General features: G+C 48.6%; 12 protein-coding genes, 1 long non-coding RNA gene and 1 other non-coding gene across 54 annotated transcripts; 8 read left to right on the plus strand and 6 right to left on the minus strand.

The window, feature by feature from the left end:
- Window positions 1–1,644: 1,644 nt before the first annotated feature.
- ABCC10 (ATP binding cassette subfamily C member 10) lies at window positions 1,645–20,900 on the plus strand. 9 transcript variants are annotated; one of them, XM_045193134.2, is made up of 22 exons: window positions 1,645–1,707; window positions 2,033–2,204; window positions 4,193–5,411; window positions 6,746–6,973; window positions 7,577–7,733; window positions 8,020–8,129; window positions 9,667–9,746; window positions 10,369–10,540; window positions 11,971–12,069; window positions 12,465–12,654; window positions 13,382–13,459; window positions 13,613–13,807; window positions 14,216–14,369; window positions 14,530–14,719; window positions 16,423–16,766; window positions 17,104–17,474; window positions 17,782–17,942; window positions 18,238–18,491; window positions 19,463–19,608; window positions 19,707–19,804; window positions 20,040–20,152; window positions 20,431–20,900. In XM_045193134.2, exons 2-22 carry the CDS (start codon window positions 2,044–2,046, stop codon window positions 20,633–20,635), a joined length of 4,725 nt encoding a protein of 1,574 aa, XP_045049069.2. In that variant the 5' UTR covers window positions 1,645–1,707; window positions 2,033–2,043; the 3' UTR covers window positions 20,636–20,900. The 9 variants fall into 9 exon arrangements, 6 of the variants coding, with proteins under 6 accessions (XP_045049069.2, XP_045049068.2, XP_045049070.2 ...); XM_045193133.2 differs by having other exon boundaries at window positions 1,657–1,773; XM_045193135.2 differs by having other exon boundaries at window positions 1,657–1,773; window positions 17,104–17,462.
- DLK2 (delta like non-canonical Notch ligand 2) lies at window positions 20,829–26,075 on the minus strand. 5 transcript variants are annotated; one of them, XM_045193138.2, is made up of 6 exons: window positions 25,921–26,075; window positions 24,676–24,806; window positions 24,343–24,406; window positions 22,933–23,063; window positions 22,351–22,495; window positions 20,829–21,726 (listed from the first exon to the last, which is right to left on the minus strand). In XM_045193138.2, exons 2-6 carry the CDS (start codon window positions 24,749–24,751, stop codon window positions 20,991–20,993), a joined length of 1,152 nt encoding a protein of 383 aa, XP_045049073.1. In that variant the 5' UTR covers window positions 24,752–24,806; window positions 25,921–26,075; the 3' UTR covers window positions 20,829–20,990. The 5 variants fall into 5 exon arrangements, with proteins under 5 accessions (XP_045049073.1, XP_045049074.1, XP_045049072.2 ...); XM_045193139.3 differs by lacking the exon at window positions 25,921–26,075 and adding an exon at window positions 25,791–25,846; XM_045193137.2 differs by lacking the exon at window positions 25,921–26,075 and adding an exon at window positions 25,646–25,784.
- A 14,457-nt stretch (window positions 26,076–40,532) lies between these two features.
- Window positions 40,533–65,815, plus strand: TJAP1 (tight junction associated protein 1). 18 transcript variants are annotated; one of them, XM_071219608.1, is made up of 14 exons: window positions 40,540–40,613; window positions 41,078–41,209; window positions 51,512–51,648; window positions 52,700–52,773; window positions 54,835–54,903; window positions 58,394–58,500; window positions 59,191–59,313; window positions 60,846–60,874; window positions 61,597–61,758; window positions 61,971–62,037; window positions 62,274–62,303; window positions 63,057–63,164; window positions 63,269–63,352; window positions 64,008–65,815. In XM_071219608.1, exons 7-14 carry the CDS (start codon window positions 59,215–59,217, stop codon window positions 65,103–65,105), a joined length of 1,677 nt encoding a protein of 558 aa, XP_071075709.1. In that variant the 5' UTR covers window positions 40,540–40,613; window positions 41,078–41,209; window positions 51,512–51,648; window positions 52,700–52,773; window positions 54,835–54,903; window positions 58,394–58,500; window positions 59,191–59,214; the 3' UTR covers window positions 65,106–65,815. The 18 variants fall into 18 exon arrangements, with proteins under 18 accessions (XP_045049225.2, XP_045049239.2, XP_071075709.1 ...); XM_071219610.1 differs by lacking the exon at window positions 54,835–54,903 and having other exon boundaries at window positions 59,188–59,313; XM_071219609.1 differs by lacking the exon at window positions 54,835–54,903.
- Window positions 65,816–66,271: 456 nt separating this feature from the next.
- On the minus strand, window positions 66,272–70,123 carry LRRC73 (leucine rich repeat containing 73). Its single transcript, XM_024558027.3, has 6 exons — window positions 68,827–70,123; window positions 68,063–68,223; window positions 67,600–67,722; window positions 67,098–67,198; window positions 66,733–66,955; window positions 66,272–66,583 (listed from the first exon to the last, which is right to left on the minus strand). Exons 1-6 carry the CDS (start codon window positions 69,888–69,890, stop codon window positions 66,513–66,515), a joined length of 1,743 nt encoding a protein of 580 aa, XP_024413795.2. The 5' UTR covers window positions 69,891–70,123; the 3' UTR covers window positions 66,272–66,512.
- A 958-nt stretch (window positions 70,124–71,081) lies between these two features.
- On the minus strand, window positions 71,082–75,676 carry YIPF3 (Yip1 domain family member 3). Of its 2 annotated transcripts, none has more exons than XM_024557926.4 (9): window positions 75,447–75,676; window positions 74,642–74,839; window positions 74,124–74,230; window positions 72,783–72,828; window positions 72,553–72,645; window positions 72,270–72,401; window positions 71,960–72,073; window positions 71,654–71,777; window positions 71,082–71,561 (listed from the first exon to the last, which is right to left on the minus strand). In XM_024557926.4, the coding sequence occupies exons 1-9, from the start codon at window positions 75,525–75,527 to the stop codon at window positions 71,413–71,415; spliced, it is 1,044 nt and encodes a 347-aa protein (XP_024413694.1). In that variant the 5' UTR covers window positions 75,528–75,676; the 3' UTR covers window positions 71,082–71,412. The 2 variants fall into 2 exon arrangements, with proteins under 2 accessions (XP_024413694.1, XP_045049242.1); XM_045193307.3 differs by lacking the exon at window positions 75,447–75,676 and adding an exon at window positions 75,245–75,379.
- A 1-nt stretch (window position 75,677) lies between these two features.
- Window positions 75,678–79,950, plus strand: POLR1C (RNA polymerase I and III subunit C). The gene is made up of 9 exons (XM_024557645.3): window positions 75,678–75,899; window positions 76,025–76,096; window positions 77,813–77,920; window positions 78,167–78,299; window positions 78,584–78,703; window positions 78,789–78,941; window positions 79,099–79,248; window positions 79,357–79,473; window positions 79,608–79,950. Exons 1-9 carry the CDS (start codon window positions 75,831–75,833, stop codon window positions 79,724–79,726), a joined length of 1,041 nt encoding a protein of 346 aa, XP_024413413.1. The 5' UTR covers window positions 75,678–75,830; the 3' UTR covers window positions 79,727–79,950.
- Window positions 79,446–131,416, minus strand: XPO5 (exportin 5). Its single transcript, XM_053914235.2, has 32 exons — window positions 131,127–131,416; window positions 129,604–129,725; window positions 128,619–128,691; window positions 127,425–127,562; window positions 127,080–127,262; window positions 120,792–120,818; window positions 120,208–120,393; window positions 119,310–119,386; window positions 113,781–113,880; window positions 112,809–112,892; window positions 111,856–111,981; window positions 110,618–110,708; window positions 109,215–109,343; window positions 107,710–107,828; window positions 103,758–103,913; window positions 101,857–101,898; window positions 101,440–101,529; window positions 100,489–100,688; window positions 98,726–98,825; window positions 97,714–97,895; window positions 89,727–89,827; window positions 87,932–88,028; window positions 86,975–87,111; window positions 86,250–86,347; window positions 85,637–85,683; window positions 85,098–85,195; window positions 84,405–84,467; window positions 83,534–83,616; window positions 82,955–83,062; window positions 82,703–82,840; window positions 82,361–82,525; window positions 79,446–82,191 (listed from the first exon to the last, which is right to left on the minus strand). The coding sequence occupies exons 1-32, from the start codon at window positions 131,229–131,231 to the stop codon at window positions 82,054–82,056; spliced, it is 3,603 nt and encodes a 1,200-aa protein (XP_053770210.1). The 5' UTR covers window positions 131,232–131,416; the 3' UTR covers window positions 79,446–82,053.
- A 108-nt stretch (window positions 131,417–131,524) lies between these two features.
- On the plus strand, window positions 131,525–163,222 carry POLH (DNA polymerase eta). 3 transcript variants are annotated; one of them, XM_024557840.4, is made up of 11 exons: window positions 131,525–131,809; window positions 134,810–134,950; window positions 135,188–135,322; window positions 138,848–139,065; window positions 146,391–146,560; window positions 148,396–148,499; window positions 150,045–150,164; window positions 151,826–151,949; window positions 152,515–152,580; window positions 157,132–157,301; window positions 159,214–163,217. In XM_024557840.4, exons 2-11 carry the CDS (start codon window positions 134,814–134,816, stop codon window positions 160,106–160,108), a joined length of 2,139 nt encoding a protein of 712 aa, XP_024413608.2. In that variant the 5' UTR covers window positions 131,525–131,809; window positions 134,810–134,813; the 3' UTR covers window positions 160,109–163,217. The 3 variants fall into 3 exon arrangements, with proteins under 3 accessions (XP_024413608.2, XP_045048967.2, XP_045048968.2); XM_045193032.2 differs by lacking the exon at window positions 131,525–131,809 and adding an exon at window positions 132,403–132,514 and having other exon boundaries at window positions 159,214–163,218; XM_045193033.3 differs by lacking the exons at window positions 131,525–131,809; window positions 134,810–134,950 and having other exon boundaries at window positions 135,201–135,335; window positions 159,214–163,222.
- Window positions 137,889–137,992, plus strand: LOC112302503 (U6 spliceosomal RNA). Its single transcript, XR_002974560.1, has one exon. It is a non-coding gene; the product is annotated as a U6 spliceosomal RNA (small nuclear RNA).
- A 424-nt stretch (window positions 163,223–163,646) lies between the features above and the next one.
- Window positions 163,647–172,787, minus strand: GTPBP2 (GTP binding protein 2). 4 transcript variants are annotated; one of them, XM_045193034.3, is made up of 13 exons: window positions 172,664–172,787; window positions 172,500–172,551; window positions 169,315–169,341; window positions 168,874–169,058; window positions 168,427–168,535; window positions 168,039–168,236; window positions 167,568–167,742; window positions 167,194–167,413; window positions 166,640–166,775; window positions 166,445–166,503; window positions 165,658–165,829; window positions 165,126–165,290; window positions 163,647–164,892 (listed from the first exon to the last, which is right to left on the minus strand). In XM_045193034.3, the coding sequence occupies exons 1-13, from the start codon at window positions 172,708–172,710 to the stop codon at window positions 164,716–164,718; spliced, it is 1,722 nt and encodes a 573-aa protein (XP_045048969.2). In that variant the 5' UTR covers window positions 172,711–172,787; the 3' UTR covers window positions 163,647–164,715. The 4 variants fall into 4 exon arrangements, with proteins under 4 accessions (XP_045048969.2, XP_045048970.1, XP_024413674.2 ...); XM_045193035.3 differs by lacking the exon at window positions 172,664–172,787 and having other exon boundaries at window positions 172,500–172,602; XM_024557906.3 differs by lacking the exons at window positions 172,500–172,551; window positions 172,664–172,787 and adding an exon at window positions 170,995–171,282.
- MAD2L1BP (MAD2L1 binding protein) lies at window positions 171,390–179,123 on the plus strand. 3 transcript variants are annotated; one of them, XM_024557907.3, is made up of 5 exons: window positions 171,390–171,752; window positions 175,095–175,163; window positions 175,298–175,712; window positions 176,255–176,520; window positions 178,194–179,123. In XM_024557907.3, exons 3-5 carry the CDS (start codon window positions 175,667–175,669, stop codon window positions 178,704–178,706), a joined length of 825 nt encoding a protein of 274 aa, XP_024413675.2. In that variant the 5' UTR covers window positions 171,390–171,752; window positions 175,095–175,163; window positions 175,298–175,666; the 3' UTR covers window positions 178,707–179,123. The 3 variants fall into 3 exon arrangements, with proteins under 3 accessions (XP_024413675.2, XP_071075774.1, XP_071075775.1); XM_071219673.1 differs by having other exon boundaries at window positions 171,390–171,495; XM_071219674.1 differs by lacking the exon at window positions 175,095–175,163.
- A 2,967-nt stretch (window positions 179,124–182,090) lies between these two features.
- Window positions 182,091–195,416, plus strand: RSPH9 (radial spoke head component 9). 2 transcript variants are annotated; one of them, XM_024557711.4, is made up of 5 exons: window positions 182,091–182,365; window positions 184,707–184,872; window positions 187,857–187,986; window positions 188,451–188,597; window positions 195,205–195,416. In XM_024557711.4, exons 1-5 carry the CDS (start codon window positions 182,139–182,141, stop codon window positions 195,363–195,365), a joined length of 831 nt encoding a protein of 276 aa, XP_024413479.2. In that variant the 5' UTR covers window positions 182,091–182,138; the 3' UTR covers window positions 195,366–195,416. The 2 variants fall into 2 exon arrangements, with proteins under 2 accessions (XP_024413479.2, XP_045049029.1); XM_045193094.3 differs by having other exon boundaries at window positions 195,130–195,271.
- A 396-nt stretch (window positions 195,417–195,812) lies between these two features.
- Window positions 195,813–211,814, minus strand: MRPS18A (mitochondrial ribosomal protein S18A). Its single transcript, XM_024557713.3, has 6 exons — window positions 211,665–211,814; window positions 204,641–204,672; window positions 201,938–202,045; window positions 199,402–199,525; window positions 199,105–199,174; window positions 195,813–196,210 (listed from the first exon to the last, which is right to left on the minus strand). The coding sequence occupies exons 1-6, from the start codon at window positions 211,777–211,779 to the stop codon at window positions 196,066–196,068; spliced, it is 594 nt and encodes a 197-aa protein (XP_024413481.2). The 5' UTR covers window positions 211,780–211,814; the 3' UTR covers window positions 195,813–196,065.
- Window positions 211,805–230,765, plus strand: LOC123479462 (uncharacterized). Of its 3 annotated transcripts, none has more exons than XR_006655086.2 (5): window positions 211,805–211,844; window positions 214,330–214,397; window positions 216,223–216,381; window positions 220,793–220,986; window positions 229,898–230,765. It is a non-coding gene; the product is annotated as an uncharacterized lncRNA (long non-coding RNA). The 3 variants fall into 3 exon arrangements; XR_008425529.2 differs by having other exon boundaries at window positions 211,824–212,035; XR_008425530.1 differs by lacking the exons at window positions 211,805–211,844; window positions 214,330–214,397; window positions 216,223–216,381 and adding an exon at window positions 218,913–219,575.
- Window positions 230,766–272,626: the final 41,861 nt, after the last annotated feature.

Consider the following 272,626-nt stretch of genomic DNA (forward strand, 5'->3'; position numbering starts at 1 on the left):
GTCCACCATCTCTGGCAGTGCCTAATCATCCAGGCTCAGTTCACATCGGATCTGAGCGTGATGAGTCTGAAGTCAGTGTTCAAAGTAGTAGAATCTTCCTTTGGCCGTCCAGGTTTTGGAGAATTTGGCCAGCCTTCCACTCTACGGGTTGTTGATTATCTGGTGACCGATGCTATCCTCTCATCCCACCTCGCTGTTCTGCTTACCAATAATTCCTCAAAGGGGAAGGCTGGAGACAAACTTGTACCTTTGCCTCATTTTTTAGAAACCATGTGAAAAATTTACCCGGGTAACTAGGTAGAAGTAGGAACAAAATAATATTGAACAAAGGAATTATTTGCTTCAAATGGTCTTTCCTCTTCCATGTTCTGAAAAAATGTGGCTTAGTTGGTTGTTTGTGACAGTCAGAAAGGATCCTATGTTTGGTGTGTGACCCCTTTGCCAAACTTATCGAAAATTAGGACCCTCAAGTATTATGAAAATGAGGGGACCATACCTTGGACCCCATCTTGCACCACCTTCTTCAGATGGTCAGTGGGAATGTTATAGGTGCAAGGTGTGTGTGCCTGATGCTTCAAAAGAGAGGCTAATATTTAATATGTCAGAGTTTAAAGTATGGAAAGTTTTATTGGTCAAAAAGTCATCAACCAAGCAGAGAGAACTAATCCTCAAATCCATCTTAAGAGAGCTCAAAATTCAGGAGTCTTTTCTGTCAAGAGAAGGGAGGATGGGTGAGGCAAGAGGTGGGTGGGGAAAGGGGATCCAAGGAAAAGCTCAGAATTTCTAAACCGCTTTGTTCTTGATCCGCAGGCGATCTGAGTCTGGTTCTGGAGACTCATAGATCTTTCATAGTCATTACTTTGTGCACATTTCCCACCTCCTTGGGAAAAGCATCGTTTGGCAAGGGGCTTGCCAAACTTGCAAAAACTCAAGCCTCGAGTGGAACTCCTCTAGTTAAACTCCTCTAGTTAATTAGCATATGTATAGCAAAAGCTATTAGCCTGAACGCCAGGAGAGAGGGGAAGCATTTCACCCCCTTATACCACTGCTGTCCCTCAAAGATTTATTGTGGAACTAACCTAAGCAAAGTACTTGCTCTCAGCACTTCAATAATTAAACTTTCTCAACAGTACTTTGGTATTGGTATTATTACCTCCTTTATACAGTAACAAAGTAACTGAGGTTTAAAGAGGTTAGATAACTTCCCCCAGGCCATGTATCCTTGGAGTAAGGAAGGAAGTGGTTTTATGTCCCTAAATGGCATTGTTCGCCCATGTAGCACACGTTCGACTTCCCAGAAAGTCCTGACGACTCTAAGTGCAATGCATGTACCTGCTAGTAACCAGTAGGCAGAGGAGAGAGTACTCTACTTGAGTGTATGAATGACGTTGCACTACAGCTGAGTTCAGTGCACATCCAAGTGAGGCCACGTAGACGGGTGGGAATCCTGGGGTGCCACGGCAGCAGCGTGCCGGGGCGGAGACGCCAAACGAAGCGGAGAGTGGTGAGCACCAACGCGAAAGCTCTGTGAATGGGAGGGCGAGTCACGCCTGAGAGGTCATCCCGCCTCTAGGGGGTGCCAAGCGAATGTGGCCAACACACCAACCCGGCAGGTAGCACGCTCTTTTGCCTCCACCAGTGCTCGGGATCTTGGGATCCGGTGAATTGCAGTTCTGCAGGTTGCAGGTTCCGGACCTCGAAGGCAGAGTAAGTGACGATCCCCGAGGTCCGCCAGCTCTGGGCCGCCAAACCACCTCCCTTTGTACCCTTGAGGTAACGCGAGAATGGACGGGGTCTGGCTTCAGGGAGGGTGCAGGGGAGGTCCCGGTTCGAGGGCGGGGTTGGAGGTCGGAAGATGGCTGGTGCTCGCAGTCGTGGCCAGCTGACGCCACCCTTGCGACCCGATCGGCGTCCCAGCTACCCTACCTCCCGGGGGCCGGCTCCCTGCCTGGTCCTCGCCCTTCGGGACGCGGATTGCCCTCTCCCTGGAAGGAATTGTCCCTCTCTCTCCACCCTTTGGCTTTCCCCGCAGGTGAAGCCTCCATGGAGCGGCTTCTGGCCCGGCTGTGTGACACCAGCGCGTTGCAGCCGCTTCCGGTGTGGGAGGGGGACACCACGGGCCACTGTTTCACCCAGCTGGTGCTCAGCGCCCTGCCCCACGCCCTCCTCGCCGTGCTCAGTGCCTGCTATTGGGGGAACCCTAGGTGGGTAGAGACGGGGTGCACACACATCTGTCTGTGCCTGCAAACCTCCCCCAAAACCCACATCCGCGCGGCAGTGTAACCAGAATGGTGAGGTCTCTGGAATGGGGCAAAAGTAGAATAAAATGCGGGCATTACCACTTCACAGCAGTGTGGCTGATTTGGAGCAGGTTGCTTGTCTTTGCTGAGCCTCATAGCGTTGTTGTGAAGTTTAAATCAGATAGGGCATTTAAGCACATGGTGCCAGTGCCTGACACATTTTTAAAAGCTTGGTGCGTGGTAGAAATCATCAATTTTGTAGATTTTCAGATGTTCAAACACAGCTGTCATGAATTAGAGGCAAAATTGGGTGAGCGATGTTTTTAGCCAAAAAAAGGATAATTCGTGTTGAAGTTGTAGGACCAGTTTCTCACACTTCTGTCTCTTGAAACCTCTGTGTTCCTAAGCTAAGAAAAGGACACATACATAGCTGGAGAGGAAGCAGTAGGTAGAAGAAAAGAGCAAAATCACAACCCTACCCCTACCCGGGTTTGGGACTAGAAGGTGCAAGTGCTAAACTCACCTTGGTTTTGTACTTAGTTCCTGTATGGCTAGACATGGCAAAGTTAGTCTCACTCTGGCTACTGACAAGAGTGTTGTGTCTGCCTTTGGGAGTCCTTAGCGTGATGGATGGAATGTGTCCCTAACCAAGATGAATGAGGGGATTGATGAAGCCCTTCCTTGGGTAAGTGAGGCTTTGGGCTTGGAGGAATCCTGTTTTGTCTCTTATGCAGAACGAGACGAAAGAAAAGAGGGTTAGTCAGTCAGCACAGACATCCCCAGCCTGCTCAGAGGGGTTCCTTTGGGAATGCGTAGTTTGGCGAAAAAGCAAGCAAGAACGAGCAGCGTGTAATCAGTAGAAATCGTGGTTATCCCACTTCACTCATCAGATATACATTGCAGTGTTGAAAAGACTTAGAGAAGTCCAAAGTCTCAAGCGGGAAGGGACCTTGGAGGGCTTTGGGTCGAGAGTCCTCACTGGACACTGCGCTGATGAGGAAAATAAGATGCATAAAGAGAAAGAGTCATGAGACTGGCTGATGGCCAGCGTGGGGCCAGTGTCCCGGCCTCCAAAGGCCCAATGCCCTTCTGTCTCCACATCTTAGGAAACAGACTTATTAAAGGTTGGTTTTTATTCCAACATAAACCGCTCCATGTAACTGATTAGCTGGACTTTTTACAGGAAACCTGAAGCGTTGTAACCTACAATTAAGGTTTATCAGTAACCCACCCCTGCCAACAAAGGGAAGAAAGACTTACCCTCATTTTATATGAACTTTCAAGACATTCTAACATTCATTGCTGCAGGCGTGTTTTACACTTGATTTTTAATGCAGACAGATCACCCTCTTGTTTATTAAAAACATGTTTTGCATGCCAAGAAGATGTAGGCAAGACGGGAAAGGGGTTTTTCCTCAGCTAAAGGAGTCGCAGGGACGGTCCACACCACCTTCCACAACCATTGGAAAGACTGAGAGTAGAGCATCTGAGGCTTCCTGAAATTTAGACTCTAAGAGTGTAGAAGGTGTATTTCAGTCGAATTTTTATTTATCTCATAGTGCTTCGGGTGAATTCAAGGGTTCTTTTAGGTAGATGTTTCTGTGAAAATGAGTACTCATCCGGTAGTGGTTATCAGTACGAAAATGTAGACTTTTTTTTTTTTCTAATTAGAACCTTTATGTTTGGTACAACCTAAACCCAAAACTGTTAATTTCTGTGGTGAAAGACTGATCAGAAATGTTGTGGTTAGATTAGAAAATGGATTAGGTGAATCCAGGAAGACTTCCTGGGAGAAGAGGCTCTAAGTTCCAGGGTAAAGTGGGGTTGGAAGTAACGTGTACAGGGGAGGAAAGGGAGTTGATTCTCTCCAGGGAAGTGAGTTATTAGAGGGATGTTTGGGCCCTGAATCAGCCATGACGTGCCTCCTTTTCTTTTTTCTTCCTTGTCCCCAGGAGTCCAGATTACAACCTACCCTGCAGTCCTGGCTGGCGCCTCCGACTCACAGCCTCCTTCTTGCTCTCCATCTTTCCACTGTTAGACCTCCTTCCAGTTGCTTTGCCACCAGGGGCAGGCCCAGGGCCTATAGGGCTGGAAGTGCTGGCAGGGGGCGTGGCAGCTGTGGCCTGGATCAGCCACAGCCTGGCTTTATGGGTTTTGGTTCATTCCCCTCATGGCCACTCCCAGGGGCCCTTGGCCTTGGCTCTGGCTGCCTTTCTGCCAGCCCCAGCCCTAGTGCTGACCTTGCTATGGCACTGCCAGCGAGGCACACTTCTGCCCCCACTTCTTCCAGGTCCTCTCTCCCGCCTATGTCTTCTCATCCTACAGCTAGCTGCACTCTTGGCCTATGGACTGGGCTGGGCAGTCCCTGGGGGGCCCCGGGAATCCTGGGTCCAGGAGCCCCTCCTCCCTGAGAGACAGGACCCCGAGATAGCCGAGGATGGGGAGAGTTGGTTGTCACGTTTTTCCTATGCCTGGCTGACACCCTTGCTGGCCCGTGGGGCCCGTGGAGAGCTCCGGCAGCCCCGGGATGTTTGCCGCCTTCCCCACAGGCTGCACCCAACCTACCTGGCCCGTGTCTTCCAGGCACACTGGCAGGAAGGGGCCCAGCTGTGGAGGGCCCTGTATGGGGCCTTTGGGCGGTGCTACTTGGCTCTTGGACTATTGAAGCTGGTGGGGACCATGCTGGGATTCTCAGGGCCCCTGCTGCTGTCCCTACTGGTGGGCTTCCTGGAGGAGGGGCAGGAGCCACTAAGCAATGGCCTGCTGTATGCCTTGGGGCTAGCTGGTGGGGCTGTGCTGGGCGCTGTGCTGCAGAATCAGTATGGGTACGAGGTACGGAAGGTGACACTTCAGGCGCGGGGGGCCGTGTTGAACATCCTGTACCGAAAGGCTTTACAGCTGGGTCCCAGCCGCCCTCCTGCTGGGGAGGCCCTGAACCTACTGGGCACTGACTCTGAGCGCTTGCTTAACTTTGCTGGGAGCTTCCATGAGGCCTGGGGCCTGCCCCTGCAGCTGGCCATCACCCTCTACTTGCTGCACCAGCAGGTGGGCGTGGCCTTCGTGGGTGGCCTGATCCTGGCACTGCTGCTGGTACCTGTCAACAAAGTGATTGCCACCCGCATCATGGCCAGTAACCAGGAGATGCTGCAGCACAAGGATGCACGGGTTAAGGTGAGGGGCTGCTGGAGGTCCCTCAGCAATGTGGAGACCCCCACCCAGCATCCTGGTCCCCCGGTCCTGCCATGCGCAGTGCCTGAGGGAATGAGTGTGATCTAGCAGTTGATCTCAGACTGGAGAAAGACATGGGTTCACATCCCAGCTTTACCACTTAGTAGAATCACCTCAGACAAGTCACTTAACCTCCTTGGGCCTCCATTCTCTCATCTGTAAAGTGAGGAGCATAGCCTGCCTTGTAGGGTCATTGTGAGGGTCCTGTGAGGTAATGCCTGGTGTGCCGCCAGTCACAAAGTAAACCCTAAAGAAATGGGGCTCATTAGTAATTTTATAATATTAGTCCACGCAGCCCTAAGCAGCAACCCTAGGGGGTAGACAGTAACCTGTCTGGGACCAAATGAGTTTCTAGTGATAGAGCTGGGACCCAAGTCTCCTACCTCCTCATCTAGGGCATGAGCGCCCCCGTAGCTGCATGTGGGGAAGCCTAGGCCTGCTCCAGGTGGGCTGTGGGGAAGGGGGTGGCTCACTTTCCTTCCTGGGCAGCTGTAGGTGTTGAGCATCTTGCTGAGTCAGTTTGGGTTCTGCAGTGATTGTGGTTAACTTTGCAGAAGCGATGGCACGCCTGGGGGCCCATACAGCATAGCTGGCAACATCTTAGTGGAATAGCTCAGAGGGCTAATGGGGAGGGCCTGACCATGGGAGCTGGTTATAGCAGGAGGCCTTTTCCCTATCTGTGACAGGGAAGGCTCCCCGTGCCTCCCGGGCTTGCAGGCTGAGTATGTACAAATGTTAGGATCCAAAGAGCTCCTCTGGCCCTGGCCTGTCTTGCCTGGGCCCCTCTGCCTGTCTGACCCTGGGTTGTGGCGTGGCCTCCTACACCTGTATTCTCCGACTGGGGTAGTAGTTCCCATACCACCCAAGCCATGGTCCGGACTGGTGACCAGCCCCCGGAGCCCTTATCTTCTGGCTTTGGGAAGTTGTCCTTAGTCTCTCATCTAACGGAATGAATGCTTTTACCCTGGCGTGGTAACCCTCGGCCCTTTGCACCATTTCATCTCTTAGGAAGGTAGGGGGTCCCAGCTCTGACATGTCCCCAGCTAGAGCATATGGAGAAGTAAAAGACTGGGAGGGGAAGCAACCCAGGGCAGAAAAGGGTTTGAGGGTGAGGCTTACAGAAAGAGCTGAGGTGGAGGGGAAAACCAGGGTAGCAAGTGCAGGGCGGGTGGGGGCTCAGGGTACTCGGCACCCTCTACCAGGAGCCTGGGGAAGACCAGGCAGGAGACAAACACATAGGCAGTGCCTCCACACTGCTTTCTTGTCCCTGTCCTTAGCTCATGACAGAGCTGCTGAGTGGCATTCGAGTCATCAAGTTCTTCGGGTGGGAGCAGGTGCTGGGGGCCCGAGTAGAGGCCTGCCGGGCTCAAGAGCTGGGGCGACTCCGGGTCATCAAATACCTGGATGCAGCCTGTGTGTACCTGTGGGCTGCCCTGCCAGTTGTCATCTCCATCGTCATCTTCATCACCTATGTCCTCATGGGGCACCAGCTCACTGCCACCAAGGTAAGGATTCGGGAGGGGCCGGGAGGAAGGCAGCAGGGAGGAGGCTGCAGTGGAGTGGGGAGGTGGGCTTGGGACGGTGGTGCTGGCTGGGAAGGAGGGAGGGAGGCGGATCCCTGGCTGCCTTTCCTTTCCCGACCAGGGGGAATCCTCTGAAGGGACCTTTTTCTGGGGCCTCACTTCTGTAACCCTTCCATCTGTGAAGGAATTTCCTTTTACCTCTTCCTTTTTTTAACTTCCAGTCAGGCCCAAGCTCTGTGTTAGGTCCCCTTATTATTTTTCTGATGGCCTTGGAGGAAAACAAAAATCCACGATCCAATGACACTTCTGCCCGGGCCAGAGGGTTACTACTTAGAAATTCTGAGAAGGTCTGAGAATGGGCTGGGCCTCCGTGCTTCAGGTACAACCTGAGTCCCTGGAGGAACATCTGGAATTTCTAGGATTCTTAGAGTGCCCACCTTTGCCAACTCTGATGCAAGGATTGTCCTGATTGTTCCTCAGTTCTGTTGCTGCCCTGTTCTTCCCTCCACAGACCCATCCACAGGGCCACCCATACAGCAGGCCTTCAGGTGCTTCACCTCCGCCCCCTCCCTCCAACCCACTTAGGTATTCACGGCCCTGGCACTGGTACGCATGCTCATTCTTCCTCTCAACAACTTCCCTTGGGTGATCAATGGCCTCCTGGAAGCCAAAGTGTCCTTGGACCGGATCCAGCGATTCCTCGACCTTCCCAACCAAAACCCCAAGGCCTACTACAGCCAAGGTAAGGGGAAGCTAGAGGGTAGAACCTGGCACAAGGTGAAGAGGGAGCTGTAGCTCCCTGGGCAGTGTACGCAGATGCTACCAAGAGAAGCTAGAGGCAACGGAATCCAGGTAGAGCAGGCGGCCATTTCCTGGGGGAGAACCCTCAGACTAAGACTGAAGCTGAATCAGCCCTGGGCAGACAGATATGGGACAGGCAAGCTAACGACATGCCCCTGGTTTACCCTCCCCAGAGCAGGTAGGTGGTGCATTAGAAGGCCAAGGTGAGTGTTGTCTCCCCTGTTCAGATCCCCCCACAGAGCCATCTGCAGTGGTGGAGCTGCATGAAGCCCTGTTTTCTTGGGACCCAGTTGGAACCAGCCAGGAGACCTTCATCAGTCACCTTGAAGTGAAGAAGGTTTGTTGGTCACACAACCTAGGAGAGTCCCCAGACTAATGAGGAGGATGGGGACTCAGGGGCAGATGAACGAGGATGGAGCCAATCATAGCTGGATGGTCCTGTACCTCTAGTTACCAAGGGAAGGACTAGAGAGGTTTTGGCGAGTAGGGTCTAATCAAGGAAGAGATGCCACCTCCTCTGTGAACGTCATTCCTCCACACGCAGTTTTACAGAGTAGTCACGTCTGGTTGGTCTTCACACCGCTCACACCCACCCAGTCCAGACAGGCAAGTGTTGGTCTGCTGCACCCTCCATGACCCCTAGGGGCCGTTGAGTTCAGAACAGACCCCAGAGCTTATCCAGCATCCCCGCAAGGCTGAGGACCGGGAAGAGGCCCAGCAGTGGCCCAGCAACCCCTTCTGAAAAGGGTTTTGCAAGTGGAATAGATAATCCCCTGTGGCCTGGTGAAAGGAATCACACCCTGTGATTCACACCACTGGCGTATCTTCTCCAAGAAGCACTTGAAAGAACGTTCCTGGCAAAAGAGTGACTCCTGTTCACCCCAGTCTTGAGCTTTCACTCTCCCCTGACCCCCGCCCCACCCTTTGCCCCACACCTCAACCCAGCATTCCCCAGCGGTGCCTGAACTGTCTCCACCACACTTGGCCCACATTTCTGGCTCGGGCTGTATGTTTGTTTTTCCTCTTAGTTCAGGCAAGATAAGGCTGGGATTTTTCAAAGGAATTTTGCTAATGTGTCACTTGGGCTTTTTGGATAGAAGTCATAGAAACCCACTGGAGCTAGCTTAAGCAAATAAGAATGTGTAATAAGCGTATAGAGATGAATTGAGGAGTCCAAAACCAAGCATGCTGCCCAGAACCAGGCCTCGACTTGCAGAGAGCTCTTTCCTTCTGTCTGCTTTTTCCTCTGTATTGGCCTCGTTGTTCTGTCTCTGTGGGCCCACTCTCCACTGAGCAGAAGATATGACTGCAGAGAACCCTTCTATTCACTGGCTGTAGCCAGAACTAAGGAGCATTCCCAGGGAAGGGTCTCAGATTGGTCTGATGCCCACTGGTAGATGGGTCAGCCCTGGCTGGCTGGCTGCCGGGGGGGTGAGGGGGGGGCATCACAGACAGAGCTTCTGGGAGCTTTGCCTGTTTCTAGAGAAGGATTGTGTTTTCTTTTTGTACAAGGAGCTAGCTCGGTGAATGTATATTATAACTAAGAAATGAAGAGAACACAAAAAATTGAAACTACAAATCACAGAAACGGACACTTCTGAAAACGCTGCCTTTTGCCCTGAGGTATCAGAAGTCTAGCAGCAGGTGGACTTAGCCAGCCCAGCATCCAGGCCCCAAAGCCTGGAATCCTTTCCTGCCCTCTCACCATTCTGGAATGCTGTCTTAGAGCTTTCCTTAGAAGTTCTTGGGCAGTTTTCCCTGGGGCAGATTCTTTCCCTACAGACTAACTGGGGCCTAAAAAGAAGCCTCCGTGGGATGAATAGCAGCCCAGGGCCTCAGGAAAGAGAACTGACACTTGTGTGGATTTTTTGTAGGGTACCCTTGTGGGCATCGTGGGGAAGGTGGGCTGTGGGAAGAGCTCGCTGCTGGCCGCTATCGCTGGGGAGCTTCACAGGTAAGCAACCTCTCGCTTCCCCGTCCTCAGCTCTGCCCTTCAGCGGACACTTACCTAGCCCCTGTTATGTGGTGGACACCTTTTTTAGGGGCCAGAGATGCCAAGATGAAGAAGACATGGTCCCTTTCTTGGGAGAGTTTTCAGTCTGGAAAGGGGGAGACAGTCAAGAAAGTGAGTTATCATAATCATCACACCAGAGCGTTTGAAGTGTTATAATAGTGAGTGAAGAAATGAATGGAAACATCCAGCATCGCTGCTCTTTGAGAAAGTGTGGCTGTGCAGGGAAGGGACCCAGGGAAGAGCCGAGGTGTGAAGGAAGGTCTTCTTCTTTCACTGTGAGAATCTATGAGTCCAGGGTAGCGGCCACACTCTCTTCTGAGCTTCTGAGCACATCTAGATAAGACAGCTGTGTGGCTTCAGTCAAAGAGTGCTTTCTTCCCTTCCCTATTCAGAATGAGCCCACAGCCTCATTTAGGACCTCTCCACCTCCATGGCTGCCAACCCAGAGAGCCACGTGACATGAAGGGGGCCCTCTGTAGAAGCCAGCAGTCTGGAAAGGGGCTGGGCATGGAGAGACTCAGTCTGGAGCCAGCCCCCATGCTGCTGGCCTGGCTCTCTGCAGGCTGCGTGGACGGGTGGCAGTGTGGGGGCTGTCCAATGGCTTCGGCCTGGCCACCCAGGAACCCTGGATCCAGTTTGCCACCATCCGAGACAACATTCTCTTTGGGAAGACATTTGATGCCCGGCTGTATAAGGAAGTGCTAGAGGCCTGCGCCCTCAATGACGACCTCAGTGTGAGTGCCTGGCCCCGAAACCTCTTGGCCACCTGCTTCCTCGTGTGCCTGACACCTCAAGTCTGAGACTTGCTTCTCTGGGAAGGCGTTGCTTCCACTCAGGCATCCTTACCTAGGATGGGCCATCAGGCTTTGGTCCCCCCTGAGTGCTCAGCTGTTTGGTTCCTTTTTCTGCATAGGGCTCAGAGGGGCAGGGGTGATGGTGCCCCCCACAGGGCGGTGGGGGAGCCCTGAGTCTTCTGGGGCTAGGGAAGGGCTCCCTATGAGGCTTAGCTCTGCATAGGTCTGACTGGCAGTTCTTTTTAAATAATTTTTTAAAAGATTTTATTTCTTTTTAGAGAGAGGGGGAGGGAAAGAAAAGGAGAGAAACATCAGTGTGCAAGAGAAACATCAATCAGTTACTTCTTGCATGCCCCCAGTTGGGGACCTGGCCTGCAACCCAGCATGTGCCCTGACCGAGAATTGAACCTGCACCCTTTCAGTTTGTGGGACGGCACCCAACCCACTGAGCCACACTGGTCAGGGCTGACTAGCAGTTCTTACTCAAGAGTCCCTCCCTTAGTTCTCAGTGGGGAGGCTTGGGAGAGTCAAGGTTACTCTAGGGAAGCCTGAGGAACCCTTTAGATCCCCCTCACCCAGAGTACTAAATTTAGGGGGGGGGATGCGATTCCACATTTCTCCCCTGATTTCCCCACCCAACCCCCATGTCCCTGCCGGACTGTCCTCGCCGCTGCCCTGTCCAGGTAAATATGGCACTTTGCTGGAAAGGAGGACCTTTGACTTTGACCATGGTGCATCCTAGGTCCATTTATTATTTGTTTCTATAGCAAGCATTTCCCAAATGTCTACCAGGAACTGTTCTAGGCACTAGGAAAAGAGATGAATAGCAAAGCTCCTCAAAGCACACGCCATCTAGAGAACTACAGGCACTTCCTCTGGTACAGGGACCCCTTAGCTAAGGAGGTCACTCCTGACGCCACGGGAAGGCTCAGGGTGCATTCCTTCCCGAGAAACCTGTGAAAGCTTTCGCATCGTGCCCATCATCATCCTTGCCTGTTAAAAAGGGAGGGTACTGTGCTGAGTGGTTAAGAATCTGTGTTCATGTCTTGCCCCATACTAGCTGTGGGACAACCTTGGGCAAGATAGTGACTCTGTCTGAGCTTCGGTCTCATCTGTGAAAATAATACCATCTTCATAAGGTTGTCAAGGGGACGGGATGAGATGCTGCCTGTAAAGTGCTAAGCACATAGTAAATGTTCAGCGCATGCTGGTTGTTACTGGAAGTGTGGCTTATGCCCACTGCCTTGCCCCCTCAGGTTCAAGACCAGTTTTTTCAAGCTCCCTGACTCATTTCTAGGCAAAGGGGTAGGAAATGGGGTAGAAAGTATTGGGGAGCTCTCTGACCAACACTGAGGGGCCTGTCCTATCAGATCCTTCCTGCTGGAGACCAGACAGAGGTGGGAGAGAAGGGTGTGACCCTCAGCGGGGGACAGCGGGCCCGGATTGCCCTTGCCCGTGCCGTCTACCAGGTGAGTTAAAGGTGGGGGAGCCCAGAGCCTTGGGAACTCAGTCAGAAGGTGTGGGATGGGGTATTGCCATCAGTATCTAATTTCCCCCCTCCCCTCCATGCTCCGGAGTTGTTGGCCCCTTGGCCATCCCATTTTCCTTTTGCGGGTTCAGGACAGAATTACAGGTCCTTTAAAAACCATTATGTGTCTTGAGGCTCTGGGACCCAGCAAGGCTGAGCACTTGCCCTGGGGCACTGGCCTTGTTTGACTGGAGGAAAGTCCCCCTCAGGTCTCACCTCCTCCTCTTCCTCTGAACTGTCCTCTCTGACTCTCTCAAAGTCATGTCCTAGGAGAGGTCTGGGTTCTGGCCAGAGGACCAAGGACTTGGTGTCCATGGTGCCTCCACTGCTCTCTAGGAAAAGAAGCTCTATCTCCTTGATGACCCCCTGGCTGCTGTGGATGCAGACGTGGCCAACCACCTGCTGCATAGGTGCATCCTGGGAGCGCTGAGCCATACCACACGGCTGCTCTGCACCCACCGCACTGAGTACCTGGAGAAGGCTGACCTGGTGCTGCTGCTGGAGGCCGGGCGCCTGGTCCGGGCTGGTAATGTGGTCTGCAGGGCAGGAGTCGGCCAGTGAGGGAGCCATTACCTGGGTGTAACTGGGGAAAAAGGACAGGTGGATTGTCAAGTGCAGACTCCGCCACCCCTCTGTGTGTGGCCTGCTCATCCTTCTTTCTAACGGGAGCCTCTGTCCTGCCTTCCCGGAACCAATGTGAGGAAACGAGGCAGGAGGGAAAGGAGCACACTGGCCAAAGGCCCGGTGGCTTTGGGACTTGGGATTTGTGACCGGGTGCGTTGGGAACTTAGACGCCCGGGGTCACTGAGAACAGTCTGATGCCCTTGGAGAAGAGAAAGCAATTTTAGAACAGTCTTTTATTTAAAAAAAAAATCCTGAAGGATTATTATCCAGAGGGACAAGACCATCTGCAAGTTTACTGGGAGAGAAATAGGACGTGAGGCTCCACCAGAGTGTTAGGGATTCTCTGCGGTGTGAGGAGAAAGCTCAGCAGTACCGAGAGGTGACTCTGGACAGAGCGCTCACGGGTGCTATGACTCCTGGGGTGAATATTTTCTGTCGGTGCCGATTGGACTCCAGACACAGAGGGGATGGATTTGATGGTTCTGCCCAGACTCTGGGGGTTCAGGGCAGAGCTGTGCTAAGGTGGGTCCAAAAAGCATTGGGGGTGGGAGTGGATTGGCACACATATTTAGAAAAGCCTAGTATATTTCTAGAATAGTCCCTTCCTGATCTCCCATGCTTCCTTCCAGGGCCTCCCTCTGAGATCTTGCCATTGGTGCAAGCTGTTCCCAAAGTCTGGGCTGAGGACGGGCAAGAGTCTCACTCAGGTATGGCCCGAGGATGGGAGGAGGTGGCCTGCTCCTCACCGGGACCCTGGAGAGAGATGCTTTCTACAGAGCTTGCCTGCCCCTCTGAAACACTGAGGTTTTCAACTGTCAGCCTGCAAGCTTAGTCCCCCCTGACCTCCCTGATCTTCCCAGCCACAGCCCAGTCAGTGTGGAACCCAGAGAAAACAAAGGAGGGGCTGAAGGTGGAAGAGGGTGCATCTGGCCGCCTGCTGCAGGAAGAAAGCAAGAAGGAGGGCGCCGTGGCCTTCCACGTGTACCGAGCATACTGGAGGGCCGTAGGCGCGGGCCTGGCCCTGGCCATCCTTTCTTCGCTGCTCCTCATGCAAGGTAGGGATAAACCCCGGGGGCCCTTATCCCACCCACAGCCCTGTCTTCTGGGTCCCCATCACATCCTTCGCCTTGTACCAACCCTTACAGAGCCCAGAGACTCACCAGGCATGGTGACAGCCGGGACAATAGGCCTGCCCCCAGTTCTGAGAGTCCCAGAGGCCAGACAGATCCACTCTGTAGCCATCTGCTGATCTGTCCCATTCAGCAGATTGGAGATCACATCCTCCCCAGACCTGAGGGGTGATAGACCCACGAACGAAGCACACACCAGGGCCGACATGGAATCGTGGCAGGGCAGGGAGGGCCAGCAGAGTGAGGAAGGGCAGAAACTAGAGTCAAGGTTACAGGATTAGAATAAAGGAGGTGAGTCTCCCTCGCGGCTTTCTCTTTCCCATCCCCACCCAGCCACGAGGAACGCTGCTGACTGGTGGCTCTCCCACTGGATCTCTCAGCTGAAGGCAGCCAGCAATAACTCCAAGGAGGTGGCAGCCCCCCTCACCCTGGACTCCACAGGGCTCCTCTCTGCTCAGCTGCTCCTCTTCTCCCCCAGAAGCTTCTAGTGAGTGGCTGGGGCTGGGGTTGTCAGAGCGGTTGCCAGGCAGGCAGTGAGAGTTGCGGGGCTGTGTCTCTGGAGAATGGGGGACAGTGGTATGGGGGAGGGGAGGGAGCCCCCAGTGGCCCTACTTTCGGTTACCCACAGCCTCCTCCCCACCACCCAGCACCTCAGTGTCCCTACTGCCCAAAGCTGCCCCCAGTGGCTCCTCAGACGTCCGCTTCTACCTCACCGTGTATGCAACCATCGCTGGTGTCAACTCCCTCTGCACCCTTCTCCGAGCGGTGCTCTTCGCAGCGGGCACCCTGCGAGCGGCTGCCACCCTGCATCGCCGCCTGCTGTGCCGAGTTCTTCTGGTGAGCGGATGAGAAGGTGGGGGTGGTGTGGGGAGCCCTCCCAATGCCTGGGCTTCATCTGGGGCCCCAGCCTACCTCCTAGTCCTCAGGAGAATATAGCCCCAAACAGGTGCGTGCACTATTTGACAACTTGAGACCTGGAAAGGCCGAGAGCAGAGAGGCTGCTGGACTCCGAACCCAGTTACCTAACTGTACAGCTTTCTAATATGTAACATGGGGAGGAGAGATTCATCCTCCAAGTCACTTCCGTTTTGGACTTCCTGCGGAGGGCTGAGCTACGCGCCCCTTGGTTCATGCGAAGTCCCTTTGGTGTTTTGCTTATTTATCCATCCCTTTCTTTTCTGCGTACCCTTTGCCCAGTTCCCCGCCTTTCCTTGAACAGCAACCATTCTAAGTGTGTTTAATACGTATCTTTTTGTCTTTTTGTGAAATGCCTATGTTTTGTGTTCAGGTATTTTTATAAGTGAAATTTTGTTTCTTACAATTTTTATTTAGGGCTGTTTCTAAGATCCGTTCTGGTTGCTATGTGTATACCTATTCTAGTCTGTTGCTTATCCATGGACTTAGTATGAAGATTAAATTAATTAGTATATGGAAAGGGCTTAGGATAGTGCCTGGCACATACTAAGTGCTCAATTGGCAATTATTATTAATGTTGCTGTTAAAGCTCTTTCTTGTCCTTTATCTTATTTGGGTTTATAGTAACCCTGTGAGGTAGGTATTATCATCCCCATTTTACAGACGAGGAAACAGAGGCTCAGAGGGTGTAGGTGACCCAGGCGAGGCTCTTTCCCCAGAGAGCCAGGCTGTGAACCCAGTACCGTGTAGGTCTTTCCACTGCCTGTCAGGGACCAAGCAGCACACTGTTCCACCTCCTCCAGAAGCCAAGTAGGGGACATCCTCAGGGTGTGAAGGAATTCGTTTATCATAAACTGTCATTAGGAGGTGCTTCGGAAAGTCCTTCACCTAGTCTCCTGCCTTAAGGTAGGGCTGTTCCCCAAATAACAGCAGAGAGTTGGGGGACGGGGAAGGTGGGGACAGAGAAAGGGGGCTATACCTAATGAGACTACCTCCCATTAGTAGACCAAGTATCGGGCAGTCACTGAGCACTTCCTCCGTGCCAGGCAGACTGTGCCAAGGACCTGACTGCTACCTATGTGGCCTTTAATCCCCCTAATAGCCCCGTAAGGTGCAGTTCCATTATTAGCCATTTTTGAAACGGGGGACAGGGGCCTCGATAGATTAAGCCTCTTGCCTGGGGTTTCACATCCACTAAGTGGCAGAACTGGAATCCCAGTAGCAGTCTGACTCCAGAGCCTCTCGCACAACCATGAGACAATGCGACTTGGACCACTGCCCTCGCCACTCTGCCCCGCCCTGGGCAACCAGGGTGTTCCTCCTGGCATCTGACGCAGTCGCACTCACTGGCCTGAAGTCCCCATATTCTGGAGAGAGGCGTAGGCATGTCTAGCATAGAGGTAGCGGAATGGCCAGCATGGCCTCTCAGGGTCACCACTGGCCAGAGGGACAGTCTCTCTCTTTTCTACCCTGGGATAGTCTTCTCCAGGCCCCACCTGTCCATCCTCTCTGCCCCTTTCTTATTCTCTACCTCGGGCCTCCCTCCGCACCCACCTCCCCCGGGATGGCCCAACCCCCCTTCTCTGCCAGGCCCTGCCCTTGCCCAACCACACCCCTCCTCCCAGGCCCCAGTGACCTTCTTCGACTCCACGCCTGTGGGCCGGGTCCTAAACCGCCTCTCCTCTGACGTGGCCTGTGTGGACGACAGCTTGCCTTTCATCCTCAACATCCTCCTGGCCAACGCAGCGGGCCTGCTGGGCCTCCTGGCTGTGCTGGGCTCCGGCCTGCCCTGGCTGCTGCTGCTGCTGCCGCCTCTGAGCCTCATCTACTACCGAGTACAGCGTCGTTACAGGGCCTCCTCGAGGGAGCTGCGGCGCCTGGGCAGCCTCACCCTGTCTCCACTCTACACCCACCTGGCTGACACCTTAGCTGGCCTCCCTGTGCTCCGGGCCACCGGGGCCATTGACAGGTGTGGGGTCTGCCTCTCCCAACCAGGGCCAGGGGGATGAGGTGCTGGGGTGGGGGGCAGAGGGTCCCTTAAGAAGAAGGGCACATGGGGAGGTGGGCTTCAGGTCTCCTGAGAAGGGAAAGGTGGGTGAGGGCACTAAGGGAAAGAGGAAAGGAACAGAGAAAAGGGCTAGTGAGGCAGAGCAGCCCCCTATGAAAGGGCACGCTGACCTCTCCAGACCCCAAGGTGAGGCCTGTGGGTGTACAGCTCAGCTCCAGGAAGGAGCCGTGTTGTGGGGAAGTCTGGGCAAGTCATTGCCACAGTGGGGTGCTATCACTTCCCTCCTGGCCTCCCCCAGGTTTGAGGAGGAGAACCAGAGGCTCTTGGAGCTAAACCAAAGGTGCCAGTTCGCATCCAGTGCCACGATGCAGTGGCTGGACATTCGGCTTCAGCTCATGGGGACTGCGGTGGTCAGTGCCATCGCAGGCATCGCCCTGGTGCAGCACCAGCAGGGCCTCGCCAACCCAGGTACCGCCCCGGGACCTTCATGCTCACCTCAGAAGCATGTGATTCCCATCCCCTGGCCCAGACCTCTCCCTACACTGTCCCCGAGCATTTTCTCCTGCCACCCAGGGTTTCCTATGAGGATGTATTATAATTCTCCTGCCCCTGATTTTAGAGTTGAGGAAACTGAGTCTCAAGAAGTGACTGGCCCAGGTGATGGATCTGGTACTAGAACTAGTCTTCTGACTCCTCCTCTTCCCCGCTCCACCCCCACCCCCAGCACTCTGCCAGGCCCACCTGTCTGCCACCTGCCATTCCCCATAGCCTCTCCAGACCCACTCCACTGCCTTGCATCTGGCCTGCTGTGGTGCTGGTCTGGTGCTGGTCTGGTGCTGGCATCTTCCTGCTTCTCTGCTGGCCTCCTTTAAATGCCCGCAGCCCACAGCTTCAGTTGCCCATTCTGCCTTACTCCTCCCAACACGCATCCCAGTGTCCAAGCCTCCCCTAGTGGCTGGTGTTCCTCTCCTGCTAGGACTGGTGGGCCTGTCACTGTCTTATGCCCTGTCCCTGACGGGTCTGCTCTCGGGCCTGGTGAGCAGCTTCACGCAGACGGAGACCATGCTGGTGAGCGTCGAGCGGCTGGAGGAGTACTCTTGCAACGTGCCCCAGGAGCCCCAGGCCCGGCCGATGCAGGTAGGCCTGCACCTCCACCCTGGGCCTGGTGCTGGCACCCTGAAGGGTCCTCCCGATGGCCCATGTTCCTTTCACTCCTCGCCACTTTTCTCAGCTCCTCTAATGTCCCTGTGTGACCTCCCCTTGCTTCACTGTGTCCCTCATCCTTGTGTCTGTTCTCCCCTCTCTCCTTTACTTGCCCTCATTTCTCCCACCTTTCCTCTCATGCCATCCGTTTCTCATTATTCCCTTCTTCTCCTCCCCGTGTCTCCCATTCTCACCCATCTCCCTCTTCCCCACCCACGAACCCCACCAGCTAGGCACTGGCTGGCTGACCCAGGGGAGCGTGGAGTTCCAGGATGTGGTGCTGGTGTACCGGCCAGGGCTGCCAAATGCCCTGGATGGGGTGACCTTCCGCGTACAGCCTGGAGAGAAGTTGGGCATCGTGGGCCGCACGGGCTCTGGCAAGTCTTCCCTGCTGTCAGTGCTCTTCCGGCTGCTGGAACCCAGTTCGGGGCGAGTGCTCCTGGATGGAGTAGACACCAGCCAGCTGGAGCTGGCTGAGCTCAGGTCTGGGGTAGCGAGAAGAAGAGAACCAGACTACTGGCACTTAGAAGGAGGCCTAGCCAGGAAGGCTTTGCATAAACTTAGGGCAGCCAGGGGCGGCTGGCGGCGAGAAGGGGGATAGGACAAGCAGGCGAGGAGAGTGAGCTCCCAGTGCTGAGGTCCAGGGTTAGAGCTGTGGTCTCGAGGTCTTTACTCTGACCCAGGCCCACCTTTCCAGCTCCATCTTTCTTGTACTTCCCAGTATGCCCCCTGCATTCTAGACCACCAGTCCCTGTACCCTGAATGAGAGCCTCCCAGTTCTGCGCCCAAGACACTCATCCCCCCCACACCCTTAGGCTTGGTGGGTGCTGTTCTGGACAGCTCAAGACCTGGGCCAGTTGCCCAGGCCACAAGAGGCCACATCTGGGGCTAAACACCCCTCCACCACCCCCAGGTTAGCCTAGTGTCATTTTCTCTGCATTCCACGATGTGGGAAAGGTAGAGAAGCCCTGTTCTGAAGCCCATTACTGATCCCAGGCCTTGGCCCTGCCTTTGCCACCTTTCCTAACTTGGGGCGGCCTTACATTAGAGCTCCACCCTATGGCTCCCCAGGACCGTTTCCAGGCCCTCCAACCCTGACGTGTCCCTGCCCTACTATTTGAACTCTGCTCATTCCTTGCCACTGCTGCTGTGCCAGTGTCTGTGGGAGTCAGGGCGACACTTGGCCCACTCTTGTTCTCCGTGCGTGGTGGCTCAGGGAGATGTACGCTCCTTAAAGACAGAGTCTAGGCCTTGGTTTCTCTGGTTTTCCTCAAAGTACCTGCATGGTTCCAGAACATGGCTGACCAACTGGGGCGCAGAGTGAGGGTTACATTCAGGTCTTCTCCCTAAGTGTTCCTGGGGGTGCTGGACCTATAGCTAAAACCTGTGCTGGGAGCCACAGTGATCACATCTTCAGCCTAGACCCCATGTGCGGTCCCCTCCTTGTTCCCCAGATCCCAGCTGGCTATCATCCCCCAGGAGCCCTTTTTGTTCAGTGGGACTGTTCGGGAAAACCTGGACCCCCGTGGCCTGTATGAGGACCTGGCCCTGTGGCAGGCTCTGGAGCAGTGCCACCTGAGTGAGGTGATCACATCCATGGGTGAGTACCAGGCCCTACCCTGCAGAGTGGAAGAGGAGGAAGCAGGGAGGGGGCATGGAGAGGCCTGGGACCCAGAGGTGAAGTGCTGTGCCTTGCAGGCGGTCTGGATGGTGAGCTGGGCGAGGGGGGCCGGAGCTTATCGCTGGGGCAGAGGCAGCTGCTGTGTCTAGCCAGGGCTCTCCTCACAGATGCCAAGGTAAGGTGAGAGGAAGGGACATTTGAGAGGGCCGGGAAGAAGGCAGAGGCATGTGAGGGGTGAGGAAGTGAGTTGGGGAGAGGTCTCGGGGGACCAAGTTAGTTTTCATTTTAGAGCTGGAGGTGGGGAGCTGTAGGCTGGGCCGGGCCCAGTGCAAGGTAGGCGCTGGTGCTTGGGCAGGAGCCAAGGCTAACCCGCTTCCCTGTCCTCCCGCCCACCCCTCCACATGTCCCAGGTCCTGTGCATCGATGAGGCCACGGCGAGTGTGGACCAGAAGACAGACCAGCTGCTCCAGCAGACCATCTGCAAACGCTTTGCCAACAAGACAGTGCTGACCATTGCGCACAGGTGTGCAAGTGTCTAGTGTGAGACTCTGGTCAGAGGCTGTGGTGTCAGGTACCCCAGGGGCCAGGGCCCTAGAGATTCCAAACCCCTGTGAACCTCAGCTCCTCGCTCTCATGGCACTTGTCTGAAGGAACCTGCGGCCCCCACCCCCCAGCAGAGCCAGGGATAAAGTCTGTGGGCAGATCAGTGGTATTCAAGGGAGGAGAGGAGGGAATGAGGGTCAGCTTTCTGCTGTCGGATGTGGCCCTCCATCCCCCTCACAGACCACCCCTCCCACACAGGCTCGGCACTATCCTGAACTCTGACCGGGTGCTGGTGCTGCAAGCTGGGAGGGTCGCGGAGCTGGACTCCCCGGCCGCCCTGCGCAACCGGCCCCACTCTCTGTTCCAGCAGCTGTTGCAGAGCAGCCAGCAGGGAGCCTGCTCCTCCCGTGAGGACACAGCAGGGTCCCCACCCTCCAGGGTCTCCCCTCTGCTGGGTGTCTGAGAGCAGAGGTGTGTTTACATTCTCCCCCACGGCTCTACCTCACCAGCACTGCCAAGAGAGGAGGAGGTGTCACCAGTTCCTCTTTGAGAACCACTCCTAAGGCAGTGCCCCACGGTTTCCCCAGAACCAGGCCTCTGCTCTGGCCCTCTTATATCTGAGACTGCAGGCAGGTTTTTCTGGCCAAGGAGCCTGCTTATAATTTCATACTTTTATTGGATAAAATTCCCATCTTACAGTCTGTGTATTAAAAAAATAATATTTCTTGTGTGAGGCTGCTGAGGGGTGGTAAGAAAGGACCACTCCGGTCTGAGGGGCAGAGGAGGTGAAGGAGGGGGCGCGGAAGCCCCCACATCCATCACAGTGCTGTGGTCTTTCCCGGCTCAGGGGGCAGGTCTGGCGGCAAGGGGGGCCCCGCAGGCAGCATGCTAACCTGACACCCCTGGTCCTGGCGCGCCGGGGCGTAGTGTGGTGCAGGGTAGCAACAGGGTCCAGGGGGGCAGACGCCCCGGCGCCAGGCCCTCAGGGTCAGCAACACCGTGGACAGGACCAGGGCAGCAGTGAGCGCCCCAAACACCACCATGGCCACCAGGCCAGACTCACCCAGCCCCGCCTCGTGCCTCCGTACCACCTCCTTCACTGAGATGCGCAGCAGACCAGCCCCTGCACTGTGAGGGACAGGCCCCGTGGCAGGCCCCACCACAGCTGAAGTGGGCCCTGGGGGGATGTCTGCCATGGTGGCAGGGTCTGGGACAGGTAAGACTAGCTCACAAGTCTTGCCGCCGTAGCCACTGGGACACAGACAGTCGAAGTCATGGACACGGTCCCGACAGCGGGCCCCTCTCTGGCATGGACGGCTGGCACAGTCATCCAGGTTGATGGTGCAGAAGCGACCAGCAAAGCCCTCGGGGCAGAGGCAGGAGAAGCGGTTTACTCCGTCCACGCAGGTGGCGCCGTTAGCACAAGGCCGCATCAGACAGTCGTCTACGTTCACCTCGCAGTGGGCACCCACAAAGCCTGCCAAGCAGCGGCACGTGAAGTTGAGGGCAAAGCCCTGGTCATCCTGGCACTGCCCGCCATTCTGGCATGGGGAGCTGGGGTGGAGGTGGGAGAGGGCTTTGATACGGACTCACACCTGCACGGTAGCCCAGGTCAGCATGCTGACCACCGCCACCTCACCCCCTTCCAGCAATGTCATGCTAAGCCACACTCTGAGCCTCCAATGCCGCCTTTAAAAAATGGGAATACAAGTAGTACCCAGCTTCCACACTGAGGGTTAAATGAGATCACCCAATGTCAAGCAGTTAGCGTGGGGCTTGGCCTGAATGTGAGGCTAAGGCAAGTGTACTGTCACCCCGCTGACACTGGAGTGCCTCTGCAGGCCTGTCTCCTTGTGCACACAGGGAGGTGGAAGGCTGCTCTGTGGAACATCTTAGCGGCCACGTGGCAGCTTTCCTGGGAGGATGAGGGGATCCGAGGTCCTCAACCTCCCCCACCCCAACAGCCAGAGCAGTCACACACTGGTCTGTTACACCTCCAGTTGCTGGAGATTTTTGTTGAAGAAATGGTTCAGGTGGTATAAAAAAGCTGAGAAACCCTGAACGAGGGACACTTCAGCAGGCTGGGGTTTTATCCTCTGGTGCCCCCAGGACTTCTGACCCTCAGCCCTACAACTTCACCACCACCCCCTCAGCAGTGCTGTCTAACCCTGAACTCACCCTGCCTGCTCACAGGGTCCGGTCTTGCGCTCACAGTCCCGCCCATGGAAGCCGGGTGGGCACACACAGTGGTACTCGCCGCCCCCGTCATATACACACTGGCCTCCGTTCCGGCAGGGAGACTGCATGGTACAGATGTGCTCATCTACAGAGAGACAGGGAAGGCTCCGAGATAGCCCCTTACATCTGGCACCCAGACCTGCCCAGGCCCCACCTACAGCTCTGTGGATGCAGCTTACATGGCAAACCCACCCAGGCTGGTGCAGTGTGGTGGGAAAACAACACCGAGTTCGGAACCGGCAGCTCCTAGCTCTGACAACGTCAGTGTCTCAGAGTGACTGGGCAAGTTCTACCTCACCTGTGGGCCTCGGCTTCCTCATCTGAAAGATGAGTACAATTTTCTGCAGCTGCCATGCCTACCGCATGGGGTTAGGTTAAGGGCCAATTCAGACACAGATAGGTCTAGTCTAAATGGTTAAATACCCTGCGCTTGAGTGGGTAAGCTGGACCAAATAAATACAAATGGATGTTCTCCCAAGACACATGGGCTCTTCAGACCAACAGCTGCCCCTGCCCCCCTACCTTTGTCACAGAACTTGCCCGCCCAGCCACTGTGACAGATGCACTGCCAGGGCTGGTGGCAGGAACCGTGCTGGCAGCCAGGCATCCTCACGCAGCGCTCACAGTGCAGCCCCTCCCAGCCTGGGTCACACCTGATGGGGAGAAGCACAGGCTCAGGGCTCAGGGCTCAGGGCTCCGGGTAGTGGGTGTGAGGAAAAGGAGGCAGAACCAGAGCTTTTGGAGAACAGGAGGACATGTGACAGTCCCTAAGCAGAAGCAGGCCCATCCCAGAGAGGTGTGGGCTGTGCAGGTCACATATATGGAATCAGACCATCTGACAGGAGCACTCAAGTCCTGAGCCTGCACTTTGTCTAATCTCTCTGAGCCTCAGTTTCCTCATCTGTAAATTGGGGATACACTTTGCAGGGATGTGTTAATGAAGAAACTAAGATCTGTCTGTAAATGCTCCCAATATCAGTCCTGGCATATGTGAGGCTGATAATTTTTTTTTTTAAAAGCGTGACCCTGAGCCCTGGCTTGTGTGGCTCAGTGGGTTGAGTGCCGGCCTGTGAACCAAAAGGTCACAGATTCGAGTCCCAGGCAGGGCACAGGCCTGGGTTTCAGGCCAGATCCCTGGTTGAGGGCGTGTGAGAAGCTACAAACAACTGTTTCTCTAGCACATTGCCGTTTCTCTCTTCCCTCTCTCTGAAAATAAATAAGTAAAATCTTAAAAAAAAACAAAAAGAGTGATCCTGAAAGATCATCAGGACTATCTTCCTACCCTGATTCCCGGGCCTTAATTAAAAAAAAAGAAAAGAAAGAAAGAAAGAAAGAAAGAAAGAAAGAAAGAAATCCTCTTCAAGGATGGAGAGTCGGAAGCACCCCCAGCACCTCCAGCAACTTACCCTCTCCGCTCATTTCCTTGTCCAACCAGACACATTTCCCTCCTGCTACAGAATTTGCCCAACCCCCACCCCAGTGAGTCAATTACTGAAATTCATCAAGGAAGATGCTCTTTCATAAGTACTGCTCCCATCGACCTCACCAGCAGCCTTTCTCTTCCAGGCCCAACCAATTCTCTTTACATCTTTCCTTTCCCTCTCCCTTTCCTCTCAATCTCCTAACTCTGTCAAGCTTCAGGTCTTTCTCCCAGTATCTTGCGGAGGAATGTTTCAGAATTTCTGGGTCAGACTTGGGAGAGAGTAAAAAAAGGGAGAGACGTAAGCTGGAAGAAGGAAAAGAGTCAAGGCAAAGGGGACTGGGGACGGGTGAGGCTGGCCAATCTGCCCTGTGGGCCATGGGGGGATGGGGAGTGCACGGTAGGGTCTTAAGCCCCTAGACGCCTGCCCTGGGGCCAGACCCGGGGTGTGGATGTGAAGGGGTGGGAAATGGGGAGGAAAGGGGTTAGGAGCACGTGCTCAGAAGAGGTACCTGCAGGAGCCGTCAGGCTCACAGAAGCCGTGGGCCAGGTCACAGTGGGAACTGCAGTCATCGGCTGCAAGAGATTGATGTGGAAGAAGTGAGCCGGGGGTCCGGGCTGGGTTCCCTGAGATGCAGGCTTGGGAGAGGATGCAGGGTTCCAGTAATTGGGTGGGCTCAGCTCTGGGGCAGCGCAAAAGAGACTGGTTTCTTTCCAAAGGGACACCTAGGTTTCAGCAGCCCCTTGGGTCCGAACGGCTGCAGGGATGTCTCCGGCCGACAGAGGCCAACGTGCAAGCAAGGGACACCGGGAGAGGGTGGCGGCCTGGGCGGGGGCGCGCTCACCTACGGCAGGCTGAACGAGTGCCCACAGGGCGCACAACAGGCACATGAGATGCAGGCAGCGGCAGCCGCTGGGCATGGTCAGCGCCGGCCCCGAGAAGGACGGATGGATGGACGGCCGGACGTGCGGACACCTGTGGGACAACACAGGCTGGCAGGCGGTCGGACGCGGATAGAGCTGCACGGATTGTGATTCCGAGTGATAGGAGCCGAGGGGGAGAGGGACGCCCAGACAGAAGAAGGGAGTGGGGGTGGCGGGAAGGCTGGGGCGGAGTGAAGGGTTGAGGCGGCAAGGGTTTGGGGACAGGACCCGGCAAAGAGGTGAAGGATGGGCAGCGTGGAGTGAGGCCAGGGCGCGCGAAGGGCTGGAGCTGGGCGGCCTTGAGGACACCGGCTGCGTTCCCGGCAGCGAGCAGCGTCGGATCCCACCCTTGACTTCAACCAGTACTCGCTCCCACGTCCCCTTCCCATCTTGGCCACGCTCAGCTCGGCCACAGCGCTCGGCCTGGAGTCCCGGAGCGCCCATCGTCCTACGCGTCCCTGCCCTCACGGTCCTCACCTCCGGCTGGGAAGCGGCGCAATCGGGGCGCAGAGCAAGGCCGGATCCGACGGACTCCGCCGTGGGGCCAAGCTGGGGCGCAGGGCCGCCCCTAGCGGGCGGTGAGGCCGGGCGCCGAGGCGGCTGCCATGAGAGCCGAGCGCTCAGGAATCTGGGGCTCAAGGCGACCCCGAGAGGCGGTGGTGGCGGCGGCGGCTCCCCGCGGCGTGCGTTCAGGCCGCCTGCCAGGGGCGGCGTGTGCCGGCGGATCCCGGCTACGCACTGCCCTCCCCGGGCTGCTGCCTGCCCGCCCCCCACCCCCCTGCGGCGCGCGGCGCACACCTCGCCACCGCCGCGCTCGGCGTTCGCCCCTTTCTCCGCTGCCTCGCTCTCCCGGGGGCCCCCACCCTCCGCTGCCACCTAACCTCTTCGAACCTTGCTTTCTTCATCGAAAGGAGGAAATTATGGGAGTCTAAAAACGGGAGCAGGCTGTAAAGTGCCGGCCAGATGTGCGCAGCCCTATTATTCTCCCATCTTGCATCCCGGCTCTGCTGACCCGCGCCCCTCACCGCCGCCCCACCTTTGCTCTCAGCGGTCCGCTTCCCATTACGCGTCTCATATGTATCCCATACACGCTCAGTGCACAGCGCCGCTCCCGCCCTCCCCCTGTCATCAGCCCACGCCTCCTCCGTTGGTAAATCCTCCATCACCTGCTTCCAGCGTCTGTGCCTCTCCTCCGCTCTGTCCGCTTCTTTCTCTCTTCATCGCAATCCGCAGCCTTCCAGGATCAACCTATGCCCATCTGCATATCAGCCCCCACCCCATCCCTGCCTCTGTCAAGTTCGTTATTCCCACCACAACGATCCTTCCCGTGACCGCTCCTAGAAGCCCCCCTGGAGTGGGAATGCCCCTGACTCTGTAAATGTGGCCCCCACCCCAGTTCCCACTTCTGTACCCCGGATCACAACCATTCTTGAACTCAGACTAATCGTCAAACGCCCCAAACCAGATAGCAGACTGAAAGAGTTCTGTGGGGAGAGTGGAGGAGGACTCTGTTCTAGGCTAATAGCTCAGATCCCTGTGCAAGGCCAGGCCAGGCCAGGCCACAGTTTCTTGTTTGCGCAGATCAAAAGGGCAGAGGTTAGGAAAGCCACCTAAGCCTCCCGATCAAGATTTCACCATCTTCGAGTTCCAAATATTGGAAGGGGGAGTCTCTAGTTCGTGCAGACAGCTTCCTACAGACACTTCCACAGGGACCGAGACCCTGGACTAATTTCTCTTGCAGTCTCCGTTGGACATAAAAGCCTCACCCACCCCATCTCTCCAGCCAGCTCCCCCGAAACTCTGGTCACCTCTTCTCTAAAGAGCTTGGATTTCAGTAATGCCATGGCTCTAACCATTTCTTTTGTTTAAATTTTTTTTTTTTAGTGAAAAATGCCAAACAACCTATAATGTCCAAAGCATGTAGTTCAAATAGATTCGGTGACCATCAAAAGTCAGCGTTTTGAAGCCTGAAGATGCCAAAAAAAAACAAAAAAAAAAAATCTAAGCTAAGAATATGTTGACTGTGGGCAGGGAGAGAAAACTCACAGTGGTGATTTTGTTCTATGATGGAATTATAGGTTATTTTTTTCATACTGGTGCTTTTCTACATTTCCCCCTTTTCGACAATGAATGTGTATAACTTTTTTATTATTATGAAATAAATTCAATCACACTGAAGAACTTTGAGAATCAAATGAAAAACATCACCCATGATCCTACTAGCATAATAAAGCCACTACTGGGTTTTTTTTTTTTTTTTTACTCCTTTTCTTTCCCAGTTGTCTTTACACAGTACCTGAAATGTTGTATCCTGGCCTTTTTTTACTCCACATAATGTAATGATTGTTCTCACGAGCATGTTTTTTTATGACTGCATAATAGCTCATTACGTAGATCATCATCTCTCTCACCTAGCCCTCGTCGTGGGGTGCTTACAAGTGGCCCCTTACAAAACTGTGTTTACTTTTTTGCCATTATAAATTCATTCAACAAATATTTCTGAGCACCTGCGTGCTACTACTTTGTGCTGGACACCATCCTAGGCACTGGGGACACAGCCCCCAGTTAAAAGCAGTGCCACGAGTTTTCACGCACATAGTTTTTTCCATGGTGTAGGCTCCCTCCTGAAGGCAGAGTCTGAATTGATGAGTGACAGAGTCAAAGAGCTTGTGAATAAGAAACAATTCCTTTTCCTTAATGAAATTCATTGACATTCCCTGATGAAACGCTAAAGATATTTGAAGCTTCGAAAGCTGATGGCGTCAGACAGTGCTACTTAGTACTACTCTGTCATGGTTTAAAGATTTTGGCACCTAGCTCATTGCCACTCTCTTCCCTCCCACTTCTGTCAAATTCTCGGAGATTCTTCTTGTAATACCTTTTCAAAAAATTGATTTGAGAGAGAGAGAGGAAGGGGGTGGGGAGAGAGAGACAGAGAGAGGGAGAGAGCGAGAGAGAGAAACACCGATTTATAGTTCCACTTATTGATGCATCCATTGGTATTCTCGTATGCGGCCTGATGGGGGACTGAATCTGCAACCTCGGCATATCAGAACGACCCTCCAGCTAACTGAGCCACCCAGCCAGTGTGGTCTCTCTCTCTTCCTTCCTTCTTTCCTCCCTCCCTCCCTCTCTTTCTCTCTTTGTCTCTCTCTCTCCTTCCTTCCTTCCTTCCTATCATCAACATTATAGCAGAATGGTATTAAGTGAAATGTTATTCGAGGACCTGCTGTATATTCATTTTTATTATTTTCATTTTTCTTCCAATTTTAAAGTACATAAAAATTAAAGCATTTTGTGGGTCCCTGAAATAGTTGTGGAAATTTTGCACAGCGTTTCCTGTGGATAAGTTGGCCCCGTCTCTCATCCACTGATCTTACCTTCTTTTCAGTGTCTCCGACCCCCATCTCATCTACCCTTTCCTCCTTACCCAGCTTTAATTCTAGGATCTATCATTATAATTAGTCTATTGCTTATACCAACTCCCTGGGCCCTCGCTGCCATCCTGTTCATCTGGTAAAACCCCACTGCTGTGCCCCCTCTAGCCTGCACCCCAGCAACTGAACGTGGCTGGAAAAACACATCTCCAAGCCTGGTCTCAAATTCATATTTTCAAACATCCTTTGTGTTGACCCTCATTTGCCTGCATTTCTCCCTGCGCCCTCTCCCACCCTGCAGACAGCTCGTTTTACCTTCGCCTCTCTGCTCCTTTCTTCTCGCTCTGCTGATGGTCTTGCTTCCAACTTCATGGAGAAAATAGAAGCAATCTGGAGAGAATCTCCCCACGCTTCCACCCCCGACCTGCATCAGTCCCCATACACTCTGTCTTCCCTCCTGTTCTTATCTAGGTGAACGCCTCCACCTGGGCACTAGTTTCCATCCCTTCTCACCCATGCAAGTGCAGGGCTCCCCCAGTTCTCCCAGGTTTTCTGCATCATCAGTTTGCTTGTCTCTCTGAGATCATTTTCATCATCCTCTCTCCCATCTTAAAATAAGCCCCCCCAGTTCCATATTCTCTTCCAGCCACACGTTTATGCTCCCTTTACTAAAAACTCTTAAAAAATATTTGCCTAGCCCTGGCTGGTGTGGCTCAGTGGATTGAGTGCGGGCCTGTGAACCAAAGTGTTGCTAGTTCGATTCCTAGTCAGGGCACATGCCTGGGTTGTGGGCCAGGACCCCAGTTGGGGGCACATGAGAGGCAAGCACACATTGATGTTTCTCTCCCTCTCTTTCTCCCTCCCTTCCCCTCTCTCTAAAAATAAATAAATAAAATTAAAAAATATTTTGCCTAGACCTGTCTTCACTTTCTCTCTTCTCATTTTCTCTATTAAATTTTCTTTAAATTCTTACCCACATCACTGGAAGATATGTTTGTTGATTTTGAGAGAGAGAGAGAGAAACATCAATGGGTTGCCTCCCGTACACATCCCAACTGGAGACTGAACCCACAACCTGGGTATGTGCCCTGACCAGGGATCAAACCCGCAACCTTTTGGTGTGTGGGACAATGCTGCAACCGACTGACCCACCTGGCCAGGGCTCTTCTCATTTTCTCTGGAAGTCACTCCTACCCCACCACTGTTGTCAAGGCCACCAATCCCCTCGCTGTTGTCAAACCCAGCACTTCCTTCTCAGTCCTCATCTGAATGGTTCTGTAAGCTGCATTTCCCACAGTTGTTCGCTGGGCTTCTGGGATCGCTCAGTAGCTTTCCACCTACTCGAATGGCTCCCCCTCCTTCCTCTCCTTTGTTTCCTCCTCATCTTCCCAGTTTCTTCCATAGTCCAGGGCTCAATGGTAAGGCCTCTCTTCTACCTTCACTCACGCCTTTCATGATCTCACCCAGCCTAATGGCTTTAAATAGTAATTATAAGCTAAGGACTCCCGAGTTCCAGCCACGATTTACCCTGGAAATCCATACTCTCGTACTCCACTGCCGACTCCACGCCTCTGCTTGGATTGTCCAACAGGCAACGCAGACTCCGCATGTCTGAATGCAGACTCCTGATTTCCATCCCCGAGCAGTTTCCCTAAGTCAGTCTTACCCCTCTCAGTAAGTGCCTAAGTGTTTGGGGCCCAAATCCTTGGCATCATACTTAACTCCCCTCTTTCTCCCACATCCCACGTCCTGCAAATCCTGTTGGCCCTGCCTTCAAATTCATCCCGAATTTGACCACTTTTCACAACCTGAATTCTAACACCCTGGCCCCAGCCCCATTGTCTCTTGCCTGGGCTATTACTGCCACAGCTTCTTAATGGGCCTTCTACTATGGAGCAGCCAGGTGATCCCGATGAAATGGAAGCCAGCTACATGTATGCGGTGTTCCCACCTGAATCCTGAAACAGAAGATCATTAGTGGAAAACTGGTGAAGTCTGTATAAGGTCTGGAGTTTAGTTTACACTCAGGTACCAGTGGTGGCCTTTTAGTTTTGACAACTGTACCACAGTAATGGAAAGTGTCGACACTGGGGGAAACCGGGTGCCTGGTCAGTGGGAACTCTTCTCACTATCTTTGCAACTCTCCTGTAAATCTAAAATTATTCAAAAGTAAAAAGGTTATTTAAAAGATAGAAGTCAGATTATATCACATCTCTGCTCAAAACCTTCCAGAGGCTCCCATTTGAGCTTATCTCCTATACTCTCCCTGCCTCATCCGCTCTAGCTAAACTAGCCTCTGTGTCCATCCATGAACATACCAAGCATGTTCCCTGCCTCAGGGCCTTTGCACAAGCTGTCCACCCTGCCAGGAATGCTCTCACCCAGATATCTTCATAGCTCACTCCCTCATTTCATCCAGTTCCCTGTTCCGATTTCGTTTTAGTGAAGAGGCCCACCCCGATCACACTATATAATAATCCCCTCCCCCCCCCCGGCATGTTTCCCTGAGCCTACTTCCTTTTTCTCCACAGCACTTTTCCCCGCCTGGCATAATATGCATCAGTAGACTTATTATATATTGACTGGCTCTCCCCACTGGGTTGTGAGATCCATACAGGCAAGGACTTTGTTTTGTTTACTGCTATAACCCAGCTCTTGTTTATCGTATCACCTCTTGTACTGTTTAGCAGCAAATAGGTACTCTTCTTTGTCTTAGTTTCTCTGTCTTTTTTGAGTTTATGCTTCATGGGCAGCGTGAGGGGTTTAGCGTAACGGCGTATTCACTTCTTTATCATAGTTTGGAAGAAGAACAACCATTTTTCCTGTGGGCCAGGCCCTTCTACTTAATCCTCCCCACAACTCTGTAAGACAGGCATTACTACTATTCCAGTTTTAGGGATGAAATAATAAAAGGAGAGGATACAAGGGATTAGGTCACAGAGCTAGTGAGTGGGGAAGCCAGGAGTCAGAGGCAGGCCGGTCTCTCCTCCGTGCCTTCTGCTCGATCTAGGAAACTGAGCAGCAATATGGCTGACTGCACTTTGCAAAGACGGCTGCCCCAAGATTTCCATCCCAGGTGGTCTTGTCACCGCGTGTCTTTGACATTCCTCCCATTGAGAGATAGGGTCTATAATCCCTCCCTTTGACTCAAGGTAGCCCTGATTCTATGGTGGACTTGAGGCTGCGTGACTTCTGAGATTAGTCACAAAAGATGATCCAGGTTTCAGCGATTCTCTGGGGACACTTGCCTTTGCAATCTGACTGCCCTGAGGATCTCACTTGACCTTAATCATGCTCTGAAAAAGCCCAACTAGCCCCCGTGGAGAGGTCACATGGAGAGGACTTGAGATTCCAAGGAGGGAGAGAGGCCCGGACAGCCTGAAGCTGCTCCCGCCCCTGCCATTTCATCTCCAGCAGGTAATGAGGTCAATACAGCCCAGCTGAGCTCTTCCTAAATCCCTGACCCTCAGGAATCTAAGAGATGATGAAATGATTGTTGTCCTAAGCCAGGAATTTTGAGGTGATTTCTTATGTACAGTGACAGCAAACTGGAACAAAGGAAGTGATGAAGTGTCAGTGGTATTCACTGGGCAAGTCCCGTGTTTCTGAGCTTGTTTCCCTTGTAAACAGCAGGCCTTAACTCGGTGATCTCTAAGGATGGCTTCAGCCCTGATGTTTGGTGCTTCTCCATAACATTGCCACACCCCCACTGTCCATTTTCACTGTCTACTTAATATCTAGTCAGTATCCCACCATTTTACTGCTCCTACAGAAACAAAACAAAACAAAACAACCCCCCCCCAAAAAAAAACTATTACCCCTGGGCACCAAGGGATGTCTGTGGATCTGTTGAAGAAAGGAGGTGAGCACCTGAGAAAGTCTCCTAGCCTTTTTGGGCCTCAGTTTCCTCATTTGTAAGATGGAGACAATAGTGCCAGCCTTAGTCTCTACCAGCGTCACTGTGAGGGTGGAATGGGATACTGTGTGAGAAAAAGTGCAGTCCTGTGTACAGGAGTGGGGAGAGTGGGGGCTGGGGTGGCTCACTGCTGAGGCTTTAGGGGGAGGGTCCCTGGTTAAACTCAGTTTCCTGCCCTGGAGTTGGGGTGGGGTACAGGAGCAATGATGGGGAGTTGAATGGGGCTGTTTGGCCCTGTGCTCGGGCTCGTCTCTTAGCAACTGTTTCTTTTTAAATATCTTTCAGAATCCATCCACGACTAGGGGTGGAAGCCCCTTGATGTAAAAGGCATCATACTCACAAGTAGTGACAATAAAAGGAATAAATGGATAGGTTACAAACCTCAATTTTATAAAACACACAAGAAAGGAATAGAATCAGGTGTAATGTCAGAAAATTCAAAAAAGGAAAGACTTTTACAGAGGAGGGGTGGGACAGTGAAGGGTTTAAGCCTAGGATCTGGCATCAGACCTACTTGCAACTGACCGCCACCTCCAGCTTCAGCCTGCCGTGCTCCCTCCGGGCAGGCACTCCTGAGGAATGAGGCTGTAATCTAGACTAGCTGAGCACTGACGAACTTTGGCAGTGTGCGCGTCACAGCTGACGCCACCTATTAGCTGTGTTATCTTCGACTCCCCAGGCCTTGGTTTCATCATCAAGGGAAGAAAATTTTGTGTCCTTATTTATTACCAATCATTGCTCCTGGGCCTGTTTTCTTTTGACATCAGCAAACATTATTATACACTATAAATTCAAACTGCAAAGTTATGGTAAGTGCTATAAAAGATACTTCTTGTGGTGGAAATAAAATAAAGTAAAATAAAATAAAATAAAAGGCATCGTATAGTCCACGTTTCTGTCTCTGCAAAACAGTTTCTAACACCCACCTTCCCCATTTAACACGTACGCAGGAAAGAGGGTTTGTTCCATTGTTTGGATTTCCAAGAACACTCCCGTCCCAATCACCTGTTTCTGGCAGAGGCCTTGCTATTCCCTGGGTAACTGATGCTTAACACTTTAAGGCCATCCTTGCCTCCTCTTTTGCCCCCATTTCCTTGTTCCAGCTGCTCACCAAATTTTGCCTGAGTTCTATCTCACCGCCTCAGCCCTTGTCAACTCCTTCCTCAACTCACTGGACTCATGACAAGCGTTTTCTACAGGATCACCCAGCTCCAGGACCCCCCCTTACTCCCATGCACCCTCTGCAGGGGGTCTTGAGGTTAAAAATGCTGCCCCACTGCCGTTGTCATCTCATTTCCTGGCTCATCAGCCTGGGACCACTCTTCTTACTCTGGCTTCATCACGCATAGCTGGGTGGCTCTCAGGACATACCCAGCTTTTCTGAGCCTGGAGGCGCTGGCTGGTAAATAGACAATAGCCGCGTACCAGGCACTGTTCTGGCAGTCAGCACGCGTGGACTCGTTTGAGCCTCACGGCAACTCTGAGAGGCAGGTACTATGTTTAGCCAGTTTTATAGATGGAGAAAGCGAGGCACAGGAAACATTATCATCTGTCCGCATTCGCGCAGCTGGCTGAGTGACAGAGCCAGGATCCGAACCCAGGCAGTCTACTTCCGAGACCCCGCTTCTAATCGCTGTCCTGTTTTTGGGACAAGAGAGTGGTGTGTACTAGGGGGTGAGAGGGCCCTGGCTGGTGCTAACCAACTCTGCTGTTGTTCGGAGGACTTTGGGAACAGATTGGGCTGGAAGCCTGGTGACTTTAAGGTCCTCCTAAGCCTGCCTTTGTAGTGGCCTCTTTTGGGGGGAGGCCCACTAGACATGTGAGGCTCATTTCTAGCTTTGATCCCAAATAGTAACTACTGCTCTGAGAGGCGCTAGTCTCACAGGCCTCGGGACTCCCTCCTTCCCCGAGCATGTCTTTCCTGAGTGCCTGCCAATACATGCTTCTTCCAGGGCCCCCAGCCGCGGGGGCTCATCCCTGCCCCTCACCCAGGGGGTTGGGTTCTCAAGTTCCCTTCTTCTCTCCTTAGCCTCCTTTCCAAACAAAAAAGTTATGGGTATTACCAACACTAAAGGAGGTCACAGAGACAAGAGAATGGGGAGAAGAAAAGACTCCCACTTATTTATTTTCTTTGAAGATTTTATTTAGCCCTGGCTGGTGTGGCTCAGTGGATTGAGTGCCAGTCTGTGAACCAAAGGGTTGCTGGTTTGATTCCCAGTCAGGGCATGTGCCTGGGTTGCGGGCCAGGCCCCTGGTGGGGGGTGCTCGAGAGGCAACTGCACACTGATGTGTCTCTCCTTTCCTTTCTCCCTCCTTTCCCCTCTCTAAAAATAAATAAATCAAATCTTTAAAGAATATATTTAAAAATATATTTTATTTATTTACTTTTAGAGAGAGGGGAAGGGAGTGAAAAAGAGAGGGAGATGAATGTGCGAGAGATACATGAACCGGTTGCTTCTCACACGCCCCCAACTGGGGATCTGACTTACAACCCAGGCACGTGCACTGACTGGGAATTGAACCAGTGACTCTTTGGTTCACGGGCTGGAGCTCAATCCACTGAGCCACACCAGCCAGGGTGACTCTCATTCATTTACACATTCATGGACCCACCCAATCCCTGTCAGAGCCTAGCACCATAGTAAGCACTGTGGCCAGGAGCAGGGAAGGGATCCCAGACACTCAACAGCATTAGCTGAATGAGTGACTGAGTGAATGTGAATCAAGAAAAGGGCCTTGGGAGCTTGTCGTCTGGCAAGGCAGGCACACCCACTCACTGTTCACACACTACAAGTAAACATGGGACCAGAGGTGCCTGCAGTCTCTGGACCTCATGAAGACCAAGGGACATACAGGCCTGGCCCTTGTCCTCATCAGGTAAGGGGCAATCATCTACCTGCTTGTTTTGTCCTGCCACCATCTCTCCAAGCCAGCTCTTGCCAGACCGAAACCTGAGGGTCCCGGGTGGGAGCTGAGTTAGAGCAGGTAGGGAGTCAGGCAAGCAGTCCACCCTTCACTGGGCTTTCTGCCAGCACAGGGATTTTTGGGTCCTGAAACAAATGTCCCCCCCGCTGTGCTCGTTTCCTGTCTTCCACCCCCACCCCTACCACCAGGCAGGAGCTGGAGCCAGCTGCTCCAGGGCTGAAATCCAAACCAGCCATTGTGCCCCACCTTTTGGCTGTCTGACTGTGTGTGCTCGTGTGCTGGCAGGGCTCTCTGCGTGCCTCGGGGGTTGTGGTGCCAAGCCGCAGTCTCTGGGTGTCATGCTTGGGGGACCTGGAGATGCCTGCTCAAGGAAAGGGAGGAAGCTGGGCGAGGGTAGATGCCAGTTGTGGGTTAGGGGGTTAGTAGGAAGTGGCAGAGGGGGACACTTTGCGTGCAGTCATGTAGCTAGCGTCCAAAATGTCGAGAGAGGGAACGTGTCCATCTGGGACCCCGAGAGTGTGCAGACATGTGTGCACAGGCCTGGAAGGACAAGGGGCTCACCCCCTCCAGAATTATCAGTGTAAAGCACAAGCAGTACCAAGACTTCACAGGCTTGTGAAGCCCCTGCCACCCTGGCACCGCCCAGCACCCGTGAGGCGGTGGGGAAGGCATCCACAGCCCAGGCCGGCCACGCTCCAGCCTCTCGAGCAGCAGCCAAAGGAGCCATCCCTGGAGGTTTATTTGAAGCTTCTGGAAGCTGAACCTCCTCTGTTAACCTTTTATGTATAAACAATTACTTGGTCTATTGCATTCGAGGCCAAATTTCAGGCAATCATCCAGGATGGAGGGAAGCCCTAGTGATTCAGCCAAGAGACTTGGGACCACAGACCTACCCAGTCTCTACTGGGTCAGAATAAAATGGGACCTGAGAGAGGAGCCCCAGTGTGGTCCGGAAGGGGGAGGTGAATTGTTTCTTTGGCATTTTCCAAGCTTCCCCAAGACTAAGAATTAAAATCCGAGAGGGGAGGCACAGGTTTTCACCGCAGGGCGCCCAAACTCTGAGAGGGGAGACAGGCCCTGTCCTCGGGGAGTCCCTGCCTTAGAGTTGGGAGAGGCAGGACCCTACCAGAAGCCAGAAAACAGGACTTGGAATCATGTAAAGATGTACGGATGTATATTTTAAGTACTTTTTACAGGAAATATTTTTTATCGTGGGTAACACTTACCATTTGAACCATTTGAAGCGTACGGTTCAGTGGCATTGACACGGACGGCCAACTCTCACGCCGTTGGACAGCCGTCGCCACTACCCAGCTCCAGAACATCTTCCTTCTTCTAAATTGAAACCCCATCCCTATTGAACACGACTCCCCCTCTTTGCTTCCCCCAGCACTTGGCAACCACCCCTCCATTTTGTGTTTCTGTGAACTTGACTACTCCAGGTATCTCATACAAATGGAATCACATAGTATTTTTCCATTTGTCATTGGCTTATTGAGCTCAGCATAACGTCCTCAAGGTTCACCCATGTTGTGGCATGTGTCAGAATTTCCCTCCTTTTTATGTGTAAAAAATATTCCATTGTATGTGTATACCACATTATGTTTACCCATTCATCTGTCAACAGACACTTGGGCTGCTTCCTCTTTTTGGCTGTTGTAATAAGGCTTCTATGAATAGCATTATTGCACATATGGGTATACAAATTCTTGTCTGAGTTCCTGCCTTCATTATCTTTTAAGGGTTAGGTGGTTTTAAGAATATTAAAGGATGAGAGGTCACACCAACTTTCAAGGTCTTTAAAACTGCATTTCTTGCCCTGGCTGGTGTGGCTCAGGTTGGTTGGAGTATTGTCCTGTAACCAAAAGGTTGCAGGTTCAATTCCTGGTCAGGGCACATACCTAGGTTGTAGGTTCAATCCCCAGTCCGGGTGCCTATGATCCCCAGTCCAGGAGAGTACAGGAGGCAACAATCGATCCTTCTCTCTCACACTGGTGTTTCTCTCTCTCCCTTCCTCTCTCTCTAAAAAGCAATAAAAAAAATGTCCTCTGTGAGGATAAAAATAAAAAATAAAATAAATAAAATAAAATTGCATTTCTTGGACTCCCATCAAATTCAACATACCAAGTTAGGAAAAAGACATTTACACATAATATAAGTTTATCCCCCAGGGTGGCAGCTGTGGACTTCTATTAATAGACAGAAGAATCAGGAGATGTGTATAACTTAAATCTACGGAAGCAGACTAAGTTATTGCCTCTTGAAGTTTGAGATCATTGTCAAAACAACCATGTAACTAGGGTTCAGCATGTCCAATCGGAGTCACAAGTAAGCGTACAGGCAGCCTGCTGGTTTCAAGCTATTAGTAGACACTGTCGATTGCAACCATAAAAGGTGCAAATGGCTTTAAGGCCCTTCTCGCCATGTGATGAACAGTTTGAAGGACTATGGGGTTGAGTCTAGGATTGTTTCAACTCTTTAGCAGTTTTCTCCAACACCTGGAGCTCAAAGTTCTATCTTTGTCCAGGACCCACTTCTATTTCAAGGCCCTGGATTCCACGCCAACGCCTCCATTCCAGCTGGGAGACTAGATCTCCATACATAAAATCGGGAGAAAGAACTATCTTCAATTTGGATGGATTGTGTTCTGGAAAGCAGTTGACCCTGCTTGTGCATGTGGGCCCTGCAGCCACCGCAGCCCTGTGGACACAAGGCACAACCGTATGAAAACTGCTATCAAAACGCAGTGAGCCTATTTTGCAAATGCAGTGACTTCATAAAACCCCGAAAGCCTAGAAGAGGTCTTTCATCTTCACCACCTTCCAGTTCTGTTGCAGCGGTGGTAAATAATTATGTAATCATGGTCTAAGGAACATACAGGTACACACGCATCCGCAGAGGGAGTGATGAGGTAAACCAGTCTCTTCCAGATAAAAAGGTCTTTATCTCATGTATCCTAAAAGTTCAAAATCCTGGAGGACTGTGACTTCTTTTCTTTTCAAGGCATGTTTGTGTTTACTAATACTTTCCCTGTTTACAAAATATGAACTTGAATCACTTTTCAAATTTATATGCCGTAGTTTGTTTACCTGGCGGTTCATGGGCTTCCTTCTCTCGGTGGATCACAAAACAAATTCGGGAAAGGGAAAGAAGAGGTCTTGGGGTCAGTCTGAAAAGGAACCCAGCTTCCTCATTTCTTCTTTCAGGCAGACTCCTTTTAGTAAGCAGTAAAAGTCTTATTTCAAAAAATCTGAGTTGGTGGTCTTTTCTTTTTAGTTTTCAAAAGATTTTATTTACTTATTGTTTTAGAGAGAGGGGAAGGGAGGGAGAAAAAGAGGGAGAGAGACATACAGCCTCTTCCATGCCCCCACCCCCAACAGAGGACCCGGCCCCGCAACCCAGGCACGTGACCTGACCAGGAATGAGGGCCAGCGACCTTTGGGTCTTCAGGATGACAGCCAACCCACTGGGCCGCACCAGTCAGGGCTGAATTTGTGGTCTTATATCACAATGAATGTCACATTTTAAAAGTATTGTACTGGCAAATTAAGGGGAACCACGCAGAAATGTATAATGATTAGGAACCCTTATTTTAAGGTCTGCAAGAATCAATATGATTGATTTGTTTAGTGAAATTTTATTAAATTAACAATAATAAAAGGTTGTATGGGATTGAAAGCATGGGCAGGATGGGAAATACAGATGACTGACCTGTCCCTCCGGAGACCTGGGAGTCTCTGCAAAGGTTTCGAGTGTGTGGGTGGAATGAGTCCTTGAGGCCACCTCTACCAAGGGACAGACCCGTCTCCTGTTCCCTAGGCCCAGGGAAATGGGACACCTCTCCACTCTGAAATGTTCATGAGCTGTGGAGGGAAGAAGCACAGGGGAGCAGATGGAATTCCTGGACAATTGTTCCGGCTGTCACCAGAGAGGACAGGCGGGAGGGAGCACTGGATAATTTACAGAGGAACAGATGCTGAGGCGCCTCCGGAACCATCTGGCTGAGAGAGGCCTGGGCATGGGGTGGACGTGGTCTGTAGATCTGAGTAAACTCCTCAGCCTCCAGCCCACGGCATTTCCTCTACCTAAACTGTGGCTTTCCCAAGAGGACTCTGCTCCCTGAGGACCCTCCTCCGGAGTTCCACCTGGCTCTCATTCCACTCCTTTCTTTTCTGAGCCTGGGTTCTGTCTTTGCTACCATTACCAATAGGGCCCAGTCTGACCTTGAGGGCCTGCAATACATTTTATTCTGTAGTATTTCTTTTCTTTTCTTTTTATTTTTTTTTTACTGATTTTTGAGAGAGATAGACAGACAGAGACGAAGACATTGATTTCTTGATCCACTTATTTACGCATTCATTGATCGACTCTTGCATGTGCCCTGACCAGAGAAGGAGGCCACAGCCTTGGTGTATCCAGACACCGCTCTAACCAACTGAGCTACCTGGCCTACTTTGTAGTATTTTTAACCTCTCCTCCCTACTTCTATATTCCAAAATCCTTCTATCACTAATCTCTGTGATATTTACTAATTCAGTAAACATTTATTGAACACCTACTATGCTAGGACTTGTTTGAGACACTGGGGCTACAGTGATGAGTGAAAGTCCCAGACCTATGGGATTTGCATTATAGCGGAAGATGGTCAATAAACAAAGACATATTTAATATGTCAGATAACAATAAGTGCTATGAAACAAAAAAAATTAAGGCAAGGTAAGAAAGAGTGGCTGAGGATGCTGTTTTACATAGAGTGGTCAGGGAAGGCTTCCCTGAGGCTGTGACATATGAGCAGAGAGTCACGCATGGCAGTGAATATCTGCAGGGATAATATTCCAGGCACAGAGAAGAGCAAAGCTAAAAGCCCGGAGGTAGAATTATGCTTAGTGCATTAGAGGATGCCATGCTATTTCTTCGCTACGCAATTACTGTGTGCCAGGCACCTGCTGGGAAATGGGGACTATGAAGATGCAGAGTCTGCCTTGTGGGAGCGTCGGCTTAGTGAGGGATACAGCATGTACATGAATAATGACAGCACAAGTTAGCTACAATGAAGTTACGTGCAAGTGCAAAAGGAGCACCAAATGCAGGGGGATTGGAGAAGGATTTCTGGAGGAGGTGACAGTGTGAGCTGAGGGCTGAAGGAGAAGAGGGCTTGGGCATTTTAAGACCTGAATGAATACACAAGACAATTGGGAACCCGCAGTCCCCGGGAGAAGTGGAAAATTGGGCTGGTGAACGTCAAAGAGACTGGATCTTGCAGATCTCTGCGTGACAACCCGAGAAGCTACTTTTCTTCTTTGGATGATGGAGAACCAGTGCTAAGATTTTCCTACCATATTTTTATGCTGTTTTCCCCTATTCTTTCTTTCTCTTTGAGTACCAGAATCTTTCCCCATCCTTCCCGCTATCGCCTTACTCCTACACCTCCACCCCGCTCCAGCGGCCGGGCCTCCAAACCCGGCTCTTAGCAAATACTCATCCGTCCCCATCACCCGGCGCTCAGCGGGAGGCCATGCCCCATTACCACGCCCCCGGTGACGCACGGCGCCTGGAGCGTGGGGATTCCCGGTGCCGTGGCCACTACCCGGCCTGCTCCGCGACAAGATGGCGTTCTGAAGGCAGCGGGCAGCGGCAGAAAGTTTGTTGTGGGATGGGAGTAGGCGGCGGGGACTCTGGGGTCTGGGGAGGAAATCATAGGAATACTAGCATGGAGTAGGGGCGGAGGGGGTCTCGTTCCAGAGATGAGAAAAGGAAATGGAATGGGGGAAGGCTGGGGCAGCAAGGAAAAGAGGGAGAGTGGGTGGGAAGGGAGGGGCCCTAGGATCTAATGGCAGCCCTGGGGGAGGGGTCCAGGGCGGGGGACCAGAAGTAGATGTGCAGGCTCTGGAGGAGCCAAGTCACGAATTGGAGGGGGATTTTTTTTAACTGAGATTAAAGAAGCCTGGAGCATGTGGCCGAGGTCCGACTGTACCAGGCTGGTGGGAGAGGAATGGGGTCTTTCCCGTGGAGGAGCATAGTGGGGAAGCAGAAAAAGAAACCTGCAATGTTTGGTAAGGAAGGAACTAAAGCCAGTCAAATGAACCTCTTCCACACTTAAATCAGCCTTTCCACAGTTCTTATGGAAGCATCTGCCCCAATTTCAGCTGAAGACTCAGGGTCCCCAGGGACTGGAAGAATCACAGTGCCTGCTTGGAAGAAGAGGTAGCAACTTGTCCAACCCCAACCCCAGAGCGGGTAAGGCTGTCATGCACCCCGGAGGCAGGATGCATGGGCTCTGAATGATGCTGAGAATCATTTAATCTGAGGAGGGCACTCTTTTATAGAGGTTGCCCTTTGCCTGTGGTCCCTAAATTAGTGATCTGCTTAGATTGCATGGTGATTTTTGAGAGTTGGATGTAGAATGGAGCCTTGTGTACCTTTAGCCATGCAGGCGAACATGGGCAAGGGCCTAGGGATCAGGCTGAAAATATTTTAACACATCCCTGTCACAAGCAGTTTCCTACATGTTCACTGTATCTTCTTCAGTCTTCCCATCACATTTTGAGTTTGGCATCCTGCCTGAAGTGGAGATTTGTGTGTGACAAATGGTGGGGAGTCAGGAGAAAACAAATTTCTGATGGTGTTCACTAATCATTGAAGTACCTACTATCACCAACTCCTGAATTCACTCTTTTAGCATTTCTACTTTTTTTGATCTTTTCTTTTGGTAAGAAGGGCTCATCCGTGTTCTTGGGGTTGTGGATTTGGTGATAGGTCGGTGAGAGGAGAAAGAAAGGCAGTTCGGGATTAGGGGGACAAAATCCAGGTCGATTTATGGCAAGAGGCCAGGCTGACTGGTGTAGAGTTGTAGGAATGTTTATTACACAACTCTCGAGGCCCCTGATGCCTGAGAACTGCTTTGCCGTCTGGACCAATATGGCAGTGGAGGCAAAGGACGGTGGAACTTGCCCTTTTCTCTTCTGGTAGCTTGTTTCTCTTGCGTGTTCTCATGAGACCACATTTTAAAAAAAAAACTCAGGTTATTCCCAAACTAAGCATAGCTTTAGAGATAGTGGACTTGGGTTGGAGGAAAAGAAAGGGGCCTGGAACCACAGCATGCAGTGAATATGGTTCTCACTTTCTCTGATGCCCTGTCCTTATACCCATGCCAGAGGTGGAAGTAGGCTTCTTACTGAAGCCTGTTTCAGGGCCGACGTCTGCTCCGTGACTGGACTGGGAAGTCAGGTTTGCTCTGGGACACCTCACTAAGCATCTCCTACTCCCTGCTCCTACTCCCCATCCCTACCCCCAAAATGTCTGACTCCAGACAGGCCAACGCAAATCTGTTACCGGGCCAGCTTTAATACCTTCAGATACCGGAAGCACTGATGCTATTTAGCTGTGGTCCATTAGAAGGTTAGGAACCTTTTCTATCTGAGGACACTTTGTGGATGCCCTCTTGGAAATCGTCATCAGCAAGGACAGTGTGGTGAGTGCACCTACAGGTTATGAACACTGGCTTCGGAGCCGGAGTGCATAGTTCATGTCCTGGCTTTGCCATTTGTAGCTCTGTGACCTTTAGAAATTACGTAGCGCTTTGTGGCTCAGCTTTTTCATCAACCAAATGGGTTTGGTAAGAGTACGTATCTCATAGGGTTGTTATGAGGGTTAAATAAGTTAACACATTAATGTGTTTAGACCAGTGCCTGACCCTCAATATGTGTTTGTTGTTTTTATGTTAGATCTCAGCATGAATTTCTGCTTCATGATCGACCTTGTACCTCTCTATGGAGGACCTGTACTTGTTTGGGCTGCTATCCTGATGTTAGAGATGGGAAGTACAGCTTTTTAATCTATTTAAAGTGATGTGAAAATGCCAGTGATTTCCTGCTGAAGCTTTGAAGCTGCAGAATTATCTTTTTTGCATTTGAGTGATGATGATAACTGAGCACATTTTATGTGCCTGGCACTTTTGCGAGTGTTGTAAACGTATTAACTAATTTTTATAACAACCCTGTGAACTAGATACTGCTATTATCCCCATTCTACAGATGAGTAAATAGAGGTGCAGAATGGTTAAGTAATTTGCTCAAGGTCTCCAAGCTAGTAAGTGGCAGATCTGGGATTTGATACCAGGCAATCTAGCCTGGCAATTGACCTCCTTTTTTGGGATCTAGTACAAAGTTACCTTTTAAATAGGCCTAGTGGCTGTTTGTATCTCTTTCTTTGTAATGATGGTCAGATGTCTACCCATACTGTAGTAAAATTGTTTTGGTATTAAAAGAAGTTTTAGACCTGGCTGGTGTGGCTCAGTGGCTTGAGCCCCAGCCTGCAAACCAAATGGCGCCTATGCGATTCCCAGTCAGGGCACGTGCCTGGGTTGCAACCAGAGAGGCAACCCATCAATCATCAATGTTTCTCTGCCTCTCTTTCTTTCTCCCTTCCACTCTCTCTAAAAATAAGTAAATAAAATCTTTTAAAAAAATGTTTTAGAAACGGGTCTTTTCATCACAGCTGTCTCCTTCCTCTTAGAAATAATAACTGTGCTGGGACTGTGGTGATAGGGACCTCTGTGCCATGTTAGCCAAACCTGGACTCTCTCTTCATGACTCAGCGTGGTCTTTGGAAAACCTGGGGCCTGGGTTGGGTGAGCAGACTAACATTAGGACCCACTCTAAGCATGGCTTCGTGGAGCGTGTGTGTGTGTGTGTGTGTGTGTATTAATTACATGTAAACATAAGGCTCATTGCTGACTTCGATTACTAACATGAGCAGCTGAAGCAGCCATCCTGTTAAATTCATGCACAGTCTAGATGCGTCTTTCTTTTAAAAATAGCAAGTAGCAAACCGTACAGGAAAAAAAAATACATGGCATTTTAAACAGTTCCTTCCTCGCAGAGGAAGAAGAAAGTGGAAAATGAATGAGTCGCTGCTGAGGCTTGTGTTGCTCAGTCTTTCTCCCTTCAGTCAGGCAGAGGCCTTTGGGCGGCCTTGGGGCGGAGGTGTGTGCCCCAGTAGGTAGGCTGGCTTTCCTTTGCCCTCTTCTTGTTTTCTTTTTTTGGGGGTGGAGAATATTTAAGACTCACTCTTCCCCTCTTTCTGAGTCACATCCTGTCTTTTTAACTCACCCTCAGGGCCCGTCTTTTTCTTTTTAGTAAATGACTCTCCACCCTGCCATCAGAGTAGGCACACGCCTGGTGTCTAACCAGATTTTTCAGGGGATTGGGGGTTCGGGAATGAGGGCTTTCCCTGGGAATTCCTACCCAGCCCTGAGATGAACTTCTCTGTTCATCGTGGCGCACGTGATTTTGCCAGTCTCTCCATTAACTTAGGAGCCACAGATCAGGACAGTGCGCTTTATCTTGGGTTGCAGGCAGCATGCCGAGACATGTCACCTCTGTAGCGTACATCTTTCAGTTTTGGTAGAAGTCCTCAGACTCTCGATTCGGGGCACCTTTTAGCAAATGATTAAACTGCAGGATAAAGTCAGATGGATTTGGAGCTGATTCTCCCCCTTTACTGTTTTCTTTTAGTTGTCTAAATCAGTTTCTTCTCACAGCACCCCTTGTTATGAATCAGCTTTGAACCTAATCCCTTTGCATCCTTTCCACGACGTTTTGGGTGCGAGGGCCTCTGAGTAAACCGGGCCTTCATTTCTCACTCGGGTCCAGCCTCTGACCTGAGCTCTGGGCTCACCTCCTTCTGGCTTCAGGCACCTGCAGGTGCTGGTCCTGCTCTCTGGAATGTGTTCCCCTCTCCCCTTTACTTTCCCTTTTGTCCTTCACATCTCAGTCTAAATGTCACTTCCTTTGGGACCCCACCCCCCCTTTAACTGCCCTTTTTCTGTGCTCTGTTTTAACACTCATACTGTATTGTAATTGCCTGTTTACCTGTCTGACTCTTACAAGACTGTAAGTGCCCTGAGAAGAGAGACTGTATTTTATTCCTTATTGTATTGTCCTATTTAGGATAGTGCAGGGCACATAATAGGTGCTTTATAATGCTGTGGTGCATGTAGAACGGATGGAATGTGACGGCAGTCTTTCCCCACTACGTTCTGTCTTTGCCGAAGTTATTTTTCTATTTAAAAAGAAGATGTCTCTTCCCTTAGAAATGCCATGGGTTCTGCTTTTATAGGATAAAGTCCCTATTCTTTGGCTAGGCCTGCAAAAACAGTTCTTTACACTCCGGCCCAAACCCAACCCTGTGGCCTGAGTTGCTGCTACTCCGCTTCATCTGTCCTGTTCTTCATTGCTTCTAAATTCCCTGCTGCTCCTGAACCTGTTGGGGCTGTCCGTTTACTTTATTCTTCTTTGCCTGTGCACCGTGCTTGCTGCATGATCTTACCATGTCTGAAACTCTGCCCGTTCCAAAGACCCAGCTCCTCTGTCACCTCCCACGAGAAGATTTCCCTGCTTTCCTTTCCTCCCCTTGGCCCCCACAGCACTGTGTTTGAGCCTCTGCTCTGGCACTTACCTTGTTGTATGGTGCGTTCTCTGTTGACTTGTCCATCTCTTTCACTGAGCCAACCGCCTCTAGAGGAGGGACCCTCCCTGGGAAGGACCCTGGTCCCAGGGTGGGGGTGGGTAGATAGGGAGGACTGGGAGTGTGAGGGTGTGTGGAGAGTTGGGAGTGGAGTAAGCAGTGTATTAGAGTCTGATTTTGGAACTAAGCAGACCTGGTTTAAATCCAGACTCTGCCACTTACCAGCTATGGGACTTAGGAAAGTTGCTTAACCAGTACGATCCTTGGTCTTGTACCTTATAAAGTATGACATGATTTTTTTTTGCAGGAGTATTGAGCATTAGAGAAAGTAAGTTTACAGCATATTGCATGGTGCCTGGCATATGGAAGATAGTAAATATTTGTTAAATGAATGAATTCCATTTTGAAAAACTTGGTGTATAAGAAAAGGCTTTGTTTTATTCAAGCTAGAATAAGCCTTTTGCTTTCTGCCAGGTAGCCAGGAGCATTTTTGAGGTGGGAGTAAAATTGAGAGTCTCCTTTCTTGTGATGAAGCAATAAAAAAGGTGAGGTTGGGGACACTGTCAGTGAGTAGCCTGTGCAAAATAAGACTATTGACGCTTCCCCACATTCTTGTGTTGTAATGACTCCTTCGATGGGTCATGACATGCATTCGAGATCCGTGGTGACTTTGGTGAGTACGGGTGGGGGTGGGTGGATGGCGGATTTGTAATGGAGTTAGGGCTGAGGATGACTGGGTGGTGTGTTTGAGGATCCATGTTGTTTTTTCTCCTGATGGTTTTTTTTTGCCTCTTGGTGTTTTACGAGCTGAAAAGTGTTGGCTAAAGCAGGTAGAACACATCTAGGCTTTGAGGAAGCCAGATTTTGGGGGCCCACTTTTCTTAGGGCTTTTTTGTTGTCATTGTTCCACTTATTTGTGTATTCACTGGTTGATTCTTGTATGTACTCGATAGGCGATTAAACCCACCACCTTGTCGTATCAGGACAACACTCTAACCAGTTGAGTCACCCAGCCTCGGCGTTGAGGCTTCGGTGATCTTCTTGTGCCACCGCACTGGCTTAACTCAGATACTCCCTAGAAATCAGACTGGTAGCTGAGAGAGTTGCTGCCCTCTCTTTGCCTTTTTATTTTTCCTGTAGTTGGTGGGGTTATTTCTTCGGGCACCAGTTCTCAGAAGACACTAAGGGAGGTCTAGAGCTCTTAATTGTATAATGCCAGGTGGTACTCCAGGGTGAATTTAAAATCAAATGAGGAAGATATGAAGGAAAAATGGGAAAAAGGAGTAAGTTTGGGTAGGAAGAAGCAAAGAGACTAACAAGGAAAAAACTGAAAAAGGAAAAGGAGAATTGCAAAGGACAGAGGAAAAGAAGAAGAAGAAAACAGGTGGAAAGGCAATAAGAGAAAAGAAAAAAGCAGAGTGAAAAGTGATGAATAAGAAGCAAAAAATAAAAGGGGAGAAAGAGCAAGTGAGGAAGAAGTTGGAAGAGGGGATACAGGGTGGTAGTTTCTCTCTAGCTTCTGTTACATTTTGTTAGTCTTTATAAGGCTGAGAAACAAGCCTGCCCTGGGGGGGCCTCCCTGCTTCCCATACTTGGGGTCCCAGGCAGGGAGGGCAGGCTGCCCTCAGAAGCTGCTTCATGGGCACTGACCCAGAGGGGTCGCTGTGTGGAAATGCTTTCACTATTCTCTTCAGGTCAGACTTCTGCCCTTGTTTTATCTTGTGTGACTAGTAAATCTCAGACGTCATTCCAAATGAAGGAAAATGTTGATGAAGTAATAGGTACTGCAAATACTAACTACATAACAAACGTAAACTCAAGTACCGCGTTTATTTCAGAAGATAAATGCTTTTTTTTTTTTTTTACTTTTAAGAAACCTTATCCTAAGGAATTGAGATCAAATATTCCTGTGGTCTTCAGTCTTTTATTTTTTATTATTTTATTTTTAAAATTATTTTATTCTTTTTAAAATTATTTTATTGTTGTTCTTCAGTCTTTTAGAAGAAAATAAACTCTTTAATTCATCAGCCTTTCTTCAAAACTCACCATCAGATTGCTAAGAACTTACTCTACTGTGATACTGTGAGATAATAGGAAGTAGACAGTGTCCGGCAGAAGTAACGCCTGCTTGAGTGGGGTTCCTGGTAATTATATGGGTGTGGTAAGTTACAGTTTTAATTGGAACATTTCACCTAAAATGTCATATGGTGTGGTTGAGTGTGATATTGTCATGCTACAGAATTACATGCTTATGATTTTGTCATAAAAGATTTTGTAATTTAAAAAAAAGGCTTCTCAGGAGGGCAGCCTTCTTGTCTGGTCCTTGAACCCCTGCCCCAGCCAGGCAGCTCTCCTCCGGGCCCTCACAGCACTCACCACACTCTAAAGCGAGTGGTTCGCAAAACCTGGGGTAAGGTCTGCTATCTCGAAGCTTCTTAGAGCCGGCCCAGGTCTTTTACTGAAGGCACTTAGGCCCTACTCACCATAGTTTGATGTGTATAATGTGCATTTTTTTGCCCAAATTTTTGAGGGAAAAATAAGACCACTCATTATACATGGGTAGACCCTGAAATACCTTGTATCTGTTCTTATGTTTTATTATTGTTATATAACATTCCTTGTACCATAATACGTTAAAAAAAATAAATGCTTAAATTCCTTTATAATACACAAAAACAAGTGTCTAAATAGAAATAAATAAATAATTGAATCAATTAAACGAGTTTTTTTTTCCCTGAAAGTTCGGGGCAAAAACGTTTGTGCTTGGTACACACAGGAGAGCGCTAAACACGCAAAGGACGGTAGTGGGTGCCCACCGCCCAGGTTACCGGGTGACCCCACCCAGTCCTTCCTCAGGGAAGTAGGACTTATCTGGCACAGCCTTTTGAACTGCTTAGGAGGAAAAGTCCTGTGTAAACAAAAGATGATAGTGTTAACAATAGCATTATCTCAGGGTTGAGTTAATGTCCTTAAATGGCCTTCCAGGTGCGTGGCTTCAGCTGTCTCCCTTTTCATTTCAACATTCGTCCCTCAGCCAGCAGGGCAGGTTAAGAGAGGAGGTGAAACACACCCGTATATTTTCTTTTTTTTAATCCTCACCTGAGGACACGCTTACTGATTTTAGAGAGAGGGGAAGGGAGGCAGAGAGAGAGGGAGAGAAACATCGCCGTGAGAGAGAAATATTGATTGGTTGTCTCTCCTATGTGCCCCGACTGGGGACTGAACCTGCAGCCTCTGCCCTGACCTGAAATCAGACCTGCGACCTTTCAGTTTACGGGATGACATTCCTTCCAACTGAGCTACGTCAGCCAGGGCCATGAGAATATTCTCTTGCTGAATTAGCATCTAGAAGTCTTTGGCTGCTGGTGCCCTTTTTGTGATTCATTAAGCTTCTTTTAGTGCCCCCATATCCTTCTTGATTTTCTGGTTGTATCGCTAGTCCTATCTAGGTGTGCTCCGAGCTCACTCCAGGTCTGGCTACAACCTCGTAAAGCCTGGACAAGCCGAAGGCCGAAGCGAACAGCTACCAGTGAGGTGGCGCGTCCTCACTGAGCCTTCGCTGAGCGCGGCTGGGCAGGACTGATAGCTACGTTGCATGTCAGGCAGATTGGAGAGTCGGCTGGGCGAGCCACCTGGACTGGATTGTGTTGTGTGTTTCTAGGCTTCGAAGGGACTGAGTCTCCTGGACCGACCATGAGTAGAAGAGTGGGACCTCTTCTTTGTTAGTTACTCTCTCAAAAGTGTCAGCTGCCGACTGTCAGTGACATTTGGAATCCATGAAGGACAGAACTGTCATGGCTTTTCTGCGGCTCCCTAGAGATGACAGCTTTCCATGCTTTGCACTGGCATCGGAAACAGAGGGTTCTGTCCGAGTCTGTGCTCTTCGGAAAGTCTCTCGTCCTCTCTGTCACTTCAGAATGGGGGCCCCGCCTGTTCTGTGGGCCTCCTAAGGCGGTGAGGGTCAGAGGACATAGGGTGGAGGGGAGGGCTGCTCCGGAAGGGGGAAGCACAGTGCAGGTGGAGGGCCGCTGTCTGTCTGTCTAGGAGTTGTATGTTCGCATCATAAACGTGTCCTTGTATAAATCACCAACCATACAGAAAAATAGACAAAATAAAAGCTAGAAAACCCCTCCCCATGGCCCCTTTGTAAGCCCATTCCCCAAATATAGGGAACTAGTTCTCACAACTGTTAACCATTTATCACGTGTCCTAATCATTTTGTATCCTTCTAGACAGTCCTAATAAGGTATTACTTATAAAATAAACAAAAGTCAATAATAATACATACTGTTCGTCAATTTGTGCTGTTCACCTAACAAGTCACTCAGGCTTGAGTAGTCCCTGTTGGAACCTTTGAGGAGCCCGGTCGCAGCCTTCTTCCCAGCTTGGGGGTTCCCTTGGGCGCTGGCTAGCTTGTTGGCAGGGACGGAGAGGCTTCACTGCGGGTTCTGGGCACCGCGGCCCTCTGGTTGTCTCTGAGGGACTCCCTTTTACTCTGAGCTGAGACTGCGCACAGGGGCGCCTGTGAGTGGGTTCAGAATGGGCCTCAGCGTCCTGTGGGCGTCAGCACGTTGTCTTACGCTTGTCTGCCCCCCAGTCCACTGTCGTTTTGGCTGTGAAGAGAGTAAAATTACCTGATTTTTGAACCTCTCTTTCATTGCAGAGACAGTCCCTGGTTTCTGAAACCGTGGATTAGCCAGGTCACTTGCTGCTCTACCTTTTGAAAGTAAACCAGACCAACCCAGCTGGTGCTGATTATTCTTATTCTTATTCTTTGTAGTATTTTGTGGGTGAGGGTTCTGAAGGTGGCCTGTTCACGGCCATGCTTTCTTATCAGTCCCGGGAAAAGGTCAGAGCCCACAGCAAGCGTTCTTTGTCTTCTACATGGTTGTCTCGCCCTCCGTGGTCAGGCCTTGGCCTTTGGAGCTCTGGGGCAGTTGTCACAACAATAGGGGGAGCCCAGTGAGTAAGCAGTTGGAAGCCTACTGGAGGCTTTTCCTGCCTGTGTTAATCATTAGCCTGGGCTTGGGAGAGGAGGCAGGGCCACATGTGGGGCCTGGGTGGTCACTCTTCTCCCCTTTCCACCCCAAGTCATCTCAGCATCTGCAGTGCTACCCAGACAGAAGGGGGAATCCCTCCCTGTTTTTTCCCCCCTGACAACACGTCTTTCTCTTTTAAGCACAAGCAACATTTGCGGATACATTTGCTGAAGCTTTCCCATCCTGCTGCCCCAGGGGTCACTTCTTGTGGGGCCGCTGGGGCTCTACTGCCACTGCTGCATTTGCCTGGAGATCTATAGGCCAGGACCTGTGACGTCCCTTTGGGTGGTCTGGGCTTGCTATGAGGAGAACACTTGCCTTTCTGGCCATTGCTCATTCTGAGAGCGTAGACCAGTCCCCGTCGGAGTCTGGGGAGCCTGGCTATAGCACAGCCTTTATCCTTGCTCTGTAGGGTCCTCTGGGACCAGCTCCCTGGGAAGAGCTATCCCCCTGGCCCTTTGCAAAACTGAAAGGTGGCAGTGTGCCGCCCTTCCCTTGACTGGCCCAGAGCTGGGCTGCGGTGCACACAGCCCCATTGTACTGCGCTTTCCATGCAGCTCTTGTTGCAGTGTCTGGTCCCTGGGCAAGTTCTCTCCCGGTCCCTTTCCTCAGAGCCCGTGGGAGGTGGTGGGGTGGACTCTGCTAGCACAGGCATGGGGTGGGTGGCAGCTGCAGCTGTGGGTGGCTTTGTTCTTAAGAAAAGAGCTCTTAACAGAGCTTTCAGGGCTCTGGTGTAGCCTTGCATCAGTGTTGGTGGAATAGGCGAGATAGGAGCAGCCCCCTATCCCCCCACAAGCAGTGACCTTTTTGTAACAGCTGACCAGCCAAAGAGCCCTGTTATGTGGGGTCAGTGAGCTGGACTCACGGGGTGGAAGGGGAGTGCTACCCCTCCGCCTGGTGCCTGGCGAGGTTTCTGGGTGGGAGGAAGCCCCTGAGGGTCTAGCACCGAGTCCAGAGGAGCTTTGCCTGTCAGGGGAGTGCAGCGTGTGCCCTGGTCCCCTGCAGCTTGGCCTGCCTTCTGTTCTCTTTGCAGCTCCGGAGTCGGGAGTCAGGCTGCTCACAAAGCCAGCTGTCTGTTTATATGGAGTGCCTGGAGGGTGTCTGCCATGAGTCTGTCACTAACCGTGCTAACCAGGAGAGCTGGCTGCTGGGGGAGAAGACACTAACCCTGTGAGTCTGACCTGGGCCGGCTGCCCTGCCTCAGGGGTACCACCAGCAGTGCCCCTGTCCACGCTGCCTCCTCCCCCTCGCGTACCTCACACCATCTCCTCTGCTCTCTGGTCCCTATGACTGGGTGCCCTCCATCTTCCCAGTCTCCTTGCTCTGGGTGCGGATGCACCCCCTTGGCCAGGAGAGGAGGGCCACCTGTGCATGTCCCAGCCTGCTGCTGGACTTGGCCTCCCCTCAGTCAGTACCATGCTTTCCCATTCTTTCTTTCTTTTTTAAAAGATTTTTATGTATTTATTTTTAGAGAGGAAGGGAGAGAAACATCAGTGTATGGTTGCCTCTCACATGCCCTGTCCTTGGGATCTGTCCCACAACCCAGGCATGTGCCCTGACCGGGAATCGAACCAGTGACCCTTTGGTTCACAGGCCGGCACTCAGTCCACTGAGCCACACCAGCCAGGGCCCTTCCCATTCTTTCTTAAAGCAGAATGGGGTAGTTTCTGTTTAATATGCCTTTATCACCATGGAGTTAGAAAATATCCCTCAGTTAGCGTGCTGTTTCATGCCTCAGAGACAGTTGGGAATTTTCCTGAGGCTGAATAGTTCCTTCTCTTTTTCAAGAGGGGAAGATTGAATGGTGTCCCCATTATTTTCACTCCAGGTTAATAATTTAGAATTAGCTGCAAGGTTCTCCTTGGGGTTGGGGAGGTTGAGGAAAACCTCAACCTGGTTGTGAGAATTTCCCTGGACAGAAGTGTGAAGCTACTTAACCTGAAGTCGAGCCCAGAGCCAGGTACCCATCTGCGATGTAGCTCCCATTAGTGACTATTACTCTGGGAAGCTGAGTGGGTGGAGTTTGGTTCCCCACTGTCTTCCACGGCTGGAGCTTCGGTGGACTTTAGCCGAGAAGAGCTGGGAGGGGCACCTCAGCCCAAGGAAACAGGACCTGCTTTGGATTCCACGGTGGGCCTAGGAGAGGCTCTGGCCTCAGATCGGGAGACTGGCGAACGGCTTGCCATGGAGAAGCCCCCACCAAACCCCTGTCTCCCTCCAGGCTTGGCGAGGAGAAGGGGGTTCTAGAAATAACAGGAAGGCCAGTTGCTTGGAGCTCCCTGGTGTTCTGCACAGGTAACCCTTTAGACAGACTGTCTGGGTCCCCAGCCTCTGGAGGCCGTGCAGTACGGGGCAGTCTGGACAGGGAAACTTGAGACCCGCCGGCCCTCGCAGTGGTTCTGTGCCGTTGCACTAGGGGGGTAGGGGGACGAGGCAGGGGGCTGTCTTCTAGCACGGTGTGGGAATGTGTAAATATGGGAGCTGGTAGATGCTACTCAGACGTTCAGAGTAGGGAGTGAGCAAGCTGGAGGGGTCTGTGGCTTGGCTATGACCAGGAAAGCCAAAGGAGATCAGAGGGGAGCCAGAGTTCAGGGCTGCCTCTCACTTTGCTTTTCCAGCTTAGGAGTGGGCATGGGGCCTACTGTCAAGTTCTGGTTATGATCTTGGGGGGCTTTCGGCCCTCCCTTTATGAGGGGAGGTTTGGTTTGCTTGGACCATCATCAGTTTTTAGCCCCTTTATTCCCATCTAGTGTTTGCTTGGATGAAGTCACGTGATAGACTTGAGGTGTTTGCTCAGGTGGGGAGCCAGGTGAGCACTCAAGGCCGTCAGCGCTAGTTCTGAGTCTTCAGGATTACTTTGTGGCAGAAAAATACCCACCCCTGTTGGCTTTTGAAAACCTGTCAATCCGTTCTGCTTAGAGCAGGCAAAAGGCCAGGTCAGGGCCACAGGCAGCTTGTCCCAAGCGGGTGAGGTTGTACTTGCCCAGAGGGGTGGCAGGCTTGGCTGTTGGAGGGGCAGCAGGGCTGGTCTGGGCACAGACTGGCACCTTCCAGCCTAGTCATGAGCCCAGAGCAGAGCCTGCCCAGGCCCCACCCTGTGAGCTGCTGGCTGCTGGCCTGCCACGCGCCCAGGATTGCTGAGGGCTTTGCTCATGGATCTGAGGAACAGCTGCATGCCGGAAACGGGGGGCTGGCAGCAAGCGGGAGAGGCACCCGGGGGTCGTGTGGGAAGGCTGAGCCCCAACAGCCCTGGTAGGGTCCACTCACTGTGCTGGAGGACTGTTCTGCTGTTCACTGACAGTCCAGGTAGAGGGGGGCCCCTGCCGAGTCACCTGGTGACAGGGCTGGGCCTTGCAGGGTGGTAGTTGGTGCTTCTGCGCTGTGGTTGGAGGTAGAGCTTGGATTTCAGGGGCTTGAGGTGCAGCTTCCTCCAGGCTCGCAGGGCTCAGCGACGACATACCGCCGAGGACAGTAGCCTTCAGCGGAGGACAGTTCCCACAGAGGAGGCACTGGTCCCAGTGTGACCAGACATGCCCGTTTTAGCAGGCGCTCCGGGGCTCAAGGAAGGGCCTGTATTTATTTTTATTGTTCGTTTATATCTTGCTGGGTTCCAGGAGAATTAAGGCGGCATGCAGCACAGCTGGGGTATTCTGAAGACGGGCTGGTGTTCCTGTCACTTTAAAAGCAGTAGTGATTGCTAACTCTGCGTTTTCTTAAGTGCATCATGAAGAAGCGCTTTAATGATTTTGGTGGTGATGTCTTGGCCCTTCATGATTGAGAAGATTGGGTTCATTGACCCCTCAAGCGCCCCACTTGCCTGATTCAGTGACAGCTATGAGCAGAAAGGCATGTCATTAGGATCAGAAATGGCCTGAGCCCAGGCAGACTGTTGGTGCCGTAATTTCCTAAAGAGAGCAGGGGCAATGTGGGGAGTGGGGTGGCATTCAGACTTTCTAGGGCAGGGCAGTGGAATGAATTCGTAGAGCGGAACTTGGAAGCTAGAGGAGACATCCCATGGGGGAAGGCAGAACTTTGAAAAGCCAAAGAACCACACCCATTTTGGATTCAGTCCAGTCTCCCTCTGCTGGGCCAGTGTGGAGGAGGTGGCCTCTGAACCCTCAGAGGGATGCTTGGGCCTCCCTTCCTCTCCTGCACCTTTAACTTTGCCCTGCGCCTTGGGCAAACCCACAGAAAAGATGGCAGAAGGAACTGAGAGGGTGTCCTTAGCTCTTGAGCTTGAACGTTTTTGCTGTTGCCTCCTGTGGGTTTGCTGGCGGTAGGTGGGAGTAAGGTCGTGGTTTGAAGAGAATCAGGATTCTGAAGAGCTTTCTCCTTACGCTACTCCGTCTCTGGCAGCGGTGACCCCCGACCACAGTGGAGACCCCTGGTCGCATACACATACTTCATATCCCCAGAAAGAAGCAGGTATGCTTGGCAAATTTTTTGTCCTCTGATTCAAGGACACTGCTCAGCCAACTTCTGGCACACATTCCTCCTTCTGTCTGTCTCTGTCTGCACTCTGCTCAGCTGTTCAGGTTCACAGTGCAGGTTCACTGTGCGTGCGAGTCCCACTTCTACTGAAAGCAGACTTTGTTCTCTGGAGGCAGCTAATCATGCCCCATGGGCTGTAATCAGGGAGAAGGTATTTAATACAGGGCAGGCGGCAACAGGCAGCCTGCACCAACTGGCAGATTGCAACATGGCAATTAGGAAGCTAATCACCCCACTCCCCACCCCAGCAGATACGGGGCTGAGTCTCTTCTCCAAACCGATTTTGAGTGAGTGAAAAATGAGTACTATGCAGAAGAGGAAGGAGAAGGCGGGGTTGGTGGGGGGCAGTGAGGGGTGAGGAGAGCTGCTTTTTCTTCTCACCTTACCTCCTAGAGATGGGGAGGGCTTACTGCTGCTCAGGGTGTCTCCCTCCACACTGCCTGCGGGTCCAGGCTGAGGAGCCTCAGACCAGACTGGGTCAGCCAGAGGTTTTACCCTCGGCCCCTCCCCCAGAGCACAGCTGTGCTTGTAGTGCAGACCCAGCATGAGACCTGGTAGCCCTGCATCCTCCGTCATCTGCCCCCAGTTCCTTGAAGCTCGGGTAGGTGAGGAGTGCGATCCTTCCCTGTCAATTTCTAGACCTTCCAGAGGACCGTTTTCTTGGACATACCCTGAAGGTGGGCACCAAGAGGCTGAGACGCCCCAGAGGCAGCTTGCTTCCTCCTCAGGGCCCAGCTGCTTTCCCTGGAGTTCTTTTCTCCATGCGGGGCTGGAGTCCTCCTTGGGCTGAAACACCACAAGGCCACCTGGGAATCTCGGGGTGGAGGACGTGTGGCCAGTGGAGGCTGAACCTGGTAGCTGGGCTTCCGGGAGGGTCTGCTCTGCTTCCTTTTAGCTGATCTTTCATCTTTTCCCAGCTGCTAGGCCTGGGGTCCAGCTGTTGCCTGTTCGTTCTCTGCCTGGCATTGTTCTCACGCCCGGGTCTGCCCTTCCCAGTAGTGCTTCTCGTCAAGGGCAGTGGCTTGCCAGGCTCATTTTGTTCCTTTTCAGTGCTGGAACAGTGGGCGCCTATAGGCTGATCTGGGACACTTAGCAGATCCCAGGAGTGGAGCAAGGGCCCAACATGCACTGGTATTTATGGGCATAGGGCAGGGAGTGGCACAGACTCCTGTGGACTGTCTCCCTAGTGGGCATTGCCTCTGCTTCACCAGGTGGGAGTGGTTCCCCTCCCTGGACCGATGTGTGTGAAAAGGGAAAGCTTTGGCTGGGTGAGAGAACCGCTCCCTATCTCCCCTCCGTTCCTCATCCCAGAGAGTCCGTGTCTGCATTTCCTCCCACTCTCGCTGCCACCCACATCCACACTGTTTGCCCCTCAGCAAGCCAGACTGCCTGGCTGTGCACGCCCTGGGAATGTGTGCTGGGGGACGCGGGGCCTGGGGGTGGGGACTTGAGGTCAGGGGCAGACAGGATGAGCTGTAGGATGTGTGGCAATTAGAGTGAGGGCTGCGGGCATGCAGCGAGGCTGCTGTCCTTACGGGTAGGATTACCAGATACCTGAGCGGTCAGTGTCCTCCCTGCCTACCCTCTGCCCATAAACACACATGTCCTGGTGCCTAGAGGACAGTGTGGGCATCGGCAGGGGTGGGGTAGGCAAGCAAAGCAGCAGCTGAGAATGGAGGGGTATACGAAGGGGCCAGCAGGGAGAAGGGGGCCACTCAGCTGAGGAGGTGAGGTGGGGAGTGGGGGCCTGGATTCCCCATAGAGAGGGGGAGCAGGGTGTGGCCAACACGGGAGCCTCCCCTGGGTTTGTAGAGTCTCTGGCCACCTGTAATGCTTGCTCCTTTGTCTCTGGCTCTACCCCTTTTCCAACTTCCGTACACACCCCCTCTTACACCCCCTGGTTTTCAGAACCCAGGTACCCAGGCTGGTTTGGGCTTTCTGGGCCTGTCCCCCAGATCATAGGAATGCTCACCCTGGGGCCATCCGGAGGGGTAGCCCTGGGGAACTTGCGGGGTGACTTGTTTGCTCCCACAGCCCAGGAATGTACTGTCCCTTCAGGCCCGCCCGGATTCCTGCAGAGGGAGTCAGCCCAACACAGCTTGTGCCCTGTGGGGACACGCTCCGCCTCACCAGCAGAGGGGCGGAGGTTGACGGCTCGTGCCTGCTGTCACACCCCAGTCCCCAAGAGCCCCCAGCCAGAGGCCAGACTGTTCAGACTGGGGAAGGAGGCCACTCCTGCCTCCCCGCCCTCTCTACCCCACTCCGTTCTTCCTGCCTCAGGCCCTGTTGGAATGTGACACGAGCCACGGCCAGGGCCTGTCCCAGCAGCAGGAGCACACGCTGTAGCCCGTGAGGTTCCCTCAGCCCCCAGCTCTGTTGACGTGGTGGTGGCAGGAAGGTTGTTCCTGCCCAGGAGGCTACCTGAGGTTACTGCCTCCGTAGGTCCCTGTGGTGGCTGCTGCCCCCTGCTGTCGCCCAGCTTACTGCAGGGTGTGGGGCAGAGCTCGGAGCCCCAAGAACCTGGAGGGGACCGCACAGGCCACTCAGTGCAGCCACCTGGTGCAGGTGGCAAATAGGCTTATCCAGGGAGCAAGGGCTGCACAGTGGTGTGTCAGAAGCATGGGACGCAGATGTCTCAGCTCCCCAGACGTGGGTTTTCTGTACCAGGGTTTCTCAGCCTTGGCTCTACCATGTTGTGTGCCGATGACTCTGTCGTGGGGGCTGCCCTGTGCGTGACAGGCTGGTTAGCAGCAGCCCTGGCCTCCACCCACGGGATGCCAGGGGCACCCACTCCAGTCGTGACAACCAGAACTGGCTTCGGGCATCTGCCAGCTATCTGAGAGGGGCGAGGGGATCAGCGTCACCCTGTTTGAGCTCCATCCTCGCTCTAAACTGCTGCCTTTTTAGGTTTTCCCTGCTGCACCCAGCCCTCCTCATCTCCGAGTCTGCTCACCACCACTGTGCACAGTTTAGAGCAGTGGTGGGCTCCTTCTGGAAACATTGCTAGGAGCTTTTTTTCCAGCAGCATCTTTCATCTCTGCTAGGCTTTTTCCTGGTATTCTCTTCCGCCACCCATGTTCTCCAATCGTCTTGTTTCTAGACTCTGAGAGGCCTGGGAGGTGAAAGGAACGGATGTGGGTAGGGTGGGGACAGGACGGGACCTGACCTATTTCTGAATTGGGCCTGTGGGTGCGCCGAGACCATGAACACACAGCCATGCATGGGGTGGGGCTAGTGGAGACGGCAGGAGCCCGGTGCGTCCAGTCCTCTCCCACCCCCACTGCTTCCCCCCAGCCCCTGCCCGTGGCTTTCCTGCCTGGCTGTCCCTGGGGGGGGCCTTCTGGGTCCCACACTGGGCAGGGTGGCCTGTGGCACTGACAGACAGGTGGCTGGCACCTGGTTTCCACTTTCTTCCCTTCTCCAGTTTCAGAAGCTGCTGGCTAGAGGAGGAAGTGGAGGGGCCGTGGGATGCGGAGAGCCGAAGGCTAACTCCCTCCCAGAGAGCGGAACAGAGCAAGCTGCCGACAGACGGTACGTTCCCGTGAGGCCTGCGCCCCCCACGTGGCTCTCCTGGGGAGGCTGGCAGGAGAGGGGGCAGGCAGGTGGCCCCTCTCAGCTGGGGGCTGGTGAAAGACGAGTGGTGGAGGCCAGTGGGCCTTGGCCTTTAGGGCTCTCTCGAGCTCAGAGGCCCCCACTGAGGAGCCTAGGCTGGCTGAGTATCCTCAAACCCTTACTTTCTGGTTAGTTACTTTTTAAAGCTAACGTTGACCATTTCCTAAGTACTAGGTACTGTTCTCACTGCTTTATGTGACCTCACAATGCCCTATGAAATCGGTGCTGTTTTCACCCCACTTTGGAGTTGAGGAAGCTGATGCATAGAGAGCAGTTTTCCCTTCGAGGCTTTCTTCTGAGCCCACAAAGCAGAGAGGTGGGCTGCCTCAGAGTCTCCGCCCTCTTGGGCACAGCATACTCTTCCTGGTGCGCAGGCCCTGCATCCTGCCTTTCCCACCCTCTATTCCCATTGGACGCCCCGCAGGGCTCTCCCGACTCCATGGGTACCGACACACCAAAGTCCACCCTTGTACTGACCCCAGCGTGCCCAAGCCTGTCTGCCTGCCTGGTGGCTCCTACATATGTCTCCTTTTCCCATCCCTTTCCTTCAGTCCAGAGGCCTCTTGCCTTTGTTTCTGAGGCTCCTTTGTCCTCGCTTCCTCTCAGCAGATCACGGAGCCCTCACCTCCCAGAATGACCAGTGCAGCCCCTGCTAAGAAACCCTACCGTAAGGCACCACCTGAGCATCGGGAGTTGCGCCTGGAAGTTCCCGGACCCCAGCTGGAGCAGGAGGTCAGCAAGGCCGGTACCCTGACCCTGGCTGGCAGAGGCAGGCCCCTGAGGCTGGGTGTGCGGCCGACTTCTCCCACACGAGGGGCTTCTGGCCCCCAGCGTTGGGGTGAGAGTATGGTGCTGCTGGTGGGGCTGTGCAGGCTCACAGGGGCCGCCATGGGTGCGCGTCCCCATGTCTGGGGCCCCCAGAGTCTTGGTGGCTTAGCAGAGATGACTCCACACATGCAGTATGGTTCTTCCTGCGAGAAGCAACCCACCAGACGGACGGCCCTCACCTGCTGGAGGCCGGGACTCTGGGCCTCCCAGAGGAGAGCTGTTCAGCCCACTGCCCCTCTGGGGGCCCTTGGGAGGTGGCACTCCAGCTTATTCCACCAGACCTGCTGTTCCTCACTGTCCCCAGAAGTCCGGTCTTCCTCCAGCTTTGTGTTGTTTGGGCCGCATTTGTTGGTGCGCAGTTACCCTCCCTCACTGGGCTTACTGACAGGAGGAGAGAGGCGCCGCGGCGGTTTTGTCCTTGCCGCTGCCGGGTTCCCACCGTACTGCAGGGTGCGGAACGCTCTTCCGGAACCCGAGACTGTCAGCACATGCTGAGCATCAGGCATGCCGCGGCCACTCTGGTCAGATTCAGGGCACAGGTGCCGGGGTTACCCACTGCAGCTCAGAGAACAGTAAATGAAAGGGCCAGGTGCTGTGCTAGGTGCCACCCAAGGGGCCTTCCCCTGGTTTTGGAGATGAGAATTCCAAGGCTTGGTGCAGCTGATATAACCGGTGTGTGATAGAAAAGGGTCAGATCTAGGTGTCAGAGGCTCCAAGTCCATGGTCTGGGCTGCCCACCTCATTTTCTGACCCTGACTGGCGTTTGGAGCAGTCAGTTCAATCTGAGGCGGCCCGTTAACATTTCCCTCTTGCCAGCACATGCCTGCTCTGTGTCTGGCTGAGCCCTGACTCTTGGGCCATGACCAACGAAGGGGTTCAGGAGGATGGGGCAGGAGGTCAAAAGCAAGACAAGACACTTCACTCCTCTCAGTCAGGATTGGCCCAGCAGCTCTCCTTCACCCGTGCCCATGCCCGTGTTCCTCCCAAGCCTCTGTAAGGTCCGGATTTGGCCTGGCGGTCAGAGCTCAGAGCCCTGCTACATCTCAGCCCGATTTCTTCTGCAGAAGGTCCCTGCCATGCCTGCAAGGCTCATAGTATCCCATGAACAGCTGAGAGGCTCTCTTTATCCCCGGGAGAGGTAGCATGGGTACCAAGACTTATTTGCAGCTGGCTCTAGGCCTAAGAGCTGATGTGTGTGAGGGTGAGGGCTGGAAGGGGTTCTTGAATCTTCTAGTTGGCATGAGAGAGAGTGATCTAGGCCTGTCTGGGCATTGCTGGATTGCCTCCACCTCTACAGGGCGCTCACTCAGCCCTGTTCTGCCGTGAGAGTCTTTGGGCTTCAGAAATGGCCCTCTCCAGGGCTTCTTGGGGGGCGGGCAAAGCAGGAGGCCAGTGGTCTACAGCTGAGCCTCAGGCTTCTGTTCTTTTGTGCCCAGGAGCCCCCGACTGACGCAGAGAGGATGAAGTGAGTACCTGCTGCCCGAGAGCCTGCCCTGCCTCAGCTCTGTCCCTCTTAGCTCCAGGCAAGGCTGTGGGTGTGGTTGGGCTTTCCCTTGGATTAGGCAGAGGTAAATGTCGGGGTGGGGGTGGTATTTTAGGGACTCTGGGAGGAGGCTTGCTGTGGATATTCCTCTTGGAAAAAGAGGTTTGTTCCATGGGCCCCAAGAGAACCTGGAATCGAGGAGGGGATGGCTATTAGGGCCTGCTTTCGCAGTGAGCCCTTCCCCAGCTCCTAGCCCTCCTGTGCCAGCGGCCTCCCTAGAGCCCTTTCTGTCAGCCACATGAGGCTTCTCGAGAGAAGGGCAGTGCTGGGCTGGATGTCCAACAGATTAATAATGGAGCAGCCTGATTGTGTAGTGGGGAAACTGGAGCTGCTGCGGGCTTGGTGGACGGCTGGCTTGGGCTGTAACCAGAGAGACTCGGGGTTCTGTCCTCTCATTCTTCTCCGGCAAGTGGGGGTCGGGCTACTATCTACTGTCTCCTCTGCCTCCCTGACCCCCCAACCTTAGCCAGGCTGTGTTCTTAGGTCCAACAGGCCTATGCAATTTGCGGCCCTGACTCCGACTGAATCTCAAGTTGTCCCCTGCCCCTAGTTGCCCTATTCCTTCCTTTCTGACCAGCCTGGGGCTCCAGGGATGGCCCTCCTATCTCTGATGCCCCTCTGCCCTTGACCCCTCACCCTGCCAGGCTCTTGCAGCAGGAGAATGAGGAGCTTCGCAAGCGCCTGGCCTTGGCCACCAGGCGCACCGAGGCCCTGGAGCGGGAGCTGGAAATCGGGCAGGACTGCCTGGAGCTGGAGCTGGGCCAGAGCCGTGAGGAGCTGGACAAATTTAAGGACAAGTTCCGCAGGTATGGGCACGAGGGGCTAGGACACACATGCATGCACCTCTACGTTCACTGGGGGTTAGCTGGAAGAGGCCTCAGAGATCATCTGATTGTGGTGAGAAAACTGAAGTTTGGGGAGGAGAATGACTTGCCCAAGATCCCTTACAAGGGAGAAGCTGAACAGGGTCTGAGGAACGGGATTGAGACCCGGGGGTCTGCCCTGTATTCCTCTGCAGGCTGCAGAATAGCTACACAGCTTCCCAGAGGACCAACCAGGAGCTGGAGGACAAGCTGCACACGCTGGTAATCTGTCTGGGAGGGCGGTCTGGCTGGCACTGTGCTCACAGCGTAGCAGGGGGCTAGCACTTGCCAAGGGAATGCCATTCTGCCCTGGGGCTGGGGAAGGGGATGTTGGCAGTGGTGGGGAGGGGACCACTGTGTGCTGTGCAAGTTGGTACTGTCTTAATGCTCACACTGTTTCTCTTCTCTCCTCGTCTCCCCCTCATGCTGCCACCGTTGCTGCCGCACTCTCCTCTCAGGCCTCTCTTAGCCACAGCTGGATTTTTGCAGTTGCGTCTGAGTTTGCGTGTTTTCTCCCTTGTCCTGGCCTCCTCCTCCACTGAGATCTGGGACTGCTGGGGCCCTGGGCATTTCTCTCTGACCACTGTTTCCTCTTCCTTCTGTGAGGCCCATTCAGTAGTCAGTGCCTCCTTCCTGGGGGACAGCTGGGAGCCTGCTCTTGGCCCAGGCAGAGGTAGTGATTGATGCCACCACTGAACACTCACAGCTTCTCGGCTGCAGTGGCTGTAAGCCCAGGCCATGCTGGGGAAGAGGGCTGTAGATCCGGCCTATGAGCGGAAGATCAGAAGGCTGCTTTTGAGCCTGCAGCTCCCTCCCAGCTCAACTGGATAATCTTACAGGCTCCCCCAGCTGCCCCGCAACCTACTCCCTCCTCCCTCTTCCTAGCCTGGTCCTGGAAACAGCTACCTACATAGGCTTCAGCACCTGGGTTTACAGTTACCTTCTCTCAGGTACCAGCTGCCTTGCCTGGTGTGTAGGGCTCTGTCAAGGGATGGGCAGCTCATGTACTGCCTCTGTACTGCTGGGCCCAGCGGACAGCAGGTCACACTCAGAGAACCCCAACCTCACAGTCAGCCCGGAGAACAGGAGAGGTGTTCCGTCTCCTGTCTGTTCATCGTCTGTCTCTGTTCCGTCCGCCTTGGCTGCCCTAGCACCTGTGGCTTCCTGTGTCTCTGGGCCGGGAGGGGGTGGAAGGGTTGGCTAGGTCATCGGCTTGGTTCACCACAAGTCTTGTGCCTCAGATCAAGAAGGCTGAGATGGACAGGAAGACACTGGACTGGGAGATTGTAGAGCTGACCAACAAGCTGCTGGATGCCAAGAACACCATCAACAAGCTGGAGGAGCTCAATGTATGTGCACCTCTGGGGCCGTCCTGGCCTGGGGCCGGCTCTGTCCCTGCCCAGCCCCGCTCCCTCGGGCAGGGCTGGGCTCTGAACCAGGTCTGTATCTGCAGGAAAGGTACCGGTTGGACTGCAACCTGGCTGTGCAGCTCCTTAAGTGCAACAAATCCCATTTCCGAAACCACAAGTTCGCTGATGTGAGTACAATGCCCACCCCAACGCCGCCAGTCCAGCCTTTCTGGGACCCCTCGAACTCCGGTTTCTGCACCTTCCCCCATCCTCGTAGCCTCCGTGTCTCTCAAGCCTGTCACCTCTGTCACTGGTTGTGTCCTGTATGCTGTTAAGGGCCCAGCTGGAACAGGGACAGGGAGAGAGGGACTCCAGGACCCCAGGCAGGAAGGAGGGAGTGGCCAGCACCATCAGCCATAAGAACATTGAGAGATCCCCCCACCCCAAGGGGCAAACTCTAGACCCAAGATCCTCAGGCTTAAGGGTGATGGGGCCTACACAAGGAGTGGAGGCATTCCCAAGGTTGCCAGTCACTACAAATCCTTAAACCTATGTCTGGTTTGGGCAGACGCTCCTGCTAAGATAGGGGACACAGAAGTCTCAGCACACGTGGGCCTTGGCACCAGTTCTGGGGTCAATCAGAAGCTCAGGTTATTTTGCCCCTACTGAGCCTCAGTCTGTGTGTGAAGTGAGGATGCACTCTGGCGTGCTGCAGGCTGAGCCGAGCGAAGCGCCGAGCACACAGTGGTGGTAACTTGTATGTGGTGCCGTGACTTCTGCCCTGAGTCAGCCTGCCTTAGGTTGGCATCATGCATGTCTCTTCCTTTCTGCTCTTCACCCCAGCTGCCCTGCGAGCTGCAGGACATGGTTCGGAAACATCTGCACAGTGATCAAGAGGCCGCCGGCCCGGGCCCTGCACCTGGCCTGGCACCAGGGGCTGTGGTACCCACCTCTGTCATCGCCCGGGTGTTGGAGAAGCCAGAGTCTCTGCTGCTCAACTCGGCCCAGTCGGGCAGCGCTGGGCGCCCCTTGGCTGAGGACGTCTTTGTGCGTGTAGACATGAGTGGGGATGCCCCGGGTGACCCAGCCAGCCTCCCCGTCCCTGGCAGCCCTGTCCCCCAACCCAACGGGGAGTGCCACACTCTGAGCGCTGCTGGGGGTTCCCCAGAGGATGACCCGCCTCTGCCGGCCTTTGAGAAGCTGAGCCCCTACCCCACCCCGTCTCCACCACACCCTCTGTATCCTGGCCGAAAGGTCATAGAGTTCTCTGAGGATAAAGTGCGAATCCCCCGCAACAGCCCCCTGCCCAACTGCACTTATGCCACCCGCCAAGCCATTTCCCTGAGCCTGGTGGAGGAGGGGAGTGAGCGAGCCCGACCCAGCCCAGTGCCCAGCAGCCCTGCCTCAGCCCAGGCCTCACCACACCACCGGCCCGGCCCGGCCCCCCCGACACTCAGCGCTCCTGTCAGCTCTGCCAGCTCTGAAGAGGACCTGCTGGCCAGCTGGCAGCGAGCGTTTGTGGACCGCATTCCACCACCGGCCACTGCGGCCCAGCGCACAGCCTTTGGACACGATGCGCTGCCTGAGCTGCAGCGCCATTTTGCTCTTAACTCCACAGACAGAGAGGAGGAGGTTCCGGCGCCTTCTTCCCCACCCTGTGAGAGTGGGCTTCTGCCAACAGAAACTGACTCTGGCCTGCCTAGGGAGGAAGAAGAGGAAGACCTGAACCTCCCTGTCAGCCCCGAGGAAGAACAACAGAGCCTGCTGCCCAGTGATAGCAGCACAGAGAAAGGGCCTGGCACTTCCCACACTGAAGGCAGGAGCTGGGCACTCGCTGGCTCTAGCCGCCCCCAGCGCAGCCCCAAGAGGATGGGGGTACACCACCTGCACCGCAAGGACAGCCTGACCCAGGCCCAGGAGCAGGGCAACCTGCTCAACTAGGGCCCCTGCCTGCCTTCCTGCCCCTGCTGCACTGGGACTGCAGGAGGCTTGTACCCTTGCAGCTCAGGGTCACCTACCCAGCCCAAGCCCTTGAACTTTCCTCCCTCTGTTCCCTGTGCAGTTGGGTCAGGCAGTGGGCCACACCAGGCCTTTCAGCTGCATTGACTGCCTGCCACCAGCTTGCCTCATGGGTTCCCCCCTTTCTTCTTAAAATATTTATTCCCCAAAGGTAACATGCAGCCGGGCTCAAGACCTTTCTTCAAATCATCCAGCCCCATTTGGGCTTCTGGGGAGCTGAGGGTTCAACACATCAGTGTTCGTCTTCCATCATCCTTTCACAGCCATGAGGGGTTTTGGGGGGAGGGGAGAGGGGTGTCTTAGGGATTAGTAACCTCTAATTTCTGTTTTCAATTAACCTTTCTATTTTCTGTTTCCTTCCCTCCCCAAACCCTCTGCACAAGCTGTTGCCTTCAGGGGGCCTGGCACAGTGGGCCCTCCAGGGTGCGGGAGAGGGCTGACTCAGGGCTCTCTTCAGCTGTCTCTTCCTCCCTCTGGAAGCAAGTATGGGGTGGGACTTGGGCCCTCAAGCTGGGCTCCAGGGGAGGCCTGGCCCCCCTCCCAACCTTGGCTCTAGACTGTTACTCCCAGCTTTGGGAAATTTTCACATTGATGACTTTTAAAATTAAATAAAACTATTTTACTGGTATGGACTAATTCGTCTATTAATGACCATTCTTTTCTCCATTCTTGAGTATTCCCAGTCCCTGTGATGTCCTACTCTTTGCTAGTGATTCTGCCTTGCCCCAACTCCGCCTGGGCCTTCTCTGGGCACAGAGCATCAGGCAGTTGGGAGCGGCTGCACCTTGAATAACCTTGACTGGACTTCGAGGTTCCCCTGAGGTAGGGTCCAGTCCAGCTCAGTTCTGGAGGTAAGCTCTTTACCTTAGTATCTTTATGGGGCTCGTGTAAGGTGTCACCTCAGAACCCTAGATTCTAGAAGTCCCAGGCCTGAGCCAGACCATTTTGAGACCTTTGGGGAGGTGGGGGGGGGTGGTGTCAGAGGATGCTTTGGCTGTGGGGTGGCACTGCCCCCTAGTGGTGCCTAGTGGTAGTTCCAATTCCTCCCCTACCTCCAGCCCCCCCAGTGACCACAGCCACACGCCAGGTTGTAGAGTTGATAAAATCTCTTCCCAGCCAGCGGGCTGCAGCCAGAGCTGCCAAGTCCAGAGCCACTGCCTTGGGTTCAGGGCAATTAACAGCTTCCAGAGCCTCCCACTCCGCTGCCATGAGCTGCCAGAGCCCCAGGCAACCCCTCCCTCCCAAGCCCCAGGGCCTGACCCTGGTATCTGGGGCAAGGTGCCGGGGACAGAGAAAAATGTAATGATGTGCAGAAGCCCAAGTGGAGAGTCACATCTCGGTCTCAGCCAACAGACTGTCCCCTAGTCCTGATGTCATTAGCACCATCTGAGAGCTGGGATCTGTGGAAGGGTAGAGGGGTGTTCAGACCACCATTTGTCCTCCAGTGGGGACCATAAATAGAAAAAAAGTGGCCTAGGTTTCCCACATCCATCCTCCCAGGTCCCAAGCCTCTTCAGACCCGGTTCCAACGAAGCCTCAGGGCTCTTACCACCAGGACACATCCAGGAGCTGCTTCCCCTCTGGTGGGCAGCAGGCTCCCGCCCCCTCTCTCGTTCCTGGGTGTCACCAGGCCCTCCTGCCACCTCCTCCTCCTCCTCTCCCTCAGAAAGGAGGTCACAGATCTGTTGCTGCAGCTCTGGGCTAATGCTGTTCTCAGCCAACACCAGGCTCCTCAAAGCTGTGGGATAATTTTCTACCATGTCCAGCAGGGTCTGGGGTGGAAGAGAGTATGGAAAAGGACAAACACAGTTAACGTGGCTCCCCGACGCCAACCTGCCACCCTTGGGTATGTCCACAGACACCCTCACTAACTTCCATTGCAACCCATGGCCTTCCCCAAACATGAAGTCTCACCTGAGCTGACTGGTTGGTGAGCCCTGTGCTCTCCAAATCTAGAACCTCTAAGGTTCGACTGGAAGCCACAGCTACAGCCAGCATCCCGGCCACATGGTCCCCTGGGGAGACAGCATACACACACACACACACTCACATACTCACCTGAGTTCATGCACAGGACTGCTAATCCCTCCACTCTGACAGCTTCCCCATTGTCCTATCAACCTTAGGTCCCTCCCCCAGGCCCGGAAATGCTGACAATTGGTAGATGGCCAGGAGGGGAGCATTGTGATTTGTGAGTGAATGCATACAGCAAGCCTGGCCCGTGGGTGGTGATGGATCTTTGACCCACCTGTTGGTTATCTAACTGGTCATCTACACAGGTGGTTCCTCTATTACCTCCCAGACCTCCCTCTATCTGCCCTTCCCTAGAGTGGGAATCACCATGGCAGCTGATGGTCCCAGGTTCTTGAATGGGCATGGGGTAGTGAGAATCTAAGGGGGTTTTCTTGAGCCTCACCCAGGGGGTTGTAGTCCAAATTGAGGACGCGGACCTGCGAGCTGTGGGCCACAGCAATGGCGAGGCGACTCCAGCCCTTAGGGGTGATGCCAGGGTTGGCACTCAGCGTTAGCTCCTTCAAACCTGAGCAACATCGTATGGAGAAGCCAGGATGGAGAAGATCAGGCCCTCTTTAAGCCCCTGCCCTGCCCTGGGTATCTGGAGTGTCCCTAGTAGCTGGGAGCACCCCACCCCCACCACAGAACTCCAGTGCCTTTAGAGACCCTGCCTTCCCTGCCCACCAGACCTGGATTCCAGATTCTCCATCCTGCTCTGCCCCAATCCTTCTCCTTCCTGAGGGGATTTTAAAACATTCTCACCCATGCTGTCAGAGCCCTCAGCTCTGGGCCACAGCCCCTGCCCTCTGCATTTAGCTGTTCATCAAGGCTACACCAGCCCATGCCCTTAGGAGGGCCCTGCTCACCAGACTTGGCCCCATCTGGGGGGAGGAGGCCACAGATGAGGTTGATGGCTTCATCACCCAGCATGCAGTCCCCCAGGTCCAGAGCCACAAGGGCAGGGTGGAGGGCCAGGGCTGGGTTCAGCAAGGCCAGCCCGGCATCTGTCAAGGGGCTCCCATGCAGGCTGGTGGGTGAGACCAGAGAGCAGGGTTACCACAGGCATCACTATCTGTAGGGGACAAGGGTGAGCCCTAGAGGTGATGAGGGCACTCAGTCACAGCACTGAGGAAAGGCCTTGGAAAGGGAGAAAGAAAATTCTAGATTCTAAAGGAATACAGGTAGAAGGCAAATTCACTTTCTTCTCTGGTGCAGGGACTGGGACCCAAGACAGCACAGAGAAGGGGTGGGTAGTGGATTAGGATTCCTCAGTAGGAATAACGTAGGGACAGGGATCTAGTCCCCAGGGCAGTGTTCCTTCTTGGGAACTGAGAGGCTGTCCCCAGAAGTCAATGCGGGTGATTAGGTGGGGGGTACACGTGCCCCACCAGGAAGGGGTAGGTATCCCATCTCCTTTGAGGTGGGGCTGCGTGTGCCAAGTCCTGAGAGAAGAGATGTGCTGGGAGGGTATTGTGGAGTCGGGCAGAGGAAGGAGGGGCGTGTGTAAGGGTCGGGGAAGAGGGAGGCTGGTGGAAAGAGATACAGGGAAGTGTGTGGAGGAAGAGGAGGTGGCAGGGAGTGCAAGAAGGGATGCAATGCCCGGGACCCCCTTGCGAGGGAATGCACTCACAAGAGGGACTGGATGGAGCGGTTGGTCCGCAGCGCCTCCGCCAGCTGCTTGATGCGGCTGGGACTGGACACGACGCCCAGGTTAAGGTTGAGCTGCGCCAGGGACGTGGCCCCAGCCAGGGCCCGGCAGATGCGGCCAAAGTCGCGGTCGCAGAGGCGGCAGCCACGTAGGGAGAGCAGGCGCACGGCGTTGTCGCGCAGGCCGCGGCAGATGTCCCGCACCTCCGCGCCTGACAGCGGCTCCCCTGAAATCTGGATGGAGCTGGGCAGCATCGTACCTACGGCTGGGCCTCCGGGGCCGGGGCCCGGGCCGCGGACGAGGTTGGCAGGGCAGCGGGCGGGGTTGGGGCTCAGGTCGGGGCCTGGGCTGGGGTCGAGGCCGGAACGGGGGCAGAGACAGCGGAAGAGGCGCAGGCGGCAGTAGAGGTGGCGGCGGTGTCGGTGGCCACGAAGAGCACTGGGGCTCAGACCGAAGCCGGCCAGGATGGGGCAGGCGCCGAGGTCGCCGGGGAAGTTGAGACCACGCAGTGCAGTGCTGGTGCTGGGGCGGACCGTGCCGTCTGTGTCTAGGCGGGGGGGCCCGGGCAGGGCGATCCGCGAGTGGCCGGGAACTGCTCCGGGCTTGTACTGGTCCCTTGCGATTGCAGCAGCGCGGCGAAGGGGCCTTGGCTTAGGACGCACGAGACCGGTCCGGGCTCGGGGGCCGCATCTGCTCCTTGCCTCCCTGTAGCCTGGCTTCTCCCACCGTACCTGCAAGGAGAGCCCGAAGCAGGCGAGAGCGGCAGCCGGCAGGCCGGCAACGGGCGACCGGCGACCACTGGATCTTCGGCTCCTGAGCCGGAGAGGGCGGCAGGTTCCCATGGCAACGGTCGCGTCACCGCAGCTCGCTCCGCCCCTTCTCTGTTCCAAGCCAAGAGGGCCCACCAGGCTTGTGCGCACTGGCTGGTTCAGGAGAGGTGAGGATGCTCTTTCCCTGAGTGTGGGGCACACAACAGGCAGAAAGTAGGTATCAGGGTTGAGGCCTGCGATCGGCAGGGGTGGGGAGGGAATGGAGGCACATGACATGGAGGTGACCGGGTTTTCTTGCCCATTCTCCGGTCGTTCCCCATTCGTAAGGACCAGACCCTCTTTGCCTTCGCTGGGATCCTAGTCACGTTCTCCTGCCCCATTTAGAAGTACCCAGGGCCCTTTAATCCGGGCTTCACCCCGCCCTTGCAAGGGGAGGCACTGTGTGCACGAGGTCCAGCCCACGAGGACTCGCGTGTCCCTCGCCAAAATGGCGGCCTCGCAGCAGCGGTCCCGGCCGGGTAGAGACGGCCTCAGCTACTAAGCACAGGGGAACCACAAAGGCTTTCTGGGGCAGGTAGAGTCAAGGTGGTGGAACCGCCCCTTCCCCAGGTGCTCTCAGTACCAGTGAGACTGGGGTAGCCAAAATAAGCAGGGTGCCAGGCCCAGCAAACTGGAGTGGTGGTGAGGCCGTGGGAAGTGGGCTGGAGCTTTCCGGAAGGACACACTGCTCGGTGTAGGCAGTAATGTGGGGACTTTGTCCATGGGTGGTGGTGTGGGGGCCTCACAGAACAGGCGAATGAAGGTCACATCTTTCTTAGTCCCTCTACTAGGAAGGAAGATGCTGACCTAGATTTACTAGGGTAATTTTTCTTTTTAATGAGTAATGTTAAGTGTAGTGAAGAGAGATAAAAAATTCCATTCCCTGTGAACTAGCAGAGAACAGATTAAATGGGTGGTGGCAAGTTTTTAAGAGTAGCCAGCACTTTTCAAGAGGAAGGACAGAACTGAAGGGAGCTTTGTTCCTCGGGTCCCACTGCAACCCAGGCAAAGCCAAGTCTGGCTTCCAGTGTGAGCTCCCACAGGAAACTCATCCCTGCACAGTGGCCGATGTCTGTAAGGGTCTTGGACGGACATGGGGTAGAGTCTGGAAGCTTTTGTCCAGTTGTCATGGTTTCACTGGTGTCCCAAGAGTGCAGCTGAGCCCAGACTCAAGCTGGGCACTATGCTCCACCAAACTTATGGTCCCCTTGCTGCTCCGTGGGTCCGATGTCCCCTGTATTCACGGACAGGGTCCATATTCATTCACTGCCTTCAGTGTGGTCTGGGCTGTCCCACCTTTGCCCTGCCTGTCTCACCTTACAACCTGAGGGTACAGATAAGGGAGCAGATTACACTCCACTGCTGACAGAACAGGAAGGTGTACAGGAAGCAGGGTGGCAGGGAGGACCACTGGAAGGGCAGCTGCAGTTCCAGACTTCAATATTTTAATTACCAAGTCTGTATTTAGCAAGACAATGTGGGAGAAATAAAGAGGAAGGAAGGGGCAGGTGGTAAGAGGGCCTCAGAGGCACTGGCCCACTTTGTGTGCTAGCCGCAGGGCCCTGCAGTCCCGGCCAGGGGTTCCTGGCCTCGTGCCCTTCGGAAGCCCCCACAGGTGTCAAAGGAGGTGCTTCAGTGGCTACAGTTCTGTGGCAGCTGCAGACCCCAACAAAGAGACGTATGTCGTCAGTTCTGTCCTTTAGTCTTTCTTCACTCTGCAGCTGCGTTAAAGGGGGCTGGCCAAGGGTTTCAGGTGGGGTCAGTGTGACTGCAGGGTGACCGCTACAGCCTTGGCTGTGGCATTGAGCAAGGTGGCTGGAAGCCTAGCAGCAGGGAGTGCAGCAGGGATGTCTCTGGGGACCCTCTGCATGGGTGGGATGTTGGGGCCCTCCAGGGTGTCCAGGATCCCTGAAAGAAGGATGGAAAGTGAGCCCAAGTTGGGTGGCGCTTGCCCCAGGCAGCTGTCGCCCCCGCCCCACACCAGGCCTCCTGTCACTTACCCTCCACCACCTTGTGGTAGGCAAAATGCAGATACAGCAGGAAGAGCATGTGCAGGGCGGCCAGGGTGCCACAGAGCAGCAGCCGCTGTGTGGGGCCCACAGTCCGTGACACCAGCACGGCCACCTAGGGCCACAGGAGTACAGCTCAGCGGGCAAGGCTCCACAGTGAGCAGTGTGAAGATACTCCTCCCCAGAGCAGAACCATCCTCGGGCTCTTATCTCACCCCCGCCCCCAACCCCCCATGCTTCCTCAGAGCCCTTTGTGAAGTTCCGCCTGAGCTCTGGGAAATCTCCTGCCCAGCTTACCATGCGCAGGGTGGACAGCCCCCCCACCAGCAGCCAGAAGAGGTAGAAGAGGGCATGGAGGTGGATGTTGTAGGTGATGAACAGGACAATGCAGTGCCCAAAGAGGCCATAGCCCTGGGAAGGAGGAGGATGGAGAGGAAAATCTCTCAGGTTGGGCTGGCCTCGAGACCCTCATGGGGACCCTGAGAAGTAAATGGTCCACTGGCCAGCTGGCCCCATTCCCAGCCCTGGAGCCCCAGGACAGATGCAGATCAAGTCCTGGCTACTGCTGTGAGATCACCCTTGCCCACCACCACACTGGACTCCTTACCAGCAGTGCCAGCATCTGAAGCATGGTGATCTGGGCGTTGCACAGGTAGGCGAGGAAGTAAATGAAGGATGAGACGCCCAGCCAGTAGCCAAAGCAGGTGCCAATGGCTGTGCCCATCAGGGTGCCCTCCCGCTGTGGGGTGAAGGCTCTACTTAGTCCTGGGAGGCCTCTGACCCCAGCCTTGCCCAGGGCTGTCCTCAGAACTGCTTCTCACTCCCCCAGCTCCTCCTCGGGCAACTTTCTACTCAGTTCGGCCACCCCCAAAGTCCTCTATCTGGCTTACGATAATGGTGTCAGATGTCTTCATCCCGTGGAGGAGGATGGCAACCAACGTGAAGACCAGCATGAGAGGTCCGTAGAGCTCGCCTGCGATTTTCTGTCAATATACCAAGTCATTCAGGCTGGAGAGGACAATGGCTCTTCTGTTTATTCCTTCCCAGGCTCTGCCCGGTGACCCCACCCGCTCCCCTAGTGCTTTCCCCTGCTCTTCCAGTCATGCTGCCCTCCATTCACCTGGGGGAAGCTGACCATCTTGATGGGGATCATGGATTCCAGGAGCCTGGGAGAGGAGAGGAGAGATGAGAGCAGAGGCAGCACTTATGAGGTTCTGGAGGGCCTGAATCTTATTCATCTCTCTAACTCCAGAGAACATGCTAGATGGTAAAGGGAGCAGAAGGTAGTAAAGGCAGACAAGGAAGGAGGAAATCACTTCCTTGCCCCTAAAATACTTCCAGGAAGGCCCACCCTCTGGTGCTGTGCTGACAGATGCATCCGCAATATGGAAAACTCAGGAAGCCCAGCTGGGTCTTGGGAAAGGGCTTGACAATTTACCTATTTGACCTGCTCCCCTATAAAAGGCAAACCTCAGCAGAGAATGCCCAGAACGCTGAACTGTGACGGTGAAGCCCTGGGAAAGGTTTCAAAGGAAAGGTGGTACCTGAGGGAACCAGTGTGCCTCCTGCCTCTTCCTGCTTACCATTCCTCCAGGCACTGCTGAGGATTTTCTTGAAATATATTTGAAGTGGTATGAAAATTCCAGGGAGAAGAAATAAAAGTGCAAGTCCCTATTCTCTTCTTAAATGGTAGCTCCTAATAATATCTTGGAATTTGGCTAGATTTTACCCTCTCTGGGAAACCCGCCGTAGCCCACTCTCCGGCCTACTCTGGGTCAGGTGTCCCTCCCCTCCACCCCTGCCCCGTGTCCCTTTACAGCGAATGAGTGCTGGACTGTAAGTGCACTCGAGGGCAAGGCTCCTGTCTGTCTTCACCACGAAGTCAGACAAAACTAGTAGAGTGCCTGGCGCACAGCAGAAGCTTAGTAAGTACTGTGGAGTATACTGGGTATTCGGTAATAAGCATTGGTTAAATTAAAGGATGCACAAAACCAAACCAAGATTAATTCCGGTTCTTGAAAAGTCATTCAACAATGACGCACTGATATTCTGGTTCAGGGACCGTTCTGGTGCTGGGAACAACAGGATAAACAAATCACAGAGCCTACATCTGAAGAAGTCTCTGGGGAGACGGAGCCAAGAATAATAGAGTACCGCATGGATGAAGTGGGAGCACCCGGAAAGGACGCACTGGGGATGGGGCTGAGGAATGGGGAACACAGGAAATGACACTTGAGCTAGGTTTTGAGGAAAGAGTAGTTTACTAGATGGAAAAGAGGAAGGCGATGTGTTACCGCCACGCCCTGTTCTCGGTGAGGAGTGGTGTACCTGGGGTACAGATGTAATGAGGAGGGCTGGTGATGTCAAGAAGAGGGGAGTCTGAGGGCTTGGCCTCTGGCTGCAGTTTGGATGAAGGACTAGGTGTGAGGAGGGCAGCTTTTGTCTGGAGAAGGGTCCTCACCTGCTTCGCACCTGGGCGGGCTCCACATCAAAGTAGGGTCTCAGGATGTCAATGTTGGCATACAAGCTGAAGGCCCTAGAGGCTTGTCTCTTCCCTGCCTGCCACATCTGAAATGAGGAAGATGAGGATGGGGTGGGTGGGCATTGTGAAACTCCAATAGCTCTAAGATCTGTTGCTTTATTTTTTTAAAGATTTTATTTTATTTTTAGAAAGAGGGGTAGGGAGGGAGAAAGAGAAACATCAGTGTATGGTCACTTCTTGCACACCCCCCACTGGGGACCCGGTCTGCAACCCAGGCATGTGGCCTGACTGGGAATAGAACTGGCAACCCTTTGGTTCACAGGCTGGCACTCAATCCACTGACCCACACCAGCCTGGGTTGCTCGATGCTTATTTTCTGTTGGATTTCTACACGGTTCTAACCGGACAACCAAGCGCGACATTCACCAACACCAACTCCAGAACCTGGGGCCTCCCAGGTATACTTTTACACCTGCCAAGCATCCAGTTTTGCTTACCTGATCAGCCACCTGCCGGCTCAGCTGTCCCTTAAAGCCCTTCATGCCCAGGAATTCCCCATCCTCGTCTTCAGCAGCGGCGGCATCAGCATCTACTTCTTCCTCACGCAGACGCTGATGCAGCTCACCCATATCCTCGAAGCTAGATCCTGAAGTATCATCCATGTTCTCCATGTCAATCACGGCTGAGCCCCCACCCTGTGAAAACAGTAAGCTTTTAGTGTTCAGGACCTCCCTGCTCCAGCCTGTAAGCCCTTCTCTGTTCATCCCTAGGCTTGGGGCTTTATTCTTCCACTGCTAGGCATATGGCTTGGGATTCCCACAGATCATGCCACTCTTTCCCCTCATTCGCTCTCAGAACCTTGGTTGGTTATCTCCTTTTCTAGCCTAGGAAACCTACTCTCTGTCTCCCACACATCTTTCTCCTACCTTCCCCATCAAAGCTCCAAACGGCTATAAGATTGTCTACTTCCTTTGTCTTTCCCAACCCCCAAACGAGACTGCACACAGTATGGTTTTAGCCAGTGCCAATACCCTCTAAGCCCCCACCATGCCTGACCTCCTAAATTGTCCCCCCAAAAAAGAGCGAGTGGGCCCACAGACCAGAGGCCTTCTGGCTGGAGCGCAAATTTGGCCCTTTCAGGTCAGCTCTGGTCTCACTGACTTTCGCGTGCACGAAGAGCCAAAGGAGAGGTGAAGTGCTGCAGATGGAGCAGACTTCCAGGCCCCGGAGCAAAGTCCGCACGACGCTTCCGGGCGACTGCCAGCCCAAGGGCTGGGGCTGCCGGAGTCTTGAGGCCATTACCTGCATGTTTTCTTCGAACCCTCCCCATTCCGGACCAGCCCCATTTCGAGAGCCGCCAGCCGGCGCGGCCGTAGATGCCATGTCCCTCGAGGGCTCCCGTCGCTGAAGGCCGCGCTACTCCGCACGCGGAGGAATGGCAGAGACGTGAGCCTTATAGAAGAAGAGGTACAGGGGCGAGAGAGAGGTGGGATCAGCCGGAACGCAAAAAACAGAAACCCGGATGTTTGGACCAACTAACTTCCGGAAGCTGGGGACGTGGACACAGACAGAACAGAGTCTCGCGATATTTAACCTTCCTGGCGGTGATGTGTTGCCACGGAGACGAAAGAGGTCGACTGGAACGCATGCGCCAGTTGCTGCCTTAGTCACGTGGAAGGGTGGAAGATGGCGGCGACTCAGGCGGTGGAAGAAATGCGAAGCCGCGTGGTTCTAGGGGAGTTCGGGGTTCGCAATGTAAGCTTTGTGGCCTTGAGGTCGGGAGGAGAAGTGAGCGAAGGACAGGGACGAGTTGAGATCGGAGTAGGGATGGGCTTGGCTTGGTGCCCCTTCGCAGACAGCCACGTGTCTCTTTGCTTTAGGTTCATACCACCGACTTTCCCGGTAACTATTCGGGCTATGATGATGCTTGGGACCAGGACCGCTTCGAGAAGGTGGGTGGAGCTGGAGGTGTCCGGAGAGGGTTATGAGGATCGGACCGTGTGATGTGAGCAGCCTGTGCTTCAGAAGCTGTCTTCGGGGAGCTCTGTTCTGCGAACAGATTTCAGTCTTGTTGGAAAAGAGCGCACGTAAACGATTACAGTATAGTGTGGTAAAGGCAGTTGCTAGCAGTAAGGGTGACGCAGGATGGGCTGCGGTCGGGGTTATCCCATCCTGCAGAAACACTTAATGTAGAATGGGAAGGAGAGCAAACGTATGGAAGAATTTCTGAAAGAGAAAACATCCGAATTGAGCCTAGAACGATGAACAGAAGTTGAAAACAGCGAAGGGTGAGAAGGGACTAAGAACAGAAGCTAAATCACAAAGGCTTGTGCGATCTGTGCTGTGGGAATGTCCAAACAGTTCGTTATTGCCAGAATTTAAAGTGGGTGGGCATGAATGGTAGGCAGGACTGAAGTATGTTTCAGGGACTGTAGGTGAAAGAGCCAAAGGGAGATACAAGGTAAGTTTGGTGATTGCTGTGATAGGGGTTATGACGAGGCACTGTAAAACGACCTAGCTTGGGGAGCGAGGCATGATGGCATCATTTATTGATGAGAAATTGGTTTGGAAAATGATGATGCATTCAGTTTCCTGCAGATGGAGAAGTCTGTCAGGCTAGTGGCATATATGTTTGAATTGAGATCCGAAGTAACAATTAATTTTGGGGGGAGTTGGTGCAAATAGTTGCTAAAACCATGAGTGTGATTGAAGTCACTCTGGAGGGAAAACTTGGGAAATAGTAATATTTGTGGAGTAGGTAGAAGGTAGTTTAGAAAGATTCATCAGAGAAGGAAGAAAACCAAGATTGGTGCTCAGAAATCAAGGCACTAGAGTTTGAAAATGAGGGATCCTATCAACAGGGCCAAATGTACAACAGAATAGTCGAGCAAAGTAAGGATTGAGTAGTGTCAACTGGACTAAGAACGTAAGCATGTTCTCTAGTAGAATAGCCTCTGGATACTCTGGCTGGAAGTCATAATGCAGAGAGGCATGGAAACAGCAGCAGTGTCCTTTGCTAGGTGATTGAATAAAGATGTGTTACGTACATACAGTGGAATACTATGTAGCCATAAGAAAAGATGAAATACTGCCATTCGTGACAATGTGGATTGATCTCGAGAATATCAAGCTAAGCAAAGTAAGTCAGACATAAAAAGTTAAGAAACATGATTTCGTTCATGGGATAAAAACTGAAAGCAACAGATGAACAAACAAAAAACAAAAACTCAGACAACAGTATGGTGGTTACCAGGGGAGAGGGGGGGTGAGGGAATATTAAAGGGGGTACAATATATGGTGATGGAAAACAATTTGACTTCGGGTTGTGGGCACACAATGCAATATACGGATCACATGTCACAGAAACGTACACTTGAAAGCTACATAATCTTACTAACCACTGTCACCCCAGTAAATTTAATTAAAAAATATGCAGAAAATGTCCTCACTATTAAAAGAGATTTAATTTGATCAAATAAGGGGGGGCGGAATTGCAAAAGAAAACAAACCCTAATAAAGGGTTGGGGGAGAAAAGAACATCTGGTGAGGGACATCTAGGCAAAGGGAGGTTTTGGGTGAGAGAATGTTAATACTTGAAGGGAAATACCTGGGGTGGGGGGTATTGACTACACAGCGAGGAAGCGTCATTTCGTGTTTTTCCTGTCTAGAACTTCCGTGTGGATGTGATACACATGGATGAAAACACATTGGAATTTGACATGGTGGGAATCGATGCGGCCATTGCCAATGCTTTTCGGCGTGTTCTGTTAGCTGAGGTATTGATGGGCATGGTGGCTGGGGTGGGGTTGCATGGGGACACCTTGCCACTACCTCACTTGTACAATTGTCTCAAGGTTTATTTTTCCTGAAATTTTGTTGAGCATTTCTCCTGCTCATTTGTAAACTTTCAGTCGAACACATACATTCTTCTAAGAAGAGGTCTCCCCCCATCTGCCAGCAGGTAGGGAGTAGATGGGGAACCTGTGGGGTCTCGGTGGCTGAGTGGTGGTTTTGTTGGGCAGGTGCCAACCATGGCCGTGGAAAAGGTCCTGGTGTACAACAACACGTCCATTGTCCAGGATGAGATCCTTGCTCATCGCTTGGGGCTCATTCCCATTCATGCTGATCCTCGTCTTTTTGAATATCGGAACCAAGGTGAGGGTTTGAGAAAACGGAATTTTGGGAAAAGGAGAGCAGCTCCCATCTGCAGAGTTGATTCTGGAATCAGGCTATTTTCAAATCCTGGATTGACTTTACTGTATGACCGTGGCAAGCTACTACTCTTTGGGTACATTAGTGTTCTTACCTGGGAGAACACTTGCCCTTGCCCTACTTCAGTTTGTTAAGAGGATTAAATCAGAAGTGTAATGTACTCAGTATGGTTGGTGCCTGGCATTCAGATGTGCACTAGTCCTCTAAGAGCTTCTGTCTTTGTGCAGGAGATGAAGAAGGCACAGAAATTGATACTCTGCAGTTTCGGCTGCAAGTCAGGTGCACTCGCAACTCTCATGCTGCTAAAGATTCCTCTGACCCCAATGAACTCTATGTGAACCACAAAGGTAAGCTTGGCAGTGTAAGAGAGTCCACCTGTTGGTGGATGCTAGTTTCAGAGACCAAGGTCTTCTGATGTGCTTCTTTCTCCAGTGTACACCAGACACATGACATGGGTCCCCCTGGGGAACCAAGCTGACCTCTTCCCGGACGGCACCATCCGACCAGTGCACGATGACATCCTCATTGCTCAGCTGCGGCCCGGCCAGGAGATTGACCTACTCATGCACTGCGTCAAGGGCATTGGTGAGAATCCTGTGGGCTGCCGGGGGCAGTAAGGTAGTTTGAATACAGTTGGGTGAAGTGTGATTAAGGGACCCACTAAGATGTCACTGACAGGCAGAAAATCAGTGAGCCTTTGGGAATGTCAGGAGTTTTCCCACAGGCTCTGATTTCCCTCTAGGCAAAGACCATGCCAAGTTTTCACCTGTGGCAACAGCCAGTTATAGGCTTCTGCCAGACATCACCTTGTTGGAGCCTGTGGAAGGGGAAGCAGCTGAGGAGCTGCGCCGGTGCTTTTCACCTGGCGTTATCGAGGTGCATGAAGTCCAAGGTATGGTATTTGGGATGCTGTTCGGGTCAGGACCTAAAGTATGTATTTTTTGAAGGTGGCAGAGAGAAAGCTCAAACTAGTGTTTATAACATGGTTTGTTTTCATTAGGTAAAAAGGTGGCCAGAGTTGCCAATCCCCGGCTAGATACCTTCAGCAGAGAAGTCTTCCGGAATGAGAAGCTAAAAAAGGTGGTACGGCTCGCTCGGGTTCGGGACCATTATATCTGTGAGTATGCAGTTTGCGGGGGTTAGTTTTGGTGCTACAGCTTTCTCGCAGAGTCCAGTTGTGAAATCTAGCAGTAACTTACACAGTAGCTCTTGCAAGCCCTGTCTGGGCTAAAACGTTTCTTTGCTTCCCAGTCTCTGTTGAGTCGACAGGAGTGCTGCCACCAGATGTGCTGGTGAGTGAAGCCATCAAGGTACTGATGGGAAAGTGCCGGAGGTTCTTGGACGAACTAGATGCAGTTCAGATGGACTGAGGCTTGCACTAGACTTACTGGCTTGGATGTTCCTGATGCAAGCTGAAGATGCTGGGTGCTGACCTGTTGCCACTGGACTGCTATAGAGAGCCCAGTATGACTAGGTGTCCTGAGTTTCTGGGACAATTGTAGCTTTATTTCAGTCAATACATTTTGTTAAATGTGTCACAAAATGTGACTGTGCCTTTATAAGGCCTTCATGTAAATAAATTCACATCCAAACACAAATTGTTTTGTCTGAGACTACTTCCTTCAGTTTTGGTCCACAAATACTGGGCCTTATCTCAAAACAGTTTTGGCAGTGACAGGAACATTGGGTTCAGATGTCTTTCCAGGTCTGGGCCCAGACCCTCTGAAGCTTCGTGAGGAATGCCAAACTGAGGTGGCCATGGTCAGACCGTACAAAAATGCTGTGTGCCGGTTAACCTGTCTCTCGGATACTGGAGGAAGTTGCTCATCAAAAAAAGAGAGGGCCCTAGCAGTGAAGTTACATTGTTACCGAGAACTGTGTGAAGAACAGCAGTCCCTTTGGACTGTCCCAGTGTCAGGTCCAGGGGTCACCAAAGACACCTCTGGAGAATGATATGGGCTGCCTGGTCTATATGTGTTAAGGACAGATATCTTTTTCTAGCTGGCAGACTGTTCCAGAATGCTTGACAGAGCAGCAGGTCCATCAGTCAGTTCTTCCTGTCCGCTCATGAACAGTGACCCTGAAGTTCACTAGTTTGAAAAAGACAGATGGGGCTCTTTCTGTATGAAATTGAGATTTTTACTGACATGCAGATGTGCTTTAGAGTTATGTTTCTACAAAAAGGTTCTATAAACAATAGAAAACTTCTAGCATGAAGTCACAAGATGTTAAAAATAGTACAACACAATAAATACAACTATGCCCTCCACAGTCCCAACTACAGAGAGGAGTAGGCAGCTAACACTTTGGAGGGAACCGTGCTTTGAGATGGCCTTCACAGTTGATGCGTCCAGACCACCACTCAGGAAGAGGGTGTGGGACAAGCCTATGCCACAGAATAGCTATACTGGACACCAAGTTCTGCTTCCCCAGCTTCACCCCTTCCTAAGCCTCCCTGCCTGGGGACCCAACACGTGCCAAAAGCTGTAGCTTCTGTCCGTGCTGCTCCACTCAGTCCTCACTGAACCCTCCTTGGTGGGTTGGATCGACAACAGGCCTCTGTCTTTGTGCGGACACACGGACACACACACCACATGGTTTCTGTATGGATTAAGCTTGTCTATGGCGAGCAGTGACCTCAAGGCTAGGGTCCTGCATCCATTTTCCTATGCGTACAGGCCCATCCGGTGATCTCTGGAGTGGGCTGGTATCTCACAATAGGAAGGCATATTTTCTTTTGGAAATGGCCCATCACAGAAATGACCAGGGACCTGAAAGACCGTAAGTTTTGAAGGCACCTGGACTCAGCTAGTCCTCGGAGAGACCAGTGGCTCTGCTAGCTGCTTGTCACAGATGTAGCCTAGTTGGTCTGGATTATCCTTAGATGCCAATGGCATCACTTGACACTAGGTAGGGTACTGTGGCTCTTGTGCCTGAGTGGACCCTGGGGCTGGGAGAACCACATTGAGAGGTCATTCGTGGAAGGGCGTGTGTGGGCTCTTGGGGGACGTTAGTACTACAGACGCCAACTCAGCCCCAGTTCCTGACGGTACTATACTTAATACTGCATCCAGAGCTTAGCAGAAGCCTGTGCCATGGACCCCATCAGCTGACCAGATTGTTGCTTAAAACAGAGAGGGAACTGGCCAAATTCAGTTCAGCACTCAGCACCTGACCCACACGTGCCCCTGGTGGATGGGAAAGGCTCCCTGTCAGCCCAGCAGCATGGGGGCTCAGTGGGACTTGCAAAAGTCCAGGAGAAACACTTGGGCACAAGTGCTTCAGGGCTGAGCCCTCGCCACTCGTTGGCTAGTGGCCGGCTAGTTGCAGTGCTGGGTACAGCACCCCTAGTTACCACTCTGCACTGGTGTATGGCTGCATGGGGGCGGCAGGGCTTGGGGAGAAGGGCAGCTGCTCTGCTCTAGCTCTTCTCTCTTGGAAAAGCCAAAACTCCAAGTGGAATGGGAGATACCTGGGAGGTCTAGACAGCGTGGTGTAAGCCCGACTCCCTCTCCTGACACTTCAGTGTAATTACTTCTGGCCCTGCACAGGGCCCACTCTCCAGCTCCAGACCCAGATCTCTCCAGGCCAACAATGGTCGTGAGTGGGGTGGCAGTGAAGAGGAGCCTAGAGAGTATCTACGAAGGAGAAGAAGAGATGACAATAAAGGCCAAGAAAGGACGCCCAAAAGCTTGATTCAGGGTTCAAATATGGTGGCCAGGCCACCCTCCTCATTGTCCAGCACCTCCGTCTCCAATACTGGCTTTGATTTTTTGAAAAGTGAGGGAAGATTCTTAATGTGAACTTCTTTTCGGAACTGCTCTCCCAGGGGTTTCTGTGGAAAACAAACGAGAAAGAACTAATGCTGGACCCTGAGTAGTGGGTGGGTTTGAAGATCATCTCACCATATAATGGCCAATCACTACTGGTCTCTGGTTTGCCTGAGCCCATGGTCTGAGAAGACCCCAAGGTGTCAGGAGCACAAAGAGAGGTGCATGACCTACCCCAATGCAACCAGCAATGAGGCGTTTGAATTGGTCCTTCCGGCGCTTATCAGCCGCTTTCTGCAGAGAGGGGTTCAAAAGCTTGCAGTCAAACTGGTCCAGAGAGTCTTTCTGTATCTCAGGGATCTGCTCCATAACAGCTCTTATCTCCAGGTACCTGGGACGCTGAGAAGTGAGGACAAACCCACTCAATGGGGTAGGTTTGGGCCCTGCCACTTTCCCCATTCTGTGCCACACCCACTCCTCAGGCAGCAACTGGGCAGCTGCCTGCATGCAGGATAAGGCCTCGCTGAGTGGGAGCAGCTGCGAAGCGTGTTGCCATGGCTGTCCTCCGCCACTCACCAGTGCCTCGTAGATCTGGAAAGCCAGGTGCACCAGGGAAGCCATGCAGCCGTCGTGCTGCCCGTGCGTCTGCAAGCCCTTCAGCACGCTGCTGAAAAGCCACGTCACAGCATCTGAGAGCAGCGTCCCTGACAACACCTGGGGAGACAGCTGTGCTCAGGGCCAAAGCGGGACCCCAGTACCCCAATTCTTCCAAATGATTCAGTCAATCCTTATGACCCAAACTTTTCAAGAAGAGGCAAGTAACCATACTTGTTTGAGGAGGGGCCAGCAAAGCTGTGTGGTCGTCCTCTGGCAGGACAACGTATCCTTCCAGGCCAGGGAATTGAAGGCTGTAATTAACAGCGCCGTACAGACATCCTAACGGAAAAGGACGAAGGGTTACCATGAGAAAGTAGGCCCAACTCTCTGAGTATTCTTAGGCGTTGGGAGCTGCAGTTTCAATACTAGGTGAGCAGGAAAATGATAAAAGAAATGTGAGTTTATTTCCTAGCTATGAAATCAGGCAGTCAAAAGAAGAAAAAACCACCAATGTAGAAGAGGAAACCGAAGTATAGGAAGGAGACAAAGCTTGGGCCTGGAAGAGGCCAAGCATGAGAAAGTGGCACTGGGGTGCCACTGAGCTTTTCTGAGAGCCTTTGCCCGTATCAGCAGGGGAGACACCATGGCCGTGAGTTTTCCCCACTGCTTTCAGGGGTTTTAGGAATCAAGAGCTTAACTCATGTAGAGTATTGCCCCCACAACTTTTTTGAAGGCATCGCAGAGTGAGAATGGCGGAAGCTGGCTCCATAGCCAGGAAAGGAGAAAACATCACCTGTGTCCTCCACCCACCTCGTGCTTCATTAGGCATTTGCCCAGGTCTGTAAGCTCTGCCATGGCCGAGGGGGTTACCTCTGTGGCCATCATCTCTTCATCTGTAAGCAGAGAGCAGAACGTTCAGCTCCATCCTCTCAGAACAGTGAAATATATCCTATCCTGAGAGAAGCCCACAGAGTGGAGCTGAGCATGCTGGGCTGGCTGCTGGTGGAGTATGGAAAGGGTGTGGAAGCCATTGCCCATGGTAGATTTGGAGATGTGTGTAGCTGTACATTTGGGAACAGTGGGAAATGAGTTTTTCTGGACAGTTACTTAAAAAGCTGCAAATAATGAGGATCTTTCGTCATTGAACAAATATTTGAGGACCCACTATAGTGGACACTAATTTAGTTACTGGGATAGTTGACATTCCAGTAAGGGAGACAAGTAATAGATGAATACATAAATAAATTGTAACATCACAAAAAAGACATTCAACAACAACAACAATGTAACGTCAGGTAGTGATAAGTGCCCTGAAGAAAAACAGAGAAGAGAATATAGAGGGGCTGGGTTTGCTATTTTTGCTAAGCTGTTCATTGAAGATCTATCAGAGGTAATACTTGGGCAGAGACCCAAACAAAGCAAGAAAACAGGCAATGTATATGGCTGAGAAGAAAAATCATTCTAGACAAAACAGCCAGTGCAAAGGCTGTGAGGTGGGAGTACAGGGAAGGAATAGGGCAAAAGGGCCAGCAGAGATGAAAGCTACATGTACAAATTCCATCTATATCAGACTGCTAGGGAAACAGTTTCTGTAGGAACCGACCTGGCTACAGGAAGGACAATATTAGGAGCCTACAAACTAAGTAAGGGCAGACCTCCGAGAGTCACGCAACAGACTCACCATCTCCATCTGCAGGGGGAGCAGTATTATGATCAGCACCTTTCTTTGAAACACAGCATACCGCTAAAGCAAGAAAGCAGGGTTACTGGGCTTACTGCCACCAGCCAACAGCTGCCGCGGGCCGACAGCTCCCAAACTGTCCCTGGGCAGGTGAGGAGGGAGAAAGGTGGGGTCCTGTCCAGGAACAACATCAGCTTCACCAACAGAAACAGAGGCATTTGACCAGACTGTGTTTTGGTCCCTCTTCAAGTTCAATTAACTGGAGGGAAATTACAGAATTTTCTGAGACTAAGTGGCCAGGAGAGAATATCTAATAAACCTTTGGTCCACTCTGCTTCTCAAACAAATGACATGACGGAAAAATAAGAGAGAAAATTAACCACCTTCGTGTCCAAGAATTAAAATTTTTCCCTGTTTTGACAAAACAAGTAAGTTATTCCTACCATTAACCCAAATTCCTCCTGCTATTTTAGACCATTTCCTTATATTTTAGCCTTAGTATGAATACAATTCAGTTTGCCATTTATAAAATGACCATAGGCTGATTTAAAAGCACCTAGTTGCGACCTGGTTAATTTTTTCTCATCAATCTGTCAGTACTGCTGCAAACATGCCTTTTTGGGGTTGGGTGGCTGACCAGTTCTTTCTCCAGAGAAATTCTTCTCTGCGAGCCCTGGTTCCCACGTCACTTACTGATTAGGTCCATGACTTCTCGGGTTAACATCCTCACCAGCTGTTCCTCTAGCATCTCTTGAGACTCTGGGTTTTCATCTGCAGTCTCATCTTCTCCACTGCAGAACACCAGGGGCCAAGATCCACAGGAGTGAAAAAAGGGGAAGGACAAGGAAAGCGGGGACCCCAACCAGACCTTGCATGCCCAGTCCCTTCTCCCGGCTTCCTTCTGCTGCACATTCCATGCAAAAGTTGGGAATGGGCAGCAAGGATCCACTGAGGGACATTATGACTTGTGATGATATCCAGTTAGCAAAGGGTACTGAGTCAAAACCCTAAGTGGGTTAAGATGTCTCGGCATTCTCCTAAGGCAGCTGAAGTTACCCCTATGAAGTCTGAGTCTGATCTGAGTCTGCCTCATGTTCACCCTAGGCTGAGAATGACTACAACCCACCGCTGCTCTAGCCTTGGGACAGCAGAAACACCCTCCCTGCTCCCCACCTTCTCCCACCCCAAACGTGGCTCCAGCTCCTCCACCAAGGAGAAGAGGTGTTCCTTACCACAGCAGGCTCCTCTGGTTGATCACCTGCCATTTCTGGGAAAGCCTCTGAGGAAACAAAAAGGAAGTAAGTGCTAGTACTGGGGAGAAGGCTGAAATGGATAATATCTACTTTGTGATCAGAAGTAGCCAAGGATGATTGTAGTTATCAATGACAGAGCCTTGGAAGGCCCACAAGGCTCAAACACCAGGCACATTTTCTGTACCCCCCCCATACCCATATGAGGACAGCAGGTTGAACACTTATTTGCTTGGAAAGGATGAACAATTTTGGAATTCCTGGGTCACTCTGGACCCATCTGTTCTTCACCCAGCCTGTCACTCTGCTTAACTTCAGAACCAGTGAAACAGAAGCAGGCTTGGCCCCGATCACCTGCCCTCAAATAACAGGAGGTCAGGAGCACAGGCTGACACTGCGAGTGCTTGGTGGACAACTCATCCAGTTTAGTTCTTGGGGGGCTGCTCAACCCACTGCAGCAAAGGTGGGCTGGCTACACAGCCATCCTGGCAGAGCGAGGAAACAACACCTGCAGGAGCTCCCGACTTGTAGGACTCATGAGAGCCCAGGCGTCCGAGGAGTCCACTTTGTTACCCGTTCCTGACCAATCTCTTACCATGTGGAGGTAGGTGAAAAGAGGTCCAAGGATGGGGGACACAAGGGCTTCATAGTGCTCTGGGGGACAGAAGAGCACCAGAGGCTTCACAAAGACCCATGCCACAGCAGGTTAAGAAACTTTAGCACGTGAGCGCACACACCCCTCTCATTCTAAAGCACCCCTTATCTGACAGGCAACAGGCTGGGCCTTTGGACAGAGTCAACCCACAAAGGACTTGCCAGATGCCTAGAACATCCTGTGTTAACCTTCAAGTTCTTTTCTGAAAATCCTAAGCTGCATGGATACTCATTTCCATTATATTTTTAGTTTCACTGTCCTTTCTACCAGGCTGCATGTTATGGGCAGTGGGTTGCCTGAAAGTAGGGAGGAAAATAGGAAGGACACCCTTATAACTCAGGGAAGAAAGATGTTTTTTTAAAAAAGGATCCAAATGACAATGAAGTGTGAGAGTGCAATTTCAAGGGGGAAGCACCTGACAAAATATACAGATGGGCTGAAATGGAGATGGTAACGAGTTGCTCCTAAGAGCTTCCAAAGTCCCCTGAACTGCCTTCCTGTTTTTCCTGCTATTTACTTCAATCTTGTCCTTTCAATGTAGTTATTATACAATTTAGATATATGATTCCGTCTCTTCCATGCAGCTCATCTCTGCCTCCTCTGGTGCCTATGAACTGTTCCTGTATTCGATCTTCCGGGTTATCTCGGGACTTTTGAAAGGATATGAAGCATGGGTCTGAGTCGATAGTCAGGAATATTGTTCAGATTGACAAAGGCTGAGCTGAGAAGCTGGGTCGCCAGGTGCTCCACGGTGTAGAAGTCCTGCTGCATGGAAGGGCCTGCCTTCCCCAGGATATGGAAACTGTAAGGGAAATCGGGAGATCACGGGCAATGACGAATCTACCATCTATTACTGCCAGCCCTGGCTGCCCCAGATGTCTCCACACCATGGTGACAGAAGGCTTCTAGTCTACAGTAAATTAGAAAAGCGATTGTATTTACTTCTTAAGAGAACTTTAGCTAATCAGTATACTTCAAATATGTGGACTTAACCTTTTATCAAAAGTGAAAGTAACCCACTCTTTGCTTCCTACTCTTAAGGAAGCTTCTTGATAGCAGATTCAGCATCTTTTGAAGGCCAATTGTTGGTATATTTTGGTACCCAATATCAGCAGTAGCCTTTATTACTTAGTAAGTAACACGGACTTACAATGGAGAATCTCGTTCGTTTGGCTGATCGGGCTCTGGGTTAGTGAGGCAGGTGGCCCGGGTGTGGCAGTGTATAGGAAGGCCTCTCACTGCCCCACCCCACGACCAGGACCTGGAGACAAAATCTGGCCAGCCACTTCCCACTGTCTCATAAAAAAATAGGCTTTGAAGGGTGAGGGGTATGGGAAACATGCATCCCCACCACTATACCTTCTCCTTTGGTCTCATCATCTTATGCCCCAGAACAGGCAAGTTGGGCATAAAATATCAAGCCATGGCACATATGACAATGATAAAAAAGCAAATGTAAGAAAACTGTTCATTTTTATTTGGAACTCGAATTATTAGTTCCCTGTCAAACCCTTGCCTCATCTTACCTGACTTTTTTCCTACATCAAAAGTCCAACCCATGGCCATTCCTATACAACACACGCCTAGGAAGAGAATGTGGAGAGGCTGCATTGGTTCATTACCAGTTCTCATAGAGGGTGGAGAAGAAACGCTGCATTCTTTCCAGGACTGTTTTGTAAACAGGAGAGTCATTCAGTTCCAGGAGAGGCTGGGGTAACCCTACAGACAAAGAAACGTCAGGGACATGCTGCCCCGCCTCTAAGAGTCTCCACTTACCAACGCCCTACTGCAGGCAGCCGTGGTTTGGGGGTGGGGGATGAGGAGTGTTACAAGTGCCAAGCAGCTGGCCACGTCTTCCACGAGCTGGAGTTGCCAAGAGCTACACTGTCTTGGTAGGAAAAGGTAAAAGCTATTAAGTACTCAGGACTTCAGACTAGACCTGGGTACTCCAACTTTTGCTTGGGTTTCTCCCGATGGGACTTGTACCAAAACACACAATGAGAACTTAAAATGATCTCTCCATAAAAAAGTGGGGCCTCCCTTTTCAAGTTATAGAACCTCTTTTTCAAGCAATATTTTATGCGAAGCCCAAGATGTGTAACAGATCAAATGAAACTCACTTATCTCAGTATAATAACTGCCTTAAAAGATCTATACTTCTAATCACAGGTAATTTTATATTCCAAGTCTTCTTCATGGTTGGAAGCTGCCAGAAGGAACTGTTTGTCCATCCTAGTAATGTTTTGGCTGGCTGTATATTTCTATAGCAGGAGTTCATGGTTTAATTTGAATGAAAATTGAATGTGGGTTTGTGTGTGTGTGTCTGTGTGACGCAACAGCTACTTTTTATAATGGCAAGACATTTTTTGGAAGTTTTGTTTTTACTGGTTTCTGCAATATGGACCTTAAGTGTACTGGTGCCAAAGGAAATGGCCCAGAACTATGTAGGCCAAGACAGACCTAAGCTCTGGAAAGGCAAACTAGCACCCTTCCTTTCATTAACATGGTTATTAGGTTGCTTAACCACTGCCAGGCCCAGGCAGAGGTTACGGGTGCGAACGAAGTGATACGGTGGGCAGAGTCCTGAAGTTTCAGAGCCAGTATGAAGCTTCAGAGATGGGCACAGAGTTCAGACAAGTCTGGGTGTCGCTAGCTCTAAGTTATACCTGTCATGGCCTTTCCCCTTTTGTTCCAGCCACAGGAGGCCCTCCTCTCTATGCCCTGGACACACCGAGCTCTTTCCTGCATACCTCAGCATCTTGTACCTGCCAATCCTGTTTGGCCAGAATGCTCAGCATCTCCTCTTGCCCCAAACCTGGTTAGCTCCTACTCATCCTTTAAGTCTCCACTGGCAGGACAATCTTCTGACTCTTCCCCAAGACACAGTCTAACAGTCACTTTTGTTCACAGAACATGTCACAATTATGATTGCGTGGTTATTTGCTAATGGGAAAAATGAGTTAAAGCAATGTTCTAATCCAGGAAACAGGGCTTAGAAAGTATTTATTTAAAATTGTTGATAATATATATTACTGCTAAAAGCTATTTAAGCTTAATTGTTTTAATACGTTTTTGGCCCCATACATAAAAGGCAGGAAATTGTGCTAATATCCTTCAGGTCTGGTTTCTGTACAGCCTAAAGCTCTAACGCACAGCACTACCTGGAGGAGTAATGCGGGGCGGGGGTGGCGGTGGGGAGAAACTGTCTGAAGACCTTCTCCACGTGCCACGACGACAGAGGAAGTGCATTTGTTCCTAGAGAGGCCGTGGGAGCTCCACACATGCATGTCTGGACAAACAGGTGGTCACGGTGGTGCCAGGTGACAAAGAGGAGACACAAGGCACACTGAGGCTGCCTGAGGAGCCCATTAGAGGTAAGGTGAGCTTCAAGGAAAAAAAAAAGGCTAGATTTCTTACCTAAAATAGCAGATTTTTCCACTTCAAGCATATCCAGAGCCTTTGTGAAAGGCTCTACCATTTTGGCTAGCATTTCTGGTGCATATAAAGTATTGTGAGTTCTAAAAGAAAAAAAGGATGCTATGTGAACTTCTCCTAGTCTGCTGCAGAAGGCAAGAGTGGGTTTCACCTTGTAATTGTGATACTACACTTCCACATAGACAAATCTCCCTGTCAACACTACTCCTGGCAGGGGAAAAAAAGGATGGTATAAACATTTAAATATTGCCCTGGAACAGAGATCAGACTCAAAGCTATTAAGTAGAATTGTGTAGTATACCAACCTAAAATCAATCAAGACGAGAACCAAATCCTAAGATAGCTGGACAACATCACAGTCTGATGCTAGAAAGCAAAATTCTTTTAAACTTGAGACCATGCCTTGGCACACTACTTTCTGTTTGCCAGTGACACAGGATGCAATGTCAGAGGCATTGTGGAGTCACAGGCAGGAACAGAGAGCAAGTGGTGATACGCTCCAGTATTTCAGATGTTCTGTCTCCATTCCAAGACCATAGGCTCTATCTCCATTGCTCTGACCTCCTGGAGGAGCACCCACAATTCCCACATGTGCGTCTGGTCCCCAGCAAAATGACTTACCTGAGCAGTTACTGGCTCTGTATGACTGAGGAGGAACGACTGTGGTGGACCTGACCTACCCGCCATCCACAGTGGTCCCTCTTGCCCACAACAATGGCACACTGAACAATCTATAGCCAGAGAACATCACTACCTATTTTTCTTTTAAAAGTTAATTACAAACATCTCAAAATACAGAAAATTACAAATATAACAAATACCAGCATGGTTACATATTTAAGATGCACACTGACCAGATCTTTTTAGACCATGCTTTAAAAAAACAAAAAACCCTCCTCAGCATTATTTTGAAAACCTAACCATGTACACGTATTAGTACACTCTTTTAAACTGTCTTTTTTAGAATGCCACTTCGTAAATTCATTTCCCCATCTCCCTAGTAAGAGTCAGTAAGATTGTCTCCACTCTTTTGCTTACACAAAGAGCCTAGCAATGAGTTTTTTTGAATACTTTTTAAATATATTTATTGATTATGCTATTACAGTCGTCCCATTTCCCTCCCCTTCACTCCACTCCATCCTGCCCACCCCTCCCTCCCACATTCCCCCCTATAGTTCATGTCCATGGGTCAGTCATACTTATAAGTTCTTTGCCTTCTACCTTTCCTATACTATTCTTACGCTGCCCCTGTCTATTTTCTACCTACCATTTATGCTTCTTATTCTCTATACATTTCCCCCCCTCTCCCCCTTCCACTCTCCTGTTGATAACCCTCCATGTGATCTCCATTTCTGTGGTTCTGTTCCTGTTCTAGTTGTTGGCTTAGTTTGCTTTTGTTTTTGTTTTAGGTGTGGTTGTTAATAACTGTGAGTTTGCTGTCATTTTTACTGTTCATATTTTTTATCTTCTTTTTCTTAGATAAGTCCCTTTACCATTTCATATAATAAGGGCTTGGTGATGATGAACTCCTTTAACTTGACCTTATCTGAGAAGCACTTTATCTGCCCTTCCATTCCAAATGAAAGCTTTGCTGGATAGAGTAATCTTGGGTGTAGGTCCTTGCCTTTCATGACTTAATACTTCTTGCCAGCCCCGTCTTGCCTGCAAGGTCTCTTGTGAGACATCAGCTGACAGTCTTATGGGAACTCCTTTGTAGGTAACTGTGTCCTTTTCTCTTGCTGCTTCTAAGATTCTCCCCTTCTCTTTAATCTTGGCTAATGTAATTATGATGTGCCTTGGTGTGTTCCTCCTTGGGTCCAGCTTCTTTGGGACTCTCTGAGCTTCCTGGACTTCCTGGAAGTCTATTTCCTTTGCCAGATTAGGGAAGTTCTCCTTCATTATTTGTTCAAATAAGTTTTCAATTTTTTGCTTTTCCTCTTCTCCTCCTGGCACCCCTATGATTCGGATGTTGGAACATTTAAAGATGTCCTGGAGGTTCCTAAGCTTCTCCTCATTTTTTTGAATTCTTGTTTCTTCCTTCTTTTCTGGTTGGATGTTTCTTTATTCCTTCTGGACCACACCGTTGATTTGAGTCCCAGTTTCCTTCCCATCACTATTGGTTCCCTGTACATTTTCCTTTGTTTCTCTTAGCATAGCCTTCATTTTTTCATCTAATTTGCGGTCAAATTCAACCAATTCTGTGAGCATCCTGATTACCAGTGTTTTGAAGTGTGCATCTGGTAGGTTGGCTATCTCTTCATTGCTTAGTTGTATTGTTTCTGGAGCTTTGATCTGTTCTTTCATTTGGGCCATATTTTTTTCTCAGTGTGGCTGTTTCGTGTCAGGGGTGGAGCCTTAGATATTCACCAGGGCGGGGCATCCCACTTTGCTGCGCTGTGATGCTGTATGTGGGGGAGGGGTCAGAGAGGGAACAATGCCGCTTGCTCGGCTCTCTGCCAGCTTTCAGTCACTTCCCCCACTACCCACAATCAAATTGGGCCCTTCTGGTGCTGATTCCCGGGTGGGTGGGCTTGTGTATGTTCTAGGACCCTGTGGGTCTCTCTAGTGAACTCTCCTATGAGGCAGGGAGTTTCTCCCACTGCTGCCTCAACCCCCACGGGTGGTTTCAATCAGAGGTTTGAGGCTTTATTTCCCAGCGCTGATACCCTGGGTTGTGCAGTCTGTCTCACTCCCCAGTTGTGCCTCCTGGTTTATCTGCATGCAGATGTGGGACTACCCGCTCTGCAATCTGCCGCTGCCTGGCCATGAGTCCTCTCTGCCTGGCTGCCTGCCTCCGCCCCTCCTACCGGTCTGGATGAATATTTCTTCTTTACCTCCTTGGTTGCTGAACTTCCATACAATTCAATTTTCTGTCAGTTCTGGTTGTTTTTTGTTTTTAAATTTGCTGTCGTCCTTCTTTTGGTTGTTTGAGGCGCCACAGTGTGTCCCCTGAGACCTCCATCTTGGCCGGAAGTCAAAAATATATTTTTCAAAAACAATTGTTTTGGGTATTTGTGGTCCCTTGAAATTCCACATGAATTTCAGGATGAGTTTTTCTATTTCTGTAAGAAACCATTTTTGGGATTTTGATAGGGGACAGTGTAGATTGTGTTGGGTATTAACAACATTTTATTAATATTGTCTTTTAATCCATGAACACAGGGTGTGTTTCCATTTATATGTCTTCTTTAATTTCTTTCACCAATATTTTGTAGTTTTCAATGTATGAATTTTTCAACTTCCTTGGATGCTAATTCCTAGGTATTTTATTCTCTTTGATGCTATTGTAAATGCAACTGTTATTGCAATTTCCTTTCTTAGATTATTTGTTAAAATACAGAAATGCAACAGATTTTTGTGTGTTGATTTTGTATACTGCTACTTTGTGAAATTCATGTACAGCTGGCCCTCGAGCAACACAGGCTTGAACTGCACAGGTCTCCTCGCACGGATAGTTTTCAGCTGGGGTTTTTGGTGTCATTTGTGAATAGAGATAGTCTTACTTCTTCTCCAGTTTGAAAGCCTCTCTTTCTTTTTCTTGTCTAGCCGCTGTGTGGGACTTCCAGTACACACAGCAGTGGTGAAAGTGCTTGCTTGCCCTTTCCTTGCTTGTTCCTCGATGGAGGGGGAGAGCTTTCCATCTTTCACCACTGCATATGATACAAGCTGTGGATTTTTTAATAAAAATCATTTTCCATGTTGAGGAAGTTCCCTTCTGGTCCAAGTTAGCAGAGTGTTTTTTATCATGAGAGGATGTTAGAGTTTGTCAAGTGCTTTTTCTGTGTCGATTAAGATGACTGCATGTTTTTTTCCTTTGTTCTATTAATATGGTATATTACACTTACTTATTTTGTTCGCTGAACCACTCGTACATCCCCAGGATAAATCCTACTTGGTCATGGTGTGTAATCCTTTTAACATGCTGTTACTATCAGTCTGCTTGTATTCTACGAGGCTGTCTAAAACTGCCTTAGCCGTTATCTCCTCTGTGTAGAGCGCACGGATGGGTAACAGGTGCCATTCACTTCTAAAAACTGCAATGTGTCATCTTTTTAGTTTCTGAATTAAGGTTTTTTTGGAAGATGTCTGATACTATGAAATGATCTCTGATAAAATCAGCTTCCAGAAGAAATTGAGTTTAACAGACAGCAGATGAGAGCAGAGCAGTTTCTTATTATTTCATTAAGTGCGACTGTGACCCAAAGAGATAATTTATAAAGCAGAAGGGTTAATGCATCATGTGTCAAATGTCACTGGAGCTACAACAGAATCTTGTAGCCCTTATATTCTCCCCTCTCCCCAAGGAGGCGGTGCCACGGTGGCTGCACCTCCACCTCACAAGCAGAGGAGGACTCAGAGTACACCTCTGACTCCAGGTCAACTGTTCATAAGCAGGGACACCTACAACCCCTAGTTACATTCAGGCTCCTGAAATGTCACCTTTCCTGACACAATTGCAAGTTGGAGCTCTGTGCTTCCAGATTAAGAGGGACTAGTTACTGCTTGGCAAAGAAAAAGGTAACTACCGTATTTTGCCATATATAATGTGCTTCTGTGTATAATGTGCACCCATGTTTTTGGTCCAAACTTTTAGGGGAAAAAACCTTTTAATTTTTTAATACAATTATTTATTTATTTATATTTGGAAACAGGGTTTTATTTTCCATAAGGACATCCTTATTGCTTTCTAGAGTTACACTTTAAAAAAAAAAAAAAAAGTATGCCTGGGCCCCAACCCTGGCCAATCACATCAAAATCTCTGAGGGTGGGGTGTAGGCATTAGTATTTTTTTTGAAGATTTTATTTATTTATTTTTAGAGAGGGGAATGAGAGGAGAGGGAGAGAAATATCAATGTGTGCTTGTCTCTCATGTGTCCCCTACTGGAGACCTGGCCCGCAACTCAGGCATGTGCCCTGACTGGGGATTGAACCAGTGATCCTTTGGTTTGCAGGCCTGCACTCAATCCACTGAGCTACACCATCCAGGTCTAGAGTGAAACTTTCAAAGCATAAATAATAGAATTAAAAGCAGTTTTATAGGTATGGAATTAGTACTACCCATGTATAATGTGCATCCTTATTTTTCCCTCAAAAATTGGTGCAAAAAGGTGTGCATTATACATGGCTAAAAACGGTAGGTAATGGAAGTTTTAAGTTTTGGACAATGTGTACCTATCTCAAATATATGGATTGGCAAAAATACGTTTATAGTTGTAATACAAGTAAATAATACAATGATTAATAAGTAATAGTACAAGAATAAACTGTTTCACGTACTCGATATTGTAAACCTACTTTTGCCAACCCCTGTATTCTTAGTATCACCGCTAAGAGTACAACCCCTATGCTAAATAAGACTTTACACACACAAAGATTTCAGCAGAACACATAGAAGACATACAGAAACAATGTAACAAACTTAAGTTAGCAGAAAAGCTGTTATTATAAAATGATGATAATGTACCTTTCAAGAATCAGACAGTTCTGTTCCCTACATTTGTCCTCTATCCAACTCACTAGAAATAACACTGTCCAACAGAAATACAATGTAAGCCACTAACATTTTCTAGTCAGCCAAATTTAAAAAGTGAAAAGAAACAGGTTAAATTAATCGTACTTGATTTAATCCAATGCATCAAAAAAATCATTTCAGTTGTTATCAACACTAAAAATTACTGAGATATTTCACATTTTTGTAATAAGTTTTCAAAATCTGGTGTGTATTTTATATGTACAGCTTCTCTCAATTCAAACTAGCCACATTTCAACTGCTCAACAGCCAACTACAATAGCGGCTACCATGCTGGATAGCAGAGCTCTAAGACCTTCTTTGCTTGTCAGACTACTTGACAGGGAGTTAAAGCTCATTGCTCCAGTAGCTCCAGTATCCAATTGATGGAAATGTACATTGTAACTTAATTGGTTCTACTGATGAAAACTGAAAACATGCATACCTTATAAACCACGAATTCTACTCTTACCTGTAGGATTCTACTTCTACTCGACAGAAATGAAGTGTTAAGTAAGTATTCGCATAGCCAAAAGACATTTACAAGAACGTTAGCAGCTCTGTTTGTAGTAACAAAACATTAGAAATACCCAAAAGTCCATCAGCACTAAATGGATAAATAATTTACAGTATATTCGCACAACAGAATACCACTCAAGCAATGAGAATAACCAACCACAACCACGTGCAACAGCATGGATGACTCTTACAAATACTGAGCAAGAGAAGCCTGACATGAAGGAGTGCATGCCTCTGACACCATTCATTTAAGGTAGAACAACCAGGCAAAACGTTAAAGGTCAGAATAGTGGTTACCCTTGAGGGGCAGGTTCTGATTTGAGAAGAGTTGTTGGATAAGGTTGTTTCTTAATCTGGGTGCTGATTACACAGGTGTATCCACTTCATGAAAATCCATCTACACACACTCTTAATTTGTATCCTTTAATTATATATATTTGTGTCCTTATATTATACTTCAAGATAAAGTGTACTACAACACTCTAACTACTCAAAGAGTCTAACTGCTCCATAACTACAGTCGACGTTTTCCAAAATGCCTTTGGCTGCCTTCGGGATTTCCCAAAAGCACTGAACTCTGACAAAAACGTCAAGAGGATAGTCATGCTGTTCTCGTGGCCTCCTAGCCCAACCAGGAACGAACCCCATTTCCAGGTCTGGGTTCTCACCACATGCACTCTGGCCACAGTTCTAAAAGGGCTGGGTCACTGAGTCTGCTGCCAACTGTCTTAAACACGTTCGCATTTCTCTAAGCTAATGAAGAACCTTTTGGTTTCAAAAACATCAATATGGAAACAAACCTTCCCTGACTAAATACTTTATTGGCCTCTCAACATGCAGGTCATACTTCTTTACTGAAATCTCTCTCCTTTTGAAGAGACATCTAATTCCAGATACATCCACAACGACAACTCTTTCAGACACTCCACTCTTACGAATTGGCCAACAAGCTCTTTAAACCTCTGATTCTTAAGTTTATGATCGAAGGTGTCTGTTGCCAGTACAGCGTCCTGGAGCCAAAAGTAATTTGTTTTGCTCGGTTGAGACTCTGCTCTTACGCCCTGCATGAGAGGCCAAAACCGTAATACGGTCCTAACCTGTAACCCAGCAGTAATGGGATATAGGAAGCAATCAAATTGTGCTTTGGCTAGTAAGAACTGAATTCTGTCCAAAGCCTATCTTTCTTCTCAGAGAGCATCTCTGAGTCATCAAACATACATCAAGTAACTAACAAGCACAGACTTGGCATATTTCAACTTGAATACACCAGCTCATGTGATCTGTAACAGTGATTCTGAACCTTTAATGTGTAGAAGAACTACTTTGGGATCTTGTTCTAATACGGACTCTGATTTAATATGTCTGGGGTGGGACCCCAATTCTGCATTTCAAACGAGCTGACACTGCCGGTCTGAGGGCTCAGCTTTGAGAAGTAAACACCTAGGCAAGGGAGGTGGACCGTGTATCATGCCCTTCTCTGGCATGATCAGCCACTAAGCTCTTTGGTCCATTTGACATCAAGAGTCATTACTGATACATTCAGATTAGCTCAGTTGAATACCACCCAGAAAAGCATCACTACAGAAAGCAACTGTCCTTCCCAATGAACATTTCCTTCAGTGGCAAAAATTTAGACTAAATAAAACTTAGCAAGTAAAAAGTAAGGATAAGGTATAAAAAAGTAGGAATAAAATACAGAGGAGATTCAAACTGAGAAAAGCCACTTTGGGATTAGCACCCATGTGCTCACTTGAAATGTAAGATTTAATGTAAGTGAGAGCTGTTTTTATTTTTAAAAAGAGACCTTCCCCCCATGGAAGTAAACAACACCTAATGCCTCATTTACCACCACCAGGATTTGAGGAAATATAAACATATTTTCAACTTTTGAGATTCTTAAGGTAAAAAGAGAGAGAGAGGAAAACCATTATTCTGACTCACCGTATAAGGGCAAGCAAATTGTCAAGAAGTTTCAGAATCTGTTCAGTACAGGGGTTACGGAAGATTGGATTTCCAGTGGGTGTATAACCCACCACAAACCCTCCAGCTTTGGCCTCTTCGAGGTCGGTGGGCCAGCAAGTTCGTTTCACAACACCCAGAATGCTATACACACAGAAGCTCATCTACAGAAAAACAAAAACGAAAGGTAAACATAAAAGGGGAAGAAAAGACAAAAGTGCTATTAGATATATGCAAGGTTATAGCAAAAGGGTTACAAAGACCAGAGAGAAGGAAAAGGCTCCTGCCCCCAACCCTGTCCCTTCCTTTAGGGTCAAGTCCTTTCACTGCCATCTTCAAGTGCAGTGGTAGACCCTAGAAACTTCTCTGTCATGAGGATGTCCTTCCAGAGGCTACAGTGACCCTCTCACAGGACCCCAATTAGAACGTGGCTTGGACATGCTTCAAAGCAGAGTATTTAGACAGACAACACTTCATCTTGTTTTGAGTTGACCCTGCACCCTCCAGCTTAAGCCTTGACAGCTTCTGCCCTAACCCCACTCACGGTACTCTCAACCAACCTGTTATTTGCCAGGTTAATTAATGTGATTTTTGCCATAATGGAGACAAGAACAATGCTTATTTGAATAGCAAAAACTGAAAAAATCTCAGGTTTGCAAGTTACGTCATCATTTAGGACTTTACATGCCAGAGAGCAATGGCAGGGAGGACTCACCCTGCTGACCAAGTTCTGACCTACTTCCTCATTACACCTTCAGTCTTCAGAGCTATTTAGAGATCCTTAAAGCCAAAATAATGACTTCATAGAAAAGACCATCTGCTCTGCTGTGGGAACTAACTCAAGAATTCAAGACTAAAGAAGAAAAGAAAGGAGAAGCTTAGGAAAGTGAAGAGCCCAGATTTCTGACCCATACAGAAAAAAATGTAAATGACAACACCCCTACTCCTACCCATGGCAAATTCCACTTCCCGTTCCCAGAAAAGGCTTACTTACTCGTGCACGATTTAAGCCACTGGAGTCCTCCAGGGCAGGGTCACAGCTTTTCCGATCTGCACCCACATAGGCAAGAAATGCATCAACATCTGACAGCACTCTGAAGGTTAGGGGGAAACACAAGCTATACCATGATTTTAAGTAAGGACAGTTTCTTCCACAAAAGCTATGGTTATTTGGCTCCAAAGAACGGTTGTTATAGAGACAGCAATTTAATCATATTGTCAGCTTTCATTTGACAGTTTAAACTTCTCTTCTCACTTCTAAATGTTATTAGTAACACTTTTTCCCTGGCTGGTGTGGCTCAGTGGATTGAGTGCCAGCCTGCAAACCAAAGGGCCACTGGTTCGATTCCCAGTCAGGGCACAGGCCTGGGTTGCAGGCCAGGTCCCCAGTGGGGGGCACACGAGAGGCAACCACACACTGATGTTTCTCTCGCCCTCTTTCTCCTTCCCTTCCCCTCTGTCTCAAGATTAAAAACAAAAAATTGTTACTAGTGACACTTTGAAGATCACAAGCTTGGACCCTGACTGGTGTGGCTCAGTGGACTAAGTACCAGCCTGTGAACCAAAAGGTTGCTGATTCAATTCCCAGTCAGGGCACATGCCTCAGTTGAGGCCAGGTCCCCATCTGGGGGTGTGTGAGAGGCAACTGATCATGTATCTCTTGCACATCAATGTTCTTCTCCTTCTCTTTCTACCTCCCTTAGCCTCTTTCTAAAAATAAACAAATAGAATCTTAAAGAAAAAAAAAAAGAAAAGAAAAAGAATACAAGCTTGGCTCAGTTGGTTAGAGCGTCATCCAATAGGGGTTTGATCCCCAGTCAGGGCACACATAAGAATCAGCCAATAAATGCATAAATAAGTGGAACAAAAAAACCTGTTTCTTCCTCCCTCCCTCTCTCTCTCCCTCCATCACTACTTCCTTTCCTCTGTCTCTCAAAAATCAGTTAGAAAAAGAAATACAAGCTTTGGTGGCACTCTCCCTTTTGGGAGCACGCCACGCCTTCCCCGTCTTTCCCCAGTGGGTGTGTTTTCTCAAGGCCATACCTGTGCCTTTCCCTCCCCTTTCCTTCCCACCAGGTGTACTACCTTTGTCTTTCTCTCTTCTAAGTGCCAAGGGTCCTTCTTTTGTCTCTGTGATTTTTTCCTGGGCCTAAGCAGCCCAGTTGGCTCACTTCTACTATCTCTATAACTTTGTAAATAACCTTTCTCTTATTAAAAAAAAAAATACAAGCTTGAGAATGCTGTGTGGGCACAGATGAGTGTCTGTGTGGCTCTTGCTCAGCTCTGTCCATTAGTGGCTGTTCTTGTTTCTCTACAAGTACTGGTGCTACGACACAGACAGAGCAGATTCCACTGTGGCCTCCCAAACCATACAATCCATTTTTTATCCCCCCTCCCTATACCTCTGTTCAGCAGGAGGATATTTTCAGCAATAGAATAGAGGCTGCTTTCATACATCAGTGATTGTGCCATGACATCTCAATATCCTTACACTCCCCTCCTGGGCATTGTATGCTCTTATTTTTTTGGTTAATTACAGTTGACTTTCAATATTATTTTCTATTAGTTTCAGGTATACAGCACAGCGGTTAGACATCTGTATAAATTATGGAGTGACCCCCCTTACAAGTCTAGTACCTGCCTAGCACAATATCACTGACCGTATATTCCCTATGCTGCACTTTACATTCCCGTGACCGGCACAGCTCCCGAAACAGAACGGGTGCTTGAGCGCAAGCAGCAAAGGGTTTCCTCTACCTGTGCGTGTCCTCAGAAAGCCAGATGCTGGCCACCGGTGCCATCAGCTCCTCTAGGAACATCTTCTGACGCTCATAGTTCTTGAACTGGTTGCTAATGAGAACCAGGGCTTCCATGAGGGCACACTTCTCCATCTGTGTCAGGAGGAGCTCGTTGGAGAGCAGTTGTTTCACATGGTTGTAAAGCATGTCAAAATTGGGCTGCAGATCAGAAAGGAAAAAACTACTAGAGGTGGTGAAGATCTAATTTTCAGGGAGAGAGGAGTCACTCAAGGAAGCTGGAAGGAAAACCAAGGCATTCATTCCCAAGAAGGTCAGGTCTATAAATAAGACTGTCCTTAGTGATTTAGCTACAGGGTTCTTTTGTTTGGGCAAACCAGGAAATTTAGGCAGAAGGTGGTTGTCTTGAGTTTTTGGGTAACTGCAATTTCCCATACTGCAACTGAGAAAAATTCATCTTTTTTCTACATCAACTTTTACAGTATGTTCACAAAGATCAGTTTGTTTTACACACACACACACACACACACACCACTGCTATGTGTTCAGAAGAGAAATTTATGGTTAATTTTTAATTTGGAGTAGTGCTAAATTTCTTCTAAAAACCATCCAAAAAATATTGGGGTTCGCATCTGGCTTCTCTCAAGATTAGGCACATCATTTGCCAGTACTAGTTAAGAACATCACATAGTACAGTAAAGAGGTGTACACTGATGGGACAGATTTGGTCACATCCATATGGAAGAGAACCATTTACTTTGAGGGAATATTTTGCATTTTTAACTCCACTACTAAGTAGGAGAAGACACCAATTCAAGAGTGCTTATCTTAAGCAATGACATAGTTCCCAGCTTTCCACTTATGTGAGGTAAAAATAAAACTGAATTTACAAAAAAAAAATAACCAAACCCGACAGGTCTCAATGACTACCTGGCCCAATCCAGGGGCTTACCAGTGCGAGATGCGGGTAGTCGCGGCATATCTTGATGATGGAGGAGCAAGCGTGTCTTCTCACGTTCCTCACTGCCCGCGTTCTGGGGGCCTAGGAGGAAATGTTCAACAAATGTGGAGCCATTTTTAATATAATTTACAGATGCTGCATATTACTATGTAAGTACCTCCTCCAGAGCAAATTCACCATCATATTTTACAACTGTGTAAAATATGAGTATAAAGAGGTGACATTTACACTCACCATGAATCCATATTTACTGTTTGCCCTAGGGTATTTCTAGTACAAAATACCTTATCATATGACCATCTCCTGCCTTTACTTACCCTTTTTACAAAAAAAAAAAATATCTAGACTAAGTGTTACGTATTCATACTTTTGCTCTCAAGAATTTGTTGGTTGAATTAATGGTCTTACCTTACTTTCTTCAACAGTTTCAAAAGTGACAGATGAAAATAGCTAAGGGGAAGGAGAAAAAGCCACTTATCAGTAACAATTCTGTAATGTCTTTTTAAACAGTAGTTATAAAGTTTCCAACTAAAAATCCCAAAAGTGTTACAATATGGCTACAAAAGGGCTTTTAATTGGTATTACAAAGTTTCGGGTGTTTGTTTTCTCAGTTAAGTAGGAGGGCTGGAGACACAATTTTACCATCAAACACTTTACAAAGATCAAAGGCCACAGACCCCAGAACAACCCTTGCCATCATGCAAACACTCAGCTGTAGTGATGCCTCTTCCTTGTCCACTTTTTATTAGAAGTTAAGTGATCTACCTTCCCTAACCCCACTGCGTAACTTCCCATTCACTCTTTAGCCCAATGCAACATGATTGCTGCCCTAGTCACTATAGCAGACTAACACTCTAAAAAAGGTCTAATAGAGAAACCTAAGGGACATTGTCCAGTTCTTAAGAAAATTTTAGTTGCAACAAATGAGTCCACGTTTTTGAAGTTATACTGGTCTTTGTCATACAACATTTTCTCTACTTCTCTGGCTTTTTTCCCCCCTTTGAATCTTCTTTTTAAGATTTTATTTACTTTTTTTTTAGAGAGAAGGGGAGGGAAGGAGAAAGACAGGGAGAAACATCAATGTGTGAGAGAGACATCGATCCATTGCCTCTTGCATGCCCCCAACTGGGGACCTGGCCCACAATCCAGGCATGTGCCCTGACTGGGAATCAAACTGGTGACCCTTTGGTTTGCAGGCCAGCACTCAACTGAATGAGCCACACCAGCCAGGGTTCCTTTGGGGCTCTTATTCTTTGCTGCCGTCCCCCAATGATTCCCTGCTTGAGCCACCTAACTCTACTGATCCTCTTCCCTAGGGCTTCACTTTTATTCTTGATACTTCCATAATGACACTGCCTTAAGTTTATCTTATAATTTTCTAAAGTCTAGACCTTTAACCTCAAATAGCCAATTTATTGTGAGCTGTCTCTGCAGCTATTGTATACCGTATTTTTTAGACTATAAGATGCACTGGACCATAAGACGCATGAAAGTTTTAGAGGAGGAAAGGAGGGGAAAAGAAAACCTGCTCCACTGCTGTCCCTGCCCCACCCCCCGCCCCTGCCCCCAGCCAGGTAAGCTACATTTGGACTATAAGATGCACACCCATTTTCCTCCGGTGGGGAGGGGGGTTGTCTTATAGTATGAAAAATATAGTATGTACTTCAAACGTAGTATTCCAAAACAAAACTCACTACCTTTTCTTCTGTACTCCTCCACTGCCTAATGATCCGCTATTCGCTCTCAGGTGGTACTCTACTACTCACCCAGTCACCTACACTGGAAACCCCTAACCCCTCTCACAATCCCGTCTCAGACTGACAGCACGTCCTGGTACCCTCTCAGGGGCGTCTAACCTTTTGGTGTCTCTGGGCCACAATGGAAGAAGAGTTGTCTTGGGCCACACATTAACTACACAAACACTAATGAAAACTGATGAGCAAAAAAACCCATTTTAAGTAAATTTATGATTTTGTGTTGGGCCGCATTCATAGCCATCCCGGGCCGCATGCAGCCCATGAGCCGCGGGTTGGATACCCCTGCTTCCTTTCCATTGCTCAGGGCACATGTCTATTAATTGCAATGCCACACAGGGACATCTGTTTATATGACTTTCTTCCCAAACGGAGTGCTCCTAAAGGGTAAGGCTTTCTTTTTTTCACTAGCGTGGTGCTGATCCACAATAAGTACAGAGTAAATATTTGATAAATGAATAAATGACTATTTATCAGCTTGTCTCACACTTTCAAAAGCAATTACATTTATTAGCTTAAAAATGCCTAAGTGTTTACAAAGCAGCTGAAATTTACCTTAGAGAAGACCTGGGGCAGGAACTCTGGTCTGTAGGTGACAAATGGAAAGAGTGCTGAGACATCAGTGAGGACACAAGACAGAATGAGAGGGTCCTTAGTGTCAAAGTTCAGGACCATCTGCAATAGCTCTAGTCCATCACTAACAGGGATTTCCTGTAATACAGACATGAAAAGGCAGTTGACACGGCTGATAACTTTCCCTTTGGACTCTAGTTTGCAAGTGCATAATATAGTTGCCACATATGGTCTTATGTACTGCTTTTTAACTCATAAAATTAGAAGCATTACTCCATGTTATGAAAATTTTTCATATATGCCATCTTAAAGATACAGCATCGCCTACTACCAGAAATTGAGACTGTTTTTAGTTCTTTATCATTAGTATATAATGCTAATATATATCTTTGCAAAAATAAATTTGGCTACATTTTTAGTTATTTCATTTGAACATGAGATTTTTGGGGATGGTTAGAATCACTGGGTCAAGAGGTATACATATATTTAAGTCAAGTTGCTTTTCTTCTCTACAGGTTTTATCAATTGACTCTTTTTAAAAAAAATTTATTGATTGATTTTACAGAGAGAGAGAGGGGTAGAGATACAGAGATAGAGATGGAGACAGACAGATAGATAAATAAGAAAGAAAGAAACATCAATTTGTTGTTCCCCTTATTTATTGGGGATTGGTCGATTGCACTCATTGGTCGATTCTTGTATGTGCCCTGACTGGGGATGGAACCCACAACCTAGGTGTATTGGGACGACACTCTGACCAAATGAATGACCCGACCAGGGATTCTTGATTCTTGATCCAATAATGTGCCCTTCTTATCATGTTCTCAGCAGCATTGAGTTTATTCCCTAAAACTTTTACTTATTTAAAATTTAAAAAAAAAAAAGCTTATTTAAATTTGCATTTCTTCCATTACTAATGAGGTTTATTTCACATTTATTAACTATTTTAGTTTCTCCTGTATGTATTATTTGGCCACATCCTTTATCTATATCTCACTGGATTCTAATGTTTTTATCAATTTATATAAACCTCTTATTGTGAAATATTCCAGGCCTTTAAAATGGTATAAATAATACTTTAATGACCCTCCATACAACTCTGAGAAGTACGATGTTACTGACAGTGGTTGTTTTGTACACATAATCTCCTTTTCAGCCATACAGGAGGCCACCCACTTGAATTTGGTTGTTCATAATTTCAGATTCCTTCATTTCTGTATACTTTTACCCCAAATGTACACATTCCTAATTACACAGTACTGTATATTCACGTTTGTAGCTTGCTGTTCTGGGTCAACATATGTTTATCAGAATTATCCCTACTCATTGTATGACTCTAGTTCATTTTCATTGGTCTATAATGAATATATTACAATCTATTCTATACAATATATTGGTGGATATTAAGTATTTTTCTTGGCTTAACACACAAGGCCTCTATATTGGTCACTCAGTACACATGTAGGGTTTCTGAGTCCAGACTTAGGAGTAGAGTTGCTAGGTTGTAGGGCTACGTGTCTTCAACTAGATATTGCCAAATTATTCTCCAAAGTTGTAATATTAATTGTACTCTGTAAATGATGATTAAGAGATAAGTTATTTAAAAAAAATTGTTACTTGAGGACAATTTTTTCACTGCTTTTTAGAGAGAGAGGAAGGGAGAGAGGGAGAGAGAGACATCGAATGAGAGCCTTCCATACGTGCCCCAGCTGGGGGCCACACCTCAGCCTGGGCACGTGCCCTGACCGGCAATCAAACGCACAGCACTTCAGTCCGCAGGGTGGCACTCCAGCCAGCTGAGCTGCACCGGCCAGGGCGGGAGACAAGCCTTTCAGAGTAAGACTACCAACCCCATCCTCGTTTATTGCCAATACTGTGTTTCAAGTTGGCCTTTTAAAAGTTTATTTTATAAGTTAAACACAAGCAATTAAAGCCATTAATTTTTTTGTGATTAGTTTCATTGTTTTTCAAGTTGTAGGAACCCTTCCCTAAACAGTTAATTTTCCCTAATGCTATTTATTAAATGGTCCAATCCCTCTCATTCCTTGTATACGCTCCAGGTTGTTTCTGGGCTGCTTTACTCCACCGAACTGTGTCTAAGCCAGTGCTTTAAAACACTGCAGCTTTACAGTTTACTATCTAAGGCAAATCAATCTTCACCTTCAAAATGAGATTTCTTTTCCCTCCAAAGCTCTTCCCTACATTAATCCACTGCTAAAGCTACTCAAGTAGGGTTCTACCCAATGTTCTGGGATCCATACTACTGGAAATACAAGCTCAGCTAATGCCACTATGGACAAGATGAGTAGTTTTTCAACCTTTTTAGCCAAAGAAGCTCTCGGTCAAACTCTCACATAATAAAAGCTGACCTGCCTGACTGATCCAGGGTGAGAGTGGGGATTGAGGGCAGAAGCTGGGCAGTCTGCAAAACCACTGGACTTAGGTAATACTCTGCCAAGTCAGAAACTGATAGCAACAAGTGGGAACGTACCAAGCTGAGATCTGTCACTTACACACTCCTGAGACATACAATTGTTACGGCTTCATTAAACAAGCAGGTGAATAATTTAATAGTACTTTCAAACATTCATCTCTCTTGATTAGGAATGCTTATTCTGACCCATTTGCTTTTCATGGGGACGGGGGAAAAGGTCTTAAAGTCAGGTCTACTTTAGGTCATTAACATGACCAAATACTACCATCTAGGATTCTCCTGAAGAAAAAAGAATTTATCGCTGTTTTTCTCCCTACCAGTGGTTATGAATCTTACCAAATCTCTCATTGTTACCTAGCCCACATCTTTCTGGTATATACATTCCAAACTTTTTTTTTGTATTTTTTAACCAAGTAGCATTTAGTATTTGACCAAATGCCATCATATTCAAGGACTTACTGTAAAATCCAACATACAACCAACCAGGCCCTCCCCCGCCCCTGCCCCAGGACTACCAGTCTTTTCATCAACTTAGAAACAAGTGCTTGGCAAACCCTGGCCATTTCTTTCTCCTGCCTTCAAGCAGGATTATACCCGCATATCTGGGCCAATTTCAAGATGTCTAACTTAAAATGCCAGGCAAGGAAACAGCAGGGCCATTACCATTGATTTAATAAAGGGCTTTCTTCATTTGCCATACTTAATAATGGAAGTCCCATCTAAACTTAAAAAATGACTAACATAGTGAAAATACAGGATCCAAGTAGGTTTCCCACCTACATTTGGAACAAACTCAGAATGCCATCATCTCAAACTGAAATGAATATAAAAACAGATGCAGTTAACAACCTTAAGGCTTAATTTGTTAGTATGCACTTGTAAGGAAAAAAATGGTACTCCCCCCTTCCTTCAAGAGACTTAAGATTCTTTCTACAATTAACCCAGAATACATTAAAATGTAATTAACGCCAAATAAGCGATCCAGTCATTTTAATTTAATTAACATAATTAATATATATAGTATGTGCTATTATCCAATTCATTATAGCTTCACCTAAGGTAATGTTGTAAGAGGGTGACAGGTGACATGAAGTGTAGAAAAACAAGAACTATTTATTCAGTTATTCAGAGAAGAAAGCCACTGATCATCCAACATGAATATTCTGGTCTGTCTGCCATAAAATGAAAAGGAGGCTTAATGGCAAGATCTCAAGATTCTCCAATTCAAGCTTTGGAATAGTTATTCTACCTGTGGTTCAATGTACGATCAGGCTCATATCATCCCCTTAAAATGAACACTAAACACTGTAGGGCTGAGAGTCAGACAGACCTGAGTTAGCTCTGCTACCTACTAGCCATTTGAATTTGGGTATGTCATTTAACCTTTCTGGCTCTCATTTCCTCTTCTGTAAGATGCACATCCACAGATCTTCCCATCTCTCTATTAGTTTTCGGAAGATCAAAATCATCACACAATCAGCACTGGAAAGAGTTACTTACTTCTTTATCTAGTGTTCGAAACATCTGGTTGATGACGCTTTCCAAAAAAAAGGTCATGGCTTCCCACTGCACAAATGAAGGGGAGAAGATGGAGCAGAGGCCACCTTCCCCAGTTCCAGCTGTAAGAAAACAGGCTTTTAAAACACACTCACACACACCCCGACACTACAGGTAGGATCACAAAGACGCAGAAAGACAATGGGGCCTTAGAGACCACTTGGTAATTTCACAGTTAAAGGTCCAAAATAATCTAACCCCTCAGTTTGGGAAAAGAACAAAAAAGAAAAGGAGTCTATTCTGCTTCCACCTCTTACAATGAGCTGTCTGAATTCAGCTGTGTAAGTCTTGTCTATAGAACCATTCTGAGTACTGAGGAAGAACATACATGTAAGCATCAAAAACAGTGATTGGCAAATTAGAGGCAAATGATAAATATTAAGTTCTCCTTTCCTCTTTCTTTACAGTCTGTCCATGAGAATCTAAATAATTAAAATATCTGGGACCATAAGTAATCCTTCCCACAAGGAACCGACATAAGATACAAAATGCTGCTTCACATCCAGTAGCTTCACATCCTTAGGACAATGGCAAAGGCTATCTCGAGAGAACTGTGCCACCTTCCAAGATTACAAGTATCATCAAGCCACATCACTACAACAGCAAGTACAGGCAAAAAGAATTACAAATTACTTTTCTTGCTTCCATTAGTGTTTCCGTTTACTGGCTTCATCTTGCTGCAACGTACGGAGCCTCTGGAAACATTCGCATTACGAGATACCAAGGACCTTCAGAGTTAATTGTGAATATGCAAAACTGAATGCTAAATCCCGTGACTGTCAAGTAACTAATGTACTCAGTAACTGACCATGACCATGGGCCTTTTAAAGCAGTGATTTACAGCTCCCTCCAGCTTTGTAAATGGCTGTCACTCACAGCATGGGTTAAGGACAGACAGAAGATATGGAGAACAGAGAATTTACCTTGCTTATACATTTGGGTAGAGGAGGGTAATTCTGATTTTACATAAAGTGGCATTTTCCCAAAGGCTTTGACGTAACTGAGTGGGGAGCCCTTGTTCTGCTCCTGTTATGCCTCACTAACAAGACATTCCTTCTGAGTTTAGGAATGGTGCTACCCAAAGCTTGGCTGAAAAGCTTTAAAAAGTTAAGCACAGACATGCAATCTAAGACAGTACCTAAAGTAGTAAAAGTAACAATAAACAATTAGTTGATCATGTTAAAAAGGAAAAATGAAAGCAAAACTGAACATAGACTTACTCTAATTTAAACAGATAAAAAATGTCTTTCTTAAACAGATAAAAAGCTTGCTTTCTCTGTGTGCAAATGAAATGACTGGAATTGGGCAGTGAGCAAAGCTATTTTTGAATACTATTAGCATATTGTTCTGAAGTATGATTTAGGAGGTTTACTTTCTATGTACAGTTTTGATACAGTATTTCACTAATGTTCAAACATTAAAAAAAAAAACAAAACACAACAACTTACAATTTATGGATCCAGTATCAACAGAAGTTGACAGCTGATATTTTAGCCATTCCCCAGCCATCTGGAAGCTAGTCTTGGGGTCCAAACGACACGCTAACCTCATTACCTCTCCCTGTTGGGCCCGGGAAGCTGACAAGAGAAAGACAACTCTGGTAACTGGTATGTAATAGGTATTTAGTTAACGTTCATTCATTTATCCATCCCGGGGGAAAATGTTCAAAGAAACTTTTTCAGACTCATGCTTTGAATGTAACAAATATTCAGTAAAGCTTTGTTAACAAATCCAGACATTTACAAAAATAATCTCTGGAAACTACCCTATAAACTAGACCCCGTAAGTGGCAAACCAAAGCGGTCTCCCATTTCTGTTGGAATTAAAAGTACAGGCTGGTACAGATGTACAATGGTATGACTGCTGTGGAAAACAGTCTGGCAGCTCCTGAAATCATTAAACATGAAATTACCATGTGATCCAGTAATTCCCTTCCTAGGCACACACCCAGGAGAAACAAAAACATATGTACACTAAAAAACTTGTATTCCAGTGGTATAGCAGCATTATTCTAAATAGCCAAAAAGTAGAAACAACTCAAATATGCATCAATTCATGAATGATTGAATAAAATGTATATATCCATACAATGAAATATTGGTAATAAAAAAATGAAGTACTGATACAAGCTTCACCATAGATGAATATTAAAAACATTATGCTAAAAGAAAGCAGTTATAAAAATAACACATTGTATAATTTCACTTATATGAGATGTTCAGAATATAGAAACAGAAAGTGAATCAGTGATTGCCCGAGGCTGGGAAGGAAGAGGGGATTGGGAGCTGACTGCTAAAGGGTGTGGCATTTCTTGGGGTCATGAAAATGTCCTAAAATTGTGGTGATAGTTGTACAACTCTGAAAATACTAAAAAGCACTGAATTGTATACTACAAATGGATAAACTGTATGGTAAAGAAATTATATCTCAATAAAGCTGGCATAAAAAAAAGGAAAAGGGAAACCAGGCTACAGAAACTCAGAACATAATTAGAATATGAGGTTATATGGGTTTTTCTTTTCTTTCTTAAATACCCACAAGGTAAGATGGTATGTAATCCTGAGTATTAAAAAAAAAATTCAAGACTTACATACAATTACTATCTTCTAAAAATCAATGTCCAAAGGCAGTGTGTGTGTGTGTGTGTGTGTGTGTGAAAGAATGCTAAGCTTTTGAAGTAAGAATGCTAAGCTTTTTGAATCCCAGCACCCTCTGCAATGTGAAGCTAGAGCTCAAATAGACTGCTGTCTGAATTTGGGGCTCTTGAGTATAGAACCCCAAGGGTCATGCTCCATGATTCACAACAGTAGACACATTCTGAGACTGCTGGGAGAAATTCCGGGTCACTTACAGTTGAAGAAAGCATTGAAGTCCTCATCACTGTCAAAATCAAATCGAGAATATTCACAGCTAGGGCTATCTGTTTTAGAAGGAAAGCCCATCTGGAAAGAGAAAGATAGTTGAAGAAAGGGATGAAAAGCGACCTACCCAAAGAGTCTTGAACTGCAGGAACTCGAGCACTAAGAAGAGTTGGGTTTACACGAGCTATTTTATGACAAATAACTGCTCTGGCCCTTCAGCCATGTGAGGACAGTGAGGAGATGGCCACTGTGAGCCAGGAAGTGGGTTCTCATCAGGCCTGGGTCTGTCAGCCCCTTGATCTTTGACTTACAGCCTCCAGAACTGTGAGGAATAAATGTATGCTGTTTATGAAAAAAAATAAATAACTGCTTCTGTTCTATCCCAAGTCCACAATTTGCTCCTAGTTCCAACAACCCTAAGAGTGGTAGAAAAGAGAACACTTTTATTTGATACTCTTTTCCAGATTCCTCAGGGAGAATTTAAACGCTGGAATTTGTTAAGGGTTTGAGTATAAAATGTCCCAAGACAAAGTGCTAATACAGCATGGAATCAGTAAAAAAGAATTGAGAACTATTTGTTTCCTGAAATGTTGAGCCCTGCCAATAAGCATGGGACTTTCTGTGTTTCATTCAAAAAGTAAAGACGACCACGGCAGACAAGTGGGACACAAGTGCTACGTGCTAAGTGAATTCCTGAGGAAACACGGGGACCCTTAAATGGGTCCCCTTCTCCGATTTTACAAATCAAGATCAAGCACCTGTCAGCTGCAAGAGCCCTTAGCAGATTGCAGGGAATTCATAAGCAACTCTCTACTGAGGTAGTGAGCAATTTGCTTCCCCTCTCCCTCCCTTTTCATTCGCCTTCCTCTCACTTGACCTTCAGAAACAATCAGATATTAATTCCTCTTGGAATCTTCTTCCCTCTATCCTCCTTTCCACTTTTAACCTCTGAAAAGCAATTATCCCACTGTATGGTCATGGTCAAGGCCACTGCTCTTGCCCTATCACTCCTTTTACCTAGCATCTAGTCCAACAGGTGGTATGTAAGTGCTCCAAGATAGAAAGAACAGATATAATAATCAGTATGGACTCTTTTCTTCTTGAAGAATAAGAGAATATATTTAAAGAAGGGATCTTAGTGACCAAGATAAGATTGGCAATGATGTCAGTCTAAGTCTTATTATGTGTATTCATCTACATTCCACATGTTTAGATTCCCACCGCATACCTTGACCAAGTTTGTCATAGAAGCACGAAGATATTTTGGTATTATTGCCAATAGCAAAGGGTCACGGGATAGGATCTCATGCCGGAAGAGAGCTCCCCAAGTCATCTGAGTTGAAGAACGTAGAAACTAAAGGGGAAAAAGAAAAGTAAAATCTGTTTGCCGACTGCTGTGGCTCAGTGGGTTGGGTGTTGTCCTGCAAACTGAAAGGTGGCCAGTTCGATTTCCGGAAAGGGCACATGCCTGGTTGTGGGCCAGGTGCCCAGTTGGGGGGCATGTGAGAGGCAATTGAATGATATTTCTCTTGCACATCAATGTTTCTCTCTCTCTTTTTCTCCCTCCCTTCTCTCTCTCTAAAAATAAATAAATAACTTTTTTAAAAAATCTGTTTAAGGATTTGGATTTTATATAACCAGGATTGTTACTTAGCCCAGCAATTATCAACTATATTTTTTTCATGGAAATAAACCTCTATAATACTTTGAACTGTCCATACTATATACATCAGTAATGACCAACTGCTCATTATGTACTACATGTTAATAAGACAGGCTGTGGGTCAGGTAAAATTCCTGGAGTGTCAGCTGGAATCTACTACTTTCTCTTTTATGCAAGAAAGGTTGTAGGAATCTCAGGGTGATATTACAAGAAAAATCTTGAATTGGATGAAATTAATTTGTATTTAAAATATCTTTAGTAGCAAATCACCTGGGACACACCTCACATCAGACTGAGTTTTATCAAAAGGATATTGCAGAGGGGAAAGCTAATGACCCTGATGGTGTCATCCTGGGTCAGGAAGATGATTCGGCAATTCTCCTAACGAAATGATACTCTAGCTATTTTCTAGGGCCTTAAGAGTCACATTTTATATATGAGCTGCTAATTACTTCAGGCCATAGTGCTTGGTTTTGGCTAACCTAAAATTTTTGAAAAGTTACCTGTATAAAATTTACCTGACTTGGATGCGTTGTGAAAGCAAGAAAAGACTCCAGGTATTTCCCAAAGTTTGCTGGTGTTTCTACATTAGAATCCACACCCTGTTGGATAAAAAGTCCATTACATAGAAGATACTGATTAGGGGAGGGGAGTGGGAAGAGTGGAATAACAAATACAGATACCTTAAACCCTCAAAAATTTCAGTTTTGAAATGACTATGTACTTACTTGTGGTCCGAGGAAGACCTCACTTCAGGGCTTAAAAATAGGAAAGCCACTTTACCTCCTTAATCATCATCATTAAAACCCATTATGTGGTCAAATAGTAAAATCAAAGACAGTATTCATTTCAGAAATCACAGAGAAAAGAAATCCATATTATTTTTTTATATCTGGTCTACTCACATCTCTGTGACCCATTAAATAACCACTCAATGGTATATCTTAGGTCTGAAGCTTTATCCCCTAACTAGTCAAGCCACCATAAAAAAGACATTCATCAAATATAAATATCTGTATCAATACCCTATCGTTCAACGGGTAAGACTGAATATTAAATATTTCCCTAAAGATAGGTATTTATAGGTAAATCAGAATTAAGTTTTCTTTTATGATCCAATGATAGATCCTTTAGATGTATGGAAGGGGTTCTTTACTCAAACCCATAATGGTTTATAATCCAATAGGACTCTAAGGAACAGTACACTCAGCAGACTGGCATTTTACAAAACATTACAAGAACACCAGCATTGACTTTATGGACTAGCACATGTGGATGTTTGCCGTTGATTTTAGTAACTGGACCTGTTAAAAGAAATTTGTATCATTTAAACCCTGTGAAAAGAATTTAATCTGTAGAACCACATGACATAATCTGCAGGGCAATGCTCCATGGGCTAAAATCAATGGCATGTGTCAGCCCTAATACAAATGGAACTTTCTAAATGCTCTCCTCAAACAGCCCTGACACACCAGAAATTAAGTACTCACCAGCAATGCGCAGAGCTGATTGCCCAGAGCACACAGCACCTGACAGAGTCTCTTCAGGAAAACATAGTGTTTTTCTACCAAGCCTCCTCCGTCAGCAGTCCTGTAAGATGAAAAAATAGTGTGATTAGTTGCACATCAAGAGAACCAAAGGGATTCCCAACAATTGGAAATGTCTGTGGTCTGTGCTCAACATTCAAATTTGTTATTAAAAACAAAACAACCAAAAAAACTGAAAGATCGATGAAGAACAGTATTCAATGCAGTCTCATCCCTTAAGAGACACTAATTTGGGCATCATATGGACCTTAGGTATTCTGGAACAGTAATGGAAACTCTGAGCATGACTCCAGAGAACAATGTATATACTTATAAATAAAAAAAAGTTGCCCAAAGCAGCTTTGGTTGCTCCCTAGCTATTGGCTGATATCTAGGGAGAACTTAGAGAGAGATCCCTAGAGGAGCATGAAGAACATTTTCTTATACCACGACAAAATTAAAGGGACTATAATCAAGAGAATGAAAAGACAAGCCACAGACTGGGAGAAAATATTTGTAAAAGACACATCTGATAAAGGGCTATTTATCCAAAATATACAATAAACTCTTAAAATTCTATAGTAAGAAAATAACCCAACTAAAAAATGGGCTAAAGGTATCTCCTCAGATACACAGATGGCAGGCAAACGTATGAGAAGATGCTCTACAGACTTCCGGTCAGGACGACAGCACAGGTAAACATGGCTCGCCTCCTCACACAACCACATCAAAATTACAACTAAATTATAGAACAGCCATCACTCAGAACTGTCAGAAACTGAGTTGAATGGAAGCCTGACAACTACAGAATTAAAGAGACCACATGCATCCAGACTGGTAGGAGGGGTGGAGAGGCAGAACAGGCTGGTCCTACATCCACATGTGCTGGATAAAAATTCGGGAGGTATGTATAGGAAGTGAGGAGTCCTATCCCCACACCAGGCCCACAGCCCAGGATTCCAGTGCCAGGAAGTCAAGTCTACATAACTTCTGGCTGCAAAAACCAGCAGGAATGAGTCGGTGGAAGAAACTGCTGGAGCTCTAAGCAGTTCTTGAAGAACCCACACACGGACTTACCTACTCAGACTCACTCCGTCTGAGCTCTAGTAACAAGCTAACAGCTTGAAAGGTACTAGTGGCATATGGAAGAAACTGAAGTGTCTGGCATCAAGGAGAGAGCTGGGGGACAGCTTTCTCCCAGACAGAAAGGCACGCAGAGGCCATTATATCTTTTTTGAACCCTCTGCCCCACGGAGGCATGGAGCTGGCAGGCTGCTATGTCTGAGACTTCATCAACCTGGCTAACACTGTTTGCCCCACCCTGGAGATCCCAAGGAACTGTCCCACCAAACTGACTGCTGTTAACAGTGACTTTTCCATATGAGTGGCTGGTCTTGGCTCAGACTTCACAACTTCCTAAATCCTCTCAAACAAGTAAAGCTGGTGTCAGTGAGCCCTAAGCCCTATATATCTAGCTAAGTGGTCCCAGGCACAGCACTAGCAGCAGCCGGCTTAGATGCACAGCTTGGCTTCAACTGGGAATCTCCAAGCCCAGCACAAGTAGTAGCCATCTCGGATTGCTTTATAGTTTAGGCAGGGTAGCCCTAGCAAAACACAGGTTGGGGTGGACCTTGGCCTGCACCACCCAGGAAACTCCAGGGCCTGAGCACCCACTGGACAGCCATAGACCATGTCAGAGCACCACCATGCTGCTCTGCACAGCTTATCCTCCACAGAGGGCAGAGGTTGGTGGTCTGTGGTCATAGCCAGTCCTTGCAGATGACGGGAAGGTAAATCCCTCCCATTGACCTGTCAACAGCATGAAGGATGCACCTCAAGTACCCAGCCTGGATGAGAGGTGAGGCTGTGTCACTGGACCCTACAGGACACATACTACATTAGGCCACACTAACAAGACATGGAATCAAAGCAGCTCTACACAGAAACAATCACAGGGAGACAAAGAAATATGGCCCAATGAAAAACATCAAATCTCCAGAAAAAGAACTAAACAAAATGGAGATAAGCAATCTATCAGATGCAGAGTTCAAAACACTGGTTATAAGGATGCTGAAGGAACTTAGCGAGGACCTCAGCAGCATAAAAAAGATCTAGTCAGAAACGAAGGCCACACTAACTGAAATAAGAAACAATTTACAGGGAAACAACAGTAGAGTGAATGAAGCTGAGTCAAATCAATGATTGGGAACATAAGGAAGAAAAAAAACAACCAATCAGAACAAGAAGAAAAAAAGAATCCAAACCCCCCCCCAAAAAAAACCAAAACATGAGGACAGCGTAAACAGCCTCTGGGACAACTTGCAGAGGTCCAACATTTGCATCATAGGGATGTCAGAAGGAGAAGAGAAAGAACAAGAAATTACAAATCTATTTGAAAAAATAATGAAAGAAAACTTCCCTAATTTGGTGAAGGAAACAGACATGCAAGTCCCGGAAGCACAGAGTTCCACAAGATGTATGCAAAATGGCCCACTTCAAGGCACATTATAACTAAAATGCCGAAAGTTAAAGATAAAGAGAGAATCTTAAAAGCAGCAAGAAAAAAGCAGTCAGTTACATGCAGGGGAGTTCCCATAAGAGTGTCAGCTGATTTCTCTAAAAGAAAATTTACAGAGTAAAAGGGACTGGCAAGAAATATGTAAAGTCATGAAAAGCAGGGACCTACTGCCAAGATTGCTCTACCCAGCACAACTATCATTTAGAATTGAAGGGCAGGTAAAGAGCTTCCCAGACAAGAAAAAAATAAAGGAGTTCATCATCACCAAACCATTATTATATGAAATGTTAAAGGGATTTATTTAAGAAAAAGAAGATCAAAGCTATGAACAATAAAATGGCAATAAATACATACCTATCAACAAGTGAATCTAAAAAACTAAGCAAACAAGAAGAACAGAGAGAGAATCATGGATCCTAAAAGTGTTTTGATGGTTGCCAGATGGGAGAGGAGTGTAGAGGAATGAGTGGAGAGGTGAGGGGATTCAGAATTACAAACAGGTAGTTACAGAATAGCCATGGGGACGTAAAGTACAGTATAGGAAATGGAGTAGCCAAAGAACTTATACGCATGACCCATGGACATGAACGATGGCGTGGGGATTGCCTGAAGCAGTGGGGGGTGCTGGGTGGAGGGTGGCGAAGGGGGAAAAACTGGGACAATTGTAGTAACATAGTAAAATATAATTTTTAAAAAAGGAAAGAAAAGATGCTTCACAGGTAATCAGAGAAATGCACATTAAAACAAGAAAACACTGTACAACTATTAGAATGGCCAAAACCCAACAATGAAAACACCAAATGCTGTCAAGAATGTGAAGCAATAGAAAACCATTGTTGTTGGGAATGGTATATCCACTTTGGAAGACAGTTCGACAGTTTCTTACAAAACTAAGGACACACTTATCATATAATCCAGCAATTGCTCCTCCTTCGTATTTACCCAAAAGGAGTTGAAAACTTGTGTTCACACAAAAGCCTGCATGCTTATAGCATGCTAAACTTGTATGTTTATAGGAGTTTTATTCGTAATCCCCCAAACTTGGAAGCAACCAAGATGTCCTTTGATAGGTGAATGGATAAATAGAACCTGGTACATCTAGACAATGGGGTATCATTCAGTGCTAATATCTATAGAACATAAAACACCTAGAGTAAATCCTAAAATAAACTATGGAATTGGGATGATTTTATGCGTCAATGTAGGTTCATCAATTGTTAACAAATGTACCACCCTGGACAGTGATGTTGGTAAGGGGAGAGGCCATGTATGTGTTGAGTTAGGGGGTATATGGGAAATTGCTGTACCTTCCCCTGAATTTCACTGGGGACCTCAAACTGCTTTAAAAAAAGAAGTCTTAAAAAAACTATAATAAAAGCATAACTTTGTGTCTCATTCTCATTTAGTTCTGATTGCAATCCATTATAATTCTTTTAATAAAAAAATAATTATAACTTATTTAATGGCAAAACTTGACCTGTAATGACGTAAAACTACCGATAGTAACAAGAATTAATAATGAGGACCTGTCTGAGTATCTCAGTTGGTTATAGCATCATCCCCATACACCAAGGTTGTAGGTTCAATCCCTGGTAAGGGCATATAAAAGAATCAATGTTTTTCTCTCTCTCCCTTAAAAAAAAAAAAAAAAAAAAAAAAAAAAAGAGTAACAACTACTGCAGACAGCAGCCATATCAGCTGTGTTCTGGAGGTAGTATAATATAATGTAAAAAGCTGGGGCCTTTCCCTGGCTGGTAGGTCTTAGTGGACTGAGTGCCAGCCTGAGAACCAAAGGGTCGCCGGTTTGATTCCCAGCTCATGCCTGGGTTGTGGGCCAGGTCCCCAGTAGGGGGTGTGCAAGAGGCAACCACATGCTGATGTTTCTCTCTCTTTCTTTCTCCCTCCCTTCCACTCTCTCTAAAAATAAATAAATAAAATCTTAAAAATAAAAAAAAAAAGAGCTGGGGCCTTGAGGCAAGTAAGACCTAGGCTCTACTAATACTGAAGGGCAGCATGGCATTAGGGCTCCCAATGCAGGCTTTGGTGTCTGATTGCTTGGGTTGGAATCACAGCCTTGCTAATTAGTATCAGTAGCACAAATGAAGACAGGACACCTCAGGGGGAACGTCATGGTCTCTATTAACTAATGGGTCTTGGAGACAGTAACTGCAGTGGTTACTCAAAAGACCTACTACTCATTTAATTAACAGGACCCCTTAAAAACAGAGCTGAAGTCTCCCCAGGAAAGCCAGCATAAAAGCTGTATTAGAATAAACAGTAAGAGATTTTAAGTAATACATATGTGTCTCACATATTTTCACTTGTCCTTGGGACCAAGAATCAGTGGTAAGTACGGAAAAGAGGGTGTCTCAACAGCTTCCACCATTTGTAAGACAAGGCTCTACGTGACTCCCCGGTAAGAAACACAGTATCAGGAAATGCTTTAATATTTACCAGAGCAATGGGAAGAAAACAAGCAGAAGCCATTATTTTAGGACCTTGAATATGTTTATAGGCTTTATGAACACATTTCTCATTGACCACATTGTTCCTGCTGTTTGCAAGAGCCTCGACACTTCCGACATTGTCAATTTTGGTAAGGAAATCAGGGAGGCCTGTCTGGAGTTATATAATCAAGCCAGGCCCTGGGACAGACTGGAGTCCAGATCTAAGCAGTCTCAGGCATAGTCACCAAGGCAACAAGGAGGATTAGGGATCATCAGAAGCAGACAAAGAAAATCACAGAGATGAGCTGTCTGGAGAAAATGGGGAAAATTGTGAACGTGAATCAGTGCTGAGTCAGTGGCCACAACTTATTTCCAGTATAAGGTCTTCAAAAAGGTTCCAGTCCCTTTAGGACTGCCTGATTTTCTTACTAGAAACACGGTCAACTGACTGCCAGCATTCAGATGGGAACTGCAGATATATCTGAGTACGACGAAGAATTGGAAAAAACATACAAAGCAGATACTCACTGTGCGGCAGAGAGTATATAATGCATGGCAACATCTCCGAATAAGACCATTAAGGGCTTCCGGTCTTCCAACTTGCCCTAGGCCCGATTTGGGGAAACACAGGTAGCACAAAAACTGTATTATTAAGAGCTTCCAATTACTAACATCTTCTTACCTATACAATCAAATGTACTGACTTCATAATTTCTCAGATAGTTCCTGGGCTGACTGAACACTAAAGCAAAGCCAGCTTTTTAAAACCTAATCTAGAGCCTAGGCTGGTGTGGCTCAGTGGACTGAGCACCAGCCTGCGACCCCAAAGGTCATCGTTTCCATTCCCTGGCAGGGCACACTCCTGGGTTGTGGGCCAGGTCCCCAGCTGAGGGCATGTGAGAGGGAACCAGTCGACATCAATGTTTCTCTCCCTCCCTTCCCCTCTGTAAAAAATAAGTAAATAAAATCTTTTAAACAATTTTTAAATCTTAATTTGGATAAAACTTACATTTTACAATGTGATATGAAAGCAAACACCAAAGCAAAGTAAGTGACATCTGAAGACAGCACTGCTATGGGGAAACAGCCATGGTCCCACTCGTTATTAGCCACCATCTACAATTCTTTGACATAAACATCAAGTTTTCAACTTTAATACCACCTTCATCTCTGAGGTGTGAAGTGCCAAGCTTCACAGCTATTTCAAGAACCAACTAGCCTAACAAACCTCTGCATATTTTGCCAATAAATGCCTAGAATATTGGCCAACTGTTGTCCAAAACGGTTGAAGGCAGGTAGGTAGCTGGCGTCAAGTAAAAAATGCCAAACAAACCTTTAAGTGTTTTTCTGTCATAACATACAATTCAATGCACACACAACCCTCAGAGACTTCAAGGATAAAAGTCAGTCTGAAGTGGTAACTCACTTTTCTGCTGACTGCAATGAGAAGACACTCAGCGGCTCCCAGCTGCAGTTCCTGTTCATTCAGAAGCAGGCACAGCACCTCCAGGAGCTTGCAGTTTTCGGCAGTGATGTGACTCATGGACACCCAGTCGATGTAGCCTGCTAGCGTATTCAGTGCTGCCGCTCCTACGCGACAGTTTGCTTGAGCCTGAATAACAGAGAAACAACTTTTTGACCATTAAGTTCTAACAGACAAGGAAACAGTGGTTATACCTGAGTTCCTTCTATTTTCTAATTCTAAAAAGAAAATGATTTTTTAAAATGTACTATTACAACAGACACTAATAGAAAATTCAGAAGTATTTTTTTCCTCATGAACACATTCACTTCTCGAACACTGGCCTTCTCAAGAAATCAGTAAGACCATGCTGATATGAGTCCATTAAATTTCCTTCAAGAAATCTCAGACACTGTAATTTTAACTCTCTTCCACCTTAGCTCCGTGATCAAATAAACCAAGACTAAGGTCGCCCTCCACCAAATGGATACATCTTGTACCTGAAAGCCTCAAAAAAGTTTCCTTCCAACTCCACAAAGAGCTCTTACCTTTGGCTCCTGAGAATTATCTGTATTCTGAAAGAAAAGAAGTATAAGGATCCAATGTTTTTAATAAGTAAAAGGCTATGTAATAACTTTCCATCCCCATAATCAACGCTGTCAAACAGATTCTCCAATATCGACTCAACTTTCAATCTTGGAAAGAATATATCTTTGTCAAGGACACATAACTGATATTCCCCCTAATAAGGACAGTTTATTTTAATTTTAGCAATATGACAAAAAGTTAATATTTAAAGAGCTTACACAAATTTGTTAGAACATTCATATCTGCAAAGACAGTTTCAAAGCACACAATTTACAAAGAAATACAACTAAAAGATGAATAATAAATAAGGCTCAACATTGCTAGTGATGAAAGTAATAGAGTTTAAAATGAAGTATTAGCATGTTTTCCAAATTAAAATAAAGACAAACTATAACTGGCAAAGGTACACTGAAATGATGTAATGTTAATGGAAAAAAAGAAACAAGATTAAATCAGTACAATTTATTACCACATATGAATGGACATATAGGAAAAACATGTACACAAAAATACTAGAGGCTGAACAGATCAAAACAGTATGTTTAGTAAATGTACAATTATGACTAATTTTTACCCTTATATTCCAAATTCTGTAAAAGTATTACATAATGCTTACAATTTACAATTGTATAAAATTAATATTTTCCTGAGCAATTTTTGAAATTAAAATTAGAAGTAACTCCTGAAGACTATTAACAGAAAAATAATACAAGCAGGAATAACGACTTCTGGAGTACCTGATAACTTCCCATCATTAAGATCATAAAGGACTTGCTTTACAATTCCTTTTCTCAACTATTAAAACTATGTTTTTCGCCCTGGCCTGTGTGGCTCAGTTTGCGGGGCATCCTTCTGCAAAGTGAAAAGGTGCCAGTTCAATTCCCGGTCAGGGAACATGCCTGGGTTGTGGTTTGGTCCCCAGTCAGGGCCTGAACAGGATGCAACTGATCGATGTTTCTCTCCCTGCCCTTCTCCCTCCCTTCCCCTCTTTCTAAAATCAATCATGTCCACGACTAAGAAAAAAAAGTATTTTTTCATAAAGAACGATTATTAAGGCTTCATTATTAATAGTGATCACATAGATGTGTAAATGGGGCAGAGATGAGTAGAACATCCTCCTCCTCATCAGCATCTACTAATGCTGCCCATTAGTAGAAAAGGCATCCAAATAACAAGAGCCAAGTCCAGTCTCCATTCTCCACTCCTACATATCCTTCATCACTGTTTGGGTCCTCCACACCCCTGGGACCAGTGCAGGAGCCGGATGATGAGACAGGGAAAGTGAGCCTATTCATCCCGTCATTGTTTACCATTCAACCTACTCTTCAATCAGGAAGGTGAAAGGATAGAAGAGGAAAAGCAACTACAAGCAAACTGAACGGAATTTAGAATGGTAAAGAGATGGCTCTTGGTGTGCCCTGGTCCTGCGCACAAGTGGGAGCCCAGTTTCACAGACGAAGGAAACTAAAACAGAGGCTAAAGAAAAGCACACCAGTAGGTGTTTCTAACTTTTTTAGACTGTCACCTTTCATCAGCCCTGTTCTGGCACATTGGTTAGATTTCTACGGCAACCAAGTATTCATAATTTGTTCTCTAGCTCCTAGGAATTAAATCTCCCAGGGGAAAATAAAAGCATACCTCCTTCACCCTCATCACATAGGTTTGTTTGTTTGTTTTTTTTAAAGAAAGAAAATTTGAGTTTATTTATTTTATTTTAAACCACTGTTTTTCTTATTGAATGAATGAAATAATGGATCCTATGTGATCCACGCCACCAATCCAATCAGGCTTAGCTGTGGGCAAAGACTGTGAAAGTCTTTGAAAAACTGAAACTTTCTCTTCTTTTCTTAAACAATACACAGTCAGGTCAGTCTCACTGGTTCATATTAAAAAAGTTCAGAGAGGGAGAGACCCTCTCACTCCCTGAGGAGGGCTGGAGATCCAGACACTGGGCACTCCAGACTAACATTCTCCGCTAGCTCCAGGTCTGCCTGTGGGATATGCGTCCAACTGTTAATAGATGGGAACCAGGCCCAGAGCAGGTCTGCCCTGGGGCAGTCTGTGGGTTCTTGACTTTGTGCAGGAAAGATTTTGCAACAGGAGTCCAGGTGATTTTGAGAGTACATTTATTAAACCTGGGGACAGTGAAACAAGGAAGGGCTTAGGATAAGAGAGAGCCTAGGTGGGCTGCTTTGGCTCCCTGGGAAGTCAGAGAAAAGGGGGCCTTGGAGACAGGCTCAGAGGATTAGCCCAGGATGAGCTGCTGCTGCCCATTGCTCCCCTTGTAGCAACTCTCACTGGGCTGTGAGAGTTTAGGAGATGCACACTCGAGAGGGAAGAAAGGCGTGGGCATGCTCCTGGGAGGGAGAGTGTGTCCACATAGGTTTTTAAATGCAAGTATTTCCTTGATGTTTTCTTTTGAAAAATCTCAGGGAGATGTTTTGGATGAAAAAGTCCATTCTAGTAAGAATGGGGCTTGAATTCTAACCAAACCATTTATAGGGGGTCTTTAATAATTACCCAAGCCTTGGTTTTCCTCATCTACAAAATGGAAACAATACTTTCTGACTCTTAGGGTTCTGAGGATTAAATAACACAGAAAGTGTTAACAAGTACAGGGTGTGGCAAAAGTAGGTATACAGCTGTTCGTATGGAAAATACTACAATAATTAGTAGACTTGACAATCCCATCCGGAGACACATTTGTCGCGGCGGCAGTGCACCAACCACAAGGAACACTTCACAGACAAGCTACACTGGCATTCAAGAGCAAGGCTCCTGGCTTCAAGTTCAAGTTGGCAGAGGAAGATCCTCCTACTCCCCTCTCTCACTGACACTAAAACTGCAACTACAAATAGAACACCTATCTCTCAGAATGACCCGAAGACTAGCAGAACAGATTTTCTACAACTACGTACGTAAAGAAGACACCACACTAACACAGGTAGGAGGAGTAGGGACTCAGTCTAGTCAGGACCTACCCTACTCCCCACTCCCTGCGTGGTGACTCACAAGCGGGAGGAATATCACAACTGCAGAAATCATCCTGGAAGAGCAAGGAGTCCGAGTCCTGGCCTAGGAAACCTGCACCAGAAAGATGAGCCCCCACTGGGGCTTACATCTGGGAGAGCCAAAGGGCTATAGGAAACCTGGGTTGCGGTCTTTTTGAGTCCTGGCACAGAGGCAGCAGTTTGAAAAGCACCCAAGTCACATGGGAATGTGGTAAATTGACTAATTTTAGGGTATGTGCTGGAGACAGGGATCTTTTGGAACTTCCTCCTTAGTCAGAGATGCTGGCAGGCACCATCCCCCCACTCTTTAATCTAGATGATCTGACACTGGCAGGCACCATTTCTGACACTCTATTAGCCTTGCTAACACTGTTCACCCCACACTGGCATTTATTTCCCTGAGGACTCATTAAGGCTAGCGTCCCTTCAAAGTGGCTCCTGCCCTGCTACCCCCAGTGGGAGGCCTCAGCAGGCACCAGCACATAGCAGTGTCTCTGCAACAGCATGGTTGGGCCTTGCAGCCAGCCACACCGAAGGCTTGTCGTGCACACCAGTGAGTCCGCAACAGTGTGGCCAGGCCTCTTAGCCCGTGGGCCAGGGACCAGCCTCATCTGCCAGTGTGTCCACAGAAGTTGTGGCCCAGCCATAACAGGAAGCCACACTAGTCCATCCAGGGAACACCTTGCACGTTGATGTTTCTCTTGCACATCGATATTTCTCTCCCTCTCTTTCTCCCTCCTTTCCCCTCTCTCTAAACAAATAAATAAATAAAATATTTAAAAATAAATTTCACTAGTAAAGGCAAAGACATAGTGGTAGATCAACCACTTATAAATCTAATATGAAAACGATTAAAATGTCAATAAGTACATACCTATCAATAATTACTTTAAATGTAAGTTGACTAAATGATTCATTGAAAATGCACAGGACAACTGAATGGATAAAAATAAGCCCTTTACATTTGCTGCCTACAGGAGACTCCAGATGGAAAGGCACACAGACTTTTCAGTGTGTGATGACAGGAAAGGGGTGGGAAAGGTATTTCATGAAAATGGGAAAAAAAAAAAGCTGGGATAGCAATACTTTTATCAGACAAAACAGACTTTAAAACAACGGCTGTAACAAGAGACAAAGAAGGACCCACAATTCGACCTCTGGGCACTTATGTGAAGAAAACTAATTCACAAAGATCTATGCACCCCTCTGTTAACTGCAGCATTACTTACAACAGCCAATATATTGTATGAAAGCAACCTCGGCATTAATCAATGGGTGGATGAATAAAGAAGTGGATATATAGTCCCTCACACTCACAGGAATATTACTCAGCCATGGAAAAAAAAAAAAAAAAAAAGAAATCTTGCCATTTGCAACAACATGGATAGACCTAGAACAGGTCTAGCTCATTGAAAATGAACGTCAAAGTCATTTTCACCCGGGGCCACATCAGCCTCGCAGTTGCCTTCAAAGGGCCGAATGTAATTTTAGGACTATATAAATATATCCACTCCTTAACAGTTAAGCGAGAGCTCCGTGCTGCCCCCCGAGGTAGAAACAAGGTGTTGGGGCAGATAAAACAAGGTGGAGGGCCGGATTTGGCCCGCAGGCCTTATGTTTGCTACCTGTGCCCTAGAGGGTATTATGCTGAGTGAAATAAGTCAAAGAAAGACAAATTCTGTTATCATTTCACTTATGTGTGGAATCTAAAAAACTAAACAAATGAACAAACAAACAGACTCATAGATACAGAAAAACTGACAGCTGCCAGAGGGTTGGGTGGTCAGGTATGGGCAAAATGGTGAAGGGGATTAAAAGGTACGAACTTACAGTATAAAGTATAGAGATATAAAGTACAACAGAGGGAATACAGTTAGTAATATCACAATAGCTTTGTACGGTGACAGACGGATAGTGGACTTTTCGTGGTGATCACTTTGTAAGGTGTATAAATGTGAAATCTCACTGTGCTAACACACCTGAAATAATATAATATTGCATGTCAACTATACTTTAATTAAAAAGGGTTTTATGCCCTGGCCAGGCAGCTCAGTTGGTTAGAATGCTGTCCTGACAGGCCAAGGTTGTGGGTTTGATCTCTGGTCAGGGCACATACAAGAAGCAACCAATGATGCATAAATAAGTGAAACAACAAATCAGTGTTTCTCTCTATCCCTCCCTCCCTCTATCCCTCTCTAAAAATCAAAACAAAAAAAAGAGCTTTACATTTCAGAATAAAAAAATACAATTATTAATAAATAATAATACAAGAATAAACTCTGTTTCACATACTCACAACTGTAAACCTATTTTGCCCACCCTGTATATGGTATCTATATGTATTATGTACTCACTGTGAGTTCCTCCACACCAAAATAGCTCATAGTACCTTCTCCTATTAGTGTTAGTATCTAGTGCTTCTCTGAGAACAAACCTAATGAAGCTGCGGGGTAAAGATAACGAATTTTAACTAGTTCTGCTTTGTGAAATAAACACATGTGAGAATTCTAGAGCAGGGTTTTTCAACTCAGCACTTCTGACATTTTGGGTTGGATAATTCTTTATTGTGGGGACTTGTGTATTACATAATGTTTAGCAGCATCCCTGGCCTCTCCCCACTAGATGCTAGTAGCAATTCCTACTTGTGAAAATCTGGGGGGGCTAAATCACCCCCTGGTGAGGACTAGATTAACTTTCTGTACTAGGTTAACTTTCACAATGCCTTCTTCTGAAGGCTCTCAGCTAAAAATGGCAATGGTTGGAAAGACAGTATCTGGCTTGCCCTTTTCTGCAGAAGGGACAAATGAAAATTAAGAGTAACTCTTCCTCATCAGGAAGAACAAAACACCAAGAATTATGTAGTCACCATTAATAAAACTTGGCACAGTTTACACTAAAAGAGGGACAGGACTAATGGGACCTCAAATTTTAATAGGGATACTACCCTGACCTATGAGATATCTGGACTTTCAAATATTAAGAATTATCCCTCATTTTTATACTATTTAAAGAATTTTCTTACTGTAAGAGGAATTATTTGTTCTAGTAGAAAATCAGTTCTTAAAAAAAAAGGGAAATCGGTCCTTGTTTTTCCTGTTACCTATTTCTTATTTGCTCATAAAATGGCCTTTTCTTTTGCTGAATTAGACACCTTAGTTCCTTGCTCATTTTAACTTTAAACAAGCAAAAAAAGACTCATTAAAAAACACAACTTTGGGGAGGTGGGGTATCCCTTACCACTTGCCGGTACTTGTTTACATTTTCTTGAAGTGTGTTAAGTAGAAAACTGAAGATCCTTTCCATGTTCTGGGTTAATGTTTGCTGGATGTCCCTTCTTCTTTGAAAGGGCAGCGTATGAAAGGTCACCACATCCTCTGCCAGTCGCAAAAGGATGAACATCACTAATTCTGTCTGTGTTTCCTGTATCAACAGAAATAAACTAATTAAATTAAACTCAAACATCTTTTCCATTATAGCTTTTCCAACCTAAAAGCTCTTTTATGTTGACAAAACAAAGAAACCCCTGAAGAGCCAAAAAAGCCAAAACAACAAAAACTGAAGTGGTACTACTGTATTTCGTACCCCTTGTTTGGAAAGAGTGTCCAATTCTATGAGCATGTCAGGCCAGTGCTGTGGCCACTCCCGCTTGATCATTTCTACCACAATTCGAGACAGAACATCCTTAATATGGTTCTCCTCTTCCAAGATATTCAGTGTTCCCTGAAAAAGAATAAGAGGTACTAAGAGGTCTGCAAGAGTGAACTCAAGGGGAAAACAGGACTATAAAAATATAAAAACTCATCAGCAAGCCTGCATTTGAACTCAACAGAATAAACAAACCTGTTCTCCATGTCTGAGTCATTTGTCCTGCATTCTTGCTAATTATTCCTCCCACTTAAAACTCAAGCGAGGGTTTTACCAGCTAATGAAATGGCTGTCACACAGACCAAGGAACATCGCTGCTGTCCTTTAGAAACTGAAGAGACTCTCATTTCGTTAGAGGGCCAGGGTAGAAGAAAATAGAAATAAGGAATATGTTGAGGGGCTGCTAAAATGGGAGAGTTAAGAGGAACACCTAAATATTTCACCAATAGTTCTAGCATGAGAAGATACAGAAACACTATTATGATTTTTATCAAGTTTCCCCGCAACTAGCAAATTACAGAGCCTGAGTTAATTAATAATTTTGAAGGAAATTTTTTTTCTATCAAAGGCACTAGACTTTGGGAATGAACAGGGGTGGGAATTCCACTTTTTATGCCCTTTAGAAAGAAAAAAAGGCCCTGGCTGGTGTGGCTCAGTGGATTGAGTGCCGGCCTGTAATCCAAAAGGTTGCTGGTTCGATTCCCAGTCAGGGCAGGTGCCTGGGTTGCAGGCCAGGTCCCCAGTAGGGGGTGTGTAAGAGGCAACCCTCATACGAGGATGTTACCCTCCCTCTCTTTCTCCCTCCCTCCCCCTCTTTCTCTAAAGATAAATAAATAAAATCTTTAAGAAAAAAAGGCTATGGATTTTAAACATGTTTAAAGTCATATGCTAACTCCTGAGGCAAATTCATTCTGCTCATTTTTTTACTGTTGCTATCATACAGTGCGTTTGTGATGAATTACAATTTTTTGTGAGGGTGGTTCTTACCTTGAAGGTAACATTTAATGTCATACAAAGTAGGCTGTCTGACATAAGTAGAACCACTGAATTTTTACACAAACGCTACGCTGAAGAAGTCACTCTGTCTAAACTACATTGGAAACCCAGGTCGTCCGTCCAACAACTCCTTACATTTTCAATGAGCTCCATGACACTGTTCTTCAGATAGACCTTCTCCAACCGAGACATGCCGTTCCACCGGAACCTGGCCACCAAAATGCACAAAGTCAACAGACCACATTAGAAGTCTTCTCTTTACGAGACTTTGAGTCTGGTGTTAGATCATGTTGGCAATTTCACTAGAATTAACCTTTTGATTTCATGTGCCTCAAAGAAGTGACAAAACAGTTCACACTTAGCCAAAATGCTAACAACAGAGAAAGTCTGGGGAAACAGTTTTATTTAGGCAGTGGGCCATTAATTGGAACCCATACAGGATTTGTGCACAGATCAGCTTTGTCCTTGATTTCCCTGACAGACCAAGAGCAAATGTATACACCTGGAACAACTGCAACAATATAATTGTTTTTTCAGAAAGTACAATCTTGATATTGCTAACTCCATTTCTGTGATGGTTTACAAAGAAATACCGCAATTCCAGGGAAATTGGCTAATTCTTAAAAACTGATTGATTCTTCTGACAGACGTTGGGGGTAGGACACTAAAGTTAGAAAGGATTTTTAGTTATTTTCATGATTCTGCTTTGGAGTTACCATTCAGAGAAGGCCCACACTCAAACTTAAAAAAAAAAAAAAAAAAATTAAAGGCAAAAATGCCTAATCAGAGATTTGTTTCCCTACACACTGCATTATTCTAAAAAGACAGAGATCTGGGGCATACGGTCAGAACTCAATAAACGCTGGTTGAAGGACGATCAGCTAGTATTTGTAGAATGCTTAGTAAGTGCTATGCATTTCAACAAGGACAAAGAAACTGAAGAGAAAGGCCAGTTCCTGAAAGAGAGCTCCAGGGAGGCTGTGGCAACCTCTTGGGGATCAGCCCTTGCTTCTTGGGGATTGCTCTTTTCTACTTACCTAAAGAGTATCTCTATGAGTTATATAAGAACTAAAGATTTGCTCCCTCAAGACTTCAGTGGTAACATCCGAAAGCTCCTTACTTGACAACGTGCTCCAGGATCTGAAGGCCAAAATGTCTGACGATAGCAACTTGTGTTTTCTCAGCCAACCGCAAGCCACAGGGGACACAGACAGGGCACTTTTCTTTAAACTCCTCGCAGAACTAAAGAAGAAAAGGTAACGTTTTCCTTAGAAGCCAAGAGGGTAGGGATTAAAAAAAAACTTCATCTTAACTCCAACCTGAGCCGTATTTTTAAATTGCAAAGTCCAGATCAATATTATGAGTAAGGAACCCATTCACAACATTCCTTTCATTTTTCATAGTTCTAGATTTCCCACGCAATATCCCAACTAGTGTTGAAAAAAAAAACTGACCTAAAAGACTAAAAAAATATGTTAGAGATACACCTCTGAGGTATATAGGAGTGAAGCGACAATTTCTAGGATTTGTTTTAAAAACTTTTGGTGAAAGAGAGGGATAAAGCAAATGTAAAATCTTTGTAACACCTGAGTTTATGCAATGGGTATACACGGAATCATTGTAGTCTCTCTACTTTTGTGTCTATTTTTAGTATTTTATAGTAAAAAAAAAAACAAAAACAAGTACAACCCAACTGTTTGATTCCAATTTCTGTGGCACACATCCATATACTGTAAAATTTCCTCCAAGTGATGCTCACTGCACATCACTTAAACTGTGCACAGCCCAAGTATTTTTTTCCTAATGGTTATTTCATTTCTCACAGCCCACATACATTGTTTGATGTGGGAATATGCTCATATTGCGTTAGCATCCCCATTCCTATTAGCATCCCCAAATTGCAGCACAAGAGTCAGTCCCAGGAGCAGAGCATCCGGGACTCAAGCAAACTAGTACTTTCAGGAAATCAAAGCGCCCTTGTTAAAATGCAAAGCAAGTGGTTCGAAGTTCATCTTTGCGCAAAATAGCCTAAGAATATCACGCAATAAAAAATATGGGGGGAGGGCGTGTGAGAATTAGCCCAGAAATACCCCAGACACATAGAGGCCAGGGAGGGGTGTAAAGATGTAAGTAAAAGGACAGTACGGGGTCTGGCGCTCACATAGGGCGGGCCAGAACGGGTTAGCAGGGAAACGCGTAGCGCAGAGGGGACCGTGAAGAATGTAGCTGGTGCCGAGTACGGGACGGACACGTGCGCCACGGAAAGGCGAGGGGATGCGGGGATGCGGGGCTCTGGGGAGTAAAGTTAACGCAGCTAGCTGTGGAGGGGGGCGTCGTAGTGCGAACAAGAGTGAAGAGAAGTGGGGAAAGGGGGAGGAGAGGGCAATGCGAAGTGGTGGTGAGATGAGACCGCCAAAAGCAGTTAGGGACCGGGACTTCCCGGGAAAAGGGCAGGCGCGCCCGGCAGAGAAGACTGGCAGTGGGAAGAAGCGCGGAGAGCGGCGAAAGAAGGCCCCTCGCTTGGGCTTGAGGAGGGAAGTCCAAGGCCCGCGTGGGCAGGAGACTGCCAGGCTGGGGGCGGCGCCGGGACGGCTGGGCTGAGGGAGGGTCTAGGGCAGGCCCCGCGCGCCAGACCCCAGCTACCTTCAGGGCTTCCAGCCGGTAGCGCTGGGTGGAGCTGGGGTCCATCATGACCGTCACCGCTTTCACCAGCTGCTCGCACAGCGCGTTCACTTGATCCATTGCCATGGCTACTGCCACGCGCCGGGAGAGCGCACTACGGCCGTCCCGGGAGCACAAGGTAAGGACGGCTCCCTCGCCGCGATAACACGCTAAGACCGGGCCGCGGAGGGTGGGGGGTGGAGAGCGGGAGGAGGAGCCGTGTGCGGCAGAAGATCCAGCCGGGAAAGAACCGGCGGGGCACACGCGCCCGATCCTCCACTACGCACGCGCCGGCGGAAGTGGCGGCTGACTTGTGACGGTTGCCCCGTGGGGGGCGTAGCTGGGGACGGAAGGGCCGCCGTGCGCAGGCGCGTCAACGCCTTTCGCGGCGGGCGCGCTGACTGATACCTGTCAAGAAGGTTAGCTAGCTGCAGAGCGCGCTGGCCTTGGCTGAACCGACCCGGCTGCGTGGGGCGCTGCCCGGCAAGAATTCTCTGCGACCCGTGGATGCTTTCGTCCTTGCGGGGAGTAAATCCCTCGATACTAGCTGGCTTGCTCTCGCAAAGGGGACAGTTATTCAAGACCCACTCATCTTCCAGCGGACACTGAGCTCAGCATTTGCAGCGTCCGCAGTTCGGCAGTTTTGCCAGAGGGTTGCCACATCGGTAAGAGCATTCGGAAATTTTCGGTATCACCGTTTTCAAACTTTTCGGGTTGCCTTGGCTATGGGCTTTCTGGTATAGCAGTAACTGGTGACAACATTGGGCCAAAACTGCATGACGTGGAAATCCGTGCTCACAGAGCTGTAGGGCCCTGGCATTCTCCTCTAAGAGAATTTTTCTTGTGGACAAAGTAATATTTTCCTCTATAGCTCTTAAACCTCCCTCTGGTACTTACTTTCCTTGGATGTGTTTTCGCCTGATTGGCACCAAACCTGTTTTGTGCAGATGGGGATAAGTTGAGATATTTAAAGACGAATAATTGCAAGTATGGAAATTCTGAGCAGTGCTGATCTTTTGACGTGCTTGCCATATATGCTTCACAGTAGTATAACGCTTATTCCGCAAATAGGGTTTGGGCAGAGAGTGTGTTTCATTTTCCATCTTTTCAAAAGCTCTTCCTTTCGCCAGCAAAATATGTAAACTGAAAACTTGGGCCGCTTCATTGTCTGTTAAAGCGTGCATATCGGTTTTTGCACGCATATACTCACTAACATGTTTGCGGGACTTAAGTCACTGCTTGCTATTCATACTCCATTTCTGGCGTTTGTGCCTGCTACGGTGCATATCTGTTGTTTGTGTGTGTGTGAAAACGCATTTACTATTTTTACTCTGGCGTCTGTTCCAGTGCTACGCAAAAGACACTTCAAGGTAAGGCGATCTCTACGTGAAATCACTTTACGGTTAGTCAATGTATTATACATCTGCCTGTTTTCAGTGAGTAGAATTTCTAAGGAGTTAGTGCCTTGACTCTCTGATTTTTAAAAACTCATTGTTTTCTTTCCACTAATCTTCCGCTTTGTAGTTGCATGCCACTTTTTTAAAAGAATACAGTTGAGTGCTTACTCAACTGTATAGCCTGTGTTCCTCATATTTAAATCACGAATTACTGGTGTTCTTGTAAGGATCTTATATGCTTTAGGTCAGTGTTTCTCAATCTCTGCTACGTATCAAAAGGGCCTGGAAAGCTGGTAAAAATCACAATGCCTGGGTCATATCCATGCCAATTAAATTAGGATGTCTGCTGGTCAATCCTAAAAGCCAGTATCAATGTTATTTAAATGTTCCTGGGTGATTCCAGTATGCAGCAGAGTTTGGGAGCCACTTCTTTAGTTTACATTCCTTCCAACTTTCTAACATTGTTAAGTGATAATATTAGGCTGTACCCACTATCAAGTACATAAGGCTTATTCTTCCCATCTACTATCCAAACCCGTATACATGTCTGCATGTCTGTACTGGAATAGCAGGTAGTATTGTTCTCTTCTGTTTTCAGAAATTTACATGAATGCGTAGAAAATCACCATTGGAACACTGCAAAATAATTGTCCCAGGCAAGATTCACTGATGGCTGCTTAGTGGTTGAAAATCTGAGGAGAAACAGGATATTTGCAGCCTCAAAGTATCTCCCCTAAGATTAGTTACAAAAGGGAAAATAGTAACTTTACCATGAGAAACATGGGAAACTCTCCCAACTAAATGATCATGGTTAGTGTCACCTGCAATAAGACATTGATATTATGTACCTCCCAAAATGAGACACTGAGAAGAGCACATAACTTGTGTAATATTCTTGGCAAAAATGTATAAGCTCAGTCTAATCAAGAGAAAACATCAGGCCAACCTAAACTGAGAAATAGATTCTCAAAGTAACCGACTAGTTTTCTTCAAAAGTGTCAAGGTGATGAAAAACAAGGGGAGGTTTAGGGGTGTCACAGACTGGAAAAGATTAAGCAGATGTGATGACTAAGATTGCATCCTAGACTGGATCCTGGAACAGAAAAAGGGTATTAGCGGAATAACTGGTGACATTCAAGTAGTTAAATATTATAGCAATGTTCATTTTTTAGCTTTGATAATTATGCTAGGTAAAATATTAACATTAGGGGCAACTAGGTGTAGGAGAACCCTACTATTTTTGCAATAATTTTTAAGCCTAACATTATTTCAAAATAGAAAGTTAAAGAAATTCACGTGATGCCCTGGCTGATGTGGCTCAGTGGATTGAGCACCAGCTTGCGAACAGAGGGATTGCCTGTTCGATTCCCAGTCAGGGCACATGCCTGGGTTTGTGGGCAAGGTCCCCAGTTGTGGGGGTGCGTGAGAGGCAACCACACATTGATGTGTCTCTCCTTCTCTTTCTCCCTTCCTTCTCCTCTCTAAAAATAAATAAATAAAAATTTGAAAAAAAAAGAGGAACTGCTTGGGGCTTCAGCAGTGTCTTCCACTGACTCAATCCCTGCTGGGTTCTTTTTTTTTTTTTTTTAAATAAAAGAAAAAAAAGAAATTCACATGAATGCTATGATGTTATATATCATTTTCTGTTTCTCTTTTCCCTGAATTTATTATACTTGAGATTTATGTATGAACTAGATTAACTGTTGGCTTAATCCCTCTGTTGATGTGAATTGTGGTTTTAATTTGCATTTCCCTAAGACTAATGATATTTTCATTTTCATGTGCCTGTTGACTATTTTTTAAAAGATTTTATTTATTTATTTTCAGAGAATGAGAGGGAGAGAAACATCAATGTGTGGCAACCGCCTCTTGTGTGCCCCCAACTGGGGACCAGGCTCACAAACCCAGGCATCAGATGTGCCCTGACTGGGAACTGAACCGGTGACCCTTTGGTTCTCAGGCTGGTGCTCAATGCACTGAGCCACACCAGCCAGGGTCCTATGGACTATTTGTACATCTTTTCTGAAATGTTCAATTCTTTTTGGGAGATGGATATTTTTAAAAGGTTATAATACTTACCACCTTCCTAAAATTGTACCAATTTATTATTCTCCTTCAAGTAGCAAATGAACATGCCTTTTTCATTCTTGTTAGTTTCCAGGCTCTTGTGCTCATGGGAATTCAACACTGGGAGAAGGGAAAGACAGTTTTCCTTGGCACTTTGGATGAGGTATCCTGTTTAACCGTCTGTGAAATATTATCTTACAGAAACATGGCTAATGGACAGGACCGGGTGGTAGCTCTGGTGGACATGGACTGTTTTTTTGTTCAAGTGGAGCAGCGGCAAAACCCTCAGCTGAGGAATAAACCTTGTGCAGTCGTCCAGTACAAATCATGGAAGGGTGGTGGGTAGGTATTGTAACTATTGTTGGAGCTGTCAGCTGCTGTTTTAGTTTGTAAGAGTGCTCGGCACTATGCTACGTACTATTTTTGAGGTTAATGAACTGCTGTGTTTGAGATCAAATAGTGGCATCTATGGCCAAAATGTTTTTGCTGTTAACATGCATAGCCTATACATGTTAAATTTTAGTTACTGTTGCCTGTGATCATGTAGTATTTTTCTGTCCCTTTTCTTTCTAACCTTAGAATAGTTGCAGTGAGTTATGAAGCTCGTGCATTCGGGGTCACTAGAAACATGTGGGCAGATGACGCCAAGAAGTTATGCCCAGGTCTTCTACTGGCACAAGTCCGTGAGACTCGTGGGAAAGCTAACCTCATGAAGTAAGAAGAAAAGGTTGTTTAAGGGGAATGGAGGGGTTGGAAATAATATGCCATGAGGCTAGGAACTGATGTTTCAAATTAATTTTGTGTAAATAATGTCTGAAAAATTACCTTTGATCAGCCAGAATTTAAAAATTTATTTCTTTATTTTCAGAGAGAGGGGAAGGGAGGGAGAAAGACAGGGAGAGAAACACCTATGTGAGAGAGAAACGTTGATCAGTCGCCTCTGCTGGGACTGAACCGAAACCTAGGCATGTGCCCTGATTGGGAATCGAACTGGTGACCTTTCGCTTTTCAGGATGACACCCAGCCAACTGAGCCACACTAGTCAGGGAGGTCAGACAACTTTTCTATGTCATGTGAAAACAGAGTCTGACACTGTATTTCAGGAGCAGTTCAGAGTCATTATAATCTGCAACAATTGCTGTTCTTGACACCTTCTCACTTTCTTACTTAAAAATTGGTTGAACCTAATGAAGAAAATAAACTAACGAGCAAAACAGAACCAGAGACATGGAAACAGGGAACAGACTGACGGCTGCCAGAGGAACCGGAGAGGTGGGGGAGGCGAGGGGGACTGGTGGAGAGAAGGGGAAGGGATTAGTCAAAGAACATGTGTGAATGACCCATGGACATGGAGAACGGTGTGAGGATAGACTGTTGGAGTGGGGGTGGGCTGGACGGAGGAGGGCAAAGAGGGAAAAATTGGAAAAACTAATAGAATAAACAAGAATTAAAAATTTTTTTTCAAAAAAAATGGTTGTTATAATTAAAACTCAATATCAATTTCTGTGTTCTCAAGCCAAATCTGCAGTATTTGAAGTAATTAAATTGACTGTGAAACTGAGAGTTTTTCCAGAAAGGCTGAGTCAAACTGACACTCTAATGCAATATCTAGAATTATTTGCCAGAATCGAACAATCTTAAAGGAGAGTACCATCTCTGATTTTGAACTGACCTGTCTCTTCCCAAATTTTGGAAGGTTAGTCTTGACATGGGAGACACCTATAGGCATAGCCCAGTTAGAGGCAGTTACAAGCCCAGACCATTTTAATAATCCCTGTAGTTTGTACTGAGTATATGTCATATGTCAAGCACTGTGTTAAGCTCTCCATAAGCAATATCTCTCAAGTTTCATGTTGTTATGTAGTATGTTCCAATAGTACACTCCGTCCCCACCACACACACGCAGATGAGGAAGCAAGCTTAGAGAGGTTAAGGAATTTTCCACAGCAAGAAAATAGAAGGCTGAGGATCCGGTGTTTTTCATGTTCCACCGTGCACATTCTCACAGGACACTATACCGTGTGATGTGGTGCGTAGAGGTCATGCTTTGACTTGGGACTTGAATATCCCTGAATTCACCTATGAATTGGAAGACTAAAGGGGGAGTGTCATAGCCAACCACACACTGAAGTCATTGCCAGAAAAGAAGACAGATTTGACTAGAGCTTAATACCTTAACCCTAAATTAGAATTAATACAGCTAGTGGACATATGCTACATTGCATTGAATAGAATTTTATGCTGGTAGAGACAATGTAATTTTCCAGAAATATAGTTGACTTCAGAGTGTGATTTTGAAAAGTCACATGCCACCAACTTTAAACTTTTTGAACAAAAGCAGTTTCAGAAAATTTAGGAGTGAGTTTGTAGACAAGAACATTATCAGGACCTGATGATTTAAAATTAGTAGTTTAGCCCTGGCTGGCGTGGCTCAGTGATTTGACCATTGACCTGTGAACTAACTGAAAGGTCCCTGTTTCGATTCCTAGTCAGGGCACATGCCTGGGTCGCGGGCCAGGTCCCCAGTTGGGGGCATGTGAGAGGCAACTGATTGATGTTTCTCTCCCTCTCTTTCTCCCTCCCTTCCCCTCTTCCTAAAAATAAAATCTTTACAATTATTTTAATAATTAGCTTGAGATACCAGGTTGTTAAAAATAAGATTTTTAAAAGTATATACACCCAAAGTTTATTAAGTATTCTTAAAAATACTTTGGAGCAATTTGCTCCAGAGGCTGTGGAGGAACACCGACCACTACAACGGAGTACCCTTTCCTTGCCCCGTGGGTGGCGAGTGTATCAAGCTCGCCTGCTCTTGTGCACACTTGAGCTCTCTCCCTCTCTCTCTCTCTCTCTCTTTTTTTTTGAGGCCTGACTCTCTCCAGCCCAAAACATGACTGAAAAAAAAGCCATCTTTTTCTAATTCTTTCTCTAATTCTGTCATTTGAGAATGTTTTAGAACAAATTTTACTAGTTTCGATAGATGTCTTAGTGAAGGGGTGCACATATTTCCATTTTTATGGGAAATAAAATAGGTTCAACAGGAATAAAGAACTTATTTAAATTCCAGAGTAAGTGCAAAGCAAAGAAAATATCCACATATTGCCATAGAAAACTAGCTATGTGCAGCCAGAAGAGCTGCTTGCTGTGGTTTGAATAGACAGTTCGGGGTGAGACTGGTAGCCCCTAGGGGGCGCTGTGTGCCTGTCCAGGCACACTGCCACATTCTAGGAGCTTGTCTTCAGCTTTATCATTTGAATGTTAGTGCACTCAGAAGTGACTGGTGCTCGCTTCGGCAGCACGTACACTAAAATTGAAACCATACGAAGATTGGCACCGCCCCTGTGCAAGGATGACACGCAAGTTCAGGAAGAAGTGATTGGTCTTGACTGGTTGTGTGTGTGTGTGTGTGTGTGTGTGTAGTGAGGACAAGCTCACGTGTTAATCACACTCACCACTGACTGAGGATAAAATCCACATGCTACTTGGTTAATTTATAATGAAAAATACCCTCCTGAGAAGAAGATACTTGGGCTCACTAACCAGTGCAGTGTTCCCTATAAGTTACCTCATTTTAAAAAATATATTACCCCTTGTTTGAAGACAAAAGTAGAAGCAGAATACTATGTGGTGTGTAAATGAAAATTAAAAAAAGGAATGGGTGATCAGAGTAAAATGTTTCTAGTTGAACTAATTTGAAGCATTTCTTCCCTCTTTTTTTGTTTTTAAAAGATTTTATTTATTTTTTAGAAAGAGTGGAAGGGAGGGAGAAAGATGGAAGAGAAACGTCAGTGTGTGGCTGCCTCTCTTGTGCCCCATACTGGGGACTTGGCCCACACCCCAGGCATGTGCCCTGACTGGGGATCGAACCAGCGACCCTTTGGTTTGCAGGCCAGCAATCAATCCACTGAGCTAAACTAGTCAGGGTTTCTTTCCTCTTAAGAGTGATCCTTGTCACATAGACATGTTCATGGTCTCAATGCTTTCTAGCTTAGTGTGCTAGAGTTTCCCTGCAAGTGTTTGCCTGTATGGTTCTTTTTCCTTGCTTCTGTTATTGACTGTCTTCCTGCTTATTGATCCCTTTAATTGGGTTACTATCTATTCTCTGACAAGCCATTCCCTTCTTTAAGGAGATCTTACACCGATTATGTGTATTACTATTCTATTATGAGGGAGGGATGTGGCCCAGTCTCAAAGTTGCCTCCATTTATTGCCTACATGTATAATCCTTATACTTCTTAGGTACCGGGAAGCCAGTGTGGAAGTGATGGAGGTAATGTCTCGTTTTGCTGTGATTGAACGTGCCAGCATTGATGAAGCTTATGTAGACCTGACCAGTGCTGTACAAGAGAGACTACAAAAGCTACAAGGTCAGCCTATCTCAGCAGATTTGTTGCCAACCACCTACATTGAAGGGTTGCCCCAAGACCCTACGACAGCGGAAGGGACTGTTCAGAAAGGTACTTCCATAGCATCATTTGCTTCTGCTTCCTGCCTTTGGAGCCTGCTTTGCTTGGTCACACTGATACTCTTGGACTGGTTGAAAGGAAACTTAAACTGCAACCTGAATGAATTACAAGGACTCATATGGAAGGATATACAAATTCTCTTATCTTTCCAGGTATATGGATTTCTAGAAGCTTGAGATCTGTATGAAGTCAAGTTTCTTTTTAGATATGATTAGGGCAGGTTAGTTATCAACAGAAGTCTGACTGAGCACTTCCGTCCGTCATTAGCGGGTTAATTTGTATTATTTTAACTTGCTTTCTTTATTATAAGAAAGGTGAGGCTTTTTTTTTTTTTTTTTTGTAAGGTAACCTGAAGTACTGGGAGTTGTGCAAAGCCTCTCTCATTTTATTTTACATCTTTTTCCCTCTCTGGTGATTCCTCCCACTCCCTCCCAAACTCACACACCCTTTGGCACCACCAATACATTTGATATATCTTAAATATGTATATGTCTTTATAATTATACACTGTTACTTCATGTATGTGCTTTTGAAATTTGTGCTCTTCAATTACAATATAGTATTGTGTTATAGAGCTCATTCTTTTTCTAAATTTTCTTTCCATGGTGATTTTATAGCTCTGTCTGTATAGCTGTATTTATGTGTATTTGGTTGCCTTTACTTATTGCAGCATAATCCATAGTATAGATCTCCCATGTTTACAGAGCATTCTCCTGGCGGTGATCTCACTGATTGCTGCCTATAACTTCCTACTGTTTATATGATGATCGTCCTCATTCATCCTCTTTGGGACCTATGCAGGTGTTTCTCTGGGACATGTTTCCACGAGTGGACTGCTGGGTGATAGGGTGTACACGTACACCAATCATTGGTTGATTCTTATATGTATGTTGACCAGGGATTGAGCCCACAACCTTGGCATATTGGGATGGTACTCTAACCAACTAAGCTATCCCGCCAGGGCACTTTCAATGAATTTTTTAATAAAAAAATTTGATTTGCCTGTTGTAATATATCAGCTTCTTGTGAGATCTGGAATCTAGTATGTTTTCCTTTTTCTTTCTTATCTGAGGTTTTAATTGATATACATAAAATACACAAATTGTAAGGGTACACTTTGACTGATTTTCACAAATAATCCAATTTGAATAAGCATGACCCATATCAAAAAACATAGCCATTTTGATAGGTATATAGAAATATCACATTGTGGTTTTAGTTTGCATGTCAATGAAATTGAGCACTTTTTTGTAAGTGTATTGTCCATTTAGATTATCTCCTTTCCTGGAGTGTGTGTTTAAATCTTTCACTCAGTTTCTGTTGGATTGCCTTGTCTCCTCGTATAGGACTTTTTTGTAGTAGATGTGTCTCCTTTATCAAATATACGTATGGTAAATATCTCCAGTCTGTGGCTTTTTTTTTCTCTCTCTCTTAATAGTGGCTTTTGATGAACAGAGGTTTTTAATTTTAATTTAGTCCAATTTCTTTTTCTTTTCTTTTATGGACAGCATTTCTTTATGTCCCGTTTAAGAAATCTTTCCCTATTTCAAGGTCATGAAGAAATTCCCTGTCTTATTCTAGAAGCTTTGTTGTTTTGCTTTTCACATTTAGTTTTACAATCCATTGTGTAAATGTCTGTAAGGTATATGAGGTGGGATCATGATTCCTTTTATTATTATATTAATATCCAACTATAATAGCTTTATTAAAGCTTTAATTTTTCTATAAAGATCTTGTACATTCATTTGTCATGTTAGTTCATAGATGCTTTAATTTTTTTATTGCTATGGTGATATTATAAAAAAATTTCTACTTGATTGTTGATGTATAGGGGAATGATAAGTGATTTTTTAAGTGAGTTATCTTTATTTACTTTATCTACTTAGCAAAAACTTGTGATATAATGTGCATGAAAGTGCTTTAAAAATAAAATGTACTTGATGGTTAAAAATATTTTCTTAGACTAGAATAAAATCAGGGCAATAAAAAACTTGCTTTTGTGGTAATATTACACTATGAGATTCTAGATAGCAGATGTAAGAGAATCTGAGTCTTATATTTTTTAAATCAAATATTATGAACATGGAATTCAGCTGGATTTCCCAAAGAATTCTTTCTCTATCTAGAAGCTTTTCAACAGTGTGTCTACACTTTGTTCCTAAATGTGTTTTAGGGCTTTTGATCATGACTATATTCAAAACAGTGTATCTATTCTCCCTTCATTTGTAACATATACTTTTAGAACTATTATTTTGTAACATTGTTCTTATTCGGAACAGCTTTCAGTAAAAAAAAAAAAAAAAAAAAAAAAAAAGACAAGGAAAGGAAAGAAGAAGAAAAACCTTTAAAATACGGATATTAGCCAAAAGGAAACTGGATACAAATCTGTGGCAAGTTAACTTTTTGGGGGGGAAAATAAGGCAATCTGTTATTACTTATAGAAACAATACAGATTTCTCCAGAAAAAGCTCCAAGAGAGTTTAGCTTATTTCTAGTTACAGTGATGAATTTCCCATGGGTTTCCTGTCACTTAAAAAGATGTAAAGTATTACAATATTAAAGTTCCCTTTACTGTATAATATGCCTTTAACATGTTGTGTTGGAGGGTAGTAGAACTGTCTGGGGAAGCTGGTGGGAATGATCATTTAGAAATCATTTTATTCTCTGATCCTGACAGAGGAGAGTTTATCAAGCTGGAGTCTGCAGATCCCTTAGTTCTGTAGGGAAAACACAGTGGACAATAGAAACGTGCCACTTGAAAGAGCCAAAGGTATCACGTATAACCAGCTGGTGATGAAACATCATGGTTTCTTTATTATTCTGCGTCAGAGTCAGAGAGTCACTGATCATATTAAGGAAGGTTTTCTTGGGTCTTAGCTTTGTGTATCACGTTTTACTGTGTAGCTTATTTTTTTAAAAAATAAACATTTGGAATTTCTTTTATAGTGCTTTAAATTCTTGGTTCTTTAAAGGTTTTTTCTTTTTGAGGGCTACATATCCTTTTGAAAGTCTGTCTTGTCTCAGAAAAATACAAATCTACACATAAGACAATTTTGTGTGCAATTTTCAGGGGATTCACAAATCCTCTGAACCCACACACCTCAGAATGAGAACTGTTACTAGACATTACAGTGGTATGTGGCTGAAACTCATTATTGAACAACTCTCTGGCTGAAGATGATGGAACATAACCTTTGTTGGTGGTCCAGCATTAGCTAGATTGGCCATGCTCCTCTTTCTTCTACACTGATCTTTCTTATCCATATACATTTTTATTTTAAATGCCAGTGCTTATAAAGAAGTCATATTTCTGTGTCTTAGGTATCTGTTGCTTTGGTGTGTCCAGTTTAAATATTAAGCTTACAGATGCAGTGATATCACCATATTATTTATAGTGTTCAAATATTGCAATGTCTAGTAAATGGTTTATGAAATTGCATATCATTTTTCTGAGTCTTCATCTGATGTTGTAACAACAAAAAACTGATAACAGAAATTAGCTGATCCACATACATATATAACCTTCACCATCCTCCCTCTTTTTTTTTCTTCTTGGAGAGAGAGAGAAAGGGTTAGGCTGTCTCCTGTATGTCCCCTGACCGGGGATCAAACCCCCAACCCTGGTATATCAGGTGATGCTCTAACCAGCTGAGCCATCTGGCCAGGACACTGTCCTGCCTCTTAATGAGTTCAAAGCTAGCAGTCCTGCTCAACCATGCTGCATTTGCAACTTTATATTTTCTGTTTCCAAAATAGTTATGTGTGTGTGGAAAGTTTAAGTAGTAGGATTACTTAAAAATAATACTCAAAAATTGCCACAGTAAAAAATTTCCTCTCAGAACTGATTTGTAACTAGTTTGTGTTAGCTAAGGAACTCATTTGTTCTTTCCTCCCTTTTTTTGCTCTTAATCCATTTCTTTCTAAGCACATATTGGATATCTTCTGAATGTATGTGACATGAAACAGTCATGTATTAGTGCAAGAAATTATAGATCAGCTGTGACATGCAGAGTCCTTGCTGGCTTTGGAAGAAGCAAGCTGCCATGTTGTGAAAGGGCCTCTGGAGAAGGCACCGGGGCTAGGCTCTGATTGCTGCCCTTCGCTGACAGCCAGCAAGGGAACAGGGACCTCCATCCTACAAGCTGCAAGATGATAAATTCTGCCAACAACCTGAGGGAGCTGGGAAGGCACTTAGCAGCTTGTAGCAGAGGGGAGGGCATGCCTGTTATCAACACAGGGACTTCTTTTCTGTAGTTAAGGTCCCTGGAGTTGTGGAGCCTAGCCAGAGTTCTATCAGTTTAACCCTGAAGTTCTGACACAAGTCATCGACGCTCACTTTTACACCTGTTCTCACTCAATATTGTACTGGAAGTACAAAAAAGATGGTCCAATCAGAACAGAAAAGGAAATAGGAGATATTCAGATGTGAAGGAAAAAGTAAACTTTCTTTGCAGTTGACATGATCATATTTGTAAAAAATCCTAAAAACTCTACCTCCCTCCTGCACTACCGCCCCCCCCAAAAAAAAACCCCAAACAAAACAAAACTAGAATAAGTAAGATCAGAAAGATTACGGGGCAGAAAGTCAATATAAAAATCCATTTTATTTCTATATACTAACATTTAAAAATGGGAAAAAGCATTATCATTTGCAATAGCATTAAAATCAGAAATTAGAGATAATTTTAACAACATGTGAAAAACTAGTTCAGTGAAAACGACAAAACATTACTGAGAAATAAAAGACAATCACAGAAATGGAAGACATCAGTGGAGAGACATAGATCAAAAGACTAAATGTTAGAGTTCATCTCCCCAAATATGCCTACATGTTTTAAAAAAATTTTATGTTTACTGATTTTATTTAGCAGAAGAGGGAGAGAGAAATATCAATTTTGTTGTTCTACTTAGTTATGCAGTCTCTGGTTGCTCCTTGTATGTGCTCTGACTGGGGATTGAACCAGCAACCCTTTGGTTCTCTGGCCAGCGTTCAATCCACTGAGCCACACCAGCCAGGCCTAATGGACTTTCTCGGGACACTGCAAAGTTAGCTAGAATATCTGGGGAGGACCTCATGATAGTTAAGACTTGAGATAAACCCTAAAGCACAGATAAGATTTATTTAAGCAAAGGGGAGCAGAACAGGGTTAAGAGTAAGAGAAGGGAGGTGGAATAAGTGATACCTTGAGATAGAGACATGGCATGTTCAGGAAATTAAAAGGATATAACGAATTTGGGGTTAGTGGAAGATAAATTGAAAAGGGTAGGTGGTCTTCAGTGCCAACTTATAGAGTCAGTACTTTATTTTCCAAGTGTGAGACAGCCAATGGCAATTTTGAACAAGCAGTTAAGATTTATAACACTGGTATTTGAGAATATTTAATTTGTGGGCATGGTGTAGAATGCATTCAGGGTGATCTAAGCAAGAATGAAAAAAATGTGAATAAAATATGGTGGGTTGAGATGGATGTGTGAAATATTTTGAAGTGGGCTTTGTTAACTAAATAACTAAATAAGGAGGAGTAAAAGAAAAAAAAGAAGACAATATTTGGATTTTAAACTTTTAATAGAAATAGGGAGTTGTTTCAGGAAAGAACCTTTGAGGAGAAAGAGACAAAAAACATTGATTTTAGTTATGTTTAGTTTGAAAGAAAAATAAAAAAAAAAGACTGTTTTTATAGGGAGGTAGAGATAAGGGACTCATGTTTGAAACTGAGATTAAGATTTGCGTATACTCAGCATAAGTAAATTGAAACATAAGCCAGTACCGGTTCACCAAGAGAAAGAGCACATATACCAAGAACAGCAGAAGGGTGTTCAGTATCCACAATTAGGGTGTCAGAAGAGGAAGACAAGCCAGCAAAGGAGAGAAGCAGCAGTCATCAACAGTTGGAAAATATTTCCTTCTAGGTGCTCATCTTTCTCCTCTTCTCTATGTGTGGACCTTCATTCTACCTCTCCAAGATACTTTGAGTATATATTTTTTCCCTTGTTCATACCTTGTTACTGCCTCTTTAAATCAGCATGTCTATATTCCCTGTGTATGTGTGTGTGTGTGTGTGTGTGTGTGTGTGTGTATATATATATATATATATCTTCATTATATAATTATGTATATAATATGTATATGCTTTTTCAAAATTGTGACTAGTTCTAAATTAGATAGTAAGCAATTTTCAAGGCCCTGAGTCCAAAGCTGTACCTAATTTTATTATTTTTTATGGGTGAATGAATATTTATTTTAAAAATATTTTATTGTTGTTCAAGTACAGTTGTCTGCATTTACCCCCACCACTCCCCCCTACTCCAGCCATCCCCACCTCCCTCCCCTGCTTTCACCCCACCTTGGTTTTGTCCATGTGTCCTTTATAGCTGTTCCTGAAAACCCTTCCCCCTTTACTCCCCCATTATTCCCTCTCACCTCCCCTCTGGTTACTGATGATCAGATGGATCTTAATTTCAATGTCTCTGGTTATATTTTGCAAAACTATATCTAATTGAAAGAGCTTATTGGGAGAATAAATCTTCTAGTGCTTCCGATGGGATTTTAAGCTACTCATTTGGAACCTGCCTCTAAAAATATATACAACATACTGACTTAAGTTTACATTGAAGTGTGAGTTAATTCTGAATGTATTCTAATTTGGGGGGATGTGCAAGGAGAAATTGGAGGAAGAAAGTTCAAGAAAACTGGAGAAAGAAAACATATACTTTGAAATCATTGCTTATGGAAGATAATATATGGCATATTTCAGCCTATGCTGAACTTAAGGCTGATGGAACCAGTATGAAGGAGAAAGTGATCTCTCTTGTAAGCACCAAGTAGTCTTCTAAAGTGACTGCCATTTCTGTGAAAACCTGTGTATCTAAAGTACCTGAAATCTAAGCATTTCTGCATTAGATAACACAAAAAAGTCTGATTTAGAAAATGTCTAAGGGAGCCCTGGCTGGCGTGCTTCAGTGGGTTGAGTGCTGGCCTGTGAACCCAAAGGTTGCCAGTTCAATTCCCAGTCAGGGCACAGCTCTTCAGCAGCATGCCTATTAACAAAATATAAGTATTTGGGAAGCCCCTTACATTTCCCTCAGACACATACGAAGGCACTCTCTGGTTGTACTTTCTTTTGTTCTTTATGAAGTCTCGAGCCCCCTACTAGAGAGAGAGGGAGAGAAACATGGATGTGAGAGGCAGCTGATTGATGTTTCTTTCACACATCGATGTTTCTCTCTCCCTCTCTCTCCCCCTTTCCCTCTCTCTAAAAGTAAATAAGTAAAGTCTTTTTAAAAAGTGTCTAAATGTGACCTCTCAACTTTTTCAGAGGAAATGCGAAAACAAGGCTTATTGCAATGGCTTGGCTGTCTTGAGACTGGGAACACCACCTCTCCGGATCTACAGCTCACCGTGGGAGCCGTGATTGTGGAGGAAATGAGAGCGGCCATCGAGAGGCAGACTGGTTTTCAGTGTTCAGCCGGAATTTCACACAATAAGGTGACGGCAAGTGGTAGTTTCCAAAGAGAAACATAGATACCTGTAGTTAAATACAGCACGGATACATATAAGTGGGGCATTTAAATCATTTCCCACATACTTTGCAATGGGTTTCTGTTTAAAATTCCTGTTGAGGACTAAGTAGAAGCCTAAGTAATTCTTGCACATGGGAGTCGACATTGAACATATACTTTCCTAAGAAGCAGGCTGGAAAATTGGCAGAAAATGCTTATTTCTATAGTTGCACCCAAAGTATTTCCTTAATGACTGAACTGTCTAGGAAGGAGGAGGCTGGTCTTTGAATTTTATACATGAATCTATTTGTTTTCTTTTCATTTGCTGAATATTCTAGTATTATCTCATTTCTTTTTAAAAAGATTTTATTTATTTTTTTTAGGGAGGGGAAAAGAGGGAGAAAGAGGGAGAAAAACATCAATGTGTAGTTGCCTCTCACACGCCCCCTACTGGGGACCTGGCCTGCAACCCAGGCATGTGCCCTGACTGGGAATCAAACCAGTGACCCTTTGGCTCGCAGGTTGGCATTCAGTCCACTGAACCACACCAGCCAAGGCTAGTACTACCTCATTTATTAGGTGGAGTGGCCTAGGTGTTTTATGATTTGACTATTCCCCCTTTCCTAATGAAAGCAGGAAGAGAAATGCAATAGTAAAATGTTATTGACTTGACACTTTTGATTTATGAAATACAGACAATTCTCATTCCAGGGGCAGAATAACTGGTTTTCTGATTAAAGTGCAGTGAGGGTTCGGCTGGTGTGGCTCAGTGGATTGAGTGCCAACCTGCGAGCCAAAGGATCACTGGTTCGATTCTCAGTCAGGGCACATGAGAGGCAACCACATATTGAGGTTTCTCTCCCTCTCTTTCTCCCTCCTTTCACCTCTCTAAAAATAAATAAATAGAATCTTAAAAATAAAAGTGTAGTGAGGGTCCAGAATCTTCACCCCCCTGACTAGTCTCAATAATTGGGCAGTGGCTGATTACTGGTTACTACTTTTTCCCTCCCACCAATAAGAGCATAAGAGCAAGAGCAAAGTAGTTCAGCAAACTACTCAGCAGAGTTTGGGTGTTTGTTGGGTTTTTTTTTCCTGGTTGGGTAGAGGGAAGGAAAACCAAAGTCCTAATGTAATAACTTAAACCAGACTAAATGTTGCCCAGAAGTTCCAGAGAATTTGTCCAATGAATTTAAGAATGATTTTATATTTTCCCCACCAATTTTAATTTGCAAAGTGATAGCACTGAAATATCTTATTCTTTGAAAAGAATTCTCAAGGATTTAAACTTTTTTTCATTTTGAAGTCTTGTTTATAGTATGTTTGCTACTGGAGGGTGCTTCTGAGCCCAATCTCTATCAGAGACACCAAATTATGATAATGTGTATTAAATCCAGGACTCAAAAAGGACTAACCATTAATCAAGAAATATAAATAAATGGGTAAAACAAGTTTGTTTCAGCATTTTCATATGGGTATGTTAAGAAACGCATCATAAGTTGCTTCTGCAGCTTCTCTGCCTTTTACCCTCTTGAAGTGGGAGAACCGTAGGATTGCATGCAGGCGGAAGAAAGACTAAAGGAAGAGCAGGAAAGGATGTAGGAAGAACAATGCAGATGATGTTGGTGGGTCACGTTTTCCAGTGAGGATGTTGTAGGAAACCAAGGTTTAGAGGTGTCTTGAGTTTCTGGTCTCGTTTTCGTTTCTAATGCAGACACCACAGGTTGTAGCCCTTACGCTGTGTGTGTGTGTGTATGTTAACATTCATCGGTTCTCCACGTGGGTGTTGACAGCAATGAGGTTTTTACACTTTCCATACTGCAGGTCCTGGCAAAACTGGCTTGTGGACTAAACAAGCCCAACCGCCAGACGCTGGTCTCACACGGGTCAGTCCCTCAGCTCTTCAGCAACATGCCTATTAACAAAATGTAAGTATTTGGGAAGCCCTTAAATTTCCCTCAGACACACATGAAGGCACTCTCTGGTTGTACTTTCTTTTGTTCCTTATGAAGGATTGCAGCCAGGGAAAATTGGTACCAGAAAGGTGGGAGGGAGAGAACACAGGAAATTTTGAAAAACACAGAATTTTTTCTTTTCTTTTTTCTTTTTGCCATTTACATTTTTATTGTGGAAAACATGTAACATACAATTCACCACGTTAACCAATTTTAGCCACACTGTGTAGTCACATTAAGCACATTGACATGGCTGTGCAGGCATCCCCCCCGCCTGTCTGCAGAACTCTCTTCATCTCCCCAAATGGAAACACCACGTCCATTCAACACCAACTCCTCGCTCCCCGCTCCCCCAGCCTCTAGCGACCAGCACTCCGCTTTCTGTTTTTATGAATTTGACGTCACGAGGCACCTCATATAGGTGGAATCATACAGTATTTTCCTTCTGTTTTTTTTTAAAGTATATTTTGTAGAATTTTTCTTAATGAAACTTCAATTCTAAATCCTCTGTGGAAGATACTTAATACTGAATTTTTTTAAATGAACTGATTTTTAGATGTATGTTTAACTTCCCTCTAGACTTTTTATTCAACTCTGTTACTAAATAACATACATAGGAGTTTTACCTCTTCTAATATCATATAAAGATGCTCAGGACTACTGATTGCTCCCAAACAAGGCATGAAAGAAGCCAAAAAAAATGAATAAACTAGTCAATGCCTGGTGTGCCGGCCAGTCGTTGGTGTTGTGTGGCCTTGTCAAGGGCTCCCAGGACCACTGACAGGACAAGACACAGCAGTTCAAAGCAACAGGGAAGGCGGCCTCACAGGACTGTGTGTAATCGCTAACTGACCTGTACAGGCAGTTTCCAAAGTTCATAGAAGAGAAGAGGAATCTGAGGAGGATTTATGAAAGATGCATGGGATTTGTTTTGAGATTTGGCAAATTTGGAGAGTCAAGAGATAGAAGAGCAACAGCAATTTGGACAATGTTTTGAACACAAAGAAAGAGTATGAGGTATTTTCAGTGACCTGGGACATACACAGTTTAGCTGGACCAAACTGAGGAAGAGAAGTGATGGAAATAGTACTGAAAAGATTGGCTGAAGTCAGATTGTAGGAGGCCTCAAAGGCCAGGCTGAAGACGTTTTATTCTAAAATGTAAAAGGTTTTAGCTGTAGAAAGGATGTCTCGGAGGGTTGGAATTTTAATCCCTAAATGGAACAGTGGATTCTGTACAATTGAAAGTTTTATATACAGTTGGCTTAATGGTAATTAATGACTTCAACTTTTTGTTTTTGCTATTGTTAATCTCCTTCCCAGGTCCTAACCCTCAGAATATCTGAATTCCCAGAATCATTAGCTCTTACAGCACAATATTAATAGTCTACAGGACCAACATGTGCCCTCATTTTCCTTGAACCTTCTGGAGATCTACTTACACAAGCAAAATATCTTACACCTGCTGCAAACTAGATATTTGGGATATGAACTATAAATTCCTTGTCTTTTTTGTTAGCCGTAGTCTCGGAGGAAAGCTGGGAGCCTCTGTCATTGAAATCCTGGGGGTAGAGTACATGGGTGAACTGACCCAGTTCACTGAATCCCAGCTCCAGAGTCATTTTGGGGAGAAGAATGGGTAAGTGATTCCTAATACTTTTCAATCATAACCGTTATGGAAATACTAAATTCAAATATAGACTAAAACATTTAATAAAATCTAGGCCTATTTTTAGGTTAGCATTTATTCCTCAAGATAATTTTATTGCTCCTTTTGCTTTAAAATATTAGGTAACTACCCTGGCTGGTGTGGCTCAGGGATTGAGTGCCGGCCTGCAAACTGAAAGGTCTCTGGTTCAATTCCCGTTCAGAGCACATGCCTGGGTTGCAGGTCAGGCCCCCAGTTGGGAGCGTGAGAGAGGCAACCAATAGAAATGTTTCTCTTGCACATCCATGTTTCTCCCCCTCTCTTTCTCCTTCCCTTCCCCTCTCTCTGAACATAAATAAAATTAAAAACCCCCAAAATATTAGATAACAATGGCCTGTCAATCTAGAGTAATTTTTTCATGTATATTAATAGGTTGATTGGAACTGTCACTTCTTTTTCAATAGGTTTTAGAGAGAGAGAGAGGGAAACATGGATTTGTTGTTCCCCTTATTTATGCACTCACTGGTTGATTCTTGTACGTGCCCTCACAACCCACAACCTTGTCTTACTGGGATGATGCTCTAACCAACTGAGCTACTGGCCAGGGCCAAGGAACTGTTACTTTGAAGCTTGGATATATGAGGTCTGTCCAGAAAAAGACCAGCCATTGTTAATATAACAAGAACGGTTTGTGTGACATGGATGTAACCTGGCAGCCAAGGGGAGTGGACTGGAATGCACATGTGTGAACAAGAACGACTTCACTGTACTGTTCCATGGGGGCGGTAGATGCCGTTGAGTGGGCATGTGTCGTGTGTGGCCGTTGCATTCAAAATGACTGAGTGAGTAAGAGCAACGAATCTGCAACATATTTTGTGTTTAGCTTGAACATTCCTCCTCGGGAACTATTCAGATGGTTCAGAAGGCCGCAACTCTGGGCAATTGGTGATGCGCAGCTTTATCACAGCAATGCTCCTGCTCATGCATCAGGTCTTGTGCAGAGTTTTTTGGAGAAACATCAGATCACCCAGGTGACTCAGCCCCATAAAGCCCAGATTTGGCGCCCTGCAATATCTGGCTTTTCCCAAAACTCACCTTTGAAAGGGAAGAGATTTCAGATCATCGATGAGATTCAGGAAAATATGAAGGGGCAGCTGATGGCGATTGGGAGAACTGTGTGAGGTCCCAAGGGGCCTCCTTTGAAGGGAACTGAGGTGTCATTGTCCTATGTACAATGTTTCTTGTAGTTTGTATCTTCTTCAATAAGTGTCTCTATTTTTCATGTTACATGGTTGGATACCTTCTGGACAGACCTCATATATAAGTACATCATCTATGTATGCTGATATTTCCTTAAAATCCTGTATTTAGGCTTACTAAGCACCAAAAAACTTGGTGATATTAATCAGTAGCTTGCTTGGCACGTTTCAGAAATACAAATGACTTGGCTTTGGAAAGCATAACCAGCTTTCCCCTCCTTGGCATCACTATATTGCATTGGGAAGGACAGGCATTCTGTCAGAAGTGAGGTGTATTTAATTTTGGACAAACTTTTTCATGAAGGGGACAAAAGGGTAATATCATATACGTATTTTGTTTAAACAAGAATAATCATTAGCTTTCACCTTAACGAGTTTTGCTGGTTTTATTAGATCTTGGCTATATGCCATGTGCCGTGGAATTGAACACGATCCAGTTAAACCCAGGCAAGTTCCCAAAACCATTGGCTGCAGCAAGAACTTCCCAGGAAAAACGGCCCTAGCTACTCGGGAACAGGTAGGCAGGAACTCTTGACAGAACATTGCCTCTTCTAAGGGGGTTTAGTGGGTAGGTTTTGGTAGCTGCAGAAGGTTTAATTAGATGGAATTAATGTTAGATTGAATCTTTATGCTGTAAAGTATGAAGAGGATAGAAGTTCTTTTTTGTGTATTGAAAATTGACTAGTTTTAATCGGATTTATTATTTTTCCTTTTTTCTACCTAAAAAGAAATAAAATGGAAATGCTAGAAATTTGAAATGGATTGTTCATTTTTTGGTAATTGAAAACTTGGAAGGCCTAGGATATTGTGTCTCAAGTTTGTGTCTTTTTTTTTCTTCCTCAGAGCTGGAACATGCCAGAAATTCACCTGATGGCATGCCAGCAGGAAAACAAAATGAAAATTTTGCGCTAGGGCAGGTTAGAGTACTGAAAATTTCTATGATCTGTTGATCCTTTGGTTTTGGGGAAAACTTTATTTCACACTTCTATTTGGAAGAGAGCTTAACAAATCCACCGTCTAGTTCTAAAATAAACCTATGGTTTTCAAGTGAAAGGTTAAAGTCTCAATACTTTTTTTTTTAGGTACAATGGTGGCTTTTGCAATTAGCCCAGGAATTAGAGGAGAGACTAACGAAGGACCGAAATGATGTAAGATTTTTTCTCTATTCCAGGGGTGAGATTTGGGGTTTAAAACCAGTTTAAATATCTTACCTTATAGAGTAGAAAAAAAGATACAAAAAAAATCAGCTGAGAAATATTAAGAAATCATTTATCTTCTTCCATAAAACTCAACGATCTTCAAAAGCCTGCTTCTCCAAACATAGACTATTCTTTCATTACCGTTTACCTCTACCTTTGTGTATACTTCTTTATCTAACCACTCCCGCTGCCCTGAACATAAGGTGGGTCTTTACGAGAGTAAAGAGCCACTAAGCAGGACATTTAGGGGTTAGACTGTAAATTACTGGACTTAAACCTAGTGCATATGACCCTGGCTGGTATGGCTCAGTGGACTGAGCGCCAGCCTGTCAATTCCTGGTCAGGGCACGTGCCTGGGTGGTGGGCCAGGTTCCCAGTTGGGGGCATGCAAGAGGCAACCAGTCAATGTTTCTCTCACACATCTCTCCTCTTTCTCCCTCTCTCCCTTCTCTCTAAAAGTTAATTAATTAATTAATTTTACAAAACCTAAGCAAGTAAAACCCAGTCCGTGTGACAAAGAAGTACTGATAGTTTAAGAGGCAGAGTACTAAGTGAGAGACTTGACATCTGAAGATTCATTTCTTTATCCACTCTTCCAAAAAAAACCCTTTTTTACTGATGTATATTTTTTAAAGATTTTTTTATTTATCTATTTTTAGAGAGAGAGGAAAGGAAGGAGAGAGAGGGAGAGAAACATCAATGTGTGGTTGCCTCTCATGTGCCCCATCGCTGGGGACCTGGCCTGCAACCCAGGCATGTGCCCTGACTGGGAATTGAACCAGCGATCCTTTGGTTTGCAGGCCAGCACTCAATTCACTGAGCCACATCAGCCAGGGATTACTGATATATATATATTTTTACATACCATAAAATTCACTTGTTTAAAACAATTCACACATTTACAGTATCCAGTTCAGTACTTCTAGTGTTTTCCAGTTGTTCAACTATTCCACAGTTTAAGAACATTTTCATCATCCAAAAGGAAATCCTGTCCGTACAGCAGTTACTCTGCCAATCCGAGGCAGTTACTAAGTCTCCTTTCCGTCTCTACAGAAGTATTCTGGACAGTTCATGTAAATGGAGTAATACAGTGTGTAGCCTTTTATGCGTGGCTTGACATCTTTAAGTTAACGTAAGATTTTTAGGTTTACCCACATTGTAGCACGTATCAGTACTTTATTCCTTTATATAACTGAATAATATTCTATTATATAAATATTTCCACATTTTGTTTACCTATTCATCAGTGAATAGATGTTTGTTTCCACTTTTTGGCTACTATGAATAATGTTGCTATGAATGTTCATCTACGGATTCTTGTGTAGACATATGGTTTTCATTTCTCTTGCTCCTGTATCCCTAGGAGTAGAATTACTGGGTCACATGGTCACTCCGTGTTTAGCATTTTGAGGCTGTTGCTGCACTGTTTTACATTCCCAGCAATGTGAGAGGGTTCTAATTTCTTTATGCTTTTGTTATTGCCTTTTAAAAATTTTTAGCCCTATTAGTAGGGGTGATGAAGTTTGTGGTTTTCAGGTGCTTATCGGCCATATTCTTTCTTATCCTTTGGGGAGGAATGTCTATGGAGATCCTTTACTCAGGTTTAAATGGGTTGTCTCTTTATTGTGTTTTAAGGGTTCTTTATATATTCTGGGTACAAATCACTTGTCAGATATATAATTGGCATTTTTTTCCTCCCATTCTGTGGGTATTTTTTTTTTTTTCATTTTCTTGATGGTATCATTTGATGTGTCCTTCCCTTTTGGAACATCTGGGAGTCCTACACATCAACTGTATACTGGAAGGTATCATCCAGAACTACCTGTATGTGCTCCTTTTTCACTGAATTGGTGGTGGTTATTTGTTCTTTGGTGAATAACATAAAGAGGGGTATGATCCCAGTTGTGTTGTGGGCCTATTTGACTTTGCCCAGTAGGTGTAGCCCTGTTCCCATCTCCATAAGCCTCTGAGACTCCCCATGCTGTTGATATGCAGTAGGGATGCCTGAGAAAGTTCATCCATCTTTTAAGCTTAAAAGAACTTTATGCCAAAAATAATCCTAGACATAGACTATCATATCATTTTACTTTAAAATATTCTACTGGCTTTCCTTCACACTTAACTCATGTGTGGATTTTTTTATTCTATAATGACCAATGTGATTTGGTCTCTGGCTTCTTCTCTGACCTCATTTCCTATCCTCTCTCCCTTACTCCTCTTTAGTTTCTGCTCCACTGGCTCCTTTCCCTTTTATTTAACACACCAACCAAACTCTCACCTTAGCACTTGTGTACCTGCTGTTCCTTCAGCCTGGAGAATCTTTGCTCTTATATTCTTATTTACTCAGGTCTGGGCTTAAATATAAGAGGGTAGCTGGGGAAGGCAGAGGCTGCTGATATAAGAGGGGACCTTCCTCAGCTACCCTGGTATATCAGCAGCCTCCAGAACTCTGCCTTACTCTGCTTTTTTCCATAGCACTTTGTAGTCATTTCTATTACACGTCTACTTGTTTATTAACTGTAGCTCCTACTACAAGATGAGATCCATTAGGGCCTGGACTTTATTTTGTTCTATCCTGTGTCTCTAGATAGGGCCTGATATGTAGTAGGCATATACTTATGCTTGAATGGTTTTAGTCAACAAGGACTCCTTTGTAATTGCCAATGTGTATTCTCTCAAGATATGCAAATCTGTAGGTATTTGCAAAATGTACAAAATTACAAATTGTATTTTTACTCCCTAAAATGCTGGTTTGGCTGTATTTGCCTAGGGGTGTTTCTGCTCACTAATATCTTTTGATTTTGAGGGGAGCCCAATAATAGAATTTTTAATCTTCTTCTATTCTGCCTCTTGATCTTTGTTTCTTAGTTTGCTTTGCATCTAGAGTATTCAGACGCCCCAGCTGGTGTGGCTCAGTGGGTTGAGTGTGGGCCTGCGAACCAAGAGGTCGAGGTTCAATTCCCAGTTAGAGCACATGCCTGGGTTGCGGGCCAGGTCCCCAGCGGGTGGGGGGGGCACGAGGGCAACCACACATTGATGTTTCTCTCCCTCTCTCTCCTTCTCTTCCCCTCTCTCTAAAATGAATAAATAAACTCTTTAAAAAATGTAAAACGTATTCAGATACTTAGATTCACTGAAAGGTGAACTGATGACCTTGCTTCTGGAGGCAGGCTCACTACACTGTCTCTTCTAGTGATAGGCTGTAAACGGGGGGTGCGAGTGAGAACTTCTGCTGTTATTAAACACAAGAGCATCAGGGCAGGTTAAAGAATAGACCCACTACTCGATCTTGATGTCCTAGCTTGGAACTTCCTTCCAGACAATTACTTATACGAGCTCTTAAGTCACAAAATAGAATATAGTACTGTAGGTATTTGTTATAAGCTTCCTGCATAGACAATATAAAAAAGCATTCAGAAGAGTCCATTTTCATTTATTCTGTCCCATTCCCATCACCTATGGAAATTTCCTAGATATTCTAATAATCCATCATCCAAATTATATCTTCTCCAATTTCTTCTATTAAAAAATAGCGCAATTTAAAAAAAATTAATTAAACTTGACTATTTCCAAATCATTCTGTCACCCTAGTTCTTTTAATGTCCCCTTGAAGCAGAACCACTCTGGGTTCTATTCCTCTGCGTTCCATTGCCCACCACTGGTAAAACTGTGACTCCCAATGCCAGAGTCTTATGAAAAGGAATGGAACTATTTATTCAAAAGTTATACAGGTTTAGAATAATGGCAGAATTCTACCATTAAATCCCACTTCCTTTAGAAACCCAAAACACCCATAATCACTCAGTCCTGCCTCCTTTTGCCAAACCAGGCCAGTCAGGGGTGCCATCACTCAGGAAAATAGAAGTCTATGTAGCATTGTTGGGCAGATTCCTGTCTGTATTCCGGTTTTTTCCAGTCATCCATTCTTGGCTAGGCTCCTGCTCTTAATTCAGAACAGTGTAGCCCCTCCTCATGGTGGGCTGGTGGGGGTCCTTCTGCATCTTTTCAAACCACGTGGCCAAGACAGCCTTTTCTGCTCCCAAGCTGTATGGTTAAGAGAATATGGCTGCCCCACATTTGGGTTTAAATCTTGGCTCTGATCTTCCTCCAAAACCCCATTTCTGACTCCTCCCACAAAGGGTTACACCTACTAGTCCTCTGGTTTCTTCTGCCTTTCTCTGCTTCCAATATTAGTCTGGGCAGTCTCTCCCTTGTGATGTGGGAATCGCCTCTGGTAACCTACCTCCTGGCTGCATCATGGGTTAGAGTCCTGCCTGGTCTCTCTGGTTGTTAGCATTACTAAAACACTGGCCAAGTTCTTTAGATACACAAAGGAACTCTCAATGGCCCTGTTCCGATTCCCCTTCCCCCAAGCCAGGCTAGTGGGGGATCTGGGGACCTCTAGCTCAGCACCCCATTACACTCTCACCGAGTTCAGTATACAGAATCCAGATGCTCATGGTAACTCTAGTTCTGTTCTCAATCCTCTTATACCCACAGAATGACAGGGTAGCCACGCAGCTGGCCGTGAGCATTCGTGTACAAGGAGACAAACGTCTCAGCAGTCTGCGCCGCTGCTGTGCCCTTACCCGCTACGATGCTCACAGGATGAGCCGCGACGCATTTGCTGTCATCAGGAGCTGTAATACTTCAGGAATACAAACCGAATGGTGAGTCTCTTTCTAGCTCATCTGCTCAGAAGAGACTTATATCCTGTCTTGCTCTAAACTCGCTCTACATAAGCTTTCCAGCCGGGATAGGTTCTTTGTGACTGGCCAGCAGGACCTATTACAGAAGGGAAGGGTCACGCACAAAGGAGAGAACACAGTAGAAACAACAGAAAAAAGGCAGATCGGCTGCAACTTCTTTGACTACGTCTGGTACAGTCCAGTTCCCAGGGGTAGGTTTGAGATTCAAAGTGAATCAACACCGCCCTGCCCTGGCCAGGTGGCTCAGTTGGTTAGAGCATTGTCCTGACACACCAAGGTTGCGGGTTCGTTCCCCAGTCAGGGCACATACAGGAAACCACCAATGAATGCATAAGTAAGTGGAACAACAAGTCAATGTTTCTCTCCCTCTCTCTCTCAAATTAATAAAGTTTTTAAACATTAAAAAAAAGAAAAAATACTATCCTTACCTGTATCAATTTGCAATAGTCTGGGGAATGACCATTTGCACCTGGGAGTACAGAATTCAAGTTTCAAGAATATAGCACACTTGGGAACTTCTTTCTGAACTTTTTCATTTTTCCATCTTCCTTGATAGTGAAACTGACCCATATTCATCGATAATCTCTAACACCTCAACTCAGTTACAAGCTCCACTAGTATAATACCAATTGCCATATTATAATAAACTTCAGTTGATCATGAAAAATAACCAAATATATGATTGGAGTGTGTTCATTTACTGTCCAGGTATTATTTTCAGTGTTGGAATCCTTTAACTATTTAACGTAGCCTGTTACATTTAAAAAATAAAAGTATTCCAAATTCACACTGGAAATATAATTATGTGAGGAAAATAAATTGGTTATTTATTTAGAGACCTAGACTGAAGATTATAAGAAATAAGTTTAGTTTAACCACGTAAGTTATTAATTATCTAAATATATGGGCCAACACTATTATATGTACAAAGACTACTATATAGTCTTTGTTTTTAGAATAATTAACTTTACAACCTGGTATATTTATTTTCAAAAATTGAATATTTTTACTGAACAAAATGACAATGGTGATACTGTGTTCATATGAAACCTTAAAAATTGACAGACTATAATAGATATATTATTCACCACGAGCTTGAAACCTACTGATAGAGAAACATCAAAATTATCTGATTGTGAGATTCCCCAAGCATGAAACTGGAGGACAGTGAGATACTGTTGTAATAATTTTAAAATAGCATTCACTCTTTATGTCTTTGAGGGACTAATCTGTATGTAAAAGCACATTTCATCTTCTGAAATTCAACTCATGTGCCAATTTACTTGAGTAATTAGACATAATGAGGAACTTTGGAGCAGAAATTTCTTGAAATGTTTCTGTGACTAGGAGAGGTAACCAAAAGCCATTGTGGAATTTCATTTTCCAGAACCTCCAGAGCTGAGAGCCCGTCAGCGTTAGAGTTAGGTGGTGCCCTCTTAAAAAACAGGAGAATGGGTAAGAGGCTGTGTTCAGGAGTCTCTCTAGTCTAAATATTCTAAAAGCCTTTTTGTTGCCCTGAGTAAAATTTCTTGTCCTAACCCTGAATTACAGCAGCTCTGAAGCAGCATCGTAGGAAAACAATGGCACCGAGCTGTCAGGGACTCCCTCTTATACACGTGGAGCTTGGCTCACCAAGTCAGCGATTCTCAAGGAGTGGTCCCGAATCAGCAACATCAACACCCGCTAGGAACTTGTTAGCAAGGCAAATTCTCTGCCCATCCCAGATTTATTGAATCTCTATTGATCTGATACACCCTGAAGTGTGAGATCCAATGCAGTAAGAATCTCCTGCTGTGGCAGAACCAGAATCCCAGTTATTTGTCATTCAGATCTGTGACCTGGTGCTAATCTTGTTCTCATACTTTCCATACAGGTCCCCTCCTCTCACGATGCTTTTCCTCTGTGCTACCAAATTCTCTGCCTCTGCCTCTTCGTCTTGCACAGACATCACGGTCTTCTTGAGTAACGACTCGAGTTCTCTGCCAAAGGTGCCAGTTGCCAGTCCAGAAACTAAGACCCAGGGAAGTAGCCCATCGGTAACAGGCACTAAGAAAGCAGCCACTTCTCTGGAATCATTTTTCCAAAAAGCTACAGAAAAGCAGAAAGTCAAAGAGGCTTCACTTTCATCCCTCACTGCCACTTCCCAGGCCCTCAAGAGCAATTCACCACTGAAGCTCTCGTTACCTTTCCAAACCAGCCGTACTACAGGAATCGAGCCCTTCTTTAAGCAGAAAAGCCTGCTTCTGAAGCAGAAGCAGCTTAATGATCCTTCGGTTGTCATCCCTCCTCAAAATCTGCAGTCTAGCCCTAAAAAGTTATCAAAGTATTTTCCAACAAAGTATCCTGATTCTGCCCCCGTCTGTGAAGAGGTTTTGAAGCTTGAATCCTTTAAAGCAACTCCTGCAGAGATGGATTTGGTCCAAAAGAGCCAGAGCAGGCTTGCCTCTTTAATCTCCCAGTCTGCTCTGGAGGGGGCTCAGAAGGCAACTACCACCCCAAGCCTGCTGCCTACCGAGGACCAAGTGCCCTGTGAGAAGTGTGGCTCCCTGGTACCCGTGTGGGAGATGCCGGAACATATGGACTATCATTTTGCACTGGAGTTGCAGAAATCCTTTTTGCAGCCCCACCCCTTTCACCCCCAGGTTGTTCCTGCCAGTTCTCCTCAAGGCAAAAGAAATCCCAAGAGCCCTTTGGCCTCTAGTAATAAACGCGCTCGGCCTGAGGGCATGCAGACCTTGGAATCATTTTTTAAGCCATTAACACCCTAGGTGCTGTCCTCAGGCTGGCTGCAGTGTTTTAATATTTCATCTATAACCTGGGAAATGGAAATATGTTTACTTTTTAAGGAAATTCATAACTATAAAAATTTTATAAGAAGAATAATTTGGTTAAATGCTGAATTTAGGCTCTTATCTCTTCACAGGCATGGATGCTAATTTCACTGCAAATAGAAATGTAAAAATTTGTCTTCCGGAGATACACCTGCTTTGTGTTTTTAATCATGAAGTGTTTAGGGAGGCAGGGTCAAATAGTCACAGATGCGTGGGCCCTGAGCCTTGGAGATGTGGTCCCTGATCTGACACTGCCTCTTCTACTGAAGTGCATGGCCTCGAGCAAGTCACTTTCCTCATCTTTGAGAGGAGCAAGATTGAGATAATGCCTTCCAGAATACTGAAGATGAAGGACAATTTCTTAAAGTACTGTAGCACAGAAGGAACTAAGTAAAAAAGTTTTTAAAAAAAAAATGTTCTACCTCTGTGACAGGCTTCTCAATAGGTACTGAATTTCATACAGGCAAACTGTGTGGATAGCCACAGTTCTAGCCATTGGCCTTCTACCTCTTGCGTTTTGTTCTCATGTACCAGGTTGTTACTGGAGCAGTCCAGGAACCCTGTTTAGACTGGGTAAATCATGACCAGAACTAGATTACCCCTAGGCCTTTGCTACAGCATCGGAGGCCATTTTAACAGGTTTTACAGAACTTGTTAAGATGGTCTCTGCTGCATCTCCACCCCAGCTGAGTCAGAATCCGTATATTAACAAGATTCCTCAGGGTGTTACCTTAAAGTTGGAGAAATGCTGATCTAGAAGATACCAACAGCTGGCCAGGTTTGTAAAGAGCATTTTCTTAAACCCTGGAGGACAAATTTAAAGGGTAGGTATTTATTTGGGCCTTCGGGGTCACTGGTGTGCTCCCCTCTTCCCCGCTTAACTGACTACTTAGCTTAGGGTTTTAAGTTGCTGTAGCTTTTTGCACCTTCAACATTTCCAGTGCTGTATTCTTCTTCTCTGCTCTCATATGTGGAAAGCTAGCTTTTTTTTTTTCCTTTTCTGATATGGGGGACCTTGCGTGAAACTGAAGATGAACCCAGGTAGGTGGTAGTGAGGGAGTGCAGAAGTAGGGAGAACGGTGCACAGATTTCCTCTGGATACATCTACAAAAACCAATGGCTTTTTAAGCTTATTTATAAACTGGGGGGTATGTTTTTAGTTTGAAGGAGGAGGAAAACAATCGAAAACCACTAGGTCTAACAGGAAATTTCTTCTCCAGAAATATTGAAATGTCTAATAAAAGACAGTATTTACTGTGTATATGGTCCTTTCCCTACTAGGTCTGTGGTTTCTTGGAGGCAAGAATTCTTCACGGTGCCTTGCACATAATAGATACTTAGTATTCATTAGATGAAACGTATAATGAAAAGTTGCAGGTGGTTACCAGAACTGGGAAAATAAAAATATACATACTACTGGGGGACTGAGGCAGGGGGCTGTCTTCTACAGTCTTTTATCCCCCTAAATGTCCCCTTGCCCTGAAGTGAGTGGCTCACTGGAGTTCCTGGAGATGTGTCACTAAGTACTGAGCGGATTTTCCAAAATTTCCCTTCCTAATCCAGGAAGAGTTTTTAGAAATCTTTTTTAAATAAAAAATGCATTTTTGTTCTTTAACAGGTGATTGTATGCAGCTTTCATATTTCAAATCCACTTATGACCTTAAAAAGTTGCTTTAATTCAGTGGTTTATAAGAATGAATTATGCCAGGATGTCACCGTGCTGCCTCTGTTGTCATTGATAGCAGCCAGAAGCCCAACGGGGGTCCTGCTGGGAGCTTATTGATAGGAGCTTGTGGAGAAGCAACAATGGCAAGAGGGTATTTAGACTGTAAATACTGAGAATTTATGAGGATTACTTGAAAGTTTTGGTTTGGATGAGGCGACTCTTCACTAACCTACAAACTCTGAAGACCTTTGAGACACTTGCTCCTATTCGTGGGCAGTGGCGTTAAACCCATGCAGGGCCTCAGAAGTGATGCCCTTCGGGCTCCTCAGCCCTCCTGCTAACGCTCCTCTCCTGGCTCCCTAGCAATGTGCTCTAGCAACAGGGGACTTTTACTTTGTGCTGGCAGCTGGAGATGAGCTCTTTGGTGGCTCTGCTGCCAACTTTCTGGAGTGCCTCCTGGTATAAAAAGGTACACTTTGTATTAAGTTTGGACTTTACTCCTTCGCCTCCCCTCACTTGGGAACAGTGGTGTGATTAATCTGTCATTTGTTTGGTGTATGTTATTTCTTTACTTGGCTTATTGAGACGTTGTACCCTGGCTGGTGTGGCTCAGTGGATTGAATGTGGGCCTGTGAATCAAAAGGTTGCCAGTTTGATTCCCAGCCAGGGCACATGCCTGGGTTTCAGGCTGGGTCTACAAGTTGGGGGGTGTGCTAGAGGTGACCTGTTGATGTTTTTGTCACACATTGATGTTTCTCCCCCTTTCTTTCTCCCTCCCTTCCCCTCTCTCTAAAAATAAATAAAACCTAAAAAAAAAGATTAAAAAGAGATACTGTATGCTACTCACTGGCTTATGAAATTGTAATTCCCACAGTGAACCTGTGCTTAATAAATTGCTGGCAAAGACAGAAATCAATCTCAGAGCATAACTTTGCTGCCTGTCCAAAACAAAAACAAACAAAAAAATGTAGTTTTTGCTGAATATAACCTTTCCTCATAGCTCAGCAACTGTACCGAAGGGAATAAACCACAGGAGGAAGCTCTTCAATCATAGGCTTCTTAGCAGCAAGTTAAACCAGTGATATTTTGAAAAGCAGCTGAGCTTGAGAGGTAGGGAAACTATCACTTTAATACCCTGGAGGCAGAGTGCTCCAGGGGACCTTGGGCCAAGTTTATCACTAAATTTCTTTTGAAAGGCTCAGTACTCAAAATGCAGTCCCTGGTTTTTGTAGTTGACTTTAACATCGGCCCTATTTCTCTACCCATAAACTGTGATAATCAGGTATTCTGAACACAGAAACGGGAAGGGACTAAGGTTTGGCTAGGTGGCCCTATAACTCCAAGAAGCCAGTTTAGTACATAAACCTCACTTCAGACTATTTTGCATTGCAAGAAAAAGCATAAAGCTCAGATTACCATGTCTCTAAATTCTAGTCTTCATTAAGTAGCTGGCATACTAATTTCCAAATCTCTGACACAGTCGTGGGCCTCCTAACCACTGTGACCATTAGCAAGTGGCCAATTCCTCAAGTATGGGGTGGTTACCTATCTCAGCTAAAAAGGTAGCAGTTTTGCTTTCTGTTTTGTTCACTCAAAGAGCTATGCAAAACAGGCCTGAATGCTTGATCACAGTACTGGAACATTGACCACGTGGGAGAGAGGAAAGACAGAATAGCAAATGAGATATTAGATGAGTTCTTTCCTCATTCTGGGCTCAGCGGTGTTAGGGTCTCACTTATCTCTAGGCCTGGACAGGACTCTAGCTAGCTCTGGAAGCTGAAGCTGTCTCTTAAGCATAAGCACAGTGTGTTCAATAAAACATTTTTATTCTGTACAATATATATGTATATTAAATATATATATGTATGTACATATATATATATATGCAGAGAAACCTCAACCGACAAATCCCTGAGTCCACGGGAACCCAGGACATTAACAGAGGGAAAGCAAGGAGTCCATGCCCTGAGAACAGGAAACATGGCTGCATCTCTCCCTTTTCTCCAGGTTCCCAGCAACAGAGGGAAGGGATAGTCACTGCGAGTTGCGAAAACAACAGAGGACTCATGTAGGAGTGGGAAGCAGGGCGAGGGTGGCAGGAATGGGGGGTGGGGGTCAGTCTGGGAAATAAAACACACTGTTTGATCAGCATTAAAACCAACAGATCACTGCAGAGGGGACAAAACTGACGCGCGGCCGACCTTCAGTGTGCCAAGCCTTAGCTCGGCAGCCCCAGGCCTGGGCCAGCACAACGAATAGCACCTGTGGGGCTTGTGAGCGGAGAGACTGGGGAATGGCCCTTGAGTAAAGAAGGGCAGGGACATAAAGCAGAGGAGCAGACTGCACGTCTCAGTACAGATGGGAGCACTGCCATTCACTGTCCCTGTGCCTTTTCTTCAGACCCTGGGCCACCGGATGGCCAGGAGCAGATGTCTTCTGTCCATAGTCAGGTAGAGATGGCAACTTACATGGTCTTCAGAAGAGGTATAGAAAAAGAAATGGTTTTGAGGACCACCCCAGTTGTTGTGACAATTCTTGAAATGCAGGGACCACACCGGTGAATCACGCCCAGTCCTGACAGTGGGGCCAACGTGGCGACGGTCAGCTCCCTCCAGTAGGCAGGCCACGGGGTTTCCAGGGTTGCCGAGCCAACCAGGTGGACACGCAGCTGCTGAGCACTGCCCTAAATTCTCCTTTCTTCTCCCTCAGGGCTGCCCCTCCCTGGCCACACCAAGCTTAGCACCTCTCCAGAACGGTGGCAGGGAGCATCCCTCTCTCCCTAGCCTATTAACACACAGAGCCGCCAACAGGGGGCAGCATGGCCAGTCACCTTGTATATTGTAGGGACAGCAGTGGAGCTGTGCCTGCCAGGAGGAGTTCAGAAGCCCACGTTGGCCTGGGCTTCTCCTGCTGCAATGGCTTGCACATCAGTGACATGGCCGATGCCCTTGGTGACACCCTCCCGGAACAGCAGCTTGGCGCCCACCTTCAGGTACTCTGGGTGTTTCAGGAAGCGGAAACGTACCACTGCCTTCTCCCCTGTCCGCAGCTTGTCCTGCAGCAGATATGCAGTCACCGGCCCTGGACAGAGCCTCCCGTCCCATTCTCTACCAGCCTCGGCTCTCCACCCTTGGGGGCCTATCAGGCTTCTACCCACCCTAAGTGGGTCTCTGTCCCTTTTGTAGGATCAGGGAGTTCTCTATGAGTCTGGGGGCGGGCCTTTCTGGAGGCAGGACAAAGAATTCTGACTTTTCCCTGGAAAAACAAGCATGGCTGGGTCCCTCTCACCTTGGCGTGGATCTTTTCCACCACTGCCGTTTGACGGACATTGCCCACGTGTACTGTCACCTGGAAGCCTCGCCGGAATGTGGTGGCATGGAACAGTAGGACTATTTCTGCCTCGAACACTGAGCAGATGGTGGGATTCATCTCGGGGCTCACCATCACCATGCCCTGGGGAGGCACAGCCCCAAACCTTGTGTTAGTCACTCACACCGTTAGAGCTCCTAAGGTCCCTCTTCCTCTAGGACTTCAACCACGGTACCTCAGAAGACAACATTCAAAACTCTTCCCTTAGAGGGAACCCCTCCTTATCCACCTCCCAGGTCCTCTAATCCTTCGAACGATTTGTATTTCTAGGGTCCTGGACACTGGGGTGATTCATATGTAGTGACCTGTCCTTTATGGGTACGCTAAGCCTTTTCAAACACGGACGGCTTGTGAAAGCAGTTTCTTGGGACAGAGGCCATGTCTCCTTTGAGTTCCCCTTAGCCAGGAACTTCTCTTTGTGTTCCCTCTCCAACCCTCCCTCCCACCTCACCTTGCGAAGGAGCGCACGGTCAAAGTCCCCGAGGGCCAGCGTAGCAGCCTGCCCAGCTCGCAGCACACGACAGGCAGAGCGGTTGCGCTGGATGCTGCATACTCTCAGCTCCAGGAAGCAGCCATCGTCCGTGGGGCCCACCACCAGCTGGTCGCCCTCACGGCAAATCCCACTGCAGCCCAGGGGGCGGATGGCACAGTGTCAGCCTAGGCTCCCTTACTTCTCTGCTAGGGTCACCCAGAGCGTTCCTTCCCTTCTAAGGTGAGTCCCTCAGGAGGGGGAGCGAGACCCTAAACACTAACTTGGAGATAGGGGAAGACGCCTGCTTTGCCCCAGTTCAGAGATCAGACTCTGAAGGGTAATAAATACCAGGAAGGGCAGCGATGGCTGGCAGAGAGGTACCTGCTGGTTTGATACTGAACACTGATCCCTGAAAAAGCAAGATATTCCCTTGAGCCTCTGCTTTGGAAAGAGCTGTAAGGGACCTCTCATTTCCCTACTTGAAGGTGAAGTCAGCTGAATACACTCTAGTTATCTTCCTGGGGCCCAGGACCCACACTTCTCCCTCAGGGGCCTGGAGGGTTCCAGTAAAGCAACAATACTGTTCTTCCCTCATGAGCCAACAGACTAGCTTTCTCCAGCTCTTCTGTTGGTGAAAGCCTAGTCTGCAGACAGGCACGCCTGTTAGCTGGGCTCTGTTCGACTCCGGGGTCTCCTGTGGGCCATGTCTTCCAGTGTATGGGTATGTGAGGGCTGAGTGGGGTGGGTAGCAAGCAAGCAAGTTCACCTGGAAAGTGTCCCTCCAACAACTGTCCCCACTTCTGGTACTGTGTAGATTTCATCCACCTGAAACCAAAGAAAATTCTATCAATGGCCTGGCAAGTCGCGTTGGCAGGTCCAAACTCTCTAAACAGACTGGGGCTTGGCCAGAACTAGTCCTTCCTAGCTCCCCAGCTCACTGCCTGTCCAGGCGGACAGTCACCTGAAACTCGGTCAGCTGCTGCATGAGTTCCTCTTGCTCTTTGCTGTTGGTGAGCGGTGGCAGGATATTCAGAAAGACTTTGAGCAGGTCCAGACTCTCTCCAGACACACTGGACAACGTGAAGATAGGGGTGACACTGTAGAGGGAGGCAGGGATAGACAGATGAGGCAAGTTCTAACAGGAAGCAGAGGCTTCAGCCCCACACGTGGAAAGGTGCGCTTTCCTCAGGGTGGCTAGGGGCCCTCTCCTGATGGTCTTCGCAGGGGCTGTGGCACCTCTCTCTGTGAGCCAGCCCAGGACCCATCCCAGAGTCCTGGGGAGTTGGCAAACTCCTGACACGGCACTTCATCTCCAGGGCCCCAGGCATCATCCAAGTTCCAGGCTGGCTTGGGGGAGGGGCCAACCCTTTTAGAAAAGACTCCCTTCCACAATCCCAACCTTCAAAACCACAGAACTGAGCCAGAACTGGTTTGGTCCTGAGGTGGGACGCCATGCTCCGGGGCCCTATGGCAGCTTTCCCTGTGGGCCAGGGTTCTGTAGTGAGAAAGACTTACTTGGGTGACTGGGCAAACTGCTGGGCAGCAGTGACGGCATCATCCTCGGAGGTGACCAGCATGGGTACTTTGTGGCAGCCGGGCTGCTTGAGGACCCGCTCTAGCTGGCGTACCGTCCTCTCCACTGTGGTCTTGGCACATAGGTCCACCTTGCTGACCACGATGAAGAAGGGCACTTTCAGGGCCAGGGCCAGCCCCAGATGCTCCCTTGTTGTTCCGGCTGTCTCAGAGAAGGAAGGCAGGCATCAGGAGGGAATGTGGGAGGGAGAAGAGGGAAAAGAGCAGAGTTCGTCTGGCTCCCAGGTTTGAGGAGGTCCGGCATGGGAGAGAGTCAGAACCCGCCTCCAGCCCCACCGCTGCCCCATGCCGCGTACCAATCCCAGTGTTAGCGCTGACGAGGAGCAGGGCACAGTCAGGGCAGTAGGAGGTGAGGCCAAAGATGGTGGTGTGTAGGTACTTGTGGTGGCCAGCCAGGTCGATGAAGGTGATCATCTTGGAGCTGCTCTCGCAGATCTCTTCTGCCGTCCGCGAGTCACTGTAATTCACCACCTGGCCCAGAGCCCAGGGCTCTCAGTGTCCCCTGCCAGCCTCCCCGACCCTTCAAGAGTCGCCAGGACCTAAACCAGTCCCTGGGTGACCCTGACTCTTAACCCTGTGTCCCATTTCTGATTTAATTCCGTTGACTCCCCATTTGTTTTCTAAGGAGGACAGAGCTTGTCCACTGCCCTCAGGGCCTTCATCCACTCTCCACAAAGTCTCCACACTCTGCCCTTGGACTCGGTCCCTCACCACTGCCATCCCATCCTCACAGTCTGGCCCCACTGGGTCCCGCTGATTGCATGCACCTCTCCCTTGCTGTTAAAGCCCAGGATCTCGAAGCTGATGCTGGAGGTTCGGCCAGACTGAATCTCATGCAGGTGCCGGAAAAGGTTGAGCCGAGCCCGGCCCCGCCCATTGTCCAGCTCTCCTTGGGTCAGGACTCCAAGCAGAGTTGACTTCCCCGAGTCCACATTCCCCAGGACAGCCACACGAAGGTCCAGAAACTGTGGATGAATTGTCAGAGGTAAGGGATCCTATCCCTTACCCCCCTCCATTGAAGGTTGGGTCAAGGGCAGTGCTGCTCCCTGGGGACCAAATGGTACACTGGGTACCCCCAGTATCATAGGCCAGGAGACAGCTGCCCTCCCTCTCAGGGAGCATGGGTGTGAAAGGCAGGGAAGGGTATGTGCTCACCTGCTGGTTGTCAGGGACCTTTCGTACCAGCACCTCAGTGATCTTCCGGGGCACATCGCTATCGTAATCCACTTCTCGCTCCCGGAGAACAGTGATGTCTGCTCCCACCCTATCACAACAAGGCCACAGCTTCTGCATCTCACCTGTACTCCCCCACCTCCAACCTTCCATCCTGGCTCTGGGTCAGTGGCTCTCCTGCACATCCTAAAGAGCTCCCAACACCTTCTTCCTCCCCTACCATGCTGCAATCTATCCCATATCCACAGCTCCCTCTAAACAAACAAACAAATCTTAAGTCAAGGAGCCAAAAAGCCTAGGTCCAAATGTGGAGAAGCCCAGAAGACTAGCCTTGCCCACTGTCTAGAGAAGGCAGCAGAAGGAAAGTCCCTTCTTGGCCCCTAGGCTGCAGGTTAGGGAGAGGAGAACTGAGGGGGAAGGGAAGCATACTTCTCTGCCATCCGGTGCAGGGTCTTGAGGGAAGCCCGCATCTCCTCCTCAGCCAGCCCCACCAGCAGCCCATTGTCCTCCACCCCAATCTGGTAGACGGCCTCACCGCGGCCCTCCTGGAGTCGCCACTTCATCTGTGTCACCAGGTGCTCAAAGCGGTACTGGGATGGATTCACCAGCTTCAGCTTAGGGCAGGTGAGGCATCGGGAAAAGGTGAAATCAGAGATGCTTCTCCTAAACCCATATGCTCACCACCTGTCCTGCTGCAAGGCCCAGGACCTTCCCTGCCCACTGAAACCTCCTCATACCTGACACCCTCTAACAAAGCCCTTACCCCCAACCACGTCCCTAAATTACTACAGATCACGAAGTTGGAAAGATCTCAGAGAAATTGTCATCTGCCAACAAGGACAACCTGCTCCTCCCCACCTTAACACTCACTTTATATTCGATGTTTCCATCTTCAGCCTAAAAAGAAACAGGTAGCAGTTACCAAACACGGTCCAGATCCAACCCCTACTTCCCCATTTCCTGCTGGGGCCCAGGCAGGAAAAGCAGGAAGGCTCAGCAGCACCTGCCTCAGCACGTGCCTGCCAAAGGTCACTGGCAGACAAGCCCTCTACTCAACCCCAATGTGACCTCTCTCAAGGAAAGGCCTCTAGGAACACAGTCACCTGTCTAAGCCAGGAACAGAACCACGAGTCCCTCCTTTCTTTGATCACTGGCAGTATGTTTTTCCTAGATGCGAGAACACCCCTTCCTTCTCAGGCCTTCAAACTGCCCTCCCCAGAAATCTGTCTCCTCTGTCTGGGCTGCTGAGGCCATTCTTTGCCACTGCTCTGGGAGACACCACTTCCTTCCTGCCCACCCCTCTCAGCTGATGTAACCAAGAGTAGAAGGATGCAAGAGGTTCTGGACCAAGGCCAAAGGGTTAACTCAGCACTGGTCACTGCAGACCCAGTGAGAGAGGAGCCCAGGTGGGACAGGGGCAGAGCTTCCAAGTTGGGACTGAGGTGAAGAGAAGTAATTCAGAAAACATAATTAAGGGGACAGTGGCTTTTATCTCCTATCCCCTAACCCTTGTGCCTCAGCGGAGGTGACATCCTGAGTCCACTCCACAATCTCCTCTACCTCTTCCCTATTTTTAGGTGACCCGAAACAGAAGTATCCTTTGCCTGAGCCTTCCCCTCCCAGATGCAAAAAGATATGAGATTTGCTTGTTCTGCCTCTCCTGCATTTCTGTACCCCTCCTCCCTGGCCATTTTTTTTTCCCTTCCTGTCATCATTTCACCCCTTCGAGGCCCTCTGACTACAAGCTCTAACAGGTCTTCCCCAATAATCTCTACCTCATTTTGACGGAGATGACTTCAGAAAAGTGATACAAGGAAGATTCAAAGTGCTGGTCCCAGGACCAGCGGCATTAGCATCACCCAGGAATTTGTGATAAACGCAGATTATCAGGCCGATCTCTGACCTACTGAATCAGAAATTCTCGGGGTGGGGCAGCAATCCAGGGGGGTTCTGAAGTATGCTAAAGTTTGATACCACTGGTTTAGGCTCTTCCTCTGGGTCCACCTTTCCCAAGATGGGCAAAGTAGCAGCTATTCTCTGCCTTAGGGAGTAGATGAAGTAGGTACATGGAGGCTGTCCCGGCTTCCTTATAGGACAGGCGAAGGACCGGGGACTACTGGACTGTTCTTTGGGTGTGTGTTTTGTGTGTGTGCTCAGGGATAGGTACAGAACATATTGCCCTTTTCCTGGGTACTCCCCTCCTCCCCATGGAACAAGTTTAGAAAACTCTGCCTCCTCATCCCAGAATGTAGACTACCTTCCCTTCCTGCAACTCAGGGATGGAGCCTTCTTCCCAAGGGGGTGGGAGTGGGATCTCCTTTCCCCATTTTTCCTACTGGCGTTATGTTATTAGAATGGGGGGATCCCCACTCCTCCCCACTCTTCCTTCCTGGGGTCCTGACCCTTGAGGAGAGGGCCAGTCTTTCCAGCCCTCCTTCCTGGGGGTCCTGGGACCGGAAGGGGGTATCAGTTCTCTTGGTCCCGCCTTTCCGGAGTCCCGGGACGGGAAAGAGTGGTTTACTCTCAGCCCGCCACATCTCAGGTGCTCACCTCGGGAGGCAGATACGGGGGGTTGTTGGCTTTGCTCCCTCTGTTTCTTCCGTTCTTCTTCTTCCCCTTCGGGCCCCCGCAGCCGCCGCTGCCCCCGGCCCCCCTAGCCTTGAGGGTTCCGCCCATGGCCGGGCCCCCTCCGGGCCGGCAGCAGCCTCCGAAGAGCTCCGATACCCGCGAGTCCATCCGCCGCGGCCGCCAGCCCCCCGCCCAACCCCTCCCCCCGTCACTGCCACTGCCGCCGCCGCCCCTGCTGCCACCGCCGCGTCCGGCCGGCCTTGGCAGAGCGGGGTGGAGCCCCGCTCAGGCCACGCCCCCACCCTTCCCTGGCTCCGGCGCGTCGGAAACCGCCGCGGTGCACCACGGGATTTAGAGTCCTCAGGGCTCGGATCTCCGTGGAAACAGGTCGCCGCTGCCCTACAACTCACAGGAACCATCGCGGCTCACAGGGCCGCGGGTGGCTTCGGGGCGTAGAAGAGGAGCGCGCCTTTGTGCGCAAAGGTCTAAGGGACCTGTAGTCTGGTTCTCGGTTTCTGCTCTCTGAACGGATCCTTTTCTAAGGCTTTAGGGTGGGGGGTCCCCGGAGAGCTTACTTCAGAATCAAGCTTTAAGGGCGCTCTTGGGTGGGGCCCCTTAGCGCGGTCCCAGACAACAGGTTTTGGACGTGGAGAGGTGCAAATTCAGGGCGACTGGTCCCTCCAGCCTGCTGGCTCCTCCCCTGCCTCAGTTTCTTCCCCGATGATCCGCGTGCCGTGGGGGTGAGTCAGGGCGAATGCCAGGGCGGAGGCGGATGATGGTTAGCCTAATTATGGCTGTTATTGTTACGATGATTTTGTCACCTTTGCACAGCAGTCACTGCTTTATTACCTGCTGGCACCCTCCGGGGGCTGGTTTTAGCAGCCCAAGTTACCGCGGTAGCCCCGACACGAGGCCCGAACCCATAAACCAGCTTTGCTCCCCGAGGGCTACTAGGATGCCCGCAGCGAGTACTTCCCCTCCTTTTTGTTTTGAAGCAGAACCAATCGGGGAGAACCGAGTTTGGTTTTAAAACAGCAAGGGCTATAGGAGGGGCCTTGCCACTACTTGGGGCGGAGCTGGGGCTCGGGTTACGTCAACCACCACGAGGTCGTGGAAGTGTCTGGGAATAGAAACTTGGCCAAGGGCCCCGCAGGGTTGCTGACTTTTGACTTTCTTGCCAAGCCATCCGTCTTGCTCTTTAGGGCTCTGGCAGTCAGCAAAGAGTAAACACATTTAGCGACATACACCAGTGTACAAGACACTAGGAAGGCAGAGTGGAGAAGCAGTTAGTGTTGCCGGGTAGGGAGTCAGGACGCCAGGGTTCAATTCCCAGCCCATGGCTATCACATGACTCACTACTCATTGTACGTCCACTTCCCCTCGCTTCACAAACAGCCAGATGCTCACGCACAGCCAAGAAATGAAACAGCCTATCCTTCCGGACCTCAGTTTTCCTTGGAAAATTAGAAGCGATAACGGTGGCTTACCTCTGGGGATCCTTTTAGGGATTCAGATCTGGTAGAGTCCATGGCTTCCCCCCTAGGACGACAAGGAACGGAGCAGTTTACTAATCATAGAGTTGCTGTCCGCATGGCATAACTTCCCAAAACTCAAACCATGGGGGCAGAAGGACCAAAATCTGCACGAGAACCTAGGAGACCCAGCCAATTGTGTGGTCTTCAGTGGTTGAAAGCACATGTGACTTCTCTCTTCTCAACCCCCTTCAGCTATAGGAAGGTTATGCTGCAGAGGTCAACCCCAGCCAGGGGCACAACCCCACCAGGAAAACTGCTAGTTAGAGTCCGAGGCGGAGGCAGTCAATGACGGGTCTCAAGAAGGGTGGGGATTGGAAGGGAGAGCTAAGGCCATCCCAACTCTCACTACCAGCAGCTCTGGGCTGGCGTGATAAGCAGGGCCTGCTGCACTTTCCTGATAAAACCTGTTCTCTCATCTTCAGCTCTTTCAACCACCCCCAACCCACAGTTTCATTTTATTCATCCCTGTTGTCTCCTAAGGGGAGAACTTTTTTTTAAATAACCTTTAAAAAAAGATTTTATTTACTTTTAGAGAGAGGGGAAGGAAGGGAGAAAGAAAGAGAGGGAGAGAAACGTCAATGTGTGGTTGCATCTCATGTGAGCCCTTCAGTGGGGACCAGGCCCGTAACCCAGGCATGTGTCCTGGCTGGGAATCGAACCTCAGACCCTTTGGTTTGCAGGCCGGCACTCAATCCACTGAGCCACACCGGCCAGGGCTAAGTGGAGAACTTTTGAGAGATGGGAGGGAATAACTCATTTGATACCGCATTCTTGAACAACCTGGCTTACCACAAACGGGAGTGAAGCCTGGCAGAGAAGTAGGCTGAGCAGGGGTGTCTTAGGAGGAGACATCCTCCTAAGCAGGAGGAGAGCAGAGTCCTGGGAGATGGCAGGCGGTTGAGTTTCCTGGAGGAGCTGCTTATGAAGTGGTTGGCTGTGGGGTATATATTTATATATGCCATAGCTATGTGTGTTTATATATACAGACAAGTATTTTTTCTGGTATATAACTAGTTATTTATATGTGTTCAGTACTTTTACGTAAGATTTTAATTTATTTGGAGTTTATCTTTATGTAGGATGTGTGGTAGGAACCAATTTGATTTTTTCCCCTTCTAATTGGATAGGGCATTGTCTCAAGTTAGTTGCTTTGAAAGGTCATCCTTATCATATACTAAGATTTACCTATACATGGATCTGTTTCTGGGCTCTCTTCTGTTTTATTATTTGTTTGTTTATTCCTCAGTGAATACCACAGTATTTTAATCATTGTACTTTTATAGTATGTTTTGATCTCTAGTTCCTGCTTCCTGAAACACACCCTTTTCCTGGCCTCTATGACTTGCTACTTACTATTTTTTTAAAAGACTTTATTTATTTATTTTTAGAGAGAGGGGAAGGGAAGGAGAAAGAGAGGGAGAGAAACATCAATGTGTGGTTGCCTCTCATGTGTCCCCTACTGGGGACCTGGCCTGCAACCCCCAGGCATGTGTCCTGACTGGGAATTGAACCAGCGACCCTTTGGTTTGCAGGCTGGCACTCAATCCACTGAGTCACACCAGCCAGGGCTTATCTATTTTCCTTGATACTTCTCTGTCAACTCCTCAGTGTCCTTTAGAGCTTCTTCCTTCTCTGTTCATCTCCTAAACATTAGGGTCTTTGGGATCCTCGCTCATCCTTCTTCTGTACATTCTGGGTGATCTAATCCAATCTCGTGCTGATGACACTCACATACGTATCTCTATTCCTAATGATGTTCCTAAATATCTGTCCAATTAAATGGCGAACTCAGCCTATCAGAAACTGAACTCACCGTTTCTCCTTACCCACATCTCAATAAATCTTCATCGAGTAGCACAACTGGCCACAGAGATGCTGAAGTGAGAGTCCTGCTTGTCTTCTTGGAAGCCTCTCTCTAGCTCTCCTCTTCCTCCTGGGATCAATCACCAAGTAATGCTCCTTGGACCTCCTAAATATCTGTAGGGTTCACCCAGTTCTCTGCACCCACTGTGACTACTCTAGTTCAGGCCTGTTTCCCCACGCAGGCGGGTAATTTCAGTCGCTAGATCTGACAGCCTCCTCTCTTATCTCCTACCTGTAATCTAATCTCTGCACTGCAGCCAGTGTAGAGATTAAATTTATAAAATGTAAATTTAATCGTGCTACTCTCCAACTTAAACCTTTCCAAGCAGCTTCTCCATCCCTCACAGGATCAAGTTAAAACTCTTTAATGTGGCTTATAAAGCCTTGCCACAACCTGGCTCCTCTTTGTCCACCACAGCCTTAACTTTTTTCTTTTTTATAAAGATTCTATTTATTCTTAGACAGAGGGGAAGGGAGGAGAAAGAGAGGGAGAGAAACATCAGTGTGTGGCTGCCTCTTGCGCACTTCCAAATGGGGACCTGCCCCACAACACAGGCATTTGCCCAGACTGGGAATCGAACTGGCAACCGTTTGATTCACAGGCTGGTGCTCAATCCACTGAGCCACACCAGCCAGGGCAGCCTTAACTCTTTATAACCTGAATTCTTTTCATTCCTTGAATAGAGCGTGTGCTTGTCTCTAACGTTCTCCAGGATCGCTAGGCCCGCCTCTTTACCGTTGCTCATGCTACAGGTCAGTGTCTTGGGCACATCTCCTCTGGACTACCCCTTACTCCCACCCCGTCTGTTAGCGCCCTTGTTCTTCACCACCACAGCCCGTGTAAACCCCCTGTACAATTCATCGTGTCGTATTGTATCTACACGCAGTGAACCCCTTGAGGACAGCGTCTGCCTGGGGCTTATTCGTCACAATGTCCAGCACCTAGGACAGGGCCTGGGACGAAGTGGATGTCCAATGAATAGTGAACAGTGGAGAGAAAGGACGCGTGAGGGCAGGTGTCCTTTGGAAGGCAGCGCTCTGGCTGAGAACGCATCATCGGTGTCCTTGCGGGGGAAGCTTTCTGCAGACCGGTGCTAGGGGGTTAGGGAGGGAGCGCGAGGCTCAAATCCCGCCCCAGCCGAGCCTGCAGCACGCCAGGGAGGCACCACGTCCCCTTCCGCCCGGCCGAGCAGACTTCCCATGATGCCCCGCGTGGCGCCCATTCAAACCGCACGGAGGAGAGGGAGGAGGTCGTAATGGCAGCGCCGGAGCCGGAAGTAGTGTCCCCGGCCGCTGTCCCTGGTAAGGCATGGGGTCCGGATCTCGGGGTACTTGGGGGACCTGTTTACTCCCTACCGCCATTCCCTCCCACCATTTATACCCTGGCCCTTTCTCGGGCCGATCTTCCTCTATCCTCACTTCTCGGCGTCCCCCCGCCCCGGCCCTGGCTCGGCCAGAGCGACCCTACCGCCTCACGGCCCTGGATCACAGTGGTTCACCCCCACTCTGCCTTCATCTCGGCGGCGTTCTGTAGCCCGCTTGACTATACTTTCAACTCTGATCAGGGGCTCCACTTTCTGAGAGTAGCATCAGTCCCCTGCCTCAGAAATTCTGCACCCCTCCTCCCCCCGCAGCCCGTCCCCTGTCCCCGCTTTCTCACCATCCGCCGTCACTAAAGTCACTTTAGGCGACTGGGGTTAGGAATCTCCCTGCCTCGGCGCACACAGAAGTTTGTGGAGGGAATGTGCGTATGTCCGGGTTAGGGTGGCTGATAGGGAATGAGAAGCCTGGTTTTGGCCTTTGAGTTTTCATTTTTCTCTCTTGTCCCTCTGTGCGCCCACCAGACTTGGAGTGGTATGAGGAGTCGGAGGAAACCCGCGCCCCCCGGATAGAGCTGCTTGAGACTCCCTCTGCCCGAGAACCTCCCAACCCTTCGGAGTCATTTTGCCCCCGAGACCGCCTGGTGCCAGTGGTGTTCCCCGGGCCTGTGAGCCAGGAGGGCTGCTGTCGATTTACTTGTGAACTTCTAAAGCATGTCATGTACCAGCGCCAGCAACTCCCCCTGCCCTATGAGCAGCTGAAGCACTTCTACCGCAAACCTTCTTCCCAGGTAGGCACAGGCTTTGGAGAGAGTTGGTGTGAGACTTTGTGGCTATTGGATGGTGGGTGAAAAGGGAGTCTAAGGAATCTCCTGGGCTTCCCAGCCTGAGCAGCTGGGAAGAGTATGTTTCATCCCATGGCTTCAGTCGCTTTCTCCACACTCTAATCTTTGATAGTCTAACGCTCACCACCTTATCTCTGGTTTCTTGTTCTGAAACTCCTGTTGTGTTGCCTTTGGACTTCATGAATTGACCTTTTAATTTTAATGTCTTCTCTCTCCAAATTTGTATCTCTTTGTTTTTATGTTCTGCTTTCTGGGGGACTTCTTTGACATATATTCCAACACGTCTATCGATTTTCTTTTCTTTTTTGGCAGTCATAGTCTTAAGGGCTCTTAATTTTTGCATGTAGCATCCTGTTTCATGTCTATATGAACGTCTCTTGCCTGTGGATATTAATTATTGTATATTCATGGTTTTCCTCTGTTTCTTTTCCTTTTTTTCCTTCTTTTTTCTTAGACAGAAGGGACAGGAGGGAGAAAGGGGGAGAGAAACATCGGATTGGTTGCCTCCGGCAGGCCCCCAACTGGGGACCTGGTCCACAACCCAGGCATGTGCCCGGACTGGGAATTGAAACAGTGACCCTTTGGTTCGCAAGCCAGTGCTCAGTCCACTGAGCCACACCAGCCAGGGCTCCTCTGTTTCTTGCAGTGTCTCAGTTTCTTCCAGCGTCTTTTTCCTATCTGTTTTGGTCTCTAACTTTCATGTTAGAGGCTTTCAGTCTATGTCTGGTAAATATTTAAGAATAAGTCATTGAAAGCTCTGTATGCATGGCTGATAGACCAAGGATATTGGGTGGGAACCTATTGGTCTCTTTGGAGGACTCCCAAAACGTCAATATTGCAAAGTCTTCTCTCTAGATGGAAGAGACTGGCAGGTGATCTAAGGGTCCTCATGTTTTCACTGAGTCCCCATGCGCTTGCTCTTGCCTTTTGCAGCGCCTATGCCAGCAACTCCTGAGTCTGGGGTTTTGCTGTGTGAGTCAGTTTGCTTTCCAAGGGAGCCTGCCCTGTCAGCATTTGAATGCTCCCATCTGCTCTCTGTCCTCCAAAAATTTGTTGTTGCCTTCGGCTACTGTTGTCTATTCTCGAGGTCTCTTTGCCCTGGGGCATCCTCCTTCCCTTTCTCACTCCCTCCCTTCACCCCGCCTCTCTCCTTCCTTCTTTCCCTTCTTTTCCCTTTCATTTAGTAATGTTTCATTCAGATGGGATCACAAGTAAGCATGTGTTCAATTTGCCATGTTTAATTGGAAGACCAACTCTAGAATCACCTTTATTAAACCAAATAATCCTTGTTCCTGTTATCACTCCTAGAACAGCAAACATTTGCCACATACTGTGCCACCAAATCTCCTTGACTGCTTTCGTTACTTATTTCTGGATGTCCTCTTACTTCAAAACACTATCTTTGCTGTTCTAAGAGTGGGACAGTTTGGTTTAGTACAAAGAATGTATTTTCCTTTTTGATATATTGCCTCTGATAAAACCCATTATCTTGGCTGTAGCAGTTCATCAAGCTGGAAATCCAGTCCCACAGTCTACTATATCCCAAACAACAGGGTTCTTCAAAGGTCATTAACTTCCCCCTCCCTTGCTTTCTTTCTCACCATACCTTGTCTTCATAGGTAGAGGACATGGTGAAGAAGAAACCTTGGACCACCGCTGAGACAAACAGCAGGAAGTGCCAACAAACCCTGGCAGAACTGGAGAGTGTCCTCAGCCACCTAGAGGGTCTCTTTGCCCGGACGCTAGTACCACGAGTGCTGATCCTCCTTGGGGGCAACGCTCTGAATCCAAAGGAGTTCTATGAGCTCGATCTGTCCCGCTTGGCCCCAGACAGCAGGGACCAGAGCCTGAGCACGGCGGCTTGTTTGCGCCGTATCTTCCGAGCCATTTTTATGGCTGACGCCTTCAGTGAGCTGCAGGCTCCTCCGCTCATGAGCACCACTGTCATGGCGCAGGGGCACCGCGACTGCGGCGAAGACTGGTTTCGACCCAGGCTCAACTACAGAGTGCCCGTGCGGGGCCACAAACTGACTGTGACCCTCTCCTGTGGCAGGCCCTCCGTCCCAGTCACGGCCTGGGAAGATTACGTTTGGTTCCAGGCACCAGTGACGTTGAAAGGCTTTCACGAGTGAATGGGGATGCTTCTTAATCATGAACACAAAGGCTAAGTTATCTTTTCCTTCTGTGGCGCCAAGTCACCCATCTCTTGCTTGGAAGTAGAGCTGCTTCCTGATGAGAGGAAGGTTCTGTCCTGGCTTCCTGCTTCCCTTCCACAGACTTCCCGGCGGGCTGATGGCGGGACTGGGACTGTAATAATCATCACTGAACAACATCTCTTTGAATCAAAGGTTGATTTCCCAGAGGGTGCTGGGACAGACTTTTCTGTTTGGGGTTGGAAAACAAATGTGGGCCCTGAGATACGATTATGGAGGTGTCCCTTTCACTGTGGCTTTTCAGAATTTTTACCAGGAACATAATGCAGGTGTGACTCATGAATTTAAATATAAAATGAATGAATTCATATTAAATTTTCCTGAAACTCTTGGCTTCTTGAGGCTAGAGTATTTTGTCTTTCTCCCTGGTCTCTTTATTGTTTATTTTTCACTAGTGGCTCTTTCTCTTCGTCTGCCCCAGGCTAGTCTGGGAAGTTAAGTGACTTGGCCAAGGTTCTATACCGGTTTGATGTCAGCGGGGACTCTTCATCAGCTAACACCTAGCCTGATGTTCTTTCCTTTCACACACTGGTTTTGTGATCCTTAAAATGTGTGCCCAAAGCAGAGGTCACGTAAGGGAATGGGGCTGAAAAAAGGAAACTGAGAGGGTCTTTGCAAAGCATGATCGAGTTAGGCTGAGGCCCCAGGACTGCCTTGTGGGATCAGCTTCCCGAGGACAAATGTCCCCTCTGGAATTCAGCCCTTTCTGTCTCCATTGCAGTTGTCCGGTGGTTGCGGGCAGTATTGTCCTTAGGCAAACCCTACCTTCTTGCCTGTGGCAATTCCTCAGCTACATTTCTGACTGGGCTTTCCTGATTCTCATTGTTATCCTCTCTGGCCTGATGCTGTCCTGGCCAGTAAGCATTCATGCTCTTTGTCCCTGAGAACACTTGTTTCTTGGAAGTCAGTTGAATACATAATCTTCACCCTGCTGGTGTTGGCGACAGGGGTGTCTGTATAAATGGGGATAGTAAAAATATATACTTTTTTTTTATGTTTTAAGAAGAAAGTTTTATGTTTTATTAAGAAAATATTAAAAAAAAAATAGCCCTGGCGGGGGAGCTCAGCTGGCCAGAGCACTGTCCGTACACACCAAGGCTGCAGGTTTGATCTCCAGTCAGGGCTCACACAAAAATCAACCAGCCAATGCGTAACTAGATCAGTGGGACAACGAATCAATATTTCCCTCCCTCTCTCTAAGATCAATAAAAAAAATAGTTTGTATTATATGTTCTCTCTCTTTTTAAAAGATTTTATTTATTTGTAGGGAGGGGAAGAGAGGGAGAGAAACATCAATGTGTGGTTGCCTCTTGCGCGCCCCACACTGGGGACCTGGCCCGCAACCCAGGCATGTGCCCTGAGTGGGAGTCGAACCAGTGACCTTTTGGTTTGCAAGCTGGAGCTCAAGCCACTGAGCCACACCAGCCAGGGCTATGCTCTCTTTTTAGCACTTCACATGCATTTCGTCTAATCTAACAACCTTGCAAAGTTTGTGTCATTGTCCCCATTTTGAGTGGGGAGTAACGTGCCTGAGAGTGGAAACTGGATTCAGACCCAGTCTACCTAGCACTAGAGGCAGGTGCTTCACACTGCTGTGCATCCTGCGTGCTCTTACTGTGAAATAATTAATAGGATTGCCTTACCAAAGGTGGATGTGTTGGAAAGCTGCAGGACCCTCCTCTCTGGCTTCATATTGTGTTTCCCCACGTGGACCTGACATTAATAGGTATTATAAATATGGATTCAATGAAAGCAAAAGGTTTGAGTTCTCTTCTGTGCTGTGATCCCTTGAAGCATATTCCATCAGCTAGAATTTTGGCTGTCTCTCTGCTTGATGATATTACCTTACAGAAGAGGATAGGGCTATATCTCCCACTTGGGAAGGGGCATGCTGGGTAAGGGGTCTGACTAAAGGGAGGGAGGGTTTGGAACAGGGAGTTATAAATTGTTTTGAGATGGAAGACACATTGAAACATCTCAGCTCCCTCAAATACTGATTTTTAAAAGCCTTCAGAAACAATATTTAGCCCTGGCTGGTGTGGTTCAGTGGATTGAGCACTGGACTGCGAAGCAAAGGGTTGCCAGTTTGATTCCCAGTCAGGGCACATGCCTGGGTTGCAGGCCAGGTCCCTGGTGGGGGGTGTGGGAGAGGCAACCACACACTGATGTTTCTCTCCCTCTCTTCCTTCCTTCCCCTCTCAAAAATAAATAAAATCTTTAAAAAAAATAAAAAAACAAACAAACTATATTTAGACGACCAAAACAAAGTAATTACCTGGGCAATTTAGACACTTATTTCTCTATTGGTTTGGCATTGGGGCCCAGGTCATTTTGATTTCATGAGTCCTTCCCAAAGGAATCCAAAATTAAAAGGTCAGTTAATACTAACAACAAATCCTACCTCCTTCCCTGACAACAAGCTTGCTAAGGCACCTGTTGATGTTTGCCCTTGGCTGGGGACTCCAGAGGCGGATGTGACGTAGCCAGTCTTTAGCCCATGGACTGAAGAGGAGCCCCCGTTCCAGTGGGGTTCTGCCCTTTCATGTGTTGCTACCATTTGGGCCTAAAAGCTACAGTTGTGGGAGCCAAGTAGGTACATAGGTGGTAGTTGATGGGAAAGTGTAGTCTGTGAATGTCACCCTTTTTGTGCCCCCCTTCACACCCCCCTTTTCCAAGGTGACCCCATGCCTTGCCCCTTTTCCTCGGTCTCTGCTTGCTGCTATGGAAGGGGTCAAGAAAGAGACATCTAAAGGTCGAAGAGAATGGAATGGGTGGACCATCACGTAAGACCTGTGTTTGGTGGTGATTGTCTTAGACGCCTAGACTTAGCGCCAAGAGTGTCTTAAATTGTTTTCTTCACAGATAGTTCTGAGGCCAAGAAGGGACAAGGCAGAGGAAATAAGACAGCTGTTGTCACGGTGGGGTCTCCCCCAGCCCCGACTGCATATGCAGTGAGGACTCAATGTGGACTATGTGGAAGGACGCAGCAAAGGCAGAAATATCTGCAGAGGTGGCCTGGGTTGGGACTTCCGACCTCACGCTGTAGACTACCCTGTCTTCTTTAGGGGAAACCACGCTGATGCCGTGGCCACCGAACACATCCTGTCACCAACTCGGGAGAGAGAGGGAGGGGAAAAAAAGAAACAAGAAAGAGAGAGAGAGGGAGCTAGTGTATGCCCAAGCTTTTGGTAAGAGCTCCGAGGGAGTCAGGGCTGTCGTGTGGTCCGGGGGAAGCAGGGTCACAGGTGGGTGAAGTCCTACTTCCTGCTGCGCGAACCGCGGAGCTTCGGGTCTCCATGGAGACGGCTTCGCGTAGCAACCGGGCGAGCGTTGAGCTAGGCGGCGGGGAAGATGGACGCGGAGAGCCTGCTGCTGTCCCTGGAACTGGCGTCGGGCAGTGGGCAGGGCCTCAGCCCGGACCGTCGGGCCTCGCTGCTCACTTCCCTTTTGCTGGTTAAGCGCGACTATCGCTACAGTCGGGTGCTCTTCTGGGGCCGCATCCTGGGCCTCGTCACCGATTACTACATCGCGCAGGGCCTGAGTGAGGACCACCTTGCACCGCGCAAGACCCTGTACAGGTGGAGGCGGCGCCCGGGCGGCCGAGGCTGCAGGGCGATGCCGAAGGGGGGGCCACTGGGAGGCCTTGGGAGGGTGGGCAGTGGTAGGAACCGAAAGGGGCTAGGCCTACGGGGTCAAGGAAGCCGGTGGAGACGGGATTTGAGGGGGAGGGATGGGGAAAAGCCCAAGGAGCGAGGCCGAGGACCTGAGAACCTAATGCAGCTTAAGTGGGCGGGGAAGTGGGTGGGTGAGGTCTGAGGGGGCGGGGCTCCGGGAGAACACTTTTAATTCTTGGGGCAAAGGGACGCAAGAGAGCTGGAAGCTAGTGGGTTTACAAGACACTGGGCCAAAGAGGGAGGAGGAGCAAGGTAAAAGTTCCGGTATAATGGAGACCTGGTGTAGAAGTCAGGAGCAAGCCTGGTGCGGGCGGGTCTGGCTTTTCGAAGAGTTCGGTTTGGAGAAAGGTCAGAAGCCCCAGGTGGTGGTGCTGTTTGGAAGCGTGTCTAGAGCATCCTCCGTAGAGATGTTGACTTAGAGAAGGAGGCGCTCTAGGAAAGCAGAATAGGAGAGAAGGGATTTAGAGCTGGGGAAAATTACCTGGCCGCTACCATACAGGACCTGCTTCTTGACTACCCCCAGCGTTGATGGGGGGCTCAACACTTTACAAAGCAGTCCATTAGACGCAGAAAGTTGGAAATTTCACTTAATCTATCCATGCAAAGTCCCCGAGGCAGGAATGTGCTTAGTGTGTTTGTGGAACCTCATACAGGCTAGTACGGCTAGAGAGGAGTGAAGGACCGGGGCACTGTAGGATGTGAGGTCAGAGGGCATGGGGCTGAAGACAGTCATGCATTGCCTTGTGGGGCATTGTAAGGACTTGGCCTACGGGAAGTCATGTAAAGGTTCTGCAGCACTCTCCCTCCGGGGAGCGGGCCCACGCCTCTATTGCCCCGCAGGCGTGCATCTTCACTTTGCTCTCCTCATCTCTAAGGGCTACCATGAGGCTTGCAACCAAGGGAGCAGTGGGTGGCAGCAGCTCATCTCGGGCTGACCCCCTGAGCCTGTCTCAAGGCCCCTTTTCTCTGACTTCCCAGGGAGCCAAAGCAGCTCCGCCTGGGCGCTTCTGTTGCTTCTCCCATCCTTAGCCCACCCTTGTTTCACTGCCCCCAGCCTGAATAAACATAGTCTCAAAAAGAAAGGAAGGAAGGGAGGGAGGGAGGGAAGAAAAAGAAGGAAAGAAAAAGAAAGAGTGCAGGGTTGGTTCTGCACAGAAGCATGATCTGGCTTAGGTTGTAACAGTTGGGTGGGGACTAGACGGAAGGGGGAGTGAGCATGGAAGTGGTGAGACCAGGTGGTGGCTATTGCAGTCTCCAGACAAGAGCAAATGGTGGCTTGGCCCAGGGGGGAAGCGGTGGAGGTTGTGAGAGATGGTTGGTCGGATTCTAGACACCAACTAGCAGCTGGGGCTCTGGGAGTCAGTTGAGTGAGATTACAGAGAGAAAAGAGGGGTGAGACTAGATCCCTGGAAATACTAAAGGCACTGGAGGAGGGAGAAGGAAATACTAAAAGAAGTATTGGAAAAGGGGAATGGAAATGCATTTGTTGTCTTTTAGTTCATCCCATGGATGATGATCTAAGCAGTTTCTTGGGGTGGGGTGGGCAAAACCCACGGTGCAATGGGCAAAGAGCGAAAGCGGGAGAGGGTTCCCATAGAGCAAATTGTTCTCAAATTATTGTTCAGAGTTGAGGCAGAGAGGGGAGGGACAGGAAAGGGGCATTTTCTGGAGGGGCATAGATTTGAGGGCTGTTGCTTTAGAAAGCTGAGACGTTTTTATGTTGAGAATGAGGCAGTGGAGAGTGAAGGGAGGAAAGATGAGCAGAGAGCAGGCTGGGGACACAGGTCCTGAGTGAATCAGAGAGGAGTGGGAAGTGAGAGAGAAGGGTCTGGGCTGGCTCATGCTCTTGAAGACCTCAAAAGAGGAGAGGTCCTAAAGCCTGGGCCCGGCTTTCCTGAGAAGTGGGGGACGATGGCCTTGCTGTGGGCTCAGTAGGCAGACTGAGCACAAATTAGGGGTCCCCCAAAGCAGAGGAACCAGCAACTCAGGAGAATTGAGCTTCGAGAATTCCTCCGGAATCTTACAGGTATCAAGGCAGGCTCTTGGAATTTTGGCATACATGAAACTGTTATGACCTTTAAAAAAAAAAAGGATCACATTTTTGCATCATATTTGGGGATGGGTGCACCATTAGGCACTTAGGGCGGTGTTTCTTGGCTCTCGCCCCTTGGGATAAGGGGGTGCGGCAGGAAGCCCGAGTGAGAGCAGGGGTTGGAAACCAGGGCGATGTGGGTGTTGTTGACAGCCTGAACTGCATGGAGTGGAGCCTCTTGCCCCCTGCCACAGAGGAGATGGTGGAGCAGACATCTGTGGTGAAGGGCCGCTTCATGGGGGACCCCTCACATGAGTATGAGCACCTCGAGCTGCAGAAGGTGAACGAGGGTGATAAAGTCTTTGAAGAAGAAGTCGTGGTGAGTGAATACGAGGAGGGGGGTCTGAGGGAAGAGGGCCTGGGCTATCCAAAACCGAGCCCAATAGAAATTAGGGTGACAGCAACATAACAACACAGCTCCTGAGCAACAGGGTGGGGAGTGGATGGGCAGTGCTCGTGAAGCCTGGCTCTGGGGCAGGGTCAGGGAAGCGGGGTCTGTGCTGAGCTCTGGGGTAAGGGCATGGGTACAGGCTCTTATATTCTTGTATCAATTTTTGTTTTCCTAGATAATACATTCACATGGTTCAAAATTCAAAGGTACAAAAAGGAATAAAGTGTCCCTCCCATCTCTGTCTTCTAGTCATCCAGGTCTTATTCCTGGGGGACAGTAATGGAACCGTTTAGAGTGTATGCATCCAAATCTTGCTCCTCAGAGAGCAGCCTGGGTCAGAGGCATCACTATGCCCTAGGAGTTCAAAATGCAGAATACCGGCAGGCGGGGGTGGGGAGTGGGAGGGAGGAAGGGCACCAGGACCTGCATTTTAGCACATCCCCAAGGGATTCGGAATTCACATTTAAGTAATAGAAGCTCTGTTTCCAGAGACGTTTTATGCAAATACAAACCCAAGCAAACACCTTACCTTTTACATACTCATTTTATCGTAAGAGCAAAACAAAAAGCAATGGCAGCAAGTTATACACACAGTTCTGCACCTTGCAGTTTTTACCTAACATTCGAGAGATCTTTCTACATTAGTGCCTAAAGAGCCTCCCCACTCTTTACCATTGTGCGAATGCACCATCATTTAACCACTGTCTTTTTGTTGTTGTTTTTTAAGTATGTTGATTATGCTGTTACGGTTGTCCCAATTGTTTTTCCCTTTGCCCCCTTCCTCCTGGTACACCCCTTCCCTCCAGCAATCACCCCCCTTATGTCCATGGGTTGTGCGTGTAAGTTCTTTGGCTTCTTCATTTCCTTTTTTCTATTTTTTAAAAGATTTTATTTATTTATTTTTAGAGAGGGGAAGGGAGGGAGGAAGAGAGGGAAATATCAGTTTGTGGTTGCCTCTTGTGCACCTCCTACTGGGGACCTGGCCCACAACCCAGGCATGTGCCCCGACCAGGAATTGAACCAGTGACCCTGTGGTTCACAGGCTGGCATTCAATCCACTGAGCCACACTGGCCAGGGCTCCATTTCCGACAGTATTCTCAACATCCCCCTGTCTATTTTGTTCCTGCAGTTATGCTACTTGATCCCTGCACTCTCTCTCCCCCTTTCCTCTCCCAGCTGATAACCCTCCAAATGATCTCCTTATCTATGATCTGTTCCTGTCCTGGTTGTTTGCTTAGTTTGTTTTGTTTTTATTTTTTAGATTCAGTTGACATTTATGAGTTTGTTGTCATTTTGCCGTTCATATTTTTGACCTTCTTTTTCTTAGATAAGTCCCTTTAACATTTCATATAATAAGGGCTTGGGGATGATGAACTCCTTTAACTTGACCTTATCTGGGGAGCACATTACCTGTCCTTCCATTCTAAATGATAGCTTTGCTGGACGAGTAATCCTGGTTGCAGGTCCTTGCTTTTCATGACTTTGAATACTTCTTTCCAGCCCCTTCTTGTCTGAGAAGTTTCTTTTGAGGAATCAGATAACCCGCGTGTCTCTTCCATGGACATGGAGGTTTCCGAGGTTTGGCTCTGACAAACAGTGCCACAGTGAGTGACCTTGTACAGACACCATGTCCAGGGTGTGCAGTCTATCCGAAAGATCAATTCCTAGAATGGAAGTCTAGGTCAAAAAGGAGCCCAAGTTCTGAACCCAAAAGTCTGGGTCCAAGTCTGTGATGCCTCAACACCCATGCCCTCCCACCAGACAATCCTAACTTCCCTTCAGTTTTATTTTCTGTAAAGTTGGGGTAATTACATTTACTCCTCAGGCTTGTGCACAGTCAATGAGGTGACATATTTAAAACCCTTGGCCCAGACACGTACTAAATATTAATTTCCATCTCCCCCTTTGTAAATAATTCCGGCTGATAGCCCATGGGAAATAGGTGGCTGAGTGACTTGGGGGTCCCTGGTGGCACGTTTTCCTGTGTCAAGTGCTGCTTTTTCCCAAAATATCTATGAAGTCCTATTGAGGGTTGCCCTTGATATTGACTGTAACCACATTTCATCTGCACAAAAATGTTATAATATGGGGTGATGCTCAGGAAATAATGTTAAGTCAAAGAGTAGAATATGAAACTATATGCCCTGCTGGTGTGGCTCAGTGGGTTGAGTGACGGCTTTCGAACCAAAAGGTCACCAGTTCGATTCCCAGCCAGGGCACATTCTGGGTTGCGGGCCAGGTCCGCAGTTGGGGGTGTGAGTGATGCATCTCTATCCCACTGATGTTTCTCTCCCTCTCTTTCTCCTTCCCTTCTCCTAAAAATGAATAAATAAGATCTTTAAAAAAACGATATAAACCATGACTCTATTTGTGCTTTAAATATATGCATTAAAAAAAGGATAGAAGGAAGTATACCAAAACGTTATCAGTGATAATCTTTAGGAGGTGGGATTATGAATGGTTTTAATTCTCTGAGGTGTGTTATACAATATTTCTGATCACCCAAAGAGTTTACAGTGAGCATGATTGCTTTTATATTTTCAAAAGGCAAAATAAGCAACATTTAAATCTGATGATAGGACGGTATGTTTCTGGAAGGGTCCATAAAAAAAAATTATCTGTGGTCGCCCCCGGTGAGGGCAATTGAGGGGCAAAGGATGGGGTGAGAGAGACTGCGTTTTTGGTTTTTTTTTTTTGTAGTTTTAAATATTATACCACCAGTATGTATTACCAATTTAAAAAAAGAAAAAATCTTGATAGGAAGAAAGGGAGGGCTGGCCAGTGTGATTTTCCACGGACCTGGTACCCACACTCTGGTTACACAGGTCAGATGGTTGTGCAGAGGGCCCTGCACCAGAGGGGGGGGTGGGCACAGCACCCCAGCAGGAAGGCTTGTCTTCTGTCTCCTCAGGTCCGGATCAAGGAAGAGACCCGCTTGGTGTCCATCATTGACCAGATCGACAAGGCTGTGGCTATTATCCCCCGAGGTGCCCTCTTTAAGACCCCCTTTGGACCCATCCATGTCAATCGGACCTTTGAAGGTACGTTTTCTGGGGCCTCTCTCATGGGCAGGAGGGCATCTCCTCCCAAACATAGTCAGACACACATCTGGGAGTCGGGGCCAACCTGCCTACTTCCTCAGCAAAGAAGTAGCCGTAACCACATCAGCTGGGGGGATGTGTGCCATGACCTGGCATCGGTGTTTGGCACGGGTTACCCAGTCCCTGGACCCTGACTTTTCTGCCTGAGGGTGGCAGAGCATTTGGCCACCTGGGTCTCAGGGCTTTGTGTCTGGCCTCCCTGCCTTTTCCCACTTTCCTGCTCCTTGGTCTTTCTTCACTGCAGGATCTAGGCCAAATTTGGGCTGAAGGAACACTATTCCCTTTCCTCCCTTTGGTTCTCTGTCAGTAGACTTAGTCATTTGCCTACCCCTCCATGCAGTCCGCATTGACAGAGGAAGTAAAAATAGGAAAAGGCTCCCTTCCTACCCGCTACCTTTTTTTAGGACTGTCCATGTCTGAAGCCAAGAAGCTCAGTTCCTACTTCCACTTCAGGGAGCCTACGGAGCTGAAGAATAAGACCTTGCTTGAGAAGGCTGACCTAGACCCCTCCCTGGACTTCATGGACTCCCTGGAGAATGACATCCCCAAAGGTAATAGCCTATTACTCTGAGGACACTGGATCTGCCCCCAGGCCAAAGTGAGGGCCATGTACCTACTATTTTCCTCCCTGAGTGGAGCCAAGGGCCTTTTGGGAGATGGTGGTTTAGTGTGAGTCCTTGAGGGTGGGGCCCCCCAGGGTCCAATCCAAGTTTCAGCTCATAGTAAACAGTCAGTAAACGTTTACAGACAAAAGGAAGGATTGCCTTCCATATGCTTTTGGAGACAGGAAGTCTCTCGGTGTCTCTTTTGATTTTCATATTAATCTTGAATAGAGGCATACATCCATCTCTGTTAGTTTGGGGTCAGATCCAGTGCTTGGCACATAGCTGGTGCTCAGTAAGTGGGTGCTGACTGACTGAATAGCAAAGCACCTGATAAGGATATGAGTTCTGTATATTTGCTTCCTGCTATGTGTGGGGGATTTCTAAATCTTAAAACAGCTTCAGAGGCCTTCCTATGCTTCAGGGCCCAGGCACATACCCTTGGGTGGTGGGGTCACAGTGACCGCGTTTTGAGTGCCCCCGAGCCTCACCGGTAGGGAATATATTCTGAGAAGATGCTCTTGCTTGGATGCTATAACCCAGAACAGGTGCCAGGCTCTGGGCAATGTGGGGTGGACCCAAGATACTCAGTTCCCCTGGTCTCTTTCACTCCCCATGTTCGGCGTTTCTGAGAACTGGAGGGACCTGTTGTTGACGATGGCAACGATAACGATAAATGATAATCCTGAGAACTCATAAGCCAGTGCACTGCTTATTTTGTGCTGGGCGCTTTACTCAGCCTTTTTCATGACTTACCTCATTTTACTATTCGCCGCCAACCTACGAGGTAGATACTGTTATTATCCCCCTTTTATAGATGAAGAAACAGACTCAGAGTTAAACAGGGCCCAGTAAATGTTAGAGCATTTGACTCCAGGGCTCCGTCAAATAGATGGTGTTTCTTTTCAAGTGGACAATGGGAATGGTGGGACCACTTAGAGGGCACTCTTCCGAGGAGCAAACGAGCCTCCCAGTTGCGATGGAACTCAGGATGGAGGTGGGATGGCGGTCATGGTTAAGGTGAGGGCTCTGCAGTTAGACAGCCTGGGTTGGAATCCTGAATCTGCCCCTTGCTAGCTGTGCGATCTTGGGCAAGTCCCTCAACTGTCTTGTGCCTCAATTTCCCTCATTTCTAAAAGGGGAATAATCATATTTTCTACCTCATTGGGTCAGTATGACAATTAAGAGTTAACACACATACAAAATGCTTCTAATAGTGCCTAACACAATAAGAACTCATATACAATTATTTATTATTTTATTGATATATTTTATTATCGATATATATTAGTGATAAATTATTATTGATATACTTTTCATGGCAAAAGGCCTTAGAGGTGGGTTGGGCAGGCCTAGGAAGGCCTAGAGAGCCAAGGGTAGAAGGCCTATCTAGATGAAGGCAGTAGGAGGTCTGGTGCCTTGTGGACAGGTCTGTGATAATAAGGTTGTGGTGCACGGATGGATGGAGAAGGGCCTAGCCAGGGGTCTGGATGCCATTTCACGACTAATGCAGTGCCCCAGGGGCCAGGCAGTGGGTCCCAAGTGGATAAGGGCTGCCAGCAAGGAATGGCTATTCTGGCCTCGGCCACATGGGGGCACTTGAGGCAAACCTCCCTGAGCATGGAGATGGGCTCCTGGACCTGTGGGGCAGATAAAGGTTTATAAGGGGTTGGGGCATTTCTCACCCAGGAGACATACTTTCCAGACTCGTTATCTCCTTCAGCTCTGTGTTCCCAGCCACACATCCCTGGGGGTTGATAAAGGAGCCAGGAATGCTGTGATGGTGGGACCCAGTGTCAGGGGCTGAGGGGTTGGGGGAGAAAAGTACTCTTAATACCTCTAATCTGGGGGCAGCAGCCCCACCTCCTGATTCAGGGTGAGGCTGGAAAACCCTGCTTGATGTTGACTTCTCAGCCCTCTCACCTGTGGCTAGAAGCTCCCGGGCCAGTGGATGAGGCTCCTTTTCTACACTCTTGGATGATTGGGGGGCCTATCATCTTGTGTTAGGAGACGCCTAACACAAGAGCATCTCCCACTCTTGGAGCCTCATCCTCTGTGTGGTGGGAGGGGCAAGGAGGGTGCCAGGGCCTTTGTAGCCAAGGCTAAAGCCAGCTAGATGGGCTGCCGGGTCCAGCAAAGTCTTCCTACGAGAATCCCATTAATCCTGTGTGCCTTGCCACCTGGGGTAAAGGGAACGCAGGAGGCAGCTGTCTCTCTCTGCAGCAGGGGGTGTAAGATATGGAGCATTGGGGGTCTTTCTAAAGGACTCTGGGGCCACCCTGATGTGTCCATTCAGCAAGTGAATTTATAGTACCAGGCCCCTGGGAGGTACAGGATCTGGGAGGTGGGTGAGTAGCCATGGCCTGAGGCCCTAGACGTTCTGCCATAATGGTGGGCCTCAGGGCCGAAGGACCAACTGGTAGTTTGACATTTCAGTCCACCCCAGCCTGTTGCTTTGTCCTTGGTGCTGGAGCCGTGGGAGTTGAGGGTTCCTGGCATCTCCTGTGCGTGTCTGGGGCTGGGGGTGGGGTGGGGGTGCATCTGGAGGGGAAGGGATGCTCTTGGCCTGACCTTGGGGAACCTCACAGCTTCTGGGCCTTCAGCTCCCTTCATCCCAGAGCCGCCACCAGAAAGCCTCCAGAAGTCAGGCCCAGTTTTTTCTTGTGATGGCTTGGTCGGGGCCATGGCGCAGGGATGGAGGTATGGTCAGGGAGAGCGGACACTGATTTAGCTCCCAGACTCCCTTCCTTATCTGCCAGTTAAAAAGCAGAAGGAATGACTGGGAGAATGCCCTTCCAGGGAGAGAGAAGCCAGAATGGGCTGGGCTGCTAAGCGGGCCAAAATCCCAAGGAAGAGTTAGTTTCCTGGGACACCAGCACCAGCCGGTGGGGTGAAATTTAGCAGGTGGAAATTGGTGGGGTGGAATTTTCTGCTAAAATTATTGTTTACTTTCCAGGTCTGAGGCAGTTGTTCAGGGGGACTTCATGTCACCCCTGAGCAGGTATGGCATAGGTTGGCCCTGTCCCTGGGACTCTTGTTCTGGGCCCAGGGAGTAGGTCAGGAGATCAGCAGCTTGTGCCTGGGCCAGCCTGGGGCCACCTATGCCCTCCTGAGCTGTCCTGCCATGCCTTGGGGTCTGCAGAACTTTGTGGGTGAGGAGTTTGGGGGCAGAGCCATCCTCTTGGTGCGTGCAGGGAAACAGCTAAAAGTCCTCTGAGCTTAGGCTGCAGCCAGGAGAGGAAGATGGAGCACCAGGTCAGGAGGCCAGATTTCTAGATAGTATTCTGCCATTCCATCCTCCTTAACCATGGAGCAGCTATTATGTGCCAAGCACTGGGGATATCTTTGTGAACAAGACAGGCACCGTCCTTGCCTCACAGAGGTTTGGGAAGATGGAAATGGATGAAGAAGTGGAAATGTAAAATAGAAGTTACTTCACCAATGAAGTCATTGTGTCCTGGGGCAGGCGGAGCAGCCAGGGAAGCAGAGCAGAAAGGATGGAGGGCAGGGCTCCTCCCCTTGCTCCACTAAGGAACTGTGTGGACCAGCCAGGCCGCTGGGGCTCCAGCACAAGAGTTCTCAGCAGCAATGCCCAGTTCAGGCAGCAGAGGGCAGTGAGGGACCTGCCTGCTTGGATAGCAGCCTTTAAAAAGTGGTGGTGGTGGTTAGGGGATACAATAGACTGGGGGACAGGAGCATTGGAGAGTGGCGGGGTAGGGAGTGCGGGGAACAGGGTACCCTCGATCAGCCTTCTCTTGGGGGCGTATGCAGGTGGCTGTTCCTTACCCAGTCCCTTGGAAGCCTGGCTGACAGGTGCTTGGCCAGAATGGGCTGGGCTGCTAAGGGGGCCAAAATCCCAAGGAAGAGTTAGTTCCCTGGGACACCAGCACCGGCTGGCGGGGTGATATTCAGCAAGTGGAATTTCACACCCCTCAACCTCTGTGGGACTTGACCGTACCTTGGGGCCCAGGTGTGGTGGGAGCGGCCATTCTAAGGAACCCATGCCATTTTTGTATGTAACGAGTTGTGTAGTGCTGGTCTGAGAGGGTTTAAGCCGCCTGCTTAAGCCGGACAGCCCTGACCCCCAGCCTCGCCCACTGCTCCCCTTAAACCCAGTCTCAGGGCTTTGCTGCCTTTCCTCCTAGAGAGCAGCAGCACAGTCTAGCCTGATGTCTCCACACTAGCAAGTGGGGGAAGGACCCCAGGGGCTCTGGACACCCAGGGCTTCCTGCTGACTGCAGTAAGCCCTGTTCCTGGTTACCAGTTTGTCCCACACAACTGCCTCAAAAACCAGAGCTTGCAGAAGGGAGTGGGTACCAGGGGGCAGGAGGGACTGGGCTGTGAACTGAAATTCCAGGGCCACAGGGGGCTGCTTCTCCTGGAACCCTAGAGGCAGAGGCAGAGGCAGCTGGCTGGGCCCGGCCTTTCCAGCAGCTGCAATGAGAAAAGTGGGTGAAGGTGACAGCACAGGCCTGGCTTCCCAGGTAGACTCTACGTGACTCCTGGCACGTTGAGAGTCTGTGTGTTTCCTGGGCAACCAGCTGAGCCAGGAACAAGGAGAGGAGAGGACAGGAGTGTGACAGGAATGGGAGGGAGGGAGGGAGGCAGTGTTGTTGGCTGGCTGGCTGGCCCCTCACATGCCGCTTCCACTCTCGGCCAGCACCCTTCTGCTCGCTTGGCACTGCCGCTCTCTTGCCCTGTGGGGTCAGTGTGTTTCTCTAGCATCCCTATCAGTTTCTCCTTGCTCTCTGGTGGTGGGAGTGGGGGAGAGCCCCTGCTGGTAAGCCTGGGCCCCTTCACCTGCTACAGGAAAAAGGCGGCCAGCTCCTAAGAGGGCAGGCTGGTGTGAGGGAAGGTCAGGGCCCAGCCCTTGCCCAGGGTGTGCCAAGATGCCAACAGAGAACTGATGAGTGGTCTAGGTTGGGGGACTCCAGGAAAGCATTCAGCCTAGGCAGGTTGTGAGCTGCCCTTCATGGTGGGCAGAGGCAGAGCCTGACCTTTCTCAGCGCAAGGGGGCTGCCCCCAGATGATGCTCTGGGGACTGGGGGACACTAGATGTACCCTCCTGGGGTCTGTGCTTCTGGCCAAAGGCTGAACGCAGTGTACTGTGAATACTTTTTTCTGTCATACCCACTACTATTATCCCTGGGTGTTTTTTGGAATGAGGAAAGCAACAGGCTAGGGCCTGAGGCCTCTGAGGGCAGGAGGAGGACTTCAGGGGCACAGAGAAAACTGTAGGAGCCAGGGGGAATACTCTTCTTTGACCGGGAGAGCAGCCCCTGTCAGAGTTCTGGTAACCCAGGGACACTCTTCTCGGGGCTGCTAGGGGAGTGGAGTCAAGCTCACGCCATAGCTCACACGTCATCTCACGCACGGGCGGTGACACTGGGTGCAGGCCAGTGCACAGTGCTGTTGTGGCCCCCAGCCAGCCTCCCTCTGAGCAGGCAGGGCCAGCTGACCTACATGCACCAGAAAGCGCTGGCTTTGATTTGGGCAGGTGACAGTACCCTCAGCAGGGCCGAGCTGCTGTCAGGGTCAGGGGTTCCTGGTGGCCAGGTCTCTGGGAGGCAGGGTGGCCCCTGCTGGGTGGAGACCGAGCGGTGAGGCTGCTGGTTGTGGAGTGAACAGGGTGGGCCGTGGTTGGAGGAGGCCTGTGGGAAGCTGGGGTGGCGGGAGCCAAGCAGCCGGGCTGAGCTGGCAGCCGATGAAGGTCTCGGCACAGCTCTCAGCGCATCACTGGCTGGTCCAACACCAAAACCTTCAAAGCGTTTGCCTTTCTGGAAGGGCCTGGAACAGAACTGTGGCTGGACCCGGGAGGGGCCTCGGTGCGCAGGGGAATAGAAGCTCCAGATCTGCATCCAGAGGCGATTTTCCCAGGCTCCTTCCTCCCACACATCGGCTCCCTCCCTCACTTCTGGAGATGGATCAGGTCCTTCCGCCAAGTCCTAATGGCTGCACAACTCAGCCCTGGGCTGGGCTGCTCCTGTCTGGGGAGCAGAAACCAGGGCAGGACTCAGGACAATGGCTCGTTAGCTGTAGCCTGGGTCTCCTCCTGCCAAGGATGGCTCCCAGACCGCTGGTGGCCAGAAAGGGCTATTGAGCAGGGAGGCCTGAAATGACCAAACTTCCATACGAGCCCCCCATCCCCCTCAGGTCTCATCTGTCTCAGAACAGAGGATTCTGGGACTGGGGAAGAGAGAGCAAAATAGCAAGTGGGGGCACACTGCACTGGGACTGAATGGCACTGGTGATAGCCCAGTAGAGGGTGCAGGAGCCCGGAGTCTCCCCAAGCCTGGCCCCAACCAACTCCCGTGGATTTGGCTTCCTCCCCCACGCCACCTTTAACTAGACTTGCTGAGTTTCACCTCTTTTCATTTCCTGTGCCCTCCCCCTGGAAGTGGTTTTAATGAACAGTGAAAGGTCTAAAAGGCAATCAGGAGGAGTAAAGCGCTGGGATAATTAAACTGTTCCTCTTTCCCAGCTGAACTTTAGCATCTGGGGCTGGCTGCCCAAGGAGCCTGGGTTCCACAGCACTCAGGCCTCACTTGCTCCCCAGGGTCCTGGAGCATCCAGATGGAGAGGGGCAACGCCCTGGTGGTGCTGCGCAGTCTGCTCTGGCCAGGCCTCACCTTCTACCACACCCCCGGCACCAAGAACTGTGGCTATATCTACGTGGGCACCGGTGAGAAGAACATGGACCTGCCCTTCATGCTGTAGGAGGGGCCAGCCCGGGAACTTTTTGTGTAAAGCATAAACATTATTTTCATACATTTCAGTGAATCTGGTCTGTTCATTCTGTCCTGCCACTTCCCCTCATCTCCAGCTCCATCTGGTGTCCAGGAGCTGAGGACAGGCCCAAAGAGCCCCAGTGCTAAAGCAAGTGGCAGAGGACCGGAATGTGCTAACGAGAAAGAATGGCGGGTGGGAACGGCTATGGGAGGCGATGGCCGGGAGACCTCTGAGGAAGGCAGCTCCTAGACTTAGACTGAGTCGTACCTGGGCCAGGCAGCCCATCGGCTCAAGACTAACAGCCGTCCAAATGGAGGATAGGAACCTGCCTGGCCCATGAACTCCCTTCGGTTTAGTGGCTCAATGCTCAGAAACTGGCTGGAAATGGGCCCCAGTCCCCCGCACTCCCCAAGCAGTGAGCACACACCCAGTGGGTGAGACACGAGCCTGGTTTATGACACTCCTTTGAGGAAAACTCCTGTCCCCGAGCAGAGTAAGGCCCCAACTGGTCAGGAGACCACCTCAGGGGCCAAGGAACCCAAGTGAACTGCATACCCCCAGCTGAAGGCACCGAAGGTGGTGTCGCTGCCACTCGTGTGGGTCATGCTGGAGGAGCCAGGCCACCCTGGTAGGGACCAGGGGCAGAGCAGGAGGACGTCTGGCCAGGTTCTCAGGAAGTCCTGCTCAGTCAGTGATACAACACCAAAGGCCTTCTTGAGTAGCGGATGTTGTCTTTCAGGAGGGGTGACCCCACGGCCATGCGCACCTTATTCCAGCGGTGGCCTTTATTGTAGATGGGCTTGACGGAGCTGGGGGACCAGCGGGTCAGGTACCTGTGGACGGAGGACCAGGAAGTGTGGCTGAGGGCTGGGAGCCTGAGCTGGAGCTGGAGCTGGGAGGGTGGGCACTGCCGCCTCCTCGGGCCAAAGCTGTGGATGTCCAAGCAAACCCTTTCTCTAGTTTTTCTTCCTTGAGGAGCAGGGGCTTTTCCTGGGATTGACTGCTGAGTGTGCTGTAAACAGAGGGGCTGGGTTCTTGCCACAAGTGTGTGTGGCCAGGGTCAGGCAGACCAGGGCCACACGAGCTCCCTTGATCTTTATGAGTTGTCAATGTTTGTGTGTATTTTCTGGGGGAGGAGGTGGAGGAAGAGGCTGATGTAAGAGTCTGGAGGAATCCTTCCCTCTTGCGCACTTGGCTCATTCGGCCACCCCAGCCTTCAGGGAGCTCCCCTGGGCAGCCATAACTGGCTGGAGGACCCCTGCCCCTCACTCAACCCATGATGGGAGCCAAGGGTGAGGGCCCATGGGGGGTATGGAGGAGGGGGTGGGGAAAAATGGCTGCCGCCCACAGTCCTTTGGCCTCCTTTGGGGATGGCCAGGGCGCTGATAGTTCCTGGAAAAGTGGCTCATGCCGGCTGGGATTGGGGTTTACTCCATTCAGAATGAAACTTGGATTCTGTCCAGAGAGGCCCACCCTTCATCCTGAAAGCTCAGCTATGCCAAAGGCCAGGGTCCTCCTCTGACTCCACTATAGGCTGCAATTCAACCCAGCCACCTCTAAAAACCATCAAATGAGAGATTTCTAATTTAAAAAAATTACCCTTGGATGAAAATTTTTAGATATAAGTGAAAAATGATTGCTAACTTATACATTTTAGTTGAGCTCCCCTGAACCTCGGTCCTCTCCTGTGCAAAGCAAACAGCTCTAAGAGGAGTGAAAAGCTGGCGGAGGTGCAGGCCTGCACTCCAAGTGTGAGGTGGGCTTCTCTGAGTCTCCTGTCGGTGTCAATGTCCCCAACAGGGAGACTTCTGAGGAGTGGCTGGTCCCAGGGACTGCTTTTCCTATGGCTGGAGTGCGGGACAGTACGAGAGTGAAGGGTAAGGGAAGGAGCACCTGGCAGGCCCCTGGGCTAGCATCTCCCAGTCTTCAGAGGGGGCGGGGAAAGAGATGGGGTGTGGGAGCTGGTTCTCCAAAAGGAGTGCTCACCGGAATTCCAGGACCCCAGAAGATCCCCAGGCTGACCAGGTTGTCCAGAACTACTGCCTGATAACTGTTCTTCCCTCCCCTGCCCTGGAGAGACCTGAGGAAGCTGGGCTTCAGCTGGCTCTGGGCCTGATGCCTGTGCCACATGGGGCAGCCAACTGGTGGGGGAGGGTACCTGGGTGGCCTCCAGTCAGCTCTTTGGGAAGACTCCAGCTCTGGGAAGGACCAAGGTTCCTTCCTACCTCTCCTGAAAGGCAGGAGGAGGAGGAAGTGTGGCTCCCTTGGGGCCCAAAGCTCAAGGGCCTCTGGATAGAATCATGAAATCCCTTACAAGGGAATCAACCTCCCTCGTAGCCAGGACTCCCCCTCTACCCAGCCCCCCAGAGTGGCCTTTTGCAACCCAAGAACCCCCACACATCATCAATCCTGTGTCACGTTAAAGGACACCGGATCCATGGGAGGGAGCCTGGCTTCACTTCAAAGGCCTGAGGGCAGGGTGGATTGTGTCCTTAGGCCTGCTGCGGTCTCTTCACAAGTAGGGGGTGGGGGGTGGGGGAAGGCTCAACCCCCACGTGGTCTATAGCACATTTGGGAAAGACAGGAAGATGTTACTATGTCCTGATCCCCCAGGGCTGCTGGAAGATGGCCCAGCTAGCAATGTGGGAAGGGCAGGTGGAGATGGGCATGGGGCCAGGGCGCTGGTGAGGCGTCAATGAAGCCCCAGCTCCGGTCCTGCACCCCCAGCCCAGCAATCTGTGGCTGGTATCAGCCAGGACTCCCACCCTCATGCCTGGGCTCGTCTGGGTATCAGACCAGGAGGTTTGCTAGGGGGTGGGTAAGTCTTGCTTTGCTTCAACCATCTTTGGTCCCATACAGACAGCAGTTCCAGTGGCAGCTGGACAGGCTGAAAGAGGGAGGGGCCACTGATAGGGGAGAACAAGAATAAATACCAAAATCATTTTTACAGACCTGGCTCTACTCTCGACAAGGGCGTGTTACAGATCTGGGAGCATGTGAGTGTGGCAATGTCAGAGATGGGGGAGGGAAAGGAACACACAATAGGATGATTGAGTGTTAGACAGGTCTGCTCCTCCATCAGAGGGTGCACCCTGCCTAGCCTGAAAGGGAGATGACCGATTCCAGGATCCAGGGGCCTTGCTCTTCTCTAAACCTCAGGACCTCCTGGCTCGCCAAGTGCCGCTGTGCAGGCTAAGCACACAACCCGATGGGGCACCGTTCACACTCCAGTCTGCATGGATACCGCCTTGAAGTTTTACAGTGTACGACGTGTACGGCCACATACAGGGGCTCTACCCCCAGAGGGCACCCCCACCCCCTTTTTTAAGGCCTCACTTTGCTCTTTAATAACCCCAGTGCTGGGATACTAAAAGTCTGAAGTGCTGTGACACTCCCATAGCAACCCAGTATGATGTCATAAATGGGATTAGCACATTCTGATGCCCGACCAGCAGACGACCTCACCCTCCTTGCCCCTGTGCTAAATGCCCTACTGTGGAGGGAGGAGAAAAGAGGCTGAGGCCAGCAGGGGAGGTGACAGAAGCGTGCACACCATCACCTGCAGCACCAGTGGGACCGGCGGGGATGGGATGGAGTGGACAGCCGAAGGGCACACTGGCTTTCCTGGGCTGTGGGATGAGCTCCAGGAAATGGCTTTCCCAGCAGAATACAGTGAGAACTGAGGGCCTGCGGAATGCTTGGGGCACTGACACCCAGGTTTGCTTACCGGTTGAGTTGGAGTTTTCTTTTTGGAACAAATCCTTCAGGAAGCGAAGGCTTGTGATTTGGCAACAGACCTGAATGCAGGGAGAAACACATAAGGAGATGGTCTCTGCAGCTCCCTCTGCAGCGTTTGGGGACCACAGAGACAAAGCCCAAGGAGGTGGAAGGTTGGCATTGAGGGGAGTAAAATGAAGGCTCTGGATGTCCACTTCTCTTCCAGGAGGGGCTGCAGCATGGGGCAGCTGGCGGGGAATGGTGCCTACAGCCCTATGCCCCTCTTAGCCCTGAGGGGAACTTCTACCGGCTCGGTGGGCCATCTTCACACACTCCTCGATCTTGCGGTGCTCCTCTCGGCACAGGCCTGTGACCCTCCGGGGCAGCATGCCTCCATGAGGCCGGATGAACTGACTGAGCAGCAGCACATCCTAGTGGAAATGGAAAACAGGAGGTGAGGGTCAGCTGGGTGAGCCTGTGATGCTGGGGAGCCAAGCCACACGGCCTAGGGGGGAGGCGGTCGACCCTGGCACTCCAAGAGGTTGAGGTCTCCCTCGGGAACTGACCTAAGACCATTCCCTCCACAGAACTTTGCACCCTGGTCTACTACCTTTACCCTAACAAAAGTTAAATCCCAACTTAGTAAGGTTTTCTGACCCTCATACCAATCCTCAGAGCTTTTAGCTCCTCCATGAGATAATCTTCGGATAGACTAGGTTAGAGAAACTCTTCCAGAAATGTTAACAATCCGTCCTGCACCTGCAGTATCTTTCCTGGTGACAAAAGGCCAATCTCTAGGGTGAGGTGGAGGGTGTGTCATGTATTTCCACACAAGAGAGAATCTACTACCGTCTCTGCCCCCAAAGCCCATGTGCCACGGGGCACAATACACACAGACAGTCCCTCCACCTTCTGCCGTTCCCTCTGGAGTGCTGAGCAGGGTACAAGCTGAGGAAGGGACCGAGGCTGTGAAACTAAATCCCACATCATCGAGCCCTCTGTGACCAGATGGGAATGGCTCCTAAGGCTTCCTTTGGACCATCAGATTGCCTTGGAAGAGTCAAGGGAACAAGGGGAAACAGAGCCCGAATGAAGACAAGAACCTTCGCCCCCCCAGCTTTCACAGGACGGTTGAGGGGGTTAGATAAAAGCCACCCCCCCCCCAGGGGCCTGGCACGCCAGTCTTAGCAGTCATGTCCACAAACTGACTCGCTGCCCTGGCAGGCGCCTCGCTGTATAACCGCAGATTTGTTTTAATCACTGGAGAGCTCCTGAGGGACCCAGACCCCCAATTCCCACCCCTATAATCTTCAGAATCTGATGAAAAGAACTTGGATTGGATTATCCAGGGCTAATAAACTGGGCTCACAGCCCCAGCCTCCCCCACTACAGGCTGCCAAGCAAGCTGACAGCTTTGTGCAGCTCAGGCTAACGATGGCCTGAGTGAAAAGGGGTAAAAGGAAAACAACTTTAGCCTTTACCTTGGAGGGGATTGGATTTCTTCTGCTGGATAAACAGAAGCAAGTCTATTTCCTAGAAACGGCTGGTAGAAAGAGTGCCCCGTGGTGGTCAGGCAGGTTCACCTCCCCATCTTCAGCTGAGATTCCAAGTATGGCCACAGCCCCACTAACTTCCTTGTAAGAAGAAGCTGTGCGTGGCCTGCAAGCTTCCTGTTACTCCAGGCGGCCATCAGCAGAAAGGCCCAGGGTAGAGTAAAAGAACACCCCCTCTCCCCACCCGGGGTTGGCCTAAAGCCAAGGCTCCCAGCCCGAGAGATTAGTTGGGTCATTCTGTTCAGATCCCATGGGCATGTGGCCTCTCCTGCTCTTACCACCCGACCGGGATCTCTGCCCTTAGTCATCCCATTCCACTGAGGGGCACAGGGACAACCTGCAGGTCAAGTTGGCCCAGAGCCTGAATCACCTGAAACCTAAAAACAGGGTGTTTAATGTTACCAACAGAACTCTGAGGGACGCGTATGGATTTCTCCAGGGCTGTGTCCTTTCCCCCAGGCCCTTCCCAATTCTACAGAGGATGCAGAGTAATAGTTGGGATCAGAGCCTCTGCATGGGTTTTGTATCCCTAGAGTTTGAATCCCAGCTCTGACACTTTCTAGCTGGGTGATCTGAGGCAAGTTCACTGACTTCTCCATGCCTTAAATTTCCTTACCTGCAAAACAAGGATGGAAAAGTACCGACTTGGTAGGGATATTGTGAAAACTAAGTGGATGAAGACATGTAAATGCTTACAATAGTGCCTGACACAGAGTATGCACTCACCGCAGGGTACCTACTGTTACTCACCATCATCATCCTCCCGTGCAAACAGGGGAAGGGCTGGAAGAGCTAGAGCAAACAGGGGTTTCTGCAGCTCCAACATGGAGACAGTAGTGTGTCCCCAGATCACAGAGAGGCCTCTTCAAATAGCCTCTCATTACAAGAGAAAGAAAGCCAAACCCAGATCCTGATTCCCTCCCCTCGGGAACACAGCTCTGCGAGACTGGGGTACAGGGCCCTGCTGGTATGAATCGCACGCAACCAGGCTGTGAATTAAGTGACCCTTAACCCTGGCTGCGCATGGGAATCACCTGGGGAGCTTTAAAAAATAATGATGGCCAGGCTTTACCCCAGTCCAGCAGAATCAATGTCTGGGGGCAGGGCCTGAGTGGTTTTTTAAAGCTTCCCTGTAATTCCAACGTGCAGCCGAGGTTGAGAGCCACTGACAAATGCTTGTCTGTAGCAGCGCCATGAGATGCAGCAGTGGCCATGGGGGAAGGGGAGCGGAGGGGAGCGATGCCGCTTCAGTTAGCCAGGGAACATGGCCTCCAGGACATGCACACTCACCTCATAACAATACTTGTGCTTCAGGTTCCACCTGCAGATGGGGCACTGGCCAGAAGGGTTAGGAGGATGTGGGCTTTCCCGGGGAGTCTCTGTAATACGGCCTTCGACCTAGGAGGCAGAGAAAGAGCGCGTGTGAGGGAGAGGGCCATGCAGAGTCTCTAGTCCTCGAGCAGCCCCCCAAATGGTGGGAATGGTGGTATGACGTCATCTCTGCTAGGTAACAGGGCTCTCTGCTGGAACTATAGTGGTGGTTCTGCAGCTGTAATTAATGGGCCCTGGGGTGTCCACACAGAGGTGATTTGGTGGCCTTCAAGGGTGATGGATACAGAACTGAATGCTGGTGGTGAGAGGGAGGGGTTTGCTGTATCAGCTGAAGCTACCTTTCCTTCCTCAAGCAAACAAAAACAACCTTTGGGAAAATGTAATAAATGCACATGATAAAAAGTTTCAAACTGCACAGGGATATTGAGTCCAAAGGAAGTCTCCTTCCCACCCCACATAGCCTTCTCAGAGGAAAGGCAGATCCCACCTGTATCTTACAGAGCAAGTCTATGCCAGTGGTTCTTAGCCTGCCATGACTTTGCCCCCCAGGGGACAGTGGATAATGTCTGAGACATTTCTGACTGTCACAACCGGGAGATGGGGTGCTAATGGCATCTAGCAGGGAAGCTACCCATCCTACAACGCACGGGACACGCCCACAACGAAGAATTTGCAGCCCAGGATGTCAACAGTGCCAAGGTGAGAAGCCTACTCTCTGCCTAGATGAGCATATACCTGCTTCTTCTCTCCCTTTTTATTTTTTATTATTTATTTTTAAAGAATTTATTTTTAGAGGGGAAGGGAGGGAGGAGAGGGAGAGAAACATTCATCAGTTGCCTCTTGCATGCCCCCAAATGGGGACCTGGCCCACACCGCAGGCATGTGACTGGACAGGGAATTGAACTGAGACCTTTCGGTTCACAGACCAGCGCTCACTCCACTGAGCCACAGCAGCCAGGGCACTATCTCTCTTCTTAAAAAACACAGATGGGAGGATACATCCCAGCTTCCTCCTTGCTTTTATTATTTAAGATGCCACCTTTCCAACTGTGCTGAGGTTATGCGCAAAATGACCTCGGTGGTGGCTGCTGTATCCTGTGACACGGCCTTGGAATCACTAAGAGCAATAGACCAATGATCTGGGAGTCGGCTCCAATTGCAAGAGGGGGAGTTTAGAAAGGCGTCCTGACTGGTGCTGTGGATTATGAGAACGAGGCTGGGACAGGGCCCAGAGGCTTTGGGGAGAGAAGCAACACCGTCTCCAGGGGCAGAAATGGGAACGGGGAGGAGGCTAGAAGCAATGCTTGCCTGTGCAGGGCACTGCTATCTACCTGTCTGCCACGGCCACCAGAACTGCTCCAGAAACAGAGAATGCGTTAGAGAAAATGTGTAGGTGTGTGGTGGGCTCAGATGGGGATTACCGTGGACCGTGGGGAAAGAACCAGCATTTGCTGACTCCCCGTTATGTGCCTGGTTTTGCGCTAATCGTGGTTCACCATCTCATTTTAACCCCCACAACCTAGCGAGGGGGCATCACGATGTTACTTTACAGATGAAGAAAGTGAGACTCCAGAAAGCGAGCAACACCAGGCAGCCAAGGCAGCACCTCTCCAGGCAGGGGTGGCTCCCTCCCCCAGGGCCTGTAAATGCTTACAGTGCCACCACGTCTCCACGGTCATCCCACAAAAAGCAAATCCATGCCCCGCACGAAAACCAGTCTCCACATGCAAAAGCCAGATGTGCTTTCTCTCCACCAGCACCGAGTTCACAGGGTGAAGGCTCGTTTGAGCTTTGAATGTGGGGACAAACCAAGGTGTCCTAGGGGACGGGGACCCCCCCAAAATAACTATTTTGAGGTAAAGCGTGCAAAAGCTGAGGGACTATTCTGGGGAGGACCCAGAGGGAACCCGAGGCCTTGTCCTGGGAATAAGAGTCGGTCCCTAAGGAGGACCGAGTGTGGCTGGCAGCCACAACAGTTAAATCCCTGGTTGACATGGAAGTTATATTACAGGCTTCTGGACTGGCTGTGGATTTCTAGGAGGCAGGGAAAGCCATGTGAAAACAACACTGTCTTTTAGGGATTATAGGATAATCTAGGCCATGTGACTCATGGAGGAAGGGAGGTGAGATGGGCGCAATGAGGGAAGGGGGAGTGGGTGGATACATCATTCCAGCTTTCTTACCAGTAGACAAGGCAGGGTGCTTACTGGTGAGTTCAGGGTACAGAGAGTGTCACCTTTTAACTGCATCACTTAAGGAATAGCTTAGTCAGTCCGAGCAGAGAGGAAAGAAGCTGAGATCCAGGATCCTGGCTCAGGATCAACTTACTTTGGCTCTCTAGTCCTGCCATGGCCTTAGTTTCCCCTTTGGAAAACTAATTTATCACCCTCCAAAGAACATTAGCAAAGACCTCTGAGATCCAGTCATACAAAAGGCCACTTTAATCAAAGAGCAGATGCTTCAATCCACGTACAAGTGACTGTTCCTGATTAACCACACGATAGCACACAGCTCGAAAACTAGTAGATTTACAGTCACAGAAGGAGCAGATCCTAGAGCCAGGAGTCCTGTTTGGGCCTCCCTCCCTCCCTCCCTCAGAGGAGCAGCCAGGCAGCTCCAAGTGTCAAAGAGGTTGTAAGTGGCCAACTTGACGATACTCACTATAGTTGTCTTCCCTTCTTGGATCTCCACCACTGCAGAGAGAAAGGGGAAAAACTAGGTCAGCCATTTAATAAGGAACAGGGAGTTTCAAATAATAGCTCACATCCTGCGCACACAGGCAAACAGAGCCTTCAGTCTGCACTCTCCCACAGGCCCCACCTAGAAGAGAGAGTGCAGTGTCACCTCCAAACGCTCTGTGCCCCTGAGGCTGGACAAGTGCGAGCCCAGATGCCCAAGCAATATCATCTCTCTGGGACCAAGGGCTCCACACTGTTTTTGCCTTTCCAAACCAAGATTCCTCTTGGTTCTATCTAAGGAAATTGGCAAGATCCTGCCCTCCCATGGCTAGCAATAATGACCTAAGAGTGGGCAGTTGGGGGCAGAAGCATGTAAAAGGCCTTCAAAAGTACCCACTGCATGTGTCCTTTTACTGAGAGAATCAGACAAACGTAGTGTCTGACCTTGAACAGTTTGCAATACAGCACTGAACTACATAAAACGACTCCAGTGGCCCTGGCAGATAAGCCGCGAGGCAAGTTCACCCCTAGGATTCACCCCGAGAGCCCTGTATTAAAGCTGTATGGGGGCAACTGTGCGAGTCAGATGCCCCCCCCCGCAGGGCTGCAGTGTGTTATCCACGCTGGGGAGGTGTGGCAGAGAGAGGCTGGAACAAGGGCCTGCAGGCTCTGGGCCAGGCGCAAGTCCAGAGAGTGCTGCAATTGCAGACTGAGAGGGACTCCCTCAGCGCTCTGCCCTGTAGGCCTGGCAGTCAGAAGGGAACCTGAGGGAAGGACAGTAAGTCACTCACACCTGTCGGGCTGTACGTATTTCCTATCTTACTCGACTAGGATGCAGAATGGCAACTTCAACAATATTCAAAGGAAGAACCAAGCTAAAAGCCCACATCTGGCAAATCCAATCAAACAGAAAGTTCTTGGAGACCCTCACTTGTTCTCCCAGTGTCTTTAGAAAGGGAGGGGCCACAGCTGTAGCAGAGGAACTGGCAGGCGGCAGGTGCGCCATGGACGCTGGCTAGCATTCGGGGAGCGGAGTACTTGTCACGGCCCGCTTCTGACTACTAATCACTGGAAGAGAAAACTTGGGCCCACACGGCTGCCGTCTCCCCACATACTAAAAGCGCATTTTAACAGCAGCTTGGCTACACAGTTAGTTTTACTCAGCTCTAGCCAAGGCACGAATGCAGATTAGAAAGAGCCTAAGGTTCTTAACGCTGACAATCCAGTGAGAGTTATGGACCTCTCCCTCGAAACACGTCGTCCATTAGCATACACACAATAAACATGGATTTAGGAGACTCAGACCCCTGAAACTAGGTACCCAAACAGTAATACTGGTTTTCTCTCAGAGGTGGCGGTAGGTAATTTTAGCTGCTGCTTTATGCCTATCAGTATTTTCTAAAGTTTCTAAAATAAATGCATACTGCTTTTGCAGTAAAAACAAAACAAAACAAAACCAACAGGAAGAGAAAGAGAATATCTAAGGAAAAAAAAATGAGGCAATTCTAACCCAACCAGAGCCCCAGGCAGCACCTGCGATCACTGAGCTCTGCCACCCACACCTAACTGGACACAGACTGCGTGCAATCGCTGCCCTTTTGTTTCCTGAGTGAGGCCATTCATAAAGACTCAGTCCGCCTAAATACCCAACCTGAGAGCCCCTCCGGTCCTACTCTGCACACCCAGTTGTAACGATGACCAGAGAGGCCCTGAGGCTTTTTCCTGAACGCTGTAGTTACCAATCAACTCAAAGACAAACTAGGTTTCTCCCAGTAAAAGAAAACAGTGTCCCTTGTTCAGAACAGAGACCAGCCTAAATGAGAAGCGAGACTCCACCTGGGGCTCCGTCTGGAGGCCAGCACAGTGGCAGAGGGACTGTCACTGCAAAGTGTCAACTTAGAAACGTGGGGATGCACAGGCAGGCACTGCTCCAGTGCAGTAGGGCTTCTAGGCACCCCACAAACTGCAAATTTGCAAAAACAAAGTTGGAGTGAGGGTGACCAAATCTGAGCAATAGGTGGGGAAAAAACATTCTCAGAACCGGAGAAACATTCCGGTTCCACTCGAGTCAGCAACACAACAATGGCCCGAAACACAAAGAGAACAAACATGTGGTTCCCTTCTCCAGGAGGCACTTGGGCCCTAATCATGAGGTAAACAAGTCTAACAAAACACACATCACTCCCGGCAGAGAACCAAACCCTGAAGTCATCCCACTGGCCCCTGGAAGAGAGATCAAAGACCATGGCAAGCTCCTCTGTTCCCGAGCTCCCCACACAGCCACTGAGCCACGAGTCAGATCACGGGAAGACAGTGGGCAAAACATTCGGCACAGGCTTATCTGATAGAGACAATTTGTCAAACCAGAAGAAATGACCTGAGAATTCACAGGAGATCGAGATTCATCAGGGCGGTGTCTCAGTGCTGGGGCGGAAGGCCTGGCTGGAGCCTGAAGAGGCTCTGATAGATTTTAAGCCTCTCAAAACAGGAGATAGGAATCAAATCGTATTGATTTTCAGTGTGCACACAAAAACATGTCAGAACCAAACAAAGCCTCAGATCCAGTTTGTCCCTGGTCTCTACTCCATTTAAGAGAAGTGGGGGTGGCTAAGAAAAACTGGACCAAGGGATTTAAGCACTAACAGAAAACGTGTTTAGACACTGAAATAAAGGACAAACTGACAGTGACCAGAGAGGAGGGGGAGAGGGATAAAAGGGGATAAGAGGGGAAGGGCCATCAAGGAACATGTATGAAGGACACACGGACAAAGCCAAAGGGGGCAGGTTTGAGGGTGGGAGGCGGGGGTGGGGCAGGGGGTGTGGTGGGGTGAAAATGGAGACAACTGTACTTGAACAACAATAAAAAAGAAAACTTGTTTAAAAAAAGATGGAATCTTTTGTGTTCTAAGAAATGCCTATTATCAAGTAGACTCAGGAAAGAAAAAAAGCAGTTTTCTAAACTAGAATTAAGGACCAAAATCTTCAAAGATGGCCACTTCACATACAAATCAAATAATCTTTCACAGAAGGCAACACGTTTGCTGCGCACACGTGGAGTGCACAGCCCCGCTCCACCTACTGTGGAGAGTTGCAACAGGATAGGAAGACAGGGCCTTTGCCCTAGGGGAGAAAAGGGAACTAACCAAGTATGGGAACTTCACTATAATAAAGTCCAGGCCTCGTAAAGAGGTCCTTTGAGTGCTTCGGTAAATACTCGCCTAGGATGGAGTCCAAGACAACTGAATTGTAACAGTGCAGAGCAAACAGCACTGCGGTGAGACTGCAGTGAACACAGAAACACAGCCACGGCGGACTGTGGCAATAAAGACCCCACTGTTTCCTAAAGGAGGAAGTGAGGAAAGATGACTGACGAGGACTGGAGGGCACTAAGTGCCCAGAGACCAAGGGCCTTCCTGGAAGGTACCCTCGGAAACCCAGGCCCAGGCAGAGTAAGGAGGAATGCAGTAGCCGAGTGGCAGGATGGCTGAGAGGAGGCGCTGACCGGCTCACACTTTTGGGAGGTGTGCCTGCACTTGTGGTCATTAACTACTTTTCTCAAGTTCCTTCCTCGCTCAAGTACCACTCCCTTCTGTTCATCTTGTTTCTCTCTTTTTTGAAGATTTTATTTATTTATTTTTAGAGAGAGGGAAAGGGAAGGAGAAAGAGAGGGAGAGAAACATGTGTGAGAGAAACATCGACAGGTTGCCTCTTACACGCCCCCAACTGGGGACGTGGCTCACAACCCAGGCGTGTGTCCTGACCAGAATCTGCAACCTTACAGTTCACAGGCCGGCACTCAACCCACTGAGCCACACAAGCCAGGGCCCTGTTGTTCATCTTTAGTTCTACCCCTGAAGTTTTCCGACTCTCTCGTCACCTCCCCACGTCTTTGCCCTGGGAACCCTGAGGGCATGTCCCTCTGCACAGGCTTCCTTGGGAGGAGTGTCACTGCCACACGCAAGTTCCCTCCACTACCACGTCGCCCTCTACTCTCTAAGCCCCCAGCCCGCTCGCTTTCTCTCACAGCTTTTGGCTACGGGGCGGGCTGCCCACCCTTGTCTGAACTGCTATAGCTAACTGGAGAAGATGAAGAAAAGTCCCTTCAGCCTCCACTCATTTCAACACATTCTAACCTAGGTGTCTGACAGATCACCCCTGTAAATTCAGATAATTATGTGTTTATTTTTCTTGTTTTAAATACATTTCTTTCATAAGATTTCTAAGAGTGATAAGGCAGGAATGAGGTCTAACACAATTTTTGCTAAGTCTGGCAGTGCCAACCATAAAAATACGAATGGTCTTCAGTGGGTTAACCGATGGGGGCGTTCGGGGAAGGGAGGGAATGACAGGGACGCCCTGCCATGGAGCACCGAGGTGGCATGACTGGCGGAGAGGGAAGAGCACTGGCTCTCCTTCCAACCCCACCACCCACCAGCTGTGTGATGTGAGGTAGCTACCGAAGCCCTCTGGACCTGAGTTCCTCATCTGTAAAAATATCAGGAACATCCACCTTTAAGGATTGTTGAAAAGACTGATTAAATATACGTGGAAACCACAGCACTGTGCTTGAAGCAGGCACTTAATAAACCACAACTTCCACTTCTGTCTTCCTTCAGTGCTGCTTCTTCCACGAGAGTGGGCTTCGTGTGCTGCTCTTGTTAAACTGCAGGCTCTCTCAACAGCAGCATGGCTCACAGTTTAGGCCAGGCGGGTCTCCGTGCGTGGGGCTGCCCAGCGCCCTTTAACATTATAGCATCGTCCTTGGACTCCACCCACCAGATGCCGGGAGTACCTCTTGTCCCAGTCGTGACAACCAAAAATGTCTCTAGACATTGCCAAATGTGCCCCCAAGAACAAACCGGCCCCCAACTGAGAACCCCTGCTTTAGAATGAGGGTCTTTTTAAAAAAAAAAATTGATTTGAGAGAGAGGAGGTGGCGTAAGAGAGACAGAAACACCAGCTTGTTGTTCCACTCATTGATGCATTCCTTGGGTGATTCTTGTATGTGCCCTGACCAGGGATCAGATCTGCAATCTCAGCACATCAGCGGTGCTCCAACTGAGCTGCTGGCCTGGGCTCACACTGAGTCTTTACAGGCAGGAGTGCGGACGCTGAGTGCTCAGGAACTCTGACTAAAATTAAGTACGATCTGATACTTTGAAAAGTAGGATGTTTGGATATTTCCAGCGAAACATTCAGCTTTCTCCCTATAACTTTAAATTCTATGTGTACTCTATTATTCGGGTGTCAAATATACCAGTTGGGACCAGTCAAAAGTAGGTATATGTGAACTACTTTATACATAAGGGGTAGAATATCAAGGAAAGTTTTTTCATTTAAAGGCTTTGGAGACAGTTGGTTCTCCTTTGTTTAAGATTACATCAATTTAATTATTTAGCTTTTAGGCCTGACAGTAAGCAGCAAAGAAGGGCAACCAACCCAAGAATTTATGGAGAGGAGGACTTCAAAGACCCACCTGATTATGCAGTCCATTATTTCACAAACTCTCCAATAGAAAAAATTCAAATCTAAAAATGTTCCTTTGTAAAAGAACAAAACAAAACCACTCCTCTTACCTGTCCTCTGGGAACATAGCAAAGCACTGTTTTCAACTTTGAATTTTATAAAGGATATGTAAATTGCGGCTATTAGTGTTTGACACTTGGGGGACAACCTCGAAAATGTTATGGGCATATGCTAATTTTGCAGCATGGGACTAGATAAAACACCTTTTCTAAGTCCTTTTTATTAGCAACATGCTCTCTTTGGTGTCTTTCTTTACTAATGGATTAGTTTACCTAATATTAACCAGGCAGCATACGGATTTTGTCGTTCTTTCTAGCAAATGTTCCACCTCCCCTTCATAACTAAATTCTTCACATTACCTGCTATTTCCTTTTCTTCATGAACTCTTTCATTTCCCATTCTACTGAAATTGCTGTTTGAAAGCTAAAAAAAGAGACCTCTTCTGAAACGTCCAATAGTCGTCCAAAAGTCTTTTTGGACTTTTCTGCTCCCTCTGAAAACAATGGTCACGCTTTTCCTCTGGTTATGTCTCAGCTTTGGTTAAAGGATACACTGGTCAGTACTGAGCCAGAATCTTAAAATAACCCCCCACATCACTTCTGCACATCACCCATCCTTCCCTGCTTCCAGCAGGACACAAAGGCAGGCTGTGTCCTGAAAGACCTTTTTCACTCTCTGTCAGATCCCATCCTCCTTATGAAAACTTCCAGTTGGGTTTGCTGTTTCCTGTAACTGAATCTCCTCGTACTTTATTGCAGCCCATGTAGACATATCATCTCATTAGAACCTAACTTCTGAGGCAAAGGGCTGTATTTTCTTTCTCCAGAATCCCTTGACAGCCTGAAGTTCAGCACTTGGCCTTTTTACCAACAGGCTCTCAGTTCAATGCTAGAAGGAGGCTGCCTTTCCAGACTTAAGATTAATTTAAAGCAAAAATACCAACCAGCATTTGCCTCTGTTTCAGCTGTTCAATGGCCTTTCCACCTTAGCTTCTACCTCTCGGGGAGACTAGCGGCCCGGGTGGAGAAAGCTGCCATCACCTAACAGCACCGCCAGATGAGAAACTGGAAAAGAAGACGCTGGGGAGGGCCTCCAGGTGTCCTTCCCTTACGATCCAGGAATTTTTTAATAAGGGAGACGGCCTTTCGGAGGATACAGGAGAATTAACATGCGGACCCTCGCCGAAAACTTTTCCTAACCCTCGGATAGGTTTCTCTCCTGCCCTCGCGAACTAAGCAATTCTTTCTATCCGTCCTCCCCACCTGCCCCTGCCCCTGCCCGAGAAGACACTCAGATAAATGGGAAGTCATGATAACAGGATCAGGGTTCGGAAAGAGCTTTCGAGCACCCGGGGAGCGTCCGCATTTCAGACGTTTCAGAACCGCGCGAAGAGAGAGGGAAGGGGCACGGGGACTAGAGGAAGCAACCCCCGCCCCTCGCTTTCCTTTAGCTTCGGGAGGTCGTCAGGTCCCAAGACTCACCTTCCCTGTACCCGCGAACTGGAGGCCGAACCCACCCGGTCGCGGCCGGGCCTGCCAGAAGCCCTCGGATCAGCCGCCCACAGCCGGACGCCAGGACACTGAGGGTCGCCATCATGAAGACCTATGACCTCTTCGGCACTTCCGCTTCCGGAACGGCGCACGCGCAGGCAAGAACTGCAGGTGGTTGGTTTTTTGCTCCGTTATTCTGTCTCTTTAACTTTTCCCACACATCTCCAGCTTTGGTCTAAACCGAGAAGGCTCTCTGTCAACGCTGTGCTTCATTCCGAGGATCCAGGGGGAGGTCTTCTAGCTCCTGTTTGCCAGTCGCCGAGGTCTCTAGGGTCGCTTTCGTTCCCTGGCAGTTTTCCTCGGTAAAATCAACGCACTACCCTAAGTCTTTAAAGCTTTTCCTTCTCTGCAAGTTAGATGTAGATTTGCAGCTTCTTACGGCTGAAGCAAGGCCTGTAGAGGAGAGGTTGAAATGGTTGGGAACTCTGGGTCTGGAGCATCAGGCAAGCCTAGAATAGAACTGATATCCGCTCCCACTCCTGTCTTTCATTTTTACTTAGCACTTATCTTTGGTCAGGGCTTTTGCATAGCTATTTCCTCTGTCTGCTCTTTGCCTACCTGCTAAAGTCCTACTTATTTCTCATAGCTCAGATCAATATTCACTTCCACAATGAGGCCTTCCTTAAAAACCTCCCTGTTACTGTTTTTCAGCACCAGATACTTCTCCATCTTAGTACTCGGCACAAATACAGTTTTTCATTTGCTTGTATAATATATGATTCCCACCACACTGAGTGCTCCATGAAGGCAAGGGCATTGTTTCTTGTTGACTCTCCAACACATATTCCAACACATAGCGCAGAGCCTAACATGTAATGAGTGCAATATATACTTGTTAAATAAATGTAGAACCTATTTTATAGGGTGTTGTGAAAGTTAAATGAGGTAAACATAAGTGCACAATAAACATAAGCTAATTGATATGGCCTCTGTGCTGTTTCACAACTTTGACGTACTTGCCTACCGAGGAAATAATACAGTAGCAAGATGAAAACACAAATGCTCAATTTTGCCTCTTTTGGATGCAGGACATAATAGGATAGTTCCCCTGAGCTATGTAAGACAGAAAAGCCATTCACAGCTCAGTTCTTCCACTTGATGGTTAGGATATTCTTTTCCACCCTCTACAATAAATCTGAAGGGGGATTTTCTAGTTATCCTACTCTGGTTCATAGACGGGAAAATCAGGCTCATTAAATGGCTCAGCATGTTCTCTGATGAGAGTGGGGAAGGAGCCTATCTTTCAGCTGACTGCCACCCTGGTGGACCAGGAGGGTGCAGAGCAGCTGCTGCATGGGGAGCTGGAGTGGCATTACTATAGACAAGTAAGCGGGAGAAATGTGGCATTGGAGTACCTTAAAACATTGCATTTAGCAAGGGCAGATCCTGGGAAGGGGGACCTTGAGAGGAAGATCAATCTAGGTGGATGAGACGGTGAGACTGATACACGGTTAGGTGGGACAGAGTTTTGGTTGGGTGTAGGTCTGGGTATCCTGGCCAGGGTCAGGAAAGCTTTGTCTCTCCCGACAGCTTCCACTTTCTTTCTGTATAAATGGTCTTGAGTTCTTCCTGCTTATACTATATCCCCTGTTTCTCTACTCCAACTTCTGGCGATCCAAGGGACCAGGGTAGTAACAGCTGCACCCAAGGCTTGCTGTGCACACTGTGAACTGAAGTATTAGAGTGCCAGCCCTCTCATGGTCTTTTCCTAACTTATCATAGTCAGATTTTATTTAAGAAAAACAACTTGGCCCTGGCTGGGGTGGCTCAGTGGATTGAGCACCAGCCTGCCTGTGAACCAAAGGGTCAATAGTTCGATTCCCAGTCAGGGCATATGCCTGGGTTGCAGGTCAGGTCCCCAGTAGGGTGCGTGAGAGAAGCAACCACATATTGATGTTTCTCTGTCTTTCTCCCACCCTTCCCCTCTGTCTAAAAAGAAGTAAATAAAATCTTTAAAAAAAAAAAAAAAGTGTGCTTTTTTACAGGGACAAGTAACACATGATCATTGTAGAAAAGTGAAATAAAGTAAAAAGAAAAATATCCATAATTCAGAGATAAGCACTGTTTGTATTTTCCAAATGAAGTAATACTGTGCATAGTCTTTATTTCGTAATACATATTTTATTTTTCTGACTCCATCTATTATTTGCTCCTACATGAAAAAACAATTCTGTGAGACCAGATTTTTCTCGGAAGACTAGCCTTAAATTTTATTTTAAATTAAAGAATAACCTATATAAGAAAGTACACAAATGACCAGTATACAGTTTCATGAATTTTCACAGAGGGAAACACTGCCCTCACCAACAAATAGAACAGGACCAGCATTCCAGAAAACTCGCCGGCGTCCCCTTCCAGATGCTGAAAGTCGTTATCTGACTTTTAGCACCATAAATTATTGTTTCTGCATTTGAACTTTATATACATAGAAGCTTATATAACACGTACTCTTTTTGTGTCTGCTTTCAGCTGCTCATCATCATGTTTATGCGATTCATCCACAGTTATACAGAGTTATTGTTCTTTCATTCTGATTGCTGTATAATACTCCACTGTGATTTTACTACATCTTGTTTATCCTTTCTTTTGTCGATAGGATTTGCACACTTTCCAGTTGGGACTTATAAACCCTGCTGTGATGAACATTCTTCTATACGATTTTTGGTGAGCACAGGAACAAACTTCTCTCAGGAATATATCCAGATATGGAACTGTTGGGTGATGTAAATACTCAGATTTAGTAGATACCGCCAAGCTCTTTTCCATAGTAATCGTACCAGTTTACTCTGGTACCATCTGTGTATGAGAGTTCCAGTTGCTCTCCAACCTTATATATTTTTTTGTTTTTTTGTATTATGATTTTTTTGCACTTGTCATCTTGGCCATTCTGGTGAGTATGTATAGGCTCTCATTGTGTATTTAAGTTATATTTCTCTGATGGCTAATGGAGATAAATCACTCTGTTAGCCATTTGGATATCTTCTTTTGTAAAATGTTCAAGTCTTTGGCCCATTTTATAGTGGGTTGCCTGTCTTTTTGTTTTTGATTTGTAGAAGTTCTTTATATATTCTGGATACCTGTCCCTTTTTGGATGTGTGTGCTGCAGATGTTGTCTTCTGCTTTGTGGGGAGCCTTTTCATTTGTGTGTAGTATATTTTTGATAGGCAGTATTTTAAATTTTAATATAGTGCAATTTATAAGGTTTTTTTCCTTTATGGCTGGCATTTTTCGTTTCTTATTTAAATTTTTTTTTCCCCTCAAGGTCATGAAGATGTTCTTCTGTGTTTTCTTCCCAAAGCTTTATTGTTTCACCTTTCATATGAGATCTAAACTCATCTGGAATTGTTTTATTATGTGGCCTGAGATTGGGATTAAGGTTCATTTTTTTCCCCTCAGAGATATCTGACTGACAGAGCACCATTTATTAATGATATTATACTTTCCTTTATTGTATTTTATCTGGTGTCTATCTGTTTCTGGGATTTCTATGGGGTTTCATTGGTCCTTTAGCACCATTTTTAATGGCTATATATTTTTCATTGTCTGGAAGTGCCATAACTTAGTCAACCAATTCCCAATTGCTAGGCATTTAGATTGCTTTTAATGTGAATATTTTCTAAGACCTAGCTCTGTATTCTAAAAATAGCATCTTCCAATTTATCAATGAGTCTTATATACCACCCCCCCCAGTTAGGTATATTGTGGATTTTTTCTGTTATTTAATACAACCGCTGTGAAATAAAAGGGAGCGAGGGCTCTTTTCTGGGGGCTGCAGGTGGTAGCTGTCACCCATTGGAAGGGCCTTTTCAAGAGCCAGAGTTTCTGGGGCTGTTGGCAGAGTCACTCTCTTGCGTGGGAAGAGCTACTTCCAGTTCCAGTAGAGACCCTGGAACATGAAGAGCAGCAATGACACAGGATGCACATGTATGAGGGAAGGGAGGCTGATGAACCACTTCTTACCCTGACAAAAAATTCTACCCACCCCATCTGAGGAGCCCAGCCCCCTTGCTTCCACACATTTCCCAAGGAAATCTTTCTTTCCTCTACTCCTCATCCTGGACCCTATTCTTGAAACAGGAAATAACTCAAGTCCCAAGTAAACCGTCCAAATGAAGATGTTTAGGGTAACATTCACAAGAGACAAACCCAGAAGTGTTCATTTTGCCAAGAAAATCTTAAACTCCTAGCAGAAATGATCCTGTCTGGTGACTCGCTTCTGGCCAGCGGACAGCCTGCTCGGGCCAGAGCAAAGGCAAGAGTTAGAAGGTGTGCTGGCCGGTGTGGCTCAGTTGGTTGGAGTGTTGTCCTGTAAACTGAAAGGTCACAGGTTCAATTCACGGTCAAGGGCACATGCCTTGGTTGTGGGTTCAGACAAGTCCTTGGTTGAAGATTAAAAAAAAAGTTAGGAGGCCATGGGTGGGTCAGCCTGTCCATGGCTCTGGAGCTGAGGAAGATTCGGTCCCAGCTGTGGATGAATGTGCTCTTCCAGCCTTCCTCCCACCTCGCCCAGGAAGATTGGGTCAGAGCCAAGAGCCACACAGATGTTCACCACGGACCAGCAGAGGCACAGGAAGGTGGAGAGGGCCGGTCTGGTAGAGACCATGACCGGAGGGAGCTGCAGGAGAAACCGGGAGAAAGGACTGGCTGAGTGAGTGACTGTCAGGTTTGCTTTCTCCTAATTAATGTGGTTTCCTTACAACCCCCCTGCTGATTCCCAGCTGGCCGGAGCAACCATAACAACATGAGGACTGCCCTGACTGGGCCAGGAGCTGAGGCTGCGAGCTTCCCAAGAAGGGTCTGGTTTCATTTGCAGCCTCTGCCCCTCCTCCCCAGCTGGCTGGGTGCGGATGAGGAAGGGACAGTGCCGCAATTAGGGGAGAATGTGGTGTTGTGGGGACAACTGGGACTGCTTGTTTTGGGCTGGCCTGGCTGATCTCCTTGGGTTCCCATGACCTTTGTGGAACCTTAGAAGAGGGCGGTTCCTGCTTGTTTGGACTGCAGCCTCCAAACAGGTATGAATGGGGGTGGGTCAGGAGACCTTGGACTGAGAACCCCCGCCCTGTTTGACGCAGTGGGCCTGGAAGCAATTGTGGTATGTCTAGAGTCCTTGTTAATTTAGCGTTTTCCATCGATTTCTCAGGGTTGCTTCTTTTCCTCACTAGGGCTCTTACTCTGTCCAAGTTGTTCATGGCATACCCTCATTTGTTCATTGATTCATTTCACCTCCAAGTATCAATTGAGCTGGTACTATGTGCCTTTTGTAAACAGATGATTACATGCCGGGGCTGGGGTTGGAGTGGGGGGGGCAGAAACTCTCAGGGGTGAAAGCTCTTGTCTGACAAAGAAACATTTTGTAAACTGGATGATGACCTTGGGATTTATTTGCTTTCCCTCCAACCACCCCCACCCCTGCACTGTTTAAAATTTTTTTTTAAATAGTAAAACAAAACACACACAGAAGAAGTACATAAAATCTAAACGTATCATAGCACAGGTTAGTTGTAAAGCAAAACTGATTTATATCTATACTGGATCAATATGGATAAGGGTGGGAAAATTACAGAAGAAGAAGTGAAATTGGTAAGAGGCTACGTTAGGGGTCTTTGAACCCCAAAACCTTGCAGGGAGCTGAGGCCAGAGGAGAGAGGCCCCAAACAGAACTGCTGCAGCAGAGAAAGCCTGCTGTGCCCTTTGTGCTCATTCCCCGGCCCGGCCGGAACCCTCTCCAAGCGAAGTGCACCCTGGTAGGGGACCCCCAGCGCTTGGCTGGCATTAGCCTCGCCCCACCTTCAGCCGTGGTTGGAGCCAGTAAGAAACGCTTACCTCAGTTTCCTCCCAAACTCAGCAAGCCCTGGCTGAGGCTGGGCACTTCAGCAGGGGGCTGGATGCCCTCTCTGAAAGGGCCTTCGTGTCCCTGTTGGGCTGAGGAACTCATCAGGTTTTCTTCTCCTGGTGCCCGAACTCCAACTCTTGCATTAGGAGAAGATTTTAACCGTTTACAGCGCTTTGGAACTACCGGCACATTTTTGCTAAGGGTACAAAATGGCACCCTAGGCAGACGCTGTCCCCAGAATGCACATGGGGCCACGTAGGAAGCAAAGGGAAAGACCTGCAGACTGAAAACCAGCTCTGCTCTACCCAGCTGGCAACCGGAAGTCGAAAATGCTTTCTGGACCTCAGTTTCTCCATCTGTAAGGAGTTCTGTCTGGTTCTAGAATTCTGATTCTCTAAACGCTCCCATCCTTGTACCCAGAAGGAGAGTGCAGTCTGTAATTTCTTCCTCCCCACTCTGCTGTCCCCTAGAGGTCTTACCCACTTTTACTCCTTGGCTCTCATCTTGAAGCTGGTAAGTCCAAACTTCATAGCAATGCCTCTTTGAGCTCCAGCCTCTGACTGTCTATAGGAATTTCCGTTTGGTTCTTCTGAAGGAGCTTAAATTTGCACCATGTCTAAGTAAGGCCGCTACCTTCCCCACAAATGTCATCAATACTGTCCATCTCTGTCATTCACAGTGTCACTGTTGGCTGCCCCTCTGTCTAATTTCCAAAGTTTTCATGAATTTCACAGATTTCAAAGTAGCCTCACGATTACCTCCTCTTCCTTACCATTTCAATTCCCACCGTCTTCCAGTACCTGAACTTTACCGTTGCCTTCAGTTCACCATCTCTAAGCTACCCTACTGTCTCTGTCTAATTTATCTAAACACCGGCGGTCACTTTCCCACTCAATGGCATCTCTTCCCCCGCCCCCCCTCACCGCCCCCACAGCTGGCCACTGAATTTGCACTTCGAAGAAACTCCTGGAAGGCTTAAGTCAGACCTGCTGCTGACCAGGGGGACCAAAGTCCTGACCCCACAGCCTGACAGTGGGGCCTTCCATGATGTGGCGTCCGCTACTTTCCCCCTTTTCTCCCCTCTTTTCCCACATAGACTCTCCAAACCTACCCCATGTTTATTTTCCTTCCCTCCGTTACTTCCACCATGTTCCTCTTCAGGGGGTCCTCCCTCCTTCCCTAACCAGGGCCCTCCCTTCCTTCAGGGCCTGGCCCACTTCTCCTTTGTCAGGTCGTCCTCCATCTGACCTTTCTGCATATTGTCTCTTTCTTTCCCGCTCCTCTGCTGCCATTCTGCTCCTGCCTCTGGCTGTGTAGAATAGGATTACCTGCTATTCTACGTTTGCCAGGACTCCCTGAGTGGTAAGGGACAGTCATCCAACTTGTAGACATTAACATAAACATTGATGGGTTGCCTTCTCGCATGCACCTTGATTGAACCTGCAACCTGGATATGTGCCCTGACCGGGAATTGAACCCACCACCATTTGGTTTGCAGGACCACACTCCCACTGACTGAGCCACACTGGCCAGGGCCTATTTTTCTCTTCTAAGTTCCTGTCCTGGTGTGCGGCTGAGGTTGGCCAGTAATGTGACACTCGAAGCTGGGCCTAGCGTCCCAGATATTGTGTGACCAGTATTAGTATATAATTGGGCTCTTGGCGCCCCCACTCCAACGATGTACATCTGCAGTGTGGCCATGAGAGAGACAATGTGTCATCCCAAGTCTGATGGGCTTGTCGTCAACCGACCTCACGCTTGTCTTCATGTGGACATCCGGCGCCAAAGCACTCAGACTGAGTAACCCACTGCCTGGCAGACTGACCCCAAAGCAAGTCTGTACAAGCACCCGCAACAATTGCCGTCTTGCTCTTGTGGAGCCTTCATTTATTATCGTGATTGTCAGCTGGTAGATTTGCTTTTTCTTCCAACTTCTGCCAAGATCAGGAGTTATGTCCTTTTCCTCTTTCATGTTCCCCATGGAGCTGTTTATTTTTTGTCTTCCTTGGGTAAGTTTATTTCCCTAAGTAAGGTGCAGGGTCTCTCAGAGCAATGGGAAACAGCCTGACCTCTGAAAATGTAGTTAGGGTTCCTGAGAAGTGGACTCTGAAACAGAGGTGAGCGTGCGGTGGGTGTTCTGGGGAGTGATCTTGGGATCAACGTCTGCTAGAGGGAAGGGAAGGGAAGGAAGGAGGACCAGGCAGAGGGAGGGGTTAACCTGCAGTGCGGTCTCAGTGGAATTTTCCTGCCTCCTATAGAGAGTTCTGAAGTTGGGGTGATTCTTCAGGGTTGTTTCAAGTGGGGACAAGAGGGCAGGGTTTTTATATTCCCATCACAATCAGCCATTGGATGTGGGCTCACCCCCTGTTCAGCCAGTCTCCACAGGGGTTGGCAGTGCAGGGCTTTCTGCCTGCAGAACTCTCAGCAGCTGGAAAAAGAAGTTCTTTGTGCCTGAAATGGGGTCTGAACAGTGCGTCATGGCGTCCAGCACAGAGTGGAAGATGTGGGGGTTCTACAGATGCCACTGACCAGCTGGCTCAGCCTGGGCCAGCACATTCACCATGCTGAGCCTCAGTTTCTCTTCTCATAAAAAGTTATGTCTGGGGAGTCACCCAGTGCGATGCGCTGAGGGTGGGCTGTGACCTGGCAGTTGGATACGGAAGGAGCTCTGCTGAGAGGCCTGATATGAATCCAGAGGTGATCCTCAGCTGCTCCCATAAATCCCCAGCTCTACCTGGATTGTTGTGGGTGTTATCAGAGGGCCAGGAGATCACTTGGGTCCCAGGTCAGGGATGGCATCTAGGTGAGAAGGGGGCTACCTTGGAATGGTTTTCCTTAGAGTCCTGGAAAGGCCAGGTGGGGTTTGAAAGCCACAGAGTACTTGTCAGGGGCTGAATGTTTGTGCCACACCCCCCCTCCATTTATCTGTTGGAGCTTAACCCCCAGTGTGGGGGTATTAGGAGGTGGGGCCTTGGGGAGGTGATTAGGTTTAGGTGAATCATGAGGGTGGAGCTCCAAGGATGAGATTAGTGCCCTTATAAGAAGAGGAAGAGACACCAGAACTTCCTCTCTCCCTTGTTAGGACACCATAAAAATAGGGCCATCTGTAAACCAGGAAGTGGTTCCTCAGCAAGAAACAAATCTCTTGGGTCCTTGATCTTGGACTGCCCAACCTCCAGAACTGTGAGAAATTAATGTCCTTCGTTTTTGTCTGCTGTTTTGCCAGAGCAGCGCGAAATGACTGAGTCAGTGGTAATGGGACAGGGGAGAAGGAGACAGCTGAAGAAAGCCTAGGGAGTCCCTGCTGATGAGTGGGGTCAGGAGGCCTGGGTCTCTGTGCGAAGTCTGTCTGCTGGCCGTACGACCTGGGCACGGCCTGGACTGCTCTGGACTCCAGTGACCTCATCTGAAGACTGAAAGGTGGGCTGGACTCTCTGAGCTCATCTCTAACTGTAGGGTTCCGTCACTCTAGAGCTAACGTACTTCCTTTGCACCTTCATCCTTGGGCAAGGATGGGCAGAAGGGAAAGGCTGGGAGCCAGGGAGGCTAAGCTTCCTCCCTTTTTCCTTCGTTCTGGCCCTGCTGGTTCACTTCTGCAAGTGAAGCCCTTGCAGACACCTCAGGAAGACTGTGTTTAGGTGGAGGTGGGTAGGGCTGGGGGTTGGAGGTTAGGGGTGGTGAGAAGACTGCGGGGGTCAGGAAAGGGCAGGCACAACGTTCCCTCAGGACTGTCCTTCCGACTTGTGGCAATTTCTGTAAAACCGGCATCTATTTCAGGGTGGATCTATTAAAGTTAAAGGTATTAATAATAAAAGAATGTACCCTAGATTTTATCTGACATGGGTACTCATGACCCGTATATACTTTGTACGCAGCTTGTCTGTGTGTGTGTATGTGAGAGAGAGAGAGGGAGAGAGGGAGGGAGACAGAGTGTGCTCTACCATAACTTGATGTTTGGAAAAATGGCACCTTCCCCTTTGCTCACAGTTTCCTTTCGACCCCTGAGAAATTTTCAGTTGTATTTATCACCACAAGCTGCCAGCCTTGGAATGTGAAAACCCAGGGGAGGAAGTGGAGCCAGCCTCTCTGCTCATTCCTTTGGGTCATTGGAAGGCACCAGAGCAGAGGCAGAAGGAGAATGCTTCCTTTCCTTTCCCCTTTCTAGCCCATCTGACCTTTCCAAGGGATGCATATCACTGCTACCCTCCTCTCTGAGAAACGGCATGAGGCTGGAGTGGAGGCAAGGGAATGGATCGGAAGGCCCTTAGCCGGACATCCAGCTCATGGCTTCCAGGCCAGGTTGGTTTTGAGATCTCGGTGGGGGCCCAGGATACTGGTCTGTTCCACAGCTCAGCTGCTCCGTCCCTGAAGGCCTGTGCATGTCCTCTGCCTCTGGCCTCCAGGCTTGCAAATCTGAGGATCTCTGACTGGTGGAATCACCCCTTGTTCTCACACTTGTCCTGGGAGGCAGCAGAAGGCAGGCAGAGGGGTGTTTCTTTCTGGAATGACCTCTCAGTTCCAGAGAGGACAAGTGACTTGCCCAAAATGACATAGCAAATTAGAGAGTCCTAGTCAATCAAGCAACCTGGCAGCTAGAAATAGAGGGATTGTAGTATTTGCTTTCTTTGGTGGGGAGGCCAGAGGGGTTGGAAAAATTCTTTTTGGGGGGTCAGGTAGTCTTGGGTGACAGGATATTCCCTGTGGTCCTACCCGTGGTGACCTGCTGAGATTAGGAAGCGCCTGCTCTGCTCCCCCAACCCTGGAATCTGTCCTGGGAGCTTGTTGGGGGAGGGAGAGGCCTGGACAGGGAAGGCAGAAAGGGAGGGAAAGGGCTTGGGGACAGAGGGAGCTGGAGAATGAACAAACAAACAATGTCCTGGAAAATGACTTGTTTCCCCTTTCCAGGCTCCCTGCCTGCCTGCCTTCCCCACTGGAGACAGTAATTTAGAATAACGAGTCATAATTTGATAACATTCTCTTCCAGCCTACAGGGTAAACAAGGATCTCCTGTGGAAGGAAGGAACACAGGGCACAGGCCTCTGGCACACTCCCCGGGGCCTAGACAGGGGGTTCCCTGTCCTGTAGCTGTCCCTCTTTTACTGGGTGTGCTTGGAACACATTTGGGCAGCTTCAACCCCCGTTTTCTACTAAGGTTTACATTCTCCTTATGTCTGCTGCCCCTCCTTCCCCTCCTCCCCTCAGCCCTCCCTGGTAATGTCCTCACCCCGAAGCCTGTATGCTGTTTAAATATTAACCCTCTATTATTTCCTGTTTATTGGCGGTGTGAGTCCTGGGTCCATTGCTTGTGCACGTGTCCTGCTGTGTCTGCCTCAGGGGGGCACTGAAGGCAGTGGCCTCCCTTGGGCACAGCCTCGCTCAGGCCTGTGGTCAGCTGTATCACCAATTCTGGCTCTGATTTTACCTTTCTTCACTTTTTTTTATTGTGGTAAAATGTGCATAAAATTAACCATCTCCACCATTTAAAACTGTACAGTTCATTGCTATTAAATACATTCATAACATTGTGCGACCATCACCACCATCTTGAAAAGCTGAAACTCTGTACCCATTAAACACGAACTCCCAACTCCCTTCTCCTCCCAGGCCCTGGCGACCACCATTCTACTTTCTGTCTCTGCAGTGCTGATTATGGCAAGGACCTCATGGAAGTGGTATTATACAGTATTTATCTCACTTAGCACAATGTCCTCCAGGTTTATCCATGTTGTAGCGTATATTAGAATTTCCTTCCTTTTCAAGGCTGAAAGATATTCCACTGTGTGTACATTTTGCTTACTCATTCATCTGTCGATGGACACGGGACTGCTTCCATGTTTTAGCTATTGCCAATAAGGCTGCTGTGAACATGGGTGTGCAAATTGGCTTTCATTTTTTATAACAAAAGGCTACCTTTTATTGATTGCTTACTGTATGCCCAGGACTGTGTAGACTTAATTAATTAATTATCATAGGTACCTCCCAGGTGGTAACTATTCTGTCCATTTTATGAATGAAGAAATTGAGGAGCCAAATAATTTGCTCAACACAAGGAAAGGGGAGAACAAGGACAAGCATCTGCTCATGATCTAACCACGACCTTTTTACTGCATTGTGTTGATGATGAACTTGAAAAAGGAGTCTGAGGGTAATTTACCTGCCCTGCTGTCCTGGGAAGGGTAGGCTCTTCCCCTGACTGCCCAGGGACGGAACCCACCCTCCTGTCTGCGTGATCCCGGGGGGCAGGGATTCTGCTCCTGGCTGCATGTTAGAATCACCAGTAAGGAGCTTTAAAAGCAGACAGTGCCCTCACCTCTCCTCAGAGTTAAATCTAACAGTTAAATTGAACCCCCTGAGAGCCAGAGCTCAGGCACTAGCATTTAAAAACCCTCCCAGTCCTTCTTTGTGCTGCCAACACTGAGAAGCACTGGGGCAGCAGGTAGGAGAGGAAGAGGACAGAAAAAGCTACTCCCCTGTCAGCCTCTTCTTATTCCCCTGCGACACCCCCACCAGGGCCACGAATGGCTGCGAACCCTGGCTGCCCTGCTTCCTCTCAGTCCTTGCCCTGAAGCCTGCATCCTCAGAACCCCGGGGGTACCTCGTCCTCTGTCTGCAGAAGTTCCGTTTAGTGTGTGTGTGATCTGCAGACAGGATGGCCTGCACATAGGGCCCTGCAGCTGAGGCCCCTGGGTGGACCTATCAAGACCAGACAGATCCCAGCAGGAAGACAGTTGACCACCCTAGGGCATTTCTGTTAGCTCCCCCTCGGGGGTGAGGGCAGTGAGCCGGAGGGGAGGGGTCAGTGGTCAAATGACCACTGGGGAGGATGGGGAGTGGAGGGAGTGTGAGTACTAGGGCTCCATAGGATGGGATTGGCTAAGTCATCATCTGCGCGATCCCCCCCCAGCTCTTGTGCCTGTGACTGTAGCACATCTCCCCTTGGTGTCCTGCCACAAGCCCCACCTGTCCCCCAGCCCCTCCCTTCATTCCTGTTTATTCCAGTGTGTTGTGTAGTCCTGGAGAATTTCCAGGTGGGAATTCCCTCTGGTGTCCAGTTTCAGGGACCGCTTGATTGAGGCACATTGGGGTGAGGGGCTCAGTCGGCCCATCTTGGAGCTCTTCTGAGCCAGCCTGGAGTCAAGAACGCCAAGGTTCACCTGGCAGTAGCAGCTGGCCAGCTAGCTCAGTTCCTACAGCAACATGGAGAGTGGGGGCAGGAATGTAGCAGGAGGCCTGCCTTGAACCCTGCAAGACTTGGGTTCGGCCACTGCCATGCTTGTGACCTTGGCCCATTGCTTTTCTTTCTTTTTTCTTTTCTACAAATTGGTCTGAAAGAGAGAGGAGAGAAACATTGATATGTTGTTCTACATATCTGTGCATTACTCGTTGATTCCTGTATGTGCTATGATTGGAGATCAAACCTGCAACCTTCGTGTATTGGGACAACGCTCTAACCAGCTGAGCTACCCAGCCAGGGCTTGGCCCATTGCTTTTCCTCCTCGGGTCTCAGCATCCCCATCTGCATTATAAAGGGGTTGGCCTAGATTACTGGTTCTCAAACTCCGCTCACATTGGAATCTTTGAGGAACCCTAAAAACTACCAGTGACTCGATTTTGTTCTCAGAGATGCTATTTTATTTTTAAAAAGATTTTATTTATTAATTTTTAGAGAGAAGAGAAGGAAGGGAGAGAAACACCAATGTGCAGTTGCCTCTTACGCCCCCTAACTGGGGACCTGGCCCGCAACCCAGCATTGTGCCATGGACTGGGAGTTAAACCAGCGACCTTTTGCTTTGCAGTCAGGTGCTAATCCACTGAGCCACTCCAGCCAGGGCAGGGTGCTGGTTTAATTGGGATTGGTTGTGGTCTGAGCATCAGGATTTTTTTAGACCTTCAGGTGATTCTAATTTACAGCCAATTTTGAGAACCACTGTATTAGATAATTGCTTCCTAACTAGTCATGGCACCCGTAGAACGAGGTAGTATTTGAACAGTACCCTGTTAACAGAGGCAACTGCAGAGGGGGCCCCAAATGCACACCTGCCTGGCTGCCCTTAAGGACCACAGGGCCTAGGGGCTCCGTACTAGCAAGAAGCTCTTGTGTTCGTCCAGCTGAAGTTTATTGCTTTACCAGTCCTCCAGTTGTGGTATACATGATGTTCGTGCTGAAGCCCAAGTGGCTTACAAAGTTACAGGCTAATTTAAACATGGGGCATCTTCATGGAGCATCAACTTCCTAGATTTTAGGAGAAAAATTGTGATTCGCCTTGTAAGGAACTTAAGACGTGTTAAAAATATAGTAAGATATGGCTATATCCTGGAGTAGAATGCAAAGCTCACATATATTTGAAACTAAAAGATCAGATGTCAAAGAAATTTGACCATTGTGTCAGGAGCCCTGGGCCTACTCATGGGCAGAAGGTCGCACTCCCTGACTTAGGATGACAGTTTGAGGAAATTGCTGGAGAAGCCCTGAGTCAGTCTCTGCCTTGGCACATAGGTCAGAGACAAGGAGAAGGATTAACTTCTGTGAGTTCAGGAATGCTTCTTGAAGGAGACAGCATTTCAAGAAGGTTCTTGGGGAAGGGGAGGGAAGAGAGGCCCTTGTTGGGAAAAGGTCATGGGCAGGGGCTCTGTAGTACCTGCGGCAGTAACACAAGTCAGACAATTCTTTCTTGCCCTTTGTGAACTCAAGAAAGCCCCCAAAGATACCTTCAACACATGAGCTTACCCTGTCCACACCCTTGAGGCTGGCCTGGCCTGCAGGCAGCCTGCCTGCAGCAGCTGGTGGAAAGTTGCAACACCAAAGCTCTCTCCCTTGCTTTGGCTTTCGCAGCCTGAGGCTGAGTCATTATTGCAGAAGTAGCTGCTGACCACCCAGGCAGGAGAGCAGCCCCATTACCCCAGCATCCTGCCATTTCCCACTGCATTCTTGCTCTGGTCCCCAGGCCTGAGAAGCCCCTGAGCTGCAGGGTCAGGAGCAGATTGGGGGAGGGAGAAACTGAGTCTCACCTGTTTCCTCTGCAATGTCTGCCTGGCAGACTGCCCTTTGCCCTTCTCACCCCCTATCCCTCCCCAGGGGCTTCTAAGAGTTTGGGTATAGCCTAAAGAGACTCTGGGAGGGGTACTCTTTTCAGCGGCCTGAGTCCTGGGTCCTCTATTCAGTAGCCTATCTGAGAGGCGGTCACGAGCCCAGAGCCCTCCAGTTTCTCAGCAGGGTGGCTGTTATGTCTCTTTGGCGGCTAGGCCAATAGTGTCTTGGGGCTCCAAGCATAGGATTGACCCGTGCTTCTGCTCGTCCCAACTCGGGAGGTAGCACAGCGTAGCTGTTGACCAAATTGACTATTGAGATGCACTGTTCAGTCACCGTTATGTCCGAAGTGCCTAGACAGTGCCTGGCACAAAGTAAGAGCTCAGTAAGTATTTACTGAATAAACAAAAAGAGCCAGACTGGATTTGGATCCCCATGGTAGACACTGTGGGATCTCTCTGTGCTTTACTTGTTTCGTTTGGTAAAATGGGGACAGTAACAGAACCTAGTTCATAGGATTAGTATGTATAAAGCCTTGAGGCAGTGCCTAGCATATGCTAAATACCCAATAAGTGTTTGCTGTCACCTTAAGTCTCTAACTTTATTTTTCCAGTCCCACCTCTCCCATGAAAAACTCTCTTGCTCATTTCTAAGCCTCTGAGGGGGTTACAGCTGATACCAGTGGTGACCAGCTGGACCCATCATCATACACAATTGGGGCCTAGGGCAGTATCCAGACCAGCCATCTGTGGGGCCCTCTTCCTTTCCTTTCCCTTAACATGCCTGTGGGTGAAGCGTGGTTGAAACACATGTAGACAGAGGCCTGCTTGGTGTGAAGGGCAGAGGGGCTCACAGACCATGAGGCTGACAAGGCCCAGGGTTCCCCTCTTTGGATCCGTCCTTTCCCCGCCAGAATGGCCTAAGTCAGAAAGGAGGACATGTCCCTTTTTAGTACCCCTCCGCGGTTCTCTGTTTCTTGTAATGAAAGCCTAGGGCCTGCAGGGAGCTGGGTGGCTCCCAGCCTTATGTTCCCCTCTCCTCTCAGTCTTGTCTGTGGCTGTTAATCTTGGGCACCACAAGCCAGTCACCCCAGATGACCTACCCTCCCCAGCTGGCCCACCATTATCCAGAGAGACGCTGGCCTGGCTGCCGTACAAATTCGATGGGCTCCGCTGCTGCCTGGAAGCTCCTCCCCTCCCCTGCTGTCCCCAACCTCGACCTCGTTTACTTCTCTTTTAAGGTTCATCTTAAACATTACCTCCTTTAAGACGTCTTTGCTGACTCCTGCACCCACATGTTCCCTTTCTCTCTAACTGACAAGGGCCTTCACTGTGCTTCCTTGTTCCAGTGCCACTTTCTCCACTAGGTGGGTAACTTCTCTCTCTTTTTTAATTTAAAGAATATGTTTATTGAATTTAGGGAGAGAGAAGGAGGGAGAGAGAGAGTGAGAGAAATATCAATGTTCTAACAAACTCAGTGAAAATGTGTGAAATGAAGAATGAATGTGTGGATGGACTTCCTGGGGAGTGTGCTCACTGGTACACACCATAGCTGAGGGTTGTTGTACCCCAAGGGGAAGAAGGGTACATCTCCTTGGGCTGGGACTGCTGTGTACACACTCCTGGGAGGATAGGCAGTGGGGAAGGGGGTTGAGCCTCTCTGGGCTGGGGCTGGCTGTTTGGGAGTTAGAAGACCAGCCTTCTTCTGCCCCCAGCCCAAATTCCTGGCAGCCTCACTGGGGCCTCTCACTGATAGGCAGGGACTTGGGGTCAGACTAGAATCTGTCTTTCTTCAGGACCCATATTGCTCCCTGTCTTAATCTATGGCATTGGCGGCTGCTTCAAGCTGTACCCATCGAGAGTCTCCCAAACATGGGCCTCTGCCCTCAGGCATCTCAACTCAGGCAAGAATCAGAAGACAGTGAAGGCCTTGGAAAGTGATCTTGTCCAGCCCCCTGCCTCCAAGCAGGCCTAGACTGAGAGTGGTCTGCCCTTCCCTTCAAAAATCTCTGGAGAGGGAGACTCCATAAGGTGTTCACCCACTTCTCAGCTCTAGACTCTGGCTGTGCTGGGCACCTCCAGCTCATTTGTGTGGCAGCCAGGCCACCTTTTGCTGGTCAGCATATGTGTTCTACTGTGGCTCTGTGAGACAGTTTAAATAGTTGGGAACGTATATTCTGGGTTCAGACTGGACTCAGATATTAGATTTAGATCATTTTTTGGCTGCGATGTTGGACAAACTCCTCAATCTTCTCTGTGCCTCAGTTTCCTTATCTCTGTTAGGGTTTTGGGTGGGGTTGGTAGGGTTGTTGTAAAGATTAAGTGAGCTAATGTGTGGAAAGCATTTAGAGGAGGACATGGCACTTAGTAAAATGCTCAGTAAATGGAAGCTGTTATTCTTACATGGCACCTGCCTTTCTGCCCCAGATCAGACCCATCTTCTCTGCTTTTCTGTGGCCACACACTTACCTCACCAAACCAATTCAACAGACATTTACTAGGGGTCCTTGGTGTGAGCCATTCTGTGCCAGGCACTGAGGGACAGATGTGAGTGAGTCGGGGTCCCTGTCCTTGGGATGTAAGGGTGCCTTGGAGACGTGATGTGGTGTGCACGCAAGCACCTACTATGCTGGTGGCGGTAATGAATGAGTGAGACAGGTTTCTGTCCTCAAGAAACTCGAAGTCCAGATGGGAAACAGACGTGGGAGAAAAGCGAAAGGACTAATGCAGAAACTGCTGCCATCCTTTCTGCTTTCTAGGAACGTGGTCTGTTTCCTCTTGGGGAAGTGGTTCTTTTGTGGGGAAAACACAGCGGTGGGCCCTTTCGTGAGAAAGGCATGGCCTGAATGGGTGAAGATGAGGTCAAGAGACAAAGTTTTGCATAATATAAGATGTTGAGGAAACTGGCATTTCTGAGGCAGCTGGGCAGAGAGGGTGCAGGTAGGGCCCTCGAAAGATTTCTAGGCCTAATTAAATCTCATCTTGATTTTTAAGAAACTGTCACTTTTTTTTGTTACTAGGTAATATATTTGCATATGTTGAAATTCTAAGTGTATGAACATGTATGCAATTAAAAGTTTCCCTTCACCCTTGCCCCTAGCCAGTAAGGTTACCACCAGTTTCTTATGTGGCTTCCCAGAGATATTCTATGTGTATACAGCAAATATATGTAAACATTTTCCCCTTCCCCCAGCTCCCTTTTTCTTTCACAAATATGCCATTCACAGTATCCTGCACCTAGGTTTGTATTTATTTAGTGATCATTCCATGAGCAGCAAAAGATTTCGCATGATTTTTTTTACAGCTGCACAGGCTTTCACTCTGAGTACCAAGGTTTATTTATTTACCCAGCCTCCCATTGTTTCACCTTGATGTCGAAGTTGCTTCCTGCTCTGTGCTATGGTTTCCTGATATACACTCGAATCTCCAGGAGAGTCTGCCCCACAGATGTGGGCCTGGCGAAGCTTGGGAGCAGACCACCACATGGCAGAGGTCTTCATGAGGAAAGACTTGGGGCAGTCCCCCTGTCCCCGCCCTCGGAAATGCTGGGAAGGACTCTGTACCGTCCACGTCATGTGCGTGGGGCTCAAGCCTTCCCAATGGATGTTGTAAGAAAGAGCAAGTCAAGGAGACCCAAGGTCAAGAAGCCATCCAGACGTGAAATGCCTGTGTTGCTCAAGTAGTGGCGACATAATAAGAAATGCAGCCCTTTGGGCACCGTCCTGTGCACCAAAAGAAAAGGAAAAAAAAGAAAAAGGAAGGGGGAATAAAGAAGGAAAACAAGCTCAGCCCTGGCTGGGTAACAGTTGGTTGGAGCATCGTCCTGATACACCAAGGTTGTGGGCTAAGTCCGTGGTGAGGGCTTGTAAAGAATCAACCAATGAATGCATAAATGAATGGAACAGCAAATCAATGTTTCTCTGCCTCTGTCTCTCCTTCCCTCTCTCTCTCTCAAATCAATAAATTAAAAAAGAAAAAAAGAAACACAGCCAAATATGATAGTACAGGGGGAATCCCAAGGTCATAGAATGCCAGCGGAGAAAGTGACCTCAGAGGCCACTGGGCACTCTTCTCTCATCGTCACGATGCTACAGATAGTTAACACTGATTGAGCCCTTACTCGGTGGCCGGCAGCATTCCAAGTGCTTTGTGGCAGTTAGCCTCTTTAATCCTCACACAACCTTTGAGGTGGATACTATCACTAACCTCATGTGAGATAAAGAAAGACACAAAGAGGACATACACCAATCCCAAGTTCACAAAGCTCGTAAGTGGCATCTGGGACCCAAAACCCAGGAGTCTGGCCTGGAGACCATGCTCTGAAGCTTCACATGTTCTACCACACAAGTGAGATAGAGACAGGGCCCAGAGGGGAGCTTGGTGGCAGAGCCACAGGGGTTAGAACCCCTTTAAGGACCTTCCCTCCAACAACACAGTACCTCAGTTTGCCTTGATGGGTTTAGAGAAGGGTGGGCAGTATAGGGAGAGGACCCAGTAGGGGTGGGTGTGGCTTGTGGGGGATGAAGAAAAAGACTGTGATTAGTTCAAGGTGGTGGTCCTGGGACAGCCTGGTGCCTGGGGACATGCTGAACACCTGACATTGCTGGTGGGTCTGGGGTGTGTCTGGAAGACCATAAGTGCTTTCAGGGGTCCCCTTGTGGAGGTTTCATGGAAGTGCTTTGGGGAAGTGATGGTTTCAGAACTCTTTCTGACTTCTAGGTTTGGGCACTTTCAACAACCGTCCCAGTTAGGCTGTGGAGCTCCCCACCTTGCTGGTCCCCACTATCCCAGTCACAGCCCAAGCATCTGTCTGCTGCAGTTCTGAGCCCGCCTGGGAGTCTATCTCAGATTGAGAGATCAACCTCACCAGTTGAAGATGGCGAGATGGGGCAGAGCATCCATCCCATCTCTGCTCCTGCTTGTCCTTCCTGACCCCGCCATGCTTTGTGTGCCGTGCCTCCCTGTAGCTGTGCTCATGCGGACTCATCTAGGCCCTGAGAGCAACTCCAGGGCGTGTGAGCCTCCCAGCCCCTGACACAGTGCCTGGCACTTAGTAGGCACTCAATAAAGCACATGGAACCGATGAGCCACTCCACCAGCCTGCCATTCTGTCTTGGAGGGATGCTGTATCCTCCACTGTTCTTTGGCCCTCACCCAAGTCCCTCCTTCCTGATTCCCAAAGGAATTTGGGGTCGTATCCAGCCTGTTTTTTAAAAAACCGCTTTATTGAGCTATAATTCACACATCGTACAGCTCACCCACTTAAAGAGACAGTTCCACGGTTTTAGCCTACTCTCAGAGTTGTGCAACTTTCATCACCACGATCAATTCTAGAGCATTTTCATCATCAGCCTGCTCATCTTTTGGCAGCTCCTGCCCTCCCCAGCTTTCTAACACCCACAGGTCTTCCTCAACTTAAAAAAAAAAGCCTCCCTTGACCCTGCTCTGCACTCTGGCCATTGTGCAATGTGTTTCCCTCTCTCCATGACTAAATCTCCTGAATGAGCGGTTCACACCCACTGTCTTCATTTTCTCAGATTCAATAAATGTGGTTTTTTTTTTTTAAAAAAAAAAGCATCCACAAGGCACTGTGCCAGAGGTTTTCATATATATCATCTTATTTAATTCTCACAAATACTGTGTGAACTGGGAGTTATTATCTCTATTTTAGAGGCAAGAAACTCAAGGCAGAAAGAAAGCAACTTGCCCAAGGGGCTTGGTTGGGATTTGAACCCAGATCTGCATGACTTCAGAGCTGATACTTCTTCTCTGCTGCTGCTGTCTCTGCAGTAAGTCCAGCTGCACAATTGACCTGTTGGCCTTCTCACTCATCACTTGGGCTGGGTGCTCCTTGAATCTCATCATCCTACAAATAACCTTTCTGTTCCAATCAGAATGATGCCCCTTACGCAGGCCGATTCTCTTCTCTAAGCCTTTGTTCAAGCTGCTCCTTCCACCTGACATCATTTTCCTTCCTTCTTTTTACCTTAAATATCCAAACTGCAACCCCGCCTTTTTTTTTTGCTCAGATCTACTTTGTGCCTGAGAACTCCCTGTATCTTTGATTGAGCCTATCTGCTCTTGAAGGCTGTGTCTTGTTGGCTTGTTCTCTTCCTTACCAAACAGCTCAACCTTGTTATTGAAATTGGTGTGGGTGCAGTTTTAAATTTCCTGGGACCCTGGAACCACACTGGTACCCTACAACCTGCACCTTGCTGTGTTATGAATGGGGCAGGTTCTCAGTAAGTGTTCTGGGAGAAAGGAAAGAGAAAAAGGAAGGGAGGGAGAACAGGAAGGAAGGAAGGAAGGAAGGAAGAGTTTGGGGGGGGGGTGAAATGGTGGTAGGGATAGTGTGGGTCCTAGGAGATGTGGCTATGAGGTGCTTTCAATCCGGATACCTATTTTAAGGTCAGAGTAAAGCTGGGTCTCTTCAAGGGGACTCACCTAGTTTATGCACGAAATGATTATTGTTTGCATAACCTCTCAGCCCACCCCCTGTTGAAGATGGGGGAGGGGGTGCTTGTGTCGTTTTCTAGATAAAAGAGTCTATAGAGCAGGGACCATGTCAGGCCCCGATCACTTTCCTGGACTCAGCATGAGGCCTGACACGTGGCAGCTCTCTAAAAATGATTAGGAAAAGAATGGACTTACCTGTGGCCCACCTGAGTCCCCCAACATATGCTGTCCCCAAGGCATTTTAAGGATATATACCATCTCAGTCACTTCATTTATTCAAGAAATACTAAGCACCTACTATGTGCTAAGCATAGTTGTAGGTACTTGAGCTATAACAGTGAACAGAACTGATAGATTTAGCTGCATACATGGAGCTGGCATTCTAGTGGGGGAGGGAGACAATAAAGCAGAATGCATAAAAAATAAGTAAATTATAGGGTGTATTAGAAACCGGTAAGGGCTTTGGAAATTGAGTTGAGTAAGAAAAGGGGGGAAGACTGGGAATGTCAAGGGAAGGATGGTTATAGAAAAATATAGTTTGGTCAGAATAGGCCTAGTTGAGAGGTGAAAATTAGGATCATAACCTGAAGGAGGTGAGGGAGTGAGCCATGAGGGCAGAGCATTCAAGGCAGAGAAAACAGCTGGAGAAAAGGCCCTGAATGAGGAATGTGTCTTGAGTGTCTGAGACCAGTAGGGCTGGAGCAAACGGAACGGGGGAGAGTGGTGGGAGGGGAGAGGAGGGGCTGAGGTCAGATGGTATGGATCCTGGAGGCCATTGTGAGGGCCTGGCTTTTACTCCGAGTGGGAACTAACACTGGAGGGGGTTGAGCAGAGGACGGATGAGGTTGGCTTAAAAAGTGTCAATTCTAACTCTGGTTATTGTGTGGAGAGTAGACTGTAGGTTCCAAAAGCAGAAGGAAGGAGACCTGTAAGAGGCCACTGAAGTAATTCAGGAGAGGGAGGATGCAGGTTGGTGCAGGCAGTGGTAGTGATTGGGAGTGGTGGGTTCTGACTGTATTTGAAGGCAGAGCCAACAAGACTTCCTGATGATCGACGGTGAGATGTAGGGTAGAGATGCCAATGGGGGCTCCAAGATGTTTGGCCCGAGCCATTGGAAGGATGGAGTTGCTCTTAGCAGTGACGAGGAAGCTGTGAGTGAGGTACATGCAGAGGGAAATATCAGAGGTTCAGTTTTGGACATGCTGAGTTTGAGACATCTAGTGGGTGCCCAGGTGGCATTTACCCATGGGTCATTGACTCTACAGGTTGGTAATCCTTTGACTTGACCCTGCTCTCTCACACCTGTGCAGGGCTGCTGCCAGGAACAGGGGGTGCTGATCCCTTAGACTGCGACTGTGCAGTGCATGGGGTGGCCCTGTTTCTGAGGCTCAGCTTCCTCATTTGCAAGATTGGTATAATAATACTCATTTGGGGAGGTGCTGTGGGGGATCAAATGAGCCAGTAGACATAAAGCACTTAGCACAGTGTCTGGCACAAAAGAAGTACTTGAAAAGTAGTAAAAAAAAATAACAAGGAACCGACCTGGACTGGCTCCTGGGGGCCAGGCATCAAGTGGGTTATGGGTGTAGGGACCAGTGAGTGGGGGGAGGGAAAGGCTAAGAATGGAGCTGGAGCCCGGAGGATGCAATTTCATTGTTCCAGGAGGACTGGAGCTTGTTGGGCAACAGGAAGAGGAAAGACCTGTGGAAGGGTGTAGGGGCCATCCAACCATAGGTGACGGAACAGCTACCGGGCTTGGGACTGAGCTGCTGTCCTCGGAGTGTCTCAGCCAGGAAGATGGGGGCCAGCTGTCTGGTTGCCTGGGGACACTGTCCCTTTGCAGTAGTACCCGTAGGAGATACTACCCAGTCTTTGGCTTTTTAAGGGCTGTGTCTTCTAAGTGGAGAATCCAGGATTTCCTTGGTGTTTCTTTCAGGCCCTGCACATGGCTTGGTGTGCAGCAGGTCTTTAATAAATGTTAACCCTTCCCTCCACGTCTATAGAACGGTGGCTAAGAAACCTCATTTTCTAGAATTAACAGGAAGGTGACATTCGATAGCATAGAAGAAGCCACCTTCACAGCACGTAACATTTAACCCCCAGGGTAACTGAGTCTCAGAGATGTCCAGTGATCTCCCCTAGGCCACAGGCATAAGGGGTGAAGGGGGATTCGGGCAGTCTTCCTCAGCAGACCGTCTTCAGCAAGTTTAGAGAGTGAGGAGGGCAGAGCTGGGCAGAGAGAAGGGAGAGTCAGGTTCCATCTGGGTAGGGCATGGCTTTCAGAGCAGGTCCCGGTGTGGGGTGGGTGTGCTGAGCACAGGCACTGGAGTGTGAGACCCCCGAAAGTGGGGCAGGGAGAGGAGCGAGGGGAAGGAGCCTGTGCAGCTTCCTGCAGCTCTTCGAGAGGAGGGAGTGAACGTTTTGGGGCGTGGACCAGACCATAAGGTCCTCCTGCTGGGGAGTGCCATCCTCCCATTGTGTAGATGAGGCTGCTCAGCCCCAGAGAGGGTAAGACCTTGCTCCAGGTCACATAGTCCAACAGTGATGGAGCCAGGATTGTGACCAGCTCTGCTCAACTATAAAGGCTGCCCTGTCTCCACTACACCACTGGTCATTGTGACCCCCAGGCGACAGGGAGATTGACAGTGCTAGATGACCTTTTGATGATGTCTTCTAACAGAAACAGTCTCTCAATCTCTGCTCCTTGGTCTCCTTCCACACTCACCCCAGCCTCCTCTCTTTCTCTTCTCTATTCACTACTCAACCCCTAGTAACCCCGCGGGCTCTCTGCAGGGCCAGAGGAGGAGGAGACGGCTCCTCTGGGTAACTCACATTAACTCTGCAGCTTGCTCAGTTCCCTCCCACTCCACCAACAGGGTGGTGAGGACCCCTCCCCCCCATCCTCTGCAAGCACAGCTGAGGGGTACTTCCCAGAATTAGCCACCCGAGAACAGCTGGAGCAGAGAGGGGGAGGTGGGAGAGGGGATGGAGGCTAACAGCTTCCAGATGTGCCAGGGCACGAGAGAGCCTCCGCTCCAGTGGACTCCTGCCACAATTGGGAGGCTGGGATGGGCTGGCCCCCACGTCCAAGACTTCAGAATTGCCAAGGCAGCTGGGCAGATCCTTGCTCAAAAACTGCATGCAAATGCATGTGTGCAGGGTGAGGGGTCTCCGTGCTGCACCTGCAGGGGCTCCTGGGAAAACCCCTGCGGCCCAGCTGCTCTCTCTGGCCTTTTGTTGAAACATCCAACTATCACTTTATTTATATTTCTATGCCTAAGTCACATGGAAGAGACAATCAAGCAGTTCTGCCCCATTTCAGGAAAAGTTTTGAATCAACACCAGTCATGTATGACAAGTAAGTAGGAATGGTGACATCCCTGGATCAAGACTGACAGGAAAACAAGCTCTCATGCTTGTTGTTCTTCTCCAGGAAGGCTGTGGCACAACGGTCAGCACCAGCCACGCGAGCACCAAAGCTCTCGTGCCGGCCACACGTTCATATCTCTTCTCCGAAGCTAGCGAATCATGTAAAATAAGTGGGTTTGAAAAAAAGTCTTAAAATGAAACCCAAATAAGTTAAAGAACCATGTTCTGAACGTATTTTCCTTCTAAAATTAACATAAAACACACTTTTCTCCTAAGAGCATTACCAGTACTGCTCTCTACCTCGGCACACTGCCAGTGGTGGAGGCACGGAGTGCGGCGGCTTTGAGAGCAGGGTCTGGGCTCACAGCTCGGAACCAAGTCCCAGCTCAGCCACTTACCTGCCTCGGGACCCCAGGCTGACTGCTCAGCAACCTTCCCCATCAGTCAGTTTCTCTTTCATGTAGTTATTATTAGGGCTAAGTGAGATAATCTATGCAAAACACTTCACACTGTGCCTGGCATGTAGTCAGTTATTACTATTTAGAGAACACCTACCTTGTTTCAGAAGCCATGCCATTTTGTCTTGGCAACCTGGGAGTTGACTGCAAGTGCCCCCATTTTTATGAGAGGAAATCGAGGCTCAGAGAGGCTGAATCATCTGTCTGGGGTTACATGTGTTAAGTGGCGGGGTCGTGACACATACCCAGGTCTATTAGCCCCTGAAACCTAGGCTCATTGTACAGCGCCCTCCCTGGGTGTTTCTTGACTATTTCCATCAGTGGTAAAGAGTCGTTAGACTCGTTGGGAGCCGGGGGCTAGGGGCATCATTTTCAGTCCTGCTTATATGAAGAGATGACAGCAAAAAAAGGGCAACAGCTTGGGGTTCAGAGGGGCCCTGGAAGAAGATAAGTGCGCTAGAGGGGGCATTAAGTATAGGGGATTTCAGGAAGGTGGAAGGAGCAGGGGACAGGGTATCCCCAGGTTGGAAGGAGTCCAGGTTGTCCTAGGGTGCCCTCAAAGATCCCCCGGGCCCCCCTGAGCAAAGCCTCAGTGTGCTGACTGCGCTCTCATTACGTGTTCCTTACTTTGCCAATTGCTGCTCCCCTTCTGCACGTCTTCTCCTTGGCCGGGGTGGGTGGTGGAGGGTCTCCAGAATTCCCCTTTGTGAAATGGAGAGGACAGGAGTGCAGGGAGGAGGAGAACCAAGAGTGAGGGGCTGGGGCTGGCCAGCAGGGAGGCCCGCCATTGGCTCAGGTCCCAGGGCCTGGGCCTGAGTAGGGAGCTGCCTGCCCCTCACCATTCCCTCCCCCTGCCCCCCAGGGCTCCTTGGCTGCTGAGCCTGCCAGCTGGGCCCCTGCCAAGCCAAACAGCTGCCAGGGGGAGAGGAAGAAGCGTTTCCGAGCAGAGAGGCCCCTGTGGGCTCCAATTCAAGCCTAGAATCCCCCTTTCTTACCGCCAAGTGGAAAGGGGAGTCTGCACACATGCACGCAGGCATGCATGGCTCCAGAGCACCTGGGCACAGGGCCAGAGGGCCCGGGATGCTACAGGGACACACAGTTGGACCGGGGGTGTCCGGGAGCAGGCTCCAGGAGGGACAGAGAGACGGCCTGGATGACTGTGCCAGGTGGTGGTGGGCTTGGAGAAACAGGTTTGGCTCACTCAGGGGTTGGGGGTTGTGTAGTGGGTTAAATGGTCCTCCCCCCTCCCACCAAATTTATATCCACCGGAAACCTCAGAGTATGATCTTATTTGAAAAAAGGGTCTTTGCAGATGTAATTCAGGTGAGGATTGAGATGAAATCATGCTGCATTAGGGTGGGCTGTAGGTCCGATGAGAATGCCTTTATAAGAAACATGCACACAAAAACCAGCTCACAAAACCATACAGAAACCCACAGGAGAAGATGCGGTGAGGGTGGAGGCAGAGATTGGAGCTGCAGGCCAGGGAACCACTGGGGACACGGGAAGCTGGAAGATACTAGGAAGGATTCTCCCTCAGGGCCTTTGGAGGGAACTTGACCCAGCCAACACCTTGATTTCAGACTTTTGGCCTCCAGAATTGCAAGAGAATGCATTTCTGTTGTTTTAAGCCATACAGTTTGTGTTTGTTACGGCAGCCCTAGAAAACTAATACAGGAAGGCATATGGCAAAAGGGGTGGGTGGGCACGCCAGGGCTTGATAAGAAAGGCTTGGAAAAAGATCTATTATTTATCACGTGGCTCCTCTGTGCCAGGCAATTTCGAAGATACTTATCTCAGTCCGTACAATGACCCTGCCAGTAAGAATTATGATTCCCGTTCCACAGTGAGCTTCAGACCCAACCTTGTTCCAATATTGGATCTCCTGTCTTTGAGCCTGGCCTCTGTCCACCATTGCTCCAAGGAAGCCTCAGCAGTTTCTAGGTCAGATGGTCGGTTCTTCCACTCGGAGGGAAAGTCTCCAGAGGTCTGGGGCGGGGGGCCATATTCTACCTCACTGGGAGCTGGGCAAGGAGTCGTTGCCCCATTGCTCCGGGGCCCTTCTGTGTCTGGATGCCCCGGACCACACGTACTCACGCCCTGTTCTGGTGGTCCTCCGGGACACGCGTGCCTGATGGATGGTCTGTTCACATCCCTGAGCCTCAGTGAGGGAAGGAAGACGCCTACTTGTCTCATGGCCGCTCTACTACCTCCATCACTACCTCCACTGTCGTCACTGTCTCCAGCAATAGCATGCCCTCTGCCATCGCCGCCTGCCCTTTGTCACCACCTGTCACTTCCACCATGGTAATCACCATCACCGTGATCTCCACTGAAGCTGCTAGAACTGCTATCACAACCAGTACTTCTGTGTCCACGTAACCACCTCTGTCACTTCCCTGCTGCCCCTTTACCGCCCCCAACACACCCGTCATCACTGTGTGAAACACAGCAAGGTTAGTTAGAGTCGGGCAAGGTGACTCGGGAGATGTCCTGTGCCAGGACAGCAGAGCAGGACTGAGCAGGACTGAGCAGAGCTGCGATATGTCTGGTCAGCAGATGGGATCGGTAGTAGAGGGGAACCCCACATTCACCCTTGTGGAGAGGGGAGGTGAGCCTGCCTGGCTGGAGTGAACTCTTAGCAGGACAGTCTGTCTTTGAAGGCGTGGGTTTGGGAGGGTGGAGGTTGCCTGGCTTGTGCTAATTTCTGGGGAATGTGGGTTTTGGCGGGCCCCTGGCTCCAGGCCCCGCTTGGCTTGGCCATGGCAGTGAGGTCATGATAGAGGCTGCACAGGGAGTGGGGGACAGGGAGAGCGGGCCGCCTTGGCGGGGAGAGGGAGAGGGCCTCTCTCCACAGGCTGGCCCTACCCAAAATGGCGAAGTCAGCACGCCTTGACACTCCATTTCCCCAGACTTCCATCCCCTCTGCCTGCCCGGCTCCTCTCGCTGTGGGCACTCTCTGCCAGGCGCGGACTCCCTCTTTCCCAGAGACACTTGGCGAGTCAGTCCAGCCACCTGAGGGGACTCAGGAACCAGCAGGCGCAAGTGGCAGGGAGAGAACCAACTGTCGGAGTGGGATGTCCCATTTCTCCACTCACTTGGGCAGCCCCTTCTTCAACATTAGGCTATAATGTGTGTGTGTCTCTGTGTGTGTCTCTGTGTGTGTGTGTGGTGGTGGTAGCAGTGGTAGAAGAGAGGGGGGCAGAATATTCCAGATGCTAAGGCCACAGGTGCTCCCCTCACCCCTTCCTTGCAAGCCCAGCCACCTCCACGGCCTTAAAGGACAGGACTGGATGGCTCTGGGAGCAGCCTCTCTCAATCCTTCCAAACCCCTAAGCTGCCCCAGTACCAGACTAATCCCACTCTTTAAGATCACACTTGAGAGCTTCGGGAAGTGGGAAACGATACTATTGTGGGATGTGCTTATCTCTGCATCAGGCGTGAGAGCCGGGCAGACAGGCTGGCGACTGGAGAGGCTGAGGGGCCACTGAGTCCCACACAGGGGTTGGAGGGTGGGGTCAGTGAGAGCACTGGGGAGGGACCCAGGCACCCCCCACCCCACCCAGGGAAGAGGGTGTGGCTGAGCCACCTCCCACTTGCCACTGCAGACTGCTCCTAAGGGGAAAGCCTTTTTCTGGGTTGGGAAAGACTTTGGCAGGACACAGAGACCTTTTGATGAACAATATGATACAATAGTGACACAACAGATGATATAATAGTGATAGCAGGTGTTTACTGGGTGCTTACGGTGTATCAGGCCCTCTCTAAGCCCTTTGTATGTATCAACTAATTTAACTCACCAATACTACTAAGACTAGTATAATCACTGTTATCTGTACTTTGCTGGAGGTTGTTATTCTGCCCATCAGAAGTGGGCCTGGGATCTGTGCGCAGTCTGCCTGGCTCCAGAGCTCCTGCTCTTCTTCACTTCAGGGGGGTGGGGATAGGATTTCCTCTCCTGAAGTTGGGAGTCCCCACTCCAAACCCGCAGACTGCTGCTTCCTCCCCAGGACTGCCCCCTGCGGGGCAGACAGCACAGAAACCGGAGCCAGGAGCCTGGGGTCTTCTTGGGCATGTGTGCGGTTGTGGCAGAGCTCTCTGCCTCTGTTTCCTCACCTGCCCTGAGCAAGCACTGCGCTGAGCCCCCGCTGCCCCTTGAAGGCCCTTCTGGGTCCCATCAGGAGTTGAGCTGCCCCAGCACGGAACTCCTCACGTCTGTTGGGCCTCCATGGGATGGGCCTGGCTCTGGGCCTGACTGGGGCGGGGACGACAACGGCCCGGAAGACTCCTGTTTGTCTGGACAGCCACCTCTTTGATTCTGCTCTGTCAAGAGGAGCAGCAGTGTCGCAGATCAGAGACAACCGCCAGATGTGCTCGCTCACCCACAGAAGAGGGTCTGCCCGCATCTGCGTCTCACCAACCCCGCCCTGCCCTGATCGTGGTCCCCACCCCAGAGCGGGTGCTAGGGTTAGAGACAGACCTCTGGCTCTCACTACCCTCCCATCTCACTCTCTCCTCCAGCCCTCTGAACACCCAGGGGCAGCATGTCAAATTACCCTCCACACTCCACCAAGCCCTCTCTTCCCCTCCAAAACAGACCCCGATGGCCTGTTTATGCAGTAGGGGAAGGCAAGTTTCCATGTAGGGGACTTAGACTCCATTAGAGAAGCTAGCCAATCTGAGGAGGGGGGTCTGGTTGGTTCACCTGTTGTGCAAAGCAACTGCAAGGATTTGTGAGTGGGGAATACTCATCTCATTTAAAATATCAAGGTCATTTATTCACTCATTTCATCAACACAGTGTATTGAATGGGCAAAAGAAGTTTACAATGAATATGGAAAACAATACCATAATTAATAAATAATAATACAAGAATAAACCCTGCGCTTCACATACAACTATAAACCTACTTTTGTCCCACCCTGTATTCCAAGTACTGTAGTAGGAGCTGAGGATTCAGTGGTAAAAAGACAGATTCAGTTCCTGCCCACTTGGAAACTGTGTTCAAGTATAAGGAAAGGCAATCAGCTGATTACTACATGAAAATATCATTTTGATAAAAATTTGAAAAGCATTAGAGAGAAATACAGGCTGCTATGCTGTGAGAATTTATAGCATTTCACCTACCTCAGTCTGTGTGATTGGGGAAGACTTCCCTGAGGAAGTGACAAGTAAGCCCTGAGGCTTACTGGATGAGAGCAGTGAGTTGGGGGCAGATGCAGCTGTGAGTGACAGAACGCACACACCTTGCCCCAGGGATGGTCATGTAAACCAGATAAAAGTTTATTTTTATCTCTCACATAAATGAAGCCCAGGGCTAGTTCATCCAGGGCTGGTCAGACATTTCCATAGCCATCAGGGACTCAGCCTCCTCCTATGTAGCGATGTTGCTTGGCCATTTTCAAATACACAGCTTCCGTCTCATAGTCCAAAACAGCTGCTCCAACTCCAGCCATTACACCCACAGTCCGCTCAGTGGGAAGGAGAAAAGAGGAGAGAGAAGGGCATGCCTCTTCCTTTAAGGGCACATCTTTGTAGGTAGCACACACCATTTCTGCTTTTACATACCATATCCAGAGTTTGGTTTTACACTTAGATACGAGGGAGTTCGGGTAGTTTGTCTTTATTCTGGGTAGCCATGGTCTTAGCTACAGCTCAGCAGTTTTATTGCTAAAGAAGAGGAGATGGGTGAAAGTCTATGCCACAAGGAATTAGCTGGGTAAGAGATGGGGTGATGGAGATGAGAGCGCCAGAGAGAGGGCTGGCGTGTGTGAAGGCCCTTAGGCAGAGAGGGCAAGGAGAATGACTTAATGACTCCTTGTTTCCAGTGCTATCAGCTGGTGGTAGCATTTGCTGAGCTAAGGGACCCGAAGAAGGAGAAAGTTTGGTGGTCAGAACAAGGTCAGTGTTGGACCCATTGAACTGGAGGGCCTGTGAGCTATCCATGTAGAGAGGCTCTTGGACATACATGAGTCTAGACTCAGGAGGTAGGTCTGGATTGGGAATTACGGGCATACTACTGGCAATTGCAGCCGCCATCACGGGAAGGAACGAGAAGGCCCAGGGAGCAGTGTGGAGTGAGAAGAGAAAACACCAGGGCACAAACCCGAGAACCCTGGGAAGACAGTCACCCTTATTTTGTGGCCTCTTGGTCTCTGGTCCCCTTTGGGGCATCATCTCTCTGCCATCTTGTGGGATGATAACTCAGATGATCCACTCTCCCACTCCAGAGTTTGGAAGCACCCCTAGAGACCTGTTCCCGCGGACTTTGCCTTCTCACTTCCATGGGACAGCACAGGGGTGACCAGGTGACCTAAACTCAGACACTCGGCAGCTTGAGCATCTTGACACTCTCATGGAAGAGTCCTTTGAAGTTCAACAAATAATTTCTGCTCCATTTCAAGCAATGTACTTCAGCCTCCCAGTCAATTCCCTGAGGTATTTCCTCAATATATCTCCAATAAATAATGATAATAGTAATTATTATTATTATGCTTTTAAACATCAGAGTTGGTTTCTGTTACTTGCAAACAAAGAGGAGCCAGCAAAGGAAATGGAGCTGGACAGGACTGCAGGGGAAAATTAGGAGGGCGAGGTTTCACAAACATCAGTGAAAGGGTGTACCTCTAAGGAAGGAGTAGCTAGTGGTGTCAATTTTTATTTCAAAAATGTCCAGTATGCCTAAATAAGCATAGGATAAAAAGGCAAGAAGGAGACATAGCTGTTAACAATGATTAATAATGGAGGGGGGCAGGCTTTAATAGATCTCTGTTTCAAAGGAAGGAACTCTGTTCTACTTGCTTAAGACAAGCATAACAAAAAAGTAATTTATTGGCTACGGACACTGAAAAGTCCGGGGCGGACCTGTCCTTGGCACGGCATGCACACTGTCACCGGCACTGGTCTCTGCTCTCCTGTAGCGGCTTTCTTCTCACGTGGTCTCCTCAGGCAGCAGTTTTGGCAGCTCCTGACAGGCGCATATCCGGTTAGCAAGCCCGGAGCAGGAAACCTCCTTCCCAGTGGCTTCAGTAAAACCGGAGGCTCGCTCTCTTGGCCTGGTTTGGGTCATCTGTCCTTCCCGAACCAATCACTACAGACAGCACGTTTTAACGTTTGACTGGCCAGGCCTGAATCACATGTTTCTCCCTGGAGATGGGAGGTGGGGTGCAGAGGCATCTCCACCCCTCCTTTTACTGAGGGCCTGAGTATGGCCCAAAGAAATTCAAATGGACTTACCAGAAGAGGGGATGGGTCCTGGGCGGGAACACCCAATCTGCAGCCCAGCTTGCCAGGGGGAAGGCTACAACCGGTCAGGTTTGGCTCAGAGGGCCATACCTGTAGGGCATGGGGCAAGGTTCACTGAGGCCCACTTCCCCAGAGTGGGGGTACTGGATGGACAAATCTACCCTTGAACATGCAGGTGGTCTCGGTGGTAGGCAGATGCAAGGGTAGTAAAGCAGCGGTGTGGGCAAGTGGATGAGCTGTGCAGCTGGAGACCTGGGTTTGAAGCCAAGCCTTGGATTTACTAACATTTTCACTTCTGAGTCTCAGTTTCTTATCTGAAAACTGGATTAATATAGGAATAGTGTCAATCTCTTAGAATTCTTATGAGATTTAAAGGGTTTAGATGTGTTCCTAGATGATAGTAAGTGCTCAGTGAATGTTTGCTATTATTCTAGTGAACTTGGGAGCGTTCCATGCCCTTGATGGGTGAGCAGGCAGTCCTGGGAGCCCCCTCCCTCCTGCCATCAACGTGGCTCCAATTCAGGCCCCAGAATTCCCTAATGGGCTCTGTCAACGGCTGGCCAGATTCTATCCCCGAGGATGGGGAAAACTGGTGGTCGGGTACCTGGTAGTGGGGTATGGTTGGGGTACATTCTGATAGGGCTGGGTCAAGGTGAGTGGGGAAGATACAGGGAGACTGGGGATTGGGGAGGAGAGGGAGGGTGAGGAGGGTGAGGTGGACCAGGGTGGTGAGCACTGAGGAGAGGGATGATTTTGGGCAGAACCAGCAGGGGTCACTGCAGATCTAAGTAACCTCAGGGTGGCTCTGGGCCACCCCAGGGCCCTCTCACGTTACTACCTGCCTTCACAAGTGTCATCGCTGGGAGTCACAGCTCAGGCCAGTTCTGGGCGGAAGGGTTGGGGTTTGACTCATTCAGTTGGAGGCGGCCTTCTCAGGCAGGTGCCCTCCGTGCCCTCCCGGGCCTGGGCAGTCCCTCCTCTGATGGAGGCCCTTCATGGTTGGGCGTACACCTGGCTTCCCTCCTCACTGGGCTCTGAGCTCCCCCAGTACCTAGAAAGTGTCTCTGGAGGTGCTTCCTTATAAAGAGCTGAGATCAAACGCATTTCCTAGTCTCACTCCTCCTCCCAGACGGTCATGGCCCAGATCGGCGTGCTGGAAGCTCAGAGAAGCCCTGCAGACAAGAACAGCTGCCAGGCTTCGCCTAGCTCAGGGTTCCTGCGCTTGTCTGAGTCCTTTCTCCATGGCACACTTAGGGCAACACTGGGTTAAGGCGCGTCCGGGGCAGAAGGTGAACGCTCCAGGGGAAGTGAATGCATGGAGCCCAGCCTCCTACCTCCACCTTCCATGGCAAAGTAAAATGTAACACGTTTGTAGAGAAGTGGGAAAAAAAAATCAGAAGTGCAAAAGAGACAATTACCTCCCTTACCTCCTACTCCTTAGACTCACCTCAAAAAGCTCTGGCTGCTGACCTGCCTCTTTCTGAGGCAGAGGGGGTGACCCTAGGGCCCCCCCAGGGCACATACACTGCTGGGGGGGAGCCCCATCAGAAAAGAGCCCTGTTGGAGGTCATGGTGCCCAACCCTCTGTGTTCACCTAGGGGAGAGGAGGGTATTGGCAGTGTTCAGAGGGTGGTAAGTGGGTGTCCAGGTCACACAGGTGGGAGGGGGGACTTCCTCTAAAGGGGAGGGAACAGGCTCTGAGAAGGGACATGACTCGTTGGGGTTTCACGAAGAGCCGGTGGTACAGCCTGCAGAACTCTTGCTCCTGGCCAGGCGCCCTCCCCACCTCTCCCAGCTCTAGATGCCAAGGGGCTGTAGAGGGGCCGATGCCCTTCGAGCAGGGCTGCGGTCCCTTCTGTGGAACTGTCGGGCCACCCGGGGTGTGTGGGTGCCCTGTGCGCGCACCACAGTTGTGTAACAAGCTCTGGGGTGTGTGCATGCGCTCAGTAACCTGATGCAACAGGGAAGTTGCATCCCGTGAGTTGGGGTGTGGGCGCTTGGCTGAGGCCCAAACCACAAGGAGTATTTGGCTTGTGGCTGTGGAGGCCGGGCACGGGGGTCGCAGAGTTGTCCATGTCAGGGCTTGTCCATTCCTGGTGCCTCCATTCTGGTCCTTGTGGGCACAAGGCTGGAAGTGGGGCTGCCTGGCCAGCTGATGTTGGGGGGATTAGAGCAGAGAGGGAGACCTTGCCCCATCCTCATCCTGTTTGCCAGAATGCTTATTGTGACTGGGGGGTCAGGTGGGGCTTCCTCCCTGTGGTTCCATCTCTTCCTAGTTGTAAAACCTCCCCCCACACTGCCCCGCCCCCAGCAATCCTGGAGCCCTCGCCTCAGTCCAGGTCATTCAGCACAGCAACGTCTGTCTCTTGCTCCCTCAGTCCTGCTGAGTCCCCCAACCCCATGGTCTTTCCTGCACAAGCCCTGCTTCCCTGTTGAGGAGAAGCAGAAGGGGGGGTGGAGAGGGGAGGATAAAAGAGCAGCCGCACTGCAGCAAGGCCACACGCTGACCGCCCACTGCCATTCCGAACCGAGGGACTGGGAAGGGTCTGTGTCCTCCCTCAGCCTCTGTGTGCTCATCTGAGAGATGGGCACAGAGATACTTCCACCACAGGGCTGTGGGAAGGGAGCCTAGGGCCTAGGAAGAAACGCCTTGCTGGGAGCTGCCCTTCCATTTCATCTCACATGGACTGAGTGTCTGGGCACCCTCACTCCCAGCACCTCCTTCACCAGATGGGGCTTGGGGGCTTTGGAGAGCCAGGGGCCCCAGAAGGAGATGAGCAGTGAAAGCAGCCACTGCCTTGCCTGCCTGGTGCCTGGTAAGTGTCTCAGGGGCCACCTGCAAACCTTCCCTCTTCCCTTTTCCTGGAGAGAGGTGAGGTATGTGCGTTCCTTCTGCCCATCTCTCCTGCTGCACCCTTGCAGGCAGCCCATGGGCTCAGGGCTAGGGGAGGGGAGGAAGGGCATCTGTGCCCGGTGTCCTCACCTCCTTCCCTGGCTGGGCTACACTCGTCCCCCTGGGGCCACTCCCCCGTGCTCCCAGGTTCCCTTGCATCTGTGTCACTTTATCCTGCCCTGCCTAGTATTTTGATGACCTTTTTCTGTATCTACCAGTAATTAAACAATAACACGTGGTACTTACTGTGTGCTGGGCTTCACATATATCACCTCATTTCTTCCTCCAGCAGAGGTAGGTGTAATTGCCGCTTGCGAGGAAACTGGAGCTCAGAGAAAGGAAGTGCCCTGCTCGGCTTCAAACGGCTGGTGTTGTCTAACCTCAGTCACGATCATATTGCGCGATTTTATCTCTTTCAGAGCCGTGACCCTGAGTAGTTGCCGGTCTTTACGTATTTGCTTGCTCATTGTCTGTCTGTCTACCTACATAGCAAGCTCCATGAGGGCGAGGACTTTGTCTTTCTTCCTTTTTCACTATTATGTTTATTGGGGGCAACACTGGCTCGCAAAACATACAGGTTTCATGTGCACAAATCAACAGAACTTCAGGTTCACACTGCATCGTGCGTCCTTCGCTCAAAGCAAAGTCTCTTTTTGTCCCCTTTTGTCCCTCCTTTGCTCACCCAGGCTTTCCCAAAGCCTTGGCTGGCGCCTGGTGCACTGTAGATGCCCAGTAAATATTCATGGGGAGAGTGAGCCACTGACCACCTCGGTGGAGACTCCGCGAAGGAGTGCTCCGTGGTCGTTCATGTGGGTTACCCCCACGCTGCCTCGTGTGGGGCCTGGCCCAGGTGCGGTGCTCCGTGAGCAATCTGCTGCATGAATAAATGAATGAATGAGCAAATGGAAGATTCCAGGAATGTGGAAGATCTTCAGTCACAGGAAACAGGTGACGAATTTATTCTCCCTAGATCTCTGTTTGGGTTCTACTGTGCGATTTTGTGTGTGGGCACAGAGTGGGTGCACAGTGGGGACGGCATGAGAAAAAGATGGCAAACATGACAATCCCTGGGAAATGACTCTTTGAACAACTGCTTCACATCTAGAGGCAGAAGGAGACATAAACAGAGAGTGTGTGTACAGCTCAGAGGGGGCTCCTACTAAGTGATGAATAAATAAGTGAGTGGGTGAGTGAGTAAGACAGTGAGCGAGTTGAGTCAACCAGACGGTGAGCTCCTTGAAGATAGGTCCAGGTCATAAATTTTTTTGCAGCCCCAGCCCCCCCAGCACAGGCCCAGATCAGGATTTGGTAGGTTTGTTGAATGAATAAACGAATGAATAAGTTAGTACCGTAGGACAGGGAAACGAATAAAAAGGGCAGGTGCTGCGAAAGGCCCCAGAGCCCTAGAGAATCTAACTAAGGATGCAGATTCCAGCCTCTGGGTCTTTCACAGGGTCTGAGAAATAGAAAGGGGCCTGTTGAATGCCAGAAGCCTGGCTTCCCCCCATTCATTCTTTCCAGGTAATCTTTCTGGGGTACTGTGTCGATACTAGTAATAATTATAAAAAATAGTAAGACCATATATTCACTAAGCACTTACTATGTGCCGGGCTCTGAGGTCTTCATATGTGTTAGGTAACTTAATCCTTTCAGCAGCCATGGGAGGGTAGGTGCCCTACTTCTCCCACATCACAGAAGAGGACACTGGGGCTCCGAGAGGTTACATAAATTGCTCCAGGGCACACGACTGAAAGCACACAGGGCCAGTGCCCATGCTCTGCCGACGACGGTGCCTGCCCACACGCCCAGGTCTGAGGGACGCTCCCTCGGTCTTACTCTGCTTGAGTCCCCTCCCTGGGCCTCAGTTTACTCCCCTGTGAGTCAGACAATGCGATGTGCTAGGAGATGGAAGTCTGAAGACTTTGAAAGCTGTAAAGGGACTACTGGGCTCTTTTAGTGGGATTTTCCTCCTCATGAATCACCCTCATCTTAATTATGATCGTGATCATAATCATCTCTAGACCTGGCTTCCTGCCGTTTGTCCGCCAGGCTGGCCTGTAGCACTGGAGACCCTGGTGAGACAGACAAGTCCACTTCTCATTCATGGGTAATTGTTGTCTGATTTGGCTCCTACTTTTCTCATATTGCCATTTTTATTCTCTACCCTCTAAGCCTCTACTCAGCTCCAGTCCTATCTTCTCTTCTCTCAGTTATTGCAACACCCTCCTCCCAGCCTCTGGGCTCTTCCCCACGCCCATTAATTAATTTGTTTAATATGTAAATCAAAAACTGTTGCTATCCTCCTCTCATGCCAAGAACTGATGCTAAACTTTTTTGGGTTTTTTATAATGAAATGAGAGACCCTTGGTAATGAGGTCTTTTCCAGCCACTCCCAATGGCCTCCAGCCCTCCAGCCATGCCGCACGGCTGGCAGTTCCTATAACAGGGCATGGTTTCCATGCTTCTTCGCCTTGGCCTGTGTTGTTCCCTCAGCCTAGCACATCCTCCCGACTTTGTTTCCACAGCGGATGCCAACTCACTCATTCTTACCCATCCGAAGAAAAAAAGACGTTGTCGCTCTTTGTGGTTATGACAGTGATGCACGCTCATTGTAAATAATTCAAACAGCATAGAAGGCACTAGGAGAAAAGGAGATGCCTCTTCTTCCCATAGTTCTAACAATTGGTGGTAACCGCTGTTAAAGTGCTGTGCGTATAATCACGAGTGTGTTTTATGCATATACAAACATTAAGCATCTTTAAATATGTGTAAGTATATACATACTTACAAGAGTGAGATCACGCATGGAATTCGATAACCTACTTTTTGCCCTAAATAAAACATTTGGATGCATTTTCCTGTGAATAAGCAGTTTTACACAGTAATTTTTTGTTCTTCAAAACTCAATTCCCATTCAAATGTTTACTGTCCTGGAAGGCTCTTCTGGTTCTCTCCTCCTCCAGTCCCCACCACAGTGCCGGCCCCTGGGGCCCGTCACACCACGTACCTCTCTCTTCGAAACCTCTTCTACCTGTAAGGTCATTATTGATGTAAAAGACAAATGCCTGAAACAGCAATTGTAAGTAACGGACACGGCATGTTTACAGATACCCTCTGACAGCAACAAAGAGGAGGGATGGAGGCGTAAAGGAGCGGAGCTCATATATTAAAACTAAGTTGGTATTGAAACTAGGTTGTTACAGGTTTAAGATGTTCACTGTAATCCCTAGGTAACCACTAAGAAAATAATAAAAAATAAACAAAAGAGGAAACAATTAGAGTATCACAATGGTATACTACCACACATCAACTAAATACAAAAAAAGAGCATTGATGCAGGAATTTGGAAACAAAATCATTTAAGACATTCAGAAACAGCTAAATGCAGAAATAAATCATTCTTTAAAAAAAAAGATTTTTATTTATTTATTTTTACAGAGGAGAAGAGAGGGAGAAAAAGGGGGAGAGAAACATCAATGTGTGGTTGCCTCTCAAGGGCCCCCTTACTGGGGACCTGGCCCGCAACCCAGGCCTGTTCTCTGATTGGGAATCAAACCGGCGACCCTTTGGTTCGCAGGCCTGTGCTCAATCCACTGAGCCACACCAGCCAGAACAGGAATAACTCATTCTTTATCAGTAACCTCAGTGAATGTAAATGGATCAAACTGGTCTATTAAAAGGCAGAGATTGGATTTAAAACCATGATAAACACTGTTGACAAGAGGCTCAGTTTAGATATAAAGGCACAAAGGGATTGAAAGTGAAGGATGGAAAGAGACACCCCATGCCAACAGTGGCCAAAAGGGAGCTGGGGTGGCTATATTACTGTCACTCAAGATATACTATACGTCAAAAATATTATCTACTAATGAAAGATTCAATTCAGCAAGAAGATGTGACAGTTACAAAACTATACACACCTAAAAACACAGCCCCAAAGCGTATGAAGCAAAAACTGACATGATGAAGGGAAAATAGATGATTTTACAATAATAGTTGGAGACTTCCATAATGGATATAACTGTTAGAAAATCAGGGGACTTGAACAGAACTATGAATCAATTTTACCTAACAGACATATACAGAAAACTCCAACCAATAATAGCAGAATACACATTCTTCTCAAGGGCACGTCACGATCATAATGGAACATTCTCTAGGATAGACCATATGTTAGCCACAAAACAAGTCGTAATAAATTTTAAAATATTGAGATCTTTTCTGATCACAATGTGATGAAACTAGAAATCAGTAACAGAAGGAAAACTGAAATATTCACAAATATGTGGAATCAAACAGCCATTCTCAAACAACCATTGGATCAAGTGATAAACCACAAGGAAAGTTAGAAAATACACTGAGGTAAATGAAATTGAAAACACAACCTACGGAAACAATGGGATGCAGGGAAAGCAGCACTCAGAGAGAAATTTATAGCTGTAACTGCTTATATTTAAAAAAAAGAGATCTCAAGTCAGTAATCTAAGCGTAGCCTTAAGGGACTAGAAAAAGAGAACAAAAGAACCCCAAAGATTACAGAAAAAGGAACTAATAAATATTAGAGTAGAGATACATGAAGAGAATAGAAAAACAATACAGAAAACAAACAATTCTTTGTAAAGATCAACAAAATTGACAAAACTTTAACTAGATTGACTAAGAAAAAAGAGAAGACTCAAATTACTAAAATAAGAAATGAAAGTGGACGTTACAGAAATAAGAGCAATTATAACAGAACGTTATGAATACTTATACACCAAAAATTGGATAACCTAGGTGAAATGGACAAATTCCTAGAAACATAAAAACTTCCAAAACTGATTTAAAGAGAAACAGAAAATTGAATAGATCTATAAAAATTAAAAAGGTCGAATTAATAACCAAAACCCTTCCGACAAAGAACAATTCAGGACTTGGATCTGGTGGCTTCACTGGTGAACCATCTAAACTTCTAAAAAAGAATTAGCACTAATCTTTCTCAAATTTATTTAAACATTGAAGAGGAGGGAAAATTTCCAACTCATTCTATGAGGCCAGCATTACTCTGATACCAAAACCAAAAAATAAAAAATAAAAAACAGAACAAAACAAAAAACAAACAAAGCCATTACAAGAAAACTACAGGCCAGTAGACCTTATGGACACGGGTGCAAAAATCCTCAACAAAAAATGCTAGCAACCCAAATTCAGCAGCATATTAAAGGGAAAATACATCATAACTGACTGGGATTTACCCTTGGGATGAAAGGATGTTTCAATATATGAAAATCACTCAATGTAACACACCATGCTAATTGAATGAAGGAAAGAAAGACACATGGTCATCTCAATGGATGTGGAAAAAGAGTTTGATAAGATACAATACAAAAATTCCATGGTAAAAACAATGAACTAGGAGCAGAGGGGAACTTTCTCAGTACGACAAAGGCCATAATTGAAAAGCCCACAGTCAACAACATGGTGAAAGACAGAAGCTTTTCCCTACATTCAGAAACAAGACAGGATGCCTGCTTTTCTTCACGTTTATCCCACACAGCAATGGAGGTTCTAGCTAGAGCAATTAGGCAAGAAAAAGAAATCAAAGACATCAGGTTGGAACGGGACTGGTAAAATGGTCTCTGTCTGCAGATGATGTTCTTACCTCACCTTATGCTGTGTATAAAACTCACCTCACACGTGGGTCAGTGACCTAAGTTTAAGACCCAGAACTAAAACTTTTAGAAGAAAATATAGGGGGAAGTCTTCAAGACCTTGGATTAAGCGATGATTTCTAAAGTATGACACCATAAACAAAAGAAAATAGATTAATTGGACATCATCAAACTGAACTAACAAGCCAAACAGAGACAGACTCACAGGTGGAGAGCAGATGACAGCTAGTGGTGGGGGGAAGGAGGGGGTGGAAGGGTTGAGCAAAAAGGAAAAAGGACTCGTGGACACGGACCACAGTGTGGTGATTGCTGGGGGAAGGGGGGTGTAAGGGGACTAAATAGGAATGGAAAAGATACAACAACGATTAAATGTAAAAAATAAAACAATTAAAAACTACCACTATACTGTACACTTAAAAGGATTAAAATGCTAATTTTTTTAATTTTAATTTTTTATTGTTATTCAGTTACAGTTGTGTGCCTTTTCTCCCCATCCCTCCACCCCAACCCAGCTGAACCCCCCCTCCCCCACCTCCACCTTCCCCCTTGATTTTGTCCATGTGTCCTTTAGAGTAGTTCCTATAATCCCCTCTCCTCACTGTCTCCTCCCTACTCCCCCCTGACCATTGTTAGATTGTTCTTAACTTCAATGTCTCTGGTTATATAAAATGGTAAATTTTATTTTATTTATTTTTAGAAAGAGAGAGAGGAGGGGGAACGAGAGAGAGAGAGAGAGAGAGAGAGAGAGAGAGAGAAACAGAAACACTGATTTTTTGTTCCACTCATTTATGCGTTCACCGGTTGCTACTTGTCTGTGTTCTGACCAGGGCGGGAACTCACGACCTTGCTGTATCGGGATGATGCTCTAACCAGTGGAGCTATCCAGCCAGGGCTAAATTAGTAAATTTTATGTTACGTACATTTTACTATAACAAAAAACGTTAAAAAATAATTAAAGTAGAAAACCCCCTTTAATTCCAATTCAAATGTTCATTGTCCTGGAAGCCTCTCCTGGTTCTCCCATTACTCCCCACCCCCACACACAGGGCACCTGTCTGAGGCCTCATCCTACCTTGTACATCTCTATCTGAGACCTTTCCCACTTACAAGGTCTTTATTTGTTTCCAAGTTGGTTACAAGTTGGCCCTGTCTCCCCCACCCTACCAAGACTTCCCAGCAGGCAGTGTAGCATCGTGGTTAGGACCTGCAGCCCCAGAGACCGAGTTCACATCTTCATTCTGCCTCTGACCACTGTGTGACCACTGGCGAGTTCCTTGGCCACGCTGGGCCTCTGTATCCTTATCTGTAAAATGAGGGCGATGATAGCACCTACCTAGGGCTGTGGTGAGGAGTCAATGAGGTCATGTGCTTCAAGGTCTTAGAAGGGTGCCTGGAACCCAGGACATGCTCATAGATGTTAGTTATTATTTTGCGGGCCTGGCAAAGGCAGATGGCTAGACGATTTGTAAAATGAATATGCAATAGCGATCCCTGGTCTCCTGCCTGTCAGGTCCAGAGGATGGATAGAATCAATCTCTGTGTATACGTATTTGAATGTTCAAAAGTGTGTGTATGCATCCTAGGATGGAGAGAGGAGGAAGCAAGCCCCTTGGCCCTCTTCCCTGGCCCTGTCCTCCTGGGCCCCGTCTTAGTCCACCTCCCTGAACTCCAGGAGCCTGTGTCCTGGCCCAGCCCTGCCTTTCCTCCCTGCTGGGCTCTGGCAGGGAGGGTTAGATAAGCATCCACCTCCGTGTCCTTGGGGTACTGTCCCCAGTGGCAGCAGAGCCCCACTTTTCTCCCTGGCTTCTGCCTGCCTGTCCTTAAAGCGGGCCCCTGGGCCTGTCCAGCTTGGGGAGGTGGGGAAGGGCTCAGATTGGAGGGTAGTGTCAGTCACTGCTGCCATATCAATCATGGCCCTTTCATCAGCCGGAAACAGCTGCACCCGGCTGCCCCAACAAGTCCGGACGGGGGTTCCCTGCCCCTCCCCAGCCTGCCCCTCTTGCACCCCTCCCCCAACCGATAGTCACTCTCACCCTTCCCCGGATGCAGGGGACAGGCTGGGGCAAGTCAGGGACACACTCAGTTTCCCTTCCCTGCTGCCCCTCCCTGGGGTGACACCCACCTCCTCCCCTTCCTTCACCCCATCTACCCTAAGTCCCCAGGACCTGGTTGGGGTAGGGGCCGGAGGAGTAGACAGGAGAGGAGTCGACAGGAGGCTGAATAGGGTCGGCCTGAGCTCCTCAGGCAAGATGGTTTAACCAGAACGTTGGTGCAGCAAGGGGTAGGGGAGCAGGGTCCCAGAGCGCAGAGTGGGAGATGCACTCACCCAGGGTGACACAGGGACTGAGGCAACCGCACGAGCCAAAGTTTGGGGTGCCTGCTTTTCTTTCCCTTACCCTGAAGGCTCAGTTTCCCTATCTGTGTATTGAGGGAATGCCCAGGGGTCTCCCAACTCCCTCCCAGCTCTCACACTGTGGGCCTGCTCAGGGTCTTTCCTTTTCCCCACCCTGTTTCTCCCTGCTCAGGTGCCCAGGGCTGCTGATGGAGCTGGCTGGGAGGTGGGGTGAGGGAAGGGGGCCCTTCCAGCAGGTTCAGCCTCTGTTTCCAACAACATAACCTTCTCTGCCAACACAGAGAGCAGAGGCTGCTGGGTGGGGAGCGCCCGGTTTGGCTGGCGGCCAGGTTGGCGGTGCTGGGCGCACAGCTCAGTGCTCTGATTGCCTACTGGACAGTCCAGCCTAGAGAGTGACAGGTGCCTGATGTATTTGACTTTGGCCAGCATCTGACTGTTCAAGGCAACCCCAAGGTGTAGGGAGCTGTGCATGGGTATGGAGCCAACAACCTGGGCAGCACCCAGGGGGTTAACAGTCAGGACCCCAAATGGCGGAGGTGGGGGAGGACCCACCTGAACCGAACTCAGAACTGGCAACCAGGGATCCAGATATGGAGTTGCCCTGCCCCAGCCTCCTCTGAGGATCAGGACCTAGGCTGGAGTGAAGAAGAGTCCCTCAGGCCAGAGAAATGCTTCTCTTCCCTCTCTGCTTGGTGGAGTAAGAGGGCCAAAGTCTGCTCTTTGGGCCAGCATCAGCAGACAACGTCTCAGAGGGTGGGTGGCTAGGGGAGGGCAGGCTGCAGGAGCCCTGGAGTGTGCTCTGGGACCCTGGGCTCTTCTCTGGCCCCACCCTCTCACCATGGGCTGCGAGACTTTCATTGAGTCACTGGGACTTGGCCTCTGCATGTGGACAATGGGTCCTGGCCAGGCCCTTCCTGTACCCCGCAGGTGAGTGTGGAAATGTCCAGGAAGGAGAGGGTGAGTTTCTGGGACAAGATGGTCCTTCAGCATTACCCACCCCTTACCCTGAGGCCCGAGGCTCCTGATGCCAGAAAGGTAATTGTCAATCAATCCTGAGTCCAACACCTCCATCTCTGGAGAGCATCTGACACAGCAGCTGGCAGGTGGCCCTGCCCTCAGGGGGCTTACTGTCATAGCTAACCATCCTAACCAGGCCAGGGCAGACAGAGGCCCAATTTAAGTCCCAGGCAGAGGAGGGGAAGGAGGAGCCCCCACAGCCACAGCCTAGGCACAGTGGCCGGCTTGTGCATCTGCCTCATTAAACCACAGAAGGCCTTCCTTGACCAGTCCTGGAGGCAGCCTGGTCCTTTGCTCTTCTCTCATCTCTGTCTGCCCCTCCCTTACTGCTAGATGAATGTCCTCTGCCTCCCAGCAGGTGGGGAGCAGTGAGGACCACACCGCAGCATCTGCCCTGGGAGGTGCTCTTTCCGGGCAGGCAGAGATGACTGGTGGAATCCAATCCCTGCCTGGTTCCTGTTTCCAGGACGTAGCCCCTGGGCTGGGCTTAATTAAATACTTCAGTGAGGTGGGGTAGGTGCTACAAGGTCACTGGCAAAGGGTGTTTTGGGAGGGATGTGGGGTCCCTCACAAAGGGGAGAAGAAAGGGAAAGATCTGGTGGAGGGGGAAGTTCTGGCAGAACTCTCTTCTTCCGGCCATCCTTCTAGCTTGAAGCTGAATGCTGTGGGGTGTGGGGTCCTCAGACACAGACTGTCTGGCAGGGGTTTGAGGTCCCAGGGCTCTCTCTTTTGGAGAAAGAACCAGGAGCCTGGAGATGTAGAAGGTCTGAGAGAGGCCTCAGTTGAGGCCGAAGGGAGCATAAGGTCTAGCAGGGGCACATGGTGAGGGGCAGGGACAGGGAATGCCTTGGACAATGGGTGGGTCTTAGCAGTGGCGGTGGGGGTGGCGGTGCCTGGGATTGCCAGATAAAATTCAGGATTCCCAGTTACATTTGAATTTCAGAGTCCTTGGTTCTGGGGCTCCCTTCTGCACACAGAAGGAGAGAATAAATAACGAATAATTTTTTAGCATATTTCAAGTATTTCATGGGACAGTGGGTGTCCTGTATTTTTATTGCCAAACCTGACAACCCTGCCCCCAAATTCATCGTGGCCTTCATCTGGGACACCTGTCTCCCCCGGCTTCCTGGAGGTGGGCGGTCGCCCTGCTCCCAGTTGGGCTGGCCACCCTGGGGTGTGCTGGCCCTGTGGCTGTCATTGCAGGTACAGACAGTGGCTGTGGTGAGCAGCAAGGCAGGGTGTGTGTGGAATGGGGGAGGAGAACTGGGCAGTGGCATAGCCAGAGAGACAAGGGAACATTTTTCTGTGGTTCCTGTCTCGTCCCCTCCCCAGACTCACCGCCACCAGGGGCCTGAGTCACTGGGGGAAGGGGATGGGACAGACCAAATTTTTCCACTCATCCCCCAGCCCTGTAACCTGGCTCACCTGATCGGCCCCACCCATCCAGAGGGAAATTCCAGTCCCAAATCTTGTCCAGAATTCTCACTCTGGTCAGCCAGCTCTGCACTGGGGGTTGGGAGCCTCTTGGGGCAGGGGACACCTCTTAGACCCCTTTCTCATGAAGAAGAGAGAGGCTTGCTGAGGGAGGACTGGTGTGGGCCCAGCTGGGCCAAATGTGGGGCTGGCCACAGGGGCAGCAGGAATGTGAAACCAGAAGCTGAGGCCAGGACAATGCGTGTAGTTTTTTCTGGAGCACCGACACCCCTCCCACCCCGTACCCTTGACACCGATGCCGACTGTCCCCAGCCCCAGCGTGTGTGTGTGTGCTTGTGTGTACGCTCACGTGCGTGCACGCAGGCGTGCCCTCCTCACCCGGCGCTGGCATTGAAAGGGCTGCAATTACAGAGCTATTGCCAACATAAAGCCCATATTCTTTAGCCTGATGTTCAAGGCCCTTTGTGTCCAGACCTCAAGGCACCTTTCCATGGACTGGCACCCAGCTGCTCCTTTTGGTGGCCTTGGCTCCCTTCCAGGTCCTCAACCTCAGATGCTTACAGGGGCCAGACAGGTAAGTGGGGATGAGGGAAGTGGACTGGACTGAGGGGGGAGGTGTGGTACTCGGCTTCTCAATGGTTATTGCATTTCTGGAATTTTAGACTCCAAAGCCCATGCTCCTCCACCCCCAGCCTCATTGTTTACCCTATTGGCTCTGGAGGTGGATTGCACCTTTTTCGAGGGCTCTGTGCAGGCTAGTGCAGGTGGGCCAGACAGAACACGTCTGAGGACCGGATGTGGTCCGCAGGGTGCCAGTCTGAAAACTTCCCCCCAGCCGGATCGCACCTCTTATGCTTTCTTGTATAGGCTCCTCCCATTCCTGCCTCTATGCCTTTGCTTAAGCTGTTCCCTCTGCCTGGAATGCCCTCTGCCCTCTCCAGGGTTTCCAAATTCCACCCATTCTTCAAAGTCCAGCTCACAGACCACCTCCCCCCTGAAGCCTCCATCACCCTTGCCTTGCATTCCCCCCACCCTCTGTCTGTACATCTTTTATGACCCAAATCACTTCCTGCCTTATGTTAAGATTACGTCGCTGAATCACCTGTGGGGCTTGGTTCTATGGTCAGTGAATCTGACTGTTTGGCGCAGAGCAGGAGTCCAAAAAATGATCATTGAATGAACGTCATATGCATGAATGTAAAAAGCCCACCCACCCCTTTGAGTCATAATGAAGCTTAGATTGTGGCTCTGTCATTTATTACAGCTGTGTAACTTAGGGCAAATTACTTTGGGTGAGCCTCAGCTTCCTCACCTGTAAAGTGGGTATAGTAATAGTACCTCTATCTGGTGATAGTATGCAGCTTAAGTGTATTAACGCATAAAAATCACCACGAAGTGTGCTGAACACATTAAATAAATACAAGGTATCATCGTTATCATCCTCGTATCATTATTACAAAGCTATGCCGCCTCCTCCATATTCTCCCTCCGTTGAGTCCCTGGGGTCCTTGGTCTGCCTCGTGTTATAATAAGTAGTATACGCCTGACTCTCCCATCAGACTGTCACCTCTCGGACGGCAGGTCCCAGCCTCAACGGTCTCTGTGTTTCCCAGCCACTCATGGAGCAGTTACTGAGCGTCTTTGGAAGCGAGGCCCTGTGCCAGAGTGCTGCAGATTTTCTGGGAGAAGCCACGTCCTTTATAGCGCTTGGCACCGCGCCTAAGTTCACAGAGTCACCTTCTTCCTGCTACCTGGTATCCCCCTGCATCACTGGAGGTGGGCTGGAATGGGGCGGAGGCGTCAGGGCCCAGCAGAGCCCAGGCTCAGCTGACCACCGACGGCAGCTCTATCCACACTGCGCCCCTCCTCTATTCGAAGGACGGGGTGGGACCGGCACTCCGGTAGCAGTGAGCAGACTGGACGTAGGGGTACCGGGTCACCCCGCCTGTCTTGGGTCCTCCATCTGGGGGTTGGGATGGTCCTCCAGCACAGGGACCGGCTCTGTGCCTAAGTCAGGGGCAGACCCCCACCACTCCCGGGTCAGCCCCCAGTTCCTGCACTCCTGCCTCGCAGACACTGTCAGCTTCAATGTCAGGATTCGGTCCTTACAGCCGCGATGCTGCCTCAAGAGAGACTGTGAGGCAGATGTTTCCAGGTTCTAGAGCCAGACTCCTGACTGTGACCCGCAGCAAGCAACCTGGCCTCCCTGGGCCTCAGTTTCTTCATAAGAGGAACTATGTGAGTTAACACCTGGAGAGTTCTTTGCATTGTTAGGGGTCGTTTGGACCCCTGTCTGGGTCTGAGTCTCCCAGGCTGTAACATAAGGAGTGTTGTGCATGGACCTCCAAGGCTCCTCTCACCTCTGAGAACCTCTGAGCTTAAGATTCTGTCCCTGGGATCTAGCCCCTATAAGCAGGCCTTGACCTTTCTCTACTTCTAGGGGCCAGTTTCTCTCTGAGAAACAAGGGTCATTATCCTCTCAGGTGCCAGGGATCCCAGCCCCAATTCCCCAGTTCCAGCTTCAGTTTTGGGACTTGAGTCTTTAAAGTCCTAAACCCCTGACATGCTCCTCTTTCACCACCTCCAATTGCCTGTGGGGCCAAGCTCAATGTCGCCACAGGCAGCGGTTTGGCCCCTGTGCCTGCACACCTCACCGTCCCACCCCTTTTTGCCAGAAGCCACTGACTATGTCCAAGGCCTACACGGGGAAGCAGAGGGCAGGGAGGATTCCTGTGAAATCTGCCTGCAGGCATACACAGTGTAAGATGGGCAGGAGGGACGAGCTGTGTCTCTAAGGCCCACAGCTGTGAGTGTGGATTCTGAGGGTGTGTGGCTGTGGCAGGCCCTGGCTGAGGGTCCTGGTGGGCCACGGGTGGGAGGGGCAGCCATTATTTTGGCCTCCCACCTGCACCCCAGCAGGGTCAGTCAGTGGACCTCCAGGGCCAGGGGAAAGGGGAGGTGGTGCTGAGACACTGGGCTTGGGAAACCCAGCAGGAGATCCTGGGCTCCCCCCTCCCACCCAAGTCAGGATGAACGCTCCCTTCTCTAACCCGTTAGTCCCTGGTCCTCACTGAAGACACAAACCCTCCAGCCCCTGCTTTAGATTCAGAGGCCCCCACCCCGAGGTCTGGTGGGAAGGGGACAAGCGATATTTCTCTGTTCCTTTCCCCACTAAACAGGCTGGGCCTGGGCACCTGACGAATGGCCACTAGGGCCCCAGGATGGAACTCTGGGAAGTGGAAGAGGGAGAAGACAGGCCTCTAAGGGGAGAAGTCCTGGGAAAAGAGGGAAAAGAGGAGGAGGAGGTGGCAATGTTCTGACCAAGTGGGAGAGTCCCTGGCAAGAGACACTTCTCCCTTCCCCTTGCCCCTTGCCACCCCGGAGATCCCCCGCTGAGGGGCGCCTAAAGGGCAGGCATGGGGCTCCAGCTCCGCACCTCTCCTGGAGCGCAGTAGTGAGGGACCAGGAGCCAGGCCCGGGGCCCTCCAGCCTCAGTTTCCTCGGCTCTCACTGGGCACAGATCACTCTCTCACTGCTCCTTACCTCCCCTCCTGGGGCCAGTAGGAGGGCAGAGGGAAAGGCCAGGGGGAGCACACTTTGGCAGGTAAGCACAGCAAGAGTTGGAGGAGGCTGGCGCCAGTGTTTGCAGTTGGCTCCTGGTCTGGATGGCCTAGTGCCGGCCGGCGTTGTTTCCACTGGCCCAGAGCTTCCTGGTGGAGTGTGGAGCAACCCCGTTCCTCCCCTTTTACCTCCATTCCTCCCCGGGCCACTGACAGCAGCTTCCCAGGGCTCTTCTTTCCATGCCGCCTGAAAAGGGCTTGTGGGGAGGCCCAGAGTGTTCTGCGCCCACCCACTCTCTATGTCTACCTGGGTCCCCAGATGAAGGTGCAGGGCCGGAGGCTGCTGGGAGCACTGGGAACAGAAGGCAGCCTGTCCTCAGGCAGCTCCCAGGCTGATGGCCAAGACACAGCCTCCAACCCCCGAAAGCAGGCTTGGAAACAGAGAAACAGGTGCCATATAACATTCACCACTGATTGAAGGGGGCAGGTGGTCAGTTATACAGATCATGGATATGATCCACTCTCTTTCACCAAAAGTGAGACACACAATTCAATTACGAACCACCAAGAAGAAAGAACACTGCTAATTAAACTATGACACAGTGCCTTCTTGTTAGTGATTACAAGGCGCACTCTGATTTCAGAGATGTTCAAATGTGAAAAATGTGTGTCAGGGAACCACGATAAAGTTAAAAACATTTCTCTTGGACACATTTTTTCCCTGCATCTAATAGTGTTTACTTAGAAGGGGTGTTCTGAGGTTTACAAGATTAGACATGCCACGCAATCAGCATAGCGACTGGCAAATAGTAAACAGTCACTAAATGTTAGCTATTATTGCCGTTGCCGTCGTATGTACATGGATTTAATGTGCACGTAAAAGCGCTTTTCACTAATTTTGTATTGTTCTGGAGGCCAAGGTCTCTGAGAACACAAGTGGCTAGAGGCAGAGGAGCCAGGAGAGCTGAGGAGGCAGCTTGGAGGGGAACTGCTCCACGGGTGAAATCTGCGGGGTACCCACGGTCCCCAGAGAGCCCTCGGAAGGGGGCTGAGCCCCAAGACTGTGGGTACCACTCTCATAAAAGCGCTGCCCCTGATTCATAACCCGTATTGTGTGATCAATCAATATTCAATCGACTCATTCACTAAGACAGGTATCTAGCACTTGCGCTTCGGTGGTCACTGTGCTGAGTCCCCTCCTCTAGCATTCCCCACATGCCCCCCACCCCCCGTTAGGAGCATCCAGGCTTCAGCTATTGGAGTTGGCACATCAAAGGTGGGTTGGCCCCGACCCTGACCCCTCTTCAGGGGTTTTTTCCCCTGGACCAGATGGAGAGGTATCAGCTCCTCCCCCTTCTCATCATCCCCCATCTCACCCACAACAGGGGAAGAGGTGTTCATTTTCTAGGTACTCCGAGGCCTTTGTAGAGGCTGCTCTCTACTGGGACACCCTCAGCCCCGTACTGTGCAAACCTTCACTCCTTCCCCTTTGTTACAAAGAGGCTCCGAGCCCCTTCTGCAGGTGCCGCCTCTGAGATGCCTGTCCCCACCCGTCCCACGCCCCAGCTCCTGTACTCTGTTTCTTAGTGCACTCCGGACACAGTCTGTGCCCTGCACACTAGGTCTGGGCTTCTCTCTTGTCCCTTTGTCCTGGCTCAGGCGGCCAGATGCCAGCTGTGCAAGAATAAGTCACCAGGGAAGGGTAGCTCTAGGATACCACTGCCCCTGAGTTTGAATTCTGAGTTTTTACCTCCTAAACTCATATGGTGTGCTCATGGGAACCAGGCACTGGGACAGGCACTGGGGTGGCCCTGTCCTCAGAGTCCCCTCTCAGCCTACAGGGCTATAGGGTCTTCCCCTGCCACACCACATTCCTCATGCCTCAAATCCTTGAATCCCACTCCCCTCTGGTGGGGACAGACCCCTGGGCCCCATCAGATGGGGGTATACCCCTTGAGTGAGGGAGGCTGTGTGGATGCTCGTTGGGAGACCCTTATTTCCCCTCAGAGCACTGGCTAAACTCCGTCCCCACACCCCCACCTACCCAAGCAGGCCCTCGGTTGTTTATTGTTCAAGGGCAGACCTCAGGGGCCCAGGCCTTTCCCACACCCAGGACTGAGCTGTCCCGTCCCCAGCTTTCCAAGAACAGGCTCCATCCAGTGCACAGTGCACACAGTTGTGAAATGATCCTGCTGGGCTCTCCAAGAGATGAGGCCATTTGTGGACTGAGTGGGCTGCTGCTGGCTGCCAAGGGTCAGGCTGGGGACGTACATGCGTCAGGAGCCAGGGCTCAGGCCACAGCTTCAGGGAGAGACCATCTCTTGCCTCCACAGCCTCTAGGAGCAGGGAGCACCTGGGCAGTGGGGAGCCAAACCCCTTCAACCCTCCTGCTTTCCTTCCCACCAGGACTTGTTCAGAAGAGAAGACACGGGGAAGAAAGTAGACCTTCCAAGCTGGGAGACAAGGCTGCTGTATGCCTGTGGGCCCAGCGCAAAATGAACATGCAGGTCCTTTGTTTGACAGCAGAGCATTAAGCCCCGCATGGGGGCTGTCACACACCCTGCTGGAGGCACCCTAGGAGTCCCATGGCCAAGCTCCCCACACTCCACATTGTACCTGAGAGGGGCAGGACCTCAGCCACTATTAACCCTGGAATAGAGTCTGGGACTCCTGCTCCCTGTCCAGGACTCATTCCCAGCCCCACTGCCCTAGGAAAGCGTTTTTTCTCTCCTGAGCCTTCCCACCCACTTTGTCCTCCTTGCCTGCTCCTGAGCCTCCAGAAAGGTTCTCTGTTCTCCAAGCGCTCCTCTTCCAGGAAGCCTTCCTTTCCTGTTTAGTTAGACCAGTTTAACCGGCTGATTATTCTTTGGCTTCTTATCCCTTCCAGGCTCAGTCACATTGCTTTGCCCTTGAACTTCTGAGTCTTTGTTTATTTTTATGTCAGTATATGCTTGTGACAGGGAAGAGCCTCCTTACTGCCCACCAAAAAACTTGCCCACCAGTTTTTTGGGGTCTCCCTCATCAGACTAGGTGCCTCCTGAGGACAGGGCAAGCCTGGGGGCTTCCTGGGAGAGGAGATCTTTCCTGGGGCCTCTCTCTAGGCTTGCCTCTGCACACAGGGGGCTCTGCTGACAACACTGCACCAAAGGGGTGACTCTGCCCCTGTGTGGTACCGATTTGGCCCTGTGTGTTGTAGGGGGGTGCCTGTTCCTGGTTTCCTACCACCTTTGCTCTCCTTTCCTGACCAGCGCCAGCAGATTCTGGGAGTGGTTGGGGGAGATGGAGCCCGGGTGAGGGAGGCACTGTGGCCCCCTACCCCTCCTCCCAGCAGTGCCACAAAGGAGAGTGGGTTGCATGACCTCCTTCCTGTATGGCCTCCGCTCAGGGTGTGAGGGAGGAAGGCTGGTCTTGGGCTGGGGTCAGCATGGGGAAAGCAGCCACTTAGCTGGGGCTGGTCACTCAGAGGCAGGGTTTGTGGCATTTGGGCCAGCAGAGGAGAAGGGAGGGAATGTGAGGAATATCCTGACTCAGCAGTCACCCCCCCCTCCAGAGGCAATGGGGGAGGACTGATTGCTGAAAACATGCAGATGGTGGAGGCCCGTCTATCCCTCCCTCCTCCTCCCTCTATTCTGAGCCCCCCTGCGCTGTGTTTGGGGAGGAGGCTGGGGATAGATAGAAGTCAGAAACACTGGACCCCCCCAAAGATAGCAGGGAGGCAATGAAGGAAGCTAAGGGAGGGGGACAGGGTGGTGGGTGCTTTTGACATTGTCATAGCTAAGAATATCAGTGACATGCAGAGGAATGTTCCAAACACGAAGAGGATTACTCCTTTGTGGGGACAAGCTGGGGGACAGTATGAGGAGAGAACTTGGCTCGAGACTAATGTGGGGGAGGGGGAGGGGTATTAAGTGAACAGTGGCCTGAACCCCGGAGCCCGGCCAAGTGTGAGGCAGATGGAAGCCAGCTTTAGCGGAATCTAGAGCTCCTGTACACAGCTTGATTATAAGCTTCAACGAGGTAGGGACCATCTCATAACATCTCTTAATTATCTGCCAACCCCTCCACAGGGCTGGGTTCATGGCAGGCATCCTGCCTAAGCTTGGTTTTGAGTGTGCTCAAATTATTTTTAAAGCGGTCTCACAGTATCAGTTACCCCAAATTAAACTCACACCCATTACTCCTGGCTATTTACATTTCTCCTTGTACCTTCCACCTCTTTATAGGTGTACACTTCCGTCAGGCCGACTTATGTAACCCGGCGTGCGTCAAGCTTTTCCGGCAGCCTTGGCGAGAGGGCGCTGCCTGACGGGCGTAAGCAGGTGTTCACCTGGCAAGGAGCGCGGGTGGCGCCCTCCCCGGACAGGCTTCCCTCCTCTCTCCTGCGTTTGCACTGCCGCCCAGCAGATACCTGCTTCGTTTTTCTCCAGATGTGAAACGATTCTGACTTATGTAAAAATGGATTTACGTAAGATTTGCCAGGACGTAACACTAACCTGCCTTGGGAAACAGTCGTGTGTGGCAATGGCTGGTTGTCTTCATGCACAGATCCCCAGCCATTTTGAGCTGGAAAACCTTATTTTAACATTAAAAACCTTCAAAACCTCACGGAGTTCCAAAGGATGGTTGTTCTGTGACAGGTGTCCGTCATTTGAGAAAAATCTGTGAAGGCAACGGCTCCGGGGAAGCTAGGAATACAGTTGTTCCTCTGGGTCTGTGGGTTCCCATCCTGGATTCGCCAACTGCAGATGGAAAATATTCAAAAACAAGTGACCTTGCTGTTGACGTGCACTTCGTATTAGGGCCTCTGATGGTTGCGTCTGTCCTGAGCATGTGCAGACTCTTTTTTTGCCATTATTCCCTAAACGATATAGTGTAACAACTACTTACATACTGTTTTACACAGTATTGAGTATTGAAAGTAATGTAGCCGTGATTTAAAGGAGAGGGGGAGCTGTGCGTGGGTCATGTGCAGACACTATGCCGTTTTACACAAGGGACTCGAACGTCTGTGGGTTGTGGTCCTGGAACCAATCCCCCTGCAGATACCGAGGGCCTGTAATTTGAAATGACATCGCTCCTCGTTAATCTCCACAGTATCTAAACAAGTTTGAAAGAACAATAGCAAATGTATTCAGGAATAATATTCTCTTGACTATGTGACCAAAGTTGTCCAAGGCAGTATTATTTAAAGGGAAAGGGCTAGGCTTCCTTGGGAGTGTTCATCCATAATCTGGGTACCTGAGGCCACCATTTAACGGTACTGTGTGGAACTGTAGGGGGAGGTGCATGTGGCAAATGGGAAGGGGAAGGGAAGGCATCAGAGCACAGTATTTTGCTTGTGAAAATTCAGTGGTCCTTGGGGGAAGAGGGGGAGGGAGGGGGAGGAGAGGACCTTCAGGGATGGGCTCCAATATGTAGGTGCTGGGAAGCCAGGCCTGAGAGCAGTTAAGTCAGTGTTGGGCCTTGGGTTCTGGGTGGGGGTGAGGAGAGGAGGCAGGCAGAGGCCAGGTTGCGCAGACTCCTGTGGGCGGTGCTCAGCTGAGGCTCCTCATCCTGGAGAGGAGACTGCCTCTCTAGGTGCAGGGTGACTGACAGCTGGACAGCTCTTCCTCGTGCTGACGGAGATCCTTCTAGCTGTGGGGCTGACCTGTCCCTTCTTTGTCCCTCTTGATTGTACGTAATTGCTCGCTGTACAAGGCAGCTGAGTGTTTATCTTCAATCTACAGTTCCAGAGAACCTATTTCCCAGACTCTACATCTTGGCCTGAGTTCTGACAAGTCCCAGAAGAGCTGTGGGGACTAGGAAGCAGGATATATAAAATAATTAGGGCTGTCCAGAAAACCAGAGCAGGAGCAGAGAAGCTGGGGCCCACTCTCCCCTCCCCTCCCCTCCCTGCTACAGCCCCCTGCCTTCCCCTTTAAGGGGCTGGGAGCAGTCAGCCCAGGCACTCTTGTGTGTCCACAGCATCCTCCGCTGGGTGCTTCTCCAAGAGCAACGTGCTGAGGGAGCACTTGTGAGCCAGGGGGGCAGGGGTGGGGGCAGGGGTCAGAGTGCTTTTTAATTTCTCATTAGCGATGACAGCTGTAGAACTCAAAGCAATTAAGGAGGAAGACTCCCCCAGGATGCCAGAGGGCCAGTCCCCCCCCCCCCCCCGCAGCTGCGCAATCGTCCTCCCTTCCTCCTATTCTGTTACCACCCCCCGTGCCCTATACCCCTGTGTGTGCGTACACACGCGTGGGCGCACGCTCACACACTGTGATAGGTGTCCATCACTCGGGGGCTTCCCCCTCTCTGGGCCCAGGAAGCTGTGGGCTACAATTACGGGAAGAAAGGGTTGCAAAGGGGTCCCACCCTCTGGGCTTCAATGGGGAGAACAGGACAGACAGAAAAGGGAGGCTGCTGAGTCCAGAAGATGCCTCCTTCCTCATCTACTCCTGGGAGTGGGCTGGACTTATTATGCAAAAGGAGTCCACTCTCTTTGGAGTTTGTGTTGAGGATGAGGGCATAAAAATGACCAAGGCCATAGGAGATTTCTCTGGGCTTCTAGACTAAGGGATCCCCCAAATCAGCCTGACCTTTAGGGGTACAGGAGAAGGGCTTCCGATGGGGAGGGTGGGGAGAAGCTTTTCTCTTTTTTTGGTTCAGATCTCCACATGTTACATCTAATAAATTTCCTCTCCGTCCTCTCGCTGGGGATTCCTTCCAGCCGTCCACTCTGAATCTTGCCCATTTTGTGGATTCTTGTTCTGTCCCCAGCTGTGGGGGGAGGGGACACGTGTTTGATGCCATTCTTTTATTCGTATCAGTCCTGCCGCCTGGGCCCCTGTTTTTGGATACAGGAGCAAAGCTTTATATCCCAGTCCAAGTACCTCGCTCCACCCACCAAGTGATACTTGAAACCCCACCATTAACTTTTGCTCCTTTAAGGCTGTCTGCTTATTAAATTGCAAATACCCCTGGGAAGGGAACCCCTTACCGTGAACAAAAGTTCTGACGGCTGATATTGATAAAGAAGTAACTGGGGTGGGGGCATGCAGACCAGCATTCCCAGTATGGGGAGGGGCTGAGGCAGTAGGTTTATGGAGAGTAGATACGCTCCACAGCTTTCCCCTGCTTCTCGTTAAGTCTTTAGAGCGTGGGAGAATGACAACCCAGGCTGGTCTTCTCTGACCTAAAAGGAAGGGAGGCCTCCAAATTCTCATGGTCATGACCATTATCATTAATATCCTCATACAGACACGGAACACCAACAATGCCACAAAGATGTTGAACACATGGCCCTTGCTCTCCAGATGCTTACCGACTGGTTTGGGGCACCCGGCTCACCTGAATGACCAATGAAGAGCCTCTGAGATTTTAGAGGAAGGGTTTACAGGGGCCAATTGCTATCTCAGGGGTTGGCCAGGTGGTGGTGACCAAGAAGGTCTGGGGCAGGGAAGGGGAGAGATGGCGAAGCTTTTCGTGAGCCCTTGCCATCGCGCAGGTGAGAGCTAAAGAGGCCTCGGTTAGCCTGAGAGTGGTGGGAACGGAAAGGCTGGGATGTGTGGGGAGGCATTTCGGAAAATCAATCTCTAGGACTCCGACGGGGAGGATGGGAGAGGGAGGGATTGAGTGTGCGTCTAAGGTTCCGAGCTTGCTTACTTGGGCAAGCTGGTGTTGTTGGCAGCGGAAGGGAAAGCCTGGGGAGCGGGGTTTGGATGAAAGGTGAATCCTATCAGCATGTTGCATTTGAAGAGAAGCCATTCCTCCCAGAAGAGGGCAAGTCCTTCAAAGTGGTCAGTACAAGAGGCTAGAAAGTTTTCCCAAATAGCTTGCCTTTGATCAAGACGTTTTACCCATTTGTGGAGTAGTTTCTGGGTGTCCACTACTCTGGGGTGAGGACATGTAAACTGTGGGTTTATGCCTTCCAGGAGCATAATCTTATTATCTAATCGGGGTGACATTAAAGTAGGGTTCATAAAAAGGCTTATATAAATCTATGACTTCTCATCACACTGGGTATATTAGTTGTCTATTGCTATATAATAAATTACCACAAACTTAGCACCTCAAAAAATATTTCTTTGTTAGCCCACAGTTCTGTGGGTCAGAAGTATGGCATGGCACGGCCGGGTTCTGAGCTCAGAGTGTCAAAAGTCTGAAATCAAGGTGTTGGCTGGACCGACTTTTTATCTGGAGGCTCTGAAGGAAAAATCCACTTCCAAGCTCGTTCTTATTGTTGGCAGAATTCAGCTCTTTGTGGCCGTAGCACCGAGATTCTGTTTCCTTGCTGGCCGGCAGCCAGGGCTGCTCGCGGACTCTAAAGGTTACCTGTATTGCTTGCCACAGGGCCCCTCCGTGTTGGAGTCAGCAGCGGCACATCCACTCCTCCTCGGGCTTCAAATCTCCAACTTCCCCTCCTTTGACCAGCCAAAGAAAACTCTTTGCTTTTTCTCTTTTTCAATATTGTTTTATTGTGGTAACATGCACATAACATGAAATTTACCATCCTAACCATTGTAAGCATACAGTTCCGCTGTATTAAATACACTCATAACCCTGTACAGCCATTCACCTCCAGAACTCTTTTCACCCTGTAAAACTGGAACTCAGCACCCGTTAAACACTAACTCCCACTCTCTCCCCCTCCCAGCCCCCGGCACCCACCACGACACTGTGCGTCTACGACTTTGACTACTCTAAGGGCTTTATATAAATGGAGTCATGCAGCATTTGTCTTTTTGTATTGGTTTATTTCTCTTAGTAGAACATCCTCGAGGTTCATCCACACTGTAACATATTTCAGAATTTCCTTCCATTTTAAGCCTGAATGATATTCTGTTGTGTGACTATACCACAGTTTGCTTATCCATTCATTGTCAATGGACACTTGGGTTGCTTCCTTATTTTATTTTGTTTTAATTTAATTTAATTTTTATTTTAGATTCCAGAGAGAAAGGAAGGGTGCCAGGGAGAGAGAGAGAGAGAGAGAGAGAGAGAGAGAGAGATCAGCTGCCTCCTGTATGTGCCCCAACAGAGAACAATGGCATGTGCCCCACAACCTGGGCATGTGCCCTGATGGGAATCGAACCTGTGACCTTTCGGTTTACGGAACGATGCTCCAGCCAAATGAGCCACACTGGTCAGAGCTCCGTCCACATTTTAGCTACTGTGAATAATGCTCCTATGAATACAGGTGTACAAATATCTCTTCAAGACCCTGCTTTCAATTCTTTCAGGTAAATGTCCAGAGGTAAAAATGTCGGATCATATGATAATTCTATTTTTAAGTTTTTGAGGAACCTACATACTGTAAAGTGACTGTACCATTTACATTTCCAACAAGAGTGCACAAGGGTTCCAATTTCCCCCATCCTTGTCAACACTTGTTATTTTCTGTTGCTGTTTTTAACAGCAGCCATTCTGAAGGATGTGAAGTGGTGTCTCATCATGGTGTTGATTTGCACCCCCCTAACGATCAGTGATGCTGAGCACCTTTTCATGTGCTCGTTGGCCACTGTGTATCTTCTTCGAAGAAATATCTCTTCAAGTCTTTTGAATTGGTTGTATTTTTGTTGCTGACAAAACTCTTTATTTTTAAAGGGTGCACGTGATTAGGTCAAGCACATTGGGATAATCTCTCATTTCCACAGCCAACTGTGCCATATAACATAACCTAATCACAGTGAAAGCTGCCGTATTCACGGTCCTGGGATTATAAGAGTCACACCTCATTTGAGGGGGATACATTCTAAGACCCCCCAGAGGATGCCTGAAATTGCAGACAGCGCTGAACTCTATAAATTATGTGAATGTGCATCTCTCTCTCTCTCTCTCTCTCTGATGACTGAGACAGCTGCTAAGTGGCTGCAGGAGGGTATACAAGTTAGACACTCTGGACAAAGGGATGATTCACATCCCTGGTGGGATGGAGACGGATGGTGCAAGATTTCATCACACTACTCAGAACAGCATGCACTTTAAAACTTATGAATTTTTTATTTCCGGAATTTTCCACTTAATATCCTTAGACCATAGTGAACTGCAGGTAACTGAAACCACGGAAAGCAAAATCATAGATAAGGGGGTACAGCTGTATACAGAGCGTGTATGGAGAGGCGGAGGAGGGAGGCATCTTAGAATTCTCCCGACCACATTCAATGAAATGTGAAGTTTCTACAGCAGCGTATTGTATTTTACATGTCCTGACCCCCAGCTACCTCTCTCCCCGGCCATTTGAACATTCTTACCCTTCCCCCAAAAGACAATCATATTCCAACTTCAGGAGCACGGTGTTTGCTTCTCTCTCAGCCTGGAGCACTCTTCTCCAGACGTGTGCATGGCCTTCCTTCCTTATTTCCTCTAGGTCTCTGTTCAGAGGGAGCCCTTTGCTGACCCCAACCAGGATAGAAATAGTCCCACCCAGCCTGCTCGGTCTCTGTCTCCCCACCTTGCTCTGGTTTTCTGCATAGTATTTATTACTGCCTGACATATTATATATGCATCTGTCTATTTAGTTATTGCCTGAGTTCTTCAACTAGAAGTAAGCAAAGTGAAGACATTAACTTTGTTTATCCACTCTTTTATTTCCAGTGCCTACAATAGTGCCTAATGCATAGTAGGTGCTCAATAAATATTTGATGAATGAATTATTGGATGCGTTTTCATACCTACTGAGAGCTTTTGAAGTAGAAAGGTTATTCTAGTGCACAAGATAAATGAAAAATTGTTCCTGTATTGCTTTTGTTTTATAGTCTAAATTTTAATGAATTTAAAAACCTTTAACCAGAGCAAATTAAACACAAAGTAAGCAGAAGAAAGGACCAATAAATGTCATAGAAATTAATAAAATAGAAAACAGAAAAACATTAGAGAAGATCAATAAAGCCAAAAGCTGTTTTTTCAAGATCAGTAAAATTGATGTACCTCTAGCCAGACTGAGCAGGAAAAAAAGAGAGGACACAAATTACCAATATCAAGAATGAAGGTGGTGATTTCACTACAGATTATACAGATATTAACTGGATAATAAGGGAACATTATGAACATTTTTACTGCAATAATTTTCATAACTTAGATGACGTAAACAAATCTCTTGAAAGAAGTTTACTCAAGGCGAAGTAGGTAATCTGAGTAGACCTATATCTATTTTTAAAAAGTTGGATTTGTAGTTAAAAGAGTTTCCACAAAGAACACTCCAGGCCTAGATAACTTTACTGTTAAAATTTGCCAAACATTTATGGAAGAAATAATACATATTCTACAGAAACTTTTATAGAAAGTTATAGGGGAGGGAATACTTCTGAACACATTCTATGAGGCCTGATACCAAAACCAGACCAAGATATTACAAGAAAACTATGGACCAATATCTTTCATGAGCACCGAAGCAAAAATTCTAAACAAAGTTTTCCTAAGTTGAATCTAGCTGTATCTCTATCTCCATTTCTTTCTGTATGATAATGCATCATGATCAAGTGGGATTTAGCCTAGGAATGCAAAGCTGGTGACATTAAAAAATCAATCAGCATAGTTCATCATATTACCAAACTAAAAGAAAAAATCATCTTGAGAGATGAACAAAAAAGCATTTGACAAAATCCGATATCCATTTCAGA

This window comes from Desmodus rotundus, chromosome 11, assembly GCF_022682495.2.
Source record: "Desmodus rotundus isolate HL8 chromosome 11, HLdesRot8A.1, whole genome shotgun sequence".
Taxonomy (NCBI): domain Eukaryota; kingdom Metazoa; phylum Chordata; class Mammalia; order Chiroptera; family Phyllostomidae; genus Desmodus; species Desmodus rotundus.

Bases quoted from the DNA above. Each gene is read 5' to 3' on its own strand.
- YIPF3 (XM_024557926.4), bottom strand. From the start codon at position 75,527: ATGGCATCTACGGCCGCGCCGGCTGGCGGCTCTCGAAATGGGGCTGGT. The intron at 72,402-72,552 runs GTAAGCCAGATA...TTCACCCCACAG, and splicing joins AGACATCTGACACCATTATC to CGGGAGGGCACCCTGATGGG. The intron at 71,778-71,959 runs GTAAGCTGGGCA...CTGTGGCCCTAG, and splicing joins GGCTGTCCACCCTGCGCATG to GTGGCCGTGCTGGTGTCACG.
- TJAP1 (XM_045193290.3), top strand. From the start codon at position 59,215: ATGACCAGTGCAGCCCCTGCTAAGAAACCCTACCGTAAGGCACCACCT. The intron at 63,165-63,268 runs GTATGTGCACCT...CTGTATCTGCAG, and splicing joins ACAAGCTGGAGGAGCTCAAT to GAAAGGTACCGGTTGGACTG. The intron at 63,353-64,007 runs GTGAGTACAATG...TCTTCACCCCAG, and splicing joins GAAACCACAAGTTCGCTGAT to CTGCCCTGCGAGCTGCAGGA.
- RSPH9 (XM_024557711.4), top strand. From the start codon at position 182,139: ATGGACGCGGAGAGCCTGCTGCTGTCCCTGGAACTGGCGTCGGGCAGT. The intron at 184,873-187,856 runs GTGAGTGAATAC...CTGTCTCCTCAG, and splicing joins TCTTTGAAGAAGAAGTCGTG to GTCCGGATCAAGGAAGAGAC. The intron at 188,598-195,204 runs GTAATAGCCTAT...CTTGCTCCCCAG, and splicing joins GGAGAATGACATCCCCAAAG to GGTCCTGGAGCATCCAGATG.
- XPO5 (XM_053914235.2), bottom strand. From the start codon at position 131,231: ATGGCAATGGATCAAGTGAACGCGCTGTGCGAGCAGCTGGTGAAAGCG. The intron at 127,563-128,618 runs GTAAGGAGTTGT...ATTCTTTTTCAG, and splicing joins TCATGGAGCTCATTGAAAAT to GGAACACTGAATATCTTGGA. The intron at 120,394-120,791 runs GTAAGAGCTCTT...TCTGTTATTCAG, and splicing joins ATAATTCTCAGGAGCCAAAG to GCTCAAGCAAACTGTCGCGT.
- GTPBP2 (XM_024557906.3), bottom strand. From the start codon at position 171,180: ATGGACTCGCGGGTATCGGAGCTCTTCGGAGGCTGCTGCCGGCCCGGA. The intron at 167,414-167,567 runs GTACGCGGCATG...TCTCTGAGACAG, and splicing joins CAGCGCTAACACTGGGATTG to CCGGAACAACAAGGGAGCAT. The intron at 165,291-165,657 runs GTGAGGTGGGAG...GTGCCTCCCCAG, and splicing joins ACCGTGCGCTCCTTCGCAAG to GGCATGGTGATGGTGAGCCC.
- ABCC10 (XM_045193134.2), top strand. From the start codon at position 2,044: ATGGAGCGGCTTCTGGCCCGGCTGTGTGACACCAGCGCGTTGCAGCCG. The intron at 9,747-10,368 runs GTAAGCAACCTC...GGCTCTCTGCAG, and splicing joins ATCGCTGGGGAGCTTCACAG to GCTGCGTGGACGGGTGGCAG. The intron at 18,492-19,462 runs GTCTGGGGTAGC...CTTGTTCCCCAG, and splicing joins CTGGAGCTGGCTGAGCTCAG to ATCCCAGCTGGCTATCATCC.
- DLK2 (XM_045193137.2), bottom strand. The intron at 24,407-24,675 runs GTGAGCGCGCCC...AATCTCTTGCAG, and splicing joins ACTCGTTCAGCCTGCCGTAG to CCGATGACTGCAGTTCCCAC. The intron at 22,496-22,932 runs GTAGGGGGGCAG...GTCTCTCTGTAG, and splicing joins GGGCAAGTTCTGTGACAAAG to ATGAGCACATCTGTACCATG.
- MAD2L1BP (XM_024557907.3), top strand. From the start codon at position 175,667: ATGGCAGCGCCGGAGCCGGAAGTAGTGTCCCCGGCCGCTGTCCCTG. The intron at 175,713-176,254 runs GTAAGGCATGGG...TGCGCCCACCAG, and splicing joins GTCCCCGGCCGCTGTCCCTG to ACTTGGAGTGGTATGAGGAG. The intron at 176,521-178,193 runs GTAGGCACAGGC...TTGTCTTCATAG, and splicing joins ACCGCAAACCTTCTTCCCAG to GTAGAGGACATGGTGAAGAA.
- POLH (XM_024557840.4), top strand. From the start codon at position 134,814: ATGGCTAATGGACAGGACCGGGTGGTAGCTCTGGTGGACATGGACTGT. The intron at 135,323-138,847 runs GTAAGAAGAAAA...TATACTTCTTAG, and splicing joins GGGAAAGCTAACCTCATGAA to GTACCGGGAAGCCAGTGTGG. The intron at 152,581-157,131 runs GTAAGATTTTTT...TTATACCCACAG, and splicing joins TAACGAAGGACCGAAATGAT to AATGACAGGGTAGCCACGCA.
- MRPS18A (XM_024557713.3), bottom strand. From the start codon at position 211,779: ATGATGGCGACCCTCAGTGTCCTGGCGTCCGGCTGTGGGCGGCTGATC. The intron at 199,175-199,401 runs GTAGAAGTTCCC...CCCTGCATTCAG, and splicing joins GAAGATGGCCCACCGAGCCG to GTCTGTTGCCAAATCACAAG. The intron at 196,211-199,104 runs GTAAGCAAACCT...CTCCGTCCACAG, and splicing joins AGAAAACTCCAACTCAACCG to GTACCTGACCCGCTGGTCCC.
- POLR1C (XM_024557645.3), top strand. From the start codon at position 75,831: ATGGCGGCGACTCAGGCGGTGGAAGAAATGCGAAGCCGCGTGGTTCTA. The intron at 78,704-78,788 runs GTAAGCTTGGCA...TTCTTTCTCCAG, and splicing joins ACTCTATGTGAACCACAAAG to TGTACACCAGACACATGACA. The intron at 79,474-79,607 runs GTGAGTATGCAG...TTTGCTTCCCAG, and splicing joins GGTTCGGGACCATTATATCT to TCTCTGTTGAGTCGACAGGA.
- LRRC73 (XM_024558027.3), bottom strand. From the start codon at position 69,890: ATGTCATGTGCCTCCATTCCCTCCCCACCCCTGCCGATCGCAGGCCTC. The intron at 68,224-68,826 runs GTGAGTGCATTC...CTCACCCACCAG, and splicing joins CGCTCCATCCAGTCCCTCTT to CCTGCATGGGAGCCCCTTGA. The intron at 66,584-66,732 runs GTAAGAGCCCTG...ACCCTTCCACAG, and splicing joins CTCCTGGATGTGTCCTGGTG to ATCCCAGCTCTCAGATGGTG.